Consider the following 271754-nt stretch of genomic DNA (forward strand, 5'->3'; position numbering starts at 1 on the left):
AGCATGTACGGAGCAGTCCTTTTGTGTGGGCACTTTTCTAAGTGTTTCACTTTTTTGGGCTCTTTTAGTCCTTACGAAAGCACTACAACAGGGATACTTTATCGTCCTTCTTTTATACAATGGGACACTGAGACACCATGAGGCTAGGTAGCTCGTCTGTGGTCACACAGCTCACAACAACCGACATCCTGGATTGGAACCCAGGCAGTCTGGCGTCAGAAGCCCTCCAGAGAGGTCTCGTTGGACGAGCCCTGTGCAGAAAGGAGCCCAGACGGGAGCGTAGACACTGTTCTAGAATTCAAGTGCTCTCTTAAAATAAAGGGACACTCAGGATAAACGTTAGGATTTGTTACACGTGGACGGGCACACCCCCGATCACAAACGTGAACTAGGCGCCCCCTCTGTCAGGTAATGGGCTGGTTGCAAGGGATAGAAAACGTGCAGCCAGGTAGACAGTAGGCACTTACTACGTGTTTGTTGAATGAGTGAATCAGGAAAAGAGTAGAATCAATGAAGAATCAATGAAGAATCAACGAAGAATCTCTTGTTCAGGTAGGTCGGACTGGAGACCGCGACGCAGGGCACGAGCTACTGGGGGAGGCAGTGGAGAATGGTGTTGGGTCGGCTACCTCGCAATGACTCCTCCCCTTCGTTAGCTTGGGGAGTCACCCCTTTCCTCTGCTCGCATACACATGGGGAAAGCTACCCTAGACCCAAGTTTCGGGGGGCCTGCCCTGATTGGCTCAGAGATGAGGGTGTGGCCCAAGTTGCCCCCTCCGAGTAGACTCTGGGAGTCTCGCTCGACTCTTGGGGCCGAGACATTCCCTCTCTCCCTCTCCCCAGTCACCCCGCTCCTCTCTCCCTGGAGACAAAGAAGCAAGCAGCCCCCACCCCGGGGGAGGCTGCCGCAGCCACTATGGGAGCGGAGACGTGGGAAGGAGTCAGGGCCTTGGGAGCGTCGCTCTGCCACCAGATGAAACCTGTTTGACCTTGATTCTCTGTTCTGAGAGCCAAGAATTCCCCGAAGGTTCAAGTCTGTTGGAATTGGGTTTCTGTTAATTACGATTGAAGGCCTGCTAATTGACACAGAGGCACAGACTTCTGGTTTGGGAATCTCAAGCTCCAGGTGGGAACTGGAACAGACACGGGGGGCAATAAGCAAAGGTTTCGCCACAGGTAAGAGAAGCCAAACTAGCTCTTCCTAAGCTGAAGGCGGTTTGTATAAGTGACTCCAAACCCACGGTGGGCTGGGAGAGCTGGCTCGAGGAGGGGGCCCAGAAAGACCGGCCGCAGGAGAGGGGCAAGGAAGGGTGGGGAGCAGTGCTCGGAGAAGCAACACGGAGAAGCAAAGGGCCTGGGAAAGGTCTGGAAATACGAGAAGTTTCCAAACTGCGCTGTGCCGGTGACCGGCACGTAGGATATCTGCAATACAAGGTGACTCTCGTTATTAAACATAAATGTCTTGGGGCACCTGACTGGCTCAGTCAGAAGAGCATGTGCCTCTTGATCTCGCGATTATGAGTTTGAGCCCCACGTTGGGTGCAGACATTCTCTAAATAAATAAAAACTGTAAACAACTGTCTATTTGTTTAGGCATCTGGGTGATCACCGGTGGGCTTCACTGGGGCCATCGGGGCGAGGGACAATGGTGGCAATGGAAGCGGTACTTGTTATCCCAGGTGGGCATGCAGACTGCCAGTGTAGACCGTGGGAGCAGCCTTACCATGACATAGAGGTTAAAAAGGAAAGAAAGAAGAACGTAGTTAGCAAGGGCTCCTCAAGATGCGAGAAGGCAACATGTCCAGGTGGCATTGGGGGAATGGCGGGGAGCGGATAAAGGTAGGAAAGGTGGGGGTGGAGGGTGAGAGTGGGGTCAGAGAGGGCATCAGAGCAGAGGATTTCAAAGGCAGAGGATGTGAAGGAAAGACCGGATCTGGGGTGTGGCCTCGGCAGTGGGTCCTTGTGCCCGGGGGTGGGGGTGGGGGTGGGGAGCGGGGAGGTGGTGAATGTCCCGGGAGACAGAGGCAAAGACCTGTCTTCCGCGTACCCACCCCAATAGCCAAATGCACGCACACCCTCCTTCCACCCGCCCAGACCGCTCCTGTCCTTCCCCCTCCTCTCCTCTTCCCTCCTTCCCGTTCTCACACAAATAGCAAAACTACATGCAATTATCCCTTTAGTTTGAAAATGAGTGGGTGGAAAGAGGGGCCGCTGAGAAAATTGCACACTCCTTCGAGTACCTAGTTTGGAGCGTTAGAGAGCGTCCCCTGAGGGACAGGTGCACCGCCGAGGCTCGGGGTCCCAGATGTTCGACAACACCCTGGATGTAGGGTCTCTGAGTGCAGACTCAGGCCCAGCGCGTGCGCACACAGGAGTCGCGGCCCCAGCGAGGAGAGGGCTGAAGGCTTCCACACCGGCAGTACTGAGCTCATGCCGGCTGCTCAGCCACAGGCGGTTTTCACCCAGCCACACAGCCCCCTCCTTGGGAAGGGGTCACCAGGAAGGCTGGACCCGCTCCAGACCCTGCTCTGTTCTCTCCTTCCAGAGTCTGGAGAATCCACCCCAAAGCCAATTGTGTTTAGCACCCGACCGCACTGATGTGTTAGACCCCACCTGCAGAGGGGAGGGAAAAAACCCAGGAGGCCATCCCCAGGGAGGGAACTCTGTCTCTGGTCCTGCCAATATCCAAGCATCCTACCGCCACTCCCCTGAGTGTGGACTCTGGTTATGGGCTGGCGGTGTCAGCTCTAACGGAAGCGATTCCGCGGAGGAAGCCTGACAACGTCCCCACCGGAGAGCTGGCAGAAATACCGGGCAGACCCAAGCCTCCCACGGTGTGGACATGACTGAGGGCCTTCCATGAAGCATCACACACAGGAAACAGCCCGCTTGTTGTTCCCTGGCCTCTGGAGGGACGCGGGGGCTGGGAAGCCGGCCCTGCAAACTCGCAGGCCCCTAGATTGCTTCTGTCTTGCCAGTTTGTAAAAATGTTAAACTTGGGGGTGGGGGTGGGGGAAACGCTTTCACTGCAAGGCGTTTAGTTTGGCGAGGGACACGGGCTGGCAGAGTGAGCTGGTCCCTGGCCAGGGATGGGTCCCTCTCCATTCTTGGCTCTGAGGATGCTCTAGCCATCTCTGCCCTGGTGCGGTGAGCAGGGAGGCTGGAGCCCAGTTTCCACAGATGGCCCCGGTTTCCTAGGGGGAGAGGAAGGACCCGCCACCTGGGGTCTCCCCGGTGGCTCCCCCTGGGCCCACCCTAAGCAGGGCAGGGGCTCAGCGGGGGCTCAGATCGATCCCACCTTCCCCGGGGCCAGTGAGGCAGCTCCCCGCCCCTCACCCTCCGGCTGCCTTGGGGTCCCCGCTTGAGAACGCATCCGGCCTACCTTCTACAGCCACCCACCGAGTCCCGGGAGACACATACAAGAACTGACCTGTGACCGTGGGCGCGAGGGTCGGGTTCGCACCGGCGCTGTGCGTTGCCCATGCAGGCACTTGTGGGCGCCACCAGAGCATTCGTCCTCTGTCTTGGTGCGCGCTGGCAGGAAAACAATATGCCTTCACAAAGTTAAACACCCACATTTTGTTGGATTCCCGGCACCCATGCTGTGAGATGTTGGTCTCTCTTCTTCTTTGGTGCCTGCAGGAGGGCCCAGTCACTGCAGGTCTCTGCAACAAGGCGAGGGGATGACGTGAAGCCCAGGTACAGCGAGGCATGAGGTCAGGCAGGAAGGCGTTCCTCGGCCCATCCTGGCTCACAGCCTCCCCTCTCCTCCCGCTGCACTTGGTTGCTACTGCGCCGTCACGCCTTCCGTGGTGCATCGTGAGTCGCCCGTCCATAGATTCACGAATCTCTGCCCTCGACCACCACCTCCCAGGGGCTGGCTCAGCCGAATCCCCAATGCCCAGCACCGTGTCTGCCCTGCACAAGCATCCAGAATAGTCTCTGTGTAAAAAGGAGCTGGGGGCTGGGCAGGGGGCGTGGGTAGGAGAGCAAGGGGGCATTGCCGTTGGGGGTGCTTAGGAGTTACGTCCCGGAGGGACACCATCAACGCGTGCCAGTCACGGGACAAAGCTCCCATGATTCCTAACTAAAGATGTACCTGCGAGTATTGACCATCCAGAATCGAGATCCCAGATCCTGCTGAGAAAAAAGTCCGGATATGGGATTTTTGCTTCTAGGGTTTTCTGATATTTGACAATAAATTCCAGGCCCAACTATCCCCCTTAAAGAGTGTAGGCTGTGGTCCCCTGGCTCCTCACAGCTGCCACCCAGGTGGACGATGGGCAGAGAAGTGCATTTAACAAGCGTCCACCCGGCACCTTTCTCAACCTTCTTTCTCGGGACCAAGCTCTGCCCCTTCTAACCTCAGCGCACAAGTGCTTTTGGTGGAAGACAGCAGGGAACAACGTCTGGGGGCTGGGGGGGAGGGGGGGGTCAGGTACCTGTCCAGGCAACTGTGTAAGATTATTTGCCTCTTAGCTTCACAATGGATTCATGCCCTGAGCGGTGGGGCCAGCCAGCATCTTGTGAACACCCAGTCTCCTTTCTCTTCCTGTTAAGGCTGGTGGCTCCAAGGAAGCCACTTTTTAGGCAGGGATGAGCTCTGCCCCCTGTTCATTCGTACCCGAGGGCACCAGTGGACATTTCTCAGTCCCCTGATAGCAAGATGGCCTAGCATGGGCCCACAGAAGTCCTGTGAAAATACAGAAAGGCTACTCAGCCTTTTCAGAACTCCTAGTGGCACTGGGGAGACGTGACCTCCCAGGGAAAGGTACTCACGAGCGAGTCAACACGAAGGCCCCGGAGGCTTTGACCCACAGTCCTTCACAAGCACAAATTCCATCCCCGATTTTCACTGGGCTCCGTCAGCTGCGTTCAAGAGCAGAGCCAGCTAGGGAGCCTTCTTGAAGAACAGGGAACTGAGCGATGTTCCTCGCACCTCTGCCGTGGTGATGTGGGGCAACGGAGATCTTGAATCGGACCTGTTCTCCCTCTGTGCCTTGATTACACTCAAGTGTTCGATGGCCAGCGTGAAAGCTCCCGTGGGGGCCGTGAGCAGGTCCTACAGGGTTTAGTTTATGATTTAAGGCCGCATTGAAAAATTAGGGTTTCTCCAATAATCTCCCACCTCACGGGTAGCCAATGACGCTTTCTGATTCTTCCTCTTCAGTCTTGATTGTCCTAAGTTGAAGCAGATTCATCAGATCTTGATTAACCCTTACCCCGGCTAGCCTTATCCTCATCCCAAATGCAACCAGTGCCCTAAATTCACAAACACGACACGTCCTTTGACATGGCCAATGAACAAGCTACGGCAGGCCATGTTATCACCTCCCCAGCCCTCAACCCATCGATGTCGGATGCAGCCATCTTGTCTATAGAGTGAAGGGGGTTGGTCCCTCCCACCTCCGTGGTTCTTTCTTTCAGTGGGTACCAGGGCTTTCTCATAATGGCCTTTGTTTTTGTTTCTTTCAAAGCATTTTCTTGCCCCTGGTTTCCGGGCTTCTGAATCTTCCGGCACCCCTGAAGCTATTCATCTTTAATCCCTTCCCCTGCTGCTCTGGTGTCTGATCTCACTCTTTAGCTCACCCCACCTCGCCGTCCCGCCAGATGCTCCAACTGCAGAGCTAACTGTTAAAATTTAGGGCCTGGAGCAAACATTTCTGAATCAGCCTTCCTCTTCTGTGCATTAATTACCAAATTAATCACTCTTCAGGGAGAAGGTCTCCTTTTCCTCCGATGCTTCTCCTGCGGGCTCCAGAGCAAAGTTCCTGGGATGACGTGTCTTCTCTCTGAATATATGGCAACTGATCAAAGTCTGGCTGCTCTTTAACATCCAAAGACCATGCCACTGGTGTTTTTATATTTCCCTGCCATGTTCCAACAACTCTTTATTTTTTGTGAGATTCAGGTTTTTGGTCTCTCGGTGCTTATCCTTCTCAAGTTCCACCAAAGTAACTCGTTCAGGTCCCCTTTCCTATCCTTTATTTTATTTTGAAGTTTTATTTTATTTATCTTGAGAGAGGCAGAGAAAGTGTGAGTGGGGAGGGGCAGAGAGCGAGGGAAAGGGAGCGAATCTCATGCAGGCTCAGTGCTGTCAGCACAGAGCCCGACACAAGACCCGAACCCATGAAAACATGAGATTACGACCTGAACCAAAACCAGGAGTCGGATGCTTAACTGACTGAGCCACCCAGGCACCCCCATCCTTTATTTTAAATCGTGGTGAAATGCATGTGACATTAAACGTGCCCTCTTAACGATTTTTCATTTTTTTTTAACGTTTATTTATTTTTGAGACAGAGAGAGACAGAGCATGAACGGGGGACGGTCAGAGAGAGGGAGACACAGAATCCGAAACAGGCTCCAGGCTCCGAGCGGTCAGCACAGAGCCCGACGCGGGGCTCGAACTCACGGACCGCGAGACCATGGCCTGAACCGAAGTCGGCCGCCCAACCGACAGAGCCACCCAGGCGCCCCGGATTAACCACTTTTAAGTCTACAATGTAGTGGCCCTAAGAACGTTCACACTGCGTGGAACCATCACCACCATCTACCCACAGAACTAGATCTTCCCAAATTGAAACTCTGTCCCCATTAACTAACAGCTCCCCACTTCCCCTCCCCCACCCCCGGCAACCTCCATTCTACTTTCTGTCTCTCTGAATTTGACTACTCTAGGAATCTCCTGTACAGGGCATCACAGAGTATTTCTCCCTTTGTGTCTGGCTTATTTTACTCAGCAAGACGTCCTCAAGCTTCATCCGAGTGGTTGCAAGTGTCGGAATTTCCTTCCCTTTTAAGGCTGAATAAAATTCCACTGTGTGGGTAGATCGCGTTTTGTTTCTCCATTCATCTATCAGTGGACGCTTGGGTCGTTTCTTTCTTTTGGCTATGGTCAATAATGCTGCAGTAAACCCGGGTGTGCAAATATCTGTTCAAGTTCCAGCTTTCAGTTTTTTTGGGGGGTAATGACCAGACGTGGAATTGCTGGGTCATAGGGTCATTCTATGTTTAATTTTTTAGGAGCCGCCATATTGTTTTCCACAGTGGCTGCGCCATTTTACATTCTCATCAACAACACATGAGAGTTCCATTCATTGTCATCGCCACCAACACTTGTTCTACATGTCCTTTCCTTTATAATACGATTCATCACAAGGCATAACTCAGGAGGGAACAAGGCTGTGCGTGACAAAGCCTCGGAACAGAATACAGGCAACAGGTTTCTATAAGAGCCCAGGGTTATTGCAGGAGAGCTGGCTTTGCCAAATTTTCCAAGTAAGCGTATTGAAAATGGCCGTTTATATTGGCAAATAAATACCCATATAAATAAAATGTGCATCTGTAAGTTCGAGGCTCACATCCATTAATATAATGTATTTATATGGTAGCCCTAAGTTCATGCACCCAAATTGATTCTTTGGACAAAAGAAGGTAGAATTCCTGTAGACGTCTTTCCACATCGGGCTACGTTATTGGATAATACTTAAGCAATGTAATTTTTGCATATGGAAACCAGTCACTGGAAGGAATAATCCTTATGCAAACAACGAGACAGTAGACAATTAGGACAGCCAAGTTTCGTTCAGTTTTACAGGTCAGGGCAGATCACATAAGAGGCTCTTGCTTTGAAAGAACAGAACAAGATCTGTTAACTTAGGGCGAAACACTTGATTTCGGAGCTCATCCTAATGGAGTTAGTATAAACAGTGTGGCCCCATGGAGCCAGTCTATTCACTTGGGTCACTACCAGGCCTCCATTTATTTCCCTCCACTTTGAGCACCCACTCAGAAGTGAAATGGTTTTAGGACAATGTTGGATGAACAATGGCCTTCAGATGGTTTAAGAGTACCAAAGGGGCGCCTGGGTGGCTCAGGCGGTGAAGCGCCCGACTTGTGGTTTTGGCTCAGGTTATGAGCTCACTGTTTGTGGCTTCGAGCCCTGAGTGCAGCTCTGCGCTAAGAGTCTGCAGCCTGCTTAGGATTCTCTCTCTTCTCCCTCTCTGTCTCTCTCTGCCCCTCCCCTGCTCTCTCTCTCTCTCTCTCAAAAATAAACTTAAAAAAAAAAAAAAAAAAGAGTGACAACAAAATAGAACCAAGTAGGGGTTGAGGGGCGACACGCACTGGCTTCAGTGCCCTGCTGTGGCTAATTGCTGCTTCCTCTCCTGCATAGATAGCGTTGTTTGGGTTCTCAAGGACTTAAAGGGATATAGAATGCCCAGCCTTGGAATCCTACAGTCGCATAAGTGGGGACGGTGAGTGTCGGCCTGCTGTTTGGCAAGCTCTCAGCCCAGATGGGGTTCAGTAATGACTCCTACAAGGTGTTTAATCGGATCCTAGAAGAGCACAGGACTGCCATGTTTAATTATTTCAGTTTAATGGAGCATTCGGCTAGGTCCCGCTTGGTTTGCTGTCACTGATCATGGTTGCGGAGAAGAGGGGCATGGACCCAGACGCCAAGGCCCTATTTCTGTGATGCGCAGTGACAGAGGAGACTGCCAGGGTCCGAAATCTCCATCTGCGGATGTGTATTCACAGGCATTCTCTCTGAGCTGGCGCCCATTCAGTTGAGGCAGATAATTTACTGAAATGCTAGGACCCTGAATCCCCCTTGAGCACACAGCCTTCGTCCTGATTTCACCGCATTCGAGGAGGCCGGGAGAGCAGCTGATATTCAAACGACAAAATTACCGGTGCCTCACAGTCTGATCGATGGGCATTGATGCCCAGGATATTGGTAGTCTAACCCTTAATTTTGTTCTTTACTAACTCAGCTATAGTTTAGCAGCCAAAGGACATTTGCATGTCAAGGGAATTGATTATTTTTTATTTGCTCTTCTGAAAAACCAAGCTGCTCTGTCTGCACATTTTAGGCAGGTCTCTGATATTAGGGATGAAAAACAGAGGCTGGTGTTTTTTCAGAGTCTGCAAATGCTAATAGGTCTCTACCCAACCCTTGTTTGTAAGGATTTAAGAGGGCAGCACGTTTTCTGATATTAAGATAAACTGGAAGAGGCTTAAAGGATTTTTTTAAGGTAACTTAAAGGTCCCCGAATCTTGTATGTTAAAAAGCAAGAATGTCACCTTTGGGGCTGATGATTTAAGGCTTTTATGAAATTCATGAGGAGACTTTGCTTTGTGCTTAAGCTTTTGTCTGATTCCTATTGTTGAAAGTCAGGAAGCTTGGTCTTTGGGTTAATTTGGAGGTCACAGGTCAGAAACCTAACCCATGCCTTGCATTTGGGCAGGTTTCTTACCATTTTTCCATCCTGTGAAGCATAAACAAGCACATTTACCTCCCACCTGCCTCTAAGCAGGTGTTGAATGAAACCTGGTCAACTCGACTTACTTTCTTTTCCGCTAGTAAGTAAGTAGCATGTGTGAACCCTGTATACCAGATCTAGGGGGACGGTTTTGAAATTTTAAGCCCCAGATCCACACACCCTCGAGTGAACTGGAACTTACCCTTACCAGTAATTCCAAGGAGCAGAGCAGCTGTAAAAATCTTTCCTCCTTTCCTCCTCTCTCCCACCCCCCCAACTTAAGAAATTCTGAAGGGCACACATTGGCTTGACCTCAGAGGATCCGCGGGAATTTCATCATCTCCAGAAGATGGGACTCAAGCGGTGGGCCTTCCCTCTTCCAAAGGTTTGCCCAAACGTATTTCACGGTGACTGCCGTGGTGAGGGGGGTGACCCACAAAGACGGCACCTCATTTCTAGTCATGGGCCATCCACCTGGTTGGAAACAAGAATAGGGTTGACTCTTCAAGGGGCTATGTCCACAGTTTCTCCAAACTAGGGAATTCACCGGCTAGGCTCAATTTTATGTCAGCTCTCACTCTAAACTTCAATTACAGGTTTCTCACGCTAATATGGTACACGAGGAGTAAGTTATTTTAATATTGCGGTATTAAACTACGGACCAGTTGTAGTTCTTCGTGAAAAAAAAAATGTGCCAAGGGCATTATTCTTACTGTGTTTTCCAGATTGCTCTCTGGCTCTGCAGACAAGAAGCTATGGTTTATGGCTTCATGAATTTGATGAAGGCTTTGGTTAATGATACATAATCAATTTCTGCATTTTAATAGGCTAGCAGAACAACAGACTTCTGGCATTTCAAAAGATAAATTTGAGCCGGGGTGGCTCAGTCTGTTAAGTGTCCGACTCTCGATTTCGGCTCAGGACGTGATCTCACGGTTTGGGAGTTCAAGTCCTGGGTCTGGCTCCATGCTAACAGCGTGTAGCCTGCTTGGCATTTTCTCTCTTCTTCTCCCTCTGTCCCTCTTCTTTTCGCTCTTTCAAAATAAATAAACTTAAAAAAAAAAAACACAAAAAACAAAAGATAATTGTGATATCAGCAAAGGCAGCACTGGTATTATGCCCCTCCCCAATTTAACTTGTATTAAAAAATTTTTTTTCGTAATGTTTATTTTTGAGAGAGAGACAGAACGCAATTGGGAGAGGGGCAGAGAGAGACAGGAAGACACAGAATCCGAAGCAGGCCCCAGGTTCCAAGCTGTCAGCACAGAGCCCGACGCGGGGCTCGAACTCACGATCTGTGAGATCATGACCTGAGCCAAAGTCGGACGCTTAATCGACTGAGCTTCCCAGGTGCCCTTAACTTGTATTTTAATGATAAACCTGTACCTTGATACAGAGAATAGCAGGATAAAAGCTTCTAATATACAGATTAACTCTGTCACGTAGTAGACTGGCCTTAATACATAATAGATCACTCCATATGGTTAGAAAAAGAAAAAAAAAAACCCTGCTGGATATTAATTATTCCAAAGTAAAAATAATTTTAGTGGATACATTCCAATATTTAATTGGCTTGTACTTGGTGAACGTTACAGAAAGTCAACGTGTTTAATTGGTAAAGGGTACACTTTGTAACCAACGGTATTCAGTAGGATGTCAAGTTGCATAAAACCACGAGATTTTTCTATGGCTTGCCTGTTGACTGGGAACACCCCTTTGAAAACGTTTAACAGGCCCACATCATTTTGGCCATGTTCTTTGGCATGGCCCTTTGGAGGCAGACTTGAGGGATGATTCCACAGGGACACTTTAGGAAGGTGGGGTTGCTCTCCATTCAGCTAGGTTTCGGTCAGATTCCTTTATTTTCTCTAAGCAAGGTCAACTTTTCTGTCTGCTTCTTGCCCGCGTCCCCCACTGGTCGTGATGCTCTCATGACCTTGCCAACGACCACCTGCCGTTAAGCTTTTATCAGAAAGGCCGGGCATATTTTTGGAAAACTCTCTGATGAACATGGAGTTCCTCCTGTCTTCTGAAGTTTAGGGCTCATCCCTAAATTAAACCTTTCCCTCTTGTCTCCAACCCATCAGCAGTTCTGTGGGCTCTTTCACGTGTGGCCCCCTACTTGTCTCTGCCTTTCCTGCCTCCCTGTAGCCTACACTGCCCCACCTCTCACCTGGACTGGTCTCGCTTTTCTACTCTTTCTCTTGGAACTGGCTGGCCAGCTACGGCGGTGGGTGGCCTGAAAGCTTCGTGGCATGGATTGTCCAGCTTTCAAGGGTAATCAGAATTTAAAAATATACGAGAGAGACAGGACTCCCAAACCCTAAAATATTTATTACATGCCCTACACGAAAGTCTGCGGATGCCTGTCCTAGGTGATCCATTCTCCTTTGGAAGTGTGAATAGTCTTTTAAAATACAGGGGCGCCTGGGTGGCTCAGCTGGTTGACCGTCCGACCCTATTTTGGCTCTGGTCATGATCTCACGGTTCCGGGATCAAGTCCCACGCCGGGCTCTGCACTGACAGCGTGGGGCCTACTTGGGATTCTCCCTCCCTCTCTCTGCCCCTCACGATAAATAAACTTAAATAGAATGCAGGTCTTATTTTGCCCCTCCTCTGCTTCGACAGCCTCCTTTTTGACTCAGAACAAAATCCAGACTCTACCGTGGCCTATGGTTCAACACCAAACTCCTGGCTGGGGTAAGTCATCCAACCTGAGCCTCAGTTTAACCGCGCTGGAAAATGGGAATCCCGCTGACAAAAAGTGCAGAGAAGGGTGTGTGGAACGCAGCCGCGGCTGTTAAGACTAGTTACTCTTTAAATGAGCATGGGATTCAAGAAGAAGATGAAGCCAGATTCGACACAGATGAAAATGGCAAGTGACGCCAGCACAAATTCGCACACGCTCAAATTCTTGACACACAAACGATAAAAACCCGCATTCACCTGATGCCATTGCTTAGGTGGGCTCTTTCGAACATTTATTAAAAAAGCAAAATGTATGTTCATCTCAAATAGAACAGTTAAAAATGGTAAAGCGATACAAACACCTTGTTACTAGCAGCCTCCAGTTGTTAGAATTTCCCGCCCTGCTCTTCAGTCCGTGCCGGGCAAGCCCCTCTTTCCAGAGCCTGCGGCTGCCTACGCCTCCCTCATCATAGTGCAGGTCAAACCCAAGTTTATAAAATTAACAATTTAAGGTTAAATAAGCTTAAATAAGGGCGTTAAATACAAGACACTTCATCAAAGCTTCTGTACAAAGAGAAACAAATTTGGCATTGTACACACGTGATTCTGCGGGCTCCCCGCGGACGGGAGGTTCTAGAACGTAAGCAGGCGTACTCTTCTTCAGCAGAGCAGTAACTAAACACAGTGAACTAAGAGTTGAAGGGACCGCTCACTGAGCCATACACAAGGCATGTGTAGCTTTTTGTGGGTTTTTGTGTGTGTGTGTGTGTGTGGTTTTTCTTAAATCAGAACACTGTTAATATTCAGGCACCGTTTGCTCCTGCAAATAAATAAGTCTCTAAATCGACTGCATACAAACTAGTGTTAAAGACGTCAGTGCTTTTTAAATTTCCCCCACGCGGCTTCTCCCTACTATTTACTATGCCTCTTTCTTATTGCTATGATAATGTGGCTGAGAAATAAAACTACTGTACATCCAAAAAAATAGAGCACCTTTAACATTAAAGTATACGTCTGATTATTTGTCTCCGGGTTTATTTTACAATACTAAAGCCCAAACTGCGGTCGATCTGCTTTGGACATCTCCACCAGGTCACCTGATCCAGAGCAGGTCGAGCCCCCCTTCTCCTCCCTGTTGAGGTACGGCCCGCGCCACAGCACCCGCGCCGTGGAGCCCGACGGCGAAGAGGTCCGGGACCGACGCCAGCGGCTACATTCATCTCGACACCGGGGGGGTTACATTCATCTTCACGCGGCCTCGCTCTCCTCTCTGCTGTCACGCGAGGCGGCTTCGGCTTCCAGGGACGAGTCGCCTCCCCGGCCGGCGGGGTGGATGGTGCCGGGCGGGGTGGAACAGCAAAAACAAAAAAAAACACCAAAAAAAACCCAAAACACATCTACGGTTGGCTGCAAGCACGCTGAAAGACCACGCGTTGGCGAGTTCCCGGGGCTTTGAGGCGTTTCCCGGGGGCGCCCCCCACCCCCTCCACCCCCGGCGGGCTAGGGCCGCGTTAAGACTTCTTGTCGATGGTGTTGAAGAACCACTCTGTGAATTTCCGCAGCTGCGCGGTGGCCGTCTGGGACTCCTCCTGCAGCCTCAGGTTGTCTCGGCGCAGGTGCTGCACTTCTGCTTGCAGGACCGCCTTGTCCTGCTTCTCCTGCGAAGAGGGCACAGGGGCGGGATCACGCATGCGCCCGAGGAACCCTGCTTCCTGAGCTGCGCTGCATGAACGCTGCCCTACCCCCCGCACCCCCCTCCCCCCCCCCCAACCTCCAAGCCCAGCGCTGACGTCGCCGTTGGGCCTCTATCTCCAGTTCCTCTCATCACTGATAGAAGATTCTAGAATGTGGTTGGTGTTTCTTCTCTCCCCTGCCACTTGTCATGTATGTTGATGATTCTAAATCCAAGTCTCTCCCTTACTTCCTCTCTGTGATCTGGAAACCCACCCTTCCTCAACCCCTGCTCCCATGGCCATACCCTGTACCTTGCTGTTACCCATAAACCACACAGCTTCCTAGATGTTTCGTCCTCCCACGTCCTGACCACCACCTCTTGTCCGTCTGGAATAATCTCTCTAGATTATTATAATCTCTCTTACCTTATTCTCACTGTCCCCTGCAGTGATAGTATGTCTCCTTACCCAGCTTACACTCTAGGTCCCTCAGATTAATCCCATACTATACACACCCCAGGGGCTCTGTCTCTCTCCTGGTCCTGACTTCCTGTCGAAACTCTCAAAACTGGTTACGTTCCACTCTCCAACTGTCCTACACCTGCAGCTGGAGGTAGGGTGATGTCCTGGCTTGCTTGGGACATTTCTGGTTCTAACTCTGAAAGTTCTGTGCCCCGAAACCTCTCCACCCCAGGCAAACTGGACAGCTGGTCATCCAAGCTGGAAAGAAGCACCCAACTCGGCCAACAAATACTGCATAAGCTTTAATTAAGGCTGCGAATTCAAATGTATCTTCAGCCTTGTTTGGCAATCCTATCATATGTGAATTTACTGACCATTCTAGGCCTTACCCTCTGCCCTTACACCTCTCCTACTCCTTCCCACCACTAATCACTCTCAGCTCGTGACTGGAAAAAGAGAAACCATTAGAGGGCAACTCTTACGTGTGTGTGAATGTATGTTTGCACGTGTGTGAGTGCATACTCGCACGCACTCTACTCTGGTCACTCTGTGTGAACCGTCCCGACCCCGAATCAAGACCAGCCTCAGCTTTGTGCACAAGATCAGGGCATGACCCTCCCGCGTTTCTGCATACTGTGACTCCCTTCCCAACTAGATCCCTCCATCAACACGGACACCAGCTGTAATCTCTCCCTTCTTCAACGAACAAAATGGTAACGAAACCCTTCCTGTGACACCCCTCCCAGCCCCACCTTCACCCCTCTGCTACCGCACCCTGTTCCATTTCCGTGGACAGCACGATGGTTACCTAGCCCGGTGCTGACGACACAAGAGTTCAGCAGACGTTTGACGGGAATGTGAAATTAGTTAACTTCTTTTGAGGCCTGACCATGCACATGTTGACGTGTAGGGCAGAAGTTGTGAGGTTCATGTAGCTGACTCGGGGGGAATACAACAGCTTGGGGGAGAACAGGCTTTCCAGGAGCAACTGACTCCTTTTAGGTCAGCCCATAAATAGTTGGTACAAATGATAACTCACTGAACTACAAAATACTAGGCTCTGAAAGACTGGGCATCCAGAGGGCTCCCCCTCATTTGGTCCCCTTCATTGCAATTCTTGCCTCCTCTTACAGTGATATACATGAGCTGGAGGCCAGAAACCAGAATTAGACCTCAGGAGTCTCTGTTTTCTACTGTTTTCTACTTTGACTGGGGCAGTTATCTTTCCCGAGGGTCTCCATTTTTATTTCTACTGGCTAGAAGGGGTTGATTATGCAAGACAAGAGTTTTGATTATGGATTCCGATGGATCCCTTTACCTTCCGAAGGTCAGTCTGCAGTTGTCGAAGGACCAATTCCAGCTGATTGACTTTACCGGTCAGTGTTGATGGAGACCGCTCCCTAGGGAAGAAGGATCGAACCAGAAAGACTCAAGGGCACTGAAGTTAAGATGTTGCATTCAGTGTTCTTGTTGGTAAAGTTTTCACTCAAAAAATCATTTCATGTGCTTAGAGCCCAACGAGGAAATACATAAAATTATGTCACATTTGGAAAGTGAACATATCGCTGCTTTGGTGGAAAATTCCTTCTGGGTCTCTGTTGATTTTAAAAAGGGATTCAGAATCTCTGTGGGCATAGATGTTAGTTAAAAAAAAATGAAGTCAAAAGATAAATTATCTAAATCAGTTTAGCCAACTGAGACTAGGTAGACCAGAATGAAGTCCTGGGAACCAAATACAGATTCGATTTCTCCAATTGGTTTTTCTCTGTCAAGAAAATATCATGAACCAAGATGAATGGGCGAGTGAACGGTAACACAAGTTCATGTGAAAGTTGGAATTAGGTAAAGAATATATATATTCTGTGGGTGATAAACTTGTCAAGAATATAGGGAAAGAGATGGTTCAGTCACGTCAGTGGAAGAAGGCACGAGGCCAGGTCAAGGACCAGGGTTCTGGGGGGGAAACGTGCCCTTGGCAGGTCCCCATGTACAGCCCGGCAGAGGGAGACTGGTCAGAAAGGTAGGAGCCGCCCACAGGGCAGAGCAGTTAATGCGACCAAGAGCCAGCCACCCAGCAGCGGAGGGAGCCCAGTCAGCCCTACTCAGTCCCGTATCTGGATCCTGAAGGACCAGGGGAACACAGAGCAGAAATGGTCTCCTGGGGTTTTGCTGAACCCCTGATACTCGTGGGCCCGGGAAGCAGAGGGGGAGGGTCCACAGGGGCTCACATACCCAGTTGCATCCATGAAATCTTTGCTGCTGCCTGGGTCTACACATAAAGCCGGTTCCTGTGCGCCTTCCAGGTCCTGCCCGTGTTGCATATCTGTCAGGGTGCAGAAGGATGCCACTCTCTGGTCTGAGAAGGAGACACACGTACACACACACACACACACACACACACACACACACAAGTTTAGTATAGCTGCAAGGCGATGTTTCTTTGTGGACATGAATTTAGTCACTAACCTACCTACCCCACCCCCCCTGCCCCCCAATCAGTTACTGCCCTGTTTCAAAAAACAAAAAAACAAAGAAAAACAAACTCAGGCAAGCTGCTGACCATCAGAAAGCATCAGGATCGGCTGTCCTTGGGGGCTGTATGGCATGCGCACATCACAGCCACGGGGACAATTAGCAGATCCTCGATTTGCTAGAGCCAATTTGCTTTCCTCCTTCCACATTCCAAGAAATGCCAAAGCTGCCGGCTGTGCGCATGGAATAACGGCGTCCTCGTCGCGTGATGACCTGGCTGATTAACAGAACCCAGGAGACGGACCTCTCCTCAAGCTGTCGCCCCGACCAGGGGAGCATGAGGCACAGCAGCAGCCAGGACCCACGTCCCCTGGGCGTGCCAACCCTCCGAGCTCAGATAACCATGCAGACGTGCAGACACGTGAAAAATAAAGAGACGGTTACAAAACATCAAGAGCCCGCGGCGAGCCCCGGACAATCACCTAGATAGGACGTGTGGTGACAGAGCAGCCCAAGTTCTTCGTCTGAGTCAAGACCTGAAATAAGATTTAGAATTTCCTATGAACAGTGGTATCTCTAGGCGCCTGACTAGAAGCCCACATATGACTCAAATACAGCCTGTGCGTGCGTGTATGCGTGCGTACTTGTGCCGAACGGGGAGTTGTGCCCTTGACTGCCAACAATATGCGATGCCAAACAACATGGTTCAGCATTTCGCGTGCGAAGGTCCTGGCTGGACGTACTCTGTCGTGTACAGTGACGAGAAGCGGGGTGCCTCACACGTGCAAATCTAACAGTAAGAAGCTGTGACCATTTGGGGTTTGCTTAAATGACCCACTCTGCAAACGTAAAATAGTGGCGGTGAGGGAGATTAACTGCCTCATCTTTCTAGAAACCATCAGGGGAAGACGCGAGGGGCACAGGGTTTCCAGCGGCCGAAACAAAGGTCAGCGTGACCACTCTGCCTTTTCTCGGCATGGGGCCATTTCTATTCTTGGCACCCCTAACCTCACATGCGATGTTTCCAGAGCTAGGCGGGAAAGGGGACGTCCTATTCTTTGGAAGGGGCACCAGAACTAGCCCGGCTCTGGGGGCTGAACGCTGACCCAAGAGCATCGGTCCAGAAATGCTGAATGCCACGCAGAAAACAGTCCCACATTTGAACAAGGTGGAGGTGAGAAGCAGGAATCTATCTAATTATTCACTTCCTGCATTCCCCGGTGTCTCTTTTCTCGGTGCCTGAGCCCACCTATGCATCTACAGTTGGAATCCGAGGGATACAGCAGGTGTATTAGTGCTGTGGTGTCTTTTTCATATGCTTTGATTAATGGCTGAGAAACTGCATTCGGGTCCGTGTCAGGGGTGCTCTGTTCTTAATTTATCCCACCCTGTCTCCCTCCGGCTGCCAGACGAGTCTCCTAATGAGGCTACCTGCCTGTCTGGTTTATGGAGGGTCCTGCACTTCCTGTTAATTAGAAAGGATGGTGGAGGCTGCCAGGGCAGGAAGGAAAGCGAGCTGGATCGCCACGGGCACTGTGCTGGAAGCACCCACCAGGGGCCCGGGCCTCCTGGAAGTGGTGCCAAGGACACAGGGTTCTCTGGCCCCGCGTCCCGCTCTCCCACGTCGGATTTCCCAACGCCTGCGGTAGGTACGCAGGTGTCCTTCGACAAACGTTTCTGTAAAGCTTTCAGATTGTCCTCCACGCTTCAGATCTACAAGACGTATCTTCTGTAACTAGGAGTTCCTGGGAGACCGTCGTGTTCCCAGTTTGGTACTGACTGGTAGGGTTTATGCACGTGATGAAATAATGTGTAATTTAATTAAGACTAACAGCACAATCTGGGTATTGCCTACTTCTGCACGTGGCAGGGTGCAGGCAGCAGAGGTGGGGGCAGGAATGATGGGGCGTACTGGCCGGGGGTGAGCAGCTCCAGGGGCGGGGTGGGGAGGGTCCGGGCTGCCACGATGTCCAAGATAACCCTCTGTTCTGTGACGATACCAAATAAGGGAATACCTCACACTTAAAAAAAAAAAAAAAAAAAAAAAAAAAAAAAAGGGCAGATATATTTTGATTCTCCAGTACAATTACTGACAAAAAAGGGATGTCAAAACAGATAAAGGATTTATTTCTATTACTCTTTAGAAGAGTTCCACGGACTCATCCACATTTTATACAATCCAGTGATAATTCGGTCAGTTTCCATCTTTCTTAATATATTTGAGTCACTCCGAAGTATCTGGATGAAAATGTCTTAGCTTGCTTCCTCTATTTTTACCTTAATTGATAAAATACCCACATATTTGACAGAGACAGGACTTGCTGCTGGCAGTCATTCAAACATTCCTTGGGGAGAAATAAGGTCCTACTGGTCAGGAGGCAAGAAGCCAAAAAGGGAGTTTTGCCAGCAATGTAGTTTCACAAAGAGGATTTCATCGTGGATCTGAAAAGCTGGTACGTTGAAATCCAAACAGAATGCTGCTTGATTAAGTCCAGACACTGAACTAACTCTGTAAAATACTTAACCATAGTGACAGTTTCCAGTGGAAGCTTTATTCTCCCACAGCTTCTTTCTGTGATGATGAATATTCAGTAACCAAGTAATTACTGACATTGAACCAAATGGCACAGACCAGACCGTAAGAAGACAGGCGCGGGAGCATGAACTTCATGTAAATGGTTAGCACAGCAGATACAGTCAGCTCAACCTACATACACAGCCTGTTTCTCCTTTTCCTTCCTGTTCGCTGTGCAAGAACATCTGGCTAAGGGGGGTTGGGGGACACTGGGCACGGCTTCCACATGGAACAGTCCATCCCTTTAAATCATCTTTGAAAAGCCTTATTAAAGTGTAGTTTCTTGTTAGTGCACTTGGCACGAACAAAGAGGATGAACAAACAGTCAGCAAGATATCCCACATCCATCTAGAGCTGAGATGGCAAAACAGTTGCCCGTGAATAACTCCCGTGACCCAGACAGGCTGCCTGCAGCAGCACCGAGGGAACGGCAAGGCCAAGCCTGCATCAGGGAGGGAGGGAGTGATCTGATCCGCTGATTGATTAGTCATGTCTGCTGAGGGCATGAACTAGCAGAAGGGTATACACACGAGACACAGAGCACACAGGACATGCAAGTATGAGGCTCAGTTCGCCTAAACCTGTTTCCACAAACAATGCTCTTCTAACACGTCTCTGCGGTAGCTACGAATTACAGAAAAGCTGGGGGTCTGTAGCTATATGCAGGAAATTAAAGGTACTGTCCTCGTAGAAGCTGACTTAACCAGCAACCAGGAAAAGAAAAAAAAAAGAGTTACACTGCACTTTTAATAAATACTCTGGTCTAGGCCTTTTGCAGCCTGTTCATGAATGCTGAAAGATCACGGTCTGGAGTCTACCTTTGAGTAATGAACAAAGCAAAGTGTGGGAATTCTTCTCCGTTTCAGATACAACTATTATTACTGGCCTGAAACAGTTCCTTACTTTCTAGATCACTTAAGTCTATTTACTAATATTACATTAACTTTACGTTTTTCATCCAAGTAGTAGTCCTGTTTCTTTTCCATTTTTTTAAACCAATTATGTTACCTCGGGAGTTAGGCGGTATGCCACATTTTGTTTATGCCTGTGCCCCCCTCTTTTTCATAGTGTTCAACTATCAGTAACTTAAGCTATTTTATCAAGTTTTAAGCCGCAGCATCAGAACTGAAACAGTTCTCATTATAAAAATGTGTTCTTATTCTCTTTAAAAACCAAGGGCATATGGAACATAATATACTAAAAACATAAACTTGTATTTTTTTGGGAAATACATTCACGTGGAATATTTCATTCTGATAGCGGGGCCTGATAAATGAGCTGTGTCCCGCATACAGACACTCACACGCACACAACCATGGGCCCATGGAAAGGAAGATGGGCCCATGGAAAGGAACAGCAAAAGGCTGGCATCCAGAGGGGAGTAAAGTCTGGCCTGTTGATGGCGTGTGACTCTGAAATCCAGAGTCTCCTGTCATTCGTTGGTAATTTCACCTTTTAAAGCCTGTTTTCATTTAAAACGTTATCCATTCAACAAATGCTCAAGAAGACACAAACTGACGACTCCTGCTATTTTGGTAAATGAGATCTATTTTAAATTCTAGCACTCTTGAAGAGACTCCCCTTCCGCTGCGTCCCTGCTGGACCCACCGCCAGCTCTTCTGGGTTTGCTCACTTGCCCACACGTGAGCGGGGGGGTGAGATCTAGTCTCTATTACTTCGCGCACCCACGCCTCACATTATTCCAGCTAATGAAGGAATGATGCCCACAACGGCAGTAAGTGACGATCTTACCGTATCACCTAGAGCAGAAATTTCACTTACGAATTCTGACGTGCAAAACATATGTCACATCCCCATCCCCGACAAACCCAAGGGCAACACACACACTCCAACAAACTTGCACTGTGACTGCGCCCGTTTTTGGAACTTGACCGTGGCAGGAGGGCTGAATGGGGGGCACGGGCTCACTGCACCTGACCTCACAGGCCTATGAAGGAGATGCCAAATTCTCTGACAGTTGGTCTTACGGGTAGAGTTTGGTGATCTATTTCTAGTAAGCGAGTTCTCAGCAATTAGATTTCTGGTCAAACGGTGGGTCCATTTTTTGGCGCAAGCTACATTCTGTCCTATTGTCTGCACACGAAGGCAGATCGTTTTATAATCTTTGTCATGATGGCGGCTTTGAGTATTCTTCCTCGCTTCCTGGATCGGTGGCCTCAGTTTTCATCTTCCAAAGGTATGAGCTGGTAGCTCATTATCAGTTTACATTTACATGTGTGGCTGAACATTTTTCAAATACTGATTATTTATTTTGTAATTCCACTTTGGTGGACTGTGCGTCCATAGGCCTTGACCGTTTGTTTATCAGGGATTTGGTGTTTTTTGCTGGCTAGGCCCCTCCATGCACTTGGGATAGTCTGGTTTTACCCATCACGTTTACTACAAATCCCCCCTCCCCCATATTCCCGTTTATCTGAATGTTCTCTTTCAAGTTCATAAAAATCTTAATGTTTCAACTCTTTTACCTGGCCATATTATATTTTGTATATTCTCTCATTATCAGTAATTAAGGCATTTGCTTGTTTCTAAAGTGGTAATCTTTACTGTTTCTAGAATTGGCTCTTTTAAATCCTGAACCCAAGTAGTATATATAAATTCCTTTCCCATTTAACTCTAAATTATATTCAGAGTTTTGGTCTGAGCTCTTCCTCTGTCTCCAAAAGGCCTTATTTCTATTTTTTTTTTAAATCACTACTATGCTAATTATTATTGATTTACAGCAGACTTTTTTTGTGTGTGGAATATTTTTCATCTATTTCCAACTGGGCGCAATTACGCTCTTTAAGATAACCTTTAAATACCTGAATTGAAATTGTACTAAATCCACAAATTAACTGAGGAAACTAATTGATTCATCATCCTTACCGTAAGCTTCCTATCCATTCCTATCCTTACATACAGTAGGACTTTTCGGTTATTGAAGTGTCCTTTGCTTTCTTGGATTATAACTCTAATGATGGCTTAATTTCCAAAGAATGTAGAATTTGATCTTACAGATATATCGAAAGTGCCCTTTGTTACTGTTCCGGTGCAAGAGTGTCTGGTCCAGCTACAGACACATGAGTGAAGTCACCTTTAATGCTCCAGTTCTGATCAAGCTCCAGCTGAAGACGGCTGCATGAGCTGAAACCACAGGGAGAAGAACCACTGGCTGAACTAACTAGAAGTCACTGGACATAATAAAACCATTATGTCCAGCCATAAATTTGGGGGTGATTTTTATGCAGAAATAGATCACTGAAAAAATTAACAACGCTTTGAAACAAGGTTTATAAAATATGAAATATATTTAAAATATGTTACCTGGTCACTTTGTTTTATAATCTTGGATAATTTCATTTTTAAAATTTGATTTATATATATTTTTTAGCTAAAGTAGAATTAACATACAGTGTTATATTAGTTTCAGGTATACAATATAATGGTTCAACAATTCTTTCCATTTCTCAGAGCTCATCACGATAACTGTGCTCTTAATCAGAATAATTTATATTTCATATTTTTTTAGATATAGAAGCATATGTAAGTATATGTTTTCACCTCCAAAATTTATTCCTTTTTCTTTGCATTGCTCATATAAATGTCAAGTACTTTGCTCCCTAATTAAAGGACACAGTCTCAAAGCATGATCTGGTTTAGTTTCTGGACTGAAGGTACCTGCTTTTTATAAACAGTCCTCCATTAAGTATTATGTCACTCTTTGGAATAAAGGAGATATTCTTTGTTAGGTTTTAAAGGTAGCTCTCAAATCTTAATTTTTATTAGAAATAGGTCTTAATTCTATTAGATAAGCTCTTTTGGGGAAATTGGTATGATAACTTGTAATTATTTCAGCCACTATAACTTTTTATAATTAAAAGTTTGTCTTTTATTAAACCAGCTCAACTCTTGCCAATAACAATGAATAATCTCTTCAATCTCCTACTGAGTTTCATCTAAGCTTGACATCACTATTAATGACTGAGATTGTCTTTTGATTTTCTTTTCTTGCGTGTTATCAGGAAAGAATCCTATTATGCAATTATTAGGCTGCTTCTGAATTTCAAGGAAAATTTATACAGGGATATCATTATTCCTTGAAGCTTTGAAAACAATTAACTCTAAACGTATTAGTTTCAGGTGACATTTGGGATTTGATATTCTTAGATAACTTTTCAGTGCCCTCTATATTTGGGCCTTTTATGGTTTCTGAGGCTCCCTCCCTCATTTTCTTGCAAGAAATACCCAATTATCTTATTTATCAAATTTCTTCCTATATAACCCTGACATTCATTAATAATTTTTCTATTTCTCTTATGTATTGGTGAATACTAATTTCTCTTCCCAGTTCTAGAAAGTACAGAGTTCATTTATACTTTCCATTTTTTGATCAAATTTGTGTTGCTTTATCAATATTCGAAGAAAATTAATCACTGACTTTACTTATAAATTGCACTGAAAATTCATTTGCCAGTTTACCAAAAAATCTATTTGATTTCTTTCTTTGTTTGCTTTCACAGCTTTTGTAGAATCTTTTTGTTTTTCATTTTTTTATTTTATTTTTTTTAACGTTTATTTATTTTTGAGACAGAGAGAGACAGAGCATGAACGGGGGAGGGGCAGAGAGAGGGAGACACAGAATCTGAAACAGGCTCCAGGCTCTGAGCTGTCAGCACAGAGCTTGACTCGGGGCTCAAACTCACAGACTGTAAGATCATGACCTGAGCCGAAGTCGGACGCTTAACCGACTGAGCCACCCAGGCGCCCCTGTAGAATCTTTTTGAAGCACAGTTAAGTTGGTTAATTTTCATGTGTTCCCCCCCCCCCCCCCCCATTTAAACAAATGTTTCTGAAAACAGTGCATTTTTGTTTAAGGACTGTTCTCTGGCTGCAGTCCAAAGATTTTAATAGGTAGTATCTTTGTATCATCACTCACTAAAAAAAGGAAAAAAATGGCCTCATATTCCTGAATTCTTCCTAGAATAATTATTATGAATTACATCAAGAGTCTAACAAATGCTTAGAATTTTTTGTTTGTGTTTTGCTTCTCAGTTTTCTTATTTAATTCTATTTTCATTACCTTGTGGTCAGAAAGGTGGTATGGAAACGCTCCTCATCGTTGGAGACGCCCCACTCATAGTCACAGGGTATACGTTATGTTCTCTGTACGAACAGAGTGTCAATATATTTCAGCAACGATGATCGGGACAGATATTTTGGTGCCTCTGCTCTACTGCTGCATGACATAGTAAAAGATCTAAGTTCTTACACTCCTGTGTCCAGTGTCAAGTTTAGCTGGTCAGCAAAGTCCAACACATCACACGGCAAGTTTGGAAGATAAAACAGGTAGATCGCTGGGAGAGAGGCGTCTCTGCTTGCACGAATCACATGGGTGGATTCTATGAGGGTCATGGTATTAAGTAGGCAGACGCATTCCATTTTTTTTTTTAAAGCCCGTTTTGAGACGTGTTGACTGCTCACGTCCATGGACGGGCACAGCATTATTCCAGAGCATTCTGAGCTCAGTAAGGAATGTTGAACTGCCTTTATTAGTTTGTAGCAATTAAACAGATGCATAGGGGATTTTCTGGACTATCTTTATCATGTGTAGTCTAGCTCAGAAAGGGCTCTGGGAACTGGTATGAGAAAGATCAAGTAACAGGCAGGGCAAGTGGGTTATCTCGGTGAAGACATTTCTCTTTAAAGGGCTGAGGTGATGGATGACACCCACTCACCACCATGCCAGCGTTGTCGGAGTGACACTGACACGAGACGAATCTGATTAGCAAATGTCTGGAGCTGCAAATTCCCAGCTGACTTCTCCTAAGCTGCCTGTGGTCTCAAGGCGGCGTGCTGTGGTCCGCTGCCCTACAGAGTAGCACCGAGAATTCCTCTAATTTTGATTTGTAAGCTTTTGGAAACTTCGGAAAGGTCAGACGACCGAAGTCCGCTCCCCTGGCAGGCAGAACCCCACACTCGTCCTGTTTGGCTCTGATGCCAATGCACGTGAGGTGTTGGCTCTCTGGGGTTTCCACGTCATGCTTTTTCTCTTTTGTCTGTGGGCACCAACTCCCACCTAGACCCTAACTTCGGCTCACAACCACTCTCTGATGGACAGACCTGAACTGCCGAAGTGGGGGGTTTAAGACTGTCAGAAGCCTTACGCGTTCATTTTCTGGTCAAGAAGACTGAATGCAGCCCCATGCAAATAATCAGGTACTTCTGAGGATTACTGCGGAACATTCGGTGTCGGCCCGTAGTGTGGTATTGTGGTAGTTAAGGGACTTGTCCAAAGGCCCACAGCCCAGCAGCTGAGCTGTGACTGTGACCAGAGTCCCTGGGTGGACACCTTCGTCACTGCTGCACGTGCCATTTTGGTTTCTGCACTTCCCGCTCTTAGCCCCTCTCCTTCAAAGATCTGTTTCACAGCAGTGCTTTCATTCTTGAGGAGGTGGAAGGGAACCAAGCAAAGATACAAACGGGGGGTGGCGAGCAGATACACAGATAGGCTGATAAATATTTTACATCTCAAAAATGAGCATAAAATGCAAAAGGGTCTTCAGAGGTCAAAAACGATGCCACGAGTAGGTATACAGCTCAAGTATCCTGTGCGTTGGGTACCTATCTTCCGGTACTAGCTTTTCTCATTCAGTTATCTCGCTGTGTGCTTGATAAATAAAGATAAGATACATAAAACAAGCAGCCTTCCCTTGAGAAACTCATCACCTAGTAAGAAGATACAGACAAGTGAATAAAGCAGAATTCAGCGCGGTAAGTACCGTGCAAATATTTACGCAGCCGAGAATAACGCAGCGGACAGAATAGATGTTCTCATATTCTCCCGGGGGCAGTAAGACAGCACAGCGTGCAAAGAACGGGCCAGAGAAAATGCTGTTACCTGCTGCCTGGGCTGCTCTGGACAGCGCTCCTGCCCCTTGGGGCTAGGTCGCATCTAGGTCAGCGTTGGAAGCACAGGAAGTAACTGGGCCGAGGGCCTGGGGTTCTATAACCAACTTCGGGTAATGTCAGGGAACGAAGGCTGCATCGCAGAGCAGACGGGCACTCTGAGGTTTCCGCACGGAATTGAGTACTTTGCAAGGCAGTGAACCCAAGACCCTCACTCCTATTAAGGGAGCAGGAAGAGCCTGTTCAATTTGCAGAAACTTCCTAACAGAGTTTCTCTCTGCTTATCTACTGGAGCTAAACGCCCCTGGTGTCTGAATTAGCCTCCACGAAGCCTTCCCCTTCCCCGTCGCCGCTGGAACTTAGGACCAGAGACACCGATCCCGATCATCTAGAACAGATCCCTCGGCAGGGCCAGCTTGTGCAGAGTGAGGGGCAGGGCAAGCAGCAACTCCCACCTCAGGCAGCACCCTGACCTGGCAGCACACCAGTCGCTTCTGGGAAAGGAACGTGCTTTTGTGTCCCGAAGCCTGGACGTGCGGTGGGGGTAGAGACCAAGCAGGTGAGTGGACGGGGAGAGGGAGAGAAGAGATGGGCTGCTCAGGCGGCTGCAGATTCCCCTGGCCCCCTCCCCCCCGTGGGGGTGGCCACACGTGGCCCTCCGCCGGGATTCGCAGACAGGCCCTGCCTCCCCGGTCACTTCTATCAGTCACCCCAGGGGCAGCGGTCATCATAGAAGGGCAGCGCCAGCAAATGGCACAGGTCACAATCCCAGGTCATGGGAGCAGTTTCAACTTCGAAAATTCCCGTGGGCGTGGCGGCTGGAAAGGCCCTCAGAGATGGGCATGTCCGCTGCGTCAGGGACACGCTGTTGGAGGAGGAAGACGGGCGGGGCTGGGGCCCGTCACACTGCGTGTACACCAAGCCGCCAGACTCCTCAGGCTGTGCCCATCCCACCGAACCAGGCAGCCGCGGCCTCTGGAGGCCCTTCCTCTCCATCTCCCCTCGTGACGCTCGCAGGGAAGAATCCGGGTCCTACAGACTCACCTCCACATTTCAGGTAGGAAGAGAGGTCAGAGAGGGGAAGTGACTCGTCCCAGATCAGGGCTGGCACCTGATCTGGATGGCGGGTTTGGGATCCTTTGTCCGGTGCTCATTTCACGAAATGGCACGGTCTCCCTGACGAAACGCCCTTAGTCACAGCTCAAGCCTTCCCCTGCGCGTTTTCATCCACAAAGATGTGCAAAGCATCCAAAACGTTAACCCAGACCAATCCGAAAAGCAGACGCGTTCCCTATGTTGCCGCCCCAGGCCCTGGAGGCCCTGAGTCTTTTTACCTTCAAATGCCCGTGCAGCGTCCACGAGGTGGGACCAATCTAAACCCGTGGCCGTGTCCGGGAGGGGCATCAGGCCAGGATCTGCGCACTTGGACTTATCCGATAAGGACCCATCGGAGAACCAGAACTCATCTAAACGGGAACAAAACCAGAGCGTCAGTCGGATGGCAGTGCAGGGCCCGGGCGGCCCCTCCAAGGGGCCAGGGAACTTCTTCCAACAGACCTCCGGCCCCCAGGACAAAAGGAGACAGTGTGGTGCCGTCGCCCCCAAAACACACAGCTGGAGAAACGGAAGTCTGCAGGAAAGCCATGACCTACAGGCTCACTTAGAGGTCGGCCGGCAACGCCCCAGGGTGGGAGGGTTTTAGAATGGATCGATTCTGATGGTACAGTATCGGAATCTCACGGTTTTCTTCCAGGGCAGGGCTTTCCCCGAGGACATCCATCCGAGTCTGACTGTCTGCAGTACGGATTCCTGCTTTCTTCAGGGGTTACTTCCCCCTTTCAAGTGTTGCAAGCTTCTACTGTAAACAAGGTTCGGCACACTCTCTCTCTAGCCTGATTGATGGCTTAAGAAGCTTCCTGAAGAACACGGTTATGTAAGCTGAGCACCGCAAGTTCAAGATGCCCCAAATATCAGCTGGTTATAAAAAGGCAGGAAGACGAACCCTGTCTTCATTGTTCACAGGCAAGGAAGAGAAGGGACAGTTACAGTCTCTTTCAGCCTACGCACAAAAATGGGACTGGGGCTGCTCTGCGGACTTAATGAGGTGGCTTGATCCCCGGCAAAACCAGAAACCCCTTGCCGTCCAGCATAGGTTTGCCTTCCTCTGTACACATGGACCTTTTAGGTTTCTTTTTCTTTTCCACCTGTCATCACGGGACTTGAAGTGTTTATGTCATGGATAATACTAGTTGTTAGAACTCACTACGCATCTGAGGACAAATTTTTTTTCTTTTTTGAGAGAGAGAGAGACAGCCTGAGTTGGGGAGGGGCGGACAGACGGGGAGAGACAGAGAGAGACAGAGAGAATCCCAAGCAGGCTACCTGTGCTATTCGAGTGGGAGCCTGATGCAGGGCTCGAACTCACAAACCCTGAGATCACGACCTGAGCTGACATCAAGAGTCAGGCACTTGACTGACTGAGCCACCCCGGCAACCCTGAGGACAGATTTTTCAAAGGCTTAAACTGGACTTTCTTGGACATGTCGTTTCTGAACCTGCCCCAAACGTTGCATGCAGCTGCTTGTGAACACATCTGCCTAATGAGACCAATCAAAATAATGACCACCTGGTTGTCTGAGCCTGCAATTAAGTTAAGTAAGGGGCATAATTAACCCAATGCACCTGTAATTTTTGTTCCCACACCCTTTGGGGTAGCTGTGAAATGCTGGCATCTGGACAGAGAGAGAGCACGGTGGTGTTTGACCTTGAAGGGCACTCACGGTCCTTCTGCCCTCTTGACGCCTTCACATGACCTCTCAGCCCACCCCCACCCGGGGCGGGGTGGCCAATCAAACCCCTCTATTTTCAGCACTACCACGTTTAGCCGCGGGGATATTCCAACGACCCGGTCCCAGCCTCCACCGCGAAGGGAGCCCAGTTGCGGAGCGCTCACAGCTCCCTCCTCTCCTGACCTGGTTCTCGGGAACCCAGGAAGACAGAGGTGGGCAGAGCCTGGGCTGAAGCCCCCTCGCAGACCTCAGGCCTTTTAGGGTTAAGGTTCAACCCCCGAGGCAGAAAGGTAAGGAAGTCCCTGGATTTTCCATCACTTGCCAATCACTTTGTCTCTCAAACACATTGGCTCTTTGCTTAAAGCAGGCTTTCCAAAGCCAAGTGTGGAGGAATTATTTGACTTGGTGGCAATCATTTTTGTCGCTGATTCGCACGGGACCAGAGTTCTTCAGGAATGAGGTTAAGAGTGTGGCAGCGCGGGGAAGGGTGCACCAGGCAGGCTGGAACCTGTGTGCCCCGGGGCGCTCTCCCTCCAACCCCCGCCTCTCCTTCCCTCTTGGGAGAGGAAACACCAGGGACTGGAAAATGATTCAGGTAAGTGAACATCTCGACAGAAAGTACACTCTTGGTAGTCGTGTTTTACTAACAAATGCCAACCTGACGATTTTCTCTGCCTTTATAGAGAAACAATCCTTCCCCTGAGCTTCTGGCCCTGGAAAGCCCAGAATCAGGCCCAACACACGCTGCGTGTGCAGTCGCCCTTCTTCCCTGCCGGCACCAGGCAATAGCATCCTTTCTGGCTCTGACAGGAGCCACGTGAAGAGAGAGGCAGAATGCAGGCTGGTTGGGGCACTAGGCGAACGTCCCTGTACCCCCCACCCCGCCCCCACCACTTGTCCTTCCAGCATTTCTGAGCTCAAAAAGCTACCTTCCCCAGACACCCACGGAGCACTGACCATCGGGGGGACCTGACAGTCTTGGGTCAAAGATGAATGCTTTGACTATTCCTGAGTGCCCTAAGATTCCACAATACGTGGCCATCTGTAATTAAGCCAAGGCACAAATCTGAATCCTGGTGGCCAGGAAACCAAAGCTGAGAGTGAGGGAGGGAGGGAGGGAGGGACGGACGACGGAGGGAGTGAGGGGGCCCAGCAGGACTGGTCCACCTGCTCTGTAGGTGTGCTCGCTGCCCTGGACACAAGTCACGCAGAAGCCGCATGCCAAGCCCGTGAGGACTCCAGGATCTGGGAATGTCCTGGGGCGTAAGTTTCACAACCAGAGGCAAGCCTCGGGCGTGCTAACTTCCTCCAACTTTTATGGAGATGCAGGGGGCAAAAGGAGGGAAATGCGATTTGTGAGATTTCTTTTTTATTACAAGCTAGTATTCCCTCTTCCCCAGGTGTGAATGAAACTTCTGTGTTTATTTGACACCATAGGGCTGGCAAAGACGGTCAGTGGATTAGGAAGGCTTCTTTCCCCCAGGATTTATTGGAGCCTAGTTAGCCATGTATCTATGACGTGTCATCATTTCTCAGCACGCAGGAAGGTCCCAGGGTCACCGACACTCACCTTAAACGGAGTAAGAGCGTCTAAATTCTCCGAGTTCTCAAAATGAAAAGCACCTCAATTTCTTTTCAATTGCTTGGAAGATCATATAATTGGCAAAATAAATTTTATTTATTTATTTTTTTGGTCTGAGATTCCGAATCACCAAAAATCCTTTAGAACGTTCTTGCTGGATGTGAGGTTATCACTACTGCCATCACCTAGATGATGCTTACCCAGCATCTCCTATGTTCCAGGCACCAGCAGGTACTATAGGACCAGGAAGACACAGCTTCCGCCCTTGAGGAGCCCGGTCAGCAAGCAGGTGAATGCTGCTGGTGCTGGTCCGGTGGGGGTTTGGGGAAGGTGCACACCACGGCGGCTGTGACTGGGTTGTTTCCGGAGTCTTACAGATGCGGAAGAAAAGGCACCCCCTGTCTTTGTTATTTCCAAAGCTCATATGACGTCAGGAGTGCACCCTGCTCTTTCAGCCAATTCAAAGGAGAAAGTGGCTCGGGGAGTCTGAAAGATGGCTAATGTCTAGGCATGGACGCCTGGCCCCTGCTCTCCGGCCTGGACACTGATGTCATGACTTCCTGTTTGTTTATCCACAACCGGAAGGCACAATGACCGTCTGTATCAGGGGTGCCTTTGTTTGTTGTTATAAATGCTGAGGAGTCCTCCTGATGGTCAGACAGCTGAGATTTGGGCAGTTCCTCTCGAAACACCACTGAATGTTTATTACAGGGGAGACTGGGAACCTTTGAGAAAGACAAAGCAGCGCCCTTGTGGATCAGCCAGACCCCCTGCCTCTGATGGCCCACGGGCACGTTCTGCAATGCCAACTGTGGCCAGGGCCATCTTCTGCCTGTAAGCAGCTCTTACCACCTGCACCCCACACACTGGGCCTATGCCTGGGTCTGTAGCATCATGCGGGCGTACTGAATTACCGAGAAAATACTCATTTGACTTATTCTAAACTGCCCCCTTCTTGAAGCTTCAAGGGGCATCCTTTGGGAGGTGCTAGGTCAAAACTCCAGGATTTGGAAACATGCATAAGTTAGTACTCTCTTCTTATCTTCTGAAACTTAAGAACTCTTGTGAGTCTATGCTCATACGAAGATTTCTCTCATTCCTTGGAGAGTTTTGATCTCCATAAAACAAAAAACAAAAAAGAGGGATTCTCACAAAAGACCCCGAATAGCAAAGCAGTCTTAAAAAAGAAAAACAAAGATGGGGGCATCGCGATTCCAGACTTCAAGTTATAGTACAAAGCTGTACTGATCAAAACAGTATGGTACACACACACATACACACACACACACACACACACACACACACACACCCCCCAATGGAACAGAATAGAAAGCCCAGAGATAAATGTACAACTATATGGTCAATAAATCTTTGACAAAGGAGGCAAAAATGTGTAATGGGAAAAAGTCTCTTCGACAAATGGTGTTGGGAAAACTGGACAGTGACATGCCGAAGGAGGAAACCGTATGACCTTCTTACACCATGCACAAAAATAAACTCAAAATGAATTAAGGGCCTAAATGTGAGACTCGAAACCATAAAAATCCTAGAAGAGAGCACGGGCAGTAATATCTCTGACATCAGCCGTACAACATTTTTCTATACAGGTCTCCTGAGACAAGGGAAACAAAAGGAGAAATAAAGAATCGGGACCACACTGGCACAAAAAGCTTCTGCACGGCAAAGGAAAGTCAATAAAACAAAAAGACAACCTACCAAATGGAAGAAGATGTTTGTAAATAACATTTCTGATAAAGGATCAGTATCCAAAACCTGCGAAGAACTTACACAACACCAAAAAAAAAGAAAAAAAAAAAAAGAAAGAAAGAAAAAAAGAAAAGAAAACCCAAATAATCCAATTAAAAACTGGGCACAAGACATGAACAGACATTTCTCCAAAGAAGACATAGAGATGGCCAAAGGATACGTGAAAAGATGCTCAACATCACTGATCATCAGGGAAATGCAAACAAAACCACAATGAGGTATCATCTCACACCTGTCAGAATGGCTAATATCAAAAAGAAATAAATGCTGGCGAGGATGTGGAGAAAAAGGAGCCCTCCTGCACTGTCGGTGGGAATGCAAACTGGTGAAGCCATGGTGGGAAACAGTGTGGAGGTGCCTCAAAAAATTAAAAATAAAATCTCCATATGATCCAGTATTTACCTGAAGAATACAAAAACACTAATTCGAAGGGATACATGCACTCCGATGTTTACAGCAGCATTATTTACAACAGCCAAGGTACGGAAGCAGCCCTACACTGAATAAAGTCAGGTGCCCAACTGGTCAAGGAGGAAACAGATACTGGGCACATTTATCAATATCATTGGTTATCTGGCCTGTGAATCATGCATCCAAATGGCCATTCCCCATTTTTTTCTATGTGGGCCACAAAAGAAATTTTGTTCTGGAATCCAATAATAATGAAAACAAAGACCCTAAATGCAACACAGAAGCATTTCAGAAACAGTTTCAATTGCTTCATCAGGCCGTATTTTTACGCCTCCAAGTTGAAGACCTAATGATCTAGCACATTTCAGGGACTTCACAGGAAATCTACATGAATCGTGACATGAATCACATCCAAAATGTGTTTGTGAGGGACTGGTCTCACAAGGTTGAATCAAGATCTTGATCTCCAGAGAAGAAAGAGTCTGAGACAGGTTCAAATGTGGGACAGGTACTAGCTAAAAATAGCTGAACGAGAAGCCTGTGACTATAATAATAATTACCCGTGGAAAAGCTCCAGCGACATTTGCTGTAAAGAGACAAACTTGCTGACCAGTCTCCATTAGTGACAGATTCTCTCTGTGAGGATCCCGTGGTGGGGACGCTCCAGTTTTAAAGCTTACCCGAAGCACATGCACGCCTTCTGAGTTTCTGCCTACCTCTTTCTACGTGGCTTCTAGAAGCTCGACGGAATGAACCTCCCCTCCAAGCTTTCACATGAAGCTAAGTCTCTGGGACTAAGAGAAAACAACTGGACAACCTCAATTCGTCCTCATTCCTCTCTTCAGACATCCGTTGTTCCGGTTCTGAACTACTCTCAGAGAGTGGGCTCTTCTTACAGAGGTTCTGCCGAGCGACCAGAAACCACAGAAAGTGAAGAATGACAAAAATCTGTGGATTCAAAAGGAACGACCACACAGGTTCAGTGCGGGCGTCAGACACGTTAGCACAAATTACTTCCAGCTCCCTTATCCACATCGTGTCATTTCACTCACGGAACCGACAGAACCTTTCCTGAGTAGTTTCTACAGGAAACTGAAGTCGCGTTGCCAAATCAGGTTTCAACAGAGAAGAGCCAGCGGCAAGGACCACGCTCACTGCTTTTCGCAGAGAAACGACCAGTGAAGACAGGTAAGGCAGTTTTGCACTTGAATCGTGAACAACTAATGTACCCTGCCTGTTTCCTACTTGCGCCTTTATACTTTGCAAATACTAAAAAAGGATGCATTTCTTCAGTAGGTGGACAGAGAGAGAAGCTGTGGTACGTCCAGACAATGGAATATTATCTAGTGCTGAAGAGAAAGAAACTGTCAAGCCGTGAAAAGACACGGAGTTCTCCTGAAAAAGCTACATACTGTATGATTCTAAGTATATGACATTTTGGAAAAGACAAAACAAGGGAGACGGTGAAAAGATCAGTGGTTGGCATACTGCAGTGGTGGGTACATGTCATCTGACACTGTCCAGACCCACAGCATGTATGGCATGGAGACTGAATCCTAATGTAAGCAAACGATGGACTCTGGTTCATGACGATGTATCAATGCAGGTGCACGGATTGTAGCAAATGTACCCTGGGTGAGAGACGTTGATCGCGAGGGAGGCTGTGCATGTGTGGGGGCAGGGGTATCTGGGAACTCCCTGTGCCTTCTGCTAAATTTTGCTGTGAACCTAGAACTGCTCTTAAAAAAAAAAATTTTTTTTCATTAAAAAAAAAGTTAAAAAAAAAAGTATCTTTCACAATGGAAGCAGTGAAGGGTGAATATAAGAATTACATCGACGCACAGGCCACAGATTTCATGACCACACATCAAGCATTAAAATGAAAGAAATAACATCTGCGAGAAAACAGTCTTACTGATTTTACGCACGCTTTCAAGAGGACGTTAAATTTACCTATTTACAAAAAAGGAAAAACATTTAGAGAAATATTAGGTTATTAGAATATGTCTGACCTTTCATAGGGTTATCAAGAAGGAGTTTAAAGGTTTCTTCAATTTAGGCAAATTGACTCATTATAGCAGGCAGGATATTATGTTACTTAAAGAAATAGATTAAGGATTTTATGAGACAAGGTTCATTTCCAATTATGTTCAACATTAGAAGAAGCACTATTAGAACTTTTATTTCATTTAGCCTGAGATTTCCACACATATTATGAAGTTCAAATTGGTTCTAAAGATAATGCTTTTTATGAAATAAAAAAAAAAAAATGATAATGAATGTAGTTCTGATTAAATCCTTAATCATCCTGTACACTAGAAATTAAATTCTGAAAAAGGAAACAAAGCCAGAGTAAAAAAAAATTAGCACCCTTAAACGCTGACACCACATAAAAGTCAAAGATTTTAAGATCTGAAGGAAAATCGTGTAGAAATTAGTCAGTGTGTGACCCGTAAACTGGAGTAAACCGGACACAGAGCGCATGAATGATGAACACAGGGTCATTCCACCACCCACGGGGAAAGTCAGGTTGAAGACCCACGGCTCCCGAGCCCATCTACCACCTTGCCCATCCCCTGGTGTTCAATGTCAGGGACGGAGGGAAACCAAACCTTCCTCCTTGCTTGCTGCCCAATGGAAAATCTACCTCCTGTGCCACTTTTGCCTTTATAAAATCAGGTCTTAGGTATTTTTTTCTTATACACACGCATACATCCTTTATTTATATAGTCATGACTCGATAAAAAATGTTGAATATGGGCTTTTCAATATTCTTCAACACTCGCGGCACTGCTTAACTTCTAAAAAGTATCCACTCTGATGCCTGTATCACATTGAAAAATTTTTTTTTAAAAAAAGGAAAGAAAAGCAGATGCACCAAATAGTATGTGTCTTAAAAAAGAAACCTAACCCCTCCCAAATCTCTACGGGGGCACAACCCGAAGGGCCCCCGCGTACGGAAGTTCAGCCCCCGCACACTTACTTCTCAGGCTCCCCAAGCTGGGCGCGGGGTGGGTGCGGGGGGGCAGCGTGCTGTGGTAGGGTGGGGTGGTGCTGAACAGAATGTCGTTGGGCAGGGCTTGGTCAAGTATTGAGCTTCGCGAACTGCCAAAGGAAGACCCCCTCCGATTGCTGCAGATGCTCTCATCCGAGAGGGTGCGGTAGAGCGAGCGTCTTGGAGACAGGTTCCCATAGAACGAAAACTAGGGTGGGGGGGGAGAAGGGGGAAGACAGACACAAAAGAGTTGAAAGCATGGAATTTCTCTGACTAAATCCAGCAATACAAGTACCACCGTGATAGCATCTGAGTTCTCCCTAGGCAGGCAGGCAGGCATCAACCGTTAGCTCAGGAATGCTAAACCAGGCACGTGGGTCATCTAGGCAAACACACCAGGGCTCTGGTGCTGTTACTGGATTTGAATGTTTTCCTCCTTTGACATTCTGTGAACTACTATCATGAATTAGACAAGGGCAGCTTTATTAATTCTGAAATGTTAAATGGAACCTCCATAACCTTATAACACCGCCAGGTCCTGGAAATCTAGAAGGTTGCCATTTCGGGCACAGTTACACAAAAGCACACATAGCGTGGGCTTGATTTTAATTTGAAATGACTACGTTTTAATATCAGGCAATTTCTGTATCAATCCACTGCAATGTGAGGTTCAATCTCATCCAAAAAATAAAATAAAATAAAACCAATTTTGAACACTGAGGCTCTCTAGGCCACACAAGCAGGTTCAAGAAGCAGTGGTTATCAGTCCAGTAAAATCTTGTCTACTTAAAAGTGATCACCCACAGAGGTCTACTATAATTGTTGAAAATGGAGTTATGGTAATCGATTATTACCGGATTTAAGGGAACCACTGAAATTATTGTGTTAACTCGCAGACAGGGTCGGGAGAATTCTTACTCAAGAAGCAGTAGTCAAAATACTCAAAAAAATTAAATCAGATCTGACTTTCCAACTTCGTCTTCTGCATACCGAACCACATTCCTTTTATATAAACAATAGTAGAAGCCAGAATGTTTGCATCAAACAAACACAGAAATGGCTATTTACATTTGTGAGTGCAGCGAGAAAGCTAAACATATTTCTATTGTATGCGTTCCTTCCATTCTGTCTGGTCTGTCCAACTGGAATGTGTGTCGACTACAAAGTTAAATTTACACCATGAAAGGAAGGTGATTCGTCTTAGAAGGGGGGGGGGAACCCCACGTCAAGGAGAGACGTTCATTTCTACGAAAAGAACAGCTATCTGCCCCTTTTTACAAGTCTGCACCCAAGCTTATACAGTACCGTATATATGATTTGATACAAGTTTAGAAAAAAAAAAAAAAAAAAGAGGCTCATTATGATCGAGTTCTTCTGGGATTCCCTCTTCACACACACCAGCAGGTTCTTCAGAACAGGATTACAGGCGCATTAGATTAAAGCAGCTTTCAGGTAGTATCTAATTAGAGTGTTATTCTAAGAACACAGTTAGGTTAATTGCAGTATTGTTTTATCATAGAGAAGACAGGAGTTACACAGACTTGGTGTTTACCCTGAGCCCAGTCAACATGGCGATGCCTCATATGTATATTTATATATATATGTTTTTCTTTTCATTTGGACGAGAGAGAGCACTGGATGAGAAGGGAGAAGATCTGACTTCCATTCCTGACTCTGACACCCTACATTTATATGAACTTCTCACTTCACCACGTAGGGACCCAGGCACTTGCAAAAAGAGGAGACTGAGCTAAATGACCGGCAGGTTCTTTCGAATCCTTTCTGTTACGTAACCAAGTGGTTTAAGAGACCGTAATAACGGCGGAGCTACAACTTGTTAACAAGAAGTGATCTAACGTTAGCGGGGGACTACTACGTGACAAATGAAGGTGTGCCACCGTATGTGAGGTTGGCTTAGAAGACGGACACGTGGCCTTCCCTTGGGACTGACGGCGTGCTGCATGCTCCGTCATATTTACAGTGCCCGGCTTGGAGCAGAGGACAGATTTCTGTAACAAGTCAGGTAGTATGGATTTCATAGCTACTGCCTCTGATCACCCAGAATGTACCGGTGCTAAGAGGCTGCGCCTGTGTTTTTTCTTCTCTCTGGTACACGTTTCATGGTCTCCTTTTTTTGGAGGACGACCCTGGGCCGGGAGGTCAAGTCACTTGCACAGAGTCACGCGGCTGCTTGTCACCGGAGCTGGGATTTTTGGCCAGGCCTGCCTGCCCCTTGTCCTCTCCATCCATGCTAGAAAGTTGCCCTTCCTCACCTCCCCCGGGCTTGCCCTGCTGATAGAAAAACCCCCTGAAAACGGTCAGCCATGCACAGAGTACCAGGTAGAGTCATGACAGAGAACGCACGAGGCGGGACTCTGGAAACTTCCGAGCCTCTTTCGACTTTTCTTCGGTATTTCTGGTAACTGCAAAGCCTCATGAAAGTCGCTAACCTTTCTTCTCCCCTCCTCCACTAACGGACTGTCAGGAAGCATCAGTTTCAGAAAATCTTCTTTGGACAGAACATGTTGAGTTTCTGCAACAGCATCCCCCACCACGGTCTGGTGCTGCGTTGCCGTGGACAGGATCTCCATCTCACCATACAGCCTGTTGCACAGAAACAAAGCAGAGGGGAAGTTAAGAGGAGGGAGGGGTCAGCCCATTTGTAAAACGCGTGTAGCCCGAAGGATTAAAATCCGCCGATTCCACCACCACCTACTCATACGCGCGATTCTTAATTATGGAGTCAGGTCACTGTCGCGTTTGCTCCAGACCCCCGTGTCATTTTACACGTGTGAAATGAGCTCAGCTCTAAAGGTAGATTTCTGAATAATTCAGAATCAAGTCAGGTCCCTGAAGCCCCGGATGGGGAAAAAAAATATAGCCTTTTTTTTTTTTTAAGGCCGTGCTTTTTCTTTTCCCAATCTGTCAGAAAACACATTTTCAATAATTCATCAGAGATTATCATATGTCCTTTGCAGGAACAGCTCCTTGCGTTTCTCAGAAAACTCGAGAGAACCCTCCTCTCGCAGGTAGACAACCGCACTGCGCCATCTCACCCGGGTGACACAGAGAGAGGCACCCGAGGGAGCCTGAAATTTAAGAGTAATCGATTCAGGCGTGTGCCAAGCACGCTTTATTATTGGCAATTCCGCAAAGCCGTTTGGATAAATAAAGCAGCTGTCTCCCTTAATTATCAGGATGTAAAAATGTATTTACGAACAACAAAAGACTGTCTAGCGGAATTACTGTTTTCAGCTCTTTTCCAGGGAGAAAACCAGGGACTCGATTTTTAAAAGTTTACTCTGGAAATTCAATCCAAGGAAGCGAACATTCCAGAGGACACAGTGAATCATCAGTGGCTGTACTGTCAGCAGTGAACGGTCCTTGCCACATGACCTGAGATGCAACGTTCTAGGAATCCACGGCCCAGGGCCACAGGGCGACAGACCTGTCTGTTATTGTCATGTGTCACTGAGATGACTCTATTTGAGAGGCGAGGCCATCTTGTCACAGTCCGACAGCTCACTGGGAAATTACCAGAGTAAGGAACTCACGCGGACGTGCTCAAAATTAACAGCGATTATCTGGAAGTCTCTCTGGCTTTCGCTTTGTTGCTGAGGTAGGTCAGGTTGGGTCAAGGAGGGTTCCACAATGTGATGTTAAAGAGGTAACTGGAAACTTCAGAGTTTTATCTTGTGTACAACGGGACATTGACGTTCTCTAATCCTTTGTGGCACAAATGCACCGGACTTGGCCCATCCGTTTCAAAGCATCTTTCGGCGATAAGGTGGGATGCTGTTTCTGCCGTCTGCAGGTGTTCTAGATTCATCGCTTCCACATTACAGTGTGTTCCCTTGTTTTAGGAGCACTCGACTTAGGTGGACAAGTCCTGGGGTGCCTGCCGCCCCCCCCCCCCCCCCCCACACACACACACAGGACGGGCACGACACAGCACGCAGAGATCCGGCCCGGGTTCAAATCCCAGCACTAGCCTCGTGTGATGCGGGGAAGTAAAGCTTTGTCGCCCACATGCCCAGACCTCCTCCTCACGATGCTCCTGACTCTGCCCTTCTTTTACTGAGAGTCCGTGCCTTCAAACCTGTGTGTTCAAATGCACAAACTCTGGGGGGGCTCGGGAGAGCAAAATGTCCAAATGGGCACCTGTCATCCTTCCCTGACTCTTAAAGAGAGCCCTCAAACAGTGCTTTCACACAGAACTCAGAAGGCTCCGGATGAATTTGTGTGAGGCGCTCAGGAGACGTATCAATAGGCAGAAATACCAACGTTATCGTTAGAAATCTGCATGTATGGGGGCGCCTGGCTGGCTCAGTCCGTAGAGCAGGTGACTCTTGATCTTAGGGTTGTGAGTTCAAACCTCACGCCGGGTACGGAGCCTACTTAAAAAAAAAAAGAAAAAGGAAAGAGAAATCTGCATTTGTGGGCACAAAGTGTGGCTATCACTATTGAATTCCTTTCTTAACACCTCATTTGCAATTATTGACATGATGGGTTTTTGTGTGTTTTTTTTTTTTTTTTAACAAAAAGACTCCATGTTCAATTTCAGCCCTAAAATGATTTTTAGTTTAGAGAGCAGTAGCAGGCTCTCCATATTTAAAAAGCGGGATCATTTTTTTCCGGGAGAAAAGTGGTGCCAGTTCATCAACCAAGCTGAAGACGTAAAAGAGCTCTGTGGAAATCAGGGCAGCCCCCCCCGTGTGCCCTCCACACGTGACAATGCTGCAGACACAATGGCTTCACAGTTTAGTGCATGGGAGTTTCTTTTTTCTTAAGGCTGTCCTTTTATTTTTTTTATTTTTAAAAAATGCTTATTGATTTTGAGAGAGAGAGAGAGAGAGAGAGAGAGAGAGAGGACATTCAAGTGAGATGAGTGGGGGAGGGGCAGAGAGCGAGGGAAAGAGAGAGACTCCCAAGCAGGCTCCGTGCGGTCAACCTAGAGCCTGATGCGGGGCTCGATCTCCCAAACTGCAAGATCATGACCCGAGCTGAAATCCAGAGTCGGATGCTCAACTGACTAAGCCACCCAGGCTCCCCATGGCTGTCCTTTTAAAAATAAGGAAACAGGCGTGCCTGAGCGGCTCAGTTGGTTCAGCGTCCGACTTCGGCTCAGGTCATGATCTTGCAGGTGTGGGTTCGAGCCCCGCGTCGGGCTCTGAGCGGACAGCTCGGAGCCAGGAGCCTGCTTCGGATTCTGTGTCTCCCTCTCTCCCTGCCCCTCTCCCGCTCATGCTCTGTCTCTCTTTCTCTCTCTCAAAAATAAATAAAAAAACATTCAAAAAAATTTTAAAAAATAAAATAAAAAATACGCAAACAACGAAAATAGCTCTGACCATCCTTGTTTTGCGTTCTTGACATGTGATTTCTTTAACTTGTCTCTTCAGAGAGACAGCAGAGCTTCCACAGGTGTTATAAAACGGATTATCGGCATCCTTTTTCTCTTTTTCAAGAGGCACCTCACGTCCCTCCCTACCTGACCCCACAAAACCAAACAACTGGAAGGGAAATCAAAGTCATGTTAAAATTGGGTAGAATACTTTCTCTCTGATGGTGTCACACAAGTTTAAGAAACACTCAGGGACACTGGGGGGGATTCGAATCGCCCTTGAACTAGTTTATTTACAGACTCTATCCTCACACCGTCAACAGCCCATGACCGTGACTTTTCTATTGCAGGCAGTTTTCTGGACAGAAGACCACAGAACAGGGATTTCTCTCATTTTCAAACACGAAACTCAAGGAAAGAGAAGACTTTGAAGAGAAACGTAAATGCCAACATTTAAGAAGATATACAAGGATGTTTCTAGGTTATTCCTTCTTAGAAAATATATTTCTGTCGAGGGGAAAAATGCATCCGCTTAGTCCGTCCCCAAAAGGTGTGTAAGGTTGGGTAGAGAAGAGCCACTGGCCACCTTACCCCTGACACTCGGTCACTTCGGGTTCCTCGGGCGGCGGGCTGCCCTCCGATTTCTTCCAGCCGATGACATACTTGCTCACTGCCCCTTGCCTGTGGTAGGGCTTGGACGCAGACCCGGGGACCTGTTGGGCGCTGCTGTGGGACACGATGTAGACTTTGGACGTATCCAGAGACCCACTATTTTTGGAACAGTGAGCAGAAGGGCTTCCTGAATGGTGTGAACCGCTGAGGAGAAGAGCAGACAAATGCTGCGATACAACCAGATTTCATCAGTGCCAGCACGCTGCTGGACTCAGCCGCTCCCCCTCCCCCGCCCCCCCCCGCCCCGCCTCACTGTGCTCCCCCTCTCCCCCCGGAACAAAATCGGGCCAAGCAGGCAGACGGGGCAGTCCTTCCACCGTGGGCCTGGTTGGGAGTGCCTGATTTTCCCAGCGCCGACGATGCTCACGTGCACACGGTAGGCCTGTGGCTGGAAGGATGTTAAAAACAATCAGAGGAAAATCAGATATAAACATAAGCAACATACTTAAAACCGATGCGCCGAAAGAGAGGAAACCCAAAAGAACATGCTCAACGTCAAGTGCTGCCGGGAAAATGCCGACGCAAACCACGACAAGTACGCGGCACGCGCCCCGCGCTGGCAGGAACGGGAGCGGCTGGTAAGGAGTGCCCGCCCGCCGCGCACAGGCGTGAGAAGTGAGGCAGACGGTTTGGAAACCAGTCTGGGCACGACCCGTAAAGGTGTGCACCTGTGTGGCGCACGACCCAGCAATTCCGCTCCTGAGCGTGCGCCCTGGATAAACCCCTGCACATGTGCAACAGGTACCCATGGCGATAGGCGGACTGATCGTCACAGGTCCCCGATTCCCCCCACCTGGATCATCAGTAGCGAAACGGACGGCCAGTCGATGAACAAGAATGGATAAAGGGAAGACTCTGTGAACAAATGAACTGAGGTTGCCAACACCTTGGGTGAACCTCACAGACGTCACTTAGAAAAAGCAGCAAGCCACAAAGAATACGTCGCACGGTTCCATGTATTTTTTTAAAATTTTTTTTAACATTTATTTATTTTTGAGACAGAGAGAGACAGAGCATGAATGGGGGAGGGGCAGAGAGAGAGGGAGACACAGAATCGGAAGCAGGCTCCAGGCTCTGAGCTGTCAGCCCAGAGCCCGACGTGGGGCTCGAACTCACAGACCGTGAGATCGTGACCTGAGCCGAAGTCGGACGCTTAACCCACTGAGCCCCACAGGCGCCCCCGGTTCCATGTTTAAATAAGTTTACAAACAGGCAAACGGGACAAAGTTGCTCAGGAACGCAGGTATTCAGTTTGGAAAACAGTGAGGAGAGGCGAGGGGAGGGGGACAAGGAAAGCGGGCTAGAGGCTCCCTCCAGGGAGAAGAGAAGGGCATGGGAGTGGGTTCTGACACCGCAAGGCCAACTCGGCATCTGGTGGTCGTATGCGCGTTTGCTGCGCGATCACGTGACCCAACAACAAACTAGGACTGAAATGATGGAATCCCTAAATCGCAACAAAAACTGTTTGAAGTCAGCAGTCGAACTACTAAGGCCAGAGGGACTCCCCGCTGACAGTATAACCTGCCCACAGAAATAGAAAAGCCTACAGATCTTTTTTAATTCAGGAAGAACTGACAACAGAAAGTTTCGTGACAAATGACAAACTGCAGTGATAGTGCCAGAATTCAGAAAGCAAGGAGGGCTTCACTTTCGGGAAAGTTGACACGCCAGGGCCCTCTGAGGACCCCGGGGCCGGACTGGCTGTGTCTTCATGCTACCTCCCCGGTGAGACCCGGGGAGGCTTTCTGAACCTCAGTTTTCTCATCTGTGAAAGGGGCTGTAACAGGGCCTCCCCTCAAAGGACTGCTCCAAAGACCATGTTAATATTAGCGAAGCACTTACAACAATACATGCCACAGAGTAGGCATTACAGGAAGGTCAGTTTTTGTTAGTGATGCACGCAAACGAGTTGTCCATAAGTAGGAGTACTTGCTATTCAAAGAGTTTACCGTAGGGCTCCCTGGGTGGCAGGCTTTCTGGTAGGATGAAATATTAACCTTATTCCGAAACCCGATGAGCGCTACCTTTCGGAAAACCCTGTGTATAGAGTTAAGTATCCTACAAGGTAGGAAGTAAAAGAAAAAAATCAAAATGAGGAATGGTTATTAAAATGGGCTTTTTATAAACATTCAGAAGGAAAGAGGGTAACAAAATAAACCAACTCACTTTGGAGGGTTTACGTGTTGGAGGCACTGTGGTATATGAAAAATTAAAAACCAAACAAAACAGGGGCGCCTGGGTGGCTCAGTCAGTTAAGCGTCTGACTTCGGCTCAGGTCATGATCTCGTGGGTCACGAGTTCGAGCCCTGCGTCGGGCTCTGTGCCGACAGCTCAGAGCCTGGAGCCTGCTTCGGATTCTGTGTCCCCCTCTCTCTGTCTGCCCCCCCCCCCCCCCCGTGCTTGCACTCTCTCTCTCTCTCAAAAATAAATGAACATTTAAAAAAACACAAAGAAAATGCCTCATTTACTACTATGAAGTAACTTAGCTACGGGGTTGGGTCTGGTGTTCCTTAGTGTGGCTCAAAACTCCTTCAATCTGGGCTCTAAATCGTGGACTCTGGGGGAAGATGTGTCACTGCCTTCCCATGCCCCGAGCTACCCAAGGAAGAAGCAAGGAGCACTGAGAAAGGGAGCTTTGAACTCTTTCCATTTACCGGGTATACACCCGGGGATACACTCCCGACATATGGGGTCTGTAGATGGAGGCCTGGAGATTTCCACCTAAGCTGCGAATTTTGAGAAACTTCAGATCGACCGATAAGGTATACAAATAGTAGAAACACATCCCTATATCCTTCACCTACATTCACTGTTACTATCTTGCTACATATATCCCTCTCTGAACCATTTGAGAATTGGCGGCAAACTCTCTATCATACTCCTATATTTTAGAAAATTTTGTTAATGTTTATTTTTGAAGGAGAGAGAGACAGAGTGTAAGTGGAGGAGGGGCAGAGAGAGAGAGAGAGAGACAGAATCCGAAGCAGGCTCCAGGCTCTGAGCTGTCAGCATAGAGACCAACGCGGGGCTCGAACTCACGACCCGTGAGATCATGACCTGAGCTGAAGTCAGACGCTTAACTTACCGAGCCACCCAGGCACCCCACCAATATAAAATATTTAAACACTAAACTCTAAGAGCAAATTCACCAAATCGATTTGATGAGCAACATGGCAAAAATCTATGCTTAGCAGCAGTGACATCATTATCAAAGTTTTCTCTCAAATGGGTAAATATTCTAGAATGTTGGCAGTAAGCTTTTCATGAATCCTTGCCTTCTAGACTAAAGTTCTTATTTTAGAGTTTCACCCGCCAGATTCCCATCACTGCTACTAAGACAAGGGTATGAATAATGATATACAAGGGATGCTATGAGCCATTCTGCAGGAGAATCCAGAACATGAAATTATTATTGTTTTTTTTGCAGTTGACTTATTTCACTTTGCAGAACCTTGGTTAGGCTGATACAAATCCTGCTTTGTGTTCTGAGCTCTTACCTAAGCGCCTTCCCCTGGCAGAAAAAAACGGGTTTGCTGAACCAAAGGTCTGAGCAGCAGAGAAAGCAGGCTGCAACCCCTGGGGTCCCATCTTGGATGACCTCTGCACACCCCTCCCCCCACCTGTTTTTGCCCTGCGCCACGGAAGCTTGTCTTAAAGAGTTTGAAGTCCTCTGTCTCCCTCCGCACAGTCCTGCGATCCTACCACACACACAACTCTGTGCTTCTTTCCTCCCGGACGTCTGCTGGGAAGTTAAGTGTGTGAGCGCTGGCGGGGGGGGGGAGGGTGTGGCGGTCGTGCAAAAAAGCAGAACTAGAGTATTAAGTGCGTGCCACGCACTGATCGGGCCTCCTGAAACTGGGAACTGGGAGCAGCCGATCCCAGGTGCGCCCTACTTCTCTAGCAGAAATCCCCAGTGGGTTTATGAACTCAATCGGTAAGGGGTTACCCAGCCCTCCTCGTCTCCCACGTATTCCAAGGCCTACCCTGTGCAAAGCAGTGTAGCGGGTGCTGTGGATACCAAGTGAACGAGGCAGGCCAAGTGCCTTCTGGCCTCCGAACAGGACGCTCCAGTGAGGGGAGGCAGAGCTAAGTTCTTATGCGGGGGGATGCATAATAGGCCCAAACCATTTCAGCTCTGGGTGAGGGCTAAAAAGAAAGTAAAACACGGGATGGGGTACAGAGGGCATGGGGGCCGGGCTGTGATCTTCGCCAGGCGCTCAGCCCTGGTGTCAGCCCCTGCCCAGGTTTATTCTGCTCTTTCTCCTACGTGGGCTGCTCCCAGTCGTAGCCCAGACCGCCGGGCACTGGGCCTCAGCTCCCAGCCCAAAGAGAACCAGAGGAGAAAGTAGGGGGCTGGTGATTTCATCACCACAGACACACAGGCCCTTTAGGGTTTGCAGAATCGGACAGAGACCTTACTGAGCAAAATTCCTTTTCCTTCCACCCTCAGAGACTTTAAATCTCATTTTAAATATTCGAAACGTGAAATATCAGGGCGCCTGGGTGACTCCCGTCAGTTAAGCGTCCCACTGGCTCAGGTCAGGACCTCACAGTTCTGAGTTCGAGCCCCGCGTCGGGCTCTGTGCTGACGGCTCAGAGCCTGCAGCCTGCTTTGGATTCTGTGTCTCCCTCTCTCTCTCGCTCTCTCAAAAATAAACATTAAAATAAATAAGGAAGTGTAAAATATTGATATATTTAATACAAAATTCAAAAACAAAATATATATTTCACACATACATAAAATAACATTTAAAATTTTTAAATATTTTGAATATTTTAAAACCGTCAAAATATTTTAAATCTGATTTTCTCTAGTTCTTCTGCACAGGTCAGAGGACAGACAGGAGGAAGTATTCAAAAGATTCAATTTGCTGACTAAATTTCCTACTGAGCAAAAGCCTACAGTGTAAGTTGAAACGTGGCCTCAGAGGCACCGTCAGCGAAGGACCTCGAGAAAAACCCAGCCAGGTGGGAACGGCTCCTAGTCCCTCAGCATATATCATTTCCACAACAGCTGTGGACGCACTCAGTTTAAAGAGGTAGAAAAAAAGGCAAATCCATCAGAAATTCAATCTTGCACTCTCATATACTTTCTAATAGCCTAACCCACTAAATTAACGGATGGTTCAGGTATTCAGCAAAATCTCCTTCAAATCCTATAAATATCCCTACCTCTATTTACAAATGAAGGTGCTCTGAGAAGCAGGTTCCACAGAAATTTTCCTTAATAGTACGACACAGTTCCATCTGCGATGCCAATTACATTTGTCTAACAAGGTATCGCGAAATCAGCCGTGTCACAAGTCTCGTCAGCTCTGAACGAGACATTAGAAGCGGGTGGAGTCCCGAGATGATTTCTGTAAGTATGGCTGATTTTCAACTGTCCCTGAAATTAGGATAGGAATAATGCAGGTAACCGAAGTCACTGCTAATACTCCTATATTATTTATTTATTCCTAAACATATTTTAAGAAAAATTAGTAAAGAGAACTGGTAAACAGTGGTAAGAATGTCTATCTTGAAAACAATCTCCGCATCCTACGCTCCATCTGCCTCCGTAGAAGACGGGAGTATGGGGTGGATGGACAGTTAGGACTCCCCTGCCTGGCATCCGCCCCCTTCTACTGGTGTAACAATACCCCGATTTCTTCCGGGGAAGCAGCTGTCTTCACCACCCCTCAGCCGCCTCCTGCCTCAGACAATGGTGCCCCCTACCAGGGTGGTGAAAGCCAAGGGAGTGTGAGGAGATACTTGGGGGTGGGGGTGGGGGGGGGAGAGTTTCTGCTGAAACTAGACAAGAACCACACTTTCTTCCTGTGGACAAAAGAGCGTGAGCTCGGGGGGCCTACAGACGACACGGCCAAATTCAGCCAAGAGGATCCCCCCACCATGATTTCGGGGCCTATCACGTCAAGCCCAATGATGGGGGCAGTCCAGTCTTGGGTGGTTATCAAGCGAGCTGCAGCAGCACCTTGACGGTTCTGGACTTTTCTGTTACATGAGCCACAATACTGCCTTTGTTGTGTGAACCGATTAGTGGTGGGGGGGGTCTTCTTTGACTTGTAACATAAACGCCCTCGAGTGACACACGCGGTAAGTAAGACACCGAGGAAGGTGTTAGCCACAGGACAATAAACGCGGGACCGCAGCAGTGAGTATGTGCGCACACGCGCAAGTTTGACGTAAAGAATTTTCCACGACTTCCGGGGGAGACAGCTGAGATGCTCTGCACGCTGGCACTGAGAACGTGACCACGGCTACTCCTGTTTGTGCCCACTGACTGCGTGTGGGGCTGTCCAACGTGGCTCCCAGCTGAGACTCCGTGAGGTCCCCATCCCCTGGCGGTGGCTGTGTGACAAAGGGAGAAGGTCTGGCGGGAGACTGGGGGGAGGGGGAGGGCAGCAGTGGCCTTGAGAAAGGCTCTGGGGGCAAGTCCCACAGTAGCTGGGAGCCGGGTTAGGAAGCCTCGCAGGCAAGAGGGAAATGAGGGTAGCCGGTGTGGTTAAAGTCTGTCCACAGCCACCTCTGAACAAATGGATTTCTCCATCTAGTCTCTGAAGGCAGAAATCACAGACTAGATGGGTTTTTGAAATGTACAGACATACGTCTCTCACACATACACGCACACACACACACACACAGGAGTTTAAAACCACTCGTAACCGTGTGTTAAACATCTACACCTCAGAATAGCATCCTGTTAAATGCAGCTAGTCTTCGTTTTAAAAAACCGAACCAATCATCTGAACGAACTTTCGGACCTCGGGTCCCCCCTTGCGGTAAAGGGGACTCTGGGACACAGCTCAGCGGGCACGGCCTCCATCTAAGGGAGCTGCGCACGGCCCCCCGAATTACCGTGCGCTGCAGCCTGAGGGCCGCCTCGCTTGCCACCGCTTCTCCTAAAAGCTTAGGAACAAGCTGAACTGGGAGAGAGGTCAGTGCCTACGGGAGCGAGCAACCGCGCTGTGCAGCCTTCTCTCCGATTCAAAGAGAAGGGTAGCGACACCCCACGCGAGTGACTTCCCGGGGTGCGCATTTCACGGTCGGACCTGAGACGTGAGGCCTTCCTCTGAAGTCACACGGCCGGGCACGCAGGGGGCCGGCCCACGCCCTTCCCATCCCGGGGCCCCTCCCCGCCCCCAGCAGGACCGGGCGGGCCCCCGCCGGTGCCGGCCAGTGGTGCAGGGGCACTGACCTGGAGTGAGACGAGATCTCGCTGAGGTCGCCCACGCTGCCGTCGGCCGCGCTGCCGGCCGGCGCGTAGCCGTGCACCGCGTACATCTTGGCCGCCTCGCCGTCAGGCCCCGGGAGGTCGGCCGGGTCGCCCCACTGTTCGGCGCGGCTGTGGATCACGGCCCTGCCGCCCGCCAGGTGCACGGGGCCCAGGACGGCGGCCGGCATGCAGGGGGCCGTGTCGATGCCACTGTCCGTGGAGGCCCCTTTGATGTAGGTGAGCCCCAGCAGCTCTGGGTCCATCAGGTCCCCGGACCCAAAGTGCTTGTCGTCGCTGTTGCTGGACGTGTTGCTGGACAGCGTGTTGCTGCTGGAGTGACTGGAGCAACTTTTGTCTCCAATCTGGAGAAGAGAGAGAAACGGAGGGGCGTCAGACAGACCCCAGACTCTGCTTCCTTGTGAAACTTCTTCTCGCCCAGACTCACAGAGCTACAGGCCAGAGGATCCCTCCGGGACCCTTTTGACGCACCCCGCCACGTGAGATGATGAATGGCAGAACTCACTTTTATGGGTTTTTGTTATTGTTTTTTTAGAATTCACTTTTTTTTTTTATTTAAAAAAAAATTTTTTTTTAATCTTTATTATTTATTTTTGAGAGAGAGAGAGAGATAGAGTCTGAGCAGGGGAGGAGCAGAGAGAAAGGGAGACACAGAATCGGAAGCAGGCTCCAGGCTGGTAGCACCGAGCCCGATGTGGAGCTTGAACCCACGAACCGTGAGATCGTGACCCGAGCCGAAGTCGGGTGCTTAACCGACTGAACCACCCAGGCACCCCTAGAATTCACTTTTAAAAACTCTCCTGGTTTTATGCACAAGTCCCAGACTCCTAATCCGGCTCATAACTCATCTTAAGTTACATGGGAATCTCCTCAAGCCTTTGTTCGATTCTTCGTGCATGAAGCATGAAAGTGTTGCCGCGGTGTCACCAACCGGAAAATAATCAACAAACGTTACACAAACCGGGGAGGCGCATGGCAAATTAGCACAAAGAGGGGAGCAGTCTTTTACCAAGAAAGCTCTCCTGTGACAAATTGCAGTGCCAGCCCCGGGTTCGGGCACAAGACCCGGGTTTGAATCACAGCGGTGGGATGGTGTCCAGTCACCTAGCCCCTCCCTGTGCTCACAATACTGAGCTCCGATGATTAATGCGCGGGCCCAGTGAGATAATGCACGGCCGCACGCTGCCACCGCGAAGCGCAATCTAATACAAGTGACTTCTCTGAGGGAGCCGGAGTCACCGTATGCCCCCGGTGCTAATGAGAAGGGGCTCTCCTTGCAGTCTCTGCAAGACACAAGGCAAAGAGAGCATCTGACTCAGGGAATCATACCGACTGGCTTCTCTTCAGAGCCTGGGAAAACGGACAAGGCCTGAAGCGGGAGCCAAGGGCTGGGATCATGAGGCCAAGTCATGTCCTGATCTACCTTAAAGTGGTTTGGCCTTTTCTCCTTCCTGCCGTCCGTCAGATCCTTAAGCACACCCCCGTGACCTTTTTAGCACACACTGCCGTTCTCACGTCTACTCCTACCCCTGCCTTCCTAAAGGGGTCTTACACCACCGTCAGAGATTTGTCAAGGTGGAATTCAACGGCTACTGTGAGGGTGGCTCAAGACAAGGCCCTGACATCACTAAGGGAAGGACGGGCCCATGGGTTCCCCGGGCACTCGGCTGTAGAGCTCGCCAGTGACTCCTGAACAAAGAGGGAAAAAGCAGCTCAGGTCAGGAAATGATAAAATTTCTTCACCTGCGAGCTCTCAAAATTAAGCTAGTTTCAAATGTTGGCTTTTTTTGGCCAACGGCCAACAGGTCACGTTTTCGCATGTGACAGGAAGTTCTGCCTCACTGAGCTACGGCCGCCTGAATGGAACGGCATGTGCTAATGCATGGAACGGCACGTGCCAATGCCCGGGAGCCCATGCCGGGCGCTCTGGAGCACTACCTGTCAGTCCTCGCTGCTGACCGCTAGTCAGCGGCCACGAGTAGTACCGTGAATCATTACGCGGCCAGCTATGGGCAGGGTATGCTGCTTTGCACTTTCTGGCACCGCCCACAAGGGCGTAAACCGTTGACCACAAAAACAGGACTGTGGTTTAGTAACCGCGATGCCGGATGTCACGGATCGGAAGGCTGGAGGACATAGTCTTGGCTTTGCCAGTAATTTCCCGTGTGGCCTTTCTCTGAGGTTCTTTAGAAATCAACGAGGGAAAAGAAAATGTAACTTATGTATAGATTTGTCTTGACCTCGCCTCCAAGAGACCTGGGAGGTAGACGACCTGCCACCGAGTCCCCGGATTCTCACGCGATGTGTGCGGAGATGCATGAGGCCGGCCACGTGAGAGGGGCGTTTACGGATGAAGGACTTACGTGGGAAAGCTTGTTGGGGGAGTCTTTGCAACTTGAATCTTTCTGCAGGGCTCTTTCCTTATAGGAACTCAGAACTTTGGAGGGTGGGCCATGCCATTTGGTTTCTATCGCATAAAGAGAGAAGAAGAGGAGAATATCTGGTTTTTAGTGTTAACGAGACAGCAAAGCCACACAGAAGCCGAACAAAATGGTGTGGAGACAACGAGCGGGACTGTGGTTCTAGACCCTTCTGGTCTCCCCAACGGATACACCCCCAGGGTGGGCGGGACCACCACCAGAAGGTCAATGTTCCGTTGCCACAGGCACCACAAGCACAACCACCCAGGACGAGGTGCCCCGTGGCGTCGGAAGACCCCGCTGACCACACGGGCTTTCTCCCACGACAGTGCTCACCCAGTGGGCGGAGCCAACGGACGAACGAACAAGTAAACAAGCGACAGGAGGAAGGAGGGAAGGGGGTTGAAGAGCACGGAGGAAGGCCAGTTTACCAGCCGGCTTTCTCATTACCCAGATGCCTGCTTCCTTCCAGCACCTCCTCCCGCTCCCTGGCTCCTTCACACTCCAAAGGGCCCGCGCCCTGGTGCTCGAGCAGCAGGGGAGACTGGCACCTGCAAAGACCACAGAGCTGAGTGGCCGGCCGGCCGGGCATCCGCGGACACATCCCCTGGGGGTGCTGCTCCGGAATGGGGGCGCGGGGGGGAGCCCTCAGCAGAAGTCGTGTGCCGGCCCAGCCCTGCCAGGAGTGCTTCAAGCGGCTGTAATCGGGGACCCTGTGGTGTCACTGCCGGCTCAACAGAGGCGCCTGGATGACAGCCATTTACAGACACGAAAGGGCTGCCCATGCCAGGAGGTGGGAGGGCTGGCCAGGGTCAGAAAACCTGTCCCCAGTAAGCCAAGGAGGAGCTCACTGCTTCTGTTTCGTTTTGTTCCGCTTTCCTCCCTGCTGAGAATACATGGAACCGATACTTCTTTATATTAATGTTTTTAAGGACAAGAAAGTAAGACTGTTTCACTCTAGACTACATCTCTGGACTCTGTGGTATGAAAACCCCAAAGAGGGCAACATAATTCTAGAAAAGAAATGAAGGACGGGAAGCTTCTTCCTGTTACAAAACGATTCTTACTTACAGAATCTGGTTACAAACATCGGCTGCTAAGCCTAAACCAAAGGGATCCAGGGAGAGACATTTCCCTCTGCTTCTGTGAGAGCAGTAACGAAGTTGCTGTTCCCCCAGCAAGACCCTTCTCGACCCTTCTCTGCCCTGGCGGTTCTCTCCTCTCCAGACTCAACTGCAAAACAGTACGTGGCATGGGGCGCCTGGGTGGCTCAGTCGGTCGAGCGCCCGACGTCGGCTCAGGTCGTGATCTCACGGCTCGTGGGTTCGAGCCCCGTGTCAGGCTCTGTGCTGACAGCTCAGAGCCTGGAGCCTGCTTCGGATTCTGTGCCTCCCTCTCTCTCTGCCCCTAACCCACTCGCATTCTGTCTCTCTCTCTCTCTTAAAAATAAATAAACATTAAAAAAAATAAAATAAATAAAACAAAAAAAGCCAGTACGTGCAGAAAGATGCTGTCAGGAACACCACCCTCACCCTTTTCGTCCCTGACTTTGCTGGATGTTTCTCCTGGGTTTCTGTATCTGTCAGTTCAGCAGACCTCGGGCATCCTTGGGCTCCACCTGACCTGCCGGCTCTTGGACACCACACACACACACACACACACACACACACACACACACACACGGACCGGGGACGGTCCTCAGCTGCGTGTGTGAGCAACCCCCCCCCCCCCCCCCCCCGCCCCGCTGTTCTCAAACAGGAGGCAGGAAAAGACGGCCAAGCGCTCTACCTGCCTTCTCTGATGTCGGGCTGCGCTTCAGAGAAAAAGCACTTCCAAGAGAGGCTGTGAATTTGCTCCTCGTCAGCAACTTAAGTGAGGGGAAAACTCCCGAGGGCCACTGCCTAGAGAGTCCCCTAACCCTTCATTTTCAAAAAGACTTTCCTTATTAAGACAAAAAAACACACAGGCTCAGAATATGGACGAATGAGCTCGGCGTACATAGACATGACGAGCTGCTTGGCCTGGACGAGTGACTTATGACAAGCCTGCCTGGCTTTTTTATACCCCCCCAAGTGGCCTCATGTACAGCAGGCACTCAGTACACGCTTCAGTGAGTTACTGACCAGGTCCCGCCCAGGGGCCAGCAAGGAGGTAAGACTGAGCAGTACCCGTCATATGTCGCCTGCGGTCTCCAGGGTCCGCTGCCACCAGGCCCGGGGTCGCTGGAGGAGGACTGGTTGCTGGGCGAACTTCTGGAACAGGAACTAGAATTATTAACGGGGCACCAAGGAGCCTGCACAGCGGCCAACGTGGCAACTGGGCCCAGTTTGTTTTACAAATAAACTCATCTTACGATGACAGAAAAGGAAGAAATTCGCATCGCAGCGTGAAACAGAATAAAGCACGGGCAAATACACCAGGAATGGGGGGGGGGGGGGGCCCAGAGACATTAGGTGGCCATTTATCACAGGAAGGAGATGTGGCAGGAATAAGCCTTCACCATCTGAAGGCTTAAAGTGCAGAGAATGATTCCGGTGAAATATGGAAGGACAGCACACGAACCCCTAAGAATACAGAATTTTGAAAACATTACTACCACCTGTTCTGTAAAGCTTCATGCAAGGCACGTTGGGGTCCTATATTTGCAATCTATGCAGAGGGAAAGCCCTAAATTGGTCAAAACCGTTTATTTTCATACATCTGTTGAATGCAATCCTATTTATTTCAGATACACAAAAATAAGTATGACCCTTGAGAACTCACTTGATACAGATGTGCTTGCCAGGTTTCCATTTTGTTGCTAGAACTCTCCAGGTTTTTTCCCTATAATTTGCTACATTCTGCATTAAAAAGGGAGGCTCTGGAGACCCCGTCCCTCCCACATGCTGCCCTTTCACCTGGGCTACCCATGTGCACTTCTTTGAATATGGCGAGTTTATAAACTCAGCAGACATCCGAGCGAGGAGGCCCAGAGCCAAGATAATTTAATGCCAAATTAAAGGCACATCGTTCCTGCATTCAACCTATAAAGAATAAACTGGGGAAAGACCTCATGTTTTAATCTAATTGTCATTAATACCTGTATAGGCTTACTATGTGCCAGGAATGGTTCTAAGCGGTTTGCACGTATTGACTGATTCAATCCTCATAATGCCCTGAAGAGGTCCTCTCTTATTACTAGGTTTATTTTTCAGATGAGGAAATCGGAGTGGGGAGAGGGTGAGCAGCCCGGCTCAGCATCCTTGTTTCCAGCGCTCTAATAGATACCAGAGCCCCACCAGCCACTCTGCACAAACTCACGGCCTCTCCATGGCCCGTAAGTTACGAGAAAACGAAAACTAAAGCAGGAGAAATCAACTGCTTTAACCACAAAAAGCCAAATTTACCATTTTGTTCCCTTAAAACTACCTAACGCGAATTATGCACCTAAAAATTTTCACCAGCTTCTAAAGCCAACTTTTAAACAAGCGCATTCTGTCATTGAAAAATTAACTTGAAGTTTAACTCAACTTGCTTAAAATAAGAGGAACAAAGCGAAGATGTGCTAAGGACCTTGGGACCTCTTAAAATACTACACTTAAAATAGTACATTAGGAAGATGGGATTCAGTCCCCGAGTCTGCAGTTTTACTTATACTTAAAACTGCCTGCGCTCATCTAGAGGCTCCTGGGAATGCCTTCTCAGTTATCGTGCCTCGGAAGGTTTTAGGGAGCAAGGTGACCAGGGGGACCAGGACGGAGAGAAAGTCGCCGCCCTGGTGGACGCATCCGGAACAGAACCTGCGTGCCACCGGCACCAGGGCTGGGCGAGGGGCGGGGACAGATCCCAGGCACCACCCCATCCGGGGCCCGCCCTGCCGCCTGCCTGGCCTGCTTGTTCAGAACAGGCCAACCCAGAACCCATCGAGCCAAAGCCGAAGTGCCTCCCTGTAACGTCAAGTTCCAGCCCCAGGGTTTGATAAGCGCCGTCCCTGGGGAAAGGGCATCGGCATTACCTCGTGCCGTCCGGCAGCTTCCGGTCGAAGGAGGTGCTCCGGGGAATGGCAGCCTGGGCCTGCTGTAGCAGCTGCTGGCACTGCAGGCGGTCGGGCGTGCCGGGCACCGGGGACGCCCTGGACAGCGGCTGCAGGGCGGGCGTGGGCACGCGGTGCCACGTGGTGTTCCTCCGGAAGGGCGTTTTGTACTCGCAGGGGGTGCCTTCACTGTCCAGTTTGTACTCCACCATGGGGATCCGGCAGAGCTCCGAACACCCTCTGTGGGGCCGAGAAGAGCGGATGAGTGAGTAGGGAGGGAGGCTGGGAGCCGAGCCATCAGCACGGCTGCCCTGCGGCTTGCAGAGACCGGAGGAGAGCCACGCACCTAAGGAGTATCCCTGGCTTCTGGTGCCTCTGTTTATGCTCCAGTATGAACCAGTAGGATCCGGTATCACACTGGTGGCTCTGGTTTATTGGCAGATACGGCTGTAGGCATTTCATGCATATACCCTCTCTACGTCTTTCGCAAACTTCTTAGTCTCGAACGTATCTTTAACCAATTTGCACACGTGACATCGTGCACAGTGAACACAGGCAATAAACAAACTTTAACAGATAAAAAATGCCTCCTATACCATCTGAACAGGTTCAAGAGAAGTACAGTTATATAACCAGGAATTAGTCGCATGTCACTTCTTCTATGGAGTCTGAGAACAGTGGAAAATAAAATTAGTAAAAGCTGTCACAGTCCAGGGGAAACCCGAGTGCCCATCCCGTCACAGTGTGGGTCTGAGTTACCACAGTCACTCTCTTAAACTAGCGCTACAGCTTCCAGAACGTCGTCTCCTGGAATGCTCTCTCGTGTGCTCAAATGACCAGTCAGGAACCTGTTAGCCTCAAAATATGATTTAAGTGAGACATCTCTCAAGTTTCTCACTAATTACATAGCGCACGCAGTACTATTAACTTGACAAAGTTGGCCCGTGAAACCAACTGGCGCCTTTTGGCAAGGACACGGGAAGCCTGGGTAGGTTTCAAATCTGAGCGCTGGTGCCTCTCCCCAGACATTCCAGAGTCAACATAAAAACTTGGTAATATTCACCCCTTGAGAAACCTACTAGTTCTTTAAACAGGAGACTTCTATTCTCAGGATGGTAGAAGAACGTTTCAGCCTCTTGTCCAAATCATTATGCAACAACAAAGAGAACAGGAAATAGACACAAACTTGACCATCTACAAAAATTGAGACAACTGAAACTGTAAACTTCAGCAATCAAAGACGAAAGGCCAGTGGAACAGTGCTAAAGGTTTAGCGGAGCAGAGGAAGGCAAAACCCAAGGGTGTGCAGAGGGAGACAAGGAGAGATGAGACCATTCCCCTCGCACAACCCTGAGCAGGTGCAGGGACAGGGAGCATCAGGCAGCACAGGAGGCAGGAGTGAGGGAGAATGCTTAAGAGGTGGGGGTTATTTAGAAGAGTACACAAAAGAAAAGTTTGACACTGGGCGGCTCGGGTCCATTCAGGCGATTACCACCCCTGCCTCTAGGGGGCAGGAACAATGCTCGAGGGACCGCCACCTGACGGGATCCAGACACAGAGGAAAAGCACGGCCGAAAACAAAAGGTTAAGTGAAAGTCTCACTGGAAAATGAGACCTACAGTCATTTCTTCTTACTCCAAACCCAGCTTCATAATGCTGATCACCCCACAAAGGCGGATGAGGATCTCCCTCTAGAGAAAAGACAATGAGATGTATATTAGATATAAGCCACCCAATCACCCTGTGTGAGGCTCACTGACCAAGCATATCCTTCAAGAAGGAGGAACTTTTGAAATTTCAAAACATGACAGCTAAAATTCAAAATAAAAAAGTCCACTGAGACAGCTGTAAGGGAAACTGAGGAGCTCTCCCAAAACGTTACTGGAGGGTGAGCATATGAAAATTAAAGTTCATTCCAAAAAGTCTAATAATGTCTACCTAACAGAGGTACCAGAAAGATAAAAGAGAGAGAGAAGGGTGGAGAGGAAATTATTAAGAAACAATATAAGAAAATCTCCAGAACTAAAAGATACATAAAATCAGATTAAAAGGTCCACAGAGTGCTCAGTGCGGTGAGTGAAGAAAGGTCCACGTCAAGAGACGTATACGTGCATACATACATAGGTGGGATGGGAAGAAACTTTCGGAGGCGATGGGTATGTTCATGGTATTGATTATGATGATGGTTTGATGGGTGTCTACTTATCTCCAAACTCACTGAGCTATATGTGTTAGATGTACACAGCTTGGTTATGTCCATCATACCTCAATATATATATATAATTATTATTATTTTTTCCCCCAGACATCCTTATGGAACTACAAACCCTTGGGTTACAGAGAAGATCCTGAATTCCTAGGGTGGCGGGGGGGGAGGGTGGGCAGGAGGTTGGAGAGGGGGGCCGGCCTCACATAAAGGACTGGGGCACAGAACGGCTTTATTTTTCTCAACAGCACAACTGGATGCAAGTTACTTCTCACCCATCAAATCAACAGTACTTGGAGCCTGGGAGGAAGAGACAGGTAGGGATCAAAAACAGTGGCCTGCTTTTTGGCTAGGGAAACCACGTGGATGGTGGCACTACCCTCTGAGGAGAGAAGCAGACTGGACAAGCCATTGGAAAGAGACACTTAATGCCCGCTTTAGTAAACTTCACTTCATATGTTATCCTAACTCTCCTTCTCCCAAAGCAAGATTCACCTCTTACCTGGGCAAGTTTAAATTACTCTGGATTTACTGAATGTATTAGTTAAATTACTGGTCAAGGACAATAAGTCCAGCTTTACAGTGGATTGTCATGGATGGCACTTTCCAAGTGTTTTTCTACTTAACCAGAGGACACATCCCCTTGACTAGTGATTCATCCATACGACCAACAACGTAAGTAGAAATCATAAGGGTGGGATATTATGGTCATACCAAAACATCAAGAAAACCTACTCTTGTCTTCCGCCCTATCTGGTGCTCTAAGCAAGTGACTTGATATTCAGGGATCTCAAAGGGCACAGTTGTGAATCCTAAAAGGAGGGAGACTTACCCAAGTTAAAGGTCCTGGAGTTAGATCTGAATGAAAGGAACATGGAAGTTTGAGTCTTATGGACCAAAGGGCAACATGTATTTCCAGCGCCTTGTTTGGGTTCCAAGTTTCCTGGGCTGACTTAAAAGGAAGAAGCAGCAAACAGAAGACAGATGGCTGAGGAGTGTGGAATATTTAATTCACCCTCATAGACTGTAGTCTTTAATAAGACGTTGTAACTTAGCTCGAATCTCTGAGCGAAAACATTACACAAATGCATGCTCATGACTAATATTTTAGAGAGTGCTGACACAAGCGTGTGCAAACCCATGTGGTGGAGGGGAGATTCGGGGAGGAGTTATTTCACTTCCAGCCTCTTGTATGAAGTCGTATGTAAATGATCTTTTGGATGCTAAAAACTGGCATACTTTTGCCCGAATACAAATCACGTACTTAAACAAATAGCTTTGTTTGAAAATCGAAACTGATTCTGTTAGTATGTGACATTTTTCCAGCAACTGCTCTTATAAAACCCTAGGTGTCTGCTTTGTTCACTTCTGAGAGTAAGACAGCAAGTAAATACCGCTAATTTTACCATATTATCAGACCTAGTCCAATGTAGTTCTGCTGTCTATATAAAAGAAATGTCTGGGGGCACCTGGGTGGTTCGGTTGGTTGAGCGTCCGACTTCGGATCGGGTCATGATCTCACAGTTTGTGAGTTTGGGCCCCACATCGGGCTTTGTGCTGACAGCCAGGAGCCTGGAGCCTGCTTTGGATTCTGTGTCTCCCTCTCTCTCTGCCCCTCCCCCACTCTCACTCTGTCTCTCTCTCTCAAAAATAATAAACGTTAAAAAAATAAAATAAAATAAAAGGAATGTCTGGAAGGACATGTATAGAAAATTCAACCAATTTTTAGGGACGTGCAAGAGGGCTTGATTAAGAATTGCCAGTTGGCTACAGCTGCTGCTGCGGGGAATACGGGAACGTCATCCACACCTGCACCTGTCCCTGCACGCGTTCCTTTTGCCTCCGTGGGGAGACAGCGTAGGAAACCACGCGAGACATCCCCGCTCCTCTATAGCATCAAGCCTGGTGCTGCCATGAAGGGGCACACAGCAAGTATTTCTAGCCATTAAGAAAAGACTGCCGGAGACCCAAACCGACCAAAGGCGAAAAGACCTCGCACAAAACAGACATTCCCCAAAAAGTGAGCCGTTAGTCTTGTGCGTAACTTTTTTTTTTTTTTTTAATTTAACCAAAGACAGATCTTGAGCTTTCCTGCATGAGGGCATACATTTGGAGCCCTCCGATAAATGCCTTCGGCGCACTTTTGACACGCACCAAATCAAGTCCACGGATGTGAAGTGCATTTCTAGCTCCTGGCACGCTTTTCACAGTCTGCTCGTGAAAAAGAAGGCACTCGAAGATGTTAGAGAAGGCTGATTTCCTCGTTCAGTCACTTACAAATGTACACGTCACCTGATTCTGCTTCTAATTAACATGCCGGGTAGAGATCAACACGCGCTCCGCTTCAGGGTCAAAAATAAATATAATTTTTGACACTGTTTGTCTAGCCAGTAACTTTTCTCCGCTTCTAATATTGCTCTGTAGTATACCCCGGAAGGCAAAACGTTCTTTAGACCAAAGTGGCCATAAAAACCGTGCTCGTTGAAAATGCGATACTACAAAACCGTAAAGGTGACAAGCGGTTCCATTCCTGGAGCCCTCAGAGGATCTCACATTTTACTGCTTCCCTCTGAAAAACGCTACTTGTCCTTCTGAACCTGGCATGGCGGTGACTTCCGGGGATGGCTTATTCCGGGGCAAGGGACGCCCGCTGACTTCCTTCTCTCCACCCCCATTAGCGCTCTCCCTGCTTCCTGCCCCCTGAAGCGGTTTCCTACCAGCAGGATTTGGGATCAACAGCCACTACCCGGCTTCTGGGCATGGCCGGCACAGGGGTGGCACCCACTCGGGGTCACCTGCACTGCCAGGCACTGCCCTTGTGCACCCTAACTTCCCACACACCCCGCAAGGCCCCCAAGCTGGCACCCACTCACGCAAACTGACTCCTTTCAAATGCCACCCCCCGTTTCCTGGAATAACACTCCGTGCGTCACCGGTCATCTGCAGAACCGGCACTGGCCGGGATCGCCTCCACCTTCAAGCCTGACTGTCGGGGCCATCTCGGATGGCTCCGGCCAGCCAGGCCGCGGCACGGTCTTCTCCACCTGTCTCCAGCAGGAAGCCTCTCATCGAATCACGCTGTTCTCCATGAAAGACACAGTTTGGGCTCTCGGCTTAAAACCCAAAGCTGTCAATGTGTAGCTTGGAGACAACCCAGTCTCTGTGGACCCACGTTAAATTTTAGGAGGTACGGAAGCTTCCTGAAGTGCTGGCCTCCCAAGAAAGAAGTTAGTTTCAAACAGACACCATTAGTTTTTCCTTCTATAAAAGTGAAGAAGCTAATATTAAGCAGCGAAAGGCACATAAATGTCCATGAAGGTTCGTTCTGGATAATGTACAGATTTACAGAACTTTGGAATCGCAAAGCGTATATAACAATCAGAATTGCAGAACGTTTTAGGGCTGCACAATTCCTTTGGGGTACCTACATTCACTTCGAGAACAATAATACGTCGTGATCCCATTCCTTTACTCTTTCCATCTTCATGAAAGTCGGCCACGTGAGTTTATGGCGCTTCAAAACTAAGGGGGAAGGGTTCTGGGGATGATTCACAGGGAGAATACTTCTGAAGAGTAGTGAAATGAAACCAAACACATAGAACACTTAAAGAAACAAGTTATAGTCCAAAAAAAAAAAAAAAAAAAAAGTGGGGGGAGGGGCGGTTGGCTAAGTCAGCGGGACCTGCACCTGGTAAACCATGGACCGCCAGCCACAGCTTAATCACATAATTGTAACTTGCATTTACTGAACTCTGAGACTGCCTTTTGGTTTTATTTTTCTTGGCTGCATCACAGAGAACCTTTAACTGAACCCAATAATCTACCAGAAAGCCTTACAACATACGGCAACGCGACCCTGGACTTCCAACCCACCGCCTGCAGAAAACTTCCCAAGTTTCCTACACACGCCACAGCCTTTCAATTTCACAAAAATGTGGGGAGTAGTACAAAGGAAATCTCCCATCTTTAGAAGAAGGCTCACACATGGTGGGACGGCTACAACGGATCAGGGACAGGTTCATAACAGGAACCCGGACTCCTAGCTCAGTGCTCTTTCCAAAGTGTTTGGCCATCTCCTTTAGAAAACTATCAAAGAATAGTGATGTGGCCCTCATCACGTTACGGTTTCCAGGAGGAGCGAAGAGAATTCGGGAACAAAGGCAGATGGATCCCCTCAAATGAACTACCTGCTTCTTTTATATTATGCACTTTGTAAAAGAACCTTTTTATAGCCCTAGGGATTGAGGTAATCACTGATATTTTAATCATTTTAATGTCTGTTATGCTAATAGCCTACTAATAGCTAAAAGACTCTTTCCAAATCATCCAACAAGGTGACAGGGCTAATTGATGCTCATTCACTTGAATCACAAAATCTTTCTTTCTGTTGCATAAAAAAATCAGAAGCTTCCAACAGGGAGATAACCACAAAGCATACCTTACTGTAAAGGTTAGGGCAGTGTCATATATGAAATAGAGACTACATGAAATATTAATTCACTTTTCCACATATTTCCTTAATTTATAGATAGAAAAACATCTAGACTATACATAGAAAAAGACTCATCTGGATCATAAACCCACTTGACCAAGCCCTTTGCATAAAGGTCTTGAATTGAAAAGGCGTGTGTCATAGGAGATGCCAAGGGAGACTACCTGGTCCTGAATAATTCATCGGCTTCCACCCCTCTCCTTCCTCGGCAGACACAGGGGCAACAGAGTCGTCACCTACTGTATACCCAGCACACTGTTCAACTGAAAACACAGGCTCGGAAAGTTCTTCATAAAGCCAACCTCCTTCTTTTTTTTTTCTCCTGGAAAGCCTGAGACCGGGGATAACGTTTTACTGCATTACATACTTCAAAGCGAAACACAGGAGATTCTCAATAGCTATGTGATGTCTGATTTCTGATGCATATATTTCCATGAGAATACCCACTGGCAGGCATGACCATAGCGTGGTGTTAGTTGTCACGAACGTGCCTGTTATTTGCCTAACACAACGCTCATGCTCACTGTCACCCTCTGTGACACTGTCCTGTGACAATGTCAGTGACGTTCCAACCTCTCAAACTGCTAAGAAAGCAGGAGCGCTAAAGTGTCGATCATTGGCTGGACAGAGTGAGAGCGTTTTCCGCACTGAGATACGTCATATTGAATAATACACTGGAATTTGAGAAATTCATTTTTAAGCAGCAGAAATATGAATGGGAAGTACTGAATTTTATTATTTAAAAATTTGTTTTAATGTTTTTATTTATTTTTGACCGAGAGAGAGACAGAGACAGAGACAGAGACAGAGTGCGAGCAGGGGAGGGGCAGAGACAGGGAGAGAGACACAGAATCTGAAGCAGGCTCCAGTTGTCAGCACAGAGCCCGATGCAGGGCTTGAACTTGTGAACCGTGAGGTCACGACCTGAGCCAAAGTCAGAGGCTTAACCCCAAGGCGCCCCAGGAAGTACTGTATTTCAGAATGCCAAGTAGACAAAAAAAGAGTCCAGGGAAGGAAAAACGATGTCTGTCCCAGCCACGTGAATAGCCTCGGTGCCCGGCCAAGTTTGTGGCACAAACTAGTTAAGAGCGAACGAGAGAATGACTGAGTAAACACTCGAGGCCACCCAGCTTTCGTTCCTTCGGGAGATGCAACGTTCTTACTTCAAGGAGGGAGAGAAGAATCTGAATTTCGCATTGGAGGGATGGTGCAAGAAGATACAGAACCTGTTCCCAGCTCACGTTAAAACTCACTCCAAATGTAACGGATTTTTCTTATCCAGACAAGTCAGTTGGAAACCTCCTGTTAGTCCAGATTTGAACTCACCGTCTACTTCACATACACAGATCTCTCTCCAAAATGCTAACCTGACAAAACCGAGTTTCCCTTCCTATTTCTAGTTCCCGGTCGTCCCGTGTGTACGTCAGGGTGTCAAACGGTCCGGCCCCGAGCAGCAAAGCAGAGCAACGTGAAGCTTCAATTTACAGAGTGAGCTTAAATCAAAGTACAATAAATTTATAGACACGAGCATCAAGCTTCACCAGGATGATGAGAGAATCGCAATTTAGATGCAGGGTGACATGACACAGTTTCCACTGTTTTGCACCATATAATCTGTCCGGGACGGTAGGTCAGCAAAGTAGGAGAAATCACACGAAACGGATGCGACACAGCAAGGCGTTTCATTTCCACATTTCTTGGACGTATTTACCGGATCGCTCACACTGTGTAACAACTCACGCCTAATTCTGATGAGTGGTTATTTCCTCTACATCCGCCTTTTAAATTGATGGGCTCGCCCTAAGATGACATTGATAGAGTGTCAGGCACCTTTGAAGGCTAGGGGCGGGGGCAACGTGATCCCTTGCCAAACCAAGGAAGAGATCCATTAAGTGTCTTCAGAGTCTTCTTTATCTTTGCCACAGAGGGGTCTCCGTGGGAAATGCCCTCGCTCCCTTCAAAACCTCATTTCCATCTGAAGAGTGCTATTCCCAAAATGCTTCTTGCCACTCATTCCCCCATGTGTATGAATTCGCTCGCGGTCCAACCCCAGCACGACATCCCTTAATAAGCATTCCCGAAGGGATGCTCCCTGCTCAGTGTGTTCTGGGACTCCACAAGGAACAGGGAAAATGGCTCTGTCTTCCTTCCAAGCGGAGGGACAGCTGGATTACCATCACCCTTAGGCTGGGGAACGGGGCTTCGAAGTGGTGGGGTGGTTTTTGAGAAATACTTTCCCGACTAAAGACTTCATTTAATCCAGCAGCTTCTGAGTCATGAGCAAACACCTTCTGACCCTAACCTCAGTCTATTAGGGGACAGGCCCCCCATTCACATCCCGCAGGACAAAAATCCAGCTGATAAACAGCAACAACGAATTGAAATTTGAACTGAAGTTTTAGGCTATCATTCACGAGGCTTACAAAGATTGAAGATCGAAATATTTTGCCATTCATTGGTTTGGTTATTTTGTCGTCCTATGGCTCTTACGTTAAAGATACACACACACACACACACACACACACACACACACACCCACACACACGCACACATATGAACATCTCTTTTTTTGCCCCCTCCCTGACAAGCACTCAGAACACTGTGTGGGAAAACCGGTGGTAACTGCCCATGCCACAAATCACACGTGTAGTTTTAGCCTGAGGCAGATCTTTGTATATTTTGTTAAGGAGACATGGCACTAAGCAATGTTTCATTTAAAGGGTTTGTAGTTTTGGGGCACCTGGGTGGCTCAGTCGGTTAAGCATCCCACTTCGGCTCAGGTCATGATCTCACGGTTCGTGAGTCCGAGCCCCGCGTCGGGCTCTGTGCTGACAGCTCAGAGCCTGGAGCCTCCTTCGGATTCTGTGTCTCCTCTCTCTGCCCCTCCCCTGCTCGTGCTCTGTCTCTCTGTCTCTCAATAATAAATAAACATTAAAAGGTTTGTAGTTCAATTTTTTAAATGAGTCAAAGTGCTACCCACTTCCCCTTTTAAGGGCCCCTCTCCTACTGTTCCTTAAAAAAAGATCTAGTAACGCAGAGGCTAAAAAAAAATCTAGTAACGCAGAGGCTAAGCTTGCTAGAGCACGGATGAAATTTCAAATGACGTTTCACACTTGCGCTGCGGTCTGAAGCAAAGGACTGTTACTGAAAGGGCTGCTTCCTGTCACGTGAAGCTGCCTGACGACAGCAAGTGGTTTTTATCAGGACCCCCAGACAGTCCCAAGCGGAACACGAACCCCAAACTGGCAAAAATACGGATCTAAAAATTTACAGATTCAAATGCCCACAAAATTGGAAGATTGAACTGAAGGAATTTTAAATGATACATGCGAGGCTTTAAACCTTCATGACTTGAAGGAATGCGGGTGGGGGCAGGGAGTGTGTCACTACCAGGCACACAGCTAATTCTGCTCCTGGCAAAGGTAAAAATGCAGAAGACAGTTATCCCAGATTAATCAGGAGAGAAATCTGTATCTTCAGGGAATGACATTAATGAGACTCTGAGGACACTAAGGCAAAATCTCGAATCATCTTGAATAGCTTCAATAAGAACATTTGCATTTAAAACAAAGAAAGAATTCATTTCTGTGCAGACCAAGGCAGAGATAACTCATCGTCCTTGGATGGAAAACTAACAGCCAGAACTTTTAAATGGTAAGTTTTTGTTTGTTTGTTTTAGCTGAAAAACAATTCAGTATTTCCTAGGAAATTCTATTCTTCCAAATTGTATGTTCTGAATACCAAACGTAATAATTTTAACATCTTTGTTAACGAGATCTCTTGTAAGCCTAAAGAGTATCTTACTGAAAAACAGTAGGCTAGAATTATAAACAGACGAGAAATTTGGTTTTTTAATTCAAAGAGAGAAAACACGGTAACCCTTTTGTCTAATTCCATAGCAGTACTCAACCTCTAAGAGTCTCACCAGATTTATAAATCTGTATTTCCACCAAAGGAAGAAAGACATCTTACCATATGGGAATATTTCTGGTAACCTGGCTTAAAATTTATTTTAAAACACGTCGCTTATACAATACGGTGACTTCAAAGGTCTAAAGGCTTCGCCTTCTGTTATTTTCAAGTCTCGTTTTTTTAAAATATCTTTTTAATAGTTTATTCATTTTGAGAGAGACAGTGCGAGCCGGCAAAGGGCAGAGAGGGGGAGACAGAGAATCCCAAGCAGGATCTGTGCTGCCAGTGCTGAGCCCGATGAGGGACTTGATCTCAGGAACTGTGAGATCACGACCTGAGCCAAAATCAAGGGTCAGAAGCTCAAACCAATGAGCCACCCAGTAACCCCTCCAAGTTTCGTTGTTAATAAAAATAGTCTGTCTTTGATTCCTTTGCATTCATACCACTACGTGTGCTTCGTGGGATTCCTGGAAAGCAAACGGACTGAACGGGACAGAGTCTGGCAAGGCAACAAGGAGTGCCTCGGATATTTCCCGTGACACGCGGCTGCTATTTTCAAGAAGAATTTCAACTCGTTAAACCTTTATTTTGTAAACCTACCGGGCAGACATAAGAAACAAGGCCACAGAAAGTCAGGCAGGTAGCAAGTGGTAAGAAATCTAACAGCAACAGACGTTTGCAAAATTCCTCAGGGAGGAAGAAGGTGGTATATATACCTCTGGTCTGTTTTCTAAAAAAGGTCACGGTTTCGAGCTGGTGTAGCCAATGAAGAGTAGCCACGTGTGGCTAAGTAAACCTTAACTGAAATGCAGAATTCACCTCCTCGGTGGCACTGACCACAGTTCCAGTGTGTGACAATTGCATGTGGCTAGCGGCTGCTGTTTTGGGCAGTGCGGATATAGAACCTTAGCATCGCGGACACCGAGACAGGACAGCGCTGGTTTAGAGGACGGAGAAGGTACCAGGAATGACCTCGGTTACCACGGAAATATGTCCAGAAAGTGGGTACAGTCATCTTGCTCTCTTGGGATGACAACACTTTCTTTTAGAGCATGAAAACACTCAGGTGAATACCCTAAAGTTTTTAATTTTTTTTTTTTTAATTTTACCTAAAACGTGTGGGGGTTCTGAGTATGCCGGAAAGTGTTAAGTGCTTTACGTGTGTCATTCTTACGTAATCTTCGTGAGAGTAGTAGGAGGTAGGCAACATTATAATCTCCATCTTACAGATATTAAACGAGGCTCAGAGAGAGCAGGTGAATGACCCAAGAACACACAGCGAAGGCATGGATTCCGAGCATTCCTTATCTCTCAAAAGCTAGAGCTTGGAAGGCAGCCTGCGGAGCTCCTTCTAAGCTGGAGAGAGAAGGCACCTGGTGGGCCACAGCCCACAGATGGATGGCTTGTTCTTAATTAGCATTCTTTCCCTTTGGGCCTAATATTTTCCTGATGTTGAGCATGGTTATTTTCTATTAACAAAGGAACAGAATCACTTCCTAATTCCATTCTGTTCCTCCTCCCCACCATCCACCCGAGCTCCTGCGCGTAGGTTTCTCGTGATAGCTTATGGGAATGTCCCGTGCCAGCTCAACTAGAATGGACTAGTCACTTCGCACAGTATGTCTGAGATTCCACTGTCCCTTCAGACATACAGGTACTGATCTCTTACATATCCTGTTAATAATCACTAGCTTCGCGTTCCAGAAAGGAATTCTAGCAGTGCGGTGTATTTAACTTGCTAAAAGGTTGAGCCGTGATAAAGAATATTTCCTGTTGGGTCTCGTGCTCCAGGTGAATCAAGCAGGGGCTGTGCTCCTTAGTTTGTAATATCTCAGCTGTTACCTGGTCAATGTCCCTGTAAATTGCTTAGAAAATTAGAAGTTATCATTTATTATATGCTAATAACTTTTTTAAAGCTCTTTTTAAATTGCTCTAATGGCTGATGTCCAAACAACTCTGGTTGAAGACGCACGTGCCTACATCTTCTGAGGACCCCGCGGGAGCAGCTAGGACAGCACCTGCCACAGCGGCCAAGGAGGGGCGAGTGCTGCTTAGGGCCTCCCGTGCCTTACCTCCGGGGTGAGCCGTCATCGTGGGGCTGGATGATGACCACCTTCACGGTCACAGAAGTCCGGAGTAGGTCGATCATCTGCTCGTGGGTCAGAGTGGCCACGGCCACCTTGCAGATCTCCACGAGGCGGCTCCCCTGGCGAAGGCCGGCCTTCCAGGCAAAGCCGAAAGGTTCCACGTCAGCAACGATTCCTTCGAAATTCACGTGGAAGCCAAGCTGGCCCAGCCCGTTCCTCCTCAGGGTCATTTCCACAGTCTCGCAGCCTCTTGTTACTATCTGCGGGGGAAGGAGACCGTGAGTGACACCGCTGAGGAGCCCAGGGTAGAGGCGTGCACATAGCCCTCCCAGCCCTTCCCTCCAGCTGTCCCGGTAAGGACGTCACCTTCCCGAGTTCACCAGAATTACCCGTGGCGTCAGATGCAGGGGAAATAACAAAAGTAAAACAAGGGCTTCATTCTTCCAAGGCAAATATACTCCTGAAACGGGTGTCCCGCATTGACTTAGAAGCCACTGACCTGGAGCCTGTGAGCTTCCAACGGGCTCTGACAACTCCCTCCTCCCCTTCCTTGGGTCAACCGACTTGGCTCTTAAGCATATAAACCCCGCGATTCCAGATGGGCGGTAGCAATGGAAAAAGGGACTCTGTCAACACTGTGACGAGTATCACCCGTGAAACATGACGAGCTATTAGACAATTTCATTCAACTTAAAAACCGGCCCAACCCCCTACCAAGCTAGCACCTGGAGGGCAAGTCTCTCTGTGCTTGCTCTCCCTGTGCACCGGCCCTGTCCTCCGGGAAGCCCTCTCGTAGGGACAGATTGCCTCCGCTCGCCTGGGTGGGGAGCACCGTTCAGCTCACGTGGGGGCAGGCCCGCCAGGCTCCCGGGCGTCTGCTGACAAGGACAGCGTGGAGGATGGTGCTCCTGCAGGCAGCAGAGACCTTCCGTGCCTCCAGGCTACCTCCACTTCTTTTGGGGGCCGAGGGCAACTTCCATTGGCTAGGGGCCAAGCAGTGGCAGCTTGCGCGCCCCAAAGCGTGCGTCTGCAGCAGGATCCCAAAAAGGAACCTGGAAGCAGGGTGGTCTGCATCCCACACGGTGCACTAAAGCGCCGGCAATCACCTAATGCCACCCTCAAAAGTGATAACCGAGAATAACTCACCGGCACCGAAAGGAAAACACAGGCTCGTTAAATGTCATTTGAGGACCACGGCATCCCTCATCCGTGGCACATCTAAAGTCAGGGGGCATCAGGCCTGTCTCCCCCAAAGCACTGGGCCAACGTATGAAGCTGCCGTTTAATAAATGCGCCATTTCCGTGAGACGCGTTCTGAATGCACAGATTCCTACTTAATAAGAATGTTAAGTGCAGCCATGGGACGGGGCTGCTTCTGTGTCTGGCCGCTGTGTTGGCGGTTTCCATGGTTACCATCACAGGTGCGCGCGCTGCCAATCAACTTCTCACAGACACACGGGGGACGGCTTGGGGCTCAGGGCACAAGGGGCAAGGGACTGCCAGTCTTGGTGAAGCTTTGAAAGACGGGAGCTTCCAAAGTTCCGAGCTGAACTCACTGAAAACTGTTGGGAAAGTACTCTTGTCGCACGCACAACCTGAGTAAAATTTTCCTCCGCTCCTCTTTCAACCTTGGTTCAACTAGGCTCTCCTAGCAAAAGTCTACATAGGTCTGACACATACTCTGCCTTCTTTCAAATACTAATGCAGTCGTCCGTTGAAATTTAACATCGTATGTCAGCCGGAAGACTGAACAGCCAAGCTCTTCCTGAGTCCTACGTGTCTCTTCTGCTTTTTTTCCCTCCAACCACCTGCTGCCTGCCCTACTTTTGCTTTCTGCTACCTTTTTATCCCTTCTGTCCCTTGCCTCTTAACATTTGCAAGGGATAAAGGATCGTTTATCTGCAGTTCTTTATAAACTTACAGGGGCTCAATTATCATAGGAAAATGGTGGCTTCCTAGCCATGTACCCAGGAGGGCAATATAATTTGCGGCGCACTTTTGGTGGGGGGGGGGTCAAGTGGTGTCTGTTTGTGTCGTTGTTTTCGGGAGCACAGATGATGATAACTCTGGATCTCCTAAAAAGAAGTATTTATGCTATTACCAAAAGCACAATGTGTCCTGGGACTCCAGGCCACATAAACCCATCACAGACTTGATCGTCCCCACATCGTGTCTGTGTTTGTGCACATGCACCCAATGATACTGCTGGACACACGGAGGCCTGTTCCCGTAAACAGTGTCTACAAATAATTAATTTTTCTCTCCGAAGCCTGCAGACACTGACGTGACTGTACTGTCTCTAAATCGTGGTCTTGAATGACAAAGGGAAGATTTATATTTGGAGGGAAGAAAGAGGGCAGGAAATGGGTAGAAGTTGGCCTCTTTTCATGATCTGCAATGAGCTAAATCTTTTCTAGAAATGCAATCTACGTCCCCTTGGGAGAAGATTTAAACATGAGAAATTCTTTGCTCATGGCACGTTTGTGTTCTCGTACTATATTTGACTCTTATAACTGGCTGGATGGGCTCAAACTAAAATCTGGATCTTTCTGTGTGACAATCAGGAGCAGGAATATAACTGGTAAACACCAAGGACGCCACTTAGGGGTTCTGTACTTAAAAACAACATTTTATAAAAAAAAAATCCCTTTTATGACAAATTTTAAGTCTAACTTAATGGCTAATTCTATAAAACCTCTTCCTCAAGAAACTGTGGCTGGAGATTAATAATGTATTTAATCAGGCAGACTAAATGAAAATACCTGCTGTATCAACGTGCACAGAATTGAAGCTGCAAAAAGGAGTTACTCATTCATAGGGTCAACAGCAACCGAGTGCCCATTAATCCCCCTCTGGGAGGCTACTGTCCCGTCAGTCTCCACAAACACACCTAACATCTGGACAATTCTCCATATGTTTGCCTTCAGATACTAAAAAATACATCCTGGTGTTCCCTTTCGGAAGCCGGTTTAACTTTTCCTTTCCAATTCGTTTGTAATGGGCGCTTCTCCAGCACCCATGAATTCAGCAACCGCTCAAAAGACATGGAATTGGAAATCAAGCTCTGTAGCCACACAAGATGGTAATTCATTCCCGAGGGGCCACAACTGCGGTGGAATTTCCACAGCGGACGCCATCACGAATCTGGGACTGAAGGCCTTAAGGATGGTGGAAATACACGATCTGTACTTACTCCTAATCGCTGGACGATTTCCCTTACGTCTTCAGCACAATTATCCACTGAGGACAGAAGGATACATTCCCCTCTTTCGTAAAACACTTTGATACTCATTAATCCAGAGGTCCACCCAATGACATCCCTGCAGGAACAGTTAAATACAACGTTCTTGGAATCCTTTTCAATCAACATTATGAATTCGTTGGAAATCCCAAGAAGGCATTCAATGTCAGCAGACTGGCCAAAGTCCCGAGCTATTACGTGCCACATGATTGCCCCGACGCTGAACAGGTGGGCATCCTTCCTTGGCTTCACTTTCTCCTTTTTCTTTGCACCCAGTGTAATGAAGCTGAATTTCACAGAGGTGTCCACAGTGGCGGTCGTGACAAAGTTCTCCGCCAGATCCTTCAAGTACTCTTGCCTTGTTCGAGTGGCCATAGCTCGAAACTTTTCCGACTTATGGGCTGCATTTTCTGCGTTGATCACTTTGGCTAAAAGGAAGTCCCGGAATACTGCTGACTTTGGGAAAGTTACTCCTTTGGGAATTGGTGGGCCAAATGGTGGTACATCTTTTGATCTAGACACCCCAACACTGAGAAAGAAAAAAAAGAAACAAGATGAGCTGTAATACCATCGTACTTACCTTCAGAAATGTGATATACACCCAGACTCTCAACTTACAACATTTTTTTGGGTAGCTTTTTGTTATATAATTTCTGGATACCTAGTTTTTGTTTTTCAAACTTGGTAGACGGGTTTCAGTTTATTCACTTATTTTAGTAATGTCTACACCCAATGTGGGGCTCAAACTCACAAGCCCGAGATCAAGAGTTACATGCTCTCCTGACTGAGCCAGTCAGGTATCCCGATGGGGGTGGGATGGGGGGAGTGTTATGGGCTGAATGGTGTCTCCTCAAAATTTTATGCTTAAGTCTTGAACCCAAGTAACTTGGAATGTGATCTTATTTATGGATAGGGTCATAAAGACATGATTAAGTCAAAGTGAGGTCATTAGGGCCCAATCCAATCTAACCGGTATCCTTTTAAAGAGGTTTTGGACACATAGAGAGACACTAGGGACACATGTTCATAGAGGAAAGACCATAGGAGGACCCAATAGGAAGGTGGCCATCTGCAAGCCAAGGAGAGGTCTCAGGAAAAGCTACACCTGCCAACACCTTGATCTTGGACTTCCAGACTCAGAACCGTGAGAAACAAACGTCTGTTGTTTAAACCACCCTCTGTGTGGGTACTTTGTCATGGCTGCCCCCCCAGTGGACTTAGATAGGGGGTAATGGACCAATCAGTGGGAAGGGAAACCCAGAATTTCAGATGGCACCAGGCTGGTACTCTAACTCTGCAGCTGGTCATCATGGAGAAAGACAGCAACGCTTTCAGTGGAAGTGAGGTTATTAGCCCCAGGTGGCTGCTCGGGATCTCACTGGTACTGGACACAATGATCCCACTTTACAGAGTCAGAATTCTTTAAAAAAAATTTTTTTTTAATGTTTGTTTATTTTTTGAGAGAGAGGGAGAGACAGAACGTGAACAGGGGAGAGGCAGAGAGAGAGGGAGACACAGAATCCGAAGCAGGCTCCAGGCCCCGAGCTGTCAGCACAGAGCCCGACGTGGGGCTTGAACTCACAAGTCGTGAGATCATGACCTGAGCCGACGTCGGATGCTTAACCGAATGAGCCACCCAGGTGCCCCTACACATTCAGAATCCTTAAGTGTCCCATTTTTTAAGGAAGTGCTCACTTGGTCACGTTTTGAATATCTCAATAAAAGTGTTATGGGAGTAAAATTTTGAGTTTCCAGGGACTGGAAAGATCAAATGTAGGGTGACAATGCTCTACAATAGGTCAAAACCAACAAGGCTCGCCTACCTCAGGCAGAAGCTATAGCGGTCTCAAACCCTTTTTGGAATAAGATCAACTATGCAGAGTGAATTAACGATACTCAACAAATGAAGCACTGAGTGGGTGAATGAATGAATTCCATGACATCTGTGCCCGGGTTAGTGGGCAGCCATTGCCATCCGAGGAGTGGTACTAATCCCACATCTGCCCGGGCAGATACTTTCTGCGGTGGGATAAACAAAGGGAACAATCCATACTCCATCTTTATCACTGCAGAAAATCCTGAACGTGGCGAACTAAGGAACTAACTAATTCTGTCCAAACTGTCAGGTGGGAGCTCCTCCTCTGGCACGTGGTTGGCTAGATTCTAAACAGATCAGTCTCCACATCGCTCACCTTTGCTTTCACTCTTCAGGAGGGAGAGTCACTTCCGGGGGGTTGGGCAGTGCGATGGAAGACAGTGTGCCTGGGGCCAGAGCTGGTGTGAGAGGGGAGGGGAGGACCCACTCCCTTGGGACAGAGGCACCAAATTCATTCACAGATGGCAGCATATGCACTAAACCAGATGGTGATGGGGCAGACTTGACTCGTGTCCCCACAGGAAGGCCCTAAAAATGCTGTAGAGGCTGAAGTGTCTTTGGGACCAACCTCATACTTGGCTCGTCTCCCCTCTGCTACTATGCTTAGAGTGGACATTCTAGACTGAGCAGGAAATCCATTTGTCCTCACGTTTTCACTCCCAGAGAGCTGTCACAAAGCAACCTGTCTAGACTTGCGGTGAGGGTAACCACACCTCGTTGCTTCTTCCCTACACGTCAGTGAGCCCACAGTGGCCTATCTGCCACTGGGTTCTGCCATCCCAATAAGCTCACGTGATCACCTCTCATAGATCTGTTTTTTTTTCCTTCTGGTAATGAGCATAGACTTCTGGAAGAATTTTACCCACAGAAGGCTGAGGAGGCCCAATCTCATTTGACACCTTGCAGAGTTACTTTCTGCACTTGGCGCGACGGATCTCCGGCTACTCTGACCGCAGCTGACGTGCACGTGAGCCGAGCATCGGGGAAAACTTTTTATATCTAAATATGTTCCGAAAAAGCTTTCACTAGTCTAGAAGCTAGGGGCTCCGCAGTAGACAGAGGGAGGCATCTTGTAAAAGGGCAATTCTTTCTGTCCCAAATTATTGACCCGAATATCTAGGTGGACCTTCCCCCTACAATGTATGAACCAAGTTGTATAAGAAAGGCAGCCAGAATTTAGGTCTGGAGATTCTAGGAGTACTATGATATTATGGGACGGAGATCAATGAGAGATTGCTGGTTATAGAAGTTTATACAATCCTTGATTCTTTCAGACACAGTTGGCGTCGGGGGAATATTCCTTTGCCAGATTTAGATAATTGCCAATGGGTTGAAACAAGAACGTGTTTCAGAATTTCTTCTTTTCCCCAAATACCTTGATAGCGAATCTAAATGTAAGGCCCCTCCACCGGAAGAACAATATAAAGATGCGCATTCCCTAATAGGCAAGTTAAAGGGTTTTAGGAAAGCAAAGTGGTGGAGAGCAGGCTCTGTGCCCTGTGTGGGATTCCAGCTCCACTGTTTTCTGAGAGGCTCCGAGCTAGTGATGTAATCCCCTCAGTGCCTCAGTTTCCTCATCTGTAATGTTCGTGTGTGTATTTATTTATTGAGAGACTGAGCGAGCGAGTAGGAGAGGGGCAGAGAGAGAGGGAGACACGGAATCTGAAGCAGGCTCCAGGCTCTGAGCTGTCAGCACAGAGCCCGAGGCGGGGCTCGAACTCAGGAACTGCGAGATCACGACCTGAGCTGAAGTCGGACGCTCAACCAAATGAGCCACCCAGGCGCCCCAGTTTCCTCATCTGCAAAGTGGAGTCTCAATTGTGCCATTCTCAAAACTCCATGGTGAAGTTTAAACGAAAAATAGCTATTATTATGCAAATTGTTACTATCAAATAGTACTTCCTGGCAAGTCTGTTGCCTCCAGACCTGCCTCTCCAAGGTGAAAGCGTGCCCTTCTAGGTTTCTGGGCTTGTCATCCAGGGCATGTCAACCCAACCGCACTTCTAGACGGCTGGTCTGCACTAAGGGGTAGCACAGGTACCCAGGACGCGCTGTCACTCACACCTGCACAGAGCTCCTCAGGGAAAACGGTACTCGCCGGGGTTCCCTGAGATGTGTGCGGTCCATCCGGTCTCCTTCGAGACGCGTCCACGGATTAAGACGCGGCAATTCGGAAAACAGTTGACGTGGACTATATTTTGTCGTTTCCTTGGAAATTCTCTTAATGAATTTATCTTGTCACTGGTCTGCTTTGAGGACCAGAGAATAAACGAAAGGGCCCTGCCCTGGAAGGTGTTTTTGGAAAATGCGAGCGCCGTAACCTTATTCCATGTGACAAGAGTTAGCGTGGCTTCATAAAATGTGATGGAAGGGATGTGACTATAGTATTCAAGAAGATTATTGCCGACTTGTTGAGGAATACTCGTGAAGTTTTTAAGCATGATGGGTATGAATGTTTACGAGGCACTTTCCAGAATTTGATGTGCTCTACTGACTATACATTTGAATCTCATGAGCAAACGGTAGTTTAGTGATAACAACGTGGGTTCTTAAAAATCAATGATTCCAGATTTGAATGATTTGCACGCTGCTATCCTGTGTCAGAGAAAACAGGACGCAGTCCACTTTGTTTACGGGAAAGATTTACATCCAGTCCCAGACTGGCTTCAACATCCCTCCCTGGTCATTTTATTACTTTATTTGTTATTTTATTAAAACCAGAAAACCTGAAACAAATGAAAATAGACATTACCGTTCCTTAAGATTTTTGGTGCTTGTGCACCATCTCATAAAGTGAGTATAAACGAAATGGAAAGTAATTCAAAATACTTGACTTGACCTAAAAAGAGCAGCCAATAAGATAACACCAAATCCCATATAGCTGTAGGCTTAAGTTTCCAACCCATGTGGGGCGCCTGGGTGGCTCAGTTGGTTAAGCGTCTGACTTCGGCTCAGGTCGTGGGTTTGTGGGTTCGAGCCCCGCGTCGGGCTCTGTGCTGACAGCTTGGAGCCTGGAGCCTGCTTCGGATTCTGTGTCTCCCCCTCTCTCTGTCCCTCCCATGCTCATGCTTTCTCTGTCTCTCAGTAATAAACAAATATTAAAAAAAAAAGTTTCCAACCCATTAGGAAGGTTCCTTTGAGGTTATTCTTCATAATGACCATTCATTGGATGAGATCTCAGAAGAATAATCCAATTTACCATGTCTGTACCAACATTATTGGTTTTAAACATATCCTCTAGACAGAACGGAGGTTATGCTTTTTTAAAAACATCATTTTGCTCGGATGTAAGAATCACCGGGGTGTGTGTGGGGGGGGGGGGTGGGGGGACGCACCAATGCTCAAGTCAATCCCAGGTCTCTGGGATTCGCAAACTGCACAGTAGGGCCAGAGAATTTCCACACTTAACAAGCTGACCGTGAGGCACCACGCGGACTGAGAACTACCAGCTTACGGACTCTTGTGCTCCTCTGGGCTGGGCGTGGGGCGGGGACGTGTACCGGCAACAGCTAACACCCAGACCAGCTTCTCTGCCTTTAGGAGAGCACCCTTCACAGTCTTCAGGGTCTCCCCACCCCGGGCCAGCACACACACAGGCACCCTGCCCTCGGCCCGGCAGCCCAGCACTTACTGTTTTAGGATGAAAAAGGGAAATAACCTTTGGGGAGTGCCAGGAACTCTCGGTGGCATTCTGCATAATTTCTGCTTCTTCTACAAGCGGATGTAGGTACTCTTATCCTCCACTTTAAGGTAAGGAATTAAAGGTAAAACAGTGCGTACAAAGTACCGCGAGCAGCGGGGCTGGGTTCTAAACTCAGGTCAGAGAACCACTCTTTTACCAACACCCCCAAATCTTCCAGCGGTAACTACTTTGTACACGAGTCTTCGGGGGAGGGATAGTCAGAAACAGGCTCAGGATTCTGAGGCACACGTATGGCCTTTTTTTTTTTTTTTTTTTTTTTTTAGGTTTATTTACTTATTTTTGAGAGAGAGAGAGAGAGAGAGTGAGCGAGCGAGCGAGTGCACAAGCAGGGGAGGGACAGATAGAGAGAGAGAGAATCCAAAGCAGGCTCTGTGCTGTCAGCGCAGAGCCTGACATGGGGCTCGAACTCACAAGCCATGAGATCATGACCTGAGCCAAAATCAAGAGTCAGATGCCTAACCATCTGAGCCATCCGGGCGCTGCAGACGTATGGCCCTTTGAAATCACCAAAGCAAGCGCCAATTCCTGGTCTCAGGCACCCTGGGGGAGGGAGTGTTTCCAAGATCTTGGAGGAGAAGAAATGTTTTAGCCCTGCAGTAACTACTTCTGCTAGCAAAGAGCCGAAATGGCCACACCATCCACCTCTGAGGCTGGGATTAATTAAGCTCTGGTTCCGGCAGGGTCTGGATGCAGTTTTTAAGGGGAAATTGAGGAAATGTGTAATCTACAATGTTGAACGCTCAGGCATTTCATTTTGCAAAACAGGAAAAGAGGCAATTATTTCTTACAGAAACTACCTGAGTGAAGACCGTGGAAATATAATTAGAAAAAGGAAAAAGGATAATTATGGGGTGAGAGATAATAATTGCAAAACAAAGATATTTCAGGAGAAGGTGTTCTGTTGAAATAGACCCCGCGGAATAAAGCATCAGTGATGGCAGACTCACCTGTAACACACGTTTTCGGTACACGGATTGTGCACTTTGACTATGACAAAGACGTGCTGAAAGTGAGACCGGATGCTTCGTGGAGTAAAAGGAAGTGCTCCGGGTTCTTGGAAGACAATGGTCACAATGTCATTTCCGATATGCCTTTTCCTCAGAAGCTGCGGTCAAGAAAGCGAACACACAGAGTTACCAACACGGTTTTCTGTAAAAACCCAATGTGTAGAAATACACAACTCACTCGTCTTTCCATCAAAACGAATTTTTTTTTAATGTTTATTTTTGAGAGAGAGAGAGACAGAGTGCGAGGGGGGAGGGGCAGAGAGGGAGACACAGAATCCGACAGAATTCTACCAGATTAATGGCTGGAAAATGCAATGGGGTATAATCTTATAAATTACAAACGTGGCAGGAGAGAAGGAACCCCAGAGCAGTAACAGTCTATTGTTTTTAAGTTTCTTTATTTATTTTGAGAGACAGACAAAATACGTAAGTGGAGGTGGAGGGGGGAGAGGGGGCGGAGAGAAAAAGAGAGAGAGAGGAGGAGAGAGTGAGTCCCAAGTAGGCACAGAGCCCTATGTGGGGCTCGAACCCATGAACCGTGAGATCATGATCTGAGCCGAAACCAAGAGTCTGACACTTAACCAAACGAGTCACCCAGGAGCCCCCAGAGCAGTAACATTTTAACAGCAATTCCATTTTTGATGTTCCTTTTGCCTAGAACGTTCCCTTCCACCCCCAGTTTCTCCTAGACAACTCACTTAGGGCTCTCGTTAGGTATCACCTCACCTGAAAGGAACTTTCTTGACAAGCCTACCTTGGCACGCCACCCTGACTGATGCCCAGGCCGATTTCTAGTACATTAGTTGCCATCGTCTGTGCTGTTGACTGACTTGTGTATCAGGTCACAATGTCCAGAAGGGCAGGAGACCTGTCTCATAGACTTCTGATTTCCTAGTTTCTAATGGCCTGTCCAGGACATAGCCGACACCCAGTACACATTTGCTGAGTGAATAAATGGGTGACAGAGATAAGCGATCACAGCCACACAACACTCTGCAATAAAACCGGGATCACACCTTTGAATGTATGTCGATAAATCCATACACAAAAGCCCTCTCTAAGTTTATGCAAGTAAAACCATAGCATCTGTGCTCACAAAGTTTGTGATCTTCAGTTTTAATAGACACAATAATCTTTATAGGAGTTGGTGATGTCACTGCGGGAATGAGATAATCGCAGGTAGTAAATCTCTCTTTACTAGCAATAATAAAGACAACGAGCTTGCTCTTAAATTTATTTGGCACCTATAGAACATACCTCACCGTAAAGAGCATTAAGTTCAACTCTTAAAGCCTTTGAAGCCCAGACACAAAAAGGGTTTCATTGTCAGGCCCCTGACTTGTGATTTAGCACGATAAAAGGTCTGGAAGCATGGGGACGAAACGTTCAAATGTTCCTTCTTCCCGAGTTCTCTACGTGCCAGTTAAATTACCGAGTCACATGCTGAAAAACTCCCAGTTAAATCAGCCTGGCTGAAGTCATATGCACAAAAAAGCCCACCTTACTGTCTGGGTCAAGTATTGAAACATACACAAATATATTTTAACACAGACCCAATGGACCATCTGTAGTTTTAAAAATGTTTGCAAAGTAAGTTAAAATGTGCCATTTCGGGCGCAGGTGAAAAAAATCTGTAGCAAACTAGGTCCTACACGGTGTGTGGTTATTTACCCATACTACAGATGGACACGGAAGAGAACCACAATAAGCGTTTCATGTAAGGAAAAGAAAATGGAAGGAAAGAGAACTCTTTAAACCAAACATCAATAGCTGAAAATTGCACTAGCTTAAGATGTTCTTCCCTCATCTCCACAATAACTGAAATACAGGATTCATAGGTACTATAATAGGACAAGCAGGGAAATCAGGAACAAATGAAATGATTAAAAGAACGATCTTAAATACCTAACATCGTGTGCACCAGATCGGCTGAATGTGACACACAACAGCTGACACCATACTTTTAAAACATTTTTTTTCTAAGTTTATTCATTTATCTAGAGAGAAAGAGAGAGAGAGAGAGAGAGAGAGAGAGAGAACTGGGGGTGGGGCAGGGGCAGAGAGAGAGAAAAGGAGAGAGAGAGAATCCCAAGCAGGCTCTGAGCTCCACAGAACCTGATATGGGGCTCGAACTCACATACTGGGAAGTCATGACCGGAGCTGAAACCGAGAGTCGGGTGCTCAACCGACTGAGCCACCCGGCGCCCCAGCCCATACCATACTTTACTCGATATCCTTGAAACACGAGAGTTCTCAGATTGACAGAAAGATGGCGGTCACGATGGCCAAGGCCACAGAGTGAATTCTGTAGCCCTTCCTGCCTGTGGGGCTGCTGCGTTGAACTTGACCTTGGCCAGCCCTCTCAAATTAATCAGGCACGAACTCATTAGTCGGTGCCTCCTCGCTCTGCTGCGGGAGCAACAGCAAACTGGACAGCTACTCCCGTCCGTTTTCTCCTCGAGCAAAGGGAAGACTGGGTCTCACACCACAGGAACACGGAAAGCCCAACTTCAGGGCTGGTTCCCTTGACAACACGCCCCTTCCTAAGCACATTCTTTGGCTCTGTAACAGGGCCAAAAATGTTTTTAAAAGTCTAGTTAAGGGGCGCCTGGGTAGCTCAGTTGGTTAAGCGTCCGGCTTTGGCTGAGGTCATGATCTCGCGGTTTGTGAGTTCGAGCCCCGAGTCGGGCTCTGTGCTGACAGCTCACAGCCTGGAGCCTGCTTTGGATTCTGTGTCTCCCTCTCTCTCTCTGCCCCTCCTCCGCTCGCACTCTGTTTCTCGCTCTCAAAAATAAATAAACATTAAAAAAAATAAAACCAAGTAAAAGTCTGGTTAATTTAACCACGGTTGCAAAATGCACTTGGTGAGACAGTAAACTGTTTGGCCGGGTGGGGGAAAAAGGAGAGTCATCAGCAAAGTAAAATCTGAAGCTCTTTGCAAGAGAATAAAATAAAATAAAATAAATTAACACCTTGCCCATTAACAGGATGCTTGAATTTGTTTAGAGGCTAAAAGAAATAGAACATCTGGAAGGGTAACAGAAATATTCACTGTTTTCCAGGATCTTGCCAAACATTAAATAACCTTAAGTAATTTTTCAAACTTCTTATATAAAGGAAAACAGTTTTCTTCAGTTGTTACTTCTGTTTGTCTTCTCATTGGCCAGTGAAATTCTGTGCGATCAGAGTCCGGAACGGGAAGGGGAAAGCGTGTGGCAATCCAGCAAGATATGAAGGCAAACCCACGGGTGACCAAGACCCCTACGGCACGATTTGTCTCAGGAATGCAGGACCGATGCCTTCTAGTGCTAACTGCTCCTTTGAACATGTGAAGCACTTTTCAGTGCCAAGAGGACCGCCTTCGTGTCTTCGACTGCAAGACTGAGTTAATAAATACTGTGTTAGATAGGGGCGCCTGGGTGGCTCAGTCAGTTGAGCGTCTGACTCGCGGTTTCGGCTCAGGTCACGATCTCATGGTTTGTGGGTTTGAGCCCCGCGTCAGGCTCGGCACTGATGGTGCGGGAGTCTGTTTGGGATCCCCTCTCTCTCCCCCGCTCTCTGCCCATCCCCCACTTGTGCGCGCTCTCTCTCTCAAAATAAACTTATTAAAAAAAGATCTTTTAGTAAAAACGTATTGTGTTAGACAGATTCACACAATCCTATGAAATGCCCAATGCTTCATTCAAGCAGTGAAACAGGACAATTAGAGTGAAATGTGACTCTTCACCCAGTTCCATAGCAAAAAGCACCCAGATGCTGCAGAAATATGAACCTTAGGGTTTATGCTCAATCCCATCGCCAGCCTTCACGGCCTCACAGGACCGGTTTTAACTTGGGGCAACAATTAAAAGCAAGTGCAAACAATGGTCCAGTAGCCACACCTTGGTCAAAGGTGGCAGAAAGTTAAGTCAGATCTACTGGCCTCTGTGCAAACAGGTTCGTTTGTTGATTTTTTTTTTTTTTTTAAGCATAGTAAGAAGAAGCATTTCGCACCTAATTCTGGAGGGGAGTGGGAAGCAGGCTGTACAATATGAAAGAAATGCAATTGGGATGTGGTTCAGAAGTCTCTGAGAGTCAGAATTAGTGAAGAGAAAAGTTTAATTTGAAACTGGAAAAGGCCGATCTCCAGAGAGAGACTCCGGTCTTAAGAAGCAAAGATGTGAAAATCAGCATGATTTCAAAGAGAAAACTGCACCATTAAATGACTACAGTTTACGTTCTGAAATTCAAAGAGATGAGCCCAGAACGGAGCAAAAAATGACATGTATCCCTGTGAAAACCAATCACAAGTTCTGGGTCTCAGTCCTTGGATTGGAATCTCACATCCCATCGTTAGGAACAGGGTTGACCAAGAGTCCTTTGACCCCATCCTTCCCACCTCTCTGACCTTATCATGCACCCCTTTTCCCCTCCCAGAAAGCTACCTCATCCCTCCAACAACCCAGCTTGTTTCTGCCACGGGGACCTTACGCTTGCTACCCTCTTGTGTGGGAAGTTTCTCCCCCTCACACGAAGGGCTAGCTTCTCCCGCTTCAGACACCTTCCTAATTTTGCATGTGTTCATACAACACCCCCACACACACACCCTCACGTACTCTATACTCAAGACTCAACACCAGCGGTTAGAATTTTGTTTTGATTTTTAGGAGACATCTAGAGTTTCCTGTGGAAAGTAGAAACAGGAATGTAGAACATTAGTATAATAAGAAAGAGGAGGAAACCTATGCACATGACCGCATAAATACAAAAGATCTGTATCCAGGGACGGAGGGCCTTGCCCACCGCTCCCCACACACAAAAAAGTGAACACCAGGGTAACTAACCACTCTTATCTCAGATCAGCAAGATCGTATCGAATTCAACTGCAGTTTTGAAAATTCATCACTGATACACGTTATACAACCGATATAAAAATACTGCATAAACTATTTACTGCAAAACACTATATAAAACAATTTTACCAATAGGAAAAGTAAATGGACAAACCAGTTGAGCAAGCAAGGCAGAATATTCTGCAAACAGAGAAACAAAATTAACCAAGAATGTGGATTTTTAAAGTGAAGATAAGAGGTTGGGGCACCTGAGTGGCTCAGTTGGTTGAGCGTCCGACTTCAGCTCAGGTCATGATCTCACAGTCCGTGGGTTCGAGCCCCACGTCAGGCTCTGTGCTGACAGCTCAGAGCTTGGAGCCTGCTTCAGATTCTGTGTCTCCCTCTTTCTCTGCCCCTCCCCCGTTCATGCTCTGTCTCTCTTGTCTCAAAAATAAACATTTAAAAAAAATTTTTTTTAATTAAAAAAAAATAAAGTGAAGATAAGGGGAGGAATATGAAGATACAACTATTTCTTTTTTTTTATTTTTTTTTAACGTTTATTTATTATTGAGAGACAGAGAGACACAGAGCGTGAGCAGGGGAGGGGTAGAGAGAGAGGGAGACACAGAATCCGAAACAGGCTCCAGGCTCTGAGCTGTCAGCACAGAGCCCGACGCGGGGCTCGAACCCACAAACCACGAGATCATGACCTGAGCCAAAGTCGGTCGCCTAACCAACCGAGCCACCCAGGCGCCCCGAAGACACAACTATTTCTGATACTGGGTCCTACCAACCCTATTGTAAGCAATCGTTCTTACTGTCTGGTGTAAGTACACATTGCTATTTAGGGCCTGGGGATAAATCTAATCGTGGAACGCTGCATAGGCATTTTATTCTTCCAAAAGATTCCACATTATGATTTATACGTGAACCTAACTGCAGTCAGGACCAGTTCGTATAGCACTTAATGAGGTAGATTCCTCCTGCATGTGAACGGTTCCTTAGCAGTTCCAATTAGGACTTACAGAAGTGCGTGCACAAACCCCTTAAGGCAGGCCGGCCATTTATCCAAATTATATGGAGAAAGGGTTGCAGCCTGGCTCAAACCTAACAAGCTGTGTCTCCATGACCTCTGTCGAGGTCAAGTCCGTCCCTAGTCTAACACCAGTATTCTTCAAACGGAATCTCAGAGACCTAGGAGCTTGGCCTTATTCCTTAGGTATCCAAGGGGCTCGGACACCTCTTCCAAGCAGAGCAGTTTACCGTTTATGCGTGCATTTAAAAAAATAATAATTGACGATGTGCCAGGCACCATGCTCCCTTCCTCCATTTTATGTACTTAGACTGAAGAAAAGGTCTGTCTGCCAAAGTGAGGACTGAAACTCATTTGTGGGGTTCTTTCCACTGATAACATCCCACGACAGCCGACCTATGATCTGTCTACAGGACAAGCAGACGGGGAAGCACGCAGGGGTGTCAGCCCTGGGAAAAGAGACCCGGGTGCCAGACTGACCCAGAGAGAAGGAGGGGTCTTCAGGGAAGAGAGGAAACCACTCCAAGAGCAGGCTTTCTTATCATTCCCTGGGGCTGGCTAGGTTTTCTTTGTAAGAGTCCTGCATTCCAAACACCAAACTCTTTTGCAACAGGGGTAAACTCTCTAAAGACTTTTAATGCGTCCTGGAATCAGCGTTCAGCTTGATTTATTACAAGAACAAACACAAGAAATTATATCTGATGTGGACGAGTCTGGGCCAGTTACATAGTCACAAATACCATGGTGCTAATGAGGCCAAAGTTCCAGGCACAATTCATGTACAGGCCAGCTAAGTGCTATGTTCTGTGGCCTCAAACTGCACTCATGAGCCCAGCCGGTCGTTTCAGACATTTCTACCCCTGGTATTAACATAATCTGTAGGCATGGGTGGGTGGGTGGGGGACGCGGAGGGAGCCGGTACAACCCAGAACAAATCTGGGAAGTACATGTGCCAAGACTACACGGTGCCATCATTTTTATCTTCAGACAGAATATTCTGGTAACAACCCAGGATGAGCAAAATATTACATGCCAAAGTAAAAATAATCTTCTGAAACTCTTGGTAAGTTAGCCCCTTACTTTCTCAACTCCAGGCCTTAGGTGTTCGTGACAGATCCCTACGCCTAGGAATAGGAAAATAAAATGCAAATTAAGTCATTTAAAATATTGTGCTTTATTATCTAATAAATGGTGAAAAACAGTCAACTAAAACCTAATTGAACACACGCTGTGCCGGGCACTATGAAGTGCTTTGTATGTAGTAGCTTGTCTAATTCCAGTCACCATCCACGACAGGTTCATTCATTCACTGAACAAATATTTACTGGCCGCTTACCATGTTCTGGGTATGGTTCTGGGCGCATAGGGACACCTCAGTGAAGAAATGAGATCAAAGCCCCCGTATTCAGGGATAAAGGAAACTACAGCATAGAAAATTTTGCCCAAGGTCCCAAAGCGAGGAGCTGGGATTCAAATCCAGATAGTGTGGCCCCAGAATTCCTGCTTGTAACAACCACCTATTTCTGAAGCTGTTTTTCCACCTAGAAGCAGGAAGCCTCAAAGAGGACCCTAGAGTCACAGAAATCTGACAGTAAGAGGGAAATGCTGTGTACCATCTAGTCCAAATATCATGTGTGCCCCATCTCCCCACTGCCAAACCCGTGGAAAATATCTCTAAAACGCAACGTTCTTAGGGCACCTGGTGGCTCAGTCAGTTAAGCATCCAACTTCGGCTCAGGTCGTGGTTTCACGGTCTGTGCGTTCAAGCCCCGCATCGGGCTCTGTGCTGACAGCTCGGAGCCTGGAGCCTGCTTTGGATTCTGTGTCTCCCCCTCTCTCTCTGCCCCTCCCTGCTCGTGCTCTCACAAACAAATAAAACATTAAACAAAATTTAAAATCCAACGTTCTTTCCCTCTGAGCCTAGGCGCTGCCCCCCAGAATCCTTCTCGACACAGTGCTCCAAGCAGCCACCACTGGCCATCTGAACCACGTCCCCATTATACAATTATCGAATTTCCTGAGAGGCTGAGACCTCACGCAAAGCCACAAGGCAAGTGGCTGGGTGTGGCGAATTCGGCATACGTCCACTGACCCTTGTCTCCACTCTTGACCGCCCCCTTTAGATTATGAATACTTGCCCACACAGCGGTTAGTGCACAGATTTCCCAGTGGACCACGCTAAGGATCATACGGATTCCAGACACAATAAGAACAGTTAAAAAAGCAAAACAATTCTACAGTTTTCTAGCATCAGCATAACGACCCGATGTCATGGATTCTCACTCAAGTTACAAAAATAAAAACAGCAACAACAAAAAAACTCAAAGAGGTAACAGGGAAGCTTAAAGAAGTCTTTAAGCTACAGAGTCTATAATGTGCAGTATTAATTTACAGGTTTGTTTTTTTTTTTTTTTTTTTAATTTCCAGTTTGGGAACTTTAAACGCCCCCTCCTCCGTCCCCCACTCCCCAACCCCCATCCCTCCATCTACTTTTCTGTGTGTATAGGGCTTTAAGGATAGTTTCAGTGAAAAAGTCAGGTACGGAGAACTCATAAACCCAGATTTCAAATACCACGCAACAGAAACGGGGCAGGGAAAGCCTGGTTCGAGTTCTGCTAACAAACAGCAAAGCCCAGCAGACTTCAGATTCCAGAAGCTGCCAGATGGGAAATGATGAGGCCAATCCAGTTTGGAGTCCGATGGCTCAAGTAATTAGGGAACTGGAAGGGCTTTGTGGTTTGAACAGTCGATGACCGGGGTCAAAAGGCACTGGCTCTACTTTGGCTAACGTACTGACAGATTTCTTGGCCTGAAGAAGCCCTATCGCTTTTCCGAGCAACAACTCACACGGAGTTTAATTCCTGAATGATTCACAAGTATCTGCCGGGCAACTGCACTGCTCTAAATTAAGCTTCTTAATATCGAGTGAATCCGTGTGGCATTATTCCAGATAACTGTTTTTTTGAGAGCTCGAAATCCTTTAGGTTAAAACATCGATACATACATACATACGTGTGGTCCAGGGACTGTAACTCTTGTCTCTTAAAAACACATACAGATATGTGATCAAAAGAAAGATCTTCGGATGGTGGTGGGAAGGAATCGGATTATTGGGAAACACTTCAGATCATTCAGGAAGGACAAGGGATTGAGGTGAAGCATGAGGCAAGTGGCCAGAAAATCCAGCTAGCAACGAGAAGGAAAAGTCAAAGAGGAGCCGTCCCTGCTGCAAAGTGCTGGGCTGAAATCAGGGGCCTGCCTTCTCAGCCCGGCTGTAGGGTCTAAGGTGGTTCTTGCAATTAGTGATAGGGACAACGCAAATGGTTTCTGTGCAAGATGTGTGTTTTGACTACCTTCATGTGTTTTACAAGCATTCAAAAAAAAAAAAAAAAAAAAGAAGAAAACGTCTCTGCTGCAGTTAAGTTTCATTCATTGAACATATACTTACTGAGCAACTCCTTTGCGGTCCCTGGTACATCAATGTATTTACAGCAAAGGAGTGTGGTTACGTGACGTCAGAAATAAACTGCCTAAGCATGAAACCAAACTTTGTTTCAACTCCCGATTTAACCAAATGCGATCAAATCACTAAAATGGAATCATGTCACCAATAAGTTCTAAGATCCGTCCTTTCAGTATTTTCTGTAAGTAAGTTATCCACCCATACGGAGAAACCCGGGCTCAGGTTACTTACCCAGCTAGCTCACTTATAACGAACACAGCCGACACGAGTTTCCATTAAGATTTTGCCTAGCGAGCAATAAAGGTGTGTGTGCAGAAGAGTTTCCAAGTTTTATGAGGAAAGAGTGCAATATAACTTATGCAGAAATACTCCGGTTTAAAGGCCAAATACTTCCCAATGACAAAAGAGTCAAAGATTATTAACGCCATTCAAGAATCTGCCCCCCGCCCCCGCAAGTGATTCTTTGCAAATTCTAACGACAGGAAGCCCCTCAGTGCGCTGACCTGAGATCTGGAAAGAGGAGGGTGGACCTACCTGCTGTCTGTTGTTGGGCATGTGGGGAAGCATGGTGGACACGTGGAACATGACTTCATAGTCTTTGTACGTCGTGTAGAGGGAGTGAGTTCCTGTAGAATCAGCTAAAAACAGAGGATGATGACAAAAATAAGCCAGGCAAGTACAAAAGTCAGCGATGTGACACTTACAAGGTCGTTTTGCCAAAGGCAATTCAATTGCAAGCAACAAACCACCCAACCATAAACCACAAGTGTCCTGGGTGACCACTCTGCCCTCTCGCTGCATGCTGTTCCTGCCACTTCTAACCCGTGTCTAGCGGCCACCCTGCCCCACTTGGGTGTGTGTGTGTGTGTGTGTGTGTGTGTGTGTGTGTGTGTGTGTGTGTGTACGGTTAATTCTTGCATGATTCTTGGGCACCTGATCTTCCAGAACTCAAAAAAATGAAATGGGACTGAGTTAATATGGAAATGAGAACAAAATAATGTTCAGGATTTCTTTCCCTGAATGATGTAATTAATTTTCTTCTCTTTTCAACAGGCAATGTAATGATGAAGTCCTATGATTAAGACGGCAGAGAATGAAGGTGGCCTCTTACTGTATATTTTGCACTGACACATGTTAGAAACCATGACATCCGAACCCGTCTTAATCATACAGCTATTCACCTTCTGAAAAGCAGAATGATTCTTTGCAAACTCAAAATCCATCTGTATTACCAATAGATGATCACAGACGCACAGTGTCAGGAACCTGAACCAACACAGTGACTGTAAAACACTTAAGTCATAATTTCACGGTGTAGTTTCGAACCACTTTGAATATGGATAAATAAAGACAAAAAGATACATGGAAAATAAGATGTAAACAGAATTCGGGGCTGCCTTTTTCAATCTTTGGGCAACATATAGGTTTATGTTTCTACCTTATAAACAAGAAACAATGCTATTCGGGGTCATTTATTTTTTTTATTTTTTATTTTTTTTTAACGTTTTATTTTATTTTTGAGACAGAGAGAGACAGAGCATGAATGGGGGAGGGTCAGAGAGAGGGAGACACAGAATTGAAACAGGCTCCGGGCTCTGAGCTGTCAGCACAGGGGCCCGATGCGGGGCTCGAACTCACGGACCGCGAGATCGTAACCTGAGCCGAAGTCGGCGCTCAACCAACTGAGCCACCCAGGCGTATTCGGGGTCATTTAAAACGAAGTTTATTTCATTGCGTTTGTTGGGGAAGATCTAGGTAATCACCTTGGGTTAACTTTTTTTTCCCTTAATCTAAATATTTTAATTTACTTTAAAGACATGAATACATCTAGCATTCGTGGGCCTTTATGATTTTCTTCCTGAATCCTGCAGTTTTTCTTTTGAATATTCATTCTGACTCAGAAGCAGTCCTGAAAGTTTTCTAGAAAAAGCATCACATACAGTTTTGCAGAGTCTGAGGAGGTACTCACAGAAGGCAACTGAATGGAAAAAGGGAAGAATTTAAAATGTTTATATACGGATACTGACAAATCAACTTGTAGATGGTAAGAGAGGATATTTCTCTAATAAGCTGTATATTTCTGGTCCCCAATAAAGCAATTTTCTCTTTTAACTACGTATTAAACACACATCTGTTACTTTTCGTAGGACTTCATGGAAAGTAACGTTCCATTCCAACTGTCTTGGCTAAAGAATGTGGCTTTGGAAGTGAGCAAGCACAGTCATAAGGGAGCAATGATTGTCTTCTTTTATGAGGAACTGACTGGCTAATAACAACATGAAGGCCAGGGGATGAGATAACCCAGCACATTCAATGACTCCCATCACAACACACTGCTATTCAGATGGTTAAAATTCAGTTAGAGACATCCTTATAGGTAGTTAGTAGGTCTAGACAACAGGTTTCAGCTTCAGGAAATTGCAGTGAAGGAAGAAAAATGCATTTTGGGGGGAAACACTTTTAAAAATATGATCACTGGGGCGCCTGGTGGCTCAGTCAGTCGAGCATCTGACTCTTGATTTCGGCTCAGGTCATGATCCCAGGGTCATGGGATCGAGCCCCGCATCGGGCTCTGTGCTGAGCGTGGAGCCTGCTTGGGATTCTCTCTCTCTCTCTCTCTCTCTCTCTCTCTCTCTCTCCCCTCCCCTTTGCCCCTTTGCCCTACTCACACTCTCTCTCTCCACTTTCTCTAAAATAAAAAAAAGAGATCATCATTAGTCTATCCCAAACAGTACTATAAGATGGCCTTCTGAAATTATATATTCTGCAAGTTTTCATCATAAATATCAGTATGGTAATGGGGAAGGTAAACAGATGAGCTTGTTCGAGGATCTGCTGCAAATATTTCTATTGGGCAAGAGCGGCAGGCCATCAAGGCGGAGCCCAGTTTTGCCATTCTCTGCATCCAGACCGGAAGGGGCTGGGCTGCCCACAGCCTGGGGTCCGTACTCTGGTGAGCAGAGAGCATCTTAGTGGCTCATGATCATGTGATCCTACTGCGTTTCACTTTGTACCTGAGACAGAAAGAACCCGTTTCAAAGCCAGAAAGGACATCCCAGATACTCCAGCCCAACATTCTCAATTTTGCTTGTGGCCCGGATCCGAAGAGGGAGGACAGAGTGAAAGCTCCAACTCCCATAAATTTAAGAAGGAAGATTTTTTGTGTGTGTTCCACGAAAGACAAAATTTTATCTGAGCATTTCATGAAATGTAATTCTTAGAAACTTCCTCTTTACTAAAGGGATGTCTTAGGCCTCACACCTCCCGGAACGCCTTACTCATAAAAATAACTTGGATTTGTTGATTATGAGAATCAATGCATCAAAATCTCGTTCTTACATTATCATTTCCCTGAGCAAAGGTGCTTAGTGCTACATCTGTGATGTAACAAGGACTTCTCCTAGGTCATAAAAATTTAAAGCTGATGTCCATTCTTACACGTAGGGAAACATTCACATTATCTGTGTTGTGCTTTTACAGAATGGATGGATCAGAAGGTCTTATGGCGTTTCCTCAATCCACCCCGCTGAAGAAAGATGACAGGCATTCATGATAATGAATCCACAGCAGCAGTGACTTTCCTGGAAGGATATCCCTAAGGGCAGCATGCCCGCACCTCTAAGGGGTGGGTGGTGGTTTGCATGCAAGGGAGTTGGCCAAGAAAAAAAAAGAAAAGTCCAGCAAGTTCGCACCGATTTTTCTTAAAATATGTGGATATTCACCGTGGGCGTCACAAATTATTCTACAGTCTTTACAGATCTGAGGCATGAGCAATAGGCATTCAAAACAACAATCAAACTCCAGCCCTCGCATGTGTGAAGGACACACAGGGGCCCGCATACGAGTTAACACTGTCTCTCCAGGTCTTATCATCCATGTTCTAAACGTAACTTCCAAAAAAAACAAGATAAAAAGCTGGATCTGACTGATAGGTACACAAAGACCCAGCACCACCCTGATGTAGACAAGAATCAGTGAGGGTCCCAAGGTGACGGACACTGGGGACACAGAGTTGTGGAACCTCAGATGGCCTCACATGGACGCTCCCACGGGGAAAGGCCTCACTTCACTACCCCTACTAGGACTGGGTTTTGTGCTCTCCCACATCCTCCAATTATAGAAACTACCTGCTCGTGTTTGTTTGTTTGTTTGTTTATTTATTTAATGTTTACTTTTAAGAGAGAAAGTGAGAGACAGAGTGCAAGCAGGGGAGGGGCAGAGAGAGAGAGAGAGAGAGGGAGACACAGAATCCAAAGCAGGCACCAGGCTCTGGGTTGTCAGCACAGAGCCTGACACGGGGCTTGAACTCACGAACCACGAGACCATGACCTGGGCCGAAGTCAGACCCTTAACCGACTGAGCCACCCAGGCGCCCCACTGCTCATCTTTTATTAAAAGAGCAAGCGGTTAATTGCTTGATAATAAGGAAAATTGTCCAAAATACACATAATTACTCTGGCTGATATTTTAAAGGCTGATAGCAATAAAATTGAACAGCCTAAATATGAAGATAACATATTTAGAATGTATGAGGGCCAGAAGGAATATGATTATCTAAATGAAGACACAAGACAAATGTGCACATCACAGGATGGAGGTGAGTCTGTGTTTTAAATCGGCACCTCAGAGCTAACGTGTGCCCCTCTCAAGGGGACGTGGGTAAGGTCCCTGGGAAACAGGACGCATCAGTTTTTAACCACTGCTTCAATTCCCCAGTTAACATCGTGAAACCAGAAATGAACAGAACGGGCCCGAGACCATGGCAGGAGTGGGCGCGCTAACATTCTGTCTTTTAGAAACGAACGCAGTGCGCGTCCTCGGTATATGCTGGAACAAGGGTGTGGTAGAAGAGGGGAGGCTAAAAGAAAGAAGGAAATATTAAAAGATTCTTCGCGAAGCACTGGGGAATCTCTCTGCTGGTGTTACAAAAAAAGAATTGACCTTTTGAGCTCGTGTGAAACACACACCTCTTGAGAAATGTGCCTCCTTTTGCTCGTCTGAGGAAATCTAAACTCTGTCCCGAAGAAGCTTGGCCAGGCTGCTGCTGGGGTCAAGAACGGGAGGGCATGTGATCGCTCACTTAGATTTATGCGGTACGCCTACCTCTGGAGGATTCGATTTGTGCACACACACAAATATGAAGCTTACTTTTATTGTCTAGCTGAGCTCGGTATTTGCTAAATCCTTTCAGCCGGACTCTCTGGCCCAGAAGATCAAGGAATTCTTCAAAAGCTGGTCCCGCCGTCTCATTGTTATACATCTCCTCCTCTGTGCTCTGGCCTGCTTTGCAGTAAAGGATCCCAATCTTGTGCTGAAAGCTCAGCTGAAATGGGGGGAGAAATGTAATTACTTGGCAAAGAGTATCAGACATGCTAACTTCTAGTAAGATTAAAACTACAGAGAGCACGCCAGGACGATTCCCAGAAGCAAATAAGCGAAAAGAGGAAGAAGCAAGGGTCACTGCACAAAATGCTACAAATACACAACCCAGAAACCCCAAAATGCAGCTGGAGAAACGGCAGGAATCCTACGAAACAGAATGTATAGAATGGCCATGTGGGATCGACCAGGTTTCCAAAATGGACAGACAAGTTCAGGCATCTACTTAAACACACAAGCATGGAAATACCTAATTTTATACACTTCATATAATAAGAAGCATCATCTCCTATGTTAGGGGGAAAAAAAAAAAAAAGGCCACGACTTTAAAGTTTCTCTGGTTCCTGATGCTTCTTTTGTTGTTAGTTGAACATTCAGGAAAATATGAAAGACTGTCATGAAAACACAAACCAAATTTGTGGTCTGGTAAGGAGGGAATCCCAGGGGAAACTGTGATATATGTATATAAATAGAATAATGTTTTGTTTCCATAAAAATAACTCTGGCTATACAATTACAGTTATTTCTATACTTTTGGCTATCCTGAAAAGAAAACATCTGCTAAATATACAAAAGCCGTAAAGAATTTTGATAGCGATTGAGGAGATCCTGCCGTAACGCTATCTTGCAGTCAATCTCTTATCAAGCTGGTAGCCAAAGGCTTGCTTTCTCCCAAGGCCGGGGAGAAACTGGAACCATTTTTTACAGTTTTCTTATTATATCCAAAGAGAAACTACTCCTCACTCACGCAATCAGCGCACTTGATCTTACTACCGGCAATCTGAGCCTCAAAAACGGACAGATTATCAGACATCACCGGCTTCCTAAAGGCATCAATCCATAACACCGTTCACTTTCATTATCGAGCTATAAAACAGAGCCTTTAATCAAAATTTACAGCTGACTCGCCGTAAAGTAAGGCAAAACGATACTCCTTTCCCTTGAGCGGCAAAGTGACAAAAGCGGTCTCATCCACGTTACCTGATGACAACGTACAATCCAAGAAAGGTAGGAAGTCACCTGCCAGGGTGATCTAAGCAGCCCGTAGGAAGTAACCTCACTGCGCATTAGGATAAATTTAGAGTTGAACAGACAGTCAATCACAACTGCACAGTGAACACGGTGATTCGTGCCCTGAGTGTGGGGATATGAGATGCTGGGCACAAGCTATTTTCCAGCCACACTATCGCGCATTTTATTGAACCAGTTCTTTAGGAGGGTCAAGTACAAAAATATTTCCCTTCATCCAGAGACTGAGGAATGTATGTTTCTGACCAACTCCCCAAATAAATGAGACACTGTATTTACTGCAAACGGACCATCGTCTAAAAAGTAGTACGAAGTGTAATAAAAACGCCTGATTTTACTTCATTCTGAACGCTAATTGTTCCTGAGTGACTCAGAAGACGTTTCAGGATCTTACGGCACGCCAGGGAAACACGGGACTAGCAAGCATCACCCTGGACATTGGTGATCTCAGCGACCATCAGGATCCACCATAATCCTCTAACAAGGCCTCAGAATGCCTGCTTCCCGGCCTAGATATCTTGTTGGTTTGACTTCTCTTTTGCCATCAGAAGACGACTTCACCTCTCTCCAGTTATTTGGCCCTAGCCTGTAGGGGAGTCCGCCAGAAATAGAGCGGGATGGTGAGCCCTGGCGTGTGTAACCCGGCGTCCCGTGGGCCCCAATGTCCCTGCATCCAGGCACCCGCGGCTTCCCCCGCAGCCAGTAGACAGGGCCGCACGGCCGCACGCTCGGTCCCGTTGGCCTGTCCTCTCTCTTCAACCTGCCGCTCACGTCAAAGTGCTGCCAGGCCATGTGCCAACACCACCTGGCCGCCTCGTCTTGCGCAGCCCGGCCTCCGACGCCCCCTGGCTGCTCCAGAGGGGGACCACTTTCCCATCTTACGCTCCCACTCCTTTGGGAGGAGGCCCAGAGGAGCAAAGCTGCTTGGGGCCCCACGGTTTGGGCTAGTGCGGCCTCACATCCGCTAAGCAGAGCCCTCACCCGACGGGCACAATTTCTGTCTGTGATTCCAGAGTCTCCTGGACTTGATATTCCTTGTGGACTCTCATTTGGGCAAAGGCCAAACACCCAGAGAACCGAACTCCCCTGGGCCTACCCCGCTGGCTGTGGTGCCGTCCACTTCACACCCTTCTCCCCAGCCGTCGGACAAGCCAGCCTGAGTCTAGACCCTGCCTGTGAATGGGTCTAGAATCTGCCTGTGCAGATTGCCTGTCACAGACCCTGCCTGTGAATCTGCCCACCCTCCAAGAAGCCCCTGGGCCCACGGAAATTAGGGGATGTGCTCCAAGAGATTTCAAAGCCCACAGGTGCTCACGAGGGCGACCAGAGCTCTGCTGCAGGGAAAATGTCCCGTGGGACACGCGCAGCCTGGCAGGGGCACCGAGCACGTTTACCGTGAGGAGGCCGCAAGATGGGACTACCCCTAGGGACTTCGAGCAAACAGTTGGGGCCGGCTTGCTACGGTGGCTGCCATTCCACTAAAACGGGAACAGAATGAAACGCCGTGAAGACACAGCTCTGACTTAAACATTTTAACAAACCTCACGAAAACAGTCGAAATGCCACACGACCATCACCCCCCTTACGCTAGCAACAGACCTGCACACAGCTGGTAACGCACCCTGCAGTTAATCAGGGCACAGTTAAAGGGGGGATCCCACCCCCCAAGTACTAAAATGTCCAATTCTCGCGGAACAGGGTTTGTAGCCAAGCTTTCCAGACCTCGGGCCGCCCCCCTCCGCTCTGACCCATCCCGCCGTCCTTGCTTTAGCCATTCCGACTTGGGCAACGGCCAGTCCCACAGTCCTGGGGGAGAGCTCAGCCGGCTCTCAGGTGTCCGTGCTGTCGCAGACCAGAAATCCCCGCTTGTTGAAACCGCATACTGCCTCAGTGCGGAGAGCTGGACATACAGACGGGCTGCTCAGACAGACAACCGAGCGCGGGAGGTCTCCTTTGGTTTCTGGGACTGGATAATGACTGACTGCTGGGTTCCCAAGGCCAGAAGCCCAGTCATCACTGACAAGAAAATTTAAATTTAAATGAAGGGGACAAACACAAAGCTTCTGAATTGTCTTGCAAATAAACTGGAGTGTGCAGGGAAGCCCTTTCCTTCCAGGGCATTCTATCCTCTCTGGGTCTGTTTACCCCCAGCGAGCTTGCAGCCTCATTTATTTGGACATGCGTGACTTAGAAGCAAGCATGGTGTGCAAATCAACCCCAATATCTAGGGTGGTGAGGGGACAAGAGGAAGGGACGGCTGGCCCAAGGACAAACTAGCCATTCTGCCCCAGAAGCCATGATCTTCTAAGAGAGGGAGCCGCCACGACTTACCTGAATTTTTTTTTTTTTTTTTTTTTTTTTGGTCAACCTACATAATTTTAGAAAGCCACCTGTTACATAAATTAGGATAGTCTTTTAAAACAGGAAACATGGGATTTTAGAGGTTGACAGGTGAATTTATGCAGAGAAAGGAACACAAGTTTCAGAGTCTCGCTTAATAGTTACTTACTTCCCTCGTCACTCTCCACGACTAACCTGTGCCCTGGACACCGCAGGTGCCCTTTCCGACCTTGTTGAGCCAGGGCGGGCTACAAACCCCAGGAGAGCAGAAGACGACAATATATCCTCTGAGTATTTTTTTCACGATTAAAAACCCTTAAGAACAGTACCATATGACTGGCCCGTACCATTCCTGTGCGGATTTACATTTAAGAAGGAGAATAAGAAGGTCGCTCCTCGGAATAAAGTCTCAGACACTCTAACGGTTAGTGGCAACTTTTAAGGGTCCTTTAGAAACCAGAAAGTTAAAAAGGGCCGTCCAATCTCTTACAGATGAAAATAAACAGCATCTCTTCCTCACGGAATACGGGAACCAGGCACCATCAAGAGGTACAGAAAGTTTAACACCACAATGTACACCGTTAAGAAAGTATATCAAAGTCACACAAATACAATTGCCAAAGAAAAAACACATGAAATACAACCAGAGCTAAAGAACGCATTGGTTTACTTAAAAGCAGAACCCAATTTTCAAAGCATTAATTTTGACATCGCACTACAAAAAGCACCTAAACTCTGGATTAAAATAAAAAAATTGCCTGGCATAGCTTCTGGACCTATTCTGCTAAACAGGCATCCCAAATTCGTGCTTCATTTCATGAGGAAATGGTCAACGGTAGCTGCTGCGACCATCTCTCAGGGCCTTGAGGACTTTGGGATTCAGGCCCGCGGTTCATGGGCCATCTGTGGAATTTTCTAGAGCAGCCTGAGGGAACCACCTACCTCATTCGCCAAGACCCTGCTATACAGCAAGTACAGCGGTATACTTTAAGGGGAGAACCGCATACACTGGCAACATAAAGGGACCCAGAACTACGGCATTCTCCCGTGACGTGCAACATCATAGAAAGAAACATGAAAATAAGACGTGAAAGTTATTGCGATTCTTCTCAACAAGCCTGCTTGAACGTGACAGCATCTGGACCCGCACCGATACATCCACGATCCTTCCAAGATCATGTTTCCCTCATCGGCTTCACGGACATCTCGTACATTCCACGCACTTTCCCGGTCATGATCACGGTCGAACTATCTTGTGGACCACGCAGTTTTACAAGTCAACTGTTCTAGGCTGGAGTTTTGGTTTGGTTTAGTTGTTTTTAATATGTCAGCCTTCCTGAGACAGACAGGTCCCAGGCTTATTCATTCTCAATGTTATGGTGGCTACTTCCTCCAGCTGATCATACAGAGTGCTAATTCCTTACACAAAGTTCCTATCTCAGCACTCTCAGAATTCCAGCGATCCGAGTATGAGCCACACTGCTGTTACTGGGTCAACCAAGAAATGCCTCGCATTCTCTCCAAAACGAGCAGAAAAATTTTCCTTAGGAAATTCAAGAAATACACATCACCAGTGTCTTTCTGCTTTTTCTGCTCATTTAAAATCAGTTGCATATATTTGGGTGCCTCCTTGTCAGTCTCCCCTCCAAGTTATCTCGCATATGCCACTTAAAAGACCTCTTTCTATCTTCCGCACCACCGTCTCAAGCCTGCCTGTCATTAATTCTCTCCTGGACGATGTCAACGGACCAAAATTGAACTCCAGGCCATCGTCATTCTTGATCGTCTCCAGCCTATCTCATTCCCTTCCAGCAGAATAATCTTCCTAGAATCCAGCTCTGATAGTGCCGTGTCCTACCAAAAAGCTTCCATGGCTCCCTACTGCCTCCTGAATGGAGTGCAAACTCCTTAGCCTAGCTCTAAGTTTCAGCATACTTTGTTGTTGTTGTTGTTTAAACTACAACCACCCTAGATGTGCCCCTGTCTTATAAAGAAACAAGTCATAGTTCCTAAAGCGGCCAACTACTCACATCTCCCTCCTGGAATTCTACCCAAGTCCCAGCTGCGATGCTACCTCCCTTCAGGAGATTTGCCATCCGGTGTGTTTGTTATTCCTTCTTTTCCCAAGGCACACTCACTGCCCTCAAACCTCTCCAAGATCCACCACCGTATTTATTCTTCCCTGCAGAGGTTTTATGCTCTCGGTCTTACCATCCCCACCGGGCAAGGGGCTACGTCTTAACTTCAGTCTTCCCAAGGCACGCTGTCCACTCCTACCTGTTAGTGTGGAACGCCTCATACACAGCGGACACGAATAAATGCTAGCTCGGGGAAAGGCGCGATGTGAGTTTTTTGAAACCCCGGAAGAAACACCACCGATGTCTAATAATCATGAATCAGATGTGGTCTCGCTAGCCGGGTCAGGGCAAGTCCCAAACATTTAGAAACGCAGACACGAAGTCATACCCCGAACACACAGTCTCGCACGCTGTACACACCCCTTGTTCATCCAGCTTGAGCAGCTGCTCCGCGACCTTGGGGGAATTCGAAGCCTGTCTCAGGCACTGAATGCTCAGCTCTGGAATGACGTACTCCAGAACTTCTTTGAGAGGTAGTCCCCGCGCGGTCCCGTGCCTGGCGGTGGAGGGTATGGCATCTTCCAAAATCGCGCCGCGCAGGGTTGTAAGCTGCAGGGGCAAAACAGAAGGCTTCAGAACGTCACGGAAGAGTTCGTGCTTACTCCTGGTTACTTCTCTGAGGCACAAGTTTTGAGCTGCCTTGCAGAGGAAGGAAAGGAGGTCTCTTTTCCGAGAGGAGCAGGGGAGACGACAGCCCCCGGCTAGCGGAAGCAAAATCAGCACAGCCTCTAAACAACAAAAGTGCACGGGGCTGGGGGGCTAAGCCGGGAGGGGGTTGCAACAGATGTGGGCCCGCAGAAGGGGGGGGGGGCAGGCAGAGTGCTGCTGGGGAAACTGACGTCCCCACTGCTCTCAGACGGAACAGGACGTCGACACAGAGGAGCAGCTGGAGGTCACGGGGCTGGGCCTGGTCACCGGCACCCCCTCCGGCCCCTCCCTTCTCTTTCCCTATTGCCCTACTGTTCCACACCAACGTTTCTTCCATTCCTTTCTCTTTTTCTATTTAACTTTCCACTGCTGACCGGTCCTGAAGCTGAATGGGGATATCCGGCGACAGGCCCGGGCAGGGTGATTCAGGGCTCTGAGGATTCCTCACTCTCGAATGTTACCCCATGACTCGTGAGAGGTCCTCAGGTCTCTGAGGCACACACGGGCTCGCCGTTCTGACACACGCCGCAGAGGGGAAAGCCCGGCAGCAACTCGCTCTGGCTGTACCCACCCTCACTCTGGGAAGAGAACTGTTAGCATGCAAGAGAGGCGGGGTGAGGGCTGTAGCAACGACGTCTGCTATGCGCGTCACGCTCTAGAACACCACCGCCCAGCAGAGTTTGGGGCAACGGCGAGACTGCGCTCATCTGGGCTAGCTGATGCGGGAGCCACGTTGGCTCCACGTGGCTACTGGGCACTTGTGACCAGCGGGTCTTCGCAATTCCATTCCGTTACTTTAAACGGCCGCGTGCGGCTCATGGCTACTGAACGGGACAGCACGGGTCTATAACTTCAAACCCGGCACCGTGAGAGAGGGACTCACCTCCTGTCTATGCTGCGTAGAGCCCGCCATCGCCGGAGCACCTGGCCAGAGCCGCTCTGGTACACGGCCTCGTGCACACACAGGAGACTGGCAAAGGGCTCGCTCTTCTCTCTTTGATCCGGAAGGAGCCAACCAACACCCACACGTGGCATGCTTGTCACATACGCTCCCCCTCTAAGTGCAGTGGGTCACGAGGATAAAACCTCACGTGCGGGCCAGATCTCATTCCTCGTAATCAGCCTCTCTACTGATCCGGGTGTGCGCCGTGTGCCGTTCGTACAACAACCTCGCGTTTCACGCAAAGCGAGGCAAGCGAGGCACGAAGCCAGGGCCCCGATGCGGGAGGTGTGTGGGGGCGGCATGGCCACGCTCACCCCTACTGCCGACTCCTGGGTTTCCTGCATTAGACTTTGCAAGTTCTGACATGCGCTGTCCAGGTCATAGGTGTCCCCTCTCAGCCCCTAAATCCCACATTCTTACCATTTTCCCTTTTCTACCACGTAGGGGGGAAGTAACATCGTGGCCGCTTAACATCTGTGACAGGCTCTCAAATTTTTATTTGGAAAAAGATACCGCAGGCTCTGTCAAAGATCTTAAAGACTACCATCAGTGACATTCAAAAGGAAACTCAATACCTTGTCCAAAATAATCTAAAGCAGTAACTTCAGCCCAGGACAGTAACGACACACGCACGGCAGCTATTACCTCGCTCGTCCTGAAGGCCACCCGGTAGTTGAACTGGGACCCTTCTTTCTCCTTGGCGTCTTCCACCTTCTCTCTCCGGATGCTGACTGCCACAGGGCCAAGGTTTTCATCTATCCCAAAGTAGTTCTGGTGCTCTGTAACAGGAGGCAGTGGTGGCATAAAAAGAAAGGAACAAAGAACCGCGTGGGTATCTCCGGGCTCGTCCGTCTGTCAAATCTCTGAAGAAATACCGCACGGGTCTGGGTACACGATTCCCCACCGGGGGTTTGATCGGAGTGTTTTGTTTCCAAGTCAGATGTATTCGTACGTCTCATTTTCCACTACTTCCTCCTCTCCTGCGGCTCGTCCCCAGCTCGTGAGCAGCAGGAGCCCTCCTGTCCCCTGCCACAATTCACGGTGTCACATGAAGAGTGTCACCGGAAGGAGGGTGCTGCCCTTCTTAGAAACCGTCAAAAGAGGAATCAAGCTATTTGAAGACCGTTACTGAACGGTTCCCCCCTCCTGCTGGGAAGGTCACCTTCTCTTGCATGACCATCGGCACCTGGACTAGCCAGGTAATCTTGGGGCCCAATGTGGTGGCAAAGACTACCCCTGCATTAGGATGTCACTAAAGCACCTAACCGTCTAAAGTGAAATTTTATGGCAGAAAAGACATAAAAGGTCATTGGGTTGCTGTGGTCAAACTATATCTATTATTATTTTTTTAATGATTTATTTATTTTCGAGACAGAGAGAGAGAGAGCACAAGAAGGGGAGGGCAGAGAGAGAGAGAGAGAGGGAGACACAGAATCCAAAGCAGGCTGCAGGCTCCAACCTATCCACACAGAGCCTGACACGGGGCTCGAACCCACGAACCATGCGATCATGACCTGAGCCGAAGTCAGACACTTAACCGACTGAACCACCCATGCTCCCCCAAATCTACTAATTCTATAACCTAATTCTACTAATTCTATAATCTAATTCTGTTATCACCTAATCATGCCATTCCCATAAAATCACTGGCCCTGCAGGGTTCTAATCCATTGAGTCTCACGGCAGGAACAGATTTCTGGGGTCCTATTGTCCATCTAGCAAGGGAACCCCCAAGGACACTGCTCCTCAGAGATGGTCATGAGTCTCCACATATATTCGACAATACGTGCCGGGCACCATTTCCCAGCGGGGTCACAATCCGGAACAAATTCCCATTCATGAAGCTACTATACGAGCCTGAACTCTGCCAAGCTGGCTACTCTGTAAGCACCCCCTTCTGGAATGTCTCACTGTCTCTGGACTGCGGGGTCTTCGTCTGAAGGCAGTCCAAACAATTCACTGCAACCAAACTTTTTAAGGGTTGTCTTCTGAGAGGACCCGGACCTAACACAGCACTCAGACGTGGTCTGAACCCATACAAAATAGGGGAGTAATTACCTGACCATATATTCACGCAGCTTACCTTTTTAGCAGCCCTAGGACACCACCAATCCACGCCGAACAGGTGGTAAACGCACACCCCCAGGTGGTCTTCACATATTTCTTAATCAACAGGGGCAAGGTCAGCTGCCCAGGGTGTATGCTTATAAAAGAGATTTTTTTCACCCCATATGCAAAACCACACTTACCCCTTTTGACTGTCACCTTCTGGGTTTTAGCCCATTCTTTCCTGACTCTTCATTTTTAGTTAAAAATAAATACAATGTAGCACATTTAGAAGCTTGAAGAAAACTGTGTATTCTAAAGCCTTTTGGTTATGCCAATGTTTTCTGCCATGCTAAATTTTTGAAGAAACAAGAAATGCTATTCAGAAAGTAGAAATCAGGGGGAAAACAGCACCTGCATCAGGCAGGGCAAACACTGCCCAAAGCCAATGAGGAGTAGGGGCATTTACTTCTTTACTTTCACAATCATTTACCTCTTTACCTCTTACAACCAAATGAGATTAACGCTGACATTATTTCTCTTTACAGTCAGGGCTACAAGCAGCAAGTCAACTAATTTTAGGGGCTGGAGGATGAATCACTGACTTACTATAATCCTGGACTTACACCCTAGGAAACAAGTCTTTGTTTTTCGTGAGTAAATTACATGCTAATTACAGCCAGGTTAACTGTCCACACTCTGTGTGGAGCCTGACATGGGGCTGGATCCCATGACCCTCAGATCATGACGTGAGCTGAAATCCAGAGTAGACGCTCAACCAACGGAGCCACCCAGGTGCCCCATTTTATTTGGGTTTTAATCAACAATTTAAAAATACTCACTGAAAACAGAGACTAACAGTTCATTGTCTACTTCAGGCTCCTGGGTATATCATCGTTGTATTCAAGCTGGCGATAGTGACTATTAGGACTATGGCATTATACTAGATCCTGTGGAAAATGCACCTGCAAACTTAGAATGAAATCAGTGTGGAATTTTCTTAGCTGCGGTTACTAACTGTCCTGACAAGATCTTGCACCTTTACCTCATTTCTCATAAGGCAGATGCATTGGGGAAAATATTTGGAAAGTGCACTAAAGCACAACCAGCCATCATCAGGCAAAAGCTTCCTTCTTAGGGCCCAATTCAGTAAGTTTCTTGCAAAAATGCTCAAGTGGATTCCCTCTTAGGGATTTGACGAACCCTGCTGACAAGAATCAAATGAGCTTCAAATTATTTTAGGGGGAAGAAGACCGACCAAGTGAGCAAAACCCCTTCTCGTGGCGAAACGGAGATCCCAGATTAGGGGAACCAAATCATGAATTCTAATTCCTGACAACCCGAGCTCGGCCGTGGGTTCTGCTCTCACACACAGCAGGTGCTGCCCGGCCCAACGGGCTAGTGCAGCCAGGCATGGGGGCAGGGGCTGGCCAGAGGGGGACACGCGGGGATTTTCTGGGGCGAGGGAGCTACCCTGCACCTTGATGGTGCTAGTGGTTACTGGCCGCATCCATTTGTCAAAACTCTTGGAAATCTACACTTAAAAAGGGGTGAAGTACTATAGGTCAAGTATACCTTTGGTTTTTTTTGTTTGTTTAAAAAAATTTTTTTTTAACATTTATTCATTTTTTGAGAGACAGAGAGAGACAGTGCGAGCATGGGAGGGGCAGACTGAGAGGGAGACACAGAATCTGAAGCGGGCTCCAGGCTCCGAGCTGTCAGCACAGAGCCTGACACGGGGCTCGAACTCACAGACCGTGAGATCATGACCTGAGCTGAAGTGAGACGCTTAACCGACTGGGCCACCCGGGTGCCCCTACCTGGGTGAGAGGAAGAGCCAGTGGGCCTGGTAGGTGGACGGGCCTCTGGCACAGATGGGAGTCGTGAGGATGCCCCCAGTCCCGTGGACCACCCCCCCCCCCCCCCACGGCCCCTCAGGGAGGAGAAGTCCTGCCCCTCCCCTCAGTATTGGCTCTCTCCTGCCATGTTCCAACTGCTGCTCAGGGCTCTACCTGCCTCTACCGTCCCACTGCTGGGGCTTTGTCTCCACAGGCCTGTCTGCCTCGCTGGGCACGGTGGGCTTCCGGGAGTGTCCTTCCAAAGTGAGCCACCCCCCGCCCCCCGGGGGCTCTCCTTCTGGGTCTCCTTTGTGGCTGCCCCTCTGGCTTCTCCTCGTCACCTGGATGTGTCCCAAGGCTCCACCTTTGGCCCATGGCTGTGTGTTCTGACTCTCTCTCTGTCTTTACATGTATCTGTCTGAACGTCCGTCTGTCCTTCCACACCCCCCCCCCATTTTCTCCTGTAAGTTCCTCAGTGACATCACCCCAAACTCTCCACAGATTCCTCTCCCATAACTCCCCCAACTCGGGCCATTTCCCCCCTCGGCCTGGCACTCCTGTCGCTTTTCTGCACTTGACATTCTCAGTCATCATTTCAGACTCAACCCCACACATCGATTCCACTGGAAATATTTGCCTCACCTCCAGATGAGGCTAAGTCCTTCAACTTTTAAATCCTCAAGGCCTGATAGGAACTATGCCTGATCGATGTTAAGTATTTAAAGACTTGGCCTTGAATGAAGGAACTGACGTAGGCTCCCTCATTCAGAAGTTATGGTCGTACTGAGCCTCAACCAGGACTATCAAAACAGAAACAAGGAGGCAGCTCATTTCATGCTGGCCAGTGCAAAAGACAGCGTGAAAGGTCTAGGCATCCAGAAATGCCGCAGGAACTGCCCCCGTGAGAGGGGCGATATGGTTTCTCGAAATATTTACAAGACTGAGAAGGGATACACCTGAGAATGTCCGCTTCCTAGCGCTGCTCAAACTGTCACAAGCTTGGAGGCTCAAAACAACACTCAATTATTGCCTCACCGCCCTGGAGGTCAGAGGCCCAAAGTCAGTTTCAACGGGCCGCAGTCAAGGCTGTGACAGGGCAACGTTCCCTAGGAAGGTTCTAGGGAAGCATCTGTTTCCCGGCCTCTTCCAGCTTTGAGAGCTGTATTCCTTGAATTCCTTCTTCTGTCTTCGAATCCAGCCCTAGATGTTGCGTCAGGGGCCACAATGCATGCTTCTCCCCAGATCTCCCTCTGCCTGCCTCTTATGTGGACACTCGGGATGGCATTCAGGGTCCAGCCAGAGAATCCGGCGTGGGCTCCTGGTCTCAGATCCTTAACTTACTCACATCTGGAAAGCTGCTTTTGCCATACAAGGTAACACACACAGGGGCTGAGGATTAGGACCTGGGTATCTTCGGGGGCCAGTATTCAGTGCACCGCACGCAATTCGTTTCAATCCATTCACTCAAACACCCAGCATGGTCTATGCCTCAGCCATGCGCCAGACCTGATAAACACAAGGACACAACATCGAGCAGGACACAGTATAGTGCCTGCTTCAAAATGTTCTAGTCCTGTGGGGCTAACACTACCGGAAACCAATGAGAATTATGCATTCCAGGTTCTGTAATATGAACAAGCATATTTAATACCATGGAGGTACCACTAATATCCTCTACAGAATCAACAATCCAGAAGAAAAAGCCACATACGCAGTCGAGGCAACTGTCACAAGGCCTATCTACTCTATTTTAACATAAGTATATGCAGAAAAATTTAAAAAGCCACTCTCCTTGGCCTGAAAAATAGCAGGGCTCTGCTCAATCTTTCCTCACTCTTAATTCTGTTCCCACAAAAAAAATTCTTTGAATTTTGACATACTGACTATTCTAACTGACAACCACAACGTGTCCCCTCCACCTACTTAGGGTTTTCCTTCATTTTGGCTATGTTTTGTGGCTCTCCGTCATTCATTCATACCTTTCTTTAGATTTCGTCCTAGGTTGTTAATTTTTTAGGATAATGTAAATAGTATCTTTCAAAATTTTTCTTTGTTTTTTCATGTTTATTTTTGGGAGAGAGAGAGAAAGAGAGAGAGAGAGAGAGAGAGACAGAGGGGAAGGGCAGAGAGAAAGGGAGACACAGAATCGGAAGCAGGCTCCAGGTTCTGAGCCGTCAGCACACAGCCCGACGCGGGGCTCGAACCCACGGACCGGGAGATCGTGACCTGAGCTGAAGTCGGACGCTCAACCGACTGAGCCACCCAGGCGCCCCTCAGAAATTTTCCATTTCTGTTTGTATGTTTTTGGTATGCAGAGAATTTAGGTTGGAGACTTGATGATTTCTTCCTTTTAGTTTGACCAGTTTTTGCTTTTTCTACATACTCTGAAGCCATGTTTTTAGGCACTCGGAACCAACCCTTTTATCATTATGAAATCCCCCATCTACGGTGATCCATCTTGCTTTAAAGTCCATTTCATATCCTCACACTGATCGAGCGGGGACTCAACTGTTCTAACGGGGGAACCGCAGCCATCAATCGAGGTAGGTCTTATTTTAAGCCGATTCACGGCTCCAGGGAAACTTCTTCTCCCCCCGTCTGCAGGTACTTCACCCAAATAAGGGGACAGGGCTGGGCATCTCACCGTGTGGACTTCCACTCAATCCCCCATCTCCAGTTAAGTGCCCTCGTCCTGCCTTTAGCTCAGCTGTTGTTCAACTTCTCCAGACTAAATCTACGGTTTTCTGCCTGGGTGGGGACGAGTGGTTAACGGACTATAAGGGACAGGAGAGAAAATCCGGCCTTTTACACATATTTATAACTGGTCCCCTTCCCTTGCCCCGCCCCCAGCTCTTCTTCAGAGGTACCTGGCTCTGCGGTGTGGATGGGCTGGCTTCTGATGGCCTGTCGCTGCCACACGCACCCTTCCAATCTGCAAAGCTGGCGTGCCTCTTCCGTCTGCTTTGGCAGATCTTGCCCCGTGAAGCTTCTCCCTAGTTCTCTTTTCCTTCGTGGCTTTATGCCCTTTTGTTATTCCTTCACTATCATTTTTGGTGGGGTTTTGGGAGAGGGAGAGATAACATCTGCCTCCAGTTTGCCACAATGAACTCGCAGTCCCAAACGCGTGTATTCTTAAATATGTGTAATTCTAATAAGCCTGATTAATGGTTTCTGAACCCGGGCTATGCTAACTTATCATCTGCTTAACCTCGGGTTAGTTACGTAACCCTTCTTAGCCTCCGTGCCAGCTCCCTGCCCCTCCACCATCCAATTATACATAACACACCTATCCTTAATCTGAGAGAGGTATTATAATGGAAGAGATGCATGATACTGGCAAAAAAATAAATCAATCAAAAACAAAAAAGGAGTGAACATACAATAAACAGCATTGTGGGGCATTTTGATTTTGAGCCCCAATAGTCCTGCAAAGCACTAGGGTCAGCCTTGAAGGGGATTCACACTTTTAATCTCGAAATGCCGATCTGTAATCACCTAGAGAGCTACATCCCATTCGCTGCAGTCTTTTTATGAACGCAGCGGCATGTATTTTGCTGAATGAGTTCCATCAGGAACTAGAAGTTGTTTTTCTTTTAACTGGAGGAATCCGAAATTTGTGTATCCTCTTTTTCACCAAAGACGACAGGCAAATTTGAGAGAGAACATTTTTTTCTTTCACGTCTGCCTCCCCACACTTGTTTCCAATGTTTCTCTCTCCGTTTTACAAGACACGCTTTCTGAATGCAAGCGGACAGGGGACGTTCCTGCCACTTACAATCATGACAACTTTGGACATGCCAGCTCTGAGACCTCCTGGTTCTTTTCTTTTCTTTTTCATTTCCTAAGTTTATTTATTTTATTTAGAGAGAGAGAGAGCGTGTCGGGGGGGGGGGGGGAAGGGGATGCAGAGAGAGAGGGAGAGACAGAGAACCCCAAGCAGGCTCTGCACTGTCAGTACAGAGCCCGGTGTAGGGGCTCAAACTCACGAACTGTGGGATCGTGACCTGAGCCGAAATCAAGAGTCGGACGCTCAACTTTCTGAGCCAGCCACCTGGCCCCCTCCTAGCCATTTTCTAAGGCTAGGCTCCATACTCTCAGTTTCACCAGGGAATAGAGCAGGTGACCTGGGTGTGTTTCCAAAGAAATCATAACTCGATTCTTGGAACGGCTTAACTCGCTGTTTCAGCTTCTGTGAACCATAAAGAACTGGGAAGGTGCCCCCTCTGAAGTGTCCAGGAAGGACCCAGTTAAGCCTTCCTTAACTTAACTTGGTCCTTAAGGACCAAGGGGACACCCTGGGTCCCCTTCAGGACACCTCAGCTCGTCCACCTGCATCACGTGAGCCTTCCCATCTGTGGGCAAAGGACAGCGAGCAAGCCCCCCATCCCCAACCAGAGCTCGTCCTTATCCCAAGCACACAATTTCCAGAAAATCACTTTCAGGGTGTGTGGGATAAAACCCTCCCTTCGCAGAAAGGAAGCTAATGAAAATCCACGTATCATGCAAATACAACAGAGCAGATCAAAAAAAAAAAATCGGTTAACAAGATTGCAGCGCAGGAAAGGAGATTCGGCAGGCACATCTCCGTGGTGCGCCTTGGCTTGTCAGGAAAGAAAAATCTAACTCAGGAGAAGTAAGAAGCAAAAGGGGAGGGAGTCACCTGTGACCTTAGCCCAGAGGCGGTTTCCAGGTCCTGCAGTGTCTTGGAAAGGAGATTTATCGGGTTCACGGCTAAGGAGCTGAGCAGGTGAGGATCCCCAAGTCTGCGGGGCCTCCCGTGGCCGGGTGTGCAGAAGCTTCACCCACAGCTCGGCCTCACGTGATTCGTCAGGTGTTAGCACCTCACGGCCCACGGCACCATTAACAAGTCCCCCAAAGCCACAGGAGGCCCTGGATCTGGGCCCTGCGGCCCTCCCTTTACTGGGTTCAAGGGCACAGCAGCAGCTTTCCTGCTATTTTTCCATAAAACACAGTTTAACGTTTGTTCTTTCGGTGGCAAGCTGGTCACTTAATTGCTGGCTCACAGCCCATCTGGGCCACATCCACGGCTGCAGGTGGCTGCTCGCTGAGTTCCCACCTACCTCGTCTCTCCTTCCCCACCTTTCCCTCCAAACAACTGCGTGTCTGCATTTTAGATCAGCCCCCCTGTTCGGAGCCCTCTTAAGACTTACAAAGGAGAAAGTCAGCAAGAGACAACGGATTAGTCAATGAATGAAGCAATGAAGGAGTTAAGAACCCTGGGGCCTGCTTTTGCAGATGGTAACGTTAAGAGTCATCAGATAACTTTAAGAAATCTCAAGCTCCCTGCTCATGTTTCATGGATTCAATTACTGAATTTACCATGATGGCGAAAAGGATGCATTTTTGCCCTGTGAAGGCTCCTTTGATCAAAATTTAACCAAAGGATTAGCCAAGCTTGAAAACCTGAGGCATTACAGCGAAAAGAACACTTAACATACCTTACATAAATGAAGTCACTTCCTCCTCCCTGCCTACGAGGAGGTAACCCCGTTTCACAGATAATATCACAGAAGCTGATGCGTTAAGTGACTTGCTCGAGGTCACAGCCTGGTGTGACAGAGGGGATGCGCACCCAGGCGGGGCTGGTTTTAGGACTCTCTCGCGTACAGCAACTCAGGGGTGCTGAGAGTCACGGAAGGTCTGAATTCTGAAAATCAGCTAATGCCTGGTAAAATGAACACAACTTACAGATGAGCCAACCCATCTGTTCTGAACAGAAGGACAGTATCTTGGGAGACACCGCTTTAAGAAAACCTTGAATAAAAAGGGAAAGACTGGAGAAAAAAGGCGACTGGCAGAGAGGCTTCCTTTGACAACGCACCGTTTTCAGGGGTATTTGCTACAAGAATGGGAAGGAGAGCAAGCAAGAATTCGCTGCATAAAAGCTGAGAGGTGGGGGCCGTTTCCAAGGCGGGGTAGCTGTCCAGCTTTGCATGGTCCTTCTTGAGTGGGACCAAGAGTGGCATAAATCCTGGATGGGAACAAACACAAGGCAGGGAGGATTTGCTAAGTTTCTGGGGGCTCTGAGACCTTACGTTCCAAAGACTCTGACGGCCAGCATACGGTACCAGCAAAGGGCACAGTGCAAAGAGCTCTAGCCAGTTAACTGCACGTCGGTCACGCCGTTCACGGATCCTACAGCATCGACCCTCCACTTCTCGGGAAATAACAGAACATTAGTTCCTCTTCCGCAATAGCTGACTGCAAAGCCTCTGAGGCCAAAGGGTCAACAGGCTGACATGTGCACATAGTCCTCCCCAAGTTCCTCCAACGCGGCAACAGGTGGCAGCTGTGACCTCCCCGCTGTGGCGGACGTGAGAAAGCCCGGGAGGTTCCCACCGCCAGCCACACGGAACTGGTACCACGAGAAGCCACGAGGCCTCGCCTCCCGTGTATCTGGGCAGCTCCTCCCCCCTGAGAGCCGGCCGGGCCTCAATGGGAGCTCTGTCTGCGGAGGCCACGCCGGCCAGGCGGAGAGGTGAGGAGCGGAGTCGATTATGTCCGCTCAGGGAGGAATGCGGGTCTCAGAATAGTCCAATTGTTACGTGGTCCTCAGTTCACCCGTATGAATTTAATAGTGTCCAACTCCCTATTAATTTTCTTCAGTCACTGTACAAAACCAGAGGGGGGGAAAAAGAAAGGAGCCACCAGGCATGAAATTCAGAGCAAATGCAGCCATGCATGGCTCAGCAATGGGGTTCATTTGACATGTAAGGTATACTCCCGCCCACAACTGTCACTGTCACATTAGTGAAACTTAAGTGAATACGTTTGGAAGAGGGTGGCAGACTTCACCAGACACCTTTCCCCAGCTCCCCCCCGCCCCCCGCCATATGGTTCTATGTTTTCCCTCCTCGTCTTTTATTAACCATTACAATAAAGTTCTGCCCTTTAAATGTTGTCCCAGTGGTGTGGACAATAGTTTCTTTCTAGACAGAAAGTTTTGCAAGTTTATGTAAGAGCGACTTGGACAAGGAGGACGCATGCCTTGTGACAGGTACCATTTTAAGCCCTTTACAGGAGATACATTTTTAAGTTTACTTATTTATTTTGAGAGAGGAGGGAGAGCAGGGGAGGGGCAGAGAGAGAGACAGAGACAGAGAATCCCAAGCAGGCTCTCCACAGTCGGCACAGAGCCCAATGTGGGGCTTGAACTCCCGAAACCATGGGAACATGAAATCAAGAGTCAGACGCTTAACCGACTGAGCCACCCAGGCGCCCCAGGAGATATTTTTATTGTGATCCCATTTTATAGATGACTAACTGAGGCACAAAGGAGTTGAAGGACTTGCCTAAAACCGAGTTGGGATGTAAACCCAGGAATCTGGCTTCAGAAAATTCTGGACTCTTCACCATTCATAGTTAGAATGGATGGGCCCTTCTTCCTACAGGCAGGAAGGCAAATTCTCCAGCCACCAAATGATAAGTTGGTATCCAGACAGGCAAGAGAGGGCTACTCCACACATTCTAGAAGAACCTGTTCTTTTTATTTGTTCATTTAGCACATGTATGCACAAATATTATTCTTCAGCGAAAATACTAATGACAAAAATTACCGCTGGAGAAAAAGGTGAGTTTACCTAGAGCTGGTCAGGAGTCGTTAATAAAAACAGTGAGCTTTTCTTAGAGAAGAGAGGTCCTAGAAAGAATTCTCGGAGGTGCTGCAGATCCAACAGAGGAATTCATCCCCTGGTGGTGCCAATGGCACAGCCCGGGGCAGCGCAAAGACACAGGAAGGGGCCTTCAAAACTTAAAGGCTGGCATCTTGGGGCAGAAATGGACCTTGGAAAGGCCAGTCTTGCACTTTATATCATCGTGATGATGAGATTTTTGCTGGAGACCCAATCCACCCAGAGGCAGCTAAAAACTCTTCTCTGGAAAGTTCCAATCTTTTCAAAAAGAAGTCCAATCTGCTCACACTCCAGAAGTCTTGTGAAGCTAAGATGGGAAGGAGAAATCAAAGAAGTTCTCTCTGGCATCTTCCTTTTATAAGAAACAGAGAAGAAACGAAATCACAGGCGAATGACGGAACCATAAACGCCAGGTCTCCTTAAAGCACCAGACAGAAGGGAGACAAGTGGTCAAACTAAGATTAGCTTTTCAATCTATGCAACAAAACCTGCCCTGTAAAACCATTTCAGCTCCTTACAGAGGATTTCTAAAAGATACATATTTCTTTCCTTGGACTTGTTACAGAAAATCCCAAGGGGCAAGAAAAAAGAGTTGGGCATAAAGCTTTTTCTTCAGACAGTTAATTCAGCAGAAATTTGGGAGCCTGAGAAGCTAGGGTTTCCCGAGGGGCACCTCACAACCACCTCGCCTCAATGTGCACATTTCAGGGGAAATTCAAAGGGAATGTCTGTGCATTTCAATAAAGACAGAAGAAAATGTAAATTCCCCTGCTCTTCTAGGTAAGTTTGAGAAACACACTCCTGGCATTCCGCAGGATGCATATAGAAAGGGCTGTGGGAAAGTGACATTTTGTCAATTTCACTCTCTTTGAAACACACAGTGGAGTCAGCTGCTCACAGGAATCCTAAATAGCTCAATAAAAGTAACAGGAACCTACAGGTTTCTGATACTTTTAAGAACTGCCTATAAGCTCTTTTTGTTGTTATTTTAAAGATTCTCCTGTTAAATATATCATGAGAATTGAAGACTTGCCTTTTCAAAAAATTTTAAAGCAAACCTTTTGGAAGCTGGTTGTGATTTGTGGAAAAGCTGCAGATAGATAGTAGAGTTCTCTCACACCCCCTGCCCAGTCTCTCAGGTGGTAACATCTTACATTTCTTTGGTATGTTCCTTCCGTTAAAGCTTGGATATTGATACTCATATTGATCAGGCCCTTTTTATTCGGATTTCCTTAGTTTTTACCTAATGTCCTTTTTTGTTTCTAGGATCCCATCCGGGACACCCCATTATAGTTATCTGTCATGTCTCTTACAGGCTGCTGTAGACCGTGACAGTTTCTAAGACTCCTAGTTTCAGATGCCCTTGGCAGTTCTGAGGAGCAGCGGTTAGGGATTTTGCAGAGAGTCTCTTGGCTAGGATCTGATGTTTCCTCATCAGACTGAGGTTACCGGTTTGTAGGAAGACCCCAGAAATGCCATTCCCGTCATGTCAAGGGTATACGCTAACCGCATGACCTATCAATGTCGATGCTGACCTCGGTGACCTGGCTCGGGTGGTGCTTTCCAGACTTCTCCACCGCAGCTGCCCCCCCCTTCCGTGCCCTATCCCTTGGAAGTGAGTCAGTCCACGTTCAAGTGGGGGAGGGGGAGGCTAGGATTCAAATTTTTATAATTTTTCAAACTTTATGATATTAAAACGTACTTTATAAAAACTGACTCTTGTAAGTAAAGATCTGCTTGCTAAAATGAACACTACTCTGACAGGAGTCGTTTTGTAGGTATATACTGCATCTAAAACAGTAAGAAATAGATGTCCCATTATCATTGTGCCTCTATCAAGCTGGTGGGTTTTTCTCTGAAATAAAGCAAATCCAGTCATTAACTCTTCTGCCCGGATCATGGGTGGCAAATACCTGGCATCCCCCCCATGCAGATAGTGATAATTGATAATGGCTCATAAAATGCTGATACAGCTCTACACATAATAACACAGAAGGAAGATCATCCGGAGCAAGTTCCACAGACACAGCAATAGAAGGTTCCATTTACATAAACGTATTTGCATCAGAAAAAGCCTACAAGGATAAAGAGGAAACTGTTCATGGTGATTGTCTCTTAGGGACTGACTGGGCTGATTTTACTCCTTTTTCTTTGGCTTCTTGACTATATTTTCCTGTAATGATCGTGTAACACTGATGTGCCGTGGAAGAATTCTAGGCCAGATTCTTGGCAATCTCAGTATTTTCCCCCAAAGTAAGAGGACATGTTTCTGTACCCGCGTAAAACAATGTCCCGATGGCTCCAACACTTGGCTGCTTTCCACTCCAAAGTCTCCAAAGAGACCCAGCTTTATCTCTCTGGTTTGAGCTTTCTTTACCTAACAATGATGCAGGCTGCCTTCTAGAGCTATTCTTGACTAGAGAAGACAAGTGTGGTCTGAATTACGGAAGAGAACAGTCAGAACTCTTGAGGAACTCTGCCGGTGTGCAATTTCCTAAAAGGACAAGACTCGGTTGGCACGCGGGGACCCACGGCGCATCTTCGCGATCCCACAGCTCCACTCCAGCCCTGCTGGGGACGGCCCATGGCTGACCAGCGGCTCCAAGTGCCCGGGAGGTCCAGAAGGACGCGAAGCCAGCCACCGTGCGGCAACAGAAGCTCGAGTATCCAAACAGACTCGTACAACTAGAATTCCCTGTCCAAGGGGCCTTCCCTCACCACCTGCTTCCCAAATGGAAAACTCACAGAAGACGGAAGTCGTGATGTCACGGGGGCTTCCACGAGGGAAACAGGAGCGTGGCAGGCTGCACCCATTTTTCTTCATGGGCATCACCAGCAACAGTGAGGATCCTTAGGCAGCACTCCCTACTCTTGCTTCAATCCCCGCTCTCCTTTAAAAAGCTGTTTCAGGGGCGCCTGGGTGGCTCAGTCGGTTAAGCGGCCGACTTCGGCTCAGGTCATGATCTCACGGTCCGTGGGTTCGAGCCCTGCGTCGGGCCCTGTGTTGACAGCTCAGAGCCTGGAGCCTGTTTCAGATTCTGTGTTTCTCTCTCTCTCTGCCCCTCCCCCATTCACGCTCGGTCTCCCACCCCGCCCCAAAAAAACAAATAAATCATTAAAAATTTTAAATGGCAGGCTTTTCAAGAGCAGGTATCATATCACCAATTCCTAAGGACCTCTTCACCTCACCTAGAAGGAAACACCATAGGAGAGAACCCACTTTTAAAAAGATAAAAAAAAAGAAAAATAAATAAATAAAGCTGTTTCCCTCGAGGCTACAGACGGATTTGCCCTGACAAGTGATGTTGGTCCACAGCTTTCTGCGGGCTAGCCACTCCCCTGCGTAAAGCCTTCTGCAGGGCTGTTACCGAGCCCGTCCAGGGACTGTGTGTCACAGGAGCGCCCCTTGGCACAAAGGGCAGCCATCCCACATCACCCACCAAGGAAAGGGTAAGCTGCATCCTTAAGACTCTGTACTTGAAGCCTTCCCCAGTGATTAGGGGCCGTTCAATTCTTTTAAAAATGCAATTTCACACAGAGCAATGGAGAGTGGAGAAAAAGAAAAGGCGGTCCCGGAGAGGCGATTCCTGAACACCTGCTTCCAAAGAGGAAAACTGATGGGGCGCCAGGGTGGCTCAGTCGGTTAAGCGTCCGACTATGGCTCAGGTCATGATCTCGCAGTCCGTGAGTTCGAGCCCCGCGTCGGGCTCTGGGCTGATGGCTCAGAGCCTGGAGCCTGCTTCCGATTCTGTGTCTCCCTCTCTCTCTGCCCCTCCCCTATTCACGCTCTGTCTCTCTCTGTCTCAAAAATAAATAAACGTTAAAAAAAACCAAAACAAAACAAAGAGGAAAAATGAGCGAAGGAGAAAGAGAAAAAAGAAAAGAAGCTCCTTCCCTGTGAACACACTCTTCTCTGGGCCAGGCTGCCCGGGGGGCCTCTATCTGTAGGTTCCTGCCACGTGGGGTTTGTTTGCAGGTCTGAGTCTAGAGGCTGAAGCCAGGGTGCCAGCCTGCTCCCTGTCTCCAGTCCCGCACCACGGAGGCCACAGCCCACAGACTGTGGCCCGTCTCCAGTCCTTCAAGGCTCTACAGAGGGACCCGCTGGGGTGCCAGCGGCAGATGCTGTGGTAGCCAATTTCATCCTGAGACACACAGGCCCACAGGGGAAGAGCTAAATATAGAAGAAAGTAGCAGAGATCACGGCTGCAGGGCAAGAGCAGCTGGGGCCGGCTCGGTCAACGGCACCTTCCTCAACCCAGAATCCAGAATCGAGGAACACAGGACAAAGCCACCTCAGGGATCACTGCCCCACGCCCTCATTTGCAGAGGTGCTAGATTTCACCTGCCTGGCTCATTCACAAATCCCCAGGGCAGCCTGGAACCAGACCCAGCCCGACGCCTGGGACCCCCAAGGCTTCTGTCTGCATCCACGTAGGACTCACCCACGGCGGGGGGGGGGGGGGGGGTCTGCCCTCAAGTTCTCTGGAGCTTATTTTGAATTTCACTTTCAAAGCTAACAAGTTTGCTGATGTTCTTTCCAACTCCCTGGAAAATCCTAAGTAGCAGCTTAGAAAAAAGCGGAAGTACAACCACTCACAAACACTCTTTAAAACTACCAGGAAGTGACAATCGAGAGTTCAAGGCGAAAAAAAAAAAAAAAAAAAAAAAAAACCTACAAAAATCAGTCGAGAGAACTAACAGAACCCAGCACCGAAAACCAGCTCTGGGAACAGACCTAAGGTCATTAATGGTGGTGACCTTGCCTCAGAAAGCATCCACCCTTCATTCCATGTACACGTCTATGTATACTTAATACACAAGAACACATATGCCCCAAGTACACACGGGGTGCTGGCCCTCAGTATTTGCATAAATACACAGGTACGCATTCACCGACACGTACAGGACTTTCACGTTCTGACGCTCTGGAGGGTGAGCCATGAACTATTAACGAAACTCACCTAAGCCAAAATGACTCACTGCCTGAAGATTTCAGGGCCTCATAATTCTAAGAGGCTATTTTGTTGCTGGCATCGACAGCCATGGCTTCGTCAATGAAAAGAATCTTAATTAGGGAGCCTGTTTCTTCCCGGCCTCCCTTTCCAAAAATAACTAGTTCCCACCTGGAGGCCATCTTTGAACAGCATTTTGTAAAGCGCTGTGCCTGGATGAACACGGTCACGAGGGCCCGGCATTCTTTCATACAGCGCAGACTAAAAAGGAAGCCCAAGTTTCTCTGGGTTCTACCAGAAGCCAGGACTGAGACGGGAGCAGGGAAACACACGTGGGGAGCCAAGACCCGCTGAGAGAACTATTCGAGCCCCATTATGTCATCGGTATGAAAACAGAAAGATAACTCAAACATGTGACCAGTGGTAAGTCAAGGGCCTATTGAGCTAAACTGCTTATCCAACATCATGATCATTCTATCACTGACATGATTTCATATCAGGATTCTGGGTCATTGTTTAAACCTGAATTCATGCAAAACTAAGGGAAAACCATTATGAATGTAACAACTGCCATCTATCCAGCAAGCAAATTCTTTAAAGCCTGTAGCCCACGGAGAAAAGTATTAAACAACGCTCCAGGGACTGACGTGGATGGAGTGACCTCCCGAGGTCTGAGGCACACCCCAACCCACCACCAAAAAGAACCAACTGGCATCAAAGAGCGCACGCAAATATTTCTGAAGACAGAAACCGATCCGACATAAACCGATCCGACAACTATCCACATCCGTGGCAGAATGGTTTATTCACCAAGAAGACAGACGGTGGAGAAGCTTCTCCAGACTGGCTGCTGGGTCCACTGAAAACAGAAAAAGACAGCCCTGAAAAGCACACTGTCCAAGGGGCGCCTGGGTGGCTCAATCAGTTACGCATCTGACTCTTGATCTCAGGGTCTTGAGTTCAAGCCTCACTTGGGCTGCGCCCTAGGAGTGAAGCCTACTTTTAAAAAAAGGAGGGAAGAAAAAGAAAGAAAGAAAGAAAGAAAGAAAGAAAGAAAGAAAGAAAGAGAAAGAAAGAAAGGAAGAAAGAAAGGAAGAAAGAGAGAAAGAAAGAAAGAAAGAAAGGAAGAGAGAAAGAAAGGAAGAAAGAAAGAGAAAGAAAGAAAGAGAAAGAAAGAAAGAGAGAAAGAAAGAAAGAGAGAAAGAAAGAGAGAAAGAAAGAGAGAAAGAAAGAAAGGAAGAGAGAAAGAAAGGAAGAAAGAAAGAGAAAGAAAGAAAGAAAGAAAAAGAAAGAAAGAAAGAAAGAAAGAAAGAAAGAAAGAAAGAAAGAGTATGCTATCCTATATAAGAAAGGGGCAAAAGTGGAAAGCTGCACCCAGTAAGAAAGCAGTGAGATGCCCTGAGTGTTTTTATTGAGCCTGCGGCTGCCATATGCATATGGGACCTGTTTCTCTGTAGGTGTCTCAAACCAAGCAGATTTCATGTCCCTGGAATAACTAAGGATACTTATATAAAGGCTGAGGACTCAACTATAGGACTTCTGAGGAATACGGCCTTCAAGCCCGAAAATCTAAACAAAAGTAAATTATTTCACATAGGATGAAAGAATTTCTAAAATCACAATACCAAAGAATTGTTTGTATCTTAACCTTGAAGGCCACTTACAGAGCTGCGGGAAAACTATCTGTCGTGCTAATTTATACATGCTTTCAGCAAAGATTTGCTTAACACTTCCAATGCACACAACACAGAAAAGACTAGAGGGGGAAAACACCCGACAGAATGATCCACCGTAACAGGAGGAGAGCTCATTCAGAGGAAGAAGGGAGGGATAAAGGTTAACCCACGGAAGAGGTCTTAAAAGGGGTAAATCTAGAGGCACCTGTGTGGCTCAGTCTGTTTGGCATCTGACTCTTGATTTTGGCTCAGGTCATGATCTCAGGGTTCGTGAGTTCAAGCCCCATGTGGGGCTCTGTGCTGTCAGCACAGAGCCTGCTTGGGATTCTCTCTCTCTCTCTCTCTCTCTCTCTCTCTCTCTCTGCCCCTCCCCCACTCACATGTTCTGTCTCTCTCTCTCTCTCTCAAATAAATAAATAAACTTTTTAAAACATGGGGGTGCCTGAGTGGCTCAGTCGGTCAAGTGTCCAACTCGTGTTTTTGGCTCACGTTACGATCTCACGGTTCGTGAGTCTGAGCCTTGCATTGGGCTCTGCGCTGACGGGTCAGAACCTGCTTGGGATTCTCTCTCTCTCTCCCTCTCTCTCTCTGCCCCTCCCCTGCCCATGCTCTATCTCTCTCAAAAGAAATAAATAAATAACATTAAAAAAAAGGGGTAAATCTAGAGCAGGTCTGACATCTGTGATGCTCACAAATTGGCGAAGGCAGAGAGACAGAGGTGGTCATTCCACACTGGAGATCACCCATCAGCAAAGGCAGGAAGAGGGGTTCCTGAGGAAGGGGTTAGTCTGGAAGCGACGGAGGGTCCAGTGAACCACGGCCTCGGACTCCCCGGTGAAGGGGCTCCGGCCCAAAGCGACATGCAAAAACCAGTCTGGGATACACGCACACACACCCAGGACGCTCCCTTACCTTTCCCGTAGAAGAACTTGCGGTAATAATAGGCCCCAAGGTCAATGTGCTCTATGATGTAGCGCTTCACTTTCTCCCGGTGGATGGGCTGGTTCTCCCTCGGCACTTCCAGGACCGACACACCGGCGTTCGTGCAGTGGGAGCTCAGAGAAGACTCGAAGGAGCAGCCTTCCCCGGAGCTGAACGAAGACGAGCTGGCCCTGGAAAGGGCGATCCTCCTGTCGCCTTCCCCGCCAGTCTCGTTCCGAAAGTAAGGACAACTCAGGATGAGCTCGTTGCTCTTCCCGTCTCCCTCGTCAGCATCCAGGTTCTCCTTGGAGTTGAGGTCCTCCTTGCTCCCCAGAGGGGACTCGCAGTTGCCTGTCTGGCCCGCCGGCATCTGAGTCTGGGACGCCGCGGAGGCCCCGGTGGTGATGTTTTTCCGCTTCCCCACGTTGGCCCTCGTAGCCATGGCTTCGTTGATATTAAACAAAATGCTCTGGACGTCATAATGTGCAAAACACCGCTGACAATTCCAAGGGCGGACGCCCCGCTCCAGGCGACCATCTTCCGGGTCACATGTGAACTTGAACGTTTCATGTTCACTTTTAACAGTTCGCAGCTTCCGGAAGAGGGACGTCTCCACCGACTCCGACTTTAACCTCCGTTTGAAAGGTTTGTCCCTGTCTCTCCCCATGAGGAGGGCACTGTCCATGTAGTCTAATCCTGAGATGCGGACAAATTCTCCCCTGGATATCTGTGCTGCCGCGTGGAGGCTGGGAGAGACTGCAGGATCGCAGGGGAAACACTCAGGGAACCCAAAAGGGGCCATCGCTTTGTGGTCGTAATTCTCTACTCGGTACCCTCTGAGCATAGCAAAGAAGTTCTCGCCAGATAAGCCCTGCCGGTCAATGGAAGACGTGCTCCCGTACTCTCGGTGGAGGGCGGCCCCGGTGTTGGGGTTCACTGCATTTTGGTCTAAGACGTCTTCAGCATCGATGTCACTGATGGTGACATCGCTGTTGCTTCTCTGTCTTATGGGGTGCAGCCCTCTTTGAGGAGAGTGAACAAAGATGTCCCCAATGGTGTACTTCGCCTCCACAAAGTCTAGATCGAGCTTCTCTTCTTGCTGACCGTCGCTCTGGTCGCTTTGCCCGTTGTGCGTGAGGGACGTGACACTTTCGTAACTGGTCTGAGACCGGCTTTCCCACAGCGCCTTGCAGGTCAGCTCCTTGGAGCAGTCTTTCTTGGGAGGCCACTCACACACTCTTGCTCTCACACCCATCTTGGGCACGGCTGGGGTGCCATTAGCCGGACCACCGCTCTCGGTGGAATTCGAGGCATTTAAAGAGGTGGCAGGGCCCATGTTGCCATTAATGGCTTTAAATTTTCGAGCAAAATAATCATCAGACTGCATGATTCTGGGAGGATCCTTGAACTTGGAAGAGGCCCTGCCAAGCTTGTGCTTCTCTTCTTGGGACTGCCTTGGGTCGCTCATGTCTGCCGAGGCAAGAAGCTCCAAGGCTCACCAGCAAGACTGAGGTGAAACTAATTACATTGTCATTTACGATGCGACCGTAAACGCAGATATAAAGGCTTCCTCTACAGCTGTACTTTCTCCTTTTAACCGAAAGCAAACAACATCCTCAGAGTATGGTTTCTCCAAAACCAGCTTGCTTCTCAGATGTTGAACTAATTTTGTATGCCTCTGTCCTTTTCAGGAGCATTCCTTAAGACATCTGGCCTGGAGTATTTCCTTCACCTGAATTAAAACACAGAAAACAGCCATTAGCAATTTTTGTCACTCAAGTTCAATGCGTTCTACATAGGGTTTCTTATCGGTCCTTCTCTCCAATTTCTGCCCATCCCCAGATCCCCCAACCGGTCATGAAGTTTCAAGTCTCTGTTGCTCATACTGCTCCTTCTCTCTGGAACACTCTGCCTTCTCGCACTACTTGGCTGGCTGGCACTTATATGCAGAATCGAGCAGTACCCCTTCCGAGAAACTTTGCCTCGGCCCACATCTGCCAAAGGGTGCTTCCTTTGTGTTCCTACAGCACCCGTGTCTACACTAATGGGAACAGATCTCTTTATACTCCTACTGGCTGGTTTATCGACCAGTCTCCTCCACCAGCTAACTTCAAGCTCCTCTCAGCCAGGAACACGCCCTTCATCTCTGTACCAACATTATCTGTTAATGTGGCCTGGATTAAATGAGGTAGACAAAACATTTCCATTAGTTATAAAGATTAACACAATGGCCACGTAATTTTTTGAGTATCGTTATACTTCCTTTCAAAACATGTAAACTCAAAATGTCCAGCAGCACAAGGATCAATACCAGGCGTTCTCAATGTATTTTTAGAATGCGGTCTTGCAATCAAGTAAGAACCCGCCGAGATTCCTCGTGAAGTGGGAGGGAGCCTTTAAGAACTGGCTATCCAGGGGCGCCTGGGTGGCTCGGTCGGTTGAGCGTCCGACTTGCGCTCAGGTCATGATGTCGCGGTCTGTGAGTTCCAGCCCCACGTCGGGCTCTGTGCTGACAGCTCGGAGCCTGGAGACTGCTTCGGATTCTGTGTCTCCCTCTCTCTCTGCCCCTCCCCTGTTCATGCTCTGTCTCTCTCTGTCTCAAAAATCAATAAAAAACATTAAAAAAAAAAAAAAGAACTGGCTATCTGAACGAGTGTTTCTTTTTTTTTTTTTAATGTTTATTTATTTTTGAGAGAGACAAAACATGAGCGGGGGGGGGGGAGGGTGGGGGGGGGCAGCGAGAGAGGGAGACACAGATCCAAAGCAGACTCCAAGCTCTGAGCTGTCAGCACAGGGCCCGAAGCGGGGCTCAAACACACAGGTGTGCGATTAAGACCCGAGCCGAGGTCGGCCACTTAGCCAACTGAGCCACCCAGGCATCCCACGAGTGTTAACTTTCTAGTTTATTATGCCACTAGCAATCCGATAAATGTGCAGGGTAAAATAAAAGCACAGAGATACAACACATCTTTGTGCACCTTTGTGGTTAATAGAAACTTGACTTTTTTTTTTTTTTAAGTTTATTCATTTATTTTTGAGAGAGAGTGTGAGCATAAGCAGGGAGGGGCAGAGACAGACAGGAGACACAGAATCCGAAGCAAGCTCCAGGCTCCGAGCTGTTAGCGCAGAGACTGACACGGGGCTCGGACCCACAAACTGTGAGATCAGGACCTGAGTCGAAGTCAGATGCTCAACCGACTGAGCCAACCAGGTGCCCTGACACTTGAATTTTAATCAACTTTTATTTTTAATTACAAATCACCGTTTCAATGTATTCCATCTCTATTTAGACAAAAATATCTTCCAGGTATCATTATGTCCCCAACGGATGGAAGCCTTCCTTGTTGGCATAAGAATGTATGAATGGCTCTAATTCTTCTGAAAATAATGATGGTGATGAAGGTATAATATCGCGGATTTCCCTCAGTCCTCATCAAAGCACAAAAAAAACCGCAAATATTTGTTAGAAAGTATTAAAATTCCAAACAGCTGAGCAGTACTAGAACTCTTTCCAATGGGTTCTTTTTTTGTAAGTAATCTCTACACCAAAGTGGAGCTTGAACTCACCACCCTGAGATCAAGGGTCACGTGCTCCACCGACAGAACCAGCCAGGTGCCCCTCCGATGGGTTCTTAATGGCTTTGAGATGAACATGTGGTAGTCTTTTGGAATATCTGATATTTTCTTATCATGGCAACTTGCCTTCCCCTCATCGGGGGGGAAAAAAATGGGACTGGGAATGATAAGATGCTGTCTATTCCCAGGGCAACTTCATAACTGAGGAAACAAAATGATGTTTTAGGCTGTGGTAAACAAAGGGAGAGCGAACAATCAGATGCTTCGGTGAACCAAACAGACTGGTGTCGGTCCGTGGTTCTCTGAAAGAGAAGAGACAGGTCTGCATCTTCTCTATTTCACTTGGAATTATTGTGTTTAAAAGGATCATGGGCAATTCTGAATGACAGTTATTTCCTGTACAATTGAGGCTATTACAGAATGCTTTCCTGGAAACTGAAAAAAATGACAACTGAGATATGAAAGAAAACAACTTGTTGCCTACAGTCTCGCTGCTGAAATGGTATTTGATTTACTAGACCGGCTTCTACATGATCTCTAAATTCTATCGACAGTTCTGCTGCTTATAGAACCCAATGAATTTGAAGGCTTACAAATGATTTCTAATGGCTGGTACAGAGATATGTGAATTCTCAACAGACATTCATATGACACTCATTTGCAAGTATATACTATTAATTACATACTAATTAGTTGTGTATAAAGAAGGAAGAACCATGCCCAGCGAAACCACCACACTGTACTTTGAAAAAATATAATCAGCAGCTAAGCACCACCACCTTAAAATATTAGAACAAAATGCCCTCAAAGAAACCAGGAAAGAAGGAATGAATAAAGATAAAAGCTGAAATTAATGGAATGAGGGAAAAACAAGGTAGAAAAGGGACAAATCCAAACGGTAGTTTTTTTTTTTTAAAGAGAAAGAAAACAGATCTACTCCTTCCAAAGCCTGAAAAAGGCAAAGAGAGAAAGAACAATATTATACAAGTCTGGACATGGGAAAGGAAACATGACCACATATACAGGAGATTAAAATAAATATTAAGCATAAGAAGAATTATACCACAAGCAACTGTAAAGCAACAACTTTGAACACAGAGGAAACTAATGATTTCCTGGCAAACCACAAATTCCCCAAACTGAGAATGGAAAATGTAAAGGCTGATTCTTGCTGAAGACAACAGAAACGTAACCAATCGCTACATAAAAATACGACCAGTGTACCCATGAGATGCAAGGAGCCATTTTAACCATTTTAAAACTCCTTTATCCTCCCATTTATGAGACCAAACGCTATTTAAAAAATTTAGGAAGTATCCCAGTCTTTCTTTTCCATGTCATGGCACGTGCTGAAAATACCAATGTTCACACAGCACATGGCAGTCAAAGCAGGAAGCACTCAAGATTTGGGCGCAGGTAGGACTCTGGCCCAAGCCCACCACGCCTCAAGCTGAACAAACCAGCACCTCCCCATACGGGGAACCCGCTCCCCACACTTCTGGGGGCAGCCCTGGGGTTAAGCCATCTGCCGGGAGATTTGTGAGACACAGAAACCTAGCAAGGACAACACATTCACTGAATAATTACTTCCAGAAAAACAGATCATAAAATAGTCAGCGGTCTATTCTGAGCATTTATACCCTTTTACATTTCTAAATGTATCACTGTTTGTAACAGAATTTAAAGATACAAAATCTTCATCCCCTAGATCTCCCATAGAAATGGAAGACAATACACTGTAAAAAATTAGATTATTTTTACTTTGTATTATTTAAATTTTTTTTAATGTTTATTTTGTTTTAGAGAGAGAGAGAGAGAGAGAGACAGAGTGTAGGTGGGGAAGGCACAGAGAGAGTGGGAGACACAGAATCCGAAGCAGGCTCCAGGCTCTGAGCTGTCAGCACAGAGCCTGATGCGGGTTTCAAACCCACAAGCTGTGAGATCGTGTCCTGAGCCAAAGCCAGATGCTCAACAAACTGAGCCACCCAGGTACCCCAAGATTATTTTTAAACGTAAGAGATAGAAACAATTAAAGACAGATGAATTTGTGTTAAATTTTAGTATTACGCTGGTCAGAAAGCAAAAAAGAACAGCAAACTGAGAGCACACAAAACTCTTCCCCAAAGAAATCTTCTGAGGCCATTGCTTCAGTTACGGTTTTTAAATTTTTGATGTGTGAAAACATCAGCCGTAGCAGACAGCTAGTGGCTCGTCCCGGCTAGGACCTATTATTCCCTTTCCTTCTCCTGAATCCCGCTGGGGAACCTTACCTCTAAAATCAGTTTATCCTGGGGGCCTAACTCCACCCCTGACATGTGACACAGATCTGACCAATGAAAGTGCTGCATTCTCCTGCCTTCAGGGATTGGTCCAGGGATGAGCCAATGACAGCCCTGTCCTACCCGGAAGCGTGAGTGACCCACCCCCCCAGCATGGGGGCTAGGATTCTTGGCAGGGCTCAGGGGATGTAACATACACACGGAGCTGCGGGGCTCACTAGCTGGTGTGACCGCGCTGAGGCTGAGCCTCAGGAAGGAAAGAAGGAATCCTAAGGATAGAGGTCTTGACTCCCAGCTAGACCTGGCACCAGGTCTAGTGGGGTTTTTTTGTTTGTTTTGCTTTTTGTTTGTTTGTTTGTTTATTCCGTTTGAGTTAGGTCTTTGTGTAGTCCAGATCAACTTTAAAGGTTCTAAGAGACCATATTTACACTCAGTGAAAGACGGAAGACAGCAAATTCAATAACCAAAATACTTTGTACTGTGTTGCACATCGCCTGGTCCACGAAGAAATGAATTGAAAGTGTAGTTCTGGCACTTGGATCCAGAATCAAGACCGGCGCCTCTTGGGCAAGATCCTGCTCTCATGTAAATATACGCCCTTCAACGCATGTCACGTGCGCCGCTAACAACCCGAAGTGTTCAAAGCCAAAAAATTCCTCACGTGGTAGCTGATTACTAAAGTTGAAGCAGGGCTACAGCAGCTCCCCTCCTGGCCCCCCATCCTTCTAGCCGCATTTTCCAGCTTGCCGTAGCTCCCCAAAGTCAACCTACTGACAGAATCCTAGACAGCGCCTTCCTTTTACAAGGACTACTAAATAGGACTAAACACAAAGTATGATACACGGCACCTTCTTTTAAAAAGTATTCCCAGGCGAATTATTTTTACTACCGCGGTAAAAGCAAGACCCCTCAGAACAATCACAGGACTTGTTTGCAAGTGAGATAAGCTAGAAATATTAACATCATGCAATTAAAACCGGTATTACAGCACATGGGGAAGAATTAAAATCAAGGTCTTTGAAAAGCAGATATTAACAAGGAACGGTACAGGCTCCACACAGGGAGAAATGCAAACAGCAACAACAATGGAGGGGATGAAAATCTAAATTGTGAGCTGGAATGACCTCTGGAATCATCCAGAACCTAGCGGGGAGGCTCTGGCTGGGAGGGAGACACAGACATGCACGCGTGTGCACGCGCGTGCACACACACACAACAGCCCCACACCAGTGAATCGTGTTCGCCCTGCAGGGCCGTGGATGACGAGCTGGGCGTCTGGAGCAGCTTGTCTGGCACAGAAGGCCCTTCTGTCATCTTTCATTATCTTTACGTTGTTTGCAAGTTCTAACTTTCCGCCTTTGCCTGTGAGCCCGCAGCACTGAGCTAAGTTTTTGAAAGACCGAAATTTGCGCTCTTAGTGGCACGTACGTGAATGTAACGGAAGTCCTGCAGACATCTGTCCCCAGATTTATTCTTTGTACTGACCAAGTATCTGTACAGCCTCTGTGCTCACACCCACTGTGAATCGCAAGTGCAAGGTGGCGTGCCCGACCGGTGTTGCTGGACATCACAATGGCAGAAGAGACAGGAAAAGGATGGCACCTTAGAGAAGAGCCTGCAGAAATCAGGGGACTGTGATCGGCCCCCACACAAGGCACAGAGCTCACAATAATTACAGGTGCGCATCACTACCGAAGAAAATACAATCCCCCAAGCACAGAACTGTGTTTAAATGAAGTCCTTTCGGGTTTCCAGTGAGTCTGCGAGGCTGATATGAAAAGTCTGGGACTATGTATCCAGCTCAGTCCTGTTCCCCGCCCCACCCCTCCGCCCCGTTTCCTCCCCCATCTGCACAGCTGCCATGGGAAAGACCTTGATCTCTTCACACTTCCAGCCCCAACCTCTCGGCAAATACCGCAGTTTCTTACTTCTCAGGGGAAAAATAAAGCCAATCTAAATAGTTCGCTGGACTTTTGTCATCACTTAACGGACCTGCCGACTCCTGAACCTGTCCCTCCGTGTGAGCCCCTGGCGGACAATCATTTAAGACTTACCAGCTTTCTTAAGATAAAAATCCAAACTGTGCCTGACAAGTCTCTTCCTGATCTGTCCTGCTCAGGCTGCAGCCTCATTGTCTCGGGGTCCTCCCTCCTTATCCTCTGTGCTGTGGCCCAGACATGCTGAGTGCCTTTCCAGCCTTCAACCTGTCCACCCCTGCATCTGAGCTGTCCCTGGAAACGGAGCGTCAGCTGCCTGGGCCGAGCTGACATCCTCATCACTCTCATCCCTGACTGGGTGTCTCTGCGACACGCTCCCTTGGTGTCCTCTCTTTCCCAGACACCCCCCCCCCCGCCCCTTGCTTCAACCTCCTCGCCTCAAGGCCCTAGGGCTGGGTCTGTTCCATTCACCACTTAACCTGCCGCGCTGGGGAACGGTTTCTAGCGTGTGGCAGTTATTCAATAAATATTATTAAATAAATGAATAAATTACTAAAGCCCTGTGTTAGACAGTAACCTTTTATGAGATAAAGCATTGAGCACTTAAATGGAGAGTTCTTACGCTTACAGAATATACCGCAATTATGAAAGTTTAATAATTTTGCAGAAACATTTATGACAGAAACTCAGATAAATATGGAGAGCTGTTAGCTCCTTGCAGGCCGCTGTTTGTGCCAAGGCAGGCCCAGATCCTTCCCAGAACAGGTTACCTTGAACATAAGAGTCAACAGCTAGTCTGCTCTGGAAAGAGCTTCCCGCCATCCGCCACTGTACTGGCCACACAAGGTGGGTATAGACAATGTCTTCGAACGGTATGGAAGGAAATCATGCCATAATAAAGCCATATGAACCTAAGAGCCCCCACGTCACTTTTACGACACAGCGGTGCGTCTGCTCCTGTCCGGTCCTAGAATGACTGGGTCATTCTAACAGATGGTAAAAAACTGCTATGAGAGTTAAAATCTTTGAGAGACAGAGACAGAGCATGAGCGGGGAAGGGGCAGAGAGAGGGAGACACAGAATCCGAAGCAGGCTCCAGGCTCCGAACTGTCAGCACAGAGCCCGACGCGGGGCTTGAACTCACGAGCTGCGAGATGATGACCTGAGCTGAAGTCAGACGCTCAACCGGCTGAGCCACCCAGGCGCCCCTGGCATGAGAGTTTTAAACTGGCAAGTGCAGAGTTCTCAAACAAAAAAGGCCATGGTATTTTTTCCATGAAAGACAGAAGTGCTGTTTCATCAGATATTAGGAAGGCGGAAAATAAAACAGACCCCCCTCTATGGGCATATTATGGGCATCGCCATTGTCATTTGTCCCCCTCTTGCCTTCGTAAATGAAGACAGTACTTAAGAGGATCTTCAAACATGCTACTTTGCTTACCCCACGGCAAAATGAACTCACATTGCCAACCTGGTATGGCTACAAAAAACCGAACATCAAAAAAAAACGGAAGTCATCTAGTTCCCTCTTTAGGCCATAACGGAGAGAAGGGACTAATAATCCGCACTGAGGTCTGCTGAGCTGCATGGATGCCCATCTCTCCAGGTAACCCCCTAAACCTGGACAACTGACCACGTGCCAAGACCGGAGACGGTACACAGCCCATCTCTGAACGATCACTAATTAAAATTTCTACATTTTTCGTCCTTTCTTTGAGCTGAGCTCTGATGTCAAGGGCACTGCCCCTCCCTCACCGTTTCCAACGATTCCTACATTTCATCAAAGTCTACGGCTCTTGTTCCCCACTAAAAATGGGAAGATGTCAGCCGCACTCCGTGGGCAACTTAAAAAAAAAAAAATCCACGTGCGAACCGGTGTGACCTCACGGGCGGGAGGGTGGCCTCCGGTGAGGACGGGGCTCGCTGGGCAAGGCAGCAACCCACAACTTAAGGAGAAACTGAAGGATTTTACAGCTTGAAGGCATAATCTGTTCTCATGCTAATGGTCTTGGCAATAATTTGTAAAGGATAGAACAGAGAAATGGAGAAAATGTGATATTTAAGCATAATTGTCTTTAGATAGGATGTTTTTCAAAGTTTTCCATGAGACATCAGTGAGTCTTTAAGACCAATATTACAGTTATAATTGAGCCACTTATCAGGATTGCAGCTGTAGCAAATGGATTGAAAACCACAAAACACACAAATTATGAGCCTCATTCAAGGAAAAAAACGGTTAAAATTATATGGCAGACTTATAATAAAAGTCTAACTACTGTAAAAAATGCCTATTTTTCATACTCGTATTCCATCAGCTCTAATACGAACATGTATAATTGGGCAGGGACTAAATGGAGGGACACACTGTCCCCACTTGTACCCTCCCTGTGACCAGGATGGCAGGACAGGAGCTGAGGCGTGCTCGCACTAAGGTCTGAAACACGTTCGCCATAAAATCGCCAAGTTCCGGTACCTTCAGCCTGGTATTGAGTGAAGCTATGGCTAAACAGCTATGAAACAATCCATGAACTCAAATGCCTATCAGAGCAGACCCCTAAACTCCGGGAAATGAGACAATGTGATAAATGGGCTGTTATTAATAACGGTCATAAATGGATATCCGAAGTTCAGTCATCAGACTTTTGACTGCCAAGATTTTGGTAGATCAGGACATGAAAATTAGTTCTTAGGTATTTTTCTTGAACCAAACAATGGGGTGGAACCACAGATAAATATTCTGGGCCATGAAAACTTTAAAAAGAGCAAAAGTCTCTCTCCTCTTTGGGGTTTTGTGACAAAGGGGTAACCTAAGATTTGTGAGGAGCATAAAATCTTCTCCTGGTCTAATGCTCACATCGGTGCTAGACAATTTTTTGAAGTATTCTGTGCTGTTATTTAGAAAAACTCTCACATGATGCGCTCAGAAAAGCTGATCCCCTTGGTGTAGTTAAGGAGTTTTTCATCAGAGTAAAACAGAGACCCCAGTAAAAAGCCTAAAGGACTCGGCTTCCACTAGAACCCTATGTCCTGAGTCTATCCTGAGTTATAATCCATGGTGAGTAAAAGGGACAAATGAAAGGTTTATGCTCTCACGTAACTTTTTTTTCCCTTCCTTTTATTTATTTGTTTATTTCTGAGAGACAGACAGAGAGAGAGCCCCAAGTGGGGGAGGGGCAGAGAGAAAGTGAGTGAGAGAGAGAGAGAGAGAAAGGAAGGGAGAGTCCCAAGCAGGCTCCACGCTGTCACTGCACAGCCCAACTTGGGGCTTGAACTCACAAAACCGTGAGATCATGACCTGAGCTGAAATTAAGAGTCAGACACTCAGGGCACCTGGGTGGCCCAGTCGCTTACACGTCCGACTTCGGCTCAGGGCATGATCTCACGGTCCGTGAGTTCAAGCCCCGCCTTGGGCTCTGTGCTGACAGCCCGGAGCTTGGAGTCTGCTTCGGATTCTGTGTCCCCCTCCTCTCTCTGCCCCTCCTCCACTCATGCTCTGTCTCACTCTGTCGCTCAAAAATAAATAAATGTTCCCAAAAAATTAAAAAAAAAAAGAGTCAGACGCTCAACTGCGCCACCCGGGTGCCCCTTGTGTGGCTTTCTAAGTGAAGAGGCCGGGCACTCCATCAGAGTAGGGTCCTGATCCACTTGTTCATGCTTGTACCCCCGGCCTCTAGAGTTGGCACTCACGATGAACTCACATCCATCCATCTAATTGAAACGGCCGTGAACCAAAGTCCCCCAAAGTACTGAGTTGACGTATCATCGCGACACATTCATGGAACACCGTGATTCTTGCTTCTCTCTCTTTTTGGTTTCCTCTCTGGATCCTCCACTGGTCTTCCTTAAATGCTGACAATCCTCAGAGTTTATACAGTCCACACCCAAGCCACACCGAGGCCCGTCTGCAACCTTCCGGATGTTTCCCAATCCGTGCACACCTTGCCGTCTCAACTGCCCCCGCCACAGGTCGAACTGCTCTCTTCTTTTTCCCGGGTTAGCATAAAATCCTTCAATAGTCTCCCATTTTCATCACGGTAAGGCCTGACTGCCTTAAGGTAAGACAGGTCATGCAGGATCGGGTCCGCCAGGAGCTGCCCAGCCCCATCTTCAGCGGCTGGAGCTCCACACGCCGTGTCTGCCCTGCATTTTCTCACGCAAAGGGCTCTGCGCAGGCTTCCTCCCCCGCCCACAGACCGTCGAGACTCTCCTTCCCTCTACCTCGCTACCATAGTTCTTACAACACATTGCGCCACTCCATGGACACGACCTACGTACTTGTCACTAACCTCCCCTCGGCTCTCAGCACTGGGCACTCGGCAAATACCCAGGATCTACCGCGTGCGACCTGAGATCATGGCAAAGTGACACCTTCTCTCCGAGCCTCAGTTTCCCACCTGTAAAATGGGAAGGATTTTTACCTATTTCAAAGGATTACTTGAAAGATTCAATGAAACGTAGACGCACAGCGCTTATCCCGTGTATCCTGCATGGAAAGTTCTAGAATTATTACCCCACAAAACTGATGTGCGTATGAATAAATATTTATTAACTGATGGACTTAAATTGAGCAATTAAAATGAGTAAGATACATAACTATCCCCCAGGAACACAACAGGAACACAAAGCAGTAACTGACCTGCGGTAGTTAAGCTGATTCTCCCAGAGGCAAACAGAAGCTTCTAGAAGGTGAAGAAAATGCCCAAAACAATCTCCAGTCAGGTGCTGCCCTCTTTCCAGCTAGAACTTCCATTTGAAATTATTTAAGGGAACGCTATTAAATTAGAATGAGATTATGTGGCACTTTTTAACTTTCGGGGTGTCAATAAAAACCAGGAATCAATTCTCGGTAGTAAGCTTTTCCCCTATCCAGTCAGCCGGCTAATGTCAAAGGAGAAAAAACAAAGAGCCATTTTGTTAAATGGAACATTTTGATCATGGAATTTTTTTCCAAGGAGACACGAGAACAGCTGTGGGTATTGACTGTTTTCCATTAAATCTTTTAAATCAGAAAGAGATAAAAAGAGATAGCCCTGTACCTCCTTCCCTCAGGAGGTTATTAGTTAATACATTTTTTCAGCGATGTGGCCCCTGAATTACAGATGACACAGTAGGAAATCGGACGTTCCGATTAATAATTTAAGCTGAGGCATTTCTGTCATAGGAAAACACAACAAAAGAAAAACAGAATTTCAACCTAGTGCCAACTGATTTAGACTGTTCTTCTGTTATTCTCACTTAAAAAAAAAAATCACAGAAAATAATCTATTCTATTCTTTAAATAAAGGTTTAGGGACACTGGGGTCGCAAAGAAGGGAACAGGAACATTTGATAAGAAAAACCTGGTAGGCTAGAGCCTTCAGAAAAGACTATTTGTGAGCTGTCCTGTTGTGTTTCTCACACAGAACCAATCCACTCCCTCCGTTATTTTCCACTGAATCCATAGTGAAAACTCTTGCAGAGCAAAGGTCTGTCTGCCTCACCTTGCTCCCCAAAACTCCAATCAATCAATACTATTGAAAACTGAACTGAACACACAAACTGGCTACCCTCAATGCGTTCTCTGTAAAAAGGCATCAAGTAAACCACAAAGCCATCAAACCTGAAGATGCTTCCTTTCGACGGAGCATGAAGGGTATGGAAAAGAAAACCCCACCAACCCATACAACAGTCTAGTATTTTATTTTTCAGGAATAGCCACGTTTAAGGAACACACGACAAACACCATTCACTCTTCACACGCTCAGAGCTACCTTCCCATCCTTCTCAAGTTTATTTGAATTACAGGATACGGAGTTTCGCTGAACAGCTTCGCGAGGTTTATTATCTGATACAAAAAAGCCTTTGTTACTCCAGTAAATAAACGCATTCAGTTCTACTCGGCACCGTACTGGATGCTGGGGGACTGGTGGGGAGCAGTAACAATGAATGACAGAGCGTCCTAATCCTCAAGAAGCTGAGCGGGGCACGATACGCACATGCATAATAAGTAACAGAAGAAATGAGTTAAAAGGATAGGGCAGCCCTTCTGACTAGCCTGTTATCCTAGTTATCCACATGCATGGGCATCCACAATGCCCTCCGTGCCGGTGAGGGTCTGGGGAGCGGATGTCCTCATGTGCTGCGGACGGCACCTCCCCCCCAATGCCAATAAACACAGTCGTTTGACTCCGTATTTCCACATCTGAAAAATCTACCCAAGAAATGAGAGCTGTGGGGCAACACTTAGAGAGCAAGACATTCACTCTTTCTACCTACAAGAGTGAAAAACGTGGAACAGTCGTTAACAGCCGGTGGCGAGGGGTTAACTATGCCTCATATGGTAAATATCATACCATGGAATATGGTACGCAGCCCGAAAAGGTTCTTTGAGTGTGTGTGATGTTGGAATTTACAACACAGGTTTATGTGAAAGGATCCAAAAATAAAACCTGATGTTTAAACCATATACGCAAAAGTACTGCAAAGAGGGGGCGCCAGGGTGGCTCAGCCGGTTAAGCATCCGACTCGATTTTGGCTCTGGTCATGATCTCCCTCGGGGTTCGTGGGCTTGAGCCCCACGTTGGGCTCTGTGCCGACAGTGTGGAGCCTGCTTGGGATTCTCTCTCTCCCTCTCTCTCTCTCTGCTTCCCCCACTCTCTTCTCCCTCTCAAAATAAATAAACTTAAAAAAAAAAAGCACTGTGAAGAAACAACCGTGCCTTATGACAGTGGCTACCTATTACAGACAGGCTTTATGCAAGCTTTTATAGCCTTCTTCTTTGTATTTTTCTAAAGCGTCCAAATGAAATAACTATGTATGAGAAACATGTAAATCCACATGCTTATAAACTTTAAATTCAATAAACAGGAAAATATTTTTTAAAAACGCCTGTAGGGGCACCTGGGTGGCTCAGTCGGTGAAGCGTCTGACTCCCGGTTTCAGCTCAGGTCACGATCTCATGGCTTCGTGGGTTCGAGCCCCATGCCGGGCTCCGCACTGATGGCGTGGAGCCCGCTTGGGACTCTCTCTCTCCCTCCCTCTGTCTGCTCCTCCCCCACTTACGCTGTCTCTGTCTCTCTTACAATAAATAAATAAACTTAAAAAAATTCATAAGTAAAATGCCTATAAAACCGACGCGGGCTACGTTACACAGAGCACATTACTCGTTTTTGTACAACGAGATGGCCATTATCTTCCTCCTCTTGATCTAAGTCCCAAGATACCTAAGACAGTAAGATACACGGAGGCAGGTATTCGTGTTAGATAAGCATTACCTATTGCTGATTGCCTTGGCGTACACGGTTTTCTTTTATAGCACGTATTCGCAAAAACATCGCCCTTCATTCCCACGCACTGGAACACCACTTTGGTTAGAACAGTGATACCCTTGCACTGGCATGTATTTCCAGATACCCCACGCCCGGTGTGAGCCTGGGTGCCCTGCCGGGCAGTGGTGCGCGGAGAGCTCGGAATGAAGGCTGTGTCTCCCTCCGCGGACGTGATTAACTGTGGGCCCTTCAGCCACCCACGCACCCACGGAAACTCAGTTTCATCTGCGCGACAGGGACGACGTCTGCACAGGGCACGGCAGACGGGTCTCGCGGGACCGAATGAGAAAGCATGCGTCAGCGTTCTGGGGACTTTTAACAGCACACAAATGCAAACTAGGAGTATCATTCCCACCTGATAAATAAGCAGGAGGAAGCGCGAATGGGTTAAGTGGTTTGTTCCTGTCTCTAGCGTCCGCTACCGATCCTGCCACCTCGCCGAGGAACGACACTTGTTCCCACTTAGGACCGAAGATCGGAAGCCTAGCGAGCGAGGTTAAGCAGGAAGCGAAGCGGAGAAAACTGCTGGCAAAACTCCGAGCGAACGAGCATTACCGGATATGATCTCTGTAAGGGGTTTCCCGTTTCCCTGAGCTCCGGACTCAGTTCACCCGCTTGTAACCCTCGAGAAGAGTCCACAGCGCCTCTGCTCCCTGGAGCGCCCATAAGGGAGAGCCAGTTAAAGTGGACTTCGCTGCAGAGGAACCGCCCTGCCCTCCCCCCGCCCCCCCCCCACCCCCCCAGGCTTGTCCCTGCACTCGCCATCCTCACCGGGGACCCCGGCGTCACCTGCATGCAAAATCCTCGCTGGCGTGCTGCACAGAAGTGTGCATTTCGTACGGGATTCCAAGACCCAGTGTTTGGAGTTCTTCCAATTCCGGAGTCTGTGTGTAGGCACCTGCACCGTGCCCTGCTCCGAGCTGACGACCCAAACGTTGGACTGACGGTTCAAAGGGGGACACGGCCAGCCGGTCACCCACGGGACACCGCAGTCCCATCTCCTCGCGGCGCCTTCGAGGGAGAGAAGCCGGGAGGGGGCTTTACGCCCCGCAGCTGAGGCCGTGGCTGCGACCCGCCAGCGGGAGCATGCCGCCCACCAGTGCCTGGCTGGGAGCACCGTGACGTCCCCTCCCAAGAGCCCCCACGCTGGCTGCCTGCTCGATTCTGCTGCAGGGCCTGCTCCTCAGGGCTGGCAGACAGAGGGAGGCTCAGGGAGGCTCAGGAAGGCGGGGACCGTCACTGACACCAAGCAACCTCCCTTCCCAGAAGGCTGGGCCGCCAATAAAGCAATGATCTAACGGGAGAAGACAATGTCCCAAATGCTTGATGTAATAGCTACTGCTGTGTGCAGTCCAAACTCTGCATTCCTGTCCACCGGTAAACTGTCCTAAGGAGAAACAGGAGACATGTGGCACAGTTCCTGAGTAGGCAGAGAAGACAGACACAGGAGGGCTTCATTCATGCTTTTCACCATCTGATTTTTACCCCGAGTCGTCCTCGCGCTGGCAGCTAGGAGGAAGGCAAGCTCATTCAGGACTCGGGAACACAACATTTCCCGAAACCTCAAATTCAGGAGTCATGTCTGGAATGAATCCTTAAGAGAACTTTCTTCCCATGGTGTCCTCCTTTAAATAAGGCGTTCCCTTCCAGGGGGACACATTTTCATCTCAGGAGACACAGGGAATGAATTCCAGTGCCCTGAAGTGGAAATCCTTCCTCAACGTACCGGACTTGGAATTTTTAAAGTATGAAGCGAGGGGCGCCTGCATGGCTCGGTCGGTTGAACGTCTGACTCCTGCTTTTTGCTCAGGTCGGGAACCCAGCGTCGTGGGATCGAGCTCCACGTCGGGCTCTGCACTGAGCAGGGAGCCTTCGTGGGATTCTTTCTGTCTCTTCCTCTGTCCCTCTACCCCGCTCGCTGTCTCTCTCTCAAATAAGAAAAATAAGTAGGGACCAAATGCTACGTAAGAAAGAAAAGTTAAACGCTCTGAATTACACATGCATACTAGTTAATCTGGGTTGGTTATTTATATTTTTTTTAAAGTGCCTATCTTCAAAGATCTTGACTGAAAGCAAAAAACTGAAAGAATGACCACCTAGTATGCTATACAAGATTTTATTAAAATAACACCAAAAACCCTGTTTCCTTTTATAAACTTATGTTCACGGGAAATCACTACTTTCTTTGAATTTCTAGGTTAATGAATAAGAGACACAGAAACCACAATCATGAGGACCAGTCCTGAGATGTACACAGAATCTCAAACAAGGAAAAAAAGTACAAGCAAGTAAATCATCTATATTACCATAAGCTTCATAAAAATCCTAGCTGGACCCAAAGAATTTGTTTGACTAGTAATGTGTTCTTTATCATAAAATGTTAATACAGGAGCATTCCGTTTCTTTAGGGATTTGCCATTTTCAAAACTCTCTTATGTCCACTCGATCCCAGGAAAACCTCTGAGAGACCAGAGAGAGATGTGTCTCCCCAGGTAACAGATAAGGAAGAAAATCGTTGGGCAATTAACTAAGTGATTTGCCTATAATCAAATGACAGCAAATCAAGAGACTCAGAACCAGGATCCAGGCTGCTTCATTCTTTCCACTCTAACTGCTAACTTGTCAAATGTGCATATGGCCTCTAAACCTCAGGAATAAAAATCAAAATAAAATTCCGGAGTTTGCCCCAAAGAAGCCAACCTAATCCAAACTTGCTAACTTCATGCAAAAAGAAAACCATCTGGGGAGCCTGGGTGGCTCAGTCGGTTAAGCGGCCGACTTCAACTCAGGTCATGATCTCACGGTTCTTGAGTTCAAGCCCCGCATCAGGCTCTGTGCTGACAGCTCAGAGCCTGGAGCCTGCTTTGGATTCTGTATCTCCCTCGCGCTCGCTCTCTCGCTCTCTGTCCCTCCCCCACTCGCTCTCTCTTGGTCTGCGTCCTCCCATCTTTTGCTTCTACAACCCCCCTTGCTTATAAAGTCTCTCTCCTTTCCCTGGAAGTAACAAAATCTAGGGGCGCCTGGGTGTCTTAGTCAAGTGCGCAACTTTGGTTTCAGCTCAGGTCATGATCTCGTGGTTCATGAGTTCGAGCCCGGCTTCAGGCTCTGTGCCGTCAACACTGAGCCTGCTTTGGATCCTCTGTTCCCCTCTCTCTCTGCCCCTACCCCACTCTCACTCTCTCTCTCTCTCAAAAATAAATACATGAAAAAAAAAAAAAAAAGAAGCCACAAAATCTAATGCATTCAAAGCCATCTTCTAGCACTCTTTCCTCCCCAACTCACTCATTTACCCTGAAACTGTACCTTGAAACCATTTTCTGTTCCTTTGTTGTGTCACAGTCCACACCATACTCATCCATGCGGCAAACACTTAACCTACCTCCCTACCTGCTAAGCACCCAGCTGGACACAGGACGATGGACAAGACCTGGCTCTCGGCTTGGAAGAGACCAGGAAAAGCTTCCAGGGAAAGCAAACTTGATGGGGCTCAGGGTCCCAGAATTCAGCTCAGCCAAGAGGATGTCCCATGGGGATTCCCTGCTGCCACCCTTTGCTCCTGTTAGCTAAAATCGCATCCAGAGTTGCACACCTTCCCCTCTACCCCTCTATCCCCTCTTCCCCTCTATCTCTAGCTGCTGAGATGAAAACCCCACACATCCAGCGGCGCCTGGGTGGCTCAGTCGGTTAAGCGTCCAACTTCGGCTCAGGTCATGATCGCACGGTTCGTGAGTTCGAGCCCCGCGTCAGGCTCTGTGCGGACAGCTCGGAGCCTGGAGCCTGCTTCGGATTCTGTGTCTCCCTCTCTCTCTCTGCCCCTCCCAGACTCATTCTCTCCTCCTCCTCTCTCTCTCTCTCTCTCTCTCTCTCTCTCTCTCACTCACTCAAAAATAAGTAAACATTAAAAAAAAAAAAAAAACCCACACACGCATACAACTGGAGAGTAGCAAGGGACCTTACTACACAATGGTGAGTAAGACATCACAAACCCCTCTTCTCTTTCCTCAGCTACGAGGAGCAGGTCTGCAAATGTGACTTTTGTTCTCACGGGGTAAGAAAAATACAGGTGCTGCTGACTTTGGCCAACAGCAGGCAAGAGCGAGCCACAGAGGTCTGTACCAGACTCCCGAGGGCACCCTGCCCATCAAGGCGGTGCGTCATGAACCGCACGAAGCCTGATTTCACCACCAACCCTGGCGAATGGGGACAGAAGTGCCAGTTCCCAGGCCTGAGCGTGAGTCGGCCCAGTGATGAAAGCTCAGTTCTGCCTGACCCTTCAGTCACCGCAGGTGGACCAACCTGTTTTTCCCGAATTCTCTCCTGTTGAACCAGAACCTTGTTCCAGTCTGGAGGAGGAAAGCCTTGCCCTCTGTCCTACCTGCGCTACCTGCATTTATAGGCCCCGTCACAGGTCAGCCACAGAGAGTTTCCTAACGTGCAGGCCCGAGTCCCTCCACAAACAAGCAGTAAAGCTGGAAGGGTTTCTCGAAACATAGGAACCAGTCTCTGAGCAAGAAAGGTTAAGTATTCCTTCTCTCTAAGAAAGAAGTTAACAGGTTGGGGGGGGAGGGTGTTTTAACAGGTGGTTCCCAATCTTCAAGACTACCTGAGATGCGCATGCCTTGATTCCTGGGCCCTAGGGTCCAGGCTCCCAGGGTCTGGCATGAGCCCCGGAACCTACTGCCTTAAAAGGTAGCTCTCGGGGCGCCTGGGTGGCGCAGTCGGTTAAGCGTCCGACTTCAGCCAGGTCACGATCTCGCGGTCCGTGAGTTCGAGCCCCGCGTCGGGCACTGGGCTGATGGCTCGGAGCCTGGAGCCTGTTTCCGATTCTGTGTCTCCCTCTCTCTCTGCCCCTCCCCCGTTCATGCTCTGTCTCTCTCTGTCCCAAAAATAAATGAAAAAAAAAAAAAATTAAAAAAAAAAAAAAAAAAAAGGTAGCTCTCACACACCACTGGCATCAGCAGCGACTGGTTTAAGCATAACTCGGAAAGAGAAAGCCCAACGTTGAATGCAGGATTCTGAAATCATCCTATTTTCCCCCTTTCTCACGTACTGAAATAGCTTCCTCCCAGATTTCACAGCTGGATGCCAAGCAATTTATTCACTCACGTTTGTTAGTTAGTTTTGAGGAAAACAAACGAAACCCGAAATTGGGAATGCTCTGGAAACCACTGACGTGAGCCCCAAAGCCAAGAAGTTTCTACTCTGGTGACGGCAGCCTGGGTTTGCTCCGCTGGTGAGACGTACCCTCAACTGCAACATTTATGAGCACCGTCTATGTACCAAGAATTAACCCCGATAACTCTACGTGCTAGGAGTTACCATTACCTCAAATGAAAGCAAAATTTCTCAGGCACCCCAGTATAGCACGTAAGGCCCTTCCCAAATTTAGTTCCAGTCTACAAGACCACCCCGAAAATCTCCTCACTGTCTCCATAGCGCACCAGAGCCGTTCCCACCTCTGCGACTTTCTTCTTGGGAGTTCCCTCCCCAGACCTGCCCTTTCTATTGCACAATTACAACCCCTCTGTGACTGTAAGCACAGAGACTTGGATGTCAGACCTGAGTGCAAATCCTGGCTTCGGTACTTAGTCACTGCACTTCCCCTGGGCGGACTTCTCGAACCCCCTCGGGATCTCAGTTTCATCATCTATACAAGCCGCGGGTGTGCGTTAAGGGTGCTTGTGGGTGCCTCTAGGATTGAGGACACGGGGATGCACAACTAGGAAAAGCCTTGTGTTGACAGAACTTGTATCCTGGCAGATGTCACGTAAGAAAGAGGAACAAAGAGGGGCATCTGGGTGGCTCAGTCGGTTAAGCGTCCGACTTCGGCTCAGGTCACAATCCCGCGGTTCATGAGTTCGAGCCCCGCGTCAGGCTCTGTGCTGACAGCTCGGAGCCTGGAGCCTGCTTCGGATTCTGCGGCTCCCTCTCTCTCTACCCCTCCCCTGCTCGCACTCTATCTCTCTCGCTCTCTCTCTCTCTCTCTCTCTCTCAAAAATAAACGTTAAAAGAAAAAAATTTAAAAAATAAAGAGGAACAAATAAATAAGTAACCTATCAAAGACGAGTGTCATAAAGCAACAGGATGAAGAAGGTTAAGCACGTTTGGGAAGCATGTGGATGTGGCAGAAGGGTAAGGTAGCTAAGCGGAAGGCCTGCGGGGGAAGGGTGAGGGGAGGAGCCACGCAAGGTGGCCAGGAGGAGGGGAGGGTGAGGAGGTCCTATCAGGGAAATCCAACGACTGGATTGGAGAGTGAGCCTGGCGCACGCTAAAAACAGCAAAGATACTGGGGGCAGGGGCTGGAGAGGTAGCGGGGGCCAGATCATGGGGGCTTTTACCCTGGAGGGTTCCGGGCAGAGCAGCGAGGAGACCGGACTCGGGTTTTCAGTCACCTTGTCTGCTGCAAAGGAACAGAGGGCAGAGGTGGAGGCCACACGGCAAGACCCCTGCAGTAGTCCAGGCAGGGGAGGGCGACGGGGGCTTGAACTAGGCGGCGAGCACAGGCGCGTTCCGGACGGAAGAATCTGGATTTCGATGAGGAGGGCAGAACAGGTCACGGGAGCTGACGGATGGGCTGAGCGGGATGAGAGAACAAGAGTGAAGGAAGGGCTTGCGGCCTCATGAGCAGGAAGGGTGAAGGGGACCCTCACTGCGATGAGCAGGACTACGGAGGGGCGTGGGCTATGTGGTCAAATATGACCATGCACGTGCCTGAAACCTGGTAAATGCCAGTAGTTGTTTTTGTCGTCGCCCTCATTCCAGGTGAAACCTGGACTCCCCCACGGCACCTGCTGAGCACTCCCCACCGGAAACTCAATTACGTGTTCGACCGGGCACATGATAAATACCCAGCTGTCTTGCATTTTTGCACAGTTTTCGTGGTGGGGGGTGTAAACTTAGCCTCCAAAGCTGTTTGCACACTTCCCGTTGGCAATAAAGCACCTGCCGTAGCACACTTGTTCAAATGAACTGCAGGGTCTGGGGAACTGGAATTCATATCAGAGAAGAAAAATACTCCGAGGCTCAGCTGCTGTACGACCCAATCCGGACAAACACCCAGACTTCACGTCCGCGTTAAAAACTCGGAGGCAGGACAGGGCAACCGGGTTGCTCTTTTTACTTTGGGGGAAATGCTGGACCACTTGGAAGTCAGGTCGCCGGGGGAGAAAACAGGAAAGAAATCCTGCCTGCTGGGGTGTGGTGCTCTGATCCACTGTATCCAGGAATGGCCTGTCACACCGTGAATACGAGATTCCAGAACCAGCGGAGGGGATGGGTCCGGGGTTTGCAGAGGTCTGAGAGTGGACCAGGGCCAGGCCAGGTGCCAGAAACTGGCTGAGAAGAGTCTGTTAAAAAAAACACTAGTTCCTCAGCCACCCTCCTAGTAATTCTGACTCATGAGATTGGGTGTGGGCCCCCCCAGACTGTTTTTAACACGTTCCTCAGGTGTTCCTGGTATTGACTCATCTTTGAGATCCACGGGGTAGGAAAGTACTTTGGAAAATACAAAACACTACACAAGCATATGGTATAATTAGACCATTAATTCAAAAGCAGCGCTAATGGCCGCCTTTCAAAGCCACCACCCCACCCCCTCCCCTTTGGCCCTGTGGACTCCATTCATCTAAGTCCGTATTTCTCCACGCACTGGATCCCAGGTGGCCCAGGCACACAGACTAAAGAGCTTGGCCGGGCAAATCTGATCCCTACAGAAAGCTGGACTTGCGAGTCTGCAGTGGGGACGCTGAATGAGAAAGCAGAGAAAGGGATTGAAGTCAGAGCAGGCATCCCGAGGTAAGCGTTCAGTCTAAAAATCTGAGAGGCAACAGGCAAAGTGTTGGGGAGATCGAAGAAGCTGGTGCACATACAGACGCCCACGGTTGGCACAAAGGCACAAAGGGAAGGAAAAGAGGTCACACGCCCTGCTAGACACACAAAACTTAATATTCACACGGCTTCCATTTGAAGAACAAGAAATCACAGCTCAGAGACACCTAACAGACTCATCTAAAAAGGTGCACAATGCGTTCAGTGTTAGACTAACATCCAACAGCAAGACTGCCTAGATACACCCAGATCTGTCCTCTTGCCATCCAAAAATATATACTAGAAAGTACTGGACTCAACCGAATGGAAAGAAACTCCGAGTGTATGGACCGTATTGGACTGTATTGTTAACATGTCAATTCTCTACCCAAAGTGATCTGAAGACACAATGCAATCTCTACCAAAGTCCCAAAGACGTGTTTTGTGAAAATAGAAAAATCCATCCTAAAATTTATATGGAATCTCAAGGGACCTTGAATAGGCAAAACAATCTTGAAAAAGAAGCACAAAGCTGGAGGTCTCCCATATATTCCAATTTCAAAACTTACTACAAAGCTACGGTACTCAAAATACGGTGGCACAGGTATACAGACAGATATACGGACCAACAGAATAGAACGGAGATCCTGGACCTAAATCCCCGTGTATGTGGTCAAACGATCTTTGACAAGGGTGGAAAGGACAAGACTCTTCAAGAGGGAAAGGACAGTCTTCTCAACAAATGGTTCTGGGAGAACTGGACACCTACATGCAAAAGAATGAGGCTGGACCCTTATCTTATAACGGATGCAAAAACAAACTCGAAATGGATCCAAGACCTAAATGTGGAGAGCTGAAACTATAAAATCCATTGAAGAAAACATAGGGCGGACGCGTCACGGCACTGGATTTGGCAACGATTTCTTGGGATAGGACATCAAAAGGACAGGCAACGCAGCAAAAGGAGATTAAGTTGGAATTCATCAAAATAAGAAGCTTTTGTGTCTCACAGGACACTGTCAACAGTAACGTGAAAAGGCAACCCAGATGGGAGGAAGTATTTGCAAATCATGTATCTGTTAACGGGGAGCGTCCACAGCCCACGGCATTCCCGCTGACCCTCGATGCCTGTTTTAGGCTCAGATATCACCACCGTGGATAAATCCTGCTGGACCCAGTGAGTCCGAGTCCTGTGGGGGGTTCTTCAGCAGACCTGCCGTTCTGGGTGTTAACATTCAGCCCCTCCGTGAATCTTCCCATTACCATCTTCTCCCAACTCATAGATTCCAGTTTCGTACAACTTGAAGCCCTTCCCCCCTCTACTTGAGTAGTATATGAAAATAATTTGGTCGCGCAGAGTATCTGTTAGGCTTTGACAAATGGAATAAATCAGTTGTAACTGGTAGCTTTATATTCACAATTTAAAATGGCAATTTACGCTCATGAATATAATACAGTATGACAGGACAGAATTACTTCCACTGACAACATCAGGTTTTGATCCTAGAGTAATGTGTAAGATACGGTTCCCGATCACCAGACTCTAGGCCGTAAGTTCCGAGTCCACTAGTCCAGAGAAAGATAAAAGGGAATTTAATAAATGGCTGAAACATCAAGGAGCTGGGTTACAAGTCTGCCAGAGAGAGTCCGCTCGAAGCCTGGGAAACATCCACAACATATGTTTTTTTAAAGCTGTCATAATTTAAAGTCTTTCTAAACATCTACTGTTTAATCTAATTTTCTCTCATGAATGTTTGGCTGCAGCTCAAATTGAATCAACATTTCCATTATAAATCTCTATTTTCACATTTTCCCGGTTTGATTGTAGAATGTCTTTAGTCTGAAATATGACACAAGCAGAAGCCTAAATTTTAATGCTTTTCATTGGCAACACGGTTTTACTACAAAACCAAAATCACAGTTTTCGGCAAGCCAAATGTCTAGAAATCATTTAAGCAAAGCGAAGAATAACATTTTACAGAAAAAAAAAAACCCTTCAATTATAAATTTCCTTCCAGGTTGTAAAGAAGAAACAAACAAACTTATGCTAGGTTTTTTTTGATTATTAATATTAATTTTTGCCCATACAAAGATACCACATTTAACTTTGCCTCCTAAATGTGGATATGCGCCATGAAGGAGCGTCCAAATGCTGTTGGATGCCAATCATTACATGTGCATCAAACATAAACCTAGCAGTAAGGAATTCTGCGCCATATCATCATGACATTTCTTTAAGCAAGTTACTTTGGGATACATACGTTTAAATTCTGAAAATCAGAAACAAAAATTCGATTAATCATTTTTCTCAGGGCTACTAAAATTATACATGGGAGACAGAAAAGTAAGTGACACATACTCCACATAAAAGAGATTTAAATGTTCAATCGAGGTCATAAAGGTTGGAGTCTCAAGTCACTTTCTCTCCTTGGGGACACGTTCTGCAGCTCAAGTAGGAGAGAATTCTCTGACCCCCAGTGCCTGACAGCAGCCAAGGCCAAGTGCATGCACATGCTGCCTGGGCAGAGTTGCTGAGGGCCTTCAGAGGAGCCCGCTGAACAGAGCTCTGCCTGCTCAGTCAGATGCAGAGGACAAGTCTGAGATCTGAGAGATAGTAGGTGGAAAAGGGAAAAAGCAATACAAGGTTACCTACGAATCATGTTACACCCTGGAAGCAACCCATCCCCCCAATCTTTCCGTCCACTGAAAACACGGCTTCATCTCGACGATCCTGGAGTAGAATATTCTTACCAATGTCTTATGTGCATGGGAGGCTTTCACACACAATAGACTCTTTAAGGAAAACTGGAGGGAATCCCCTTTAACTCTCAGGAATTCACAGACATTCAAGGCCACGTTCCATTCCTAAGTGATCCAAACAAATCTCTTTGCCTCTTCTGTCACTGCTTGGCAGGAAGCACTCTCCTCTAGCTCTGCTTCAAATGGTATTTGACTCCACAGTCATGAGAACCCAGGCAAAGAAAAAGTCAAACTTAAGAGGAATCGGGCTACAAAATAAATGAGTCACTTCACTAAAATAAAATAAAAATCTGTAAGCAGATTAATGAGAAGGGAGTTCTCAAAAAACAAATTTAAAAAATAAAAAGTTCTAAGTCTGTGCCTTCTTCTCTCACAACTGCAATGTTTCTATGAACGATATCACTTTAAAAGAAATAAAAAGAGGGGTGCCTGAGTGGCTCAGTTGGTTAAGCGTCCGACTTTGGCTCAGGTCATGATCTTGTAGTTCGTGGGTTCAAGCCCCGTGTTGGGCTCTGTGCTGACAGCTCAGAGCCTGGAGCCAGCTTCAGATTCTGTGTCTTCCTCTCTCTCTGCCCATCCCCCACTCTCTCTCTCTCTCTCTCTCTCTCTCTCAAAAATGAACATTAAAAAAAAATAAGAAGAAATAAAGAAATAAAAGAAATAAAAAGATCTTCTGCCTAAAAAAAACTTAAGATGCCTGGTTAACAGGAGGAACAGTTCAGGTGACACAGACTGAAATACGAAAATCCGATTTCTCTTGTGTCCAAATATCTGGAAAGTCTAATGGCTTAAGATGTTTACGTTTCAAAGAAGGTGCTTTCATTTGAGAAACTGTGTGTAAATTTCTAGTATCAAGCGATCTGTAATTATGCTATGTCCTAGAGCTCCTGGAACAAATTCTGTTGCGATCAATAGAATTAACAAATATTCACACGCACACAAGTCTGTAACTAAACCAAAAGTGTAACAGGAAAACACAAGAGCTGCTTAAAACGAACAGAAGAAGCAATCCCTCTCTCTTTTTTTTTTTTTTTTTTTTTACAGTTCCCGCAGTAAATGCAGATTAAAATTCACAGATCCAAAACCTGTAGCGACAAGGGATGCTTCACCAACATTAGGAACTCTGAAATTCCTAACCCTGTAATTTTGGTCCCACCACCCTTGGGACAGGAGAGGCGGTGTCACGATGGCTGACAGCTCACAGCACCGTGTGGCTGGGGAGCTGGACACAGAGCCGAGAATCCCGGCTCCACGCTTACGGACCCTGTGGCCAGTGTCCGAAGGCTGGGTTTAAGGCCTCGACAACATTTGTGAAATACAACCGACCTTGAACAACATGGGTGTGAACGGCATGGGTCTGCGTGCATGCAGATTTCAATAAATACAGGACTGTAAATGTATTTTCTCTCATGCTTTTCTTAACATTTTCTTTTCTCTACTTTATTGTAAGAATACAGTATGTAATGCATACGATATACAAAATATGAGTCTATCAACTGTGTTATCAGTAAGGCTTCTCTAGTCAATAATAGGCTATTAGTAATTAAGCTTTGAAGGGAGTCAAAAGTTATACCTCGATTGTTCACTGCATGGGGGTTGGCACTCCTAAATCCCACGTTGTTCAAAGGTCAACTGTATAAACCACAAAAAAGTCTCGGTAATTTCAAGGGTATGAGGGCAAAGCTCAAGTATTTCTATTCCACTACTGACCGGTCGCTGGTCAAGCAGACGGGGGTTTCTGTTGACAGTGGGCTCAGCATTCAGCTGTTAGGGTATGAACAAGAAAGACTCCAGCATGCTGGGGTGTTTCTAACACAGCCCGGGCGGGAGTAGTCTACAAGGTCTTTTAATCCTACAAGCACCCACTTCCCTTCTCCAACACGGCAGAGGGCAGTTAAGTGACCCTCCATAAGGGGTCATACCTCAAGAGTAACCCTTCGTAAAAGAATGACCGGTGTCCCAGCCGTTCTTTCAAAACATCTTTCTACACGAAAGATGGCCCTTTCCAGAAGGCCACAACCATTTTCCATGGAAACCTTTTCTTTTTAAAAAAAATTTTTTTTAATGTTTATTTATCTTTGAGAGAGAGAGAGACAGCGCACGAGCAGGGGAGGGGCAGAGCGAGAGGGAGACACAGAATCTGAAGCAGGCTCCAGGCTCTAAGCTGTCAGCACAGAGCCCGACGCGGGGCTTGAACTCAAGAACCTCGAGATCATGACCTGAGCTGAAGTCGGACAGAGCCACCCAGGCGCCCCTTCCATGGAAACCTTTTCACCTCTGGTATCAAACAGCATAACCTAAACCTTAGTACCTAATCCTGCTGTTTGCAAATTATCCAAAGAGAATCACTTCAGAGAACAGTGCCATCTTTCAGGGTTTTCTTTTTTTTTTTGCTAGTTTCCACTTTGTAGAATCTTGAAACTTATGTTTAGTGTTTTGTTACTACACACGCCAAAAAAAAAGCATGTACACACACACACACACACACAAACACACACACAAACACTCCCACAGACACAACTGAGAAGACGGGAAAAATGGCTAGATCTTTGTGGCCATGAGAAGGTATACAGGCGCTGCGTAAATTTTGAGCAGCGATCTCAGATCCTCTCCCGAATTATAGTACTCGTCCAGGAAAGCCACAGTGGGCCAGTCAGGAGAAAAACCAAAATGTGACCCTGGCATTGAAATCTGCAAATGTATATAATACCATGTTCTTTTCCCTATTTTTGTCACCTCGTCGGTCCAGCTGATGAATCTTCCAGAGACACGAGTTTTATCTATTTCCAATGCATCCTAAAACTGTTCTGATCACTGATGCAGGTACCGAAGGGGCCACATCGTTCTTTTTTGCCCCCCCCCCCCCCAGAATGAGAATGCATCTCCTTCAGATGTCCTCTGTCAACCCTGCGGTCTCCAGCTCTCCACCAAGTTAACTCTAAGTGTCACTGTCAGTAAAGCAGCTCAATTCCTCAGGCTAATCTGACAAATAAAGCCCTTGGGCTACAGTCCTGCCACCTGAGTCTTCTCTGACAGGGTGAGGAGTTGGCTCCTCAGGCAGGGCCCCCAGGAGTTCAAATGAAGGAGTCTTGTGGGAGAAGCCTCAGGGTTTAGGATCCAGGCAAAGGTCAGTCTAGAATATTCAAAAGCGCTTCATGTAACTTGTTCATTTCATGGAAGAGGTAAAAGGCCAATAGTGATTAACTTGCTATCTTGGGGTCAAACTGAGCTTTGAAGGCCACTTTACGAGGACGGGCGGAAAGCCTGAGAGGAGATCCCCCCTCCTGCATCTTTTAGGAAGGCGCTATTCAGTCTATTCTGTATCCCCACAGAGTAGGTCTAGGCCCACGTGACTGTGCCCTTAACCCATGACCTTGGAAATGCTATGCACCCATACTGTGCTGATTCGGACCTGGCCAGCCAGCAAGCGGCCCCACCCTCCTCCCCTTCTAGAAGACAGCCTGGCAGTTCGGAGCTGCACCACAGGGCTAGCCCCTGTCCACCAAGAGCGTGAGGACTCTGCTCTTGGATCAGAAGGCCCTAGACAGAAATTGGAAGTCCATGTGGGGTGGGGAGAGGAGCTGCTGAAGCGTCCAAGGCCTGCACTACACGTTCCACAAGGTCAGGCCCTTTTCTAAGTGCCAAGGTCAAATCAACAGACGACAATGCGGCGGCACCTTCCAATAGAGCCTCCTTCACCTGCACCGCCGGCGCCCGCTCCCGGCACAGAAACCCACAGGCGGAGCGCACTGAGGTCAGTCAGGAAAGGAGGAGGAGGACCAAGGGCAGCCGGGGGCTCTGGCAGTTTACAGACATGTTAGAGCAGAGAGGGCAGCGCAAGGGGAGGAAGGAAGGAAAGGAAGAAGGACAAGCGATGGGGGGGGATGCAGGAGAGAAAACACACAGAGAAATAGAGAGGAAGAAATTAGGCAAGGGGGGCAGGGGAGTGTGAGAAATAAGCCCACCAACCCAATCAAAGGAGGGACATGAAGACTTGGAGCAAGGTGAAGCCAGGCTTGAATCAACATTCTTGCAAGAGCGGGTGTCTGACAGGCACACGGGGGCAGACAATTTATCTCCTAGCACGCAAGCCCCTCCCCTGCTTCCTCATTGGCTCCTAACACACAAACCCCTCCCCTGATTCCTCACTGGCTCCTAACACACAAGCCGCTCCCCTGCTTCCTCATTGGCTCCTAACACACAAACCCCTCCCCTGATTCCTCATTGGCTCCTAGCACACAAGCCCCTCCCCTGATTCCTCACTGGCTGAGTACTACAGAGGTTACAGCCTGACCCGGAAGTCCCCTATGCCCACATGAGGCAAAAAGTAGTCTGGACAAACGTAAGTTCCCTGAACTGAGGCAGAGACTTTTAGTCCCTCCTTCCTTTGTTCTTTGGCACATGCTCATTGCAAACCCCACAAAATGAGCCTCTGCTAAACGGAAAGGAGGGGGTGGGGAAGAAGAACCAGAAAGGGAAGTGTCTAAGGGTTTGGGACTCCACTGTTGAGGTGTAAACCTACTGTTAACTAGACAGCACAGCTTTTATTTGGTATTTCTGAAAATGAAGCATCTCCCTTACTTCTCACAGGGAGAAGGGGAGGGGAAGGGGAGGAGGGATAGGGATCCATTGGGTGGAGTATGGTGATAAAATTTAAAACTTGGAACAGCACAGGGGTGCCTGCCTGGGTGTCTCAGTTGGTCAAGCATTGGACTCATCCAACTCTTGATTTCGGCTCAGGTCACGATCTCACGGTTTGTGGGTTCGAGCCTGGCAATGGGCTCTGTGCTGACACCACTGGAGTCTGCTTGGGATTCTCTCTCTCTCTCTCTCTCTCTCTCTCTGCCCCTCCCTTCCTTATGCACTTCCACACGCTCATGCTCTCTCTCTCTCTCAAAAATAAATAAACATTAAAAAAAAAACAAAAAACAAAAAACACCAAACTTGGACCAGAACATTATCAGCAGCAGTCACTTGCTTTCATCAGGCACCTCGCCATCAACACCCACCGCGTTACGTCCCCCGTGCACCAGACATCATACCAAGTCCTTGACAGTTCATCTCTGGGCTTGCCACTTATTAACGATTTACAATTTTCAACAAGCCAACAGCTCTAGAGTCCAGTCCACATACTGAACAGAAATACCTCGGAAGACAGGAAGACACAAAAACCTTCACACTGACGTCTACGGGTCTCCTTGCATCCTGCGGTCCAAATGCCAACCAGGTGGTCTTTAACACGTGAGACTGGACGGTGATTTTTTTCGTCTCCTAAAACCTCAGGTTTATTGACACTGAAAAAAGCCTGAATAATTTTCTTGCCACTATTTGCACCTTGGAGGTAAGACAGTAAGCCAACGCAGTATAATAACATTTGCATAATACTTCAGCCTCCATTAACTTTATCTGCTGGTCAGATGCTTCTTCCTGATATTTGAACAGAGAGAAACCGTGAAGGAAAATCACATTAGCACTAACCAAACGCTAGTTTTCGCTACATACCCTTGCACAAACAAGCTGGCCCCGGGGGAAAGCTGAGCACAGACACAGGACCCGGAGGTGAGGCCAGCCTGGATCCTACAGATACACAGAAAGCAAACGAGGCAGGGACGGAGTGTGAAGTCTTCGGCTGAGCCTTAAATCTCTCTCTCTCTTTTCTCTGTACTTTATTTAAAAATACCTACCCAGACCCTTACCAGAAGAGACAAGATAGCGTCATTCCTTTTTTTATTACAATGCCTCCGATATCCCAAAATGCCCTCTGACTACTTAGCATTTGTAGTTAAGGAGGTAATAACTTCCAGTTATCACGATCCACATAAATAGCACCGGACTGCTACCTCCTACTCGTGTAACCTTGGGAAAGTCTCTCTGGGCTGTTCGGTGATTTCTCTACTGCACGAGAAAGGCGAATTTGATTTCATAGTTAATCTGCAGCGAAATCCTGTCAGAGACACCCAAACGCAAGCAGAGCTCCTGGGGTAATCGAATTCAACCTCCCACCTCCTGGCGGGGCCGTATCCGCACCATCCTGGAAAATGCGGGCATGCGTCTATAAGGACTTCTCCACTTCCGGTAGCTGAGACAGCAGGATGACTCACGCCGTGCACAGTGCACCTTTAAAGAAGCTTCCTGGCACACAGTGCAAAGGTACTTGGCCATGAAGTTCTGAAACGCACCCGACTCTAGTCTTAAACACGGCACCACGATGACCCGGGTGAAGAACGTCTGGTAGCGTCCAGTCGCTCAGAATCCTCAAACCCCTTCAGTCCTCTCCCTCTGACATGGAATACAATGGGAATTTCTTCCCCAGCTGGCAGGGCTTCTTCTTCCCCTCCACCACCTGACGCCCCCCCCCCCCGCCCCCCGCCCTCCTTTCTCACTGTCCGAGAAGCCAGAGACTGCGGTAAAAGAACTTAGGCCAAACCCCCCAGAAGGATGAAAAAGAAAATACAGTGACCTCAGGTCATCCGTGGACGAGGCATCTGCATTGACATTATCTCACTTAATTGTTACGACAAGTCCAATGTGGTGAGAACCCAAGGTCATTTGTTCAGCTGGTTGAAGACACAGGCTTGGACCAGTTGACAAAAACAGAAGCCAAGATCTCATGACTAGTAAAGGATCCGGCAAGCACCGGGCAGTCTGGGTATGCCCAGGTCCCCTCCAGGAAGCCAGCGGAGCCCCGAGAGGAACTACCCGTGGCTTGTGCTCATTAGATACGGCCTCCTAAGTGGATGCAAACAGCCTGGGGCGATGAACGGAGCACGCTGTGTTTGTACACTGGTGTTTGCACATGACAAAAATCAGGCGCTGCCACCTACTAATTCCCTCAGCCACAGCAAAACAGCTAAGTTTTCCAAGAATCCCTCAAGACGTTATGTTAAGTACGTTTTGTAAATCTGGGCTCCTCCAGAAGGCTTACTCTGTACTAGCTAGATCTCTCCCGGCGCAGGATCTGTCCAGCAGGAGCCACCAGTGTCTTCCAAATGAAAGCCTGTGGGGCAAAAGCAGAGCGACTCGGAGCTAAGCAAAAATAACCTGTTTTCACCTGAGGTCTAATTTTTTTTAATGTTTATTTATTTTATTTTTGAGAGAGAGAGAGAGAGTGGGTGTGAGTGAGGGAAGGGCAGAGAGAGACGAAGACGGAATCTGAAGCAGGTTCCAGGCTCTGAGCCGTCAGCACAGAGCCTCACGTGGGGCTCGAACCCACAAGTGGTAAGATCGTGACCTGAGCCAAAGTCAGATGCTTAACTGACTGAGCCACCCAGGTGTCCCATCTAATTACTGATAGAAAAATACAGCATACACAAACATAATTTGAGCGATCTACTGAAAGATTTTTTTTTTATGATACAAAAGCACCAATACTTTAGAAAATTGGGATTTATGACATCGCCATTAATGTTTTCATAACAAGCGCTTTAAATATAGGCTTACACGAGTATACAGAAAAGCAGCATCCACATGTATTTATGTAAATCCCCTCCAGCACAAATCGTTTTTTCTTTTCTGATATAAACATTAAAATTTGGGGGGCATCGGGGTAGTCAGTTAAGCATCTGACTTTGGCTCAGGTCACGGTCTCACAGTTCGTGGATTCAAGCCCCACATCGGGGCTGAGCCTGCTTGGGATTCTCTCTCTCTCCCTCTCTCTCTACCCCTCCCTGACTTGTGCTTTCTCTCGCTCTTTCAAAATAAACAAACAAATAATAAATAAATGCTTAAAAAAAAGAGGCTTGATCTTTCATTTTTTTTTCTTCTTAATTTTGCTCTTATACAGGGAATAGGCACAACTATTTCCATGCTCTGGGACATCTTGGGGCATAGGGAATGTTTTACACGATTGAAAGTTTGTAAAGATTTTCAAATACAAGTATGTGCTTACGTGACAAAAATAATCTTAATCTCTCAAAAGGAATAACTGCTCTAATAAAGACAAGTTTGGGGCACCTGGGTGGCTCAGTCGGTTAAGCATCTGACCTTTGATTTTGGCTCAGATCACGATCCCAGGGTCATGGATGGAGCCCCATGTAAAGTTCCGCACTGAGCAAGAAGCCTGCTTAAGATTCTCTGTCCCTCTCTCTCTCTCTCTCTCTCTCTCTCTCCTTTTGTCCCTCCCTCCCTCCCTCCCTCCCTCCCTCCCTCCCTCCCTCTGTCCCTCTCCCCCATGTGAGCTCTCTCTCTCTAAAAATAAAATAATAATAAAAAAAGACAAGCTTGGTCCAAGTAGTATAGGAATGTGACAATAGTAAAAAAAAGAAATAGTACGTAAGCCTGCTAGGTACAATCTAGGCCACCTTGGTCACCTATTTCACTAATCAAATAAAAGGCTCCTAACACCCAGAGTAATACTACCAAGGTTTCTCCCAAGGGTGGGAAAAAAAGGCACCCAAGTACCTACCTATTCTCATTATGTTCTCTCAATCAGAAGAGCTCCCAAAATAGATCCCCGTCTTCTCTCAGGCAGGCACTCCCTGCACCCTGGGGTAACTCCCCCAACACTGTGACCTGAGCACCTGAATTCCTTTTAAAGGAATTACCAGGGTTTACACTTTTGTAAACAGGACAGACCCAAGACTGTTTGCTCTTTTTCATACATTTCCTTCCCGAGGAACACACACACACACACACACACACAAAATCAGCCAAGCTGATGGTTACCGAAGCCACAAAAGCAGCCAATCCCATATTAAAACAAGTTATTACCATTTGCAAGAACACCCTAACGTGACTAGTAATCTGACAGACACTTTCAAGCCTAATGATTTTGACCGCACTTCATTAAGCATAAATTGTTAAAATGTTCCCTGTAGCAGATGAACACTGAAAAGGTGAAAGGCAGCATGCACGTGGGCACAAATTTGTTCCACAAACAGTGCACATTTGGTGATGGATTTTTAACTTCTGGTACATACTTCTTATTTTCATATGTGATTTAGGAATTTTAAATTAAAGTGCTTGACTCAAATATCTAACAGGCTCTGTGTGGGAGCCTCGATGCCCTGGAAGAACCAGGGCTGGCTTTGTTTGTGTTTAATTATAAAAGCAATCTACTGGGGCGCCTGGGTGGCTCAGTCGGTTAAGCATCCGACTTCGGCTCAGGTCATGATCTCGCGGTCTGTGAGTTCAAGCCCCGCGTCAGGCTCTGTGCTGACCACTCAGAGCCTGGAGCCTGTTTCAGATTCTGTGTCTCCCTCTCTCTCTGACCCTCCCCTCGTTCATGCTCTGTCTCTCTCTGTCTCAAAAATAAATAAACGTTAAAAAAAATTTTTTTTTAAATAAATAAAAAAAAATAAAAGCAATCTACTTACCTTCACAAAGACGGGAAAAGACAGAAAAATAAGTAATTCATACATAACATTAGAGCCCTTACAGACGCTGTGATTTACATGCATTTCTTCTAGCCTCTTGTCCTTGGATTGTTTTCTCTACCAAAAAACTGAAATCACTAAAGGCTTTCTAGTCTGATAAAAAGCATAATTGTGGGTTTTTTTAATTCAATTTGTCGAGGAAAAGCAAAAACTTTTCTTAACTACTGTTAAGAGTTTAATGATAAAACAGCTTAACAATTAACTATATGCACCACACTCATGTATACAATATAAAGAGAGAGGGTGCAGGTGCCTTCTGGTTTTCTCATTCACTGTGATTATCTAAATGTTGACGATGAAATTTACATGGTACTACAGATAGAATATTATCCTTTTTTTTTTTTTTTTTTCAATTATAGCATCAATGACTTTTTTTCTTTTAGGTCAGCATAGATCTGTATTGCTGCTTTCGTAAGTCGTTGCCGGCTTCCTCTTAAGAGCTAGAGTAACAGGGCAAAATTGCTAGACAGCATTTCAGAATGTCAACTGTTTCCGCACAGAGCAGAAGTTCCCTTCCTCCTTCTCCGGGCGCCACTGATGTGCACAGGATCCGATCCGCAACCGTGTGGCCATTACCTCTGTTAGGAACATTCAGATGACAAAACTCCAAAGGCCATTTTTATCTTTCAGCAGACCCAGGGTCCTGCCTAAATCTTGACGCTAATGGAACCCGGAGAGATTTAGATACAAATCAAAGCGGCGGGCTGATCCGAAGCCTAGCCAGAAAGTCCATTCTGCATCGTCCAGGCTATTGGCAGTCAGCTGGCTACACCACAGAACCTGACTCGGGCGTATGAAGATGTTGAAAAAACACCTGAAAAAACACCTCCGCTCTTCCTACAAGACTTCTCTACTGCGCTGAGAGGGGAAAGGAAACTCTAAAAGGCCGCTACTCTTCAGAAATTTCCACCCTCGTGGACTTCGCGTTTTTTGTCTCCTTTTACGAAAGGGCTTTTATGGCCCACTCTTCCCTTGTAAGAGTCAATACACTTTATGAACTTCCCGCTTGGTCTAGTAAAAGATTTCACGGGAGCCTCTGCCCAGCCGGCAGCCAATGACACTGACGGAGAGCCCGCGGCGCCAGACCACACAGCACCCGGCTCTGAGAAGTGTCGCAGGTGTGGTCACAGACACGCTTTGGCCTCCTCGGTGTGGGATAAGCGAGCAGCACAGCCCCGCCGACGGACGCAAAGCAGTACGACAGTGGACACACTTCCTTCCGCTCGTGCACCGGGGTCTACTCTGCTTCCGGGACTGTGTGAGGCACCGGGCGCCGTGGGTGACAAAAACTCAGTTCCTGAAAGCCGCCTAAGCAAAGGAATGACACGCGCAAATCATCAAAACATGTGGACGTTGACACGATCAAAGAGAGAACTGCAAGGTGCCATGGAAGCATCGAGGAAACAGCCAACGGTCCGAGGTGGGGCTGGTCAGGACGGTTTCTCAGAAGGAATGGCACCGAAGTCAGACCTCAAAGGATGAACGGGTGGACAAGAAAGGGGAGGGCATCCGGGTAGGAGAGCAGCGGACAAAATTAAGACATGACAGGCACGGGAAGGGGGCGGGGTGCGGGACGGCTACAACACAGAGGACCAGGGCTCTCAAGAGAGAGAGGTGAGGGACGATGGAAAGGGAGCTTAAAGCCAGAGGTTCGGGACTCTGTGTCTCGTGTTCATGCTGTGAGCTTTTGCAGGCAATGGGGAGTCAATCCCAACTATCAACCAGGAAAATAGCAAGACTGGATATTTCCTAAAAAGTTGTCACCGGTGGTGTTAGCAGTCAGGATTCTACCAAAGATACGGAACAGCGTGTGTTTATCTAGTTGGGTATGGGGGGTGGCGGGGAAGGGAGAGGAGAGAGACGCAAAGGAATCGGCTTACTCAACTGTGGGAGCTGGGAAGTCTGAAATCCACAGAACAGGCCAGAAACTCCCAGACAAGGGCGGAAGCTGCAAATCCACAGGCAGTGTTTTCTTCTTTAGGGAAACCTCAGGTTTGCTCTTAAAGCCTTTCAAACTGATTGGATGAGCCCCACCCATTGTCTCCTTTACTTCAAGTCAACTGATAGTGGAAGTCAGTCCATCTACAGAATACCTACTCAGCGAGGCCTAGGTTAGCGCCCCTGACTGGGTAACTCGGGGCTTACAGCGGAGGCAAGTTGACAACTTTAAAACTAACCCTTACGGGGGTTCATTCTCACAAATGAACGTGAGACCAGAGACAAGGAAACAGGAAGTCTAAGCTCAGCTGAGAAGAATGATGGGCCGATGGCCAGAAGGGATGTTTCTTGAAGGAGGGGCTGGGGGTGTTAAACGGGGCACCTGAGGAATATCCAGGAAGCTCATCTCTAGGAAGTTAGAGATAAAGAGACCAGAATTCACATACCTCTCATTCAGTAAAGGTCTAGTGATGAACTACTTCTCACCCTGTAATTACCCTACCTTAAAACATGAGGCACAGAAAAGTATAAAAGGGGGTCTCAAGCTCACAGTCAAGGCCTCACAGTGCAAGGCCACAGAAAACTAAATGGTTAAGGTTTAGCCGACAAACTGGCATAGTCCGGGAGAGAGCAGCCAGCACAGAGATAAAGACAGGTGAGGCGGGAGGCACTCCCCACTGCCCTCAGAAGCAGGAGAGATGGGGGCGGGGGGGGGGGCTCTCTGGAGAATTCTGTCAGTTTGCCAGAGAATCATACACTTTCTGAGGAAACGGAAACAAAGAGAGCAAGACTTCTGACTGGTCAAAAAAGGCTTCCTGGACTAGAGGGGTTCTTGTTGTTCTGCTTGTTTTCTGGTTGTTTGGGGGGCTGTTCGAGATGCGAAGCATCACGTGCATGCTACCATTTTAGGACCGGAAACAGAAGTATTAGTATCTGCTTGGATATGCATAACACGCCTTGGGCAGGATACCCTAGATGCTGTGAGGAAGGGACGTGGATGGCGGGCAGAGGGTGGGGGACAACTTTTCACCGGATATGCTTTTGGACCATGTGAGTACGTTTCCCCCAGTGAATAAAACTGTAAATAAGTAATAAGAAAAGCGCACTTTTGCCCGACCCCCAGCCCCCGCCAAAGGCAGATTTTTATGAGGGCACACGGCTGTACCCACAGTGAGCAAGTCACGTCCGGGTGATCATGGGATGCGGGGACACAGCCCGAACAGGATGAAAGGCCCTGTCTGGGCAAGAGGGTCACTGTGTGGTGCTCAGGTAATCCCTAGGGACGGGGCGACAGGCACAGGTACTTCCAGAACCATCACTTTCATGGTGTTCAAAATGTGTTCTGAGGTGGGGAGAGGGCAGAGCAGAGCGATCAAACATAAAAACTTTGACAGCCACCAGTCTGGGCAAAGAGTACCGGCATTGTCGTCGTCCAGACCCCACGTCACTCACAGAGGGGTTTCTCTGAGGCCCTCTGCAATGTTTACTGAAGCAATTCCTGTGCATAAGCGCCCGGCCAAAGTTATCTGGCCCAGATACGTATTTTGTTTCCGAGTTCTTCATGCAACCTTCTCTGAAATATTAAGATGTGCGGTGTGGGAGAAGCCCCTCACCTGCAGAGCCACGGCCAACCCGTGGATGCCGCGACAGGGACACGAGCGACTCTGCTCGTGGGCACTGGCTCAACATCTGTGCTGCACAAAGGCCACACGGGACGGCCCGGCTGGGGCCTGACACAGGGCCCGCGGTCCCAAAACACGCTTCCCATTCTTCTCAGACACTAATCCTAAGTGTAAGTAGAGAGCCAATTTTCTAGAGAAGTAATGACATAATCCACTCCCTTTACAGACCAGCTTTTCTACAGAGCAATCGCTTGAGCAAAAGGAAACTAAATATGACTATGAACAAAACTATAGTAATCAGGCATACGCCGCAGGAGAGCCCAGGTCACAAGGGTTCTCGGGGATTCTGCAGTCCACACGGTCGAGGATTGGATGGTTTCCTTCTTCAGTGTCCTGGCTGCCTGAGTAGCGGGCTCACAAGATTAAGGTTTGGTATGATAAGCAAGTATGAAGAGCCACCCTGGTCCTGAGGGAAAACCCCCAGAGACTACAACCAATTTCATTCCTTCATCACCCCAGTCTGTTTCCTCCCCCCACATACCCAGTCCTTAGCGTGAAACGCAGAATGCCCATATTGTCTGCCACTTACCTTCCCACGTTACTAAGACTCATAGACAAAACATTTGTTTTATAACCCCAAACAACGATCGGCTCCATAAATACACTTCATTCATTTATCATATCAACAACCATTTCCCAGGAACCTACTGGGAGGGAGGGAACACGTCCTTAGCCTCAGGAGAAGCCCAAGGAGAGGGACACAGACAGGCCTTCCCAACGGTGCGGTCGTCACGTAAATGCACACAGTCCCACGGGATCCCGGCTCCCCTGAACAGGGACGGCAAAGCCTCCCTGTCTAGATGGAACATGTCACAGTGGGATGGCATTCCAGCTGAGTCTGGGCTGTCGGGCCACGTCAGCCAAGCCTGTGAGAACGCTGACCGCAAGCAGTGTGTCCAAAGGCGCGAAAGCAGAGAAATCTAGGTCCACGAAGGGGCTGGGGAAGAAAATGCGTGCAAGATGAGTGGAAGGGCACATCGGCCCCATCAGGGAGAACCTCTGGAGGTACCAAAGGGCCAACACGTGGCCAGAGGGACAAACAACAGAATTTGAAGATGAATAAAGCCAAGGGGGGGGTTCTTCAAGGAAGGATAATGGAAATGGAAGTTTTCTGTGCCTAGCCAGGATTTGCACGCCAAATGGAAATGCGGGTGCTGGATGTCCTTGGGCTTGTACCGACCCCCCCACCCCGCCCCCCGCCTTCCACATAGCACGTGGTCCCTGCCCCAAGAGAGCTGTAACCACACCCCAGATCACCCAGGCACACATGTCCCCCCCCCGCTCCCCTCCCACCCCCCATTTCCAGCCTACCTCACACATACCCTGGCTCTCTCCCTTTCACCCGACCTGGGCGCCCCCTCGAGGCCCCCTCCTTCTCTGAAGGCTCCACTGCAAATACTCCCAGGCATATAGGGCCATCATCTTCAACTTGGCTTTTCGCTCTGGCCAGGGCCTTTTCTAACTCCTCCTAAGTGGAGAGACTTGAAAACAAAATCCTCACGGCTGAGGAGGAGTGGGAAGAATTCAAGCAGACCTTGTCTGGAGTGTGAGCAGTTCACAGGGAAGATTACGGAGAACCACGGAAGAAGCCAGGTGGGTGTGAGAAGTCTCAGAAGGAGTTAAACATCTTCGCTTAGATGATCAAGATGGGCGCACTATTTGATGAGAACGTCCACGATCTAGAAAGTTCACTTCAGTGGGACACTTTTTTTTCTACTGATTACAAATCAGTGAGGTACTGCTAATGAGCCTCAAATTCTCGGAGGTTACAGGAAGGGGCCTGAGGCACAAATACAGCAAGGAAAACGAAGACTTTTTTTTTTTTTTTAACTGAAAATCTGCTGATCCAACTTCTATTTCAAGGTGAAACGTACAAAATTCATGGTCAATGTTATCTCTCCTCTTGACCATTTTTTTAAAAAGTGTATTTATTTAGGGGCGCCTGGGTGGCTCAGTCGGTTGAGCGTCCGACCTCGGCTCAGGTCATGATCTCACGGTCCGTGAGTTCGAGCCCCGCATCGGGCTCTGTGCTGACAGCTCAGAGCCTGGAGCCTGTTTCCCATTCTGTGTCTCCCTCTGTCTCTGACCCTCCCCCATTCATGCTCTGTCTCTCTCTGGCTCAAAAAATAAATAAAAGTTAAAAAACCTTTTTAAAGTGTATTTATTTATTTTGAGAGGGAGAAAGAGAAAGAGAATGAGTGAGGGATGGGGCAGAGAGAGAGAGAGAGAGAGAGAGAGGGAGAGAATCCCAAGCAAACTCCACACAGTCAGCCCAGAGCCCAGCGCAGGGCTCAGTCCCACCAACTGTGAGATCATGACCTGAGCCAAAATCAAGTCAGACACTCACTGACTGAGCCACCCAGGTGCCCCTCTTCCGGACCATTTTTATTCTGTTTCTATGCATCCCTAGCTCACTCCATCACTTCTGCCTTAGATTACACTAACTAGCAAGGAAGGAGGAGGAGTCTCACTCACCCTGAAGCCCAGACACACGCAGGCAGAGAGTCTTAGGGTTTGATGATGGAAACCGACAGCGATCTCCCTTTTTCCCACTGCTGTGCAGAAATGGAGAAGACCCATTGAAAATGCCTGAAAAGAAAGGCATTACACTCCTAGCTCTCTGTAAGAGGGAGTTGAGATTTTCCCAAGCTGCAACTACCCACTCTCACTTTGGGGGCTTTTTTTTGTTGTTGTTGCATAAAATATTTATTAATAATGCCACTTCATCAGTTTACCAAATGGCATCTCGCTGTATTCACAGGAGTTCACTACTCAAAAGACCATCTGTCTGAGAGCTCACCAGAAGGTTTAACTAATCAGTAGTGAAGAATGTATGGTCACATCATATCACGTCAAATATTTACATCTCTCGGATTTTAAATATGAACGTTCTTACCCAGCCATCCGCCGCAAGTCAGACTTAATGGCTACGCCGTGTTCTTTTATTTTTACTTCTATATTTGCAAACGCATATAGAAATTGCCCTACAAGGAGAGCTTTAACTTATGCAAACAGGACTGCCAATCACAACCGTCTGTACAGCACCTTTATTTAGGCAAGAAAAAAATCCTGACAGCAGCAGCATTTTCAAGCAGAAAAGCAGTTAAACAGTATTACACGAATCAGAAAAACATTTGGGGAAAACAGCTGATGCTGCCTTTCTGAGCATTAATAATTGTGGCCGTGGTTGCCGCCGCTCCAATCAGAATCCGAGGCGGGCAACCCCTCCACCATCTTGGTGATGCAGACGGCAGAGCCCGAGGCTGGCCGAACCTTCTCCACCACGGGAGGTGCCAGGGCCAGAGACCCGGAGAGGTGCGCAGGGTTAAAACAGACTAACGCGGGGCGCCTGGGTGGCTCAGGGGGTTAAGCGTCCGACTTCAGCTCAGGTCATGATTTTGTGGTTCAAGAGTTGGAGCCCCGCGTTGGGTTCTGTGCTGACAGCTCGGAGGCTGGAGCCTGCTTCGGATTCCGTGTCTCCCTCTCTCTCTGCCCCTCCCCCGCTCGCACTCTGTCTCTCTCTCTCTCTCTCTCTCAAAAATAAATAAACCTTAAAAGAAAAGAATACAATACTTTTGGGGTGCCTGGGTGGCTCAGTCGGTTAAGCATCCGACTGCGGCTCAGGTCTTGATCTCGCGGTTCGTGAGTTCGAGCCCCGCGTGGGGCTCTGTGCTGACAGCTCGGAGCCTGGAGCCGGCTTCAGATTCTGTGTCTCCCTCTCTCTCTGCCCCTCCCCTGCTCGTGCTGTCTCTCTCTCTCTCAAATGTAACTAAAAACATGTTAAAAAAAATTTTTTTTTAAAACCAGACCAACGCTAAAGAAAGAAAACTGTTTTCAAAGTGTTTCTAATAGGATTAAATACAAACAGGAATACACAGACACAGGTTTAAAGAGGGGGGAAAGCAGGCAACGTTGTTATTGCCGAATCGGCTCACGAGGTACCAGGGAAGGAGTGAGTGCAGTGTAGTAGGAAGGAGACAAGACACGGCGGGCTGGGAGGCCAAGATGAGTGAGGACAGCAAGGGCTTTGGGGAAAAGCAAGTGCGAGTGAGAATCTTCCCTCTACTTCCTGGCTGGGGGACCTTGGACAAACCACGCAGGTATCCGTGAGCTGCCTCCTCACCTACACGGGAGTTATATGTATATGTTTTTTAAAGTTTATTTATTTATTTTGAGAGAGAGAGAGAGAGTGGGAGAGAGAATGCAAGCAGGGGAGAGACAGAGAGAGGGAGGGAGGGAGAATCCCAAGCAGGCTCCATGCCGGCAGCGCAGAACCCAACGTGGGGCTCGAACTCGAGAACCGTGAGATCACGACCTGAGCCGAGATCAAGAGTCGGACGTTTAACCGACTGAACCACGCAGAGGCCCCTGCACGGGGATCATAAAGGAATCGGTAGGACTGGCAGGAAGGTTCAATGAGATCATACGGAGCCTGCGCCTGGGATCTAGTAGGTGCTCCAAAAGCACAAACACAAAGCCACTGCCTTCTCTCATTTTTCCCTTGCCGAAGTTCTGTTTTTCTTCTATGACCCAGATCCAATCCTTTCTCCAGCTCGAAGATGAAAAGGCTAGGTCTGGAGCACCTCGTAACGTGAGGCCCCTTACGACTTTAACATCCAAAGCCTGGAAGGAGCACAGGGTGTGGGTGCCAACCGTGTTTACTGCGCTCCCCCGCTGCACTGGGGGCGGGAACCCAAGTCACTGAAGGTGAGCTGTGTGAGCACGTGGAAAGTCACTGAAAAGGAAAGGCAGGAGGCCAAAACGGACAAACAAGGGGTACTCCCAGCGAGAGCTTTAGGAATGCAGACGGAGAGAAGAGGTCCCAGTGGGAGGGGGTGAGATGGGACCGGGGCCTCAAATGAGGGTTCCCCGCCATTGTCAAAGAGAGAAAGGGCAGCGCGGGCCAGGACGGGCAGAGCCTGGCGAAGGCTGATGGACAAGTGGGTGCGGCTGGAGCCAATGATTCATAGTTAAGTGAACATTTAAGAGCGAAAGCCGGAAAGACTCGTTACTTAGCTCCAGTGCTGAGCCTTAAGACGCCCGGCAGAGAAATGTTACCTTTGTCTTGAAAACGACAGGTTTTTAAGTCAGAGAAAGTTCTGATTCGGAGGAAGTCAATCCAAATCATTTTTACAAATTTACGGTAGTCATGTACACGTTATTACAAATTTACGGTAGTCATATACACGTTATACTTAGCTCAGTGGGTAACAGAGTGCACAGCGATTGAGAACAATTAGGATCGAGAACAATTCAGGGCCAAGATGGCGTTTACGCAGCATCCCGTTGTTCTTGACTTCTTTAGGACCCAAGGTGAAACCAGGAGACGGGTTCCAGAATTGGCATGTGACTCAGAACAGGTAATCGATGAGGATTTGGTGAAAAAGAGCACGCATAAACGAACGGATTACCATGGCAGATACGGTGTTAGGGCAGAAAAGGGGAGAATGAAGAAGGGAGGAGACAGGACCCACGGGATGAGAGCAGGTTCCTGTATTCCACAGCACACAGACTGACACTACCGCGCGGGCCCCTGTCCCGGCCAGACACCGAGAGAAGCAGCCCACCCGGATTTCGACAGAGGAACTACTCCCTCACCTACTCTATTTGTATAGCCGACCCCTGGGCGACACCGGGGTTTACGGCACTGACCCCAGCACGGTCGAAAATCTACATTGTAACTTTTCCCTCCCCAGAAACCGAACTGCTAATGGCCTACTGTTGATGAGGAGTCTAGCCGAGAACATCAACAGTCGATTAATACATATTCTGTATGCTACATATCTTCTATTCTGTATTCTCACAAGAAAATAAGCTAGACAAAAGAAACCGTTATAAAGAAAATCATAAGGGAGAGAAAACACTTTATTTACAGTGCTGTATATATTGTAATAATTCCACATATGAGTAGACCTATGCGGTTCAAACCTGCGTTGTTCAAGGGTCGGCTGTATTCTCTCCCCCCTCTGGATATCTAATGAACATTTCCCCCCACCTATAAAATAGAAGACTAAATCCTCTTCTACTGTAAAACGCATTTTGGAGCACCTGGGTGGCTCGGTTCAGCACCCGACTTCAGCTCAGGTCATGATCTCCTGGTTCATGGGTTCGAGCCCCACATCAGGCTCTGTGCTGACAGCCCAGGGCCCGGAGCCTGCTTCGCATTCTGTGTCTCCCTCTCTCTCTGCCCCTCCCCTGCTCACACTCTGACTCTCTCTCTTCCATCTTGATCTCCTTGCCTGTGCCTCTGAGAGATCTATGTTAACAAGTGCTAAAATTATTTAAATGGCACGACGAGAGGAAATGAGAAGAGAGGGAAAAAGTAGGAAAGATCTGTGAGTTGGATACGAGACAGGGCACATCAGTGGCAAGAACTGTCTGGGACTTCGGGAACAGGACAAAGATGTCCCCAACCCAGACGTCAGGGGCTGGCTCAGGAAAAGAGCCGGGGACGCGGCTGCCCTAAAATAATAATATTATATTAGGAAATAAATATTTACACTTAAGGTTCTATTTTTAAGAAACTTACTTTAATCCAACCTCCCAAATGCTCAACCCTTCCACAGGAAAACTCGTTCCACAAGGCTTCCCTAAAAATAGTCTCCTTTTTCTTTCTCAAAATACCCTGCTGGTTTGTCTTCAGTTGGCTTTTGCGAGGACACTGGTCTCATGGAGGACGACGACAATCACACACGTTAACTGGAGGACACTACTGGTGTCTTGTGCACACAGCTTGACTAGGACACACATGGGGATGTTTTCTTTCTAGAAATGCAATCTGCATCCCGCCCGTGTTTGTTGTGGGCGCCCCCTGGCCTTGCAGCTGTCCTCAGGCGAGCTGGATATTGTTCCCAGGCATTCCAGGGTATTTGTCAGCTTAATTTTATCAAACGGGCTAAAAAAAGGTTCAATCGTTTTTATTAAAATAACAATGAGGGGGCGCCTGGGTGGCTCTGATGGTTAAGGGTCCAAGCCTTCATTGAGGCTCAGCTCAGGATCTCTTGGTTCCTGAGTTTGAGCCCTTCGTGCTCTGACAGCATGGAGCCTCTCTCTTTCCCTCTCTCTCTCTCTCTCTCTGCCCCTCCCCCACTTGCGTTTTTTTCCTCTCTCTCTCTCAAAATAACGTAAACAACTTAACCTTAACTTAAACTTAAAACAAATAAATAAAAACAGCAATACGGAAAGAATTCCCAACAATGCGTGTCTGAGAGGTTCTACACACCTCTCAATAAAATAAATGCAAGTAAGTTAAGCTAGAACTGAGTTTACACATTCACGCACACTAATGAGCCCACGCTGGCAGAGGCTTCTACTTTAGAATCAGATACGAGGCAAACGTCTGCAAACCTTCTAGGCTCTCCGTCACGTGGCTGATCTCAGCACTGCTGGGAAAACAGGCCACGCTCACATCAAACAAATGAAATCACCCCGTGAGACATATTTATCTCGCTGTTTTGTAAGCCCCGTACCCAAAATCAAGACAGAGGAGTGCTTGGGACTCAACGATTCGCCTCCCAGGTCATTCAGGCCGGACTGGGGAAGCAGGTATGTGTGGAGGAAAGCAGGTAATTCGGGTCCACGGTGGCCAGGGCTCCCCTGGGGCAGCCGAACCCACCGTGACCTGGAACGCCTCCAGGCGGGCGAGCAAGGGCAGGTCTACACATCAGGACTCCTGAAGACGCACTCTACCCAAAGGCCACCGACTGTTCTGCCATGTGCAGGCTCTCACCGAGGCCAGGGCAAGGCAGACAGTCACAAGTACTCCACCTTTGTCAACCCCCTCTGACAGAGCCCCCAGCTGCTAAATGTAATCTAATAATTTGCATATGTAAGGATAAAGGTCTAGACTATGACATCAGCTTCACAGAAAATCAGCAGATTCAAAAAAGAACCGGGGAGCCCACTCAGTCTTTGGAAATCCCAAATAAACGAACGGATGAAAAGGACAGAACAGCGGGAGAGACCGGACTCTGCATTGTGAGTCCTAGAAAGCGCAAAAACACATTTCTAAACAAAACCATACCGGGAATTCGCCCTTATAGAAAAGCGTGGGGCGGGGCGGCGGCGGGGGGGGGGGGGGGGGGGGGGGGGTGGAAATCCATTCATCACGAGGGTGTTCGCTAAAAAAGTTGCCTCCCTAGCAACTCGATGCTGCTACGAGGTCCTGGAATGGCATTCTGAAGTAAAGACAAGCCAGAGTTAACCCAGAAGACGGTCCACAGTTGAAGGATCACCTAAGCTCGGTGATAGCCCCTGACCAGCTAACACGGGATTCCTCGGAGATGACATTACAGCCAAAGGTAGCAAGAGTGCCCACAGTCTGAAATATCGGCCTCAGGAATCCAGGACTCACTGAGCTGTTCAAGAGTTCAATGTGCAGACGTGTATCTAACTGAAGCTGCTATCCCCGCCTGTTCTAAAAACTAGCGGAGGAATAAAGTGAACTCGACCGAGCCTCTGTCGTCGGGGTTTTGCTGGCAGCCCTGGGCCGCCCCCCCCCCCCAAAACCCCAACATCTAGGCCATCTGTTGGGGCCCCCGGGCTCTTTTGGTGGTGGTGCTGGTGATATTGCTGTTGCTTAAGCAAGGTGACCCAAATGATTAAGCTCCCTTTATGTTTTTAAAGGAAAGGCTGAACTCCCAAACTTTTCTTCTCTCCCCTTCAGGGACCAGACCAGGCAGGGAGGCCCCCGTGAAGTTGGACAGACCAAATGAGAATCCATTCTGCAAATGTGCTCTCACACGGCAGACGCCGCTGGCTATCGAATCTCTGGCCCCGAGCAGCTGTCAGTGGGGCACATGAACTTCACTCAGGTGTGGATTCATCAGACGCGTAAGTCTGCAGTCCAGGAAAAACTAACAACAGACACCGAAACAAGATCAAGTCAGGAGACCTCAGGAGCTGTTTCCAAGGGCACTTGAGGAACTTTGAACTTTTGCTTTGTAAAACTAGGCTGTTATCCTCTCTTCCACAAACACTTAAAAGACAAATTGAAGCGTTCCAGGTTAATGAATACCCGGATCACATTAAGTCTGCAAAAAACTGATAAGATGCTTAAAAGTGGTCAAACTACTCTTAAAAAAAAAAAAAAAAAAAAAAAAAAGGTTCATTTCACTCAAGGTTTTGACCCAGATACCAAAATCTCCTTGAATATGGGATAGAGGGAACTGGGAAGGCCTTCGGGGACACAAGCCAACACTTCTCACAGCTCTGGGGCAGCAGTCAAGCCAGGAGAGAAAATCCTACACCCAAACAAGGTAAATTTCCCCCCAGGCTCCATCAGCAAACGATTAACAAATACTGAAGGGGCGCCTGGGGGCCTCAGTCGGTTAAGCATCTGGGTCTGGAGTTCAGCTCAGGCCGTGATCTGGAGGTTTGTGCGATCCAGCCCCACATCAGGCTTGAGCTGACAGCAAGGAGCCCGCTTGGGATTCTCTCTCTCTCCCTCTTCCTCTCTCCCTCCCCTCTTTGTGCTCTCTCTCTCTCTCTCTCCCTCTCCCCGGCTCTCTCAAAATAAATAAATGGGGGCGCCTGGGTGGCGCAGTCGGTTAAGCGTCCGACTTCAGCCAGGTCACGATCTCGCGGTCCGTGAGTTCGAGCCCCGCGTCAGGCTCTGGGCTGATGGCTCGGAGCCTGGAGCCTGTTTCCGATTCTGTGTCTCCCTCTCTCTCTCTGCCCCTCCCCCGTTCATGCTCTGTCTCTCTCTGTCCCAAAAATAAATAAAAAACGTTGAAAAAAAAAAATTTAAAAAAAAAAAATAAATAAATAAATGGACATTAAAAAAAATACTGAAGTGGGCAGTTCAATAAAATGATGGGACAGAGGGTGGGAGGAGGCTGGCATAGCAGGTGCCTGTCAAATCCACGGTAGGGGATCGTGGAAACGTTTGTGGACCTTCAGATCTCCCACAGCCAGGATGAATGGGAGGACCTAACATACTGAATGCCTGCTCCGCGGGTGGAGCCTTCTATTTTACATAAGGCACCCTAGGATGTAGTTCTCAGGATCCCCATTGAATGGGACACAGGGGCTTGAAGAGCTGAGGTAGCTGGAAGGTACTGGAAGACACAGGGAGCAGGAGCCGGTGTCTGATTCTGGTCCAGGGGCTACAAGATTCTCCTCATGTCTTCACACGCGTGCTGTTTTGTCTCCCAGCCCCGCAGAACACGAGGTCCCGCCAAAGGGTGACTTCAACCAGTCTTTCCACTCCCTACCGCTCAGCTCTTTCTTGTTAAGCCAAATTCCAAGGCACTATGGACTCCCCGATCATCCCTGAGAACGTTTTCGTCTCCAGCAATATTGCCCGCCGGCCCAGAGCTGAATCGCGTCGGCGGGCCAAACACCCTGTTAAGACACTGTTACGTGACGGTCAAGGGGTAAGTCGTACATGTAACACATTTAGGTGGGATACTTTTATATAAATGATTACATCGACATCCACAAAGCAAGGCTGGTTACGTAGAGCAAGCCAAAACAAAGGAACGGCCTTACTGGAAAAAGTGACAAGTCCAAACGACATCGTTCAAACAGAACCCTCCCTGAAAAGTCAGTTGCCACGGGCCTTCATCTTGTACAATGAAAACTTCCCCGGGGAGCTGAGGAAGAAGGAAAGATCACCCTCCGAGATTGAAACTTTACAGAGCGAGACGTGCCAAGGCCTGTAAGAGCCGTCTCCTAACTAATGGCAAAACATAATTTGAAAAGGGGGTTTTGGTCAGGCATTTGGGGCACGGGGAAAAGATGACTCCCAAAGCAAATTCTGGCATCCAGAGGGGGAGAAACGACAGCCATGCGACAGGGAACACTCTCTCAGGACATCCTGATCTCTGCCTACCTCGAGGCAGATAACATGCAGACTGAGAGGGGGTCCCCATGATTGTATTTAATTACTAAGTGGGCACTCTCATCACATACTCAGGTTAGCTTGGTTAATGTGGTGATGGGTTGGAGACACAGATCTGATCTCAGTGCAGCGAAAAAAAAGATTGTTTCTTCTTCTGAATGCCAAATAACACGGGCGCTTGGGTGGCTCAGTGGGATAAGCGTCTGACTTCGGCTCAGGTTATGACCTCGCGGTTCGTGGGTTCGAGCCCCGTGTCGCGCTCTGTGCTGACAGCTCAGAGCCTGGAGCCTGCTTCTAATTCTGTGTCTCCCTTCCTCTCTGTCCCTCCCCAGCTTGTACTGTCTCTCTCTCTCTCTCAAAAACAAACATTAAAAAAAAATTGTTTTTTGGGGGGCACCTGAGTGGCTCAGTCGGTTAAGCGTCCGACTTCAGCTCAGGTCATGATCTCACGGTCTATGGGTCCGAGCCCCGCATCGGGCTCTGTGCTGATGGCTCAGAGCCTGGAGCCTGCTTCAGATTCTGTGTCTCCCTCTCTCTCTCTGCCCCTCGCCCTGCTCATGCTCTGTCTCTCTGCCTCTCAAAAATAAATATAAAAGTGTTAAAAAATATTTAAAAAAACTGTTTTTTTTTTTTCTGAATGTCAAATAATGAATATCACCCAGAAAAGTCTTTTGGAAGAGTTGGCTGGCATTTCTGCGGGCTGATGCACTATCTCACATACTCCTGTATGTTTTCTTCAGACTTCTACACTGTGTATAATGTTTTATTGAGGGTCATCACTTATGATCAACAGTAGGTTTTTGATGTTGTTGTTTTTTTTTCTTTTTTATTAACCCAACAGACAATAATTTACTGAGCAAGACCCACTGTCTGGGTGTAAAAGTAAACTCTTATCTCTCAGGGTTGGAAATGTCACAGAAACAGTTTGCCTTCACCAGTACTAAATTAATGCTGCCTTGGCAGGGCTGAGGCTAATTTCTGCGAAATTTAATTTGCAAAAACCAGCCCAAGGCTACCATGATATAAATTCGCTTGATGTGTTAATTTCACACTTTACAGTCCTCATCCCACTGGTGGGTGGGTGATCTCAAGTATGTAAAGTAAGGGAGTGTCTGAATTTACCCAAGCAACCTCAGACATCAGCCCTCTGCGCCCGCCTGTCGGAGCTGGAGCTGAGCGTCCCTCCCTCCTGCCTGCCAATGGAAAAGCAGGGATCGGGACAGAACTCAGCCAGGCTGAGTCAATTTTCATTACGCAGAGCTCTATCACAAGGCAACAGCGTCTCATCTAATAAACGCTTTCTTCCACATCTTCAGACAGACGGGGACACTTTCAATAGGGGCAAATAATGACATAAACTCAATCAGCTCTGGTTCGATCTAAGAGGCACGGGACGTCTTTGGCTCCCCAGCCAAGGGCACCAAAGCTGGGGGCCACACGGGCAACCCCCTTCGCCCAGGTCTGTGTTCTTGAAAAGAACCATGCTGGTTCCAGTAAAATAAAGACATTAAATGTCCTGGCTTTAAAAACACTGTTTTTAGAAAGACAGTGAAATGATGAGATGTGCAATGTCAGAATGCTTTAATGAAAGCACACCCAGATACACATACAGGATGTTCACAACTACAGAATACAACCACACATGGATATACAGACACACTTATTCATAGAAAAAAGATGATGTTCTTGGTTTTTATCTTCAGCTTTTGGTATGTGGGGTGATTCTACTTCCTTCTTTCTATCCAAATATTCTAGATGGAATACACGTTACTTTTGACAGGGATTCCCCTACAAAGTAAAGAAGCCGTTGGATACAAATACGAATGCCCTTCAGTTTATCGGGATGTGAAGATCTGTGTCTATTACTTGAAATCAGGAGGTTGCTCTCTGGTTGGGAGTGAGCTGTGATGGTTTTCTGAGAGGAGGCTGGCTTGCAGATATAAGATATCTGGATGCCGATATAAGTTGACTGCAGATATCTGGATGCAGATATAAGTTGACTGCATCTGTTTATCAGGGGAATAAAAGTTCCGTGATACAGGGAGGGTGATACCTACCTGTCAGCAAATCCGCCTAGAAACACATTTCCTTCCCGTTGGTTCCCCCTAATTCGTTCGTCACTTTTAATCCCCGTCGACTCCCTTGTCTCTATTTCACACGGAATACGGCTGGCCTTTCAGGGCCCACAGAAGAATTAGCCCAGACACTTGTACCCCAATGTTTATAGCAGCACTTTCAACAATAGCCAAATAATGGAAAGAGCCTAAACGTCCATCAACTGATGAATGGATAAAGAAATTGTCGTTTACATACACAATGAAATACTACGTGGCAATGAGGAAGAATGAAACATGGCCTTTTGTAGCAACGTGGATAGAACTGGAGAGTGTTATGCTAAGTGAAATAAGTCATACAGAGAAAGACAGATACCATATGTTTTCACTCTTAGGATCCCGAGAAACTTAACAGAAGACCATGGGGGAGGGGGAAGAAAAAAAAAAAAAAAGGTTAGAGAGGGAGGGAGCCAAAACATAAAAGACTCTTAAAAACTGAGAACAAACTGAGGGTTGATGGGGGGTGGGAGGGAGGGGACGGTGGGTGATGGGCGTTGAGGGCACCTGTTGGGATGAGCACTGGGTGCTGTATGGAAACCAATTTGACAATAAATTTCATATCAAAAAATAATAAATAAATAAAAGAATTAGCCCAGAACAGAATTACCCCCGTGCTGCCAGCAAAGAAACTCCACTTGAGCTCATAAAAAAGAGTTCTCTTTGTGATGCTGCTGACTTCACTTTGGCCAGCAATCCCGCGTGCCTGCCCACCAGACTGTTGGGATACAGTTACTCAGCCACCTTGGACCCCAAATCACATCCCCAAACCAAGCCGTTAATAAGACATCAGTAATCTGGTCGTCAGTAACTTATAACTAAACAATCACACTTGGAAGACACCGCTATTCCCCGTTGATCTTGTAGCCCAGCGGTCTTTAATAAAACCCCTGGAAATACACAATGTGATTCAGTCTTCGTTTTCAGACGGTCTGCCTATCGGGCTAGTGAGTACCCACAGCTCCCCTTAAAAGGGAGTAATTCCTCAGAAACAGGAAGGTTTTCCAGGGACGGTTTAGCGCCCGTGAAAAGTAAGTCACTGCTTATTGGCCGACGTGGTCCACAGGAAGAACCTCCAGCTTTCTACTGCCTGTGCATCTGGCAGATGTGGGCAGGAGGGGCGGCACTGAGCTGGAGGGGGGCCCGGGGCAGGGCGAGGCCTCCAGCCTTCAGGAGGCTCACAGATGAGGCCAGTCATCTTGGTGCAAAGCCTCTCCCACAGCAGGCTTCAGACCCAGGCTGTGTTGGTGATAAGTTCTAAAATCAATGAGAAATGGAAGCTGCTAAGTGGACATCATTTCTCAAAGGGGACAGAATATGAAAGGAACCATTACTGGGAAAATTACCCAAATGAACAGTTTACATATAAGAAATGTAAATCATCCCACCGAGGGTACTGGATTTTAGAGTGCAGATATTTATGAGAGCGGAAAAACCTAAACAGAAACACTGCAGGATCCTGAGCCAGAACCGTGATGTAAAAGAAGCTTTTTTTTTTTTTTTTTTAAGGCACTAAGCTTTCTTCGTCACGTATTTATTACGTACCTACCACACATCGGATAAACGCATTGTGGCATTACATACATTGGTTCACATGTATAAAAAGTCATTCCCTTATGTACCAGTTCCCTGGGAGATAGACCACAACCTCCGCTGTCAGTAAGATAAAGTCAGGGAGATAAAATGAATTCCTGGACCTTCGTGGTAAATGCCATGAATGACCTCTTACCCTCACAGATTATCTTCCCAACTCCAAATAATTATCTATCCGGTCAAAGAGAGTAAGGTTTCAGATAAATTTCAAGAAGTCAGCTTTGCCAATTTTAAATGGATTTGCAAATATGCGTCTGTCTCCATGTGATCAGAATAAGGACTGCGTGTCTTAGGCCTTTCCTGGCCAGACTCTGAATAGCCCCTGTTACATACCTGCTTCGTCGAATGAAGCTTGCTTATATTATTATCAACAGGCAAAGCAAATCGGAACATCCACTCAACACAAACACGAGACCGAAACAATGGCAAAAACAGTAACACTTAGCAATTCTTTCGCTATACGAGAATTCCAACTGGATCTCCTGCTCCTGTATATCTGAGTTTGGTCCTGGGCTGGGCGAGTACATAGATCGCCAACTCATCCTATGCTCCTCTGTCACAGAGACACAACACACAGAGACTCGGATAATAAGAAATGGAAAACTAACGTGTGTCCAGGATAAATGGCGCCATTTAACTTCCTGGTCATTTCTGCTACCTCTGCATTCACAACACAAAAGCAAGAGGATACTGTCTTCTGTCTTTCACTGGCACGTCTTCTGGTGCGACCCTGGGCAAGTTCATCATCATTGCTGGGCTTCGAATATCTTATCTGTACCATGAGGTTTTGGGCTACACGGGTGGTCCCCAAACTTCCAAGGAGCCATACAGACAACTGTATCAGAATGATCTTGATGAAAATTCCATTTACTAGCCTCCACCTTAACCTGTGACTCAAAGTCCAGGGGCAGGAGAGAAGGGGACACAGGGCAGCGTGCAGGGTGGGCCTGGGAACGGATAGTTTGGCAAAGGCCTCTGGTGGCTCTTGATAAGCAGGTTTGGAAATTACTACACCCCTTCCGGGCCGGAGGTGAAGGGGAGGCCAGAGAGCCAATCACCTGGGGAGTCCCCACTGCTCCAGTCCCTCTCAGAGGTGCAGAGAGGATAACCATGGCATGGGCACGGGTGAGATCCCTAGATCAATCCCCAAGGAGGCTTGGAGGGTATGGGACCCTAGAGAGATACTGACGAGAAGAAACGGGGAAAATGGTCCAAATGTACTTGGGAAAACCAAAATGTTCCCCTTGACAAGACGGGCCAGGCCTGTCCTATAGAGTGACACAGATCCCAACAGGAAGGAGAGTCATAAATTTGTAACACCAGCAGAAAGACGGCGGTAAAAACCATCAGTATTAACCATAAAAGTCATCAAAGATAGCTCAGAGGCTATCCCCTCACTAAGCACGGCCAAAGAACATCTTTTCTTGGCTAAGTGCCTAGTTATGATTTAGTTTGGGTATGATCTTTGTGAAGACATGTACTTTAAAAAGTCAAAGCTATACGGCAGTGAGCCTGATACCCTGCCTATTATGGCATTTTAATGGTGGGAGATTCAATAAAGGAAAAGAATCATAAATAATATCCAATCTATTATGTGGACACTTTAAGGGCATCATATTATTTTACAGTGAGAGATTATTTTTCCATTGCAACTACGAGTAACCTCATGTTTCTGCCTCCTAATGGACTGATTGCATATTTCTGACAATGGATCAGAACGCAGCAAGTTGCAATGGCCTGTTTATTTTTTTTTTAAGTTTATTTATTTATTTTGAAAGAGAGAGAGAGAGAGCAAGCAGGGGAGGGGCAGAGTAAGAGAGAGAGAGAGAGAGAGAGAGAATATCCCAAGCAGGCTTATGCTGTCAACACAGAGCCTGATATGGGGCTCAAACTCAAGAGCCATGAGATCATGACCTGAGCCAAAACCAAGAATCGGATACTTAACCGACCCAGCCACCCAGGTGTCCCTCCAATGGCCATTTTAAAAATGAGTTTAAAATAACACTTAGGAGTGCCTGGGTGGCTCAGTTGGTGAAGCATCCAACTTTGGCTCAGGTCATGATCTTGAGGTCCGGGGTCTGAGCCCCATGTTGGGTTCTGTGCTGACAGCTCAGAGCCTGGAGCCTGCTTTGGATTCTGTGTCTCCCTCTCTCTCTCTCTCTCTCTCTCTGCCCCTCCCCTGCTCAGGCTCTGTCTCTGTCTCTCTCAAAAATAACTAAACATTAACAAATTAAAAAATAAATGTAAAATAAATAAACAAAATAACATTTCGTCCTGGTTTTGTGTGTCTAATCCATTTGACGAGCAAGCAGACCCGGGCCAGGGGATCCCCTCAATGGAGGAAAACACATCTTTTTAGACAGAGAGCAGAGATTCAAGAACACGCTTCACGCGTTCATTTCTTCCCCCAGCGCTACAAAGTGCGCGTGTTGTCGCAGGTTTTACAAGGAAAAGGAAAAGGGAAAGAAATAAAAATTAGCCACCTAATAACACCTGCGAAGTGACGTGTCTGGAGAGCGGGGACACCGGAGGAGGGCTGGGCAGACCCCGCATCACCTGACAGACCACCAAACCTCTGTATTTTTAGGCTCTTCGCACCCTTTATAACGAAGAAACAAACAAACAAAAAACCCTGCATGCCTGAATTGGGAGGCGGGAGGCCCTACCTGCAACTCAGCCCTTGTCAGACCAAATCCAGCAGCCTCAAAAGGTTCAATAGCCTTTTTATAAACCTATTGTGTGGGTTAGCGCCTAAAAATAGTATGGTTAGGCAGGCAGATCACACCGAGGAATAATTCCGACATAATAAACTGCCAAGCAACAGACAAAGGAATGGCAAAGGCCGCCAAAACGTATTTGCAGGTGGCACCTCGGGTAGGCCCCCCCCGCAGTGGACCCCTCCCTGGATGCCTCCAGGTTCCTGACCTTGTCTGAACACACAGGAACCAACCGAACCCTTCCAGCCTAAACAGGAAAGGGCGGGTGGAATCAAGAGGGGACTGAGCCACCGGATTCAAAAGTACTCACTGCCACTCTGTTCCTCACCTAAACAGACATGGCTGCCGGTGAGGATGCCATTTTAGTAACGACGGAATTTATGGCCCTTCCCAGTCTCCCTCACACTAATGCAGAGTTTCCAGCCTTTCCTGCCTATCAGAATCAGTTTTAAAAAATACAGATGTCAGGGGCGCCTGGGTGGCTCGGTGGGTTCGAGCCCCGCATTCGGCTCAGTACTGACAGTGGGGAGCCTGCTTGGGATTCTCTCTCTCTCTCTCTCTCTCTGTCTCGCCCTCTTCCACTTGTGTCCACTCTCTATCAAAATAAATAAACTTTTTATACACACACACACACACACACACACACTGGATATCTAGTTGCATTTCAGTTCCTAAATATCAGTTTTAGGGATCGGGTACTGGTATTTTTTAAATCACCCAGGTGACTCGATGGGTAGCAAAAGTGAAAAACACTGCTGAAAACAACAAAGGACTTTAGGCCAAGCCAGGTCCACCCCGCAGGGGCGGGGGGAAAGGCAGGCAACCAAAGCCAACTGAAAGGGGGTAAGCATCAGGGGCAACGCTTGCAAAAGATGGGCCCATCTTTTATCCTGGATCTTTATCCTGGAAAGAATAAAAATCCAATCACGATGAACTAGAAAAGATCATAAAAGAGTCAAAAAATTACCCCCTTGATTTTAATACTCCTTAACGCCCAGTCTTAGCTTAGCATCCACTTCTTCTCTCGGTATATTTATAAAAAAAAGAGATTCTACCATGGGTTTTTACAGCAGGGACAGGACAAAGCCGAGACAGGAGAATAAATGACAGTGTCTTACAAACAGAGTTCAGTTTATTTTTCAGATAAAATCGGGAGAGAGAAATAAAATGGCTGGATCACTTGTACAAGCGTTGCCTCACTGAATTCCGGTGAATATCCTGTAAGAGATTATTATGTCCTTTTTGCCAAGATAAAACGGAGACACACAAAACTAAATTGCCCCAGGTTTCATTAAGCTAATAATCTGACACCTGAAGGGCAAACCCTGTCATTGCCCAAATTCCAAATAAAGGTTCTTTCCCATTGTTGTCACTAACCTAGACTATTTTCATGAAGCCCGTTTGCCGGATGTTTCTGTGCAAATACGTGGAAGCTGGCACGGGCTCAGCCTGAGAGCCGGGAACTAGAATCCTCTCCCTCAGGCCAGAGCTACATGCCCAGCACCTACGTACAAGTCCCCTGAACGTCTCTGTCCTCGGAGCGCCCAGGGCAGGGAAGACGGTCACCGGAGCTGTTTGCATTTAAGAAAAACACACCTCCCAAGGACTCACAACAAGCCTTAGAAGAGAAAAGTGCTCACAACTGCTGGGTAGCACTATCACTATATTGAGGAGAAGAGAGAATCAAAGCAGGTGCCTAGGTGGCTCAGTCAGTTAAGTGTCTTGACTCTTGATTTCGGCTCAGGTCATGATGTCAGTTTGTGGGATCAAGTGCCTCGTCAGAATCCCTGCTTGGGGTTCTCTCTCTCTCTCTCTCTCTCTCTCTCTCTGCCCCTCCCCTGTTCTCTCTCTTGCCCGTGCTCCCTCTCTCAAAACTAAATAACAACAACAACAACAACAACAACAACAACAAAAGCGAGAGTGGGGTGGCGCCCCGGGTGGCTCAGTTGGTTAAGCGTCCCACCCTGGCTCAGATGATGATCTCACAGTTCATGGTTCAAGCCCCACGTCAGGCTCTGTGCTGACAGCTCGGAGCCTGGAGCCTGCTTCAGATTCTGTGTCTCCCTCTCTCTCTGCCCCTCCCCGCTCACGCTCTGTCTCTCTCTCTCTCTCTCTCTCTTCATTTTCTCAAAAATGAAATAAACATTAAAAAAATTAAAATAAAAGAGAGAATCAAAGAATCCGATCTTAGAAATGTGTTCACATTTGCTAGGCAATTCAATAGAAAAACTTAGTGCGTTTCACTGCATCTGTAGACTCTTCTCTAAATAAACAACCTTACAGAAGGGAGGGCTGCCATTACTTTATGTCAATCGTGTCTCCAGGTGTGAAGGGGACCAAATGACCTAAGATCCTACACCCCCCCCCCCCCCCCAGATCGCAGAAACGTGAGGCACAAGGACTGAGTTTGGAATGACACCCACAATGTGATGACGTCATCTCTGCTATCAGACACACGGCTAATTAACACAGAACTGCTTCTCTCCAGGAAAAACAGTTATTTCACTTCAGAATCAAAGTCTTAACACTATCCATTGTTCCTCATTGAATGCTGCCTTTATGAAATCTTCCCCTGATATTTCCTCCTGAGAAATGTTTCATGAAAACAAACAAAGGAAAGAAAACAAACCCTGCTGAGATGTAACTTACAAAGCTACAACGTGTTTTGTGAATGAGCCCTGCTGGCATTCAGGTTCCTGAAGGAAGCTAGCAGCCTTTCAGTAAGGGAATACTCAGAATTGTATCTTTCTAGTGTGGGACTGCGAATGTTTTCCGAATAGCAGCTCTCGAGAAGACTTACTGCGCTGCGAACATTTGGTAATGGTGATTCCCGATATACTGACTTTGATATCAGTCTCATTCACCTTCCAGAGGTCGTACAGACCCAAGAAGCCACTTCAGGTGAAGGTTCAACCAACCAGGAACAAGGTTCCAGCTTTTGCGACGCTCAGGGGCAAGTGTGTTTTGTGAGGCTGGCTACTTCAAGCGGGTGGTGGGGCCAAAATGGATGAGTTAGCCTTCTCCAGAAGTCACCTGCCCTTGGGACCCTGCCAGAGAAGGAGGTCTGAGAGCCCAGCTCCTCCCGGCTCCATAACTGCTTAGCTGGGTGACCCTGAACACATCATTTACGTCCCTGGGCCTTGGCTTCCTTATCCTTAAAATGTGGATATTGGGGGCACCTGGGTGGCTCAGTCGGTTAAGTGTCCAACTTCAGCTCAGGTCATGATCTCACTGTTCATGAGTTCGAACCCTGCATCAGGCTCTGTGCTGACAGTGTGGAGCCTGCTTGGGATTCTCTCTCTCTCCCTCTCTCTCTCTCTCTCTGCCCCTCCCCTGCTTTCTCTCTCTCTCTCTCTCTCTGAAAATTAATATAGTAACACCTACTTCAAAGAACTATTGGGAGATAAATGAGATAGTTGAAGTACTAAAGTATTATCTATCACACAGTAGCAACAGTAAGCAAATAAAGCTGCAATAATGGACTAGAATAATTATTGAGAAGAAGAGAAAATGGCCCGCAAATATTTGCAGATGAGACAAAGTGTCTGCCACATTCCATCATCAAGCCCATCTGTGTGATTACACTGATCAGGACCACGTTTTGGGAAAAATTATTTGTAATATAACAGCCATAAAGCACACTGTCCTTTGTTCAACGAGACAAAACCCAACGGTAAGAGAAGAAATTGGAAAAAGAGAAGGAAAAGACACCCCTCGTTATCAAGAAAAGTGCATCTTACCTTGTGAATTGAGAAAAACAACCCCGACAATAATAAATGACAGGTTTGAAAAAAACAAAACAAAATGACTAGAGAGTCAAGAAAGAAAGACAGAAGAAGAAAAAGACAAAGAGAGAAAGAAAGAAAGAAAGAAAGAAGAAGAGAAGGAAAGAAAGAAAGAAAGAAAGAAAGAAGAAGGGAAAGAAAGAAAGAAAAAAGAAAAGAAAGAAAGAAAGAAAGAAAGAGAAAAAATGAAGGAAGGAAGAAGAGAAGGAAAGAAAGAAAGAAAGAAAGAAAGAAAGAGAGAAAGAAAGAAAGAAAGAAAGAGAAAAAAGGAAGGAAGGAAGAAAAGAAAGAAAGAAAGAAAGAAAGAAAGAAAGAAGAAAAGAAAGAAAGAAGAGAAGGAAAGAAAGAAAGAAAGAAAAAGAAGGAAAGAAATAAAGAGAAAAAAAGGGAGGGAGGAAGAAGAGAAAGAAGGAAAGAAAGAAGAGAAAGAAAGAAGGAAAGAAAGAAAGAAGAGAAAGAAAGAAGGAAAGAAAGAAAGGAAGAAAGAAAAAGAAAAAAGGAAGGAAGAAGAGAAAGAAGGAAAGAAAGAAGAGAAAGAAAGAAGAGAAAGAAAGAAGGAAAGAAAGAAAGGAAGAAAGAAAAAGAAAAAAGGAAGGAAGAAGAGAAAGAAGGAAAGAAAGAAAGAAAGAAGGAAGAAAAGAAAGAAAGAAGAGAAAAAAGGAAATAAAGAAAAAAAATGAAGGAAGAAGAGAAAGAAAGAAAGAAAGAAAGAAAGAAAGAAAGAAAGAAAAAGGGAAGGAAGAAGAGAAAGAAAGAAAGAAAGAAAGAAAGAAAGAAAGAAAGAAAGAAAATGAAGGAAGGAAGAAGAGAAAGAAAGGGTGCCTCCGTGACGGGTCTCGCTCAGCCAGCCCTATACCCTTGGTGACCTCGCCAAATTCTCGTACTCATGCGACCAAACACAAATCCATCAAATCATCTCTTTCCACACATCTTTTTTGCTATGAATAAACCACACCGAAATGTATGCGTCTAAATGTATTCATTCGTCCATTCACACGTGTGTATGAAGTGCCTGCGACCTGCCAGCCAACCTGGGGGTGCAGCGATGCATGGTCGGCCCAGCTCACTAGCGCCCCCCTCGTGTTCGATGGTTACAGCAATCAAACCCCATATTACAGCTATTTGTATACAATTCGTTCTTTCCGGTTAGATTATAGGCTCTTGAAGGGAAGGACCGTATTCCATATTTTAAACTTTTCTTTTAAGTTTATTTATGCATTTGACAGACAGAGAGAAGCTCGAGCAGGCTCCACACGGTCAGCGCAGAGCCCAGTGCAGGGCTCAAACTCACCAATCGTGAGATCGTGACCTGAGCCAAAATCAAGAGCTAGGTACTCAACAGACTGAGCCACCCAGGCATCCCGGGAGGGACCATATTTTAATCATCTTGTTTCCCTTGGTTCCTGACAGAGTGTTCCATTAGCAGAAATTACCCAACAAGTGTTTACAGAAGCAAATCATCTCCAGCACGAATGGAACAAGAGAGCCCACGGTCTCCCTCCCACGAGCTCTTCAGATTTTAAGCCCACTTGACTGAGGCGGCTAAGACTTTCTATAAATCTGGCTGATCGTGTGATAGGAAGTAGACTGTTTTGCAACATAATCTGGAAAATGTCGGTGTTATGCCATGAGTATAAGCAGCAAAACGTGAAGTTAAGGAAGAGATGGGAAGTCACCCAAACGTTTCACATGTAGGCCAGTGCGTTCCCCAATGTCCAGGTGCCTGAGTTGAGGATAAGGCACCATCACAGATCTTGACATCCTGATCCTGGCAACAGGTGGCACACTGCTGTTGGAAGCAAGCAAACGGCATCTACCCCAGGGCTGTTCCCCTACGTAGAGACATCTAAGCGAGTATGAGGTCTCTGCAGAAATCCGGGCAGGACGATAGGAAGTTTACTGGTCTGAGAACGCTGTAAGTCAATGGAGATAAACTGTGGCCTCTCTGGAGGTCAACTAGAACCTCTTGAACTTCATCGGCCTCACAAAGTTGGCCCAAAAAAGCCAGAAAGCAACAAAGGATAGGAATGAAAGGAAGCCTAGCTACCCCTGCCAATACTTTGTTGATTCCAAAAAGGTGCAAGGAAGGGGCACCTGGGTGGCTCAGCGGGGTAAGAGTCGCACTCTTGATTTGGGCTCAGGTCATGATCTCACCGTCGGTGAGATCGAGCGCTGCATCGGGCTCTGGACTGACAGAGAGGAGCCTGCTTGGGATTCTCTCCCTCTCTCTCTCTCTGCCCCTTCCCTGAAAACTTGCTCACGTTCTCTCTCCCTCGAAATTAACATATTAAAAAAAAAGAAAGGTCTGAAGTTGAAGGTAAAGCTGAGACCAGAGAAGAGGAACAAGACGTTCCAGCTTCACAACTTTCTGATAAGAAAACACCTAAGGAGTTAAAACTTCCTACCAGGATTCTGAAGGCCATCTCTAGACCAGTATGGTACCAGCTATTCCGGAAAATCCCTTTCATCTTTGTAAGGACTCGAGTTTGGAGCTCAGCCTGAACTTTTCTCCTACAGCCCCTAATGATAATTGATTTCTCCTCCAGAACAAGTCTCCTGACTTGTTCAGGAGACTGGCTGCTAAGCCTTTACAAAGACTTAGTTAAGGGAGTCCTAATTTCATCAATGGGAAAATGAGGGGACCAAATGGTAAAACCATCTCTCTAAAATTATGCAACAAGTCAGTAGTTAAACCAGTGTGTCACTTCCTCAGTTCTAATGCTATTAAGACATTCACAGATTTCAAGCAATGTATTCGTTACAGATAAATCTATGTGAGAATAACTGTCCTTGCACAAGAGAAAACAGAAGAACCAAAGCAAATGAGCTTCATTTACACTTTTTTTTAACAACAGACATGTTGTACAGATTCCTGACGGCCCCTTTACCTGGGGTGTAATTGTTACCCATGTTAAGAGAGATTTAAAATGGATTTTCAGGGGCGCCAGCGTGGCTCGGTCGGTTACACGTCTGACTTCGGCTCAGGTCACGATCTCGCGGTCCGTGGGTTCGAGCCCCGCGACGGGCTCTGTGCTGACAGCTAGGAGCCTGGAGCCTGCTTCGGATTCTGTGTCTCCCTCTCTCTGTCTGCCCCTCCCCTGCTTGTCCTCTGTCTCTCTCACTCTCCAAAATAAATAAACATTAAAATAACGGATTTTCAACTTGGAAAAAAAGACTAGTTGGTACAGAGCAGCTACAGCACAACACAACATGGCTTCACTCCACACTCTGCTCTGAAAGAGTTTGTCTGGATTCACATCATAAGCAACTCAAACAGTTTCTATTTTTTTAATGTTTATTTATGAGAGAGAGAGGGAGACAGAGCATGAGCAGGAGAGGGGCAGAGAAAGAGAGAGAGAGAGAAATCTGAAGCAGGCGCTAGGCTCCGAGCTGTCAGCACAGAGCCCAACACGGGGCTCGAACTCACGAGCCTTGAGATCACGACCTGAGCCAGAGTCGAACGCTTAATGGATCGAGCCACCCAAGCGCCCCTCAAACAGTTTAAAACAAAAAGACGGTAATGAAGAACTTGCAAAAATACTGGTTTGTATCATGTGACAAAAGACCAATACCCAGAATAAAGTTTCAAAAGCAAAAAACAGTACGTGTAATAATTCCAAAGACAAACAGGCCAAAAAACAAACGAACAAAAACCACAAGCGGCCATAAAGGTGCCTAACTTCAGCATCAATTAAATAATGGGGGCGCCTGGGTGGCTCAGTCGGTTAAGAGTCCGACTTCGGCTCAGGTCATGATCTTGCGGTCCGTGAGTTCGAGCCCCGCGTCGGGCTCTGTGCTGACAGCTCAGAGTCTGGAGCCTGCTTCCGATTCTGTGTCTCCCTCTCTCTCTGACCCTCCCCCGTTCATGCTCTGTCTCTCCCTGTCTCAAAAATAAATAAACGTTAAAAAAAATTAAAAAAAAAAACAAATAAATAAATATGAAAACAATAAAAGTTTTCACATTAAAATCAGAAACAATAGACTGAGATTAGTCGCTGTTGGTGCCGGCTACAGGCTCACTCCTGAGTCACTGACAGAATCCTAACTGGGCACAACCTATCTGAGGGGCCATCTAGCAATATCTCCAAAATTTTGAGTGTGAGTACTGTTTTATCCAGCAATTCCATTCCTAGGAATTTATCCCCAAGAGATAGTTACATAAGTATGTATATACTTGTTTACATACAAGCATTTTGTTACTTAGAGCCAAACACTGACAAGCCCCGAAGTGTCCTTTCGTAGGGATTAAATAATCGTGGAGGTACACAAGGAAATCCGGTTCATCGTTTAAAAAAGTAGACACTACCGAAATACTAACAAGGGAAAGACATCTACGATGTACTGGTAAGAAAAAAAAAAGCGACCGGGAAAACAGTATGAAGGGAATAATCCCATTTTTGTTTTGTTTTCTTAAAAAGTGCACACGCAGATTCAGACTAAAGTCTATTGACACGGGCTGCCTTCGGGGAGCGAGATTATAGGGGAGATGTATGCTCTACTTTATATATTTCTGTGTTGTCTGAACACATCTATCAATTTCGAAACTAAAGAATGCCATTTTTGACAAAATGAAGTATGCTTAAAATCATGAGCCTGTATCACAAACGTCTGTACAGTCTCGTATTCCATAAAATCCACATAACTTCACTCATCGAAATGAGCCATAAGGAAATTACTCTGGAGTCCACACCCTCTAGGCTGGAAGCTCTATACACCTGATCCAAAAAATCTTGGACAGTGTTCATTCCTGGCAGGAGCTATTTCCCCATGGTGCTGAAAAGCACAGTAAGGGACACGGGTTAATCCGAGGTGGGGGTCCAGGCAGCTTTTGCCCCTCGGTGGGCCAGAGGCTACTAACACAAGGGACTCATCGCCCGGCTTCAGGGGGGGCCAAGGAACCAGGAGGGACAAAAACAGCCAAACGAGGGAAGGTCTTCCCTTAAGACCAACCCAGGTACCACCCTCCTTTCTCCTGCGCTGGAATGTAGATGATGCCCCTTCATTGTTATTTTCACATCACAATGTCCTCGGGCATCAGGACTTCATTAGCACCTCCTCGGCCAAGTCTCCTGAGTCCCACACAAGAAGGAACTTAGTCTTTTCAGGCTGACTTTCCTTGATTCCCCCTCTTCTCTCTCCCGCGAGTAGTTCTGAAATTTCACCATCAAAGCACTGATGTACTTATACCTGGTAACAAGGAAACCCATCGTGGGCATCGCGCCCTCCTCCAGCGATAGATACCCTGGCTGCTGTCAAAATGCTCCTCTACTGAAGAACATTTTAAGACACAGGCTCTCAGGCCGCAGCCTTCAAAATGCACCAACACACACACACACACACACAGGCGACAGAGGCTGTGGGAACAAAGAGGATCCAGAGACGTCTGGACAACTGGGGGCAGGACCCAACCCTAGAGTGGACCTCAGACGGAGGGGGGTGTTAGTAAGGAATCCATATTAAGTTCTGGACTGATCACTGAACTACTCTCGACCAAGTGAATCTCTCTATTTTTAGGAAACACACACTGACGTTTGGGGAGGGCCAAGGGCCACAATGCATGTAACTTATCCATAAAGGGTGCAGAAGAAAACTGCGTGCGTGGGCGTGTGCGTGCATCTGTGTGTGGACAGACGGACAGACAGAAGGATGGTAAGTAAGCCACTTCTGATAATCCAAGGCCAGCGACCAAATGTGCAGGGGCAACGGCTACCGCTGAGGGCTCCTTCCCAAACCACCTGGTGTCCTACTGTTACAGAAAATGCAACACGTCTGGACACACACAAGGGAGCAGCCAGCTCTGCCTTCATCCCGTGTTGGAGGAAGGCATTCCGGGTGACACCGCGGGGCCCCAGGCATAGGGGCCGGGCCTCATCCAGGGGTCCCCAGGCCTCCTCCACCCCACCCTCCATCACCTTCCTCACTCACAGTGGCCCCTCAGGGCGGGGCACACTAGCCACCAGGACAGCTGCTTCTGTGCAGCCCCTGAACCTCCGCTATGCTCACACTTTGTCCCTTTACTCTAAGTAGGGACACTCCTTGGAGTTTTAAAATTCATGCCCTTTTAAACACTTTAAGGGACAGAGGCTCACAGGAACTTGCTAGTCCCTCCTTCTGAAGCCCCCAGTTTAGGCAATTCCAAAGTTCAAACGGCTTCTTCTTCTTTTTTTATTTATTTATTTATTTTTTTTAATGTTTGTTAATTTTTGAGAGAGACAGAGACAGGGTGTGAGCAGGGGAGGGGCAGAGGGAGGGAGACACAGAATCCCAAGGAGGCTCCAGGCTCTGAGCTGTCAGCGCGGAGCCCGTCGCGGGGCTCGAACCCACAGACCACAAGATCGTGACCTGAGAGAAGTCAGCTGCTTAACCGACTGAGCCAACCAGGCGCCCCTCAGATGGCTTCTTATTAATGGGACCCAGAAGCCCAAATTTAAACCTCTAAGCAGTGGCTTGGGGGTGCGGAAGGGGAGTGGACTCACCTGAGCAGGGAGAATAGAAGCCGCCAGCTTGGGCCACTGGGAGCAAGAACCTGCAAGAGAAGGAAGAGTTCTAGTTCAGAATCACAGAAAAACTTCCGGTCAGCAGTTGTTAAGGTGTGGTCTGAGAGTCCCCAGGGGTTCCCAGGACCCTTCCAGAGGTCTCCCGGGTTCAAACCATTTTCGCAGCAAAAGGCAGGATTTCCCTTTTCCACTCTCTTCCCGCCAAGGCACGGCGGAATCTTCTAGAGGCTGAGTAACCAGTCTCAGCACAAAAGGCTTGACAGTCTAGCTGTATTCTCGTAAGCGAGGCATTAAAGAGATTTGCAAAAATGTCGTTCTGCCCATTAAGTTTCTGTTGTTCTGGAAAACAGTGATTCTCGTAAAACATGTTATTTACAATAAAAGGTGAAGGGCTTACTGCTGCCATGTTTAATATACGAACAACTATTTTTAAACCTCTCCATTTGAATCCTAGTGTCACAAATCTCAGTAGAGATGAGCCACATAATAAAAAGCTCTCTGGGATCCTCAATCACTTTTACAGATGTCCAGGGGGCCAAAAATTTGTCATTTACAGATGTCAAGCAAAATTTTGACAACGGCTGGTCTAAGGGTCTATTTCTGGTACTAACTTCTGTTAGGCTGCATCTGCTTTTAATATAGCAGCAGCGGACAATATTGGATATACAGCACAAAGTACCAGGCGCTCTGCTATGTACTTTCTGTACACACGTTATTTCCACATTCATGATCACTTGAACAGAATCGGCCTCTCCTGCCTCCTGGATGAGAAGACTGGTACTCTAAGAAATGGATTATCTGCCCAAAGTGAAGCACACAGAACAGGGTGTGAACTTGAGTCAGCCTGGCTCCTGAGATCGTGATCTTTTCGTTACATCATTTCTAAAAACAGTCGTTGTAAGAATTTATGCAAACTGAACCAGGGCGAGGCGCGCTGAGGCCCCGCACCTCTACCTGACATCGTGCGGACTCAACACGCCACAGCGTGAGGTACGCGGCTTGGATGAAATGGTCACGACGTGGCTTCCCTAACTCCTGGTAGAGTCCTGCGCTCTGCTCCCTACAAAAGACAGACCCCAGTAAGTGAGCTGTCCCGCAACGGCCGGCTTACGCCTACAGTCCCAGAAACGGTATTGACCGCGATCAATTACAAGACCACCTCCCGAGAAGGCTACCGTTGGCCTTGGCTTTGGGAAGCCCACCTTTTTCAATCTGTCTCCATTCTTACAAAGCCCTGAAACAGCTGACGAAAGCTTACTATCGTTAGTCCCTCAACTGCAGCTGGATTTAAGGTTATGTGCGCCTGTAAGGGAGGGGGGAGACATTCTCACGGACTTAACTTAATGGAGCCGATGCAGCCAATTCGGAGCTTAAAAATCCAAAGCACGTACGGCGAGTCCCTCAAAAAAAATTAAACCTGGAATTACCATACGATCTAGTAATTTCCCTTCTGGGTACATGCCCAAGAGAACGGACAGCACAGGTTTTAAAAAGACGCACACACACCCGTGCTCACAGCAGCCTTACTCACAATAGCTAGAAGGCAGAAGCAGCTCAAGTGTCCATCAACAGATGAACGGAAGAACCAGCTGTGGCAAATCCACACGATGGAATATTACTCAGCTTTCAAAAGGAAGGGGATCGGAACACCTTACAACACGGACGAACGCCGAAGACGTGATGCCCAGTGAAGCAAACCGGCCGCACAAGGACAGATACTCCGGGACTCCCCTTACATGAGGTACCTAGAATAATCAGCTTCATTGAGACAGGAAGCAGAGTTGGGTGGTGGCCAGGGGCTGGGGGAGGGGGAAGGGGAGTTAGAGTTTAATGAGTACAACATTTCTGCTCGGGAAGAGGGAAAGTGTCTCGAGACAGATGGTTGCACCACTGTGTGAATATACTTAACGCCACTGAACCACACACTTAAAAATAGTAAATGTTCTGTTGTGTAAACTTTATCTCACACACACACACACACACACACACACACACACACACCGAACAATTTATCAAAAAGACTTCTTAACATTAAATAACGGGGAAAAGAATATATTATTGGGCATCCTAGGTCATTGCTTCAATCTTTTACTAGCTTATTAACTCCAACCAGGGGCGCCTGGGTGGGTCAGTCGGTTGAGCATCCGACGACAGCTCAGGTCGTGATCTCACGGTTCGCGAGTTCGAGCCCCGCGTGGGGCTCTCTACTGACAGCCCAGAGCCCGCTTAGGATCCTCTGTCCCAACCCCTTCTCTGCACCTCCCCTGCTCATGCTCTCTCTCTCCCTTTCTCTCAAAAATAAACATTTATAAATAAATAAATAACTCCAACCAAGCATCCATCCACTCGGCCCATGTTCGCCAACCACCTCCCAGCTACCAACTCCTGTACCACGAACAGCAGAAGGAGACCGTCTCTGGGCAGCACAGGAAGGGCAGCGACCCAGGCATAGCACTAGATGTACTGAGATGCAATCTGGAAAGGCCTGCTTAGAAGACACAACTGCACGGTGAGTGATAAATGTTTCTGGCACACAAAGCCACAAGCTCGTGCAACTACAAAAAAAAAAAATCGTATCCTCTGAACTATCCATATTTTTCAAAGTTGTAGGAACCCTTTTTTTTTTCTCTCTCAAGAGGCTTTCTGGTCTTCTAATTTTTTTTTTTTTTTTAAATGCTGGTACATTATAAAACCCTCCGCTTTTTCGAAGTCCTATTGATGAAACGGTTTGTGTTTCACGACTCACTATTTTGGGGTTAATTTCTCCTCTTCGGCGGAGACCCTTTAAATGACGTTGTGACATCCCCCACACAATGAACGCAACTCTGTAAAAGGCACTTTTCCTTCCTTTGATACAAGCAAATATCCTGTAAACAATCCGTGCTCCACTCTTTTAACTCACTGCTTTTGTTTACCGACAGGAAAGGAAACCACAAATCCTCCCAAGTGGGACTGGGGGGCTCCACGGTTCTCCATTTCCTACCGAGCAGGTGGTTTACATGAGGCAACTGGCTATTGTCTTTTGCCCTGTTTTTGCTCTGGAGAAGAAAATCGGTGGGCTTTCGGCAGAGCGTAGTTTTCTCAAAGAGCAGAACTTGGGGCTGTGCGCTGTCCCGCAGAGAGCGGGTCAGAGAAAGGCGAGATGCTCTCCTGTCCCCTGGCCCATTGCTGAGAGGCGGTGACTCACGCTCCAGCAGGACTCTCTCTGCCAGAAAACCAGATTTGCAGGCAAAGAGAGGCCTGGCCCTTTGTTCTTACCAGCAGGTTCCTCAGCTGTTTTTCCCAGTGAAACAGGGCTCTGAGAAAGTGAGGGCAAATATTTACTTTCCACTGAGAAGAATAAAAATATTCGGTCCAGCTCGAAGTCATTACTTCTCCGATGTTAGGACATGCTTGCTAGTATTCAGGAAAAGCACCAGAGAAAGGCTACAGTGTTTTGTTCTTTGTTTTTATTTTAAACAGAAAAATTCCTTTCGAAAGAAGGACATGGGTCCGAGAGGCAAAGTCCTAAGCACCGCTTTCTGTCCTTGTACCTGTGAACGCTGGCAATGTGTGCAAGCAGTCCTTGCGCGGACCGCCCCCCGCTCCCCAGTTCTGGGCCAACAGGCCAGCCACGGTTCCCGCCCTGAATCTCGGAACCGCGGCCGTGTCCTGTGCACCGTCATGAGGCCCAGGGGTGCAGAGCTACAGTCTCAACCCAGACCTCACCCGCCCCAAAAGGAAACTGCACACTCCAGGAGATGGTTCCTCAAGAAGCAGATGACCGAACGTGGAATCGGCGCCAGATTCAAACAGCCAGTCGTTCCCAGAAAAGGGTTTGGCATCCGCGCAGATGAACGTCACCTTAGGCCACGTGCTCCAGGAAACGCATTTTGGAAACCGCTGCCCCTGCCACGCCCAGCGTTCACCAGCACTGACCACGCGGGGGCACGAGCCATCAGGCTTTTACTATCCCGGCCAGTCGCACTTAGACACACAGTCTTAAGTGTTTTCAGTCCATTTAGAGGTCTAGTTTTACCTGGGCGTCTCAATCACGGGCCGGAGGTCAAATGACTTCTCTGACCACCCTCAAGAGTCTACTTTTGCTGCGAATCGGGTCGGCGCGATGTGAAACTCTCAACGCGGGCAGCGATGCGGTTTGGCTACGACCATTTCCTTTGGAGTCTCAGCGTGGCGCCACGCACGACGTCACTCAGGTGGGCTTATATCTGTTTTCGTTTCGGTGTTTGTTTTGGCGGCTGTCGCAAACGTATTTTTAAATTGTTGCAAGAACCCTTAACAAGAGATTTACCCTCTTAAACGTTTAAGCGCACGATACGCTATTATTAACTCCATAGGCACGATGGGGCACAGCAGGTCTCGAGAATGTACTCATCTTTACGTTATAACTGCAACCTTATACGTATTGAACAGAAATTCCCTATCTGCCCCCTGCCCAGCCCCTGGAAACCACCATGCCCCTCTCTGTTCCCGTGGGTCTGGTTATTTTTGGATTCCTCTCGTAAGTACGATCACGTGGCATCTGTTCTCCTGGAACTGGTTTATTTCACTTCGTATAACGTCCTGCAACTTCCTCCTTGTCACATACGGCAGGGTTTCTTGTTTAAGGCTGAATAGTATCCTTTGTATATATTCCCCGGCATTCTTTTCAAGTCAGGTGGAAAGAAGAAGGGCTCTGGAAACGCAGCCCCTTCAAAGTTATTTAAACATTGAATCAATATTTACTTAGCACCTCGAGCATTCAAACACTGTACTAAACGCTGTCCATTCTCGTCACCTAAGGCTCACTGCCTAATGGAGGGAGCCAACCTTTATACAGGTAAGTGGGATGAAATCTCTCGAAGGGCCCCGTTGGGGCACCAGGGAGGGGGAGGCCAAATTTTACCTGGGAGGAGAGAGAGAGGGAAGGTTTTCTACAGCAGGTAACACGGGAGTAGCCGAACCATGGCAAAGGTGTGGGGCGTGGTGGGGACAGTCCTATTCCCTCATGTCTATCAGCAAGGTACATACAGTCTTCCTCTCCCCCATGACTGGCCCAGGGTGAATAAAGAAGAATCTAGGCCTTGAATGCCTCCCCACACCTCGCAGAGCATTCATCATCCCTGTAACACTCTGCTCTCGTATCTAGACTCTAGGATCCAGGAGGGCGGGGGGCAAGGTTCACACTATGCGTCCCGTCCTAAGTACTGTGCTCCGTGCTTTTCTTCAAAAGTACCCGGTCGGTATTTCCCGAAGATTGAAGGAAAAAGAGAAGGATGGAGGGAAAGGGGAGGAGGGAGGAAAGAGGAAGGAAAAAAGACTGGCTCTCTGTGAAGACTTGAAAGCCGCGGAGAATGAGAACACAGGAGGCCAGCACAGTAAGGAGCACACGGTGCGCATCGGCCGGAAGAGAGAACGGAGGCGTTTCAGGACGGAATTCCCAAGGAATGAGCTAAACCGTGTGCGATCACCCCTGCGCTGCCATTTTTGACCTACAAAAGCAGGAATTTCACGTGACTCAACCTCCCACACGCTCCTCCCCAGTGAGCTTAACTATTCCACGCCTATGACTGCGACGCATCACTTGCTTTGGTACCCTGCTAGCTTTGCGCCCAAACAGCGAGCTGTCACCCCACCGTGCCACCCCACCCCGGCACCCCTACCTTGACATGCGAAGGGCGGAGCGCACATCCCTCCCGCCAAACCTCGCCCTCGGCCCCCGCTCCACACCCCGGCTGACGTCTCTGTTCTCCCTGCCCGTGCCCTCGTCCGCCACCGTGGACCGTGGCAGCTCCGGTGTCTGTCTGCCCGGCACACCAGGGCCACGCCCCCTTCTTCTGGCTCTTGTGGGGAACCTTCCCTGGCCCCACGTAATGCCGTCCACTGGGCCACTCGAGGCCCGGCATTCCCTCACCCTCAGTGCCCAGTTCCGTGTGCAGAACCAAAGCCAAGTCGTCTACGTCGTCCCTGGACAGCGCAGGGGTCTGGGGAGGGAGAAGTTCGGTTTCAGCTAAGAGCACTAGCTAGGGGGACTTGAGCTCCTGCTACTGGCTGCCGTCTTGCCGATGACACAGAGAGAGCGCGGCCGTGAAGGACTCCGCAAAGCGGAGTCAAGATACAGAGAAAGGGTCTGGGGCCACGTCAGAACCCCCGGCTCTGTAGCATGCTACTCCTAGATGCCTCCGTTACTTGAGCGATACCCTTTCCGTTTCTGCTTAAAGTTGGGTTTCTGTCATTCATAACCAGTGGTCCAGATGAATTACCTGGGCAAAACTGTACCGCGCAGAACATCACCTCAAAGGAGTCTTCAAATGATTCCCCTAAGATGGCCTTTACTCTCACAGTCATGGCGTCAGTAGGCTCTTCCCCAAATAAAGAAGCCCTGTAGTTCCCATCACCCCAAACGCCAGCATCCTTACGGCCTCAGTGAGAGGCCTTCACCCCAATACAACTTTCTCAGACATCTCCAGAGGAAGAAAGTTTTCAAGAAAACCCTTCTAGACAGACAGTGTCTCTTGCTCTCTGCTACCCCCAGGGACCATTCCTTACACCATTTATTCTGACATTTTTCAGTCAGTATCGTAGATGATGATTTATTTATAGACGTCTGCCACCTTCAATCGGGAGTTCTTAATGAGCAGAGGCCTTAGGCACAAGAGGTAATCGATCCACCGCTGGTGACATGACGAATCCTAAGCAGGCGAGCCTCCTGTGTTCAAAAACAATGGCTGGCGATGACGTCACAATCGATTCGAAGCCTGCACCCCTTTTCCATAAATTTATTACGTTACTTTTTCTTCGGACTTCTAAGCATAAATAACTAAATCAGCACGACTACTGAGACGTCCTTGATGCGGCGTAGCAAATGCTCTGGGCTCCCTCAGTACATCCCACAAATAAGGTGAGGAGGAAGGACCCTTGGGAGCCAGTACCCCCTTGCTAAATTAAGCTAGACAGCTTTCACCACCCCTCGGTGATCGCAAAGTCCAAACTTGTAACCAAGGCAACCAAGCACTGGCGGTCTGTCCAGCCGCCTCTTCCAGCCCCTCGCCCCGCCACGCTTGCTCACACACCCAAACGGTGGTTTTCACTTGCTTAGGTAGAGGGTGGAGCAGCAAGAACTCCTGATACTGTTTGGCGAACACGCTCTCCTCTACCGAGTGTGTGACCCGTGATGAATAATGACATCATGTTAGTTTGGGAACCGGGAACGTTTTTATTAGCAGAAGGATGTGCGTGGTAGATTGAGATCCATCACCACAAGCACGCCTACCTGGGGGCAAAAAAAAAAAAAAAAAAAAAAATAGGATGTTGAACTCGGCCCACACAGTTGATACATGTCTTTCCATCCTCATTTGCTAGTTTGCTTTATCATCCGCTTGGAGGCAAGCAAAACACCACAAAGAAGAAAATATCCTTCCTTAACGTGGCGGTGCGTGGTCTGAAGGGCTGGCAACGGATCCAAACTTAGGGACACCCTCAAAACCCGTGGTACCCTGCACGGTCTACAGGTCGGACAAAATTCTGACGTAACAGTGTGATGACGCCATTTTAGGACTTGGGGACCCTCCGTCGTACACCTGAAATCGTGTTCAGTAAATCGATCAAGAAAAGAAAGGAGACAACATACTTCAGAAATTCAAGTAGATTCCCTACTGTAAGGATAGTTGCCAAGAGCAACCATGATAAACTGAAAAAGTCTAAATTCACGCAGATGACTCCTGGCCTCCATAAAAGGTAAAATGCCCCAACTAAAAACCTTGCTAGCAGGGCTGTCGGTCTTCTGACACTGGGAGGGACAGAACCCGTCACCAGATGCATTTTTTTGAATCACCCTTAAATATCGCTTACACAAAACTCAAGATGACAAGTCTATGCTGAGCTGGGCAAACCAGACAGAAGGAACATGAGAAAGGGAAAACACACTGGCATAGATTCATCTACTGAGGGCTTGACCACATCCAGAACGGAAGAAAGAACTCTGACCGTGCAAAGTGACATAATAACTGTGTTGCCACCTTGGGCAGGGCAGAGGATCCCAGCTAGTATGTAAGGCTGCACTTCGTTTAAGCCCCATTACTTCACTTTGTTCAGCATTTATTTTTTAAGTTTATTTATTTATTTTGACAGAGAGAGAGAGAGAGAGAGAGAGAGAGCGCACAAGCAGTGGAGGGGCAGAGAGACAGAGGGATAGAGAGAGAATCCCAGATGGATTCAGGAATCCATCTTACAAACCACGAGATCATGATTTGAGCCGAGATCAAGGGCCGGACGCTTAACTGACTGAGCCACCCAGGCGTCCCTCACTTTGTTCAACTTGAAACAATTATGTATCTTAGTCAACTGAGGCGTAGATCTTTTTTTTTTTTTTTTTTTTTTCAACGTTTTTTATTTATTTTTCGGACAGAGAGAGACAGAGCATGAACGGGGGAGGGGCAGAGAGAGAGGGAGACACAGAATCGGAAACAGGCTCCAGGCTCCGAGCCATCAGCCCAGAGCCTGACGCGGGGCTCGAACTCACGGACCGCGAGATCGTGACCTGGCTGAAGTCGGACGCTTAACCGACTGCGCCACCCAGGCGCCCCTGAGGCGTAGATCTTTATTGTATACACCTAAATGTAGAAAATGGGAAGCTAACCTCCGTAACTGATACGCAATTTGGGGAGAAAATACAGTGGAACCATCTGAAGTGTAACAAGAGAACAACCCTTGCCCATCCATGTAGGTTATCAGCCATCATCAGGGAGACATGTCTTCTATGTTTTCTCAGTACCAAGATATCAGACCTTTAGGTGATATGTTCTACAAGCGTTCTACCTATATGTTCTACACGTACAATCAGTATCCTAGTCTAGGGGCTACCGCTTGTTTTCTAACTGACTTCCCCTCCTTCCCCAGCAATGGAAGATATTTTACAGCCTCAACTCTAGAAGCAGACATCCTACCACCGCAGAGCAGTGGGCCTCATTGTACAAGCACAGATGAAGGGGTGCGGTCTCTAAGTAAAGTGGGGGAGTAAGAATGATATGGGCCAAAGGTTAGGAACTTTGCAAAAATGGAAAGTGACCAAAGCAGAATAATCTCCTCTTAATGTCCTCTCTCTTCCTCCCCTTTCCTTCCGATCTCTCTCGCCTCCAAAAAGTCTTCCCCCTCCAAAGGAGCCCACAATTTGATATCTATACCCGTCTACACAGAAGTACAGCAATGAAACAACACAAAACGACCAAAGGAGGAAGAAAGCCCGTCTGGAAGAGTCATGCTCCATCACAAGGTTCTCTTGGTCTTAGTAACCTAACAAGGGGGGAAAGCAGAGCAAAGAGGAAGCTAGAGTGTGGATCCTGAACGTGCAAATCGCAGGGTTTCTAGAACTGATGAAAACAAAGCTGGAGGTTGGTAATAATGCCACACTGACTTGCACACACTGTACAAATGCCCGCTGACCAGAATGAAAGATTTCACAGGTCCCAAGCAAGAAAAGCATGAGGAACAAACCTGGAAAGGGTGGTACCTCTAATCTGTAACGATAACACCAGTAATAAAAAGAAAACTGGAGAATAGAGTTGGGATGGTATTTCAAAACAAAAGGCCAACGTGAAAAGATAGTATTGACTTGGCTTGACTTCATTAGCTACTCCAGAAAACTCCCACAGAAAGGCAAAACACAAGACGCGGCTCCTCCTCCAGACCTCGTGTTTGCTGTGCATGGGGACAGGGCTGGGACAGGGGGTTCTGCCACGCTTCTGCCCACACTGCTCTTTGGTAGCTTCTCAGTGATCGCGTGGGTCGATCTGATCCCAGTGACGTCAATGAAAAAGCCATAAACCAGAATATCTAGGCTCATGTGATACACACGCTTGAGGAGATGTCCGCTAAGGTATTTATTAATATTTTATCAGACGTTTTCATTTTGCTCAGACTAGCACATCACCTCTACAATGCCTCTACAACCGGGGATTCCTAATGGAAAGAGCCATTGAAGGAAACCTGGCCTCGTCTCGAGAGGCCCTAAGGGACTAACTCCAGCCTGGGTATTCCACGTTCACAGAAGGAGTCCCTTGCACCATCACACAAAATCAGAAAACCAAGAGAAAAATAAAATGGGGCAAAATATCAACTCCCGAGTAACCGACCAACCTGACAAATTCGTAGTAACGGTAACAAAAAACGAAGGCAGTAGTTCTAACCCATGAAATAGTGATTAGCCCCCACCATCACCCAGGTAAGTTTCTTTTAACGACTAAGAAAGGAAAGCACAGACAGAAATGACAAGGTGTTCTAGGCACAAAACCTTTCTCTTCTGGAGCCTTCTGAAGAGCAACTCACCTGTGATGCTTCAGAAGCACAAAACAACGTAAACGGCCGAACCGCCTAGTCATGGTGCAAACACACTTGGAAAACGGGAGTGAATGACTTTATCACGGGCAGCAGAATCAATTTCACAACCGACTCCACGCCCCTGCCCTTCGCACTGGAAAACACTGGTTTTCTTAAGCTAACATCCACAGAGGCTGCAGTGTTGACGGGGGAAGTGGTTCTGTACAGCCGGTGACAGGGACTTCCAGGGGTCAGGAAAGAGACCTGCGAGGGCCAGGGCAGCGAAGGAAGGGAGCAGCGTCACAGTGCAGCATGGACGGGACAGGCTGTGCAGCTCCCTTTCACGATGTCCTAAATTACCTCAAGGAGCACTCGATAAACCAGACTGTCTTCAAACCCACTGACTTTATGAACCCGTTACTCTTGATCTAATGACTCAAACTACAACACGTTTCTGGAGTCACACAGCAGGCACGGATTTAGATGTCTCGGACGCGTGAGCCGCCACCCCCAGTGAGAGTTCCAGCCTCTAGGAGTTCTCTTCACCTCGGGCCCCGCCACGTCTGCGGTCTGTGTCTATACGATTAGTACAAATCAAGCCCAGCTTCTGCTTCACCGAGCACCCTCCCCATCTGTTTTAAAGCAACGGTTCTCAGGGTGCCTGGGTGGCTCAGTCGGTTAAGCGTCCGACGTCACTCAGGTCATGATCTCACCCTCCGTGAGACGAACCATTACCTCGTACTTCAGCGAGCAATCCACTATTCAGACGTGGCTTGGTGATGACACTCGACAGGAAAGGAACAACGTGGGCGTGTTTTCAAGGGAAACGGCCAATAAGCTACTGAGATCTCAGCCTCTGTGCAGCCCTAGGACTCTTTGAAAACTTGTATTTCCATATGCACCGTGACACTGACAACTTCCCTGTATTTAAAGGCTTTTCCAATTGGCGATAGGATATTTTTGACTTACAAAATAAAATCTATCAACACTTGGGAGATGTTCCAAATGACCAATGCGTGACGTTCAAAATCACATCCGGGACAGAGTTTTGAAAGTTAATATATGTGGTTTCAGAATCCACATCTCAACCAACCTTTAAGGAACCACCACTAGTTGGGGAGCCTGGGTGGCTCAGTCGGTTAAGCATCCGACTTCGGCTCAGGTCATGATCTCGTGGTTCACGAGTTCGAACCTGCCTTGGGCTCTCTGCTGTCAGTGCAGAGCCCCGCTTCGCTTCTGATCCTCTGTCCCCCCCTCTATCTGCCCCTCCTCTGCTGGTGCATGCGCTCTCTCTCTCTCTCTCTCTCTCAAAAATAAATAAACATTAAAAAAGAAACCACCACCATTTGGGGCGCCTGGGTGGCTCAGTTGGTTGAGCGTCCAACTTCGGCTCAGGTCATGATCTCATGGTTCACGAGTTCGAGCCCCACTTCAGGCTCTGTGCTGACAGCTCAGAGCCTGGAGCCTGCTTCGGATTCTGCGTCTCCCTCTCTCTTGGGCCCCTCCCCTGCTCATGTTCAGTCTTAAGACACTCCCATCCCCACTCTCTCCCCAACCACATATCCATGTGAGGCTGGATTTTCATCATACGTGGCAACTGGAAGAACGTATCACAGCAGAATGGATGCAGACACAAAAATGAGAACCCAGCTGTCTTCGGTTATGCCCAATATTCAAGGCATTTTTATAGAAAGGTATAAAAAATTCATACAACGCTTCTTAATTAGGTTTGTTTGGGTTTGGAAAATGGTGACTTTTGACAAAAAAAAAATGCTGTTTATGTTAACGTGAATTCTGCTCAATAACGATTTTTTTTTTAATCTCTTGGTTTTTATTTCTAATGTGATAAACATCAGTGGATACAGCCATATAAACAAAAGCTCCCTGGAGTCCTCGATAATTTTGAAGTGTGTACAAAAGTCCCGAGACGAAAATATTTGAGAATCACCACCTTAAAAAGGAACACTTAGATGGTAACTCCCACAGGGAGACAAATTTGAGAAAGAAAGCAGGTGGGCTAACATTTCTTAATCATCAGATGACAATGCAAAAAACAGTCCCATCTTAATTCATTAAACCAAATATACATTCACTGAGGTCTCTCTTTAAGGAGAGACAAATGGTTAAGGTATTTAAACATGTGGATCGCCATTAATCTTCTACAGATTTCCCAAATGACTGGTCTCGTGTGACGTTAGGGTAACACCGTATGCAAATTCACCCAATTAGCTCACTGATACTTGTACACTCTCCCGAATTCACTAACATCCACCACATTGTCTTTTGCCACCATTGGCTGAGAGACTTCTCACTGAATTATTGATTTTCTGCCAATTAATTACCATAGTAAGATTCAGTAGGGCTTATCTCTGTAGAAATTGTCCCTTCTCCAGTCTTCCTTTTCTTGGACCCTTTAGAGTCTCTTGGGGAATCAAAATAATTGGAAGCCTAAAGACGCAATCCTGAATTCTAAAAATATCCCTGGCATAACTTACAAACAAGCCAGTTGTCAGACGCTTAAGTGGACAAAGACCTATTTTTCACTGCATAACAGGCTTTGATGCTTTTCCCTTAGATCTTCCCTCAATTCTCTGTCACTTCAACAACTTTACCACTCGAATCTTAGAATAAATCAGTTGTGCTGAACCCAGCCGAAGACTGCTAAGTACATTCATGTACAAACGCTCATTCATAAAAGCCGCATGCTTGACCTTACAAGAACAATAGAAAACAAATTCGCCTTACCGATGGGCAAGCCTGGAAATCTAAGAGAAGGGAAAACAGGGTCTAATTCCCGAAATAATACTTGCACAGCTAAGCGGACGTCCCTGCAGCAACTCTAGGATTTAGACTCCACAGCAAAAGAGGATGCTATTCAAAGCCTCCGGATTTCATCTCAAGAATACCCATTATGGCCCTTCTTAAGTTCTCTAAAATGTGGGTGTCACCGGCTTGAGCAGTGAGACTCAATAAGGCTCTGTGTTCAGCACAACCTCAGTCTGGAAAAAGCAAACAAATTAAGCCACAGTGTAAATGCTGAGGAAGGAGAAAGAGAAGGAAAGAAAGAAACTTTACGACAGCATCCACATTTAACAAGGTTGCTGGAGGAAGAAAGACATTTTGAGTTATACACATTCTTTTCTGGAAAGAGGGAAGGCACAGAGGAAAAACACCGAGGACTTGGTATCAGATGCACCTTGGGACCCCAGCCTCACCTACATCCTGAAAGATAGGGCCTGGGGCCAGCCCACAGGACCTGCCACACAGCATGTCAGCCCTGGCTTCCTCCTACACCTGCACCAGCATACACACAAAAAAAGAAAAAAAATGGTCCTGCAGTGAAGGAGAGTGAGATCTTCCAACGCCCAGCCAACCAGAGTCACTGTACAAACAGCAAATTCATTAACATGCAACAGACAAGGGGCAACTGGCTAGAGAAGCAATCCTCTAAAGAGAGAACTGAAATCCACCGACTTCAAACACACATAATACCAACAGGAAAGCCTGTGCTTCCTCAGACTTTCCTCCATATAGTTTAGAACAAACAAAAGGTTTCAAACCTTGAGCAAGTTCAGGGCTGCTGAGAAGAAAAGCTGGTAAATCGGAACGTGGTGCATTCAGAGTGTGGGTTTGTTTTCCGGGGAGCAGGGCAGAGGGCTCACCGACCTATTTCGTGCCCCCAGCACCCCGGTGTGAAGGTATCGGCCCGAATGGGAATCATGAGAAAATGGGCAAGTGTATCTGAACGGGAAGACTTAGTAACACAGAAATGAGTAACTCTGCCTGTTACACAAATATTTCACACGTGATTCTCTACTTCCCTGACCAAACTGGAAAATAACTCGACTGTTTATATTTCAGGGAGGGGGGGGGGGGTTAAAAAAAAAAGGAGTACTGAAATGTTCCACGTGGGTCAGCAGGGGCACTGGAATCAGTCCTGTAACGTGTGGACTAATCAGGACTGCATGGAAGGCTATCCTCTTCCTCCAGCCCCAGGTCCGCCCAGGGTGCGAGGGGCAGTGGGCCGGGTGCGGGTGGCGCTCAGGGCTCCGGGCAGACCAGACAGGACAGCAGGCTCAGCGCTGCTGAGCCTAGTCCCTTCTTTCCCACTAATCAATGCCCAAAGGGGCGACCAGGACCAGGGGGAAAGATGGCTGAATTACCTATTTCTACTAATCTACTACTGAAAATAAACCACCAGAGAAAGGGAAGGGAAAGAATGTAAAATTATCAATTCTTAGACACACACACACACACACACGCTGTTAGAGGCTGTCTGATAGCGAGAGGAATATTTAGCACAGACATTTGCAGACACTTACTGTCTGAATTAAAATGGGAAGCGGCAGAGATAGGAGTCACTGAATAATTAGCAATGACGACAATTTTACTCTGCTATCTGCCAGATACAATTACGTTCACTCCATCTCCGGAGGTAAACACATCCGAACTGGTACATCTGAATGGGACCACCTGCCACTTGTCTTTGTTTTGTTTTGTTTTGTTTTAAAGGTTCTTCATTTCAGGATACAACTATGGACACCTAAAATGTTTACGTGCAAAAAAAAAAAAAAAAAAAACCAGTCATAGCCTATTATAAATTGTGACTTCCGGTACTGAATCAAAATAACTTCTGGTTTATCTGGGAAAATCAAACAAGAGCTGATGTATCAAGCTGTCTACACGTTGCTGGCCTGAAAGGCATTAGAAGGGCTAAGCAAAACTTCCTGAATCATCAAAGAAAGGAAGGTTTATTGTTACCCAGAAACTTGGTAAACTGGTAAGTTTTCCAGAATTTAAAAAAAAAAAAAAATTTCCAAAACCTTTCCTTAAGGGCCTCAGAAAACCAGCAACGAGCCTAATTTCTTACTACCGAGTAGAAAGGAGCACCGATATGTCAAACGTCGGTGTACCCTTTCCATATGTTCGCCACACGAGAAAGAACCCTGGAGCACACATGCCTTTCTCTCCTTAAATCCCACATCTCCTTCTTTCCTCTGCACAACTAGAAAAACAGAAGAGGGGGCAAAATCGTTATAAGTAACTAAGAAGATCTGCTCCTTCACTGCAAAAGATTCTCAGTTTGTTTTTTTTAATGCTTTATTATTTGGTGGCCGGCAGGGGGGCAGAGCGAGAGGGAGACATAGAATCTAAAGTGGGCTCCAGGCTCTGAGCCATCAGCACAGACCCTGACCGGGGCTCGAACTCAAGAACCATGAGAGAAAGACCGGAGCTGAAGTCGGATGCTTAACCGACTGAGCCGCCCAGGTGCCCCAAGATTCTTAGTTTTAACAGCAGCCCAACTGCACAGCCGGACATATGCAGGTAAATCCAAATTTCTTAGGAAACTCAGACACCAGCTGCAAAATGAATCCAAACATGCGTCTCTCCCAGGGCTGCATAAATTACGACATCTCCTATCTCACACTCCTAACAAAAAACAACCCTTCCAAGAAAAACAAGAAGAGATTTTCTCTGAAAGTTAAATACTCCCCCACAAAGATGCCTCTAAAATGTTACATTAGCTGGTCATACTCCCAAAAGTCAAGAAATACTCATTTGTTTAATAGCCCATGTTTACAGAGTCCTAGTGGTGGCCGGGGACAGGGGCTGAAGCCAGGAGCCAGCCCCCACCAGCCCACAGGATGCTAGCATTCAGCCTGTGGATCAACACCAACCCACTTTCCCAGATATTCTTGAACGTAAGCAAGATATTAACTAGAGGTGTTCCTTTCTAGGGCCTGACACAAAGACTACATTACATAAAAAGTTTAAATGCATATATAGTTCTACAGAATAAGGAATTCTGAAATAACTCTCCGTAAAGATTTATTGTCTCTAGGGTGCTTTTCATAAAATGATTTATTGTGGTTTCACCAAAATGATTAGAGGGAAACATTCCAAAATATCTATAAAACGTTGCTAGGCATCTCAAAAGTTAGCCAAGTGGCAAGAATGTTCCAACAAGTTGTCAAAATAAAATGAAAAGACAAAAATTCTCGGCAACACAGAGAATAAAATAACGATATCCCATTAAAAACAAAAAACAAAAAAAAGTCCTTGTGTGAAATGAGCAATAGTCACAGAGCTATAATGAGGATCTTTAGAAAAGTGGATTTCTAACAGGCAAGTAGTTGGACCACGTGGCCCCAGGGATGTTTTTTTTCCTCCGTGGATACGAGGGCAGAGACCTTGCCTGGGTAGGCACGGACTAGCTCTTTTTCTGCATGGTCAGTGCTAACCCACACAGGCAAGCTCAGGTCCCTCCGACAGCGGTACTCAGCTGCCCCCTTGACCTCTGGCCGGTGGATCGGGCTTCTGACCCTCTAGCCTCCTGTCGACCAGCAGACTGGTCCCAGCCCCAAGATTTCTCAAAGCCCCTCTCCCCCACAATCTTTCGGTGACCTCACTCCATCATCCCCCCCCCACCCACCCCCCCCGGGCTAAAACAGACTTGCAAGGTATGACTCCAGTTCCACCTAACTCGTAACAGGAAAAGCGAAGAGAAAACATGAACCAATGGAGAGGGAAAAGGAAAAGGTAGCCAGAGCTAGTAGGTGGTTAAGGCCCGTGATGGGGGGGGGGGGGGGGGGGGGGCAGGGCATGGGTGTGAATGAATAAAAAGCGAGCAGATGGTCCTGGGAAGAGCGTAAAAACACAAGGAGAAGTTGAGTCAGAGGGGCTAGGACCAAGGATGCAGCACCAAGGGAGACATGACTAACACCCACAGGGGCCTGGGTAGGGATCGCACCCGAACCTCACTGTAAGCTCCCAATCATCCATTCCAGTAGCTCTTTCTGGAGCGACTGTGCCCGTGTAATTCTGTTCCGGAGAGTTCCCTCTTCGTTCTCTCCCTGGGAGAAACACCTTGAACCAGCACTAAAGGCAACCGTTGGGACTCTTTTCCCAGCCTCGCTGTTAACTCTTCCCTTTAAGGGCTTAGCAACATCAGTGCACTTCAGCGTTCACGAAATCTTCTCCCAGGTCAACCACGTGAAATGGCCCGAGTCTCCCAACTTTAATAGGCTCTTTCTTACATCTGGTCAGAATCTCTGTTTCTAACACCATTTAAGTTCACTAAAAATTCCAAGTCCTGGAAGTCAGAAAGAGTACCAATAACCCCCCAAAAGCTCAGTGGCGGGGGAAGAGCAGGGCCCCCGATTCCAGATTTGAGGCTAGGGCTCTGACCCAGAACAGGTGGGGGGGGGTGGGGGGTCGGGGGAGGTCCTGGCCACGGCCACGTGTCAGAATCACCTGAAGAGTTTCAGGAAGTCCCCGCCCCCAGGCTGCCCCACTCCTATTGGATCAGAACCTCTGGGGTGGGGCCGGGCACGTGTAGTCTTTCAAGAACCCCCCTCCCCCACCATGATCCCAGTGTGCAGACAAGTCTGAGAAGGCTCTTCTTGAACTCCAGGGAAGGCACTCATTCTGAAGATCAGGAACAGCCAACGTGTGATCGGAGCCGGTTCCTACTAAGCACTTACAACACTGTTGGCAGGAATCAGGTCATTTACACCTGGCTAGGCAGGGGGGCGCTGGGTCGCAGTGTCTTTCCTGTCAACTACTCTCTTTTCATTCATATAAAGAAGACTTATCCCCCACCTCATGTAATTTCCAGTCCAAAGAGCACCAAGCTTTGGGGCGAGGAAGGTCTTACTTCAATAAAGTGGCTACACAAAACAACACAAAAACGTAAAGAAGAAAAATGTGAAAGTCTGAGTGGCTGATTACAATGAAAGGTCTAGCAAAAAGTTTCAACCCGACAAAACCTCCCTGCACCTCCCAGTCCCCCTGTGAAGGAGAGCAAGGAGCAAGGAGAGGCGAAGGTCAGAGGCACCCCAGTCTTTGTGCTGCAAGGCCACTGCTGTCACTGGGCGGACCCTGATTCTTTTCAGCTGTCACCGTCATCACAAAGGACAGAAGGCCTGGAGACTGGACACTCTATCCCAGCGCACTAATCTCATTCCATCCAGCTCAGACTGGGCTTGAGTCTCAGACTGGGCTTGAGACGAGGTCTGCAAAGTCATCTTTTGTACTTCCTCCAACAATAGGGGTTTTCAAAATCCTGACTTTCATAGAAACTGTCTAAATTAACTTTCAGGAAGTGGGGGTGGGGGTGGGGGGGAGACTATGTGTAGACTTCCACGTATCCTTAGAGTTAGAGTCTTTGCAGCAAATGACCATTTTTGTCCCGTCAATATTCTCTTTCAGAAAAGAAAAAAAACTGACTTTTGGAGACATACGAAATGTGAGCTTGATTCCATTAAAAATTTCAAAAGGGAAAAACGTTCCTACTTTCGTTATGAAATCATCATTCAGTGCTTGCTTAGACGATCGACTGGGTCCATTAACACTTGCAAATCAAATGGTAACTAGGTCAGAACACGTAGGAATCCGGTCTTCCACGATGGCTGACAATTACCTGGAAAGTTCCACTGCCGGGGAAGAGGTGAGTGGCTTCCCTTGCTGCCTGCAGAACTGCTCTCATTCACTAAGGATGCCTTCAGACCCTTCTAACGAAAGTTAACAGCAGGTCTGAAGCTGGGGGTGGCGGGGCAGCGGGGTATGCTGGCGAGATGCAGAGGAAGGGCAGGAGAGAAAAGACTTCCTTCAAGGCAACTCAGATTCCAGCAAGTGGGTGGGCTCACCGTGAAGCGGTTCTACGAATACTCAATTCAGGCAGCCCTGGAACATTCGGTAAGAGTCTTCCAGGGTTCACGTGGTCACAGGAAAACTGCCCTGTGGGTTTCCCACATGCGCGACAAATTCCAAATGGGACAGTGCCACTGGTTTGCAACTTGCTGAAAAACCTCAAAGCGAGGGCCCAAAGCATAGCACAGCTGGGCCCCCAATCACACACGAGGAAGGATCCTAACATGATTTTCTGGTCACTGAAACGTACCTGTGCTAATATGAAAAGAATCTGAATTCCAATGTGCTAACATGAAATAGAATTCGTTCCAGAAAAAAAAAAAAAACTACTAAAATATTGCCTGTTTGCTTTTTTTTTTTTTTCTTTTGGTCAACTAATATATTCTAAAATACCCGTATTCGTATGGAGAAAGGATAGGGGGCTCCACTTGAATCCAACAAAATAGCTATAAAGGCATGGTCTATCTGGAGAGGCAACAGTTTATTATTATTTTTTTTTAAATTTTTGTTTAACGTTTATTTATGTTTGAGACGGAGAGAGACAGAGCATGAACGGGGGAGGGGCAGAGAGAGAGGGAGACACAGAATTGGAAGCAGGCTCCAGGCTCTGAGCCATCAGCCCAGAGCCCGACGTGGGGCTCGAACTCACGGACCGCGAGATCGTGACCTGAGCCGAAGTCGGGCAACAGTTTATTATTATTGAATTTCATATTTATAGTATTTAATAATGTATTTAACACTCCAAATAGGATTAAATTTCATATTAAAACAAGCACTAGAGAGAAGAGTAGTAGTACGAAGGCTACGGTTCGTGAGAATTTCACTTCCCAAAAGGACAGCGCCGTCTCCTATTCCAGGGTCTGTGAGTGCAGCTACCATTGAAACGTAGCGTCTATACCACCACCGTCCTCGTTCCCCACCCTGCTAACTAGGATACCCGCGTTTGCTGCACGGATGGTTGCCGGAGTCCAGCTCCAACAGGTCCAGGGGTTCCCGAAGGACCGACGGAGTCGGTGAAAATAAAACAAAACGAAAATAAAAAAAACTAAAAATAAAAAACTAAAATAAGAAACTGAAACTAAAATAAAAATGGACCCGGACAACAGCAGTGTGTTGAACTGGCTGATCTGTTGCAGCAAACGTGGCATTATATTTGCTAGTGATCTCCTTGCGGCATACGTCATCGACGTTTTTCTAACAACACCTAACTTCGAAAATGTTCCTATGTGTAATCAACCTTTAAGAAATGCCGTGGCGATTTTCTCGTAATGTTCCCGCATACCCTTTGACTATTGATTAATTTCTTACATTATTCCATTATGCACCCGCGTGTGTCTATAATTATCTATAGTCTATAAAGCGTTTGCTTTGCTGTTCGCATGAAAGGCCCTCCATTTCTCAACACCTCAAGTGGAACAGTTACAGGGACATGACCGCCTAACCACATGAGGCCAGAAGAACAATGCGTTTGCCTCCGTCCGAGGTGCCAGGAAGGGGCCGAAAAAGCCTTAGAAACCCATGCCCCATGCATTCTCAGAGAGACAATGCACCTAGGAACCAATGAACCATTCTGTACCTTAACCGACTAGGTTCAGTCATCATCTGGAATGCCTCCGGGGGGGGGGGGGGCCTAGGGGTTGACGTCACCTGTGCCCAGAGATACACTCCTTAGTTGCCGGAGTGGGGCTTTCAAATCCATATGTCTCTCCTTTATTGGCCTCCTTTGCTGGCAAACGCATGAGGCTATCCTTCCTATAAGCAGAGGAGTCGCCATAGGGGATGGCAAGGGCTAAACATAAGGCCGCACAATTTCTTGCGGAACCTTATTTTCTTCCCGAATGGTTCTTTTCCCAGGGGGCCTGCCGAGGGCCATTCCCCAGCAGACAATACCCCAGGTAGTTTTGAGGCCGAATTACCTAAAAGCGGGAGTACAAGACGCTTCCCTGTCGGGCGGTCACCAATCCGCCCACAGCCCGGGTCCTGCCACTCAGGCTGGGATAGCTCGGCTTCCGGCAGATGGTTTATCTGAAAGTTGACTATTAAAGTACATTAGAAACAGTCGCGATTTAAAAGAAATACTCTTACCCTCATTCAACCTACAAAAATGTGCTGACCGCCCATCACGTCTAAGAACATGCTGGAAACTGAGGCACCAAAGGTAAGACAGTCGCTTGGTCTCCACCACCACCACCCCCCTCCCCCAGAGCACGTGGCCTGACGGGGACAGGAGGGATTCCACGGCGGGGGTACTGGCGGCTGTACTAAGTGCCTGGAGGAAAAGACCCGGATGATCGGGGAGAGGGGAGCTGAGTCCAGAACCGGGGAGAGGAGGTCAGGAGGGTGTTCTCAGCACTGGTGTCCGAGTTGAGAGCTGAAGGAGGAGCAGCGCTGGCCAAGCGAGCGTGGGGTGGCCGGGCCTGGAGGACAGATGGCAGGTGGCACAGCTGCCCCCGGGGAAGACGCACTGCAGACACGGTCTGGACGGGGGAAGGGAAGGCACAAGGTGGGGACAGTGGATCCGGCAGAAGCCAGGCAACAGTCCCCTGTCTGGTGGCAACGGGTGCCTGGACTCCAGCCTAAAGAAATGACAAGATCTGATCTGGGAGTCTAATCGCTCAGACTACTGTGGAGACCAGACATTTCAGAGGTGGAATCGGAAGCCCAAACGTGAATTCCTTTTGGCAAGGCTGAGTCCGATGCATCAGAAACAACTTTTGCAATGCAAATAAATACCCCATTTTATTTATTTTTTTCATGTTTATTTCTTTTTGAGAGACAGAGCGCAAGTGGGGGAGGGGCAGAGAGAGAGAGGGAGACACAGAAAAACAGGCTCCAGGCTCTGAGCTGTCAGCACAGAGCCCGATGTGGGGCTCGAAGTCACGAACCGTGAGATCATGACCTGAGCCGAAGTCAGATGTTTAACCGACCGAGCTACCCGGGCACCCCTAAATACCTCATTCTAAAAAACAGGTTTTCTGCATGAAGATCTTTACGTATTGGTTTTCCTAAAGCGAGGTATACCTGCACGTGAGCCGCAGGCTGCTGACAGCTTGCAGATAACTATCTGCCCCTTCACCCCCCTCACCTGGCCGTGAGCTTGTCCATGATTCCGGCTCCCAAAGTCAAGCCTGCTCTGTTTGGTCAATGTTCCTTTAAAAGACAGCTCGTGTCCAACTCCAAAGACACCTGTTTCCCTTTGGTTCATCAGAGACTGGGGAGCCAGACAGAGATGAACCCAGACAAATAGGCCTCAGACGCCCCTCAACTCTGGAACTCGCCCCAGCCTTGGGGCACGAGTCCTAGAGACGTGCCTCCCTCCCCATGAAACAAGCTTATTCTCTCGGACTGCAGGCTGGCCGCTGCATTATCTAACACACAAAATCACAGACTTCCCAACTTTGGGGTTTTTGGCTTGTTCATTTATTTATTTATTTATTTATTTATTTTTAATTTTTAACGTTTATTTATTTTTGAGACAGAGAGAGACAGAGCATGAACAGGGGAGGGGCAGAGAGAGAGGGAGACACAGAATCAGAAGCAGGCTCCAGGCTCTGAGCCATCAGCCCAGAGCCCGACGCGGGGCTTGAACTCACGGACCGCGAGATGGTGACCTGAGCTGAAGTCGGACGCTTCACCGACTGAGCCACCCAGGCGCCCCTTGGCTTGTTCATTTAAATGGACTTCAACAGTTGCTGATCAAGCAATTTCCCCCATGGCCTGGAATGCGTTCGATTCAGTTGACATCACTTGCCTTAGCAAACAGTGAGTAGTCACTGGGTGAACAGCAACCTGTCACACGCTTCAAAACCTGGACCCCGACAGAGTGGGCGTGGGGGTCCTGGACTCGGGTTACATTCTGCTTTTTAAAAATAAACAACAAAGCCACTGCTCCTCATCTGGGGACACGGCAGCTGCGGCCAAGCTCCTGTCCTGCCGAAGCCAGGACCGGCTCAGGGAGCCCCGCGGTGGGCCTCCTCCAATGGCTGCTTCCTGACCCCGCGTATCCCCCACTAACTATACCACTTGGCAGGTGGATTCAGGGTAATAGAATGTCAACAGCTTTTCAGCAAAGCGCTGCCTGCCGAGTAAGAATTTTGGCCAAGGGCACATTTTTACCTGTTGCAAGGAAGTTGCACCAGCTTCTGTAAACGGTCAGATCCAAACACGTTGCCAATTCTGGAGAAACCCACACGTCCATGCTGTGCGCCCACGTGTGCCCACCCCGCGGGGCGCAGCCGCCTGAAACAGCCTTGTTGGCCCCCAGGGGTTCAGCAAGGGTGGCCGCCCACGGTAGGAGAACTGCCTCCGTTGAGATCTGGGACAGTCCCCCTCCCGTGTCCCCTCCGGCAGATGTGACCAGAGCCGGGAAAAGCAGATTTGCCTGAGGCCTGTGAGCGCCCACCATCAGGACCAGAATCCCACGCTGCCAGGTGGGAAGAAGGCCACAACCCACTCCCGGCAGGCTGTGCAGAAACATATCACATCCTCTGCAAACCATTCATCAATCACCTATCTACCCTAGGCATCTCTGGTCCAAGATAAGAAGCACCTTCCTCAATGTGTGCTACTCAGACTTATCAGATGAAAAATTAGCAACTAATGTACTTGCGATGAGAAAGCAAACATGTGGGCTTTGCTCGCACACAGGCTGGGCTCCCAGCGAACCATGGGCAAGAGTCCACACTGGAGTTTACCGCCATCTGAGGGGCCCCCTTGGCCCTGAACCGGCTCAGAAAGCAAGACCTTGGGCTTTGCTGGGTGCTTGCCAGGGATGCTTGAGAAGTTTAAGCTCAGCTCTGGAAGGAGCTATAAACATGACAGCCACTTCAACTTTTCAAAGGAAGGGGCAGTACTGGTGACAGTTAACAACAACAAGAAAAATCATTTCTTTGCATATCGGCGCGGTGCTGTATTAAGCAGAATCAGAAAGCGCATTTTGAATAAAAACTACACAAAATCAATTTATTTCCCCAGTCACTCTCCCTTAAAAGTTACAGCCAAAGTCAACCCTCCCTTTATTTTCAATCAAGCATGTCTAATATCTTCTGGTTACTTCGAGCTTGTAAGGGCACGCTGCCTGATCGGGGGCAAACGCCTTAGGCCCTGCAAAGCAGGGGTGAGGTACGTGAAGGGATGAGAGAATGGGCTGCTGGGCTGACTGAGGACCAAAGTACTGCTGTCTGAGAGTGGCTTCTTCTTTATGCCTGAAGGTATCTGTTTATATAATTTCCCAAAAGAGATGACAGCCTGAATTAAAGAGTGTGCCTGTTGGATGACACAAGTGGCCTATCTCTGCGAGAGCCAGGGAGGAAGCAGGCTGATCCTGAACTCTGCATACACAGTACCTCCACTCCAGTGCAAGAGGCCGGGGGTCACCTGAGGAAGAAACGGAAGCCTCGGGACACGCACACTACCGTCGTGCAGGCAATGCCAGGGGAGACATATATACCATCTCCATTCTCCTAGAAAGCTGGTTATATAAGGCTTGGTAAAATCCAGCCAAGGAGCCATAAACACAGCTATTGTTTCCCATGACAAAGCTACTTCTAGTCTAGCATATTGTAAGTAACCTGCTTCCTGCAGCCAGCGGTGGACAAGCCCATAGGATGAGGGGGGGTTTCTGCAGCACTCCCCCACTGCATCTCCGGAAAAGGAGGTGAACCATGGGGAGGGGGAGTGAGCTAACAGCAGGAGACAGATCTACTCTCCAGGCCTCAAATGTATGGCCAGGCTGGGCCCTGGGGCAGACAATGAGGCATGCAGCCCCCAGGGCCCTAAGATTCTCCCAGGAGTCCAGGAATAGTTAATAGGCAGAGGGTGGATAAGGAATCTGTCTCTAGACCCTCACCTTCCATGCACTCTTCCCGAAAACGGATGGGTATTTCTGTTTTCCCAACAGCTGCTGTCTCCCGAAATCTTAACGTGGTGCATGGTCCCAAAGTTCAAACGCCAACCCCTAGGGCGCCAAAGGGATAATTCAAAATGTGATCATCGGGGAAGATGTCTTTGCTAATTAATCATGACCCTTTAAATTCATAATGCTTCCTGGTTTTAAGCGCCTTAAACATATTTCTGCTAAGGGGAAACTCTGACCCATCTGACCCAGGGGGAAAAAAAAAATGAAGAAATATAGATTAGTGGTATGGATTCTCTTAAACATGAACTGGAAATTTTTTCCCCCCAGTGCCAAAACGTTCAAGCCATGTTAGGGAAACTCCTCAGATGACGAATTTACTTGAATTCTGTATTTTTCAATCAGGAAGTTAGAATTGATTCTCTCAAACTATACTGTCAAAAACTCTATTTCAACTAAGACAACCCTCGTATTAGTTTCACTGTTTAAGATGTTTAATACCTCACACTTCCCATTACCAAAAATAAATCATTTGACCTTGTGACCAAATTGTTGGGTGTGAACTTAAAAACATGGGAGAGACTATGTAGTTTTTTTGGTTTTTCGGTTCACATCTCTGTCTTTTTATTTTTTTTTAATATGAAATTTATTGTCAAATTGGTTTCCATATAACACCCAGTGCTCATCCCAACAGGTGCCCTCCTCAGTGCCCATCACCCACCCTCCTCTCCCTCCCACCCCCCCATCAACCCTCAGTGGAGACGCCAAAGTTTTTTAAAAGTTCTTCCAGGGGTGCCTGGGTGACTCAGTGGGTTAGGCGTCTGACTTTGGCTCAGGTCGTGATCTTACCGTCTGTGAGTTCAAGCCCCGCATCAGGCTCTGTGCTGACAGCTCAGAGCCTGGAGTCCGCTTTAGATTCTGTCTCCCTCGCTCTCTGCCCCTCCCCCACTCATGGTCTGTCTGCCTCTGTCTCTCTCTCTTTCTCAAAAATAAACATTAAAAAAAACTTTTAAGTTCTTTCAGAGGACATAAGGACAAAAAATTTGAGCATGCCCCAGACACCCCCTCACATGGCGGCCAGAGCAGTAAGCATTCCTCAAGGCCATGAGGAATGTCACTACCGGAGACAGAAGTGGTGCAGGGAAAGTCTATGAAAAGGACAAGGAGGAGGGGGAGGGCATTCCAAGCAGAGAGGAGCCCTGGGAAAGGAGAGAACAGCAAAGCCAGGGATGCACATAAGGGGGCCAGGGGCAGGAGTTTCCAGCCCGGAGAGAGGACTGAGGCAGTGGAGAGCTTGCGTGCCCTGCAGAGGGGCTCAGATTTTATCCACACACCCAAGAGAAGGTTTTAACTAAATCGCTGCTTCTATGGAGAAAATGCTGACAGCAATAGGATGAGCCGGAGAGAATGAGAAGCTGGGAGCAGGCAGGTCAGCTAGGCAGCGATGTCCCACAGAACCTTCTGTAGTGATGGGAATGTTCCATCTGTCCCGTCAGCGAGGACAACGTTCCAGGCGACTGCCGAACACCTGAAATGCAGCTCATGAGACTGAGGAGGTGAACTTTTCTTTGTATTTAATTTTCCCTCATTTAAATTTACATTGCCACATGCAGGCCGGTGGCTACCCTACTGGACCCACAGGCTAGGGAGCGGTTTTAAGTTCACAGGATGGTATGTCCTGATGTGCGGCAGGAACAGGGGGGGAAAAGATTCAAGAGGGATTTCTGGGGGCGCCTCGGTGGCTCAGTCGGTTAAGTGTCTTACTCTTGATTTCAGGTCAGGCCAGATTCCAGGATCATGGGTGAGCTCAAGCCCCACGTTGGACCCTGTGTTGACAGCGTGGAGCCTGCTTGGGATTCTCCACCCCCCCACCCCCCGTCACTCCCTCCCTCGTGCTCAAAATTAATTAATTATTTATTTATTTTTAAAAAGATTTCTGAAGCACCAACTAGTAGATGCTGGCATACAAGTGGACAGATGTGGCATTAGGACTGAGTTAAGGAGGACACCAAGCTTTGTCTAACCCGCAGACTAGGTCCATGTGATAGCTTGGTACAAAGGGGAAAAGAGGGTAAGAGACATTTGTGGGGGAAGATCATCGATCCAAAATGGACTCACTTCTTTGAAACGTATCAAGAATACCCAGGGGCGCTTGGGTGGCTCAGTCGGTGAAGCGTCCAACTTCGGCTCAGGTCGACGGTTTCACGGTTCACGAGTGGGAGCCCCGAGTCAGGCTCTGTGCTGACAACACAGAGTCTGGAGCCTATTTCAGGTTCTGTGGCTCCCTCTCTCTCTGCCCCTCCCCTGCTCGTGCTATGTGTTTCTCTCTCAAAAAATACAATAAAATAAATTAAATTAAATTAAATAAAGAATACCCAGAAGATGGCTAGAAGGTGGGTGGAAAAAAGGTCAGACAGGTAAAGATTTGGAGGTCACCATCACAGAGGCAGTGAAACAAGCCACTTAGGAGGGTAGGATCACCCAGAGCGAGAGCAAACAGAAGGGACCCCAACACCTCGAAGGTATTCAGGAAGGAGAGGCCAGCCACGGCAGAGAAGAAATGTCCAAAGACAGTCACAGCATGCGAGAGAGTGGTGCACAGAAGCGGAGGGGAGAGAGAAGGGGGGCAGGGGGGGTTAGTACTCGACATGGTCACAAGGAGGGCAAGTCACAAAGGACGGGGACTGGGGCCAGCGGGAGGATTCACAAGACCAGGAACCGCAGAGTGCTGAGGGATGAGCGCACTGCTGGGTGCTGGGGGCACAGCAAGAGTCGGGCAGTCTCCTCTCGCTCAGTGATGAGGCACTCAGGCCCTGCTCCGACACCAGCTACAAGACCACACCCGCTGCAAGTCTTTACCAAGGTCATTTCTTTCTCTGGGCCCCAACAGAAACTATCAGGAAGGTTCGAAGTAAAAGGGTATCTAGCAAAAAAATAATAATAATAAAAATAAACACCTTTCAACTTCCGAAGTCAAGATCAGGAAGTTTAATGGGAACAGACATGATACGTGCCCAGTCTGCTTTACAAAGTCTCTCTTTTGGGGGCGCCTGGGTGGCTCAGTCAGTTAAGCATCTGACTTCGGCTCAGGTCATGATCTCACAGTTCGTGGGTTCAAGCCCTGCGTCGGGCTCTGTGCTGACAGCTCAGAGCCTGGAGCCTGTTTCGGATTCTGTGTCTCCTCCTCTCTCTGCCCCTCCCCTCCTCATGCTCTGTCTCTGTCTCTCAATAATAAATAAATGTTAAAAAAAGGATTTTTTTTTTAAAGTCTCTCTTTTGTCATCCTACACCTACCTGTCACCGCAACTATCTCCTTTAATACCAGTTGGTGGCACTTTTTCAAACAAATGGAGCTGATCCCACCCCAGGGGCCGAGTCCGGCAGGCAGAAAGACCCAGCACACCCGGACTCTTATCTTCAAAGGATCCCAGCAGGTTGTCCAGCATGGAGGGCACCTCCTTTGCAAGAATCCAAACCAACTGTTTTCAAATCAACTTTGTTTCCGACTCTCATTATCACTAACGAGAGGCATATTAACCCTCGGCTTAAAACTTGATTTCCTTCGCGTTCTGACTTTTAAAAAAATAGCCGTATTCATTCAAAACTCCCTCAGCTTCTCTAGGCAGTCGTATTCCTTTCTTTTCCAGCTGTCTTCTCTCCCCGAGCGCAAGCACAGGCATGGGCTCCTGTAGCACGTGCTCGATGCTCAAATAACGCACACGAGGAACAGTAACTGGGAGACGCTGAGCACTTACACGTGCCAGTAGCAGGCAAAGCACTCGTACGAGCGCCCTCCGTGAGCTCACAACCATCTTCCACAGCAGGCCTCACATCCCCATTCTGAGTTGTGCAAACCGAGGTACCACTTGCCCAAGGAAGTGCAGTGCTCAGTCACAGTCAAAGCCTAGGTCACCACAGTGCCCGAACCCCCACCGGAACGCTAGCTGTCGCCACAGATGCTGTCATGGCTTTCTGGTCCATCAGGCCGTGCTGCGTGAGACATTCAGACCACCCGTTTGTGCCTCAGACATGTGATGCTAAGAAGGGCAAGCGATTTCAAGGACATTAACGCTGGATGTATTTTAGAGGCGTCTTTTGTAGCACAGGCATGGACTTCATCATCTATTAATACTTTTCATCCACGATCGTTACAGTTTGATAGATACTAAAAACTGACTTCAGACTTGCTATTCAAACATAATTCTTAAATCGTGCTTTCATAAGTCATGTAGATAATTCACGGAGAGACAATTAGCCTTTGACACTGCACTTAATTTAATAAGCCATTCCGGAATTTTAATAGAAGCATTAACAAGCGTGAAAGAAGAATGAACTACTTTTTGAGACCTTATAACTTACAAATTAGCTAATTTTTATTTTTAATGTAAATGTCAAAAAGCCCAGTATCAAAGGGCTGGCAATGACACTGCCAAAAACACATGGATGTTATCCGAATCAAGGTATCTCTGCTCTCAAAGATAAGCAAAGAGCGACAACAGTAATTTGAGAGTAAGTGCCGAAGTCTCTAACTTAATTCTTAGCCCCACTACGAAAGAAGTCCTCATTGTTCAGGAGTACTAGCTATGAGGATTCAACAAAATAATGTATATAAAAGCATTCAGTGCCGGGGCACCTGGGTGGCTCCGTCGGTTAAGCATCCGACTTCGGCTCAGGTCACGATCTCACGGTTCTTGAGTTCGAGGCCCGCGTCGGGCTCTGTGCCGACAGCTTGGAGCCTGGAGCCTGCTTCGGATTCTGTGTCTCCCTCTCTCTCTCTGTCCCTCCCCCGCTCTCACTCTGTCTCTCTCTCCCTCAAAAATAAATAAACATTAAAAACAATTATAAATAAATAAATAAATAAAAGCATTCAGTGCCTTACCAATAAAATGTATTATTAATAGTAAAAAAATCAATCTCCTGAAAGTAGGTTGATTTAATGCCTTTATGGTATACATACATGTATTTTCTCCTATGTAACAAGTTTAAACGAAAGAAGGTAGTCAAAAGGTTAAAAATATATAGTGCTTAAACTCAACATATAGTATCAGCCAAGTAACAGTTTTCAAAGGAGATCTGCCTACATGATACTAACCTCAGATTGTAAGTGCTTTCTGATAAGTAGGTTTAGAATACATAGTAAGTACCTAATAAATATTTGCTAATTCTGGGCCTTAAATACCTCTTTTAATTATACTCAAAAGAACAAATCAAGATTATGTAATAAAATAAACCCACACTACACTGAACCAGGAAACTTTATTGACACAAACCACTTTTTTTTAAGGATACATATAACGGAGTCATAGAATTCAAATACTTTAATGCTATGTTTTTTCCTCTCACAAAATTAATATGTTCATTTTAGAAAAACTGGAAAACAAACGCGGAAAGAAAATGATAATTACACATAACCACAAGTAATAACCACTGTAAATTCTTTAATGTATCCTTGTTCTGAGAATGCATATGCATATTTAATTTTCCTGCAAAACTGGGATCCATTATATATACTGCTTAGCAAGAAAATGTTTTCACTTAATATTCTGTGCACATTTTCCCACGTCATTAAATGGCCCTATAAAACAAGATATTTAATTGATTTAAATTACTTGATCATATGGAGAATCATCATTTAATGCTTTACAGCCAGTATTTTTCCAGTTTTTCACATCATAACTAATACTGCTTTGAGGATCCTTATACATAAATCTTTTGCACCAATTGTGGTTTTTTTTGTTGGGCTGAATTCCCCACCCTATATCCCCACCCAATTATTAGCCTCTTCTTTATTAAAGGTTGCACAGAGCTTACCCTAGAAATCGTGGGAAGCAGGGCTCGCAGTACAGAAGGTTAAGGAAAACTTCAGGTTAAGGAAAACTTCACTGTCCCTTCTTTGCTTCTACTCCATTAATCTTTGACCCGGGGCCTCGGAAGAGCTGCTTCACTGAAAGTGTTCGGGCACAGGTGCAGGGTTGCTGGGTCATGTTCCCTCCCACCCGTACACCATCCATCTTCCGCCTCTTGAGGGAAACGGACAGAGAACCCGGAGGTCCAGCTTCTCCCCAGGGAACAAATGCCCATCTAGTGGGGACCCTGCTGCAGAAGACAGACCACCTGCCATAGGTACGAGTGACTTTGAAATAACAAAAATAAAACATAGGCTGGGATCCCCAGGCGTGGGGATCCCCAGGCGTGGGGATCCCCAGGCGTGGGGATCAGGGGATCAATTTTCAGTATCATCCCTTCCTCGGGTAGATCCCTTCCTCCTTAGCACAGCCCTTAACCATTTACATGTACGGGGTCCTCCTCTTAATAAAAATATATAGGAGCCCCTGGGTGGTTCAGTTGGTTAAGCTTACAACTCCTTGATTTCAGCTCAGGTCATGATGTCATGATAGTAGGATCGAGCCCCATGTCGGGCTCCGCACTGAGCGTAGAGCCTGCTTGGGATTTTCTCTCTCCCTCTCTCTCTGCTCCTCCCCCACTCACACGTGTGTGTGCACACACACTCTCTTTTAAGGTAAATAAACACAGGGGCGCCTGGGTGGCTCAGTCGGTTAAGGGTCTGACTTCGGCTCAGGTCACAATCTCACACGTCGTGAGTTGGAGCCCCACATCGGGCTCTGTGCTGACAGCTTGGAGCCTGGAGCCTGCTTCAGATTCTGTGTCTCCCTCTCGCTCTATGCCCCTCCCCAGCTCATGCGCTGTCTCTCTCAAAAATAAACATTAAAAAAAATTTTTTTTAAAATAAATTCTGTAAGAACTTCCCTATCCACTAGTAGCTACCTCCTCGCTACAGATCAGTCTTCATGACATCAAACACATTATTTAACACTAATCCACACCCCAACTTAAAGAAGAGGCAGCTGTTTTCATACACACACACACACACACACACACACACACACACACAGGAACTTCTTTTCTAATGGTTTGTATTCCACAATTTTAATCTAGTTTCTCTGAAAGCTAAGTCAGGATAATCACCCACATCAAACCTCCTGGAAACCAGTTCGAAAATTGTTGAACACGTTAAGTCACGTGACTAATCCTGATCAGGACAGTATTATGATGTTGTCAAATATAACACAAAAGTACACAAAATCCTTTTTGTTCATCAAAAGACAAATGGTCTACTACTTTACAGAATAAGTTTTCTGACCTGGCCCCCAATGACAAATCAAAGATCAAGTTGGAAATACATCATTTGTTGATTTTCAGATAAAAGCGTAAAATGATATAAACTGAACTTGCCAAATGTACTTTAAAATCTCTTCTTCCATTTCCATCAAAGTACTTCATGTCAAAGGGTCTCTCTACAATGAGTGTGGTTAAAACAAAACATAGAAACTATCTAGACACATATAATCCCCCGCAAACAGACACCATCAATCTGTCCCTGATTAGAGAAATTAATAAGCAAGGAGCAGGCAAGCTCATTTATCACATCAAGATCTCTAAAAATAGTTGACCATTGAACAGCACAGATTCGAACTGCGTGGGTCCACTTCTATGCAGATTTTTTCCAATACGGTACAGTACTGAAAACCTACTTTCTCTTCCTTATGACTTTCTTAATTTCATTTTCTTTCTCTAGCTTTACTGTAGGAATACCGTATGTGATGCACATAACATACAAAGTAAGTGTTAATCGTCATCGGTAAGGCTTCTGGTCCACAGTAAGCCATTAGTAGTTAAGTTCTGGGGAGTTAAAAGTTACATGAGGATTTTCGACTGTGTGGGGGGGTCAGCGCCCCCAACCCCCACGGTGTCCAAGGGTCAACTGCACTGATATATGTGGTATTTGTTACAAATGTGTTATGAGCATTTAGTATGAGGAACTGCTCTTTTACTGATAACTGTTACTTGGTTATGATTGTAGAACAAAGTTATGCGTGTAATTGTAATCGAAGATGTAAGGGAAGTAACATCCTTGCTAATTTTTTCAGTTTTTGTTTCATGAAATACCCGAGAGATTATACTAAGAGATCTTGGTAAACAATAAAATATTGTTTTATTCCTCTCGGGGCTGAGAGGAAGCACCATTTCAATCTCTCTCCCTAACTCTGAATTCAACAGAAGGCCAGGGCAGGTGCCTGATAAAAGTAAAATAAAGTGAATATATAAAATGAAACAGAATAAAGGCAATACAGTGGGGCAAGACGGTGGGGTGGGGAATTGGCTCTGTCCACATAGCGACCTTCACTCACATTTCAAAAATGCATTTTTTGAAAAATTCTATACGGTCTAACAATAGGCCCAAGGCACAGAGGGCTGTGGATGCTCTGTGACCTTGGACTTGTCTACCAGAAGGAGTGGGATGGTCAGCAGCAGCACTGGAGTCACAATGTCTCCACTCCAAAACGTATTACTGAAAATATTAATATTTGCATAAGACCTTTAATACTACATTTAAAGAAAAAATATTACATGTAAAGGAAAAAAAAAAAAAAGTCTTGATGGCTATAGAAGTCCCATACAAGAAGTAAAAAGCAGGGGCGCCTGGGTGGCTCAGCCAGTTAAGCATCTGACTTGGGCTCAGGTCATGATCTCGTGGTTCGTGGGTTCTAGCCCCACATCAGGCTCTGTGCTGACAGCCCAGAGCTTGGAGCCTGCTTTGGAGTCTGTGTCTCCCTCTCTCTCTGCCCCTCCTCCGCTTGCACTCTGTCTCCCTCTGTCTCAAAAATAAATAAAACATTTAAAAAAAAGGAGTAAAAAGCAAAGTTATAGGTCTTCTCTAGCAATCTCTCACTTTCACTATGGAGTCAAGGGGAATATCTCCAGGTGTCAGACATGGAGCTGTCTTCCACTGATTCTGAAAATTATTTGGAATCGAAACATTCGAAGATGAAAAACCTGTGACCAGGGCTGAGCTCTAGGAGGACCCAGCGGCCTTGGGTCCGAGGCAGGGGCCTACAGGCAATCAGGGACAAGCCTACAAAAACCTGCATTTCAGGGCCTGTTAAGCCTACATTTCCACTTAGTGCTGGGTGAAAATGTGTTCCCATGACTCGGCAATTAAAACAACAACAACAACAAAAAACTGGAACAAACAGAGACACTAACTATAAAGACAAGATGAGAAGGATCAGCCTTCTGGAAACTTCCAAGTAAGTTATGCAACTCAAGAACAAAAAAGATATAGTGGCAAAAAAAAAAAAAAAAAAAGCCTTGATGTAGGTCGGGCTGGTTCATCTGGACTTAGGGAGCACAGAATAGTATCTTTGAGGAGCCATATACTTTTTTTAACCCACAGAACATGCCCAGCATCTGAGCAACAGGAAGTCAAGACGGTTCTGAACACAAGAAAGAATCACCCAGGGGAGTAGAGGCAGGTCCAGCAGGCCTTTCTTCGGAGTCCAACAATAACAGAGAGCAGTGGGAGGGGGTGTATACAAGCCACTTCCGGGAGGATTATTAGAATATTTGTGATTTCTTTGGCATCTCCTCCCCTTCTCCCCATGAAGACGTGACCCCTGACAAGCCCTCCTCTAGAAGCCTTCCCTTTCTCCTGCAAACTAAAGGAATGAATACTGAAATCCAGGCCCCTCCTCCCTTCCAGATGCTGCAGAACACCTCACGGAACAGCGAAAGCAGAAATTGTTTCGTTGGTTTTTTGCTAGAATAGTGAATTTCTAAGGGCAAAGGCCAATGTAAATGTTTACCCATTGATGGAAAGTCAAAGCACACACATTCTAGAGGCACGTGAAGATGGGGTTTAATCAGACACCAGTAAATCACCGGGTCGGTTTTCCCTTCCTGGGGCAGAAGTTTAATATTTCAGTCAAGACGGAGTAGACACACCGTCCGTAGAATTTATATACACTTGATCTAGCCGATTCAGTTCCGCGCTGCTCTTTTGTTCGCTACAAACAAAAAGATGGAGAAAACTCCCAAACTGCCACAGTGCGAGCTGAAAACACACCATCTGCAGCTGCTTAGCTGTGGCTACTGCCCCCAAATCATGTGAGAGGCTCAAGACATACTCCTCTTCTCTCAAAGTTATCCTCAGCAGCTGTGTTCTTATCGCTCGGGAGGTTCCCTGAATCCTTCCATGCTTAAATTATTGGCAAAAATTAGCAAAATCAGCATAACCCATCTGTAACGTATCCTGAGCAGACAGCAGCAATTGAGGGGCCATGAATGATCAAAACGCCATGGTGCTCCTGTGAAAAATAAAAACCATCCAGCCTTTCCATCCTTGAAACAATTTCAAGTGTCATTTATTTCGACCAGGAGTCCTCCCCCCACTTTTTAATTTTATCAGTGCGAAGTGACAAATACAACCGAATCTCTGTGTTCTCTCTCTTCTGCAGACCTTCCTTCGGGCTCATGAACACTCCTAATCTCTAGGAAAAGAGTTCAGATCCAAAGCTGGATGCAGTCCCTCAACGTAGAGCAAGTGAGCGGAAGGAAGTCTTTTCTCCCAAACATTCCGAGGGAAATAAGTTCATGTTCAGACCGCGTGTTATGAGGTGACCCTCTGGAAGAAATATTTTGTTTGCTATGCCCAGGATTACTCTGCACATGCTTGGAAGCCACGGGATAACCCTGGAGAACACAGAACTCAGAGCCCAGGCACGGCGGCCGCATCCCACCTCCACATCCTTGGCACCCAAGGTGCACTGACCTTGCCCACCTTGAGCTCAGACAGACTCATGATCTGCTCCTCATGGTCTCCAAAGCAGCCACTTCGACCCATCAGGCTGGCCCTTCAAGAGTTTGTCAAGGTGCCGGCAAGTAGTGCGCCGTTCTTTGGGGGCAAAAGCAATGTGACGTCAGCTCTTCGGGGGGAAGGGGGGGCGGGAATCGCATGCACAGCCGTTTCCCTGCCATCTGCCCCAGGACCCCGTCACGGCTCTTCTCGGACTGGGAGCTGGCCCTTGGACTCCCGTGGAACCTGCTCCTGAATGGCCCATAAGCCGGAGGGCCCTGCAGTCATTCAAAAGGTTTCTGCTCCCAAGAAACCCTCTGGCTCCAGAATAAATGATTCCCATTATTCCATTCATCGAGTGTCTCTTAAGCCTTCTATTATGAGTCTGAATTTTAAACAGGGGACGAGGTCCTTTATTACATCTCCTAATCCATGTCCCCAGTAACATTTCTTTCAGAGTTACAGACTCTGTCTGCAATCTCATTACGAGTAGATGTTACCCTCCCTGCCTCTATCCAGAGCTAAACCGCACTTGAAGAGAGCACTGCCTCCCATTAAAAAAAAAAAAAAAATCTGAGAGAAATATTAAGAGAAGACCGACTATACTTCCAGAATGCGAGTGCCATTAGAACAACACCCATGTCTGCCCACCCCCCACCGTAACCGGAGGCCCTCCCTAGAACCGTGCCCGGCACAAAAGGGAGTGCGGTAAGTATAGGACAAACGAGGCAAGACATGTGCGTGCCCACTGCTCCACGGGCAGGGCCAAGGTCACCGTACCGGAACATACACCAGTCCTGCTGACGAAAACTTAACTAGTTTGTGACCAGCTAGAGAGGTTTAGCAACTCAGAGCTTCAGTAATAGTGGGCCTTCCGCAAAAGGCACGGTTAATTTATTTCCGGCATTTTGCGGGGGGCGCCTGGGTGGCTCAGTCGGTTAAGCCTCTGACGCTTCCTTTCGGTTCAGGTCGTGATCTCACAGTTCATGGGTTCAAGCCCCACATCAGGCTCTGAGCTGACAGTGTGGAGCCTGCTTGGGATTCTCTCTCTCTCTTTCTCTCTCTCTCTCTGCCCCTCCCCCCATCGTGTTTGCTCACTGTCCAAAATTTTAAAAAGGTAAATTTAGCAATGTAGCATTTTATTTTTAAGCAGCTAGGACTTTATTTCGCTAACTGGTATCGACTCACGGCAGCTGATTTAAAAAATCTCATTTTGTAGGTTTTGTTGGTTAGTCTCCTCTATCTAGTGTCCGAAAACTGAAGTCAGGACATTTCGGCTTTAATAATTTATTGCAATGGAACTAGAAATTATTCCTCAGAGATGCCTTACAAAATCTTCATCTTTTAAAAGTTAATCACAAAGGTCAAGAATAGACTTTGCAAAAGTAAATAGATGGATTTTCTTTTACCTAAAATTTTCCAAGTAGCACACATAAATAAGTAAAGGAATCGTGTGTCGATCTAAATCTTCAGAAGCAGAGGGCTCGGCTGAAAGCTTCGCACCGGCCTGAGCCCACCAGGTGGCAAATGTCTGCAAACTGGCCAGAGGCGCGCCTGGTCTCCCCGAACACACGGGCGGGAGGTTAAGAAAAGACCCAGTGAGAAAAACGACCAAATTAAGTGTAAAAATCACATCCCTGTTCAGAAAGGGGAAGATGAGGCTTAAGAAAAACACACAAACACCCGAAAGAAATTGCTCCTAAAATCCCTTGACGATCCCACCTTCGAAAACAGCCCGAAACCAAGGGGAAAGGCCGCCTGGTGCGGTGATGCATTTAAAAGCATATAGCCAATCAGGAAAACGTTATGCTGAGCGAAAGAAGCCTTAACCCAAAAGAGTGCATCCTGCAGGATTCCATTTCTATGAAGTTCAAACACGGGCAAAACTTATCTATGGCGAAGAGAAAAAAGTACAACAGTGCAGCAAAGTGTACTGATGGGTACCATTATTTTCAAATGCATCCCCCAAAACTGGACTGCTGCATGGATATGCGTGCAGCAAATATAGTAAAATGCCAACACCTTACACGACCTAGGTGGTGGATATATGGTGCCCACTGTACTACAGCATTCTTGCAACTTCTCTGCGTGTCTAAAAATCCACGTGATAGGGGCACCTGCGTGGCTCAGTCGGTTAAGCGTCCGACTTCGGCTCAGGTCACGATCTCGCGGTCCGTGAGTTCAAGCCCTGTGTCGGGCTCTGTGCTGACAGCTCAGAGCCTGGAGCCTGTTTCAGATTCTGTGTCTCCCTCTCTCTCTGACCCTCCCCTGTTCATGCTCTGTCTCTCTCTGTCTCAAAAATAAATAAACGTTAAAAAAATTTTTAAAAATAAAAAAATAAATAAAAATCCATGTGATAAAAAACCTGAGGGGAAGTCTACAGTGATGATGTTGAGATCTCTTGTTTTAGAGTTTACAGGGGAATGCAAATCTTAGCTAGCACTTTCTACTACTTCGTGGCACTTAAAAGTGACAGAGAGCTATGGCAAGAGGGCATGGACGGTAACTCAACACAGCAGAGAGACCCCGGCCGGCGGGGGACCAGTGCTCCACAGGGTAAATGCTCGGCCCGCAGCCATGCTTCCCAAGCCCTGCTGCCTCGGTTTACAAGTCTGATTACTCATGGGGTGCTTGGGTGGTTCAGTCGGTTAAGCATCCTTTTTTCTTTTTTTAATGTTTATTTATTTTTGAAAGAGAGACACAGAGCGTGACTGGAGGAGGGGCAGAGAGAGACACAAAATCCAAAGCGGGCTCCAGGCTCCGAGCTGTCAGCACAGAGCCCGACGCGGGGCTCGAACTCACGAACCGTGAGATCGTGACCAGAGCCAAAGCCAGATGCTTAACCGACTGAGCCACCCAGGTGCCCCAGCATCCTGACTCTTGATTTCAGCTCAGGTCATGATCTCACGGTTCCTGGGATCGAGACTCACATCGGGCTCTGCGCTGAGAGCGTGGAGACTGTTTGGGATTCTCTCTCTCCTTCTCTCTCTCTGCCCCAACCGCCACTCATTCTCTCTCTCAAAACAAATATACAAGTAAGTAAATAACTGAAACTTAAAAAAAATAAAAAATAAAAGTTTGATTACCCAGAATAATTTTTCAAATAAGTCACTCTGGTCAACCAATCACCAAAAGTTATAAATTCCTAAAGTCTTAAAACATGTGACCTTGGATCACAACTGTAATACTGGTGTGTATATTTTCTACACAAACAGCTGAAACAGATTCAATAATTTCATACCAAAACGCCATGGTCAAAAGGCACAAACTCCCAGTCATAAAATACATAAGTTCCGAGGACGTAATGTACAGAGTGGTGTTATAGTGAATAATACGGGACAGTTAAAGGACTTCAAAGTTGCGAAGACAGATCTTACAAGGTGTCATCCCCAGAAAAAAAAAATTGTGACCAGACTTACTGTGATCATTTCATAGCACACAGAAATGCCAACTGTCATGTGGTACACCTGAAACTAATATGATGTCATCTATATACCTCGATGTTAAAAAAAATAAATAAAGCTCATCATTTACTTTCGATATTTTTTCCTTCAGGTGTATGACATAACCTTTAACAAATTACAGTGGGGGGGGTGGAGATCAGATTGACTACCTCACGTGACAGACGAGTGAGTTAACCACCATGTCAAAAACACGGTCCGTCACTTCTCCTTGAGGTCGCTTTTATCACGAAATCCGTTTTCGGGGTTGCAAAACCTAAACCAGGCAAGGAGGTGAGTTTTGTTTCAGGCAGAGGGAGTTGTTGTAGACAACACTGGGTTCAAATGAACAACTAAGTGTGATGGGTTTACTTGCATTGGCCGGTCTCTACAGAGCCCGGAGTGTCCTTGTGTCTAAGGGCCCCTCGCAGAAAATTCAAATCCTAACCATTTGCCAAAGCATAACTTGGCTCCTGCCTTCTTCTGGAATGTTCTCTCGACTAGGCAACCCGCTCTATGCTCAGCAGCCCACGGGGCCTTCAAGCCACAGAGCCCGGCTGTCCCAGGGTCTCACCCAGTAAGCCAGCCCATTCTCTTCCACGATGGGGGCCCGGCTGTTAAACCCTTCTCTTAAATTTCCGAATCAGGAACATGAGGAAGTTTGATTCGAAGACGACCAGAAGGGCCCTCTGAGGCCGGAAATGCTACGAGTCCGTTAATTCTCTGATGGTGCCGGATGCTCACCCGGAGCCCAGGAGGGAACGAGGTAAGTGGCCCCTGCCCCCATGGGTGTCACACCCCAGGATGCCTCCCGCTAACTGGGCAACCTCAGAATGCCAGCGTTTATAGAGGCCTTGGGGATCCTTGTTTTGAAACTGGGTTACGCTCGCTGTCTAGGAAGCGAAGTGAGGTCGGGATGGCCACAAAGCAACCCCTCCCTGCCACCTCCCTCTCCTGCAAGAGCCAGAAAACTCTACTCTGCTCTTCTATACGATGCTCCAAACTGGTCTCCAAAAATTCCCATCTTTCTCCTCAGTTTTGCCTCTTCCAGAAAAGGAGAAGGCAGAAGCGGCTGGGTGCTGAGCCAGCCAGCGCCGGCGGGGAGGGCAGGGAGAAGCAGAGCGTGTTGTCATCGGGGTGGGGGGGGGGGGCCCGCAGAAGGCGAGAGCCTCTGTTTACACTTGCCTCCGTCCTCCACACCTCCCACGGCCCGGTGCCCTCGGATACGGATCTGTTGAGGGACTGGCACAGAAAACCAGTGAGATCAGAGGCGGTGTCCCCTGGAGCCCCGCGCGGGCCCTGCCCCAACTCATCTCACCGCTCACATTCGGTGCCAGCCCGGCATCGCCTCTGCCAGCCCATCGCGCAGGGAGCCGAGGACCGCGGTGCCGGGCCCGGAGGATGGATCTGGAAGGCTCCCCGCCACCAGACGCACAGCGACAGCAGTCATCAGACATCACCCAGATTTAACTGCCCTAAAATTAGCAGACGGAGCAAAGTAGTTACCGCCGTGATTGCGTCAGAGCTCCGCTCCCTGGCCAGCTGCCAGTTTTAAACAAACCGTCCCGCATGCTCCAACCAGGGAAACAATATTTTGGAAGCGAGCCAGCCAGGCATGTCGGCGAATGTTCCAATTCTAGCTTTGCTATTAATGTTTTATAATTCAGTGACAAGGTGAACAAAGTCTGTATGGGCTGCATCTGCAAGGGGGTTATTTTCTTTGTTGGAAGCACTTATTCTTTGGGTGAGTAAAGTACCGTGGACGGATCCTTTTAAATATTTAAATGCCTGAAATTTATTTAGGGATTCACACTGAACTGGCTTCAACACAGATTATGCAAATCTGGCAAAGTATAAATGCAAAACAAAAACTGTTTTCCCCTTATACTTCTTTGAACCCTGGCAAAGAGGCGGGGAGCCAGAGAAATTGTCCCACTCCCTTCCCAACAAAAGACAGGTAGCCAGATTGGATCAGAAGGGCTACCTCTCCGCGAATTACGACATTTCTCCTGAAGAAGAGACCATCCACCGGCTAATAAAACTCAGACTCCTCAGCCCAACGCTGGGCCACCGTTTTCCCCCTTTCAGGGACAGCTGGCTGGAGTCCGCCATTCTCCTGTGCACACACCTTCTCTACTCACTCCCTCCTTCCATTCACTCCTTCCGTGATCTCTGGAGACCAACCACACCTCACAAAGCAGATGGGAACAGAGGAAAGCGGCCTGTAGCTGGAGCGGAGAGACGGGGCTTCAGGTCTAAGACTAAGAAGACTCAAGGACACCTGGGTGGCTCAGTCGGTTAAGCGTCCGACTTCTGCGCAGGTCATGATCTCGCGGTTCGTGGGTTCGAGCCCCGCGTCGGGTCGGGCACCGACAGCTCAGAGCCTGGAGCCTGCTTCAGATTCTGTGTCTCCCTCTCTCTCTGTTCCTCTGTTGCTTGTGCTTTGTCTCTCTCTCTCTCAAAGGCAAATAAACCTTTTAAAAAAAAATTTTTTTAAGACTAAGAAGACTCAGAAAAGCATGTGTTCTCCCCGTAAACCTTAGTTTTTGTGTTAGTGAAAGGGGATCATCCCATCAGCTTACAAGGGTCTGGTTCAGTATGTGAGAGAACACCAATGAAAGTTCCAGCACAATGGCTGTCTTTTACATTTATTTTCAAGAATACCTCCCCCCGATTCTCTATTTTGTTAAGTCAAAAACATTAGTCTCCCTCACTCTTACCAACACATAAAAGTTTTTAAATAGGAACATTGATGCATTTTTCCAAGCAAAAGGCTTCCCATGACCCTCCAGTAAGCAGACTTGGTTGGTAAATGAGGTGATTCTATTATTATTTAGATGACTCTCTCAGTCCTGCCTCAAATCTCATCATAGTACCTCTTAACACAGAAATGTACACGCACAGGACTTAGGATGACACCCTCCTGAGTTCATGGAATATAGGAACTAATACTGTATCAGGATATTGAACGTAAAAGACTTTCACCTGTAAAATGAAAACTACACTTCCTGAGCACCGACTACCTTTAAGGCATAAATATCTCTCTGATAAAGTGCTAAGTCAACAAGAGGTGTCCAATGTTCTAGTGATGAGCTTTCAAAAATCACTGTTTCCTCTAGAAATTACCATGGCTGACGGGCCGACAGGCAAAAGACTTTACAGATGAAACGGCACAATTCAGAAATCATTTCTTTTCAGGTATGTTTACGAAGGAGCCCACACCAGGGTTTTTAAGTGACCTGTAGCCTCACCGGATTCCATCAGGGCTGTGCCCTTGTCAGTCTGGAGACTCTGAAACCTGGGATGGGTGCAGACCACATGCTCTCAGGAACAGGAGGACAACCCCCAGGGTGCCCTGCGTCCCCAGAATCACAGCCCTGGAGCAGGGCTATAAACGTCCTAAAGGAACAGCTGGGCCTCTGCTCTCACCCTCTTCAGAAACTACTTACTACTCCCCTTTCACTAGCTTGGTGTCCAAGTTCAATCACAGGTCCTTTCAGATGGAAATGATTTCAAATGGAAGTATAAAAGGCTGTTGAGGGGTGCCTGGGTGGGGTGGCTCAGTCGGTTAAGTGTCCGACTTCGGCTCAGACCATGATCTCATGGTCCATGGGTGCCGGCCCCGCGTCGGGCTCTGTGCCGACAGCTCAGAGCCTGGAACCTGCTTCAGATTCTGTGTCTCCCTCTCTCTCTGCCCCTCCCCCGCTCGTGCTCGGTCTCTCTCTTGTCTGGCAAAAATAAATAAACGTTAAAAAAAATTAAAATACAATGCTGAGGCTGGGGGGCTGGCTCAGTCAGTAGATCGGGTGACTCTTGATCTTAGGGTCGTGAGATCAGGTCCCGCGTTGGCTGTGGAGCCTATTTAAAAACACGGGGCGCCTGGGTGGCTCAGTCAGTTGGGCATCCGACTTCAGCTCAGGTCACGATCTCGCAGTCTGTGAGTTCGAGCCCCGCGTCGGGCTCTGGGCTGACGGCTCAGAGCCTGGAGCCTGTTTCAGATTCTGTGTCTCCCTCTCTCTCTGCCCCTCCCCCGTTCATGCTCTCTCTCTGTCCCCAAAAATAAATAAACGTTAAAAAAAAACTTAAAAAAAAAATAAATAAAAAAAATTAAAACAATATACACATACACACACTCTTCGTGTCAGGCAATGCTGAGTGCTGTGGATTAAGATCCAGCAGACAACAGGGGAGCAGAGAGTGCACAGGAGGGAGAGTGAAGGGGAGGTGCTAGTTTAGCTGGGTAGCTGCAGCACCAAGGCTCTGGAGAGGCCAGGTGGCTGGGCTCCCTTAACTCCCTCGCAGCAGGAGCTGACATGTGCTAGCACGGTAGCCAATGATACACGAGCCGAACTATACTGTACTTCCAAATTTGTTTTTACGCTTCAGAAGTTTCTGGATGAGAAAATGATTACTTACGTCCTTCTATCCTGACTGTGGGCCTGGTGGGGGCTGTGTGTGACAGTATGGTGCCTCCTCAACAGCTGAGTTCAACCAGAAACGTTCCAGAAAGAACAGTATCCCCCAGGACGTTATCTACTCCCTACCCAAATTAAACCCCTAAAGAACCCACAGCAATTCTGGAAGAGAACAGGCCAAAGTTAAAAAAAAAAAAAAAAAAAGTTCTCAGAAAAGGAACAAATATAGTAAACAGAGGGCCCGGTAAGGATAGAGTCTGTCTTAAACTTCCCTCACAGGATGCTGACAGGCCCCTGAGAAACTGCTTCCAAACAGTCATGAACTCTAAGCTGAAGAGAGTGGTGGACAGAACACGGGTCTCCAGACTGGGGGCCACGCATTTCGAAGGGTAACAAGACAGCCCTTAAGGTGCAAAAGGAAATACTCCATTTCTATTTCTTTTTAATGCCACCCTTCTTCAAATGTGCATTTCTGTGTTTTATAACGTCTGTATCTTAGCATGATAAATTTACATGCATGCAGGTGTATATACACATAGGCACAAACACACAGACACAGACACGTATATTTGCACAGGCATACACACACATTTATTTAGACGGTGATTTTGTACGGAAAGGGTACGCACGCTGAAAAAAATTTAGAAACCCCACTACAAAGAAATCACTGTTCCTTGGATTAAGGTATTAAACACTCAAACGAAAGCTTTTGTCCTTTATGAATAATTAAAACTGTTAATTCCTAAAATTACTTATTAGAAACTTCAGTACAAAGAAGACTGTATCCCAGAGCTATTCCTGAGCCACGTGAACACCCACTGTCCAACCAGGAACCAAATGCATTATCAAGGCCCCTGGAAGACGGAAAGCCAGCATCGTGCTGACTCTACAGGCCACTACGCCCCAAGCACTGCCATCAGAAATGCTTTTTTGAGTCTCCAGAAATAGTTCATCCCGGCATACATAATTTTTTTATTTATCCAAGAGTTCTTGCTTTCCACAGGAACAATTTTTAACATTGGCTCTCTACCTAGATTTTTTCTACTGATGAGTAACTGAATGCACAACCCAACAGCCTGCTCGGGCAACTCGGATTGCTCGAACAGCTCGACCAACGAGGAGCTTCTTCCAGATTTAGCAAATATGCGAAAGTGAAAAATATGGAGTAATCCCACAGGCAGAGCTGAACAAGCCCCTTCGGACTAAACGTATGTTCGGGGAACAGGAAGGGAAGAGTATTAGAACGCTGAGAAAATGGGGAAAGCTCACGGTTCTCTTACCCACTACCCGAAAGTAACACAAAATAAAGTAATACCCAGCTCCAAAATAAGTTCAGAAAGTCCAACAACATTCCGATTTTTCCCACAGGCTTTTCAGTGCCTAAGACCTCCAGAGGTCACAGGTCACAGTGGGGCCCTATTTTCTAAGTCATTCAGTCAGTCAGTCATTAAAATATTTCTTAATCACCAACCATGCAGAGCACAGTTCTAATTACCAGGGACACACTAAAATTGAACTCATTTCTGTCTTAGAATAACCTGGTCAGCAGAAGTAGCCAAGAAGGCTTGACAGCCTCTTTCAGGATGTCTGGAAAAGGCAGAGAGATCGGAGCCAGCTGGTAAGAAATTAGGTGCGTTAGGACTTAACGATAACCGAGAGTGATTCCTTATAAAGCTAGAAGCTTCCAGAGCCACTATTCATGGCTGAGCCAGTTTGACAATTTCATCCCCGACTTAGGTAGAGATAAAAAACAAAAAACAAAAAAAAAAAAACAGTCTGATGTTCTAAGCAAGCAGCCTTCCTCTGGGAGGGCAGACAAAGGTGCTAACCAACAGAATCAAACTCCCAAGAAGCACCCGGGGTAGAACCAGCTAAAATAAAGGAAAATGAAGCACCATAGATGTTGGGTCTTGCAGCGACGTTAGTGCAGGAAGGCCAACCATGGCTAGTGGCAGTATGTGATTAACGACTCAGGGGTTTTAGTGAACAGGAAACTCACTGAGTCTGGGTAACGTGGCCACCAAAAAAAAAAAAACAACAAACAATTGAACGCAGGCCTGGACTCTATCAGTGCGAGTGGGACACGCAGGCTGAGGGAAGGGTACTCCTACTCTGCCCAGGTCAAGCTGAGTGGGAGGCCTTCAGTTCGGGGTCCGAGTGTGACAGGTGGTGCTCAGTGAATAACTGAAATACCTCTCTAGAAAGATCTGTTCCACGGGCCACCAAGGGAGTAGAATGCAAATAAACAGGAAGAGTTCAATTTCAGTGCTGTGGGTAAAAAACACTCGTCTAGGGGCTCCTGGGTGGCTCGGTCGGTTAAGCGTCTGACTTCGGCTCAGGTCATGATCTCACGGCCCGTGAGTTCGAGCCCCGCGTCGGGCTCTGTGCTGACCGCTCAGAGCCTGGAGCCTGTTTCGGATTCTGTGTCTCCCTCTCTCTCTGCCCCTCCCCTGTTCATGCTCTGTCTCTCTCTGTCTCAAAAATAAATAAACCTTGAAAAAAATAAAATAAAAAATAAAATAAAAAATAAAAAAACACTCGTCTAGTAGTCAAAAACCTCAGAAGGGTGGAGCTCTCCACCCCTTCCAGGCAATGTTCAGGTATTGCTGGAAAACCACTCGTAGGGCATTATTAAGAGATCCCCGCATCACAGAAGGGCTGGACTGCGATTTCCAAACACTGGTCCTCAGTGAACTTTTCACTGGCCCGTGCAAAAGGAAAAAGTGTCCATGTCTGGGAGGGTATATATGCACAAGCGGGATAATTAAAGAAAAAAAAATTTTTTTAATGTTTATTTTTGAGAAGGGGGAGACAGAGCGTGAGTGGGAGAGGGGCGGAGAGAGGGAGACACAGAATCGGAAGCGGGCTCCAGGCTCTGCGCTGTCGGGCCCGACTCGGGGCTCGAACCCGTTGAACCGTGAGATCATGACCTGAGCCGAAGTGGGGACGCTCAACCGACTGAGCCACCCAGGCGCCCCTCATGTGGGATAATTTTAACAAATGTCTTCTCTGGAGGGGAAGAACCTTCCTGTCTGAAGGCATGCGTACTCTTTCTTCCTTTTGCGGGGTGGGGTGGGGTGGGGAGTGGGGTATAAACTAATACACTTTGATGAAATGCATCGAAAGTAGATAGGAACTGATGTTGTTAATTTTCAGTATGTTCGTGTAGCAACACTGCATCCTGGGGGGCTAGGCGGCGGGGGGGGGGGGGGGGGGGGATATCATGGAACTGGGTTATGCTAAATATGAAACCTCTCAAAAACAGAACCTCTCCTGTGGGTCAGATCTGGCTCTCTCCAACCACTCTTGGGACCCAAAGTTTATGAATCAAGTCCAGAAAGGATTGAAATCATTTATCTCTGAAGTTAAGAAGCATTTAAAGTCCTATTATACTGTTATCTCTCCTTCAAAGGGGTCACAGTGACATGTGATTGGAACAGAAAAGCGATTTCTGCCTCACTGATTCCAAGGTAAACCAAGTAGCTAGAACTCTCAGGAATGTTCACATACAAACACACCGTAAGGCAATGAACGCAAGACACAATCATGAAAAACGATGAACTGTCACAGTGAGTCCTTTGCATTACGCTAATACCTTCGTTTTAAATGTTCAAGAAATCTAAAATATTGCTGCTGAAAGGGATCATGGAAATACTTTATCCAAACTCATTTGTGACAGGCAATAGAAGGAGGAAAGTAGAGGTTCCTGTTCCTCCCGCCTAAAGCTCTCCCTAGTCTTTCACCCTGCAAGGGAATTAGGTACAATAATAGATGCAGAAAAATCTGGAACACGGTTCCCTGCATTCAGGGAACTGTACATTGTATCTCAGAACTGTACATTGTATCTCACTCAAGTTCAAAACAGGAAAAAAAAACTGCTTTGCTTTTCAGTTAATAGTAACAGTCTAAAGTTTCTTCAAGTTCAGCGCATCTTTGAAAAGATAAGTAATCCTAAACCACCAGGACAAGCAGATCATAAATGCAAAGACTCGATGCCTTCCTCAATCTCGAAAAGAAAAAAACAAAAGAAAAAAAAAAAAAAATCTTGCATTTATCAGTTATGGCTGGGATTCAGATAGGGGGCGGTATCCACTCAAACATATAGTCCTTTGCAAAGTGTGCAGTAAACACAGTCCCTTTTAAACTAGTTTTCATGACCAAACCCAATACTTTTAAACCAGTTTCAATTACCAGACAGTTGCCCTTTCAAGGTTAGTGAATATTTCCTCACATTGAAGAACAGACAGATTTTCAAAATGAATAACCCACTATTCCCTCCTCTGCCTCAGGTAAAAAGATCCCCAAGGTGGACAGGTGTTTACTAAGCTCAGGTATCGAGGAACCCTTTAAAATGCCATTCCAGTCTCAAGGTGGGGGGGGGGCAACTTACAAGCCCACAGTACACAGCTTTAACTACAATAAACCTCATAAAAGCCAAATCACGATGCTCTGATAATTCCCATCACATTCCATAAAATGAAACCTCTTTGAAAAAGGCAAACATTCAAAAACACAAGCATCTGATGAAAAATATACACTTAAATCGGCTGGGGAAAATCTGCAGCCCCTACCCCAAAGCCAGGAGCTCTACCTCCCTACCTGCAACGTATGTTATTTTCTCTTATTTTCCAGACCAAATGCTTATACTGCTTCTTACCCAAGTTCATTTCACCCCATCTATAGGTAGCATGTGGGTACTGATAAAAGCTGTTTCTGATTCCATTTCCTACTTCCCAGATGTTTGCTAGAGTTTTCTTTTTTTTTCTTCAGCTATTTATGAATACACTCCAATTTAGAACAAACAAATTCAACATGTCATATTTTAAGCTGGGCAAGACACACAATAAATGGCAGCTATAAAATAAGTCCAAGATATTTCTCCAGCTTATGAACAAGTATGCCTACCGAGGCAAGATTTGGACAGGCTGCCACGGTCTTGGTCTAGGAAAAAAAAGTACTTAAAATGTATAACTGAGAACCTGCTGTTGCTGATTACCTACTGGCTACAGTAATTCTCATAAAAGGGGTTGTGCTTGGAAATCAAAAACCAAGTGTCAACCGGGAGAAAGACAGAAAGACGTCTCTACCAAATTCTTGTTATGAATCATGCATATATATACTTCCAGCTACACGCATCACTGAAACCTTAGGAAGAATCAATGATTTTGTACACAAAACTCAAGATTGAAGACTGCACTTTCTCACGAATAATGTTGTTTTATACCTCTCTGAATCAAGCAGTGAACTCCTAAGTTAAAAAAGTGAAAATATGGTCTAAATCCAGTCCTCGAATATATTCCTCAAACAAAAACATGAAAACAGACATCCTTAAATTTGTGACTAAAAATGGTGACCAAGTTGTCTCTTGAAATTCATCTTTAAGAATGCCAGAAATAATGACACTTTTTGAAGTGGAGATAAACGTTTGTTTTATACAGAAGTAGTATATTTCAAAGAAAGCAACAGTTCTGGAGATTTTTTCCCCCTCCCATCACTAATTGCAAAACTGGAAAAATTGCAACCTGGATTGCAGATAGGCAACTCAAAAGCGCAGTTTACAAATGCCCGTCATAAGAAAGCCATCTAGTGTTAACATTTAGAAATGAAAGCTGCAGACAAAAGAGGCAAAGAAAAGAAAAATCTTAGTGACTATTTTGAACTTACTGAGAGCAAACCTATGAGAATCGTCAAGATTCTTTGTTTAAAAAAAAAAAAAAAAAGGGCCATCATCATGAAAACCAACTCCTAAGCTAAACAAAATCCAAAACATGTACTATTTCATTTTGACCAAAATCATGTTTTGGTGACCACAATTCCGTGACCAATGCACTTGATTTTTCCAATACTCACGCTGGAGTCATCTTGGGCTGAATTAATTTAACTGAAGCAGGTTAATGATGACAAATATCTCCCAGAGGGGTAATGCCAAGTTGTTTTCTCTTCCCCAGAAGCATCGGCTCTCGCTTGCAGATGATGAACTGAAATTGATTCTTTGGGTTTGTGGCACGGTTGAAAATTAATCTATAGGCGCTCGTGGGGATACTCCCAGGACGTGGTCAAACTAGCTTTAATAATATGGGGGGACCCGAGAAGGCCCGGGAGCGGAGGATGGAGCGAGGCACGGAGGCCGGAGAGGTGGCAGAGCGGTCGGGACCCCAAAGGGTGGTCGCGCCGAGTTAGAAGGGCGCTCGCCGCGCCTCGGGATCTTACAAAAGAGGGAGCGGGGCCCCCGCCGCCGAGAGCGCGCGCCGGGGGCGCACACCTTCCCGGGGGAAGACACCCCGCAGCAAGTTCAGCAAGTAACCCCGCCCGGCGCGCCGGTGCACAGCGTCCCGCAGCCTTTCATCTTCGCTCTCGGGTTAGTCACAGAGGAGTTGCTGCGCACCGAGAGGAGGTCCTCATTAGTGCTCGTGTCACCAAGACGGGAATAACCTTTCTGCCGATCGATAACTTTGAGAGAACGAGCGGCGGCGGCTCCTCTTCCACCCGGGGCTCGGAAGCGCGGGCGCGTCTGCCAGCCGGACCCCCCGCCCCGCGCCCCTGCCCTGCCCCCGGCCCGGCCCGGCCATCAGCCCCCGAAGCGCTCCCGGGGCAGCCCCTGCACCCCGGGACAGTCCTCGCGGAGGCCGTGCCCAGACACCACCCGAAGGCTCCCGAGCGGATCCCGCCTCGCTCCCCGTCCGCTCGCCCGACACGCACCTCGGAGACGCAGTCCGCCGGGACCTGCTACAGCCCACGAGCGCGCGGCGGCGCGTACCGGGGCCGCCGCCTCGCCGCCCGCCGCTGCCCGGGGCTGCCCATCGGCCCGGACTCTGCCGGCGCCGGGCTCCGGCGGGAGGCGGCCCGGACCCGCCGGCTGCGGCTGGAGCTGTCGGCCTGCGCTCGGGCGGGCGGGCGGCCGGGGCGGGGGCGCGGCGCTGCTCCTCCTCCTCCGTCGTCCTCCTCCCGCTCCGCCGGCTCCTCCCGGGCTCCCGGTCTGCCGAGCCGGCTCCCGACGCCGCCGCCCGCCCGCCCGGCGGCACCGCCCCCCGCCCGCTCTGCGGCCTCCCATTGGCCGCCGCCTGCAGGCCCCCTCGGCCCCGCCCCGCGATTGGGCGCGGGCGCCGTCCGTCCCGCCGCCCCGCGGGGCTCGGGGCTCAGCCGGTGCGCGGTTCCCAGGCCCCGCGGCGCGCGAGAGCGGCGCGTCCCGGAGGGGTTCGGGCGCCCTTCCCCGCGAGGGGGCTGCGGGGCGCGGGGGCGCGGCGCCTGGTGACCTCGGGGGAGGTACAGCCTACCTGGACCCGCGCCCCGGGGGAACCGGCGCCGCCCTCCGCGGGCTCGTTTCCCCCCTCCGGCCGGAATAAGTTAAAAACCCCGAGTCCGGCCGCGAGCGGCCCCCTAGCGCCGTCGCGACCCCGCCTGGCCCTCCACTCTCCGCGACTGGGAGAGACGCGCCCGCCCCGGGCTCCGGTCCCCGCGCCGCCAGAGCCTGAGTGTCGCGGCCCGAGGAGACCCAGCCAGCCGCGGGCGCTGCGCGGGCACCTGCCTCAAGACGCAGCGGAATCGCGGCGGCCGGCGACGGCCCAGACCACTGTCTCACTGCGTTCAGAAGACGACGGCAGGAGGGGCGAGCTCCGACTGGGTGCCGGCCTGGGAGGGCGCCCCAGGGCTGCCCAGGCGGTGTTCCTACCGTGTGCCGGCCTGGGGGGAAGGGGGCGTCCCGGGACCGCCCTGGAGATGTCCCTACTGCGTTCTGGCCCGGGAACGCGCCCCGGGACAACCCTGACTGAGCCCCTGCGCTCTGGGGCTGGGGTACTAGGTTGCACGGTAAGATGAGGTCAGGTAGGTGCCAGCGCCCTGGAATGCTGCACAGATGCAACCTTCCAAGCTAGGGGGAGGGGTGCAAGGCGAGAAGTCCAGGCGCTGCGGGCCCGGCCCGGAACCCGCCCACCCCGCGCCGCAGGCAATCCTCAACCTAGGGTCGGAATGCTTTTGGATCTTTATCTAGAGGAGGAGAAGGAAATGAACTTTTTATACCCATCTTTTTCTACTTTGCTAGGAGATGTTGATCACCCAGGAGGAAGCGCTACCTGAAACTATTAATATAAATTGCTTGACACTTGAACTGGTTGCTGAAAGATTCAAAGGACTCTTTTTTTTTTTTTTTTTTTTTTTTTTGAGATTGAGGGATTGCGAGCATAGGAGGGGCAGAGAGAGAGAGAGGAGACACAGAATCCGAAAGAGGATCCAGGCTGCCAGCCCAGCACAGAGCCCGAGGCGGGGCTAGAACTCACAAATTGCTAGATCATGACCTGAGTCGAGGTCGTCGCGACTGAGCCACCCAGGGGCCCCTCAAGGAACTCTTTGAAGAGAAGACATTTTTAGGGGCGCCCGGGTGGCTCAGTCAGTTAAGCCTCGGATCAGGTCATGATCTCACGTGTTCCTAGCGCTCGTGGGTTCCAGCCACGCGTGGGGCTCAGCGCTCACAGGCTCACAGTCCTACCGTGGGACTTTCCCTCCCTTTCTCCCTGCCCCTGCCCTGCTTATGCACGTGCTCTCTCTCTCTCTCAAAATAAAAAGAGAGAGAGAGAGAGAGAGAAGACTTTGTTTAAGCTGTGGTGGAATTGCCTCTGCCTTTTAAATGGTAAGGTGGGAGTCACAACCTGTAAGCAGGACTGGATTGGTTTAGGTAATCTAACTTACCTTCCAGCCCCACCTTACATAGCATTTCCTGAGCTGGTTTTATGGCATAGGGCCGGCCAGGCTGTTTCCTGAGACTGGATCCAGGGCTTTCAGTTCCTGTTTCTGGAGGCAGAATTCTTCCTGGAGAGATAAAGTTGTCTGTACTTCCCCATCGCCAACACTCCCTAGAACATAACCCTGTGAAAAGTTAGAGGTGGTTCCTCCCATGCCGTGTTTTAAGGCGTGTGTACATCGTACAATCTTTTAGACCTCTTTGTAAAGTAGGTGCATAATATATGGGAGGAGGTGTAATAAAACATGTCTGTTACTCCGGGCGCCTGGGTGGCGCAGTCGGTTGAGCGTCCGACTTCAGCCAGGTCACGATCTCACGGTCCGTGAGTTCGAGCCCCGCGTCGGGCTCTGGGCTGATGGCTCAGAGCCTGGAGCCTGTTTCCGATTCTGTGTCTCCCTCTTTCTCTGTCCCTCCCCCGTTCATGCTCTGTCTCTCTCTGTCCCAAAAATAAATAAAAAAAATTTATAAAAAAAAAAAAAAAACATGTCTGTTACAATGACATGATAAAATTTCTGAGTTCTCCAGGTTTGATGGGTTTCCCACCTGCCACCCCATTCCCGCACTTACCAGGTGGTCAAATAGTCATTCAACAAACACAATGCAGAGATCCTGGGATGTTCCAGAAGATGCAGGAGCAGGGGATATAAAACCACATAGCACATGGGCCCTGTCTTCAGGAGTCACCCTCATATATCAGAGATGCTCTGCTACAGATGGGAACAAAATCCCACAGGGACAGTCATGGACAGACATTTCCTGGGGGAGCCTAGGGAGGACATATTTCCCTTCATAACACGTTATTACAGTAGTTCTCACACTTGACATAATCGCACATGTCATTGTCTTTCCCACTATGCCGCGAGGGCCTCGAGGAACAGAACCACATCTCCCCCTGCCTTTTGGCTCAAGATGGCGGTCACTACCTGAGTCAGTGGGTTGGCACGGAGGTGGCCCCTTGCTCTGGCAGCTGCACTTGTCTACTGTCTGGCAGATGAGGAGGAACCTTGAGGTGTTCCTTAAGGTCCAGTGCAGAACGATTTTCCAAGGAAGTCTGCCCAGACACTCACTGATGGTGTGAGCCACAATTCTCTTCCTCTCCCACTTTACCATCCCTCTCGTGTTTTGCAAGCTGACACCGAAACACCCGGGGCCCTTTTGGCCACTATCAAAGTTGGCAGCATTTGTTTAAGCGCTTGTAATTGACCGTGCAATCAGTTATGAAAGCCTGTGAGGGTTTCTGACTTTCCCAGAACCCCAGGTCACATGGAGTCCTCCCTCGTCCCAGTGTCCCCTGCTTCAGGAGACTTCTACTGAGCCCCTTCCCCGCATCTGGTTGATGTTGGACGGTGGTGACGGGGCCCAGGACCAGGTCCACAAGGTGTCCACTCACACTGTGAGATCTTCAAGAGACAAACCTCAGGAATGATCGCACATCGTATTCCCCAGAAATATACTACAGAGATACCATTAGGTTTACTGCTGTGTTCTTCCTCACTGGTTTTTCCATCAACCCTCGTTTCTTGACCTCCTAGGCAAGGGCAGAGATTGAAATTGCCTTACCTGTTAAGATATCAGTTCATCATTTCGGCCTTAGGATATCTTACCAGAAAAAAAAAAAATCTTTTTCTATTAAAGCTATAAATTTTGCTGACGTTCTAAAGAAAAATATCAACTATGAAGTGTGACACTGTATTTGCCCAAAAGCTAGAGTGAAAGATCGTGTGTTTATCTTGTCACTGTCGCCCTCCCTTGGGTTAAGGCTTCCTCCCCACCCCCTGCCCTGTGTTCAATTTCTGCCTTTCAAGTCTGTTTTCTCCTGTGAATTTCATCATGCTCTGAGGGGTTCCTAAAGAAACAAACTCAAGGGATTAATCCTCTTTACAAGTCTGAATCAGCACATCCACTCCTTCTGAAATAATTCCAACATCGGCCTTACCTATTTTTTTCTAAACGGTGTAAAAAGGCACAGAGTTCAAAGACATACCAGCTGTCTACGCCGTTCCAAGATTTTGAGCTTATTGGCTGACCTTGGTTAGTACTTGTATCTATTTACCTTTGAATTTAGCAAAACGGGACTTTTTAATTTCTTAACACACTACGGCAAGTTTCTACCTACAAACTATATGTATACACTGTCATAAACCTGAATGGCTGTCTAAGCTAATAAGGTTTTAGATTTCCACCCTCATTTCCTCCTTCCCTTTTCTACCATCAACCTCTTTTTAAAAGTATTTCTTTTAAGCCAAATGAATATTCATAAATGGCAACAAATGTGTATTGATTTCATACTACATTCAGGGCATTATGTTAGTCTCAAAGGACCCAAAGGGCTACACAGCAGTGTATGTGTATTTCATGATAAGGAGCAGGTGTTCAGGACCCCTGAGGAGGGGTTCCCACAGGGAGAGCGGGAGAGTCAACCGCCTGCAGGCAAAGCTTGAGCCAGTGGAGGAAAGCATCACCAAAGATACCAAACCTGCCGAGCAAGGAGGAAAGAAGAGAACACCGCCAGCAAGAGGAAACACGATGGGCAAAGACGCAGGAACCAACAGTGCGAGGCATGTTTGGGAAACAGCTGTGCCCTTTGGCCGTACGCAGGCTTATTCACTTACATAACATACACTTATCTAGTGCATCGTCCATGCGAGGTGCGTTTTCTTCTTCAGAGGGAAATCGTCCCATATGGGCATTGCTTCACTTTCCTTTCCAAATGGCCATCTCTCACAACAGAATCGTGTTAGGCTATCCTGTAATAAAGTAAAATAAGAAGTGCCAATTTCTGGTGCAATTTAAACACGGTTAAGGGACATCTCGGTGGCTCGGTCAGTTAAGCATCTGACTTCGGCTCAAGTCATGATCTCACCGTTCTTGAGTTCAAGCCCCGCGTCGGGCTCTGTGCTGACAGCTCAGAGCCTGGAGCCTGCTTCCAATTCTGTATCTCCCTCTCTCCCTGACCCTCCCCTGCTCACACTCTTACTCTCTCTGTCTCTCATAAATAAATAAATGCTAAACTTTTTTAATTAAAAAAAATAATAAAAATAAAATAAAATCAATAAAAAGTAAAAAAAATTAAAAAAAAAAACACATGGTTACGCTGCAGCTTAGAAAGCATGGATTACAGGGGCACCTGGGTGGCTCAGTCAGTTGAGCGTCAGACTTCGGCTCAGGTCATGATCTCGCAGCCTGTGAGTTCGAGCCCCGAGTCAGGCTCTGTGCTGACAGCTCAGAGCCTGGAGCCTGCTTCGGATTCTGTGTGTCCCTCTCTCTCTGCCCCTCCCCCATTCATGCTCTGTCTGTCTCTCTCAAAATTAAATAAACATTAAAACATTTTTAAAAAGGGGGCTCCTGGGTGGCACAGTTGGTTGAGCATCCAACTTCGGCTCAGGTCATGATCTCACAGCTTGTGGGTTCGAGCCCTGCATCGGGCTCTGTGCTGATGGCTCAGAGCCTGGAACCTGCTTCGGATTCTGTGTCTCCCTCTCTCTCTGCCCCTCCCCCACTCATTCTCTGTCTGTCTCTCTCTCTCTGTCTCTCTCTGTCAAAAATAAAATAAAAACATTAAAAAACAAAACAAAACTATATTTAGAAAGTGTGGGTTACTGGCCCTGGTTGTGAGTATTCGAGCAGTCCTGATAAAAAGAAAGCACCTGTTCCTTTTCAAGTGAAACTCAATAGAATAAGTAAGAGTTATTAAATAATGTGCTAAATACCACATATTACTCATAGGAGCCAGAGAAGAAAGCTATCTAATAAAAAATAAAACTCAATTCTGCCGGTGTATCTGGAGGCCTACTGTGTGCTCACCTCTGCTGCAGGGGATGTACAAGATCACTACATACAAGTAACCAGGTCGTCCTCAAAAAACTATAATACAGCTAAGCTGGGATTTTTACATAGGAAAATTCTAAGAACGGTGCAAAGTCAATACGTTAAAAATTGCATGTTGTATGGATACGTGCGTGAAGAATTGGAAAGGCAGTAGGCACAGAGGATCAAAAATTAAGGACGAATATCTTTCAGGAGGGAAGGATTTCTTGCATTTGTAACATTTGTTGCACAAATAAGAAAGCCTGCACGTTGGGGCACCTGGGTGGCTCAGTCGGTTAAGCGTCTGACTCTTGATTTCAGCTTGGGTCGTGATCTTGCAGTTCATGAGTTTGAGTCCCATGTCAGGCTCTGTGCTGATGGTGCAGGATTCTCTCTCTCTGACCCTCTCCTGCTCGCATTTCCCCCCCCCCTCTTTCTCTGTCTCTCCAAATAACTAAATAAACTTAAAAATATATATAGGAACACTGTATGTTGATCTTTGCTGCAATGTTCCCAATCCAGTGTTTTTTCAAGAATCTTTCAAGACATGTGGATTATTTCTTTTCTCATCCTCCAAACCCTTGCCCACAACTATTCCCGTTTGTTTCCCTTTACTTTCCCCTGTCCAGACTCACAGCTAAGCAAGCGACTTGCACAAATTTTATCTTCTGACAGCTGTCTCCTGCCCCCTCACCTCACCATACTTCCAAAAAAAAAAAAAAAAAAAAAAAAAGGCAATGAAAAAGAGGCCTAAACTGCATATAATTCAAAAACATCTTCCACCTCTGCTCTTGCTTTGGTGGAAACCCAGGTAGTGGAATTTTTAGGAGCCCACACACCTTGGCATCAGACAACCTGGACTCAGAACCTGATTTGAAAGCTTCTTAGATACAAGACTATAGACAAGTTACATCTCAAAGTTCCACTTTCCTCGTATGAAAATGATGATACCCCTACATCAGAGGGCGGTGGTGAGAAGTCCATGTGATTTGGGGTACAAAGTGCTTAGCACGGTGGCTGGCACACAGTGGGTGCTGAAAACGCACTGCGCCGCCAGTGTTTACCATCCCCTCTTACCCTTCATGGGAGTGAAGCCCCGCACACAGAACCCAGCACAGGGGAGGGGTTGATAAATAGCTAAGGAATGAATAAAGGACCGGGTAGGCGGATCGCCCCGAGTGATAAAGTCCTGTATTTGTTTTCCTATTTTCTGCCACGGGAGATATAAGGCTTATATCTTCATCTTTCAAATTTTATTCCCACTTGAGACTTACAGTATTCATTAAGTCATGTTTGGGTTCTCCTGCTAAGAAATAACCAAGTAATAACAGCCACGTAAATTGCGTTCATCCGTGAGCAGCTGCTACTCTCTACCGCTAGATGGCGTCTATCAATAATAACACTAAAAAGCACCACACATAGGGGGCTAGGTAATAATTCTAAAGAAATTAATACGGAAAAGGCATATGTATCTGTGTGTATACATATTCACGTATGTATGTTTACCTTTTACATATGGTTTCTCTTTAATATTGCTTATGAATACAAAGCTGTCTACAGTTTGGCAAACCTTTGCTTTCCTAACTTTAACCATCTCCTGTAACAACACTTTGAGTTGTTTAATTTAAACTCTAGGCAGCCTCAACCTGCAAGACTTTGCACAGCACCTGGTGACCGCGGTCTTTGATGCGGACGGAGGAAGCCCATGTCTTAAGATGAAAAGAGTAGGTAAGGAGAAAGGGACCATCAAACAAAAATCAAAACACCTTTGGACTCCTGATGCCGTTGTTTCTGCAATCTATAAAGTAAGGCATGGAGCTTGCAAAGATGAACTCTGAGTCCTGCGAAATGTTAGGTCTTCGTTTCTAGAAAAGCAGAGGAGTGACTGAGCAGAAAGCCTGTCACAGAGGCCATCTTCAACCACCTACAAAAAATGCCTCCATTAATAGTTCACAATATCGCCTACATCTCAGCATGTCAGAAACCAAATTTTCCCCGAGGGCTGGCTCTTCTCGCTAACCCTGACATGTGTGATAATGCTGCTGTCATCTGCTAAATACTAGATAGGGCCTCCTTGGATTCCTCTTTTGTCTGCCTTCCTGGAGGCAACATAAAACTCCTCAGGTTTTCCCCAGTGGTCTCTCACGACTTCAAGTATATTGACTTCCAGCTCAAAATCCCTCTTGAGCTTCTTGGTGCCTCGTGGATAATGTCCAAATGCTCCTCACCTGACTAGCATGTGGACCTGCCACAGTCTGGCTCCAACACGAGCTTCCTGGATCTCTTGGTAATATTTGCCACCGTGAACGCCTTTCCCTGGGACGCTCCCTTCCCTTTGCCCCACGCGTGACCTTCTCCCTGAGTCCCTCTTACCTCCCTGCCCACTCCTCCTCCCTTTATCTGAAGCTCCTTTCCTTCTCTACCATTTTCACATTTGATTCCCTCCGACTCTTCTCTCCCTGGGAAATCTCATCCTTTCCAGGGTTTACAATTATTATTTTCACCTTCCTCCCTCCTGACCCTATATAGGCGGCCTTGACATATATATATTCAGCTCTATATATTCAGTCAACATCTCTACTTGGATGCCCCAAACGTAGCTCAAATATACCCCAATCGCAACATATCCCCAAATTCGACCATCATATGACCTCCCAAACTCCTTTCTCTGTGACCCCTATTTCGGTAATGGCATCACCACTTATTTGTCACGTCGGAAAGCTGGGGCTCCCCCTCAACTCCTCCTTCTCCCTCATGCACTCATCCAAGCATCGACCGGGACTTGGCCTGTACCTCCTAAGAGTCTCTTGCCTGTAGCGGTCTCTTGCCATCCCGTTTGGCCAAGACAAAAGCAATAGCCTCCTATACAGCCTGTCTTCCATTGTTTCCTGTCCAGCTCTTCTTTAATCCGTATTGGCCTCCTGCAGCCTTCCGTCCACACAGTCAGACTAACCTCCCTCTCGTGCTTCAAAACCTTCAGAGGCTTCTAGAATCCCCAAGATAAAACTGTAACACCTTGATCTGGCTTCCGTTGCCCTCTCTAGCCCCTGGCAATCCAAACTCCTTTCATTTGGTTCTGCCTTCCTACTTCGCCTCTGAGCCTCTGCAGAGACATTTCTCTGCGAACAACTCCCCTCTCTCCCTGCTTTGGTCCAACTAACTCCTCTTCGTCCTTCAGTCTCCAAGAGCCCTCCCTCAGAAGATCACCCTCGATCCCATAGGGCACCCATACATCTTCTCGTGGCCCCAGAGCCGGCCCATCATACACCTTCTTCTGCTTTCTTGTGTGTGTGCCTCCGTCTTTCCCACCAGAGCAGACACTCTGAAGGCAGAAAGCGCGTGGCGGCCTTGACCATCTCCACAAGGCCTAATGTGCATCTGACTTCCCAACAGCTTTTGCCTAAGATCTCAACCTCCGTCCCAGATGGGCCTCTGCTGGTGTCTCTGCTGAAGGGGAAGATAGAGCCAGTGGTGGTTTATTGTCTCTGCAGGTGGTCGAATGCACCTACAGGGAACCAATGCATCTCCAGGAAAAGGACGCACGTGGCCTCCTACAGAAGCTTGAAGTTGGAGGGAAGGCCTGATTCTCAGGACAAAATGACGTCTATTACACATATCAATTTATCTTGAGCCCTCCCTCCATGTACCCATGGCTGTATTATAGGGAGACAGAGAGCTGTCCTTCATTTATTTTTTTTTAAATTTTTGTTTAACGTTTTATTTATTTTTGAGACAGGGAGAGACAGAGCATGAACAGGGGAGGGGCAGAGAGAGGGAGACACAGAATCGGAAACAGGCTTCAGGCTCTGAGCTGCCAGCACAGAGCCTGACACGGGGCTTGAACTCACGGACCGTGAGATCATGACCTGAGCTGAAGTCGGCTGCTTAATCGACTGAGCCACCCAGGCGCCCTGAGAGCTGTCCTTTAAAATGATCACTTGAGCGGCGCCTGGGTGGCTCAATCAGTTGAGCATCCGACTTTGGCTCAGGTCTTGATCTCGCTGTCCATGAGTTCGAGCCCTGCATTGGGCTCTGTGCCGAAAGCTCGGAGCCTGGAGCCTGCTTCGGATTCTGTGTCTCCCTCTCTCTCTGCCCCTCCCCTGCTCGCGCTCTGCCTCTCTCAAAAATAAATTAACACGAAAAAAATCTTTTAATGATCACTTGAAATCCAGAGTGGCACCAGGACCCAAGCAAGTTGTGCTTCTTTTCCTCTATTACAATACAATGAGACAGTCCCCAGATCAAAGGGCATCAGCACATTGGTAGCGGGGCCCCGCAGGATATATTAGCAGCCGGGTGGGAGAGTCAAAAAACAAAAAGACCAATGATTACTCTGAGCACGGTCCCTTCTGGACCAGAAGCCAGTCCAAGGAGTTTGTGGTCACGTCCAAATTGCGTGTGTATGTCCCTGGGTTTTAGAGATAGCATCTCAACCTCTTCATTATTATTGTAACAGGTACAATCTACGTCTTGTCGCTCTAACCACACTTGATAAGGGATGGAGATAAATCCGTCTGAGCAACTTGGCCACTGTTCAAGGAGGTTTGAGGAATGCTCTGAGCGTATGGTATTATTTAGAGAGTAAAGCACGGAGGTGGGGAGCTGGGGGGCAGTACTCATAAGATTTGTCCCCCTGAGGGTGTAAAACTTGGAAAATGCAAGTGGGCTTTTTTGAACTCCAGTTTCCTCATGATCTTGCTATATTTTAAACACGGTTATTTCTCCATTATGTACATCCTCCCCGTAGGAGGGTCCCACCCAGCTATTCTCCTGTAGGAAATTAAAGAAGAAGGGTGTGAAAAGTGAGTACTGAGGGTGTACACGGGCAAGTAACGGCGATAAAGTGATCTCCCCAACTACAGTCTAAACAAAAAGCAATCGCTTTAGGGTCACCTATTTTATGGTCGTCACCCGCACCTCTTCTCCATGCGACAGCACAAGTCAGCAATAGGACGGCAGGATCGTTTCCTCCCCAAAGACAAGGTATAGGAAATAAAACACAAGGCAACACAGTCTCAGACAAGATGCGTTTACATTAGCGTGCGGTTCAAGAGAGCCTAGTTTTCTGAGCACCTAGCAATTACCCACCCAGGACCAGCTGTGGGAGCCCGTGTTTTGCAGAAAAGGATCACAAGTGTCACCAGAAGCTTTGCAGCGCCAGGCGTCATGCAACATCCGAGGGCCAGGATAAGTAGTCAAGTGCCCAAAACATGCAGACTGATTGTGTATCGCCATACTTTCCGTTGACTATACTCCCTGAGTAAAGCCTACCCGAAGGGAAGAGAAATTATCACTATGTCCATGCCTGTCTATGTATCCATATACAAATCAAGGGTGGGAGGTTCCCATTAGTTCACAGAATACACCACATCACATTTCATTTAAATTTTGTTTAATGCTTATTTACTTTAGAGAGAGACAGAGACAGAATGCGAGTGGGTTAGGGGCAGAGAGAGAGGGAGACACAATCTGAAGCAGGCTCCAGGCTCCGAGCTGTCAGCACAGAGCCCGACGCGGGGCTCGAACTCACAGACCGCGAGATCGTGACCTGAGCCGAAGTCGGACGCTCCACCGACTGAGCCACCCAGGCGCCCCTACATTTCATTTGCTCTTGTTCTGGTCCATTCATGGTTTCAGTGGTTTACCAGCAGGAAAGCCCTAGAGGCGACCCATCCAGACAAGATTAGACAACATACAATTATCATCTTTAGTGTTTCCACTTGGAAAACTGACTGGTATTCATGTGTAACAATAAAATCAAATTTGTGGGCACTTTACTCCCAAGTCATGGATATAAAGAGAAGATCTGGTAGGGGCTCGGGCTGGGGGCAGGGGGGTGTCACTGTGTACGGGGAGAAGAGGAAACCGAAGAGGAAAGTGCATCTGTATCGACCGTATACTCATAGTTTAAGCACTGAGCTCATTCATTCCAAACATTCTGTAAAGTAATAACAGTAATCTTTGTTTTCTGCAGGCTGTTTGGAGATCAGAGAATCTCTCTAGCATTGTCACTTTAACAAACACGAACACACTGAACTCTTACTGTATGCGGGGTATCCTTGCGGGTAGGGGGCCAGGGAGCAATGCCATAGGTCTGTCTTATAGATGAAACTGGCTCATATCTAGTTTGGGGCTATAACACCCCCAAAAGAGCCTAGGGCATGTGACAAGGATGGAAAACAATCCTAGGATAAATGCCAATTTATTCATTTTTTTCCATTCATCCACCCATCCATCCTTCTGTCCATCAAGCATACTTCGGATGCTACGGTGAGCCACTCACTGTGCTACTGGCACTGTGGTTGCTAAAATAAATTGGTGCTTAGTCATGAACTAAAGAGGCAATAAACAGATGAAGAATTCTTAAGAAACGTAATTAACAGGATAGTCACTAGGACTTGAATCCACTCCAGCGGTCAGGAGGGATATAAAGCTCAAGTCAACCCCAAAGATTGCCAGATATTAACCAGATATTAACCTGTTTTGGATTAGGATGCCTTTCCCAATTCTCGTGTAAGCTGTCATTTTTCTCTGATTTTCACCTTTTTGGTCACCTACTCTCTCCTGACCTCTGATAAAGGCACCATCTGCCTGTACCTTAACTTGTCCACTGGCCTCAGCTCAAGGTTATAGCGTGTCAGGGTGATTTTTGAGCCAATTCCAGTGAAATATTTTAGAGATAATGAAACAGTTTACAGTCAATTAGTTCAGAGATAATGTAAAAAGGATTCTTTTACTGTTTAAGACGAAGTCTCCAGAGCCTAAATGGACATTTACTACCTGAAGATTTTAAGCTGCTCTTTTTTTTTTTTTAATCAGAAATTGTCATTTTGCTAACGTGACATCGTTTTCTTTGTTTTATCACCGCATCCATCTTTACATTGTGACTGCAAAGGTAAGGACGAAAAATCAAGTTTAACTGACAGCTATGTGAAATGTGAAAGTTAAAGCCTTTGAATACTACATAAGCCCATGTATGTGGCATGAGCAGAATTTTCAGCCCTTAAATTCTTAAACGCTCTCTGAGCCATTCAGTGATCTCTATCCGAATGAGTATTTTTAACGTATTTATTTAAAAGAACAACCTTAGCGTAACCTCTTGTTCTTGAAATTTTCAGTTAGCATTTGTACTAACATAGTTATTGAACTTTACGGGGAAATTCCATTTTAGCTTGAGAGAACAGAGATTTTATTTCGACGGTTGTGTACAAGTTCCACTACTCTATGCCTACGGAACTTCAACCTGCTTTTCCACCCTCCTTTAGAACATAAAACTTGGCCAACCAAACCTTTCCGGCTCTTTCCAAAGGACACAAGACATTTGGTTCAAAACATGATGTTCTCTTACTTTTTGTAGCTGCTGTGAAAAAAAGCTAATCCTGTTTATAAGTAGGAAAATAGATAGCTAATTACATAGACATTAAAGCACGAAGGAAGGAGACGAACACCGGCTTCTGGCTTGGGAATAGTTTGGACAAAGAGAAAATGGCAATATTATTCACCTTTGCTGCAATCCAAAGAATAACCTGTGACCGTTTTCACTTCCATGATTATTGCTCTTCATGACAGAATGTTTATCGTTCAGATAAGACAGGTCCTACTACCAAAAAGCTGACAATTGAGCCTCTCCTATGTGGAGTCCTGAATTTCCCTGGAAGTCAATCTCACAGGTAACCACCGTATTTACCAGGCAATGCAATTGCTTCTCCCGTTGGCCAGGCGGTCTGACGTCTAGCCCGGCTGCGCCACGGACCGGCTGTAGATTTAGGGACCTCACTCGATCACTAAGCACCTCAATTTGCTCGGCTGCCAGCTATGGAGAGGGAATTAATTTCCAAGACTCGGGGCTTCTGGGTGGCTCAATTAAGAGTCTGACCTCCGCTCAGGTCATGATCTCGCGGTCTGTGAGTTCAAGCCTCCTGTCGGTCTCTGTGCTGACAGCTCAGAGCCTGGAGCCTGCTTCGGATTCTGTGTCTCCCTCTCTCTCAGCCCTTTCCCCCACTCACACTTTGTGCCTCTCTGTCTCTGAAAAATGAATAAACCTTTACAAAAAAAAAAAACATTTTTTTTTTAATAATCTCTAAGACTCTCCCGGCCCTTACCTTACAGGAGTCTGTAACGAAGGGACGGGTAGATGCAACCCCTCAAGGTTAGCAGAAACCACCTGCTCGGAGGCATTCCTTCTCAATTATAGAAGAGGAATATTTCTGATTTCTCAACTTAATGCCACTTTCTACACACAACTGGTTGAGCCTCTGCATTTGTTCTGATGAAAGCATATGGAAGACGGGAGTTTTCTTCTAAAAACCAATGACTCAGACGAGTTGGCCTTGCCTCTTTGAGACTGGCTCTTTTCTATGAATGAAAGGCAGTGACCGCTAGAACAGGTGATCATTCTTATTTCACTGTAAATGTTGGTTGAGTGAAGTAGGCACTTTCTGAGCAGTGGGATCCTATGATGCCACAGAATCTGAAAGTAGACAAGAAAACTACCTAGGTTTCCTGCTGCAATCCAACACCGGCAAGATCTTTTGCTGTTGCCATTATTTTGGCGTCGGGGTGTTTTTGTTTTGCTTTGTCTTTTAGTTCTTTAAACTATCCTTTTCCTTAAAGGATTTCAGCACCGTGGCTGTGTGTCTTCTCATTCTTTTTGCATTAGTATTGATCTCTGTCCATCTCCCACTGACCTGTGCCCGAACAAAGGGACTTCTCCAAAGGGACTTTTCCCAAGGGGACTGCACTCTTAACAGCCATGGCTCCTCCCTGCCTTGTCCATCACAAATAAAATGATTGTCACACGGAAATCTCTTTTATAGCGACTGCTACTTTTCTCCAGGGAGCGGTTCTTCTCACTCCTTCTTCTTTTATTAGTTGCCAGCCTCTCCCTAAAGGAAAGACACTAACTAACAATCAGACTTGGTATATGATAAGTAAAGAAAGATCTATGGGCCTGTTTCTGTGAGCAAATGCCTGTGAGTTCGGTCATCCAAGGAAAACAACTATATATGAGTCCATTCACTACAACGAAGGTTAATCCATTTGATCTTCGTGTCACGACATGTTTCTTTGTCAGACCATCTCTAACGAAAACATAAATTGAAAACCTTGGTGATAAGGGGGAAATAAAAGAAGATGAAAACCTTTTGGCAAAGGCCAGTCAAATATTCATTCTAGATCATTTTTTCCTAATTAAAATTCTGTTTTAATTGGATCAAAGGGACGTTGATAGGCCTTCGATGGGTTTGGTATCCAGGGTGTTTGAATTAGGGGGCAGACTCAGGTTTATGGGAAGTGACGCTGAAATAAATATGAACGTTCCTCTGAGAAAAAGATCGCAATGTCACAAATGAGAAATTACGTATGAAAGCGTACCTTGCTTCTCTACCAACACCTACGGGCTTGTGGTGCTGGACGCCGATAAGACTCAGTCCTACTGGGATACAACCCTGGCCCAGTCCCTTCAAGCCTCTGACTTTCATGGAAAGAAAAAAAAAAGCCTCCTGGGCCCAAAAAAGAGGCATTTTGCCAGATTGGTGAGCTCAAGCCTTTTCAGTCAGGGTTCACCCTGAAAAACAAAAACTCTTCAAGGTGGGATATTACCCAGGTGATAAGGGATCTGGAAACTTGAACAGAGGACAGTGAGGCCAACCCTCAGGCTAGAGTGACAACGGGTTAAAGCCACTGCAGCCCAGGCCCAGTCCCACCTGCAGATAACGGAGCGGGTGACCGAGCCACGTGGGGGTGCTACCGCTGGCTGTGTAATCAACCACCTCAAACGTTGTGGCTGAAGACACCGTGTATTATCTTGGTAGTTTCTGTGGGCAAGGAATCCAGGCACAGCCTAGACAGGTCCCCTGGCTTGGGTTCTCTCAGGTGTTGGCCAGGGGTACAATCATCGGAAGGCTGCAGTTCAGTGATTGTTGGCGAGACTCGACCCTCACGCACTGGTGGCCGGACGTCTCCCTCAAGTTCTTGCCACACAGGGCAGCTTATTACATGGCAGCTGGCTTCATCATAGCAAACAGGTAAGAAGGCAAGAAGGTGAGTAAGACAGAAGTCATAGTCCTTCTTCTCCTTCTCCTCCTCCTCCTTTTTTTACCTCATCTTGGAGGTGACCTCCTGTCATCTTTGACATGTTCTATTCATTAGAATATATCCAACTCATATGTCAAGGGGAGGGGACAGCACAAGAGTCTGAATGCTAGGAAGATGGGGTCCTTGGTGGCCACTGAGAGGCTGTCTAGTGCACAGGGAGACACAGACATTGTAGAGGTAACAAGAGGTGGGGGCAGAAGTGCCCTGGCTTCTCCTTGTCCCTCACCCTCTAATCTTCTCCTAGGGCCCCCCCGCTGGCAGGACAGTCTTGGATATGCAGCTCCATGGGCTACAGCAGAGCAGAGCAAGGGCAGGGATGGGTCTTAGAGCAGACTGGCAACCCCCCAGCATGGTATCCTTCTAGATTTCCTGCTGTAACTGGACAAACGACACAAAGGGATTGTATCTAAAGAGAACCATTTAGTGGTAATTGTGGCTCTTTCTGGGACAGTGTTTTTGCTCTCTTGTGAGGTGCCTCATACTATGTCCCAACGTTCCTACTCTCCAAAGACGCCCCCCCAACACACATTCTAGTCCCCTCTACAGCTGTGGCTCAGAGAGGATACCTTTAATGCAATAAGGCCTAATTCTGACTCCGCAAACTTGTTCTGATCATCAAGACAAGTTTTGGGAGACCTGGTTAAACCCCCCAGGGAAGGCGAGTAGCTGCGGGTCTATTCTGCAGGTCTTCTCTTACTTGAAGACTTTGGCAAGATTTTTGCAATGCATCAACGCTCTGATTTTGATTCATCCCTCTTTTCTGTAAGTGACCACGTGCAATCTCTATCTAGAACGCGATGATAAAAGTAACAGTCATCAGTGGCCAGCTGTTATTAGAGGATCCCTTCTCGCTGATTGTATTTTCTCACAGGCTCTAACACCCTCTGCACCCCTCTGAAGAGATAGTGTTTATAAACACTCTCCTGGAACCTGGGCCCATGTTTATAACTGTCTCCACAATAAAGGATGGTGGACGGGATACTTTGTGACATTTAAGGCTAGATCGTAAAAGTGCCACGCACGTGTTGTTTCGCTAAACTCGGTCTGGGTATCTAGCCTCCGTACCGGGAGGAAGCCCAGGCACCTGCCGAGTCCCACATGGAGGGAAACAGAGGTCTCTGGCCCCAAACCCCGATCCTGCCCCGTCAACCACCTGGACCGACAAGTTATGTGAGTGAACCATCTTGTTAGCTGTTCTCAGCTAACACGGCTTGGAACAGAGACAAACCATCCCCACCGGGCCTTGTCCAAATGATAGGTCTGCAAGCAAAATAAATGGTAGTCGTAGCTGTTTCAGCCACAAGGCGTTGAGGTGTTTTGTTACACGGCAGTAGGAAGTTGGAATACATTCTTTGGGGGATCCCTAAAAAGTCGAGGCAGAGCATATCTATCAGGAATGTGTTTGGCTAGAAGTAACAGAAAACCTGGCTTGGAGGTTTGCTCACGAAGCAGGAAAACCAGAGGGAGCAGGCTGCTGCATTAGGTTCGGAGGCTCAGCTCTATGAGCGCTGTGGCCTCTGAAATCCTTTCCTTCTTTCCCGCATGCCTGTTGCCTGAGCAGAAGCAGGTAGCTGTCCCGGTTCCAGGAACAGAGTCTGTGTGCAAAGCGGGATGAGGACGAAAGGCAAAGAGGCTGAGTCGGATCTATTTGCCTCTGTAAGCTGTCCTCACGCTCTCCCAGCCTCACCTGCTGGAAGAGAGGCAGGAACGATGCCTTTACACGCACTGCGGTGAGGGGACAGCATTAGGTTCTAGAGCAGCCAAACAAAATGTCTGCCACAGGACTTCGCAAGGGGTCCCTGCGTGAGATGAAGCGCCTTCCGAGTGAGAGGCAAGAAGTTTCCAGAAACAAAAACGAAAAGAAATGAGTACAAGTCAGACCTGTTTTACCAGTCAAGAGAAAAAAAATATACATATTTGAGATTTTGTTGTCACCTATTTAATGATTTCAGAAATTGGCAAAACTTCACCCCCATATGACTAACTCAGGTATTTCCTCCAGTTCCTCAAACATCTTCTGGGAGATAGTTCCCAAGTGTCTCTCAGCCGCCCAGCCTCCCCCTGAATTCTAGTTCCACATTTGCCACCGTCTCAAGCTGGATGACCTCCGCGGTGTCCCAACCAGTCCTGTCCCCACCCCGTTAGCCCACCCCGTCACCCTCCCGCCCCGATTCCCGCTAAAGTTCAGTCAACATAGCTTTGTAACTTCCTAGGAAGATTCTGTGAGCTACACAGTGGTTTCTCCTCCAATATTGCCCGCTCTTTTGTAAATAAGCACACGATTCACTCATCAGTGGCTCTTGGACCAGGGTTTAAAGGTGTAACAGTGGGCTCAGCTCTAATACCTCGAGAAACATAGAATGCAGAGAGGCTGAGCAAATCTTACCAGTGAAATAACCTCCCCAACTTCTGAGAGCTTAGGAAAGGAAATTCTGCCGCAGCTAATATGCGCGGATAACGTGATCATTCACATAAAAGACTGAATGCCTGTATGTGACTTTCCTCTACATCCTCTTCTATCAATGGGGCACCTGGGTGGCTCAGTCGGTTGAGTGTCTGACTCTTGATTTCAGCTCAGGTTGTGAGCCCAAGGTTGTGAGATCGAGCCCCATGTCGGGCTCCGTGCTACGTGTGGAGATTGCTTCAGATTCTCTCTCTCTCTCTCTCTCTCTCTCTCTCTCTCTCTCTCTCTCTCCATTTCCCCCCTCAAATAAAAAAATAACGATAAAAAATAAATCCTCTTATATCAAGCTAGTGGGGGAGTCTCGTTCAGATCTGCATTTCCCAACGGAAGTGCCCGGCAACCCTTATGTCTCCACCTGTCTGTGAGCACGTGGAATCTTTCGTGCCCCCTTTTCCGTCTAGACTTACCAATTTGAACAAACTGGAACAACTCAGCTTGACCTACAACCCCACCAGATTAAGTGTGAGTGCAGCTCTGGTCTTGTACTTCTCACGAGCTGTGAGATCATGACCTGAGCTGCAGTTGGACGCGTAACCGACTGAGCCACCTGGGCGCCCCTCTGCTCACGGATCTTTAATGGCACCTCCTTCTACGCTCCCTGTGCGTGATGAGCAAATGTCTGACCTTCCACACCCACCTCTCCTTGTTATCTGACCTTCTTCCTGTCTCCGGCTCGTGTGCCCACACTTTCCTTCCTTTCGCTCTGGCTGCTTCCTCTGAACCATGTTCTTCCTTGTAACAACACCTAGTTCAAAAACATGCGCAATATCATGGAAGGTAGAGGCATGTATTTAAGTAATCCATAAGGGAATAAAGTATGGGTTTTATCCTAATGTCTTGGGCAAATTTGGTACTCGGCGAATATTTGCTGAAAACAATAGATCGAAGGTCCTTCGTCTATCAGCTATCTGCCAAATAGACAGGTTCTGATTGAGAAGACGTTTTCAGTGGTCAGCTGGTTAATTGGTTGTCCCCTGTAGTTTGTGACCCTGCCACCTGCTTCACTGTGTACCTGTGTTTGCCCTGTGGTGCAGTTTCCAATGGTCGCGCTGACATAAACGATCTACTGACCGCCCATGGGCCATTCCCGTGTGTTAATTTCCCAGCCACACATGCATCTACATACACGGATTACATCTCCAGCACCTCCTCCCGTGCTTGTCTGAACACCACAACCGAAGTTGAGGGTGAGGGGGAGTTTAAAAGGCAGGTATATAGTGACCACAGTTCAGTTCTGTCTATGGCATGCAGGGACCTCATCATCGGGCCCTTCTGAGTTCCCATCGTGGCCCTGATCTATTCGAGGAGTGAAGCAGGCACACCAGCCCGTTCCTAGGGTGGATGGACCCACAGAATTAATTCAGCTTATTTCTGTCTGGTTTTCAGCTAGGCCGAGTGGAAGCTTAGGCTGATTTGTGGTCATGAGGGATAGTAAATGCCAACATTCATTCTTTTCTGCAGTTCCTCTGCCTTATATCAGCAGCTAGCAGAAGACTCCAGTCTCTCCTTGTTTCAAAGTGTGACCTTCCATTTGGATATCTTTCAAAATCCTTAAAGAATCCTCTATTTCTAAATTTGCTTGAAAACCCGTAAGGTCCCCACGCCCCATCCTTCCTCAGGTTTTCCTTCTCCACCCCTGTACGATCCTCTCTTGGCTCCCCTGGGTCCAGGGGAGTTAATTTTGGAACACAAGGCTGCGGGCTTGCCATGTTATAATGACTTAGGTACAGCTAATAACAAATGACCACCCCTTCCGCCCTGCTTTTAGGGCACATCATGTTAGAGATTTCCCAATTTAGAGTGAACATCGACACCTTTTATAATTAGAAGACACTTAAATATTTTATGTTTCTGTTTTATCCCTGTTATGTTAATATCTTTCATTCCTAAGTCTTTGCCTTTGATGCGTAAAGTTCTCCAGCACTTACTCCTCTTAACAGCATTGAGCTCAATCCCTGCTCCTAAAGGCCTAATGCCCAGTAAAATCTGAGTTCTGATTAGTTGAATAGAGGAAGGAAAGAATGAACAAAAGCAAAACCCAAAACCTCCGTGTATAATTTTTGTGATATGAATTCTAACATCACGTCCCATGAAGGATGATTTTTAAGTTCCATTCGATAATAATGGGAGGCTGTGATGCTCAGGGGGCAAAGCTTACACAGCTGATATAGGAGTTAGGTCCCGTCCACAGAAATGATTTAAGCTCAAAATCAGAAAGCATAAGCACACTCTTAAAATTAGAATGCCCTTTTGACGCTCTTTGCATTTTCCGTTTGAAATAACTGAGACCCGGGGAAATTACAAATTTGCTCAGCGGCACATGGTCAGGCAAGGTCGTGGACCCTAGGTTCTTGACCGCCCCCCCCCCCCCCCGGTCGTCTTTAACCTATAGAATTTCTCTCCACCTCCCAGCCCATCTGCTGATTCTGGGCATGGCATCTGTATTAGATCCAGCTTCTCAGAGCATATCGATGTGAGCCAATTGGACGTAAGTACAAAGAGAACAGAAAACTCTCTTTTCCCAGGCAGCTGGAAAGTTTCACTTGGAACTTATTTTTAGCATCTTGTGTGTGCTCTGGAGGAACCATGGCAACAAAGGCATCTCGGAGAACCTGCTGGAGACACTCACATGGACAAGCGAATAAATAGTCCCAGAGGGAGGCAGCTCCATCTCTACGGGGGGTTGAGGACAAGCCGGACATGTCCTTGTCACTAGGAAAGCCATCATCAGAGAAGAATGGACTCAGAATCAGCAGGAGTCTCCTCCACGCAGGCTCTAAATGACTAATGAGATCATCTGTGTAAAACTGTCATCACTTCCCTTCCCTCCCTTCCTCCCCCAGCACCAATAGGGTGTAAATAAAGCTGAACAAGTAGCCTCTGACTTTGAGGTCTGATCACGTGTCATGTTTTGTTAAGGACTCCAGTCCTTCGTGAAACTTCTAAACTGCAGAGCTGCGGGAGAGGAAGTGGACCCTTCAAGACCTCAGGCTACCATGGGGTGACTGGCTGCAGAGACAGTCATCCGTCTCTGCCGTCTCAGCAAAGACAACATCGGAAGTGGCTTCCTTACTCCCAAGAACAGGTGAAAGGACACGTGAGGACATGCGGCCCAGGAGAAGTCACATCGGTGGGAGAATCGGCAGCACCTGATGAGAACTAGCACTCAAACTGACTTCACACAAGTCTATTTTCCATGCCAAACTCGTGGGAAAGAACCCAGAGCCAATGCAGGAAACGCTCCTGTTCTGGAATTTCTCTGTCTAGTTCTCGAACACTGACAGACCCAGGCGAGATTTAGGCAAGGTCACAGTTTGTATGTCTGGGACAAGACCCTAGAGCGTCTAACCTTCACACTGTAGACCCACCCCCATGCCACGCCTTCTCCAACATTTGGTGAGAAGGCCTTATGCTTGCTGGAGAGATGAATCCAATGTACAAAGTCTGTGAGATGATTGACCCAGTGAAGTGAAAAGTACTTCGGCTCAGTCTTGTTCGTTCTCCATCTCTCTGCCTGGGTGCCTTTTCACGATGACTTTAGAAAAGCTTGAATGTTTCTAATTACATGTGGTACCTTTCCAAAGGATAGAAATATACATATTACATTGCATTCGTGCTTCAATGTCATCTTGAAACATGACAGTAACTGATAAAATGTCTTTCACTGGCATATCTTCTACACTTTCAAACACATTTCAACAAAACCCAAAGTTTCGTGGTGGTATCACTACACTGAAGCCCAAACACAATCCTCTGATTCAAACACAGTCAAGACTGAGGACAGTGTCGTTCACCAAGAGGTATTTCATAAATAATAAACAGGGCAGGAAAAGAAAACCATCATTCTCGTCACATGGCTGGAAAGACCTGTATCGATCTTGACTTCCCCACGAAACCACACGAATATATGATGGTGTTATTGAACCAGCTTCCTCCCAGCAGATGAACTCTGGCATTTTTTAAATTTAGAATATTTGCAATACGTGTATTAGAAAGGAAAGCCGTGAATGGAAATTAACTCCCTTATGGGTTGCAGATTGGGAAACGACCACTGCATCATGTCTCCAAAGGTGTGATGAGACCGTATTTTCAGTTATTCTGTGCTCTCTGCCAAAAACGAAACCCTCCTTTTTAACTGACTTTTCACCAAAGTAGATAATGGAAACTTCGAATTTCTACATAAAATAACTGTGGAGACCATTTAAAAACTGTCAGAGTATCTTCAAGTCAACTCAAAGTGAATAACTAGGACACGGTGACATCTGCTTAACCATAGGACATGCAGTCCACGCTTCGCCCCTCTACGCCACACGGTCAGGCAAAATCTGGCTGACATGAAGAAAAATAAAGAAAAAGAGCCGCACAACATGAGACAGTGAAGACAGCCCCCAGGAAGATACAGGCATGATGAATCTTGCTTCTGGATCTTCTCCATGTAGAGACTATGATTGGTCCAGGAAAAGATTGTGCAGAAGAACAAACAAACAGAAACAAACCGGAGTATTCCCCAAAGCCCACGTTCTATCAGCCCTTTCCACGAAACCAAAGGGCTCTCTACTTCCTTCTGCTGTCTCAGTCCTTGCCTTACAGACAGAAGCCCATGGGAGCAGTGTCTCTCCTGGAATACATCACAGTTTATTTATTCTGTATAGGCACTTATAAAAAGGGGGAAAGACATATACATTTTCACGTACTGTGGGAAACGTGAGACAGCTGAACATGCATGAGAACCGTAATCAGTAAACTTGGGTTCGAGACCAGATAACAAACGTAATCGCTCTGAGGTTTGGTATCTACGTCTGTAACCAGGGACTAATGATCGCCACATGATAAAGACACCTTGAGAGTGGAAAATCCTAAAGTCTATGCAAATATTGACCTGGAAAGGACCATAGGAAACCACCTTAGTCACCTCTATAGCGCTCAGCTGAATCACCCCTCGGTTCACATGCACCGAGTTAAGCAAGTTCAGAGAAGGATCGACAGTGCAAAGTCCTTGGTAACATTCCAAGTAGGTGATATCCAAATCCCTCATACAGCCTAAGTCTCTTTTCCTTTCTCCTTATCTCAGTAGAGATGGAAAAGTTCCCATACAATTAATGGCCTTTGTTTTCATGAAGTCTGTAGTGTCATTCCTTAACTATTGCTTTAAAAGACAGAATCCTGCCAAGATTGTAACCATTTTTTTTTAAAAAAAGATATTTATATATTTATTTTGAGAGAAAGAGAGAGCACGCACCTGCAAGCAGGGGAGGGGTAAAGAGAGGGAAAGAGAATACCAAGCAGACTCTGTGCTGTCAGCACAGAGCCCAACATGGGGCTCAATCTCACGAACCGTGAAATCACGACCTGAACCAAAGTCAAGTGTCGGACGCTTAACCGACTGAGCCATCCGGGCACCCCAACTTTAACCATTTTTCAAAATCATGCCTGTAGGGGTGCCTGGGTGGCTCAGTCGGTTGAGCATCCGACTTCGGCTCAGGTCATGATCTCGCGGTCCGTGAGTTCGAGCCCCGCGTCGGGCTCTGTGCTGACAGCTCGGAGCCTGGAGCCTGTTTCAGATTCTGTGTCTCCCTCTCTCTCTGACCCTCCCCCATTCATGTTCTGTCTCTCTGTCTCAAAAATGAATAAAACGTTAAAATAAATAAATAAATAAATAAATAAATAAAATAAATAAATAAAATAAAATCATCCCTGTAGATATGTACTATGCTGCCTCCGATCTCCACAGCTGATTTTCTCCCGGACCCTGAGCTCTGCAACTATGAATTGTGGTCTCATCCTAACACAGTACTTCTTGGTTCCCACTTGCAATCCCCTTGGCCTTTATATACTAACTGACAGAGCATCAGGTCTTTATCTGCTGCAACATGTCGATCTTTTCCTGCCTTTGATCTATGTAACTGTTTTGTCTTGTATTTGTGCCGTTTTCTCTCTGTTTGGTGTAACTTTCTTAGTTTAAGCTGTCAGTTCACCAAACACACATTACATTCCTATATTCCAGTAGTCCAGGGTCTCTGTCCTGCCTTAGTGTTGACTGCCAAACTAATGAAGGTTATTGTCATTCCATCATCTAGGGGTTATGCAGTGTAGGGGCCAGAAACGATGCCCCGGAACAGCAGTCATTGTGCTATTTGAAGTCGGTATTGCTATTTAGAAAATAACCCTTCTGTAAATGAATTTCTCATGGTGTGTATAGTCACAGAATGGCTATGTAACTTAGCTCATGTAGTCCTAGTACTTTAGTATAGCACATAGTCCAGAATAACAGGTTCGAATGAAGCTAAGATAACTGTGGCCTCCCCTGGTCTCCCTGGCTGATTTTTGTCAGGGAAGAGGACTTGATTGGCCTGACCAACTTTGTGCTTCATAAAGCTGTGTGGGGGGCCGACCAGGACTTTGGTCCTCTTGAAGGCAATTTAGAAATGAGTCTTTCTGGGACAAAAGTCAAATAGTTACTATTTACCAAACAGAGCAGATTCAACACTGACTCTTCAGGACTCGGAACGCTTTGCTTTGTGTTGATCCTTTGCTCCCTTTCAGAAAGAAAGGAGAATGACTCAGGCAGAAATAGGCATCTTCTGAGAACTGGTACCTTCCAGCAGTGGGCTGGTAACTGCAGTCCCCTGTGATGAGAGCAGGAGAAACGCATCCTTTCTCCACTTCCTCCCCAAGCTCTACCTCCTACAGTCTTGTTAACAGATGAAATAAACTTTGACTTATTAATGTAGCGAAAGCCACATGGTCTGAATGAAATGAAGAAAAATGGTTTTGGTTAGCGCAGGGGAAACATTTTGAATCAGCTGCTGGCTCAGTAAGTCAGCTTTCCACTGGGTAACTGATGCTTTTTACAGACGTCCAAATGGGCTTGACAAGAATAGCGGAGGTAACAGTATAGCTTATTTGGAAAGAACTACTACCTGACATGAGATTTCCCACTCAGGCCTCAGTTCTTGACCCCACACTTTGAAGCACACGAAAAGCGTTAGAATCCCCGCACCGAAGTCTGTAGTCACCATCCAAGTCAAGACGCAGAAAAATTGGAGGCTTGGAAAAGGAGGTGTAATAAAAGCCCCACTTTCCCAAATTTTGGTGACTCTTATGTCATCCGTTTATTTTTCTCCTTCAGTAAAGCTTCTTGCAACCGGCGCTAAAGTCCTCAATATATCCAGAGAAGCACACTTTCCCCCATTACTACAATTTATTTCCTCCGGGCTGACCGACTCTTTTTCAAAAGGAACACACAAAATCACATTTTTCCTTTATATTCAACATTCATTTGAAGCACCAGTGCAGTCCACAGCATTGAGACCAGAGCTTCTTACTGAAATGCACCAGAATTGTAATTTTCACACAGTGCATTATGAGTGCCAATGTATGAAGCAGCTCTCAGTAAAGAAGCAATTTCTATAAAGTGATCTCTCATGGCATCCCTCAGAGGTTCAATGAGATAAATGTTATTCGGGAGGCTGAAAAGGAGCATTCTCTTTTGCGAGCGAATACGTTGGGACATGGAAAAGGGAAAAGTGACTTGGCTTAAATTCAACCTATTCAATAACTAGTGAACGTTTAATATGTACGAAGTCATAGGGGGATTACAAAGAAGCCATGTGACACATCCTCTTCTCTCCTGGGCTTGCATTTATGTTGAAGGTGGCACGACTACGGTGCATGAATAACAAGAAAAAAAAGTAGAGTCCCAGTACCGAATTCTAGGGCAGAGAATGAAAGTGACGTTAAACATAAGGAAAAGTTGGTTGTTACGCATCCGACGAAGGGAGAGGGGGATTTAAATGATCTCTCTGATTCTGTAATTCCAGAAAAGGAACAAGTCACAAGAGGCCAGATCCTATGCGTAGAGCCTAAGACAACGCTCAGGTATTCCTGGTCCTAGATTTAATGCCTCTCTGTCCCTTCCTAAAAACTTTCAGGACCTCCGATTCTGTGCAGCCAAGTCCATACTTAGTAACTGGACCTTAAGGAAGGAATTGTGGGAATCACAACCTCAAGGGTCAAGGAAGCCAGACATGTGACCCACGAGTCCATGCCTGTCTGAAGGAGGTAGTGTCTTCTTTCCTTCAGTTGAGGGAGACCAGGCTGCCTAATGCTACCAGAATTCTCCATTTTTCAAGAGAAGCGACAAGCAAAAACTTTGCGTGAGATCTTATGATTTGGAGTATTAACTACCGTTTTGTGACTTTGTGCCTTGTGCTTTGAATAGCTCCAGTATTTTATGGGGACATATGTTCGACCGAGCTCTCAGGCAGTGAACATCTGTGGTTTGGCGATGAAGGATGTATCAGGCTGTAAACTGTTATCCCCCGGACCATTATATTGATATGAACTTGTGAGTAAGTGATTGTAAAGGGGTTGTCTACCTGACTCAGCCTGCCCTCAAGTATCCTGAGGGGTTTCTGCGGTGCAGAAACCGTGGAGTTTAAGAATATTCTAAATAACCAAACTGCTGCTTGGCCAACAACTATAATTCATTGTAATGGACAGAACCATCTAATATGTGAATGGCCTCAACTTTAGAGATATTTACCTTCTTAAACTCGAGCACAAGCCAAATCACATTGCGTTAATAATAATGGAAGAGTGATTTCTATTCCCCGAAGAGTAGAAGATACTCAGGCGAGAAATCTGAGCTTGGGAATAGTCTATGCGGAATGAAGCAAGCCACTTGGAGAATAGTTATCACTCGGTTGCAACACCAAACATAACTGACGGAAGTCTTTGGTGAGGAATAGTCCCTTGCCCTCACGTACACATGTCTGCATGGGCTGTTGCATGAGCGCTTGGAGAGATGATCAAGGACTGATACCAAAGGTGCTGAGCTATCTGTCCTGGGGAGCCACCTTCCCAACACATGTGCTATATAAAAGCATATCTGACATGAGCAAGCTGTGAGATGACTGCCAGAGGTCGGCTGTGAGTGGCAGTCTAGGACTCTGCTCTCTTGCTGCTTGCTCACATCTAGATCCAGAAGTTGACCTTCTATAGCTAATTGGAAATGCATATAGCATATGATTTATGTTAGCGGGAGAAGGGTTGGGGGAAAGGTCCATTAAAGAAAAGAATAATGGAACCCAAGTGCTTTAAGATTGGCGGAGACGTCAATTATCTCATTTAGTTCCTTTCTTCTGGAAGGGCCTATTACTACCATGTAATTTATAGGCCTGGGAGAGCCATAAAACCATGGAGAAGAGGAAACAGATGAATCTAAGCTATTAACAACATGAGGTAGGGCTTACAGATCTTTATCCTTCATTTTTGAAAGAGCTCACTAAAACCCAAACACAGGGTCCAAGGAAACAAGGATGGTGAATTTTAAAGATTTTCTATCTCCTTCATATGATTTTTTACTTATAAAAAATACACCTCCATCGCCCAAGCCTCTTTGTAATTGAACTTTTTGTTCTCAATGTTCTTATGTTGTTGATGATTAAATTATAACAGCCTAACATATGTACTTTTTGATCGCCGGGCCCGGAATAGGACGTTAATTTCGCAGACCTGAAAAAAATAAGCAAAAGATGAACTAGTGTCAATTTTCCTACATCGAAGCTGGGGGGTTATTAAAAGTCTTTTGTCTACACATATCCCCCCTTCCAATCCATCTTCCCATGAAGCATACGTGGATAGGAGGGAAAGCAGACATGTACCGTGAGCGGCAGCCACAGTGCATGGAGACAGGAAACAAACACTAAATCACGTCCAAGGGAGGATACCCACAGCCAGGGCTGGAGCAGTGCCCACAAATGAGACTCAGAGAAATAAGAGCCTGGATTGGTGTGGGGAGACTAGAGTACAGGGTCATGTGGCTGGCGATACATGGAGGACCAAAGACCAGTGGATTAAACACAGGAGAATGGAGGAGACAGTTGAACAATGCTTGAGAGGGCTCATATGGCTCTTAGCACAAGTCATCCACGGGTTGAAGTCGTGGAAAGGCAATAAGACGGAAGAAACACTGTATTTGGAATGCCTTTCGGGGTGCCTGGGTGGCTCAGTCGGTTAGGAGTCAGACTTCAGCTCAGGTCATGATCTCACAGCTCGTGGGTTCGAGCCCCGCGTCAGGCTCTGTGCTGATGGCTCAGAGCCTGGAGCCTGCTTCAGATTCTATGTCTCCCCCCACCCCTCTGCCCCTCCTCTGCTTGTGCTCTCCCTCTCTCTCAAAAATAAATGAATAGGGGCGCCTGGGCGGCTCAGTCAGTTAAGCATCTGACTTCGGCTTAGGTCATGATCTTGTAGTTTGTGGGTTTGAACCCCGCGTCGGGCTCTGTGCTGATGGCTCAGAGCCTGGAGCCTGCTTCAGATTCTGTGTCTTCCTCTCTCTCTGCCCCTCCCCTGCTCATGCTCTGTCTATCTCAAAAATAAACATTAAAAAAAAATTAAAAAAAAAAAAAAAGGAATGTTTTGCTTCTTTTACTGATCCTGGAGCATGCTTCTCTCCAAGAAAGACATTCTCTCCAGGAGTGTTTTTCTCACCAGCTCACTTCTATTCAGGTCAGTACCAAGTTTATCTGAGCAAACATGAGTTAGCTACTGATATTCTTAGTACAAATACTCTAGCTTTATCCATATTGTCGTACCTTTAGCCAAAGATAAACATTTGCAAAAAATTTACTCTTGGTAAAAGCATAGTAAAATGAAAATTAAACAAAAGCACATTGGTTTTTTGTTTGTTTGTTTGTTTCTAAAAAGTATTTCATTTCAATCTCTGGTTTTACCTACTTCGTGCTTTTAAAATTTATTATTGTTTTCCAAGTATCAGACTGTCTCATGCAAGCTAAGTACTGAATTTCTTCCCTTTTCCCTTCCACAGTTAAGTGAATATTTATTTTGCTTGAGTCTGAAGATTTGCCGTGTGGGCCTATATGAATATATATAATGAATTTTCTTCAAAAGTCATTAAAATGTAGTTTGTCCTTAAGAAAGTTTCCGAGTAGCATGAAGTTACCTTTTAAATAAGCAAATATATATTTCTCTACTAGACTATAAGCTCCCTAAGGACAATTAAAGGAACATTTTGCACATTTTGTATTGACAGAATCTAATATAGTAAGATTCCAGTCAGAAATATGAATTATTTAAAAATTTTTAATGTGTATTTAATCTTGAGAGAGAGAGTAATCTTGAATGCGAGTAAGGGAGGGGCAGAGAGAGAGGGTGACACAGGATCCAAAGGGGACTCTCAGCTATCAGCACAGACCCCGATGTGGGGCTCAAACCCACAAACCGTGAGATCATGACCTGAGCCGAAGTTGGATGCTCAACCGACTGAGCCACCCAGACGTCCCTTGTATACTTCTGTCTTTTAATTGAAGCAGGCAGTCCATTTAAATTTAAGGCAATTACTATTTGTTTTTTTTAATCTGTCCCACCTTTTTTTTTTCTGTTCTCATTTTCTTCTTTCTTATCTACTTTTGGATTGATTATTTTTATTCTATCTCATTATTCTACTCCCTCTCATTATTCTACTCCTCATGTGGTGGTTACCTAGACATGGGAACTCCCTTCCTTGACCTGTTAAATCAAAGTCAATACATTTCCCACTTTCTGGACAATGTAAGGGTCCTAGCATTCTTCAACATCTTTTACCCCATTTCATCTTATATACTACTGTTTTCTGTGCTGACAGCTCAGAGCCTGGAGCCTGCTTCAGATTTCTGTGTCTCCCTCTCTCTCTGCCCCTCCCTCCCTCTCTCTCTCTCCCTCTCTCTCTCAAAAATAAGTAAACATTAAAAAAAGACAGAACTATTCAAGAGAGATTAAAAAAATTATATTCTTCTTATAGGAGACACATCTCAAATATAAGGACCTGAGAGGTTGAAAGCGAAAGGATAGAGGGAGGTAATTTACCAACATTTACCAAAATTGACTATTTGTTGTGGCAATCTCAGCAAATTATAACGCACTGACATACAGATGATGCCCTCTGACCACTATAAAATGTCAATAACAGAGTAGAAAATCTCAACATACTTGAAAATTAAGCAATAACTTCTAAGTAGTGCATTGGTCAACTAAGGAATCACACTGGAAATTAGAAAATATTTTACACAAAATGATAAAAAGACTATTACATGTCAGAACTTGTAGCATGCAACTAACCCATGTGGGCAGGGTAATTTATGGCTTAATAGAAAAGAAGAAAGGCTAACAGCAAACAATTTAGTCATCGGTCTCAAGAAGTTAGAGAAACTCAAAGAACATGTAAAAAAGAAAATAAAAAGGTAAAGGGAGATTTTAAAAAAGAAATGAGAAGAACACAAAATAGAATCAGCAAGTCAAAGTTTGGTTCTTTGGAAAAAATAACAAAATATAAAAAATCTGAGTCAAAATACAGATAAAAGACTAAAGGAGGACACAAATAACCGTTATCAGGGCAAAACTACTTATATCACAGGTAATGAAATGATCACAGGAGAATAAAATGAACAAGCATATGCTAATGTGTTTGACAATTTAGTTGAATTGTACGCATTCCTAGAAAAATACAAGCTACCAAAATTGACACAAAAAGAAAAAAATTGTCAAAAAACCTTCTCAGAACAAAAACAGCCCACCCAGGTGGCCTCACTAGTGAAATCTTCAAATGTCAACAGAAAAGTAACACCTACTTTATACAAATCCCTATCAAGAATAGAAAGAGAGGGAACGTGTCCACATCTTTTAATGAGATCAGTCTACAGCAAGATATATAACCATGAGGGTTGCCTGGGTGGCTCAGTCAGTTAAGCGTCCGAATTCGGCTTGGGTCATGATTTTATGATTCATGAGTTTGAGCCCCGTGCCAGGGTCTGTGCTGACAGCTCAGGGCCTGGAGCCTGCTTCGGATTCTGTGTCTCTTTCTCTGCTCATCCCTCAACGTATGCTCTGTCTCTCAAAAATAAATAAACATTAAAAAAAAATTTTTTTAAAGATATATAACCATGATACCAAGAGTATATAAAAAAGTCCCAGCGCAAATATCTTACGTGATAGTGAAGTGTTAAAAGCTTTCGCCCAGAGATCAAGAAGGAGACAAAGACGCCCACTATCAGCATTTCTGTTCAATCTGCTCCTGAAGGTTCTAGCCAGAGAAATAAAACAAGGAAGAGAAAAGACACAAAAACTGAAAAATAAAAAGCAAAACTCATTTATTCAGAGGTAAAAAGACTGTTACATGGAAAATGCAAAAGGATCTACAGATAAAGTGTTGGAATCAATAAATGGGTTTATCAAAGATCTTAGTTAATTTCACTCTTAAAAATTGTTTTTCATGTATCAACAAGAAGTAGCAAATGAAACTTACAAAATGATACTATTTATATCAGCATTAAAAACTACCAAACACCTAGTAATATATATGAAGGAAGGGCAAGACTTCTACACAGAAACCATAAAACTTGATTGAGAGGAATTAGATAAGACATGACCAGAGGCAGAAATATACCATGTGCATAAGGGGTTCGGGGTCTTCCGAGGGGTTGGTAATGTTCTGTTTCTTGATGCAGGTGATAGATACCCAGGTATATGAAATTATAATTCAAGCTATAAATGTAGGATTTTCTGCACTTTTCTGCTTGTACGTTGTACTTACAAAATTTACAAGAAGTAAATAGATGAGGAACAGTTCTTTGTCCTATGTTATTAATACGAAGTTGTAAAATCACATATTTGTATTTCCTCTTCTTGACTCTTTGTAATCAAGTTTGGTGTGTTTGCGTTACGAAATGTGTTTCTAAGAACAGAGCTACGATGATAACATTGCACATAGAGGAAAGGAGATTTGGCTTGTGACCCCCCCCCCCCCCAGCCAGAAAATAGTTACCTTGAGCTTGATAGGAATGGCATACGTATTTCAGTCTAGTTTGTGCCTTTAGATTGTATGGAAGGGGCACGAAGTATGATTTAGTCTAGATTTAGTCTAGACCTCCATATCGTCAATTCGGCTACCATATTGTCAAGCTGCTTTCCGGTTGTGATACGGATAAGGTAAAGACGGTCAAGTGACTTTTTACTCCTCTAGGAATTTCTTCAAATGTTAGAAACATTATTTTTGAGTGAGCCCGGAAGCAATCGAGAAAGGAGGAGCAGAAGTTTATTGTGATTACCAGTTGGGTCCATTTTCCATCAGCTGGCAACCTTCACGCATTTTCACTTAGTCTATATTTACCCATAAAGCCAATACATTCAGCGTTTAAAAAGAAAAAGTGATGCAAATTGGATCAAAACATCTGGATATTTAGTAAATTGGCCAGATGTTTCGGTGGTGTATACATAAAAGCCAAAAAGAAAAAAGACGGAAAAAAGTGGGCAAGGACTTAAATCTAGCTACCCACTCATCCCCTCAGAATAAGCAATGATGAAACAGTATGAATCATATTGAGAAGGTGGAACTAAAGGGATAATAAATGCTGAAATTTAGCCATGAACAAACAGGAGTGACCTTTGTTGTACTGAGAAGAAATGGGAAGTTGCCTTAGCCTTTTTTGTACCTAGAGATTATTTCTCAATTGCTCATAATTTTTGAATTACATTTATATGGTTTCTCAGATCCAAGCCAAGATATCAATCCTCTAAGAGAGTTAGATGCTTTGCCAAATTGAAAATAGATTTGTTTTCCATGTCGGAATTACTGATGGAAACTGCAGGCATAAGTTTTTCCCCCTCCCTTTCTCTTTTAAAGGTGAAACACATCTTGTTTTGTTCTATTTATTTCTTTCTCAACACAATATGCGTCACTGAATCATTTTCAAACAGTTTCGGGAAGAACTCTGGTTTGAGAATAAGTTTGTGCTGAACTTCGCGCCTTTGGCTTTTTCGCTTTGTAACTTTGGGCCACTTAACCTTTTGAGGCTTTAGTTTCTACCTTTCTAAGATGGAAATAATAACCTTGTAAAGTTATTTTGAGGGAAAAGAAATGACTTCAACGCAAAACCCCTCCCACTTTCCCAAGTGGAGCCTCTCTTCCACTGTTTGTGATTTGGAGGTGGACAGGTCAGTTGGGGGTAACTCTCTCTTAGCCCACACCTAAGCACAACGTTTTTTCAAAAGACTAGCTGTCACAAATTTCAGCCAAGAGCAGTGGGATCAGGGTGGAAAATTATCTTGAATATCTCTGGGCAAGGTAATATGATACACTGAAATAGAAAATATTCCCCATGGATTTTTATTTACTCATTGAACAAATATTCACTGAGAACCTATTATAGCCAGAAATGGTTCTAGGTGTTGAGAACACAGACCTTAATCCTTGTTCTCTTAGAACTTACATTCCAGTGGAGAGATGGTAAAAGCATAGAAAATAGGTAAACTCTACAAAAGCTAAGTGATGATAAGCCTATAAAACAGCACAGTTAAGGGATGGGGAGGGCTGAATGAATGAATGAATGAATGAGGGTTAAATATGTCGGTAACTGGCAAATATTTCTGAGCTTTATGAAAGATGTTGCCTCCATTGGGTATTGGTAATAAGAATAATAAAGTCTCAATGTGTATTCTTGCCAAGGTAGCCCAGGGTAGGCTGGGATTTTCACTTAGCTCTGCATTATTAAACCATGGTAGATGAGCTTCCATTTGGGCTTAGATGTTATCCTCCTGCAAAAAAGAAACTGAAACACTGTAATGTGGGAGTAAAATTTACAGAGGGATCCCCACCCAGAGCTGTATGTCAAACACAATATTCTTTCCCGGGGTAACTGGCATTGCAAGGGGCTTGCCCCAACAGTCTTGCATTTCCAGACATCATGTTCTGATTCTGAATTCTACGTGTTCTGGAATGATTGCCCCATAAAATGCTATAGAAAGAAAATCTACTTCTGATGATGGTTAAATCTTTGTGGAAATACTGCCAGTTTCCAAGTCTTTCTTTGATATAAAGAAATAATTAGTTGGAAAAGAAATTAATACCACAACGAAAGGGTCTATCAAAATACCAGAATAGGTTGCTTGAGAGGAGCAGTTGGTAAAGGACTTTGAAGTGTCTGCAGGGAAGGAACTATATAAATCAAAGGAAGTTTTTTATGACTAGGCAAGAATTTCAGTATTTATCCTGAGAGAATGACCCCCTCTCTCACTTCGTACAGAAGATAAAAGAAGACGAGGGGCATGAAATACTTAAGTTCCCACCTCCCAAGTCCATTCTCCAAAATGGAAGCATGTCCCTGAGAACGTATCCACATTCACCATTCACCCCCATTCTTACTTCCCCCCCCCCCTCAATATACACTTTCCCTTTCTTTCCAAAATGAGTAGCTTCCCCAGGGCTCTGAACACCGTGCCTTTCAAATCTTCAGGAATGTTCTCAGCTAATCTTTCGTCTTTCTCTATCTCCTCTTCTTTTTCCTCTCTTTTCTCTTCCTCCAACTTTTTACTCTGTACTACTGACTCCTTTTCTGGCACACACACTTAAGTCTCTCCCACCTCATAAACAAACAAAAACCCCACTGCCACCTCTCACAGTTCAAGATCTCCCTCCAGGCGCTGCCCTCTTTTCAACCCTTCTTCCCACACTGGTCGCCCAGGTCTTTGGAAGCGTCTCCACTACTTTACCTCCTTGTCCATTCTCAGCACGATCTGGCATCTGGCTGTGCCTCTTTCGTTAATGAAGCTTTCTTTCTTTTTTTCTTTCTCTCTTTCTTTCTTTCTTTCTTTTAAAATCAGGTCAGTGATGACCTCTTGGCTATAAAATGCCAAGGGTGCTTTTGAGTCCTTCCATCCCCTGGTCTTTGATAACGTTAGACAAGGGACTACATCATGCAGTTGCTGGGTGCTTATTCCCTGCCAGCCTACTGGAAGGACCAGGATGTACAAGAAGGTTCACGTGGTTTGTGTTTTCAAGTATGTCTTCTCTTGGCTTCTGAGATACGATTTTCCCCTCGTTCTTTTTCTACCTCGCAGCTCTCCCCATATCAATGTCTGCTGCCTTCTCTTTTACCTTCCCTTTAAAACCAGGGTTGGTTTCCCGGGGAATTCTGTAATCAACGCTTATGTTCACCCTCTTTCCCTCCTGCAGTCGCTTCATGGGCACGTGACCCGGGCAGTTGCAAAAGCCAGATGTTTCGAAGGGCCCTGAGCTCAGATCAAGGCGCCTTGAAATTCCTCAGTTTTGAAAAGAGGTCCCTGCCTTCTCATTTGGCACTGGATCCCCCAAATTATGTAGCCTGTCCTGCTCCAGGTGATGTCACCCACAACCAAGAATGCCACTACCACCCACGACCGATGAACGTCTTAGGTGTCCTACCTAGGACGGAATACTAACCTCTTGCTCTGAGAAATGCATCATCAAGTTCCAATTTCTCTAAACGTCTTATCAACCGTGGCAATGCACACGATCTCTTCTGGCCTTCTGGTTTTCTGCCCCAAATGGCCTTTACTCTTTTCTTCCTGCGGGTAAAGCCATGGTTTTCCTCAGGAGGCAGTCTTGGGTCTGTTGCAGCAAATGAAAAAGAGCTTGATTATGTCCCTGAATAAAACTAACAGAATTCTCAAAATCTCTCCTGAATCACGATCTTCCAAAAGGATGGTTGGTTCCAAGCCATCTTGATGACACAGTTACTTACCAGAATCGGATGTCTTCTGAAATTGCTTTTGGTTAACCTTGAGCGTAGAGGAGGATACTGCTTCTAGGTCTCTACGGCAGTGAGTACGTGTCTAGCTCGTCTGAGGGTAATTTCACATAATTCAAAAAGAAGTCAAATAGAAGGGAGTGGAGCATAGCCTTGTTTTATGCCAATGATGATTGTTACCGGAAATCAGAAGTCTGTTCTCGCCAATTCTGGCTTTTGCAATGGCATTAAAATTCAGGATCTGTATTAGCATGAAAAAAAAAAAAATGATACCCACCGCTTTCCTGGTATCAGAGCCAAAGGGTGAGGAAAAGCCATTACAGACTGCATTACCTTGTATCACTCTTCATATTTCTCTAAATATTGATAGAAAATGTAATAATGGCCGATGGTAAGATAGTTATTCTTGAAACCTTCTTGTCCCTCCAATACAACGTGAGAAGTCTAAACCTATGGAGGTTTTGTTGTTGTTTTGTTTTGTTTTTTGAGAGGCAAGTTAGCATAATCATTTGAAGAAAAGTAATGGACTGTTAGTGTTGAAGGAATTGTACATTAACGAATCCCAGTAACCGTTCTTTTTCTCTTTGTCCCTGGAATGTCACCCCAGAAAGCAGCCTCTTGGTCTCGATCCCAAATGCGCTTTTTCGTTGTAAGCAGTCTGAAATTGTGATAATATTAAAGAAAGAAAAAAACCAATCACTTCCAGATCGCTTCCTCAAAGCCTGTGTCTCCCACAGGCTCCAAAGCCTGTCTCCAAAGCCTGTCACTGTGCCGCACCCACCTTTGCTCCAAAGACCTTTCTGTACTGGTACCAATCTCCCTTCTGTTCAGTGGTCCTGACCTCTGTGGTCTCGGGGACGACTTAAGGGACACTAAAAGAATCTTAAGTTTTCTCTTCAAGTAGGGCCAGGTAACAATGAAAGAGCAG

At 47.2% G+C, this 271754-nt stretch overlaps 1 protein-coding gene across 7 annotated transcripts; it reads right to left on the reverse strand.

Moving 5' to 3' along the window:
* Positions 1-12225: 12225 nt before the first annotated feature.
* SIPA1L2 (signal induced proliferation associated 1 like 2) lies at positions 12226-235153 on the reverse strand. 7 transcript variants are annotated; one of them, XM_078434223.2, is made up of 23 exons: positions 234868-235153; positions 184840-184889; positions 118647-120387; positions 100216-100349; positions 98340-98528; positions 92242-92416; positions 87628-87731; positions 77727-77884; positions 71153-71729; positions 67945-68219; positions 55245-55502; positions 53419-53499; positions 51701-51801; positions 51194-51297; positions 48795-49174; positions 41519-41743; positions 38037-38190; positions 35575-35794; positions 27377-27508; positions 17044-17097; positions 16322-16445; positions 15408-15489; positions 12226-13612 (listed from the first exon to the last, which is right to left on the reverse strand). In XM_078434223.2, exons 3-23 carry the CDS (start codon positions 120121-120123, stop codon positions 13466-13468), a joined length of 5151 nt encoding a protein of 1716 aa, XP_078290349.2. In that variant the 5' UTR covers positions 120124-120387; positions 184840-184889; positions 234868-235153; the 3' UTR covers positions 12226-13465. The 7 variants fall into 7 exon arrangements, with proteins under 7 accessions (XP_078290349.2, XP_078290347.2, XP_078290348.2 ...); XM_078434221.2 differs by having other exon boundaries at positions 53419-53502; XM_078434222.2 differs by lacking the exon at positions 234868-235153 and adding an exon at positions 225072-225212 and having other exon boundaries at positions 53419-53502.
* Positions 235154-271754: the final 36601 nt, after the last annotated feature.

This window comes from Panthera onca, chromosome D2 (genome assembly GCF_046562875.1).
Source record: "Panthera onca isolate mPanOnc1 chromosome D2, mPanOnc1 haplotype 2, whole genome shotgun sequence".
Classification (NCBI taxonomy): Eukaryota; Metazoa; Chordata; class Mammalia; order Carnivora; family Felidae; genus Panthera; species Panthera onca.

Excerpts from the sequence above, each read along its gene's own strand:
- SIPA1L2 (XM_060642826.3), bottom strand. The coding sequence starts at position 120,123 with ATGAGCGACCCAAGGCAGTCCCAAGAAGAGAAGCACAAGCTTGGCAGG. Across the intron at positions 100,350-118,646 it reads CAAGTTCTTCTACGGGAAAG|AGCACCAGAACTACTTTGGG; the intron begins GTAAGGGAGCGT and ends CTCCTGTTACAG. Across the intron at positions 98,529-100,215 it reads TGGCCTTCAGGACGAGCGAG|CTTACAACCCTGCGCGGCGC; the intron begins GTAATAGCTGCC and ends TTGCCCCTGCAG.